This window comes from Cynocephalus volans, chromosome 10, assembly GCF_027409185.1.
Source record: "Cynocephalus volans isolate mCynVol1 chromosome 10, mCynVol1.pri, whole genome shotgun sequence".
Lineage (NCBI taxonomy): Eukaryota > Metazoa > Chordata > Mammalia > Dermoptera > Cynocephalidae > Cynocephalus > Cynocephalus volans.
The window spans coordinates 94,317,251-94,576,176 of NC_084469.1; the positions used below are offsets into that span (position 1 = coordinate 94,317,251).

A 258,926-nucleotide genomic window follows, 5' to 3' on the forward strand; every position below is an offset into this window, starting at 1 on the left:
ATTTCAAAGTGTACAGTTCAGTGATGGTTAATACATTCACAAAGTTATGCAAACATCACCACTACCAATTTCCAGAACACTCTCGTCACCCCAAAAGGAAAACCCCTCCCCCAGCCCCCAGCAATGACAAATCCACGTTCTGTCCCTGTGGATTTGCCTGTTCTGGTACATTCCATATCTGCACATTTCTTTTAGTTATTTCTGGTGGTTAAATATGAGCGAGCTATTTTTCCATGATGTCTTTTTTTCCATTACGTTTGTTAAATGAATAAATCTGGTATATATTGGTTATCTCTCAGTTTTCTAATTGATTTAGAAACTGGCTTCTTTTCTGAATTTGAAGCTGATTTGCCTGCATTTTCTAGGCAGAGATTCACATTTGCAGATGACAATAATTAAATATATTAATCTTTTTTTTTTTTTTTTTTTTGCAGCTGGCTGGTATGGGGATCCAAACCCTTGACGTTGGTGTTTTAATACTTATTCATCTTTTATGGCCAGAATCAGTAGATACTTCTTCATAAATGATGATATTAGGCAAGATTTAGTTCAATATGTTTTAAAAAAAAAACATAGTTAACTACTAGTGAAATGTAAAACACTACATGTACACCTTCAGATTAACCAGAGGAGACAAAAGACAAGAAAAAGGTCATGTATAAAAACAAAAGATTAAAATAAATAAATGAAAACAAAAGATAGTAAATAAAAGAAATGCACCAAGGACAGATAATTTTAAAGCAGAAAATGAGAACAGTGCAAGTGAAACCCAATGGATCACTTGTAGATCCAGGGTTAGCTAAATCCAGCACACCACTTGTTAGTGTAAATAAAGTTTTATGGGCACACAGCCATGTCCATTCATTCATGCATCCTTCGCAGCTGCAGAATTGAGCGGTTGCAACAGAGACCAACTGCCCTACAGCTGAAAATATTGACTCTCTGGCCTTTTACATTGAAAATTTACCAACTTGGGGCTGGCCGGTGAGCTCAGTTGGGAGAGCGTGTGCTGATAACACGAAGGTCAAAGGTTCAGATCCCCATACCAGCCAGCCACCAAAAAAAATGAAATAAAGAAAATAAAGATACAAAGGTTGATTCTCCTGTTAAAATATGAGGAAGCCCTCACACTAGATTAAAATAAAAATCCTAACATTTTCTTTTCAAGTGCCAAAGGTCACGCAACTCTGAGCATATTCTAAACACCCCTGAACTTTAAATGGGAGAATTTTATGACATGTGAATTATGTCTCAATATAACTGCTATAAAAAATGAACAAATGGTAGAAGGATGAGATTAGGCAAAGTTATATCAAATAAAGCAAGCCACGAGAAAGCGGCAATCCCAATATTAATGTCCAAGGTGATGTCAGTGCACATGGGACCAAAGGTGAAATCTCCAGGGAAGATATATTAGTCAGAAAACTTCATGTGCCAAAATACCTTGAGTAAAATAGAAATTCAAGTAAAAAATCATGGTAAAAGAATTTAATAAACATTTTAAATCACTGACCTTTTTATTTATATGTTTTTAGGTATAGTTTATTTTGTTTATGTTAAATTTAATTTTCTAGATATTTTTCAAATTTCTTACACAACAACTAGAGAGTCCTCTTTTTGCCAAAATACCAGAAAAGCATTTGTGAAAGTTGATTTTATTTATTTATTTATTTTGGCGCTGGACAGTGATTTTATTTTTTAATTGATTATATATTAGATTATATGAGACTCTATGAAAAATGTGAAATTCAAAAAAAAAAAAGGAAAAGAAAAACAAAATTTGTACAGGCCATTGTCTCTAATCAAAATGTAATAAAACTAGACATTAATAACCAAAGGGTTTTTTTAAAATTTTTTTTAAAGATGACCAGTAAGGGGATCTTAACCCTTGACTTGGTGTTGTCAGCACCACGCTCAGCCAGTGAGCCAACCGGACATCCCTGTATAGGGATCAGAACCCGTGGCCTTGGTGTTGTCAGCACCACACTCTTCCACGTGAGCCACAGGCCGGCCCTAACCAAAGGTTAAATAACCCTCAGCCACTAGAAAATTAGAAAGCCTTCTCCTAAATACGTCTGGAAAGAGAGAATAGCCCAGAGTTTAAGGGAAGAATCTTGGCTTTAGAGTCAGACGAACATAACAAGAAATTTAAACTCAGTAAAACATCAGCTTCCCACCTGTAAAATGGAGAGAGATCACATGTACATATCATTAAGTGAAGCTGTGGTAGTTATTGGTCAGTTATTAATAATTAACCAGCTGTATCAGTCAGCTATTGCTGCATAAGGAATTACTACAAATGTAGCCATTTAAGACAACAGACGTCTATTGTCATGCAGTTTCTGCAGGTCAGGAGTCTGAGCATGGTGTGGCTCAGGCTGCACAGGTGTTAGCCAGGGCTGAGGTCTCATCTGGAGGCTCAACTGGGGAAGGGGCCACTCTCAGCTCCTCCCCTGTGGCCACTGCATCAAAGCCAGCAAGAGGGAGAGTTGGCAAGACAGTGTCACAGTCCGAAGTGGCCTAATCCCATACACATAATCATGAATATTTCATTGTCACCACCCATTTATGGGTCAGAAGTAGCCTCAGGCCCCACCCATGCTCAAGGGGAAGGGACCACACCAGGGCATGGCCACTAGGAGCCGGGTCTCATTGGCCACCTCAGTGTCTGTCCCTGCACGGACTGTCCAGCCTCTTCTCACTGAGTGGAAGTGACACTCCCGAATCTGGATAACCCAGGATGACCTCCCATCTCAAGGCTCTTAACTCCACCCCAGCTTCAGAATCCCTTCTGCCATGGAGGTGACATATCCACAGGACCTGGGGACTGGGACAGGGCTGTCTTTGGGGAGCATTACCTGAGGATGTTCAAGGGGAGGGTGGACACCGAGCTCCTGTCCCCGGCGTCCTCTGTCTGTACCTTTGTAGGCCCGACCCTGCTGCTGTCCCCCTGCATGGCTGACCACACCTGCTTCTGTCTCCCCCAAGCACCAGCTCCACATGTTCCCTGCTGCCTTCCTCTCTCAGTCCCTCCCTCCTGAGGCCCAAGCCCTTGCTTTCTAGAAGTGCAGGCCACACTCAGCCCATGCACGTGCAGCATGGGCCACATGCCCCACTGGGCAGCAGGGATGCAGCATGCTCTTGCCCACAGCTTCACCCTGGAGAACGTCGGTGTCCCATCCACTGTGAGATGGTTCCCAGGGCAGGGCAGGGCAGTGGTGCTCATGAGAAGGGTGTTGGAATCACACTGGGGCCCTGCCGGCCTCATGAACCACGGACTTGGGACGTCTGTATCAGTCAGCGATGGCTGCGTAACACATCCCCATAAAGTTAGTGCCTTGAAGCAGTGTCTATCTGTCATCACAGTTTCTGTAGGTCAGGAGCCTGGGCATGGCTGAGCTGACACTTCCCGAGGCACAGGCCAGGGCTGTGGTCTCATCGGGAGGCTCGACCAGGGAAGGAGCCACTTCCATGCTCCCTCAGGTCCCCTCCCCGCTGTCAGCTGCAGATCACTCTCAGCTCCTTGGCACGTGGCCCCCCTCCACAGGTTCTCCCAACGTGATGGATGACTTCTTCAAAGCCAGCATGGGGGTCCCTCTCCCTGAAGGGAGGGCCCAGTCCTTTTTGAGTGTCACCTGATTAGGTCAGACCCACCCAGCTTATCCTCCCATTGGATGAAGTCAAAGTCAACTGATTAGGGACTGTCAGTGCATGTGGAAAATCCCCCCCTCCACTGATGCCATACACAGAACCCGATGGGAGGGAAATTCCGTGATGTCCATGGTTCTGTCCTCACTCACATGGGCAGGATTCTACTGGGCTTGTGCACCAGGGAAGGCTCTTGGGCTCTGTCTTGGAATCGCACTTGCCGTAAGAGGCCTCAAGTCAGAGCCCTTATACGGCCGACAAGGTCCAACATGATGGGCGCCCATCAACAGCTCTCTGAGGCCCTCATGTCCCGTCTGCTTCCTGTAGACATTCTGTCTGCTCCAGTGGATCCTCCACGAGCTCTGCCGTCCATACCCAGCCTCCAGCTTCGTGGATCTGCGAGCTCAGGACTCTCCCCATACACCCATCCCTTCCCGGCTCTATTTTAAATTCTTAGCAACAGGCTGGCTGGTTAAGTTGGGGGAATAGCTTTGTAGGAAAGGGGTTCTGGGAAGATAAGGCTTCTGCTGAGACCTGGTGGATGCGGGGAAGCCAGAGTCAGGGGCTGGGGGAGGGCGTCCAATTCCCAGCACCAACCGGTAGGCCTTTCTGGGATGATGGGTGATCTCCACACCTGCAGTGTCCACTACGGGAGACACCAGCCCCAAGTGGCCACTGAGCATTTGGAACGTGACCAGTACGGCAGAGAAACTGAGTTTTTAATTTTATGTCATTTTAATTCATTTAAATCTATGTCTAGGGCCGGCCCGTGGCTCACTCGGGAGAGCGTGGTGCTGACAACACCAAGTCAAGGGTTAAGATCCCCTTACCGGTCATCTTTTAAAAAAATAAAATAAAATAAAATAAAATAAAATAAGAAAAAAAAAGAAAGTTTAGCAAGGAAGGGCTGGCAGTGAGCTCAGTGAGAGCCTGGTGCTGACAACACCCAGGTCCAGGGCTCCATCCATGTGCCAGCCGCCAGAAACTACCCACGAAAAATAAAAATTCGTACTGTCCATCACCACCCAGCAAACGTCATGTTGTAGTTACTCACACCGTCCGCATCAGGCCACAAGCTGCGCAGAGGCAGCACTTAGCAGTGTCGCCTGCTGCCAGACACCGGGGCCACACACACGATAAATGCTCAGTAACGTGCTGGATGAATTCGGTTGAATGTGTGAACGTTCGAGATAGTGGTGCTGTCAGGTTGTCGATGCTGCGGATACCTTCCCACGAGCTCGTTCTTGGCTTTGATTTAAGGACTTTTGCTGTAGAGATGGTCCCTCGGTATCCTGGGGGTTGAAAATTCCAGAATCCACAAAAGCTCCAGTCCCTGATATAACCCCTCACGGTGTCTGCATGTAACCCGCACGTCCTCCTGTACATTTGAAGTCACCTCTAGATGACTTGTCCTACCTAATACAATGTAAATGCTATCTAGATAGTGCTGTGCTGCATTGTTAAAAGAATAACGTTTAAGGAAATAATTGTTTAAGGGAAAAAAGTCTGTACCCGTACAGTACGGATGCAATTTTTATTTCCTGAGTATTTTCGATGTTCAGGTGGTTGAACCCACAGATACAGAGGGCCTGCTGTATTTTATTCTCACGGTGACAAATATTGCCAGTTGTTTCTTCCCTGGTCTTGCTTTTCTTACGTGGTTTAAGATGCTCCTTTCCCCAGAGTCTCAAGGATCTCCTCCTGCGTTTCCTTCTAATTGTTCTAGAATCTCACTTGTTTTCCATCTGCAGGCCCGGGCTGCCCTAGTGGGACTCCCTGCAGAGTGAATGACCCCTCCTGGGGGTCCCCACATGCCCACCGCTCCCAGTGAGTCCATCCCTGCCGCACCCCAGGCCCTGCCGGCTGAGAAGCATGGCAGCCCCAGGCCCGGCCCTCTGCACTCATGGCCGCAGAACCAGAGCACTCCTGTAGGGCTACCACGGTCCCTGACCTCCAGTGGCCTCAGAGCCCTTCCTTGGGTGGCCAAGTGCACGTTCCTCCCCCTCAGGCCAGCACACAGGAAGCAAGAGACAGAGGGACTCAAGCCAGGGCAGGGAGTCCCCGCCAAGCCACGCTGGGGCCTGCCTGGGTGGGCGGCAGGGTGGGGACCCCGAGCCCCGGCAGGACACTGCCCCCCACTCCGATCCCCCTGTCTCCTCCCCACTGAGTTCCTGTCCTCGCCTCTTTCCCCTTTTCTTTTTTCCTGCTGGCCAGTCCCGGGATCAAACCCCGCTCTTGGTGCCGTTGCACCGCGCTCCAGCCACCGCGCTCACCGCAGCCTTTCTTTCTCCTGCCTTAACCTGTACTGTTTTATCCCAGTTTCGACGCGTTACACACTCATTGCAAAAGTTGGAAGTGACTCAGAAATTTCTCACGTGGGCTGTGGAAGTCCCTGAAACCCCAAAGAGAACTGCCAGGGAGATTTCGGTGTACAGTGTCCAGTGCTTTTCTTCTGTGTGAGCGTTACATAGGGTTTTAGGAATGTTATTCACATGATACAAACAAAAATAGGTAACACCTATGCAAACATGTAAGATATATGTAAATATGAAACAGTAAAATTAACCCTTGTGGTTCCACATTCGATTTTTAAAGTACAATATTGGCAATACTTAAGTACCCTCCAGAGGTACTTAATATAGAGCACTCAGTACTTAATACAGAGTTTCTCCATATGTACTCAATACAGAACTGAGCACGATACAGAGTCCCTCCAAAGGTGCTTAATGCACAGCACTTAGTACTTAACACAGAGTAGTACTTCCAGAGGGTACTCAGCATTTAAGTACAAATTTATTGCTTTGTGTTTTCATCTGAACTGAGATGTGATGAAACTGTAATACACACCCCAGATTTCAAAGACTTGGCTCAGAAAAAAGAATGTAAACTATCTCACGGATCATTTTTATGTTGATCACATATGGAAATGATAATATTTTGGCTTCAATGGGTTAGATTAACCGTATCACTAACATTAATCTCTTCTGTTTCTTTGCCTTTTTTGTTGTTGTTGTTGTTTTAAAGATGACCGGTAAGGGGATCTTAACCCTTGGCTTGGTGTTGTCAGCACCACGCTCACCCGGTGAGCCAACCGGCCATCCCTATATGGGATCCGAACCCGTGGCCTTGGTGTTGTCAGCACCACACTCTCCCGAGTGAGCCACGGGCGGCTCCTCTTTTTCCTTTTTCAAGATGAGGTTCCTGAACATTCACACATGCGGCTGGTCTGCGCCCACAGGGCAGAGGCCCAAGTCCTTGAGCCATGAGGAGAATGCAAACCAGACCCCAGTGAGACGCCACTTCACACCCCCAGGGTGGCCTTAAGCAGAAGACAGACAGTCACAGGGGATGGCGGGACGTGGACAAAGTGCAGCCCTAACTCTCCGCTGGCGGGAATGTAAACGGTGCCGTCGCTATGGAAAACGGTCCGACAGCTCTTCAAAAAATTAAACACAGAATCACCACGCACTCCAGCACGTCCACTGCTAGGTATATGCTCAGGAGACGTGACGGGAGCAACTCAGCGATGTGTGCACGCACATGTGCACAGCAGCGTCACCTCTGACAGCCGAGAGCTGGAAGCAGCCAGGGTCCACCCACAGCCTGGCCCCGTGGCACCCTGGAGTGTCACCACTCAGCCATGGCCCCCTCTGGGGAGGCAACGAGGGTAGGAAACAGGCACTACATAATGAACATAACTTCCCTTTTTAAAAATTTTAAATGCTGGTAAAATACACATAACATAAAATTTACTATTTTAATCATTTTTAAATGTGCAGGGCTGGCTGGTTGGCTCAGTTGGTTACAGCGCAATCTTATAACTCCAAGGTCAAGGGTTCGGGTCCCCTACCAGTCAGCCACACAAACACAGTTCCACGGCATTAACTACGTCCACGTGGCTGTGCAGCCGTCACCACCGTCGTCTCCAGGACTTTCTCATCTTCCCAGAGTGAAGCTCTGTCCCCATAGGCATCACTCCCACCCCTTCTCCCAGTCCCAGGCAGCCACGAATCCACTTCCTGTCTCTGTGGACCGGCCCGTTCTGGACATTTCATGTAAATGGAGTCACACGCTGTGGGGCCTTTTGTGTCTGGCGTCTGTCACTGAGTGTGACGTGTTCAAGGCCCACCCACATGGCAGCGTGTGTCAGAGCCTGGTTCCCGTTCACGGCTGAGTGACGTTCCGGTGTGTGGACGGGCCACGCGGTGTTACCCATTCATCCGTGGATGGACACTTGGGCTGTTTCCACCTTTTGGTTGTTGTGAATCGTGCTGCCATGAACATGGGTGCGGCCTTCCCACTTTTTTAAATAGAAAAGGCAAGGAAGGAAGCAAGAAAGAAAAAAAAGAAAATTCATTCTAGCTCGTGTGAAAACAGGCAAGGGAAAGGCAGGGAGCGAGGCAGAAAGACCCGCAGCCCTCGCACGTGCAGTGGGTGGAAGTGGAGCCGGTGGACGGTTTTCGGGCTGTTCAGGTGGTGGAGAAGGGCGGGGCAGGTACCGGCATCGCCCAGGAGTGACACCTGTCACAGGTTCCTAGGAGAGGCGGGATCCATCAGCCCAGCCACCAAAACACACTGAGCAGCCAGGATAGCAATTTGTCATCGCAGCCACAGAAAACCAGTACATCACCTTCATCCACTTTAGCGGGTGAGGTTGTCTTGGTTTCCCACGGTGGCTGCACCACTGGGACAGGTGCGCTGGAGACCCACCTTCCAGGAGGTGGGTAGATTTGCCAGCCGGATGGGCCGGCCTGGCGCTGAAGCTCAAGTCTTGTGTGTGTGTGTGTGTGTGTGTGTGTGTGTGTGTGTGTGTGTGTGTGTGTGTGTCCGCTGCGCTCTAACCAGCCTGGCGCTGAAGCTCAAGTCTTGTGTGTGTGTGTGTGTGTGTGTGTGTGTGTGTGTGTGTGTGTGTGTGTGTGTGTGTGTGTGTGTGTGTGTGTGTGTGTGTGTGTGTCCGCTGCGCTCTAACCAGCTCAGAAACCTGAAATCTTCCCCTTGCAGGGAGCAGTTCCTGTTACGGCCAGTGCTGGGCACCTTGAGTTTGGGTTTGGGGGAGGAGGTGACTGGCAGCGTTTGCAGAAGCACATCCTAAAACTAACTGCTCAGGTGTCATCCAAGACACAGGTGACCTCAGACAGAGCACCAGGTTTCTTGCATTTCTCAAAAGGGAGTATAGGTCTATAAACTCAGAGAAATGCTGGCTTCTTCTCGAGGAACAAGGAAGGAGTGTCTGAACCAGCCACGGAGGGATCAGGATTTAAGAGACAAGAGGAGGTAGCAGCGTAGGTGGGGGCTCGGGGTTGTGGCCCCACCGAGAGTCTTTCAACAGGAAGCGCTGCACAAAATACACCCGACGGAGGTCCCCTTGGTGGGGGTCCATGTGAAGTGGGCACAGGGGTGCAGACGCTTCCTCCAGAAACGGGTCTGGCCCAGGGAAGGAGCCAGGGCCACGAAGGGGGTTTCTGACCAGAACAAGGCTGCTGGGGAGGAAGCCAGGTCTGTGCCCGAGGCAGGACATTGGTGGACCCCCAGGGGTACCAGGGAAGGAAGGATAAAACACGCAGGGCGTGGTGTGGCAGGAAAGCAAGGGGTCCCCCTTGCTGGAAGGGGCTCCTATGGTTTCTCCAGCAGCTCCGGCAGCCCCCGAGGCACAGGGGACAGCCCAGTGGGTGCAGGTAGGGCGTCCTTAATGATGTCATTTAAGGGGGACTGGCCGCATGGTCTGGGCTGCAGGAGAAGAAGAGGACAGAGGAGAGAGTGCTGGCAGGAGGCTCGGATTTGGGGTTCCCAGGAAGGCCGGAGGACAATTCAGACACTCGCAGGGTCTTGTGTATTTCTGTAAGGATAAAAATGATCAGAATTGGGGAGACGTTTGTCAAAGGACACAAGATTTCATTTAGATGGGGAGCCTGCCTTTAAGAGCTGTATTGTACATTATGACTGCAGTTAATAATAGTATATTTTATCCTCGAAAACTGAGAGTAGATCTGAAGTGTTCTCAACACCAAAAAATGGTAAGTATGTAGCGCGTGTTAAACAGCGTTTTTAGCCATCACAGCATATGCAGGCAGCGAGACATCACGTCGCATACCGCAGATGCACCGTAAATACATACCATGTTGACTTGTCCCTTAAAAAATAAATTAGATTTTTAAAAAATGAACAGATAAAAATCAAACTCAAGGAGAAATGAAGACCTTTAAAAAATCTCTCTTGAGGGATGTCAGAGACTCTGGCGGGACGTAGGAGAGAGAAAGTCGTGTGGTCTTGGGTGGGCTAGAGACAGGGCACCCCAGGTCCCAGTGGGAGGGAGGGACGTAGTGAAGTTGGGGTTCAGGATCTTGGGAAAAGCTTTAGAGACCCTGGGCTTGGAAGGATAACAGCTCCCAAAGATGTCCCCATCGTGGTCCCAAGGATCTGTGGATATGTCACCTCCCGTGGCAAAGGGACTCACTCTGCAGATGGGATGGATTTAAGGACCTTGAGGTGGGAGGTCATCCTGGGTTACCCGGGGCCCAGTGTCTTCACAGGGTCCTCACAAGAGGGGGCAGGAGGGTCAGAGGCAGAGACTGGAAGATGCTGCGATGCTGGCTTTGCAGACAGAGGAGGAGACCACGTGCCAAGGGTTGTGGGTGCCTCCAGAAGCTGGGAAAGGAGGACACGGGTCCTGCCCTAGAGCCTCCAGGAGGGACCAGCCCTGCCCACAGCTTGACTTTGGACTTTGGCCCTGCAGAACTACAAATAGTAAATGTGTGTTGTTTTAAGCTGGTAAGTTTGTGGTGCTTTGGCACAGCAGCCACAGGAGACTCACACACCCCATCCAGACTGCTCCAGCCCATAGCTGAGGGCATGGAATGACAATTTCCTGCCCACTGTGACCATCCCAGGAGCAGCTACAGAAAAAGAGGTGGCTTTCCCTGGGACCTGTCTCCCTGACCCCCAGGAGACAGATGGCCTGTCCCAGCGACACCTCTGTAAACCCCGCAGAATCCTAGACATGTAGGCAAGCTTCCCGCGGGCCTGAGGCCCAGGGATGTGTGGAGACCAGGGAACCTGCCCCATGTAATCGCCCCCCATGTCCCCAAACCTCGGGCTTCTCCATGGATGGACCATGCACCCTTCAGATGCCACCCCCATTCTTCAGGGCCAGCCTTGGCAGGGGCTGGCCCTCCAACATATCCCCTCCCCAAGGGTCACCCTTGGGGGCACTCTGGGGTTGGGCCCGGGGGCTGCCAGGTGAGGGTCACTGCCAACGCCATGGGTCAGCCAATGTCCTTTTTGCCCCTCATTTGTGATTCCCCGACCAGGGCCCACTGAGAGTGGAGCAGAGGGCCCGCCTGAGGTGGGGGGACATTGTGGTTGTGGCTGCTGCCCCCCAGAGTCCACTGGGGGGTCAGATCTTCGCCACCTCCCTTCCCTACCCTTTCTGGTGGCAGTAGTGGTCTAGCATTGAATACTGAGACCTGGGGGCCCAACCCTCCCGGCCCCCTCCAGCAGGAGCAGGGATCCCTGGCCACATGTGCTGGCGCAGGTCCCCAGGCCTGGGGTCTCCTCCCGGCTCCCCCGACCCGCCCGTTGCTACGGCTGGGCCGGCCTCCCTTCTGGGGCGCCGCGCTCCCTTGCGCCCCGCAGAGGGGCCAGCTGCTGCCTAGGGTCCAGGTGCACACCATGGGCGCCGCATAAGAGCAGGGGCGCCTGTCGTGGAAGCAGCGGGCTCTGGATGCCAGTGTACATGCCTGGGGAAACTGAGGCTCGGGAGACCGCAGCCTGGCACGGAGGCACACAGCTGGGCAAAGGAGGAGGTGGGGCTTAGCCCGGCCCACTGCCCTGACCCCCCCAACCAGGGATGCAGCCTCCGCTCAGGACCCGTGAAGCACGGTCCCTTTAAGAAGGTCACGGCTCTGCTCGCACGGCCCCAGCAACAACCATCCCATTGGCTGGAGCGCGGGCCCTGGCCCCGCCCCACATGCTTAGTACTTAGACCTCCCGGGCCCCGCCTTCCACGCGCTAGGAGCCCGGGGGCCTAGACAGGATCGATGACGCAACTCGTTGCCCCGGCAACCGCTCCGCCCCACCCCCCTCACCCCCCAGGGCAGAAGGGCTGCGAGCTCGAGACAGTGCGCAGGCGCGCGGCCGCTGCCGTGGGCACCCGGAGGCGGCGCCGCGGGGACCTCAGTCCAGGTGGGGGTCCCGGCGTGGGGACAGGGCGGGAGGCCGGCCAGAGGTTCCACCGATTTCAGAGGCGCCGGATCGCACTCCGAGCAGCCAGTCAGCTGGAGGATTTGGCGACACAGCAGGTCCACCCCGGTCCTGCCCCGGCCCCGTCCGCAGGAGAAACCTGCAGCCCGGGAGCCCGGGATGCTAGGCCACCCCCGCCCCCTGGACACATCTCCCTGTCCTCAGCCTGTGGCATTCCGGAGTCCTGGCCAGGACGCCCAGGTCAGCCTCCTGCCAGCCTGGCTGGACGTGCCTCACTTTCCCCATCTGCAAAATGGGAACTTCAGGATGCCACGGGTGTTAGGGCCTGTCCGCGTCTCCTGTGGCTGCTGTGATTCCCTCACACTCTGGAGGTCACTAGTCCACACGGTTCTCACTGGGCTAAAGTCAAGGTGTGGGCAGGGCTGGTCCCTCCTGGAGGCTCCAGGGCAGGACCCGTGTCCTTTCCCAGCTTCTGGAGGTGCCGGCAGCCCTTGACCCGTGGTCCCTTCCTCTGTCTGCAAAGCCAGCAGCGCAGCGTCTTCCAGTCTCGGCCTCTGACCCTCCTGCCCCCTCTTATGAGGACCCTGTGAGGACACTGGGCCTCCAGGTAACCCAGGATGACCTCCTACCTCCAGGCCCTTAAATCCATCCCATCTGCAGAGTCCCTTCTGCTATGGAAGGTACCATGGCCGGGCCCCTCCCCAGATCTGCACATGGACCCTGAAACTCCCCCTCCAAACTAGGGCCCTTTTACATAATATCCCATGTCCCCGCCGAGGAGCAGGTCAGCTGGGACTGTGAGACCAGTCTCCCCCAATGTCCCCGAGAGCCACCTGGGTGTCCACTGGGCCCCAAGGGAGAGTACTAACTCCTTCTGAGGAAGTGGAATGACCAGCCAAGTGCCTTGTCTGTGGTCACTGGGGCAGGGTGGTGGCCTACCACCATCTGGACCAGCCCTGCCCAACCATCTGGCCCTGCCCCCACACCTCCCTTGGGGACTGTTTAGTGACTGACCCTCAGGGAGGAGCGACGTGTACAGCACTAACCCCAGCCACAGCAGGGCAGGCCAGGCAGCCCCAAGCTCCTGGCCACACCCACTCCTGCCCCCAGCAGACAGCGGGCCCTGGCTCCGTCCCCGGGACTGCTGAGCCTCTGGAATGGAGCGAGCCATGAGTCAGCCAGCAGGAAGGGCCACTTACAGCCACTTGCATCAGATGTTCCTGTCGTGTGGCCTCACAGCCACAGGCCCCAGTCCAACAGGGGGCCCAAGATGACCCTGTCCCATGCCCCTCACTTATCTGGCAACCCTCCTAGGGCTGTGGTTCTTGTTCCTGGAGGGTCGGACAGGTTGGAAACACGGGGTGAGGGTGGGGGCCGGGCCCTGGATTCTGACTGCACCTGCCCCCAAACCCACAGCCACCCCAGTCCAAGTGCTGACCCTGAGCCTTGGGGTGCTGGGATCCGGACTTCTCCCATACCAGCTCAGTGTGTGAGGGCCAGCCCCGAGCCCCCTCTGAGCCTTGGGTGCCTGGCTCTGAGCAGATCAGGAGGGAACCCCGATGTCCCCTGAAAGGCACAGGCTTATGAGGATACTGCAGAGGTCCCAGCACCAGCCCCACAGTGCCCAGTCCCCATTACATGCACGCGTGCACACACAGGCAGGTGTGTGCACAGACCTCATGCCCACACATGCACACGGTTTGCCCTACTGTGACCCAGGTTTGGTGCCTCTCTAAGTGTGCGTGCCTGCCTTCACGGGCACACATATTCACACCCCAATCTGCTCACACACACACCCCACAAACTTTTTTCTATTGGGAGAAGGTCTTTACCATCACCCCCAGTAAGGTTGCCACCTAAAATATAGGATGCCCAGCTAACTTTGAATTTCAGATATGCAATGAATAATTGCTTATGCCTAGGAAATACTGAAGCATAGGGTTTATTTATGCTTAGGCATTCACTGAAAAGTTATTTATGTGAAATACAAATTTAATTGGGCCTCTTGTATTTTTATTTGCTAAATCTGGTAGCCCTATCTGCTCTGTTGTGGAGGCCCTGAGCTGCCCTGCAGTTCCCTAGACACTGCCCAAAGACTGACCTCTGGGTTACAGGACCCCATGGCTCCAGCCACCTGGCCAAGCCCAAAGAGGGGTGGTCAGAGTGGCCATAACCCAGCCCGCCCACCTCCCCCTGGCTCAAGGGAGGCGGCAGAAGCAGAGGCCCAGGGCTGCCTCATCAGGACCTGCCTGGGCGCCTCCACTGAGGGTTGGGGGAGACCCTATGTAGTGGATTGAATTATGTCCCCCAAATCTCGCTGAAGCTTGAATTGTGTCCCCCAAGTTTTAAAGGAGAGAGAGGAGAATCTGTCTCTCTTTCTGCTCCACCGTCTTGCAATGTGAGACCCCTGGGTCCCTGTCGCCACCACCAAATGGACTTTGGACTTCCCAGCCTCAGAAACCGTAAAGCAATAAATTTCATTTTCTTTATAAATCACCCATTTCAGTGTACTTTGTTATAAGCAACAAAAACGGACTAATACACCCTCCATATGACATAGGCTGAAAAATCACCCTGCAGAGACAAGGGGCTTCTCAGGGGCTACAAGAGTGGAGACTGCACAGAGGCTTGGAGCCCCCGGAGTCTACCCTGCAAGAACGAGCTCATCCTTGAGCATTCTGAGCACCCCAGGCCACTCTGCCAGGGCTCTGGGCTGCACCTGCTCGGAGGTCCCCCAATGGGAAGAGGGGCACAGTGTCGGGCACCGTCCAGATGACCAGCTGAGATCTCTGGTGTGAAGACAGGCTGGAAGAACAGTGGATACACGTGGGGGCAATGGGGACGGCAAGCAGGGGACAGAGGCAGAGACATTGGTAGAGACACCTCAGCCAGAACGTGAGCTGCGGGGCTTGGAGGACCCCGGAGCCCACCCACCTGCCCACCTGCCCTGAAGGTCACCCTCCCCGAGCGTGATCTGCTACCAGTGCACCCCAAAACGACCTCATGGGGGTCAAGGCCCTGCTAGGATCAACTCTCACCTGTCCCCAGGTAATGACCCCTGCTGGTGCCCAGGTGGGGAGACGGCAGGGGGGCACCCAGGGGAGAAGCCAGGAGGTCGAGTCTGGATGTGGAGGACACGCTGGCCTCAAGGGCCAGGTCCCAGCCCTGCCTTAAAGGAGCCTCAGCCCCTCCGGCAGTCACCCCAGCCCTTCACAGCCTTAGTCAGGTGCACCTGGGCCTGAGGAGCTTGGCTTGGCCCTGTTGAGACACCCCAGGACAAGAAGCCATGACAGAGCCCAGACTCAGGCCTGGGAGGGCTCCTCAGGCTAGCGAGGGAGGCCGGGCAGGGTGAGGAGAGAGAAAGAAGCCACAGGCCACTGCTACCATCCCCCACCCCTGGCTAGGCCCCGGGTGACCTGGGAACAGTTAGTTCCAAGCCAGGCCAGCTCTAGGCAGCTGGGGGAACAGGGGCATCTGGGGACCCTCTGAGTGTGTGGGGCACGTCAGAGCGGGGAAGGCTTGGGGGCACTTTCAGGTGGGGCTTTGTTAGTGGTGAAGCTGGTGCTGGAGCGGGGCTGGGGCTGAGCTGCAGGGGGAATGGGAGATGAGAGCCTGGGAGCCGGGGAATGGCTCTGACCCATGCCGGGTGCTGACACCCCCTCCTTTCCTGTTTGTTCTCCTTTGGGGGGCCAGTGCCTCCCAGAACCTACTCCCTGCTCTGGTGGCTTCAGGCTGGTCCCCAGCCCCCCAGGGCAATCCTAGGCCCCCCAGGATCCTTTGGGGGGAATCCTCGCCCTGTGCCCTACCCATCCAGCTCACTGGCTCTGTGTCCTCCCGTCCTTCGCCCTGGCTGGCCCAACCCAGGCCACACTGCGTGAGATCAGAGGAAACAGGCCAGGGCTCAGGCAGGTGGACTCTCCTGACAGGCAGCTGAGGCCTCCCTCCCAGAGGCGAAGGGAGAAGTGGGAAGGGGGTGCCAGGCCAGGCTTCTGTGCTTCCCCAGCCCACTGCCCCTCTGCTGGAGAGGCCCCTGGGTGCCCCACGCCTCTGAGAGCTTGACCTGCAAACAGGAGCTCTGTGAGGAAGGATGGGTGTCTGGCTGGCGGCTGGCCCACAGCAGGCCAGGGCAGGGCTGAGAACTGGCAGCACACAGGCCTGGGCACAGTGCGGGCACCAGTGGCTGCCCCCACCCCAGCGCAGGCCAAGTGCTCATCCAGGGTGATCTCCAACCCATCCTGTTCCACGGGACGAGCACTGACCGCATGATCCTATCTGTACATTCCAGGAGACCTGCGTGTCCACGCACCCGTGGACAGACACACACGTGCATGCATGTGTGCCTCAGGATGTGCGCAGAAATCCACACGTGTGTGCCCCGGTCCCGCCGTAGCACCCACACAAGTGTGCTCCACTCACAGCCCCACCTCCTCACACTCGAGGCATGTTGTAGGACTTGGCTGGCCTGGTGGGTGGAAGCAGAGGAATCTCGTCTAGGTGACCCTGCCCCCCCAAGGGACACTGGGCAATGTCTGGGGACACTGTGGCTGTCATGACTGGGGTGCGCTCCTGACATGGAGTGGGTTAGGGCCAGGGACGCTGCTCAGCACCTGCAGTGCCCAGGATGGCCCCACCACAGAGGATGACCCAGCCCCAAATGTCCACAGTGCTGAGGGGGAGAGACCCTGAGTGGAAAGATACCAGAGCCAGGAGCTGTCTTCCTATCTCTGATCTTCCTCAGTTTCCCCACCTGCAGCATAAGGCTCCTGAAGGGACCCACCTGTAGCCCATGTGAAGGGGTGGCAGTCCTGTGAGCAGCGTCCAGCACAGGCCCCAGCTCCAGCTTTGGGAACAGATCTGCCCCAGCCGGCCAGGCTACCACACCGGGTTTTACTGCCCAGTACCCATGCTTGGCTGGACCTACAGCCAAGGCTTCCTACTGGAGTAGGGTGGCCCTAACGCAATGACTAGTGCCCTTGTAAGAAGAGGAGACACCGAAATACAGGGAGGACAACAGTGTGCAGCCATAGGCAGGGACCGGAGGGACATGGCCATGAGCCAAGAGACGCCTGGAGCCCCAGGAGCTGGAAGAGGCGGGAAGGACCCTCCCCTGGAGCCTCCAGAGGGAGCGCAGCCCTGCCACACCTGGATCTCAGCCTTCTGGCCTCCAGGACTGTGAAAGCGTACATTTCTGTTGTTTCAAGCTGTCCCTTTTGTGGTCCTTTGTTACAGCAGCCCCGGCAAGCTCGTACAGTTACACAACCCCTGCAGGCACGTGCACGCACACACGCACAGAGGCACGCTCCAACACGTCTTTCTTTCAAACAATATTGAAAGATATCGTTCTGGGCTCTGGACACGCGGTGGACGGGTGTGAGCTCTCATAGAGCTGACATTCTGGGGAGGTGCAGTGGCCCATACAGAAGCCCATATGTGGTTCAGCGAAGCCTGACCCTTGCACGGGACACCTACTGGTGACCACAAACACACAGAGAAGCCAGGGTGGGAGGGGACGGCCAGGTGAGGAGAGTGTGGGGAGGACAAGGAGGGACTTGAGGCCTCTCCTGGACGGGCAGGTCTAGCAGCCCCACCCCAGGCACCTGGAGCCAACGTGTGTGTCTATACTCACATACGCGTGCGCACACACAGGGCAGGGGGTGTTGGGGCTTGTGGATGTCTGTCCCCCTACAACTTAGGGCTACACAAGGGCTGGGAAGCTCCCTGTAGGCTCCTCCAAATGCCCTGGGATTAGCTGAAGCCAGGCCTCCTTGCCCCTGTGCCCTGAGCAGTGGACAAGAGTCTGCCCAGCGGGGAAGGGGACCATCCAGCCCAGGTCAGGGGGCTCCAGCCTCTCGGAGCTCAGGGCCCAGTTGGGGGACAGCAGGGATAAGCTGTGGGAAGCTTCTGGAAGGACAAGCTGGGGCCTAGAGAAGAGGAACGGCCCACCCGCGTGGTGACACCCGTGTGTGCCCAAGGCGCGGGGCCTGGTGAGGATTCGGAACCGGGTGCTGCAGGGTTAGGGAGCAGGACCAGCTCAGACAGGGCTCATTGTGCTTCAGCTCCTGTTCTGGGCACCCCCACCCCTTGGGCTCTTTCCCGGTCAGTCTGGGGTCCGAGTTCCTCCTGAAGCTCTCTTCCAGGACTGAGGAAGGGTCCTTCACAGCTCTCAGTCCCCACTCCTCCTCTGGTCCCTGCCAGCAACGGGGCAAACGCTTGGGGATCTCCCTGGGAGAGGTGGCTGCTGCCTGGGCAGGGGTGGGCCAGCTAGGGCAGGAAGCAGATGGCGGTGGCCGGTCCCCCAGCACTAGGCGGGAGCGGCTGGGCCCCGAAGCGTGTTGGGGTTCGTGAGGGAAACAGCTGGGGCCAGCATCGGGGGAGGTGCAAGAGGGAGTCATGGCAGGTTCTAGAGCAGGGACATCGCCCAAAGGAGTCAGTGTAGCCCAGGCCCTGGCCGGCAGGCCGGGGGAGTTTCCTTGCGTAAAGCCAGATGACAGGACCCGGTTCGGTGCCAGGGTCCCCGAGCCTCGCACATCCCAGAGGAGGACAACGTCTCGTGCCCTCCGGCCGGCATGCGCCCTGGGGTCCATCTCCAGAGGTCCCGCGCGCCACACTGCGCAGGCGCGCGCGAGCCGGCGCAGACACGCCCCCTGTCTGGACCGCGCAGCCGCACTGGGCTTCCCAGGCTCTTCCACGCTCCGCCCCCGCCGCGCACGGAGGGCGTGTCCTGCGTCGGGGGCGGGGCCTGGCCGCTCTAGGCCTATAAAATTGGCGGCGGCTGCGGCGCTCCTGGCTCCTCTCGGCGGCGGCGGAGGCGGAGGTGGCTGTGGCCCAGGCGGCCCAGGCGGAGGAGTCCGCGGTGGCGGCGGCGGCGCTGTTCCCCGCGTGGTCCGCGGAGCGGGGTCCGGGCTGCGAGACGTCGGGTGGCGGCGGTACTGCGGCCCCGGCCCGAGCCCGACCCCGGTGAGTGCGGCCCGCTGGCCCGGGGCGGCTCCGGGTACCCCGAACCGGGCGCTGGGATCGGGGCCCGCGGAGCCCTCGCCGCCCCCGGCAGGCCGATTGCCGCCGCTCACCGCCCTCTCTTTGTCTGCTCCCGGCCGCAGGGTCCGCTCCCCGGCCGCCCCCCACCCCCGGGCCGCCCCCCGGGCCCTCCGTCCCCTCCCCCGCTGGCGGGGCCCGGACAGAAGATGGTGCAGAAGAAGACCGCCGAACTTCAGGGCTTCCACCGTTCGTTCAAGGTGAGGGCCGGGGTCGGTTTGGGGGGAGGGGGCGCTCCGGGCTGGACCACCGGACTGGGCGGTGAGAGGGGGGCGCGGAGCCCGTCCCCAGGATCAGTACCGGGAGCTCGTGCAGGGCGACTCAGCCGTGTGTGTGCTGATGGGGGGGGGTCTGCAGGCTGCAGCCCTGTCCCTCCGCTGTGGCCCGTGGGTTCTTTCCGCCAGGGACCCCAGGCGGGGCTGGGAACCCCGTTCGTTGGGATCCCTGGCTGTGTGTCCCTTGCAATCCCCTATCGGGTGTGTGCGGGTAGGGGCTATCAGCAGGCCACAGCCTTGTCCTCTGCTGTGCCTCTTGGGGTCTTTCCCCCAGGAACCTCAGGCAGGGCCAGGAACCCGCTGCCTGTTGGAGTCCCTGTCTGTGTGTCCCTTGCAAGCCCCTACCAGATGTGTGCGGGGAGGGGGGGGCAGTCAGTAGGCTGTAGTCCTGTCCCCACCTCTGTATGGCCTGTGGGATCCTTCCTCTGGGAGTCCCAGACAGGGCTTCATGTTCCCTGCAAGCCCCAGCTGGTTGTGCATTGTGGGGAGGGGTCAGCTGGGCACAGTCTCCTCCCCACCTCTGTGTGGCCTGTGAGGACCTTCCTCCAGGAACCCAGGCTGGTCCGGTGTTCCTTGCACCCAGCCCCCGCAGGTGGCCTGTGAAATGGGGCAGTGGATTGAATGCCCCCCAGCCCTACTTCTTCCAGACACCCCAGGCCCAAGTGCCATTTCCTGTCGGAGCGGGAAGTTTCTGCAGCGGCCAGGCGGTGGCGGCTGCTGAGTCTTGGTCTCAGATGAGCGCATCTGGGGGTGGGGGGTGGGGAGGGCAGGTGCTGGGCAGGGGCCCCAGGGGGCCTGGCCCAGGGGACGCTGTGATGTCAGCGCCTGCCCGCCCCACCCCGCGGGCTGCGTTATGTAATGGCTTCCCTGGGCTTCCTTGGGCAGGGACCTGTTGCCCAGTAGAGAAGGCAGGACTTGAGTGTGCATGTGTGTGTGTGTACACGCGCGCACACCAGGGCGGGAGGAACAGGCGGAGGCTGTTTGGGGAAGCATTCCCAGGCCTGTCCAGCCAGTGTCCCGTGCTGGCCGCCGCACCCCTGCCCCACACGGCGGTCAGCTTCCTTTCCCCCAGGGTAGTGGCGGCCTTGGCTGCTCAGTGTGTCCTGGTCTGGGCGGGAGAGGGGTGGACCTGAGACATCACCCACAGTGGTCTTTCCCCTCCTGGGGCTGTATCAGTGCTCGGGGCCAAAGAGGCAGCCAAAGCAGACTCGAACTTTCTGGATGGTTCCAGCCACCTCCTGCCAAGCCTGCTGACTGACTGGAGGCCAGCAGCCAGACCCAGGGCGGGCTGGGCTGGAGCCGCCCACACTGCCCGGGACTGCAGGCTGGCCTCTGCAAGGCAGCCGGACAGCCCTGCCCAGAGTGGGACGGTGGAATTCCCTGAGAGAGGAGGGAGGGCACTGGGTGGGGAGTCTCTATGATGAGGTGACCCTCCAGGTAACCAGGGACCGGCCACTCCAGAGATCTCCTCCACCACCCCTGCTGCACCCTGCCGTACCCTTGAGTTGGGGCTGTCTGTCCCGAAATACCGTCCGCACCCCCCAGTCTGGCAGCAACACAGCAGGGAGATGTATCCTCCGGCAGGTCTGGGCTCATTTTCCCCATTTAAAGATGAGAAAGTGAAGCTTCCGAGACAGGTGGCATGTGCTCAGGGTCCCCCTGCCCATAGGTGATGAGGACACAGACACTGCCTGTGCCTAGCACCCTGGCACCGGCAAATCTGTACCTTTATCGCACCGCCCCGTCTGTGCCAGGGCCCTGAGAGGCATGTGGAGAGAGTGACCAGGTAAGGCCAGGGGCTCTAACTGGCCCCAGCAACCCCCTTGGGTCTTTTTACCCTTTTGAGGTTCCAAAAGTTGGGGGCAGCCGCCTTCTGTCTCACTGATGACAGTCTGACCCGAGGTGAGATAGCATGTGAGTGCCATCACTGGCCTTTGACCCTGAGCCTCACATCCACCCCTGGTCCTAATCACCCCCCTTGTGTGGTGGCTGCCCTGGGGCCCAGGCGTGTCTGGATGGGGAACCTTATCAGTGCTGAGAGCTGACTGCAGTGCCCCCCAGGCCTGCGGCCTCCTAGCAACTATCTGCCAGAGCAAGTGGGCGGGAAGGCCAGGAGGGCGCTGCTCCAGCGCTGCCCCAGCCCCTCCCGGCCTTCCCGCTCTCTGACCTCCGCCTTCATGTGCCTCTGTCTGGGCCACCCGTTTCCTGGCCTGCGATCTGCAGGCATCTGGCCGGCCCCTTCTGCCGTTGGGCCCTTCAGGGCCTCCCTAGGGCTCTCCTGGAGTCACTTCTCGGCAGGGTTACCCTCCTGTTAGATCCCGGTCCCAGTTGTCTGGAGGACCGGAGAGGGCAGTGACTTGGCCTAGGTCACTCAGTACCTGCGCTGGGACCAGGCCCCCCACGCCTGCTCAGCATGGGGTAGCTAAGTTAGAAGTCATTTATCTCCCATCCAAGTACTAACCAGGCCCGACTCTGCTTAGCTTCCGAGATCAGACGAGATCTGGCACGTTCAGGGTGGTATGGCCGTAGACTAGAGCTTATTCATAAAGGAACCTGGCTGGACCTCAGTTTCCCAGCTTTAAGGGCCCACCTCCTCATGCAAGGGGCCATCAGTCCCTGGAGCACATCATTCTGCAGAAATGTATTTATTCCAACCATCTTATATGCGGGGCCTAGGTAAGGTTTCCTCTGACCTCAAGCTTCCTTCCTCCCGGGTCAGGGTCTCTGGATTGCTTTGTCTCTCCCCCAAGCTGCAGGCCACAGAGCTCAACAGGCCCAAATTGGAATCCTGGCCACCATGGGCCCCTTCCCAAGAGGGGTGGGCTTCTTATTCTTAGCTGGAAACCAGGGCTTGCGAGGGGCTCCCCCCCTTGCGGGGGTCTCTGGAACTGAGACAGGGCAGGGCAGGCTGTGGTCTGGGCAGAGCCTGGCGTGCGTGTGCCTGTGGGGGCCTCTCCCATGAGCCCAGCACGGTGTGGGGAGTGACCCAGCTGGCCACTGGCCACTAGCAGGTGCAGGGCCATATTTGTGAAATTGATAATCACAAGGGGAGGGGATAAAAGCAGATGAACATGGGGCTGGGTGGGGTCTCTGGTCCTCAAAAGATAAGGAGGGTTTGGGTGCACAGAGCAGGGGGTGGGGGACTTCCAGAGTTGTGGAAGTAGGCTGAGCTTGAGCAGGGGCAGGGGCCGCGGAGAGGGGGTCTCTCCCACAGCACTGGGCACTGAACTCACCAGGCAAGGTGGGAAGGGAGAGAGGGAGCTCGAGGCAGGGAGAGGTGGTGGTGGCCCATTTCACAAAGGGGAGCTGACGCCCAGAAAGGCCAAGGGCTGTGCCCAGGGTCACCCAGGCAGGGCCGAGCTGCCCTTTGATGGCCCAGGAGGCCGTGGGAAAGCAGGCACAGCTGCCCGGCCCAGAGCCCCGCCTGGTGACTCACCACCTTCCCACTTCCCTGCTGCCTTTGAGGTCCCGGCCCACCCCGGAGGTCAGCCAGCTGTGAGGCTGTCCCCATCCTGCGGAGGAGCAAACTGAGACACCAGACACAGATTGGGCCCCACTGTGACTCAGCCTGGCATTGGAGACAGGGCCCAGGCAGCCATCTGCCTGTGCCTGGCCTTCCCCAAGGGCCCTGGGCTGGGGTAGCGGTCAGGTTCTTCATGGTCAGGCAGAGACAAGGTCTCCCCCTGTGGAAACTGAGGCTGGATCGATCACTCTCTGTGGCAGGGCCGTCCGGGGCACTGCAGGTCCTGAGCATTGTCCCTGGCCTCCACCCACACTCCATGCCAGGAGCACCCCCTAGTCGTGACAACCACAAATGTCCCCATACATCACCCAGTGTCCCTGGGGGGCCAGAATCACCCAAAGTGAGACCCCCTGGGTTAGGGAATTCCATGGACCCCCAAGAGACTCTGAATCCCATAGTCATCAGCCCTACTGAGATCCTAGGAGGCTGCGCACATTTAAACCACACACTGAGTGGGGTGGGACAGAGGAGGTGAGTCCCAGAAGCTGGGGTCGCCCTGGTTTATACCGTCTGCCCTGTCGGGGGTTTATTTGGTGTCTGCTGTGAGCAGGAGTGAACCCAATTTGTTGCCCCTCCGCCTGGCACTGTGGACATATGGGTGGATCGCTCTCTGTCGGGGGCCTTCTGGCAGGGGCGGGCCTCAGTGTCCTCTCCTCTCGTCTGCAGGGGCAGAACCCTTTCGAGCTGGCCTTCTCCCTAGACCAGGCACACCACGGGAACCCCGACTTCAGCTCGCAGTGCACGGCCCGCCCTGGTGAGGGCCCTGGGAGGGGCGATGTGGGCACCTCAGTCACCCCCACTGCAGTGGGTGAGGGTTGGGCAGGCAGCCCCTGCGGGGAGGTGGGGCCGGCCCGGCAGTGCCGCTGCTGAGCTGGGCGACCTCCCTCCTGGCGCAGACATGCCCGCCAGCCAGCCCATTGACATCCCCGACGCCAAGAAGCGGGGCAAGAAGAAGAAGCGGGGCCGCGCCACCGACAGCTTCTCAGGCAGGTTCGAAGGTGAGCAGGGGCCGCGGCGTGGGTGGCAGGGGCAGGGTGACAGCCGGGGTGCTGCTCACCCCCCACCCCCGCTGCTCCCCAGATGTCTACCAGCTGCAGGAGGACGTGCTCGGGGAAGGCGCCCACGCCCGTGTGCAGACCTGCATCAACCTCATCACCAACCAGGAATATGCCGTCAAGGTGAGGCCTGCCCCAGCTGCCCCTGAGGTCTGCCACCAGACGGTGGGGGTGGCGACAGCCTGGGAAACCCAGTGTCTAAAAATGGCCCTGGGGCCTCATGACTCAGGCCACCCCTGGGAATCCAGGTCAGTCCTGGTTTGAGCCCCTGAGTCCAGACGGGAGGGGACAATGAGGGGTGGCCCTTTGCCCATCCTAAGTCCAGGTGGCCAGGGACCTGGTGGCTGCCAAGAGCTGGGGGCAGAGGTGATGCTCGCCTGTGGGTCCTTCGTGCCAGTCCTCTGCCTTTGAGCTGTATCAGGATCAAAAGGCAGCGTGGTACCCGGGGCCCAGAGGGGGCTCCGCATTTGGGGAAACCCAGTGCAGACCCCCGTAAGAGCCATGTGTCTACCCCTTCCTCCCAGTGCTACATGTGATCGAGTGCTCTGAGGGCAGGGGCCCTGTCAAGACCCTGTCCATGGCCTCGTGACCTTGCAGGGCCAGGCATTTTGATCCTGTGATCCAAGAGACCTTCCAGGATCCCAGGCTGGGTGGGGTCACGGGAGGGCTGGCTGCCCAGGAGCAAGGGCCAGGTGCTCCTAGGAGCGGGGCTGGCGGGAAGCCTGTAGGCCTCGCAGGTGGCTGCTGCTGGCTCCTCCCCTGAAAACCTTCGTCTCAGGTTGTCCGGAGGAGGAGGAGGAGGAGAGGTGATCACCCGATTGATTTCATCGGGCGGTGTGAGGCTCATCTTTCAGGAGTGAAGGGAGGCTGGTGGCCAGCTGCTGGGGCCACAGTAGTGGCAGGTGGTGACAAAGGCCACTGTGGTCCCTGCCCCTGGGCAATGGGGTGGGAGAAATGGACACTGCACAACATAAATCCTTCTGTGTCCTTTTCTACTAATAGCCTTGCTTCCTGTCGTGGCTTGACAGAGAAACTGAGGTTCAGACAGGGCTCGTGCACGTGGGTTTGAGGGAGGTTGTCTTATCCTGTGGATACAGCAACTTGGGGCCTCTGCCCTCAGGTGGTTTGAGTGCCTGTGGCTGGAGAGACCGCTTTGGGGTTGCCTGGCTGGGTGAAGACCTCCAGCACAGACCTCAGAGAAGGCCAGTCCACTGCCAGGAGGAACTGTCCGCTCCTTGGGAGATGCAGGCCCTAGCTGTCTTCCCAAGGGACAGGATGGGGTTTGGATTAATCCAGAACTGTTTAGAGTGCCCACTGGAGCTCTGCTTTTAGCTGTGGCTTGGGTGGGTGGTGGTGATGGTTCAAGAGACCCCAGAATCTGATCGTTCTCCCACCCCTTACTGGGAGAGGTGTCTTTGTCACAGGACATGTGGGACAGTGCATAGGTGGCAACCAGGGTCTCAAGGGTGGGACATACCATGCCCCCCACCGCCACCACCAGGCAGCTGTGTTGGGCACAACCCTGGGCATGGGTGGTCACCCAGGCCACCCGGCCATCCACCTGCCCAGTGGGAAAGGGACCAGAGTGTCCAACCTGGGAATAGGATCCCAGCAGCGTCTGGAGAGAGCTGGCAGGCACCCTGCGACCCCATTTGTCTGCAAGTGAAGGCTGGGGGGCAACTGGAAGGGGTGGAACCCTCTGATCCTTAGAGCTGTCAGGGGCAGAGGTGCAGGCTGGTTTCCTGGGGCTCTGAGACACTGGGCCCATTGGTGGTCAGGTGGACAATCAGGGCTGACCAGAAACAGACCCAGGCTCAGGGTGCCAAGGAGGCATCTCCCCAGGCCGGCATGGAGCCAGGGAGGCAGGGCTGGTAGCCAGGTGCCCTAAGGCCTCCCTAGCTCTGCAGGTCATGTGGCAGCTGGTCCTATAGGAACAAAGAATGTGGCTGGCCTGTCTCCTGGTCAGGGAGGGATGGCCACTCGGTCTGAGGGACCCTGTAGGAGTATTTCGCAGAAGCCCCAGATGTGCCCCTGAGGGGTCAGAGGTGGGAGCTAACCTGCCGGCTTTTTTTCTGTCTGCCTTTCCCATCCCATGTCACCCTTCCCCTGCTGCTGTTTGCTGGGGGAACGTGTTGCCCCCGCCTGTGCTGACTCCACAGTTCTGACTTCCAGCAAACTCCGGGGCCCCATAGGAGAGCTCTGCTTTCTAGAGCTTAAAGGTCTAAGCTCTAATGCTGGACTTGCAGGCCTGGTGCAGGGGAAGTTTCTGGCGGGGGCTCGCCTGCCCCTCTCTGGCTACGGAGGATCCGGCTGACCCGGGTGCTGTTGTCCCTCCCGCCCGTTTCAGATCATTGAGAAGCAGCCAGGCCACATTCGGAGCAGGGTTTTCCGGGAGGTGGAGATGCTGTATCAGTGCCAGGGACACAGGTGAGGTGATTTGCCCTCACCACAGCACTGGGCCCCGAGCCATCTTCAGTGGATGAATGGGCCTGAGTGCCCCATCACTCCATCAAGCAGTTACTGAGCACCCACTGTTTACCAGGCCCTGTTCTCGGCACTGTGGGTGGGCCCAGGAGGGAAGGGGAAGCAGGCCTGGGCCCCAGTCCCAGCCTCACTTGGGCAGAGCGAGGGCAGGCCTCTCCTAGGCTGGGCAGTGGGCGCACAGGGGCCTCAGGAAGCCTCAGCTCCTTTCCTGTCCCCCATCCCGACCCCAGGAACGTTCTAGAGTTGATTGAGTTCTTCGAAGAGGAGGACCGCTTCTACCTGGTGTTTGAGAAGATGCGTGGTGGTATGTTGGGGCTCCTGGTTTAGGGGAGGGAGGGAGCTGGGAGACATTTCCAGCTAGGTCCTTAAGGGATGGTGGCTCAGGAAGGATCTTTCAGAGGGGCCTAGGCATGGGCAGGGGCTTTTGGGGTCCCAGCTTCCTGCCCATTTGGTGCTTCAGGCTGAGGACTTTGGGCCCAGGAAGACAGAGTGGAGGTGGGCCCTGGACGTTGGCCCGGGGACCCCGGAGGTGACCCCATGTGTTCTCTCTCTCCGCCATGGCCTCACCCCAGGCTCCATCCTGAGCCACATACACAGGCGGCGGCACTTTAACGAGCTGGAGGCCAGCGTGGTGGTGCAGGACGTGGCCAGCGCCCTGGACTTCCTGCACAACAAAGGTGGGCGGTGGGGCCGGCCGCTTGCCGACCAGCCCGCAGGGTCCTGGGGTTCGGGGTTCCGGGAGGACGTCCCCCACCCCTAACCCCGTTCGTGGTTCTGCTGGCTTCTCCCCCAGGTATTGCGCACAGGGACCTCAAGCCGGAAAACATCCTGTGTGAGCACCCCAACCAGGTGAGGAGGACCCCACCCAGTGCCGCCCCTATGGGCGGGCGCGCGGGCAGGGCCGGGACCCCCAGGGCTCACAGCCCCTCCAACCCCTCCAGATCTCCCCCGTGAAAATCTGCGACTTCGACCTGGGCAGCGGCATCAAACTCAACGGGGACTGCTCCCCTATCTCCACCCCGGAGCTGCTCACGCCGGTGAGGCCTGCGGCTCCGGGGCGCCCGGAGGCCGGGGGCTGCGGCTCCGCTCAAGTAACGTCGCGGTGCCGGGGCCGCAGAGCTCGAGCTTCCGCTTAGCAACAGCCTCTGGTTGGCGGGGCGGGGCCGCAGTTACACAGGGCGGGCTCCGGCTCTTGTCGCTGATTGGCCGGATGGAGCAGGGGGCGGGAAGCTTGGGGGGCTTCCAGCACCTGCTGATTGGGCGGGGTGGGCTGCCTCTGATTGGCTGAGCAGGGCGGGCAGGGGCGGGGTCGCGGTCAGGGGCGACAGGGGCGGGGCGGGTTTGGGCGCCCACGTGACGAGGCGGCCCCGCCCCCTCCCGCAGTGCGGCTCGGCCGAGTACATGGCTCCTGAGGTGGTGGAGGCGTTCAGCGAGGAGGCCAGCATCTACGACAAGCGCTGCGACCTGTGGAGCCTGGGCGTCATTCTCTACATCCTGCTCAGCGGCTACCCGCCCTTCGTGGGCCACTGCGGCAGCGACTGCGGCTGGGACCGCGGCGAGGCCTGCCCCGCCTGCCAGGTGCGAGGGGCCGGCTGCGCACCCCTCCCCTCCCGGGCCGGCCATGCCCCCCCCTCCCCTCCCCTCCCGGGCCGGCCCTGCGCGCCCCCTCCCCTCCCGGGCCTGGCCCTGCGCACCCCATTTTCTCTTGGGGCCGGCCCTGTGCACCCTGGGAACCTGAACCCTGACTGCCAGTCATCGATGGCAACTACAGGGCAGTGCTGGCCCATCCGTCTGTGGTTCCTAAAAGCTCTTGGGGTTTCTCGGTCCAAGGAAGAAAGCAGACAGGGTCAGGGAGCTGAGAGGCTGGGCGACGTCTGTATTTTGGGGTGATCGAGCTTTGGTCTTGAGCCTGTGATTCAGAGTTCAGCATTTGCGACTCGGTTCCCTGGAGTCAGATCCCCCCATACCCAGGCCTCTTTGTAAATTAAACCCAAGCCCCCCCAGAGTCAGCTCTACCGGTCTGGCGTCCCAGCCACCTCCAGACTCTTGTCCCTCTCACCTTTCCCCCCAGCCTCCGGCCCTGTCAGCTGCTCTCAGGACCTTGGGTCCTCCCCTCCAGACCTCTTTCCATCCCAATGGGCTGTCCAGCATCCTTGGACGTTGGTGGGTCTGGGGTCCCTAGTGGAGCTGCAAGTCAGGTCCTTGGGCACGTCAAGGCCCCCTCCATGTGGCCCAGCTTTGCCCACCCAGGTAACAGAGGACTGGGCCCTGGCCCTGCCTGCTGCAGCTGACCCCTGTGTGTCCTCCCCCCAGAACATGCTGTTTGAGAGCATCCAGGAGGGTAAGTACGAGTTCCCCGACAAGGACTGGGCCCACATCTCCTGTGCCGCCAAAGACCTCATCTCCAAGCTACTTGTCCGCGACGCCAAGCAGAGGCTGAGTGCTGCCCAAGTCCTGCAGCACCCCTGGGTGCAGGGGGTGAGCGTGGGCCCCAGGGAGGGCGGGGAGAGGACCACCCACCTCTCCTGAGCTCTAGCTTTCTCCAGTGGGTGGGTGCAGTTCACAGCAAGAATATGAGAACCCAGAAGGATCCAGCATGGAGTCCCCAAGATGTATTAGGGTCTGAGGGTCAGTCACCAGTTTCCACTGGGGTTTCCTGTGTCAAGGCACATGCCCAAGTGGAGGGGTGCAGCTGAGATCCCCCTGCCTACTGCCAGCATGTGTTGGCCAGGCAGGGGTCTGGCAGGAGCAGTTGCTCAGGGAATCTGCCTGGTGTGGCAAGCCCAGCCAGGGTAGATCCTGGCAACCTGCTCTAAGTCCAGGGTCCTGTCTCCACCCCTGCCCTGCCCCATGCTTGGCCTTGGATCCGGGATGAGTGGGGCATTTCTCCTGGCCAGGGGTCATCTGAGCTGAGCTACCACCCCGGGGGATGGGACTACTACTAGCAGAGCAGTGGGCTTTACTGAAAATGGAAGGTGGAGTCCCTTGGAGTTCCACAGGCAGGAGGACTCCAGACCCCTTCTCAGAGCATCGGAGACCTGTGCGTTGAGAAGAGAGAGGAGCTGGGGGGTGGACTCAGGGATTTCAGAGGCCAGGCACCCTGTTAAACCTTGGTGATACCAGAGCGTGTAGGGGCCCCTCAGGGTGGGTGACAGTCTGCCCTCCAGCTCTGGCCTCTTCTGTCTCTCTGCAGTGTGCCCCAGAGAACATCCTGCCCACGCCCATGGTCCTGCAGAGGTGAGGCCTGTGCAGGGGGGTTAAGTATCGAGGTGTTTTAATGAGACCAGAGCTGGCCACTTAGCTCAGTTGGTTAGAGCACAGTGTTATAACACCAGAGTCAGGCATTCGGATCCCCTCACCGGCCAGCCACCAATAAGTAAATAAATAAAATAATACCCAAAGAACCTTGTTTAGTGGGGAAAAGCCATTCGTATACTTGGATGTCCTTGTACTAGCGACCTGATAGAGCTCCCAGCTGGGGTCCTGGTGCCCTGGGAGGCCCCAAGGGTAGGGTTGGGGAGGGGGCCTGCAGCCCCTCCAACCAGGGCAGACCCCAGGGGTCCCCCGAGGCAAGCAGGGAGGGGTGCAGCCCCAGTGACCGTCCCCCACCCCATCCCCAGGAACAGCTGTGCCAAAGACCTCACATCCTTTGCGGCCGAGGCCATCGCCATGAACCGGCAGTTGGCCCAGCGCGAGGAGGACGCGGCCGAGGAGGCGGCCGCAGGGCAGGGCCCACCCGTGGTCATCCGAGCTACCTCACGCTGCCTGCAGCTGTCCCCGCCCTCCGAGTCCAAGCTGGCCCAGCGGCGGCAGAGAGCCAGCCTGTCGGCGGCCCCCGTGGTCCTCGTGGGAGACCACGCGTGACCCGCCCTTCCTCCCGCCCTCTCTCTGTACATAAGTTGCCCCTTCCCCCATCAAATCTAAAAGTTTTCTTAAGCTATTACCAGCCGTGGCCAGCGGGCTGCGCTCCCCTCTGGCTGGATTCCCAGGCGTTAAGCTCGGCTGGGGGTGGTTTTTTTTAATAGGTTTTTGCTGTTGGGTTTTTTTTCCCTATTTCTCTCCCCACCCCTATTTTTGAGGGTTTTTTTTTTTTCTCCTCCCTCTACTTTTTTCCTTTTAATGGTGTTAAAAGCAAAACAAGCTCCTGGGGAGGAAAGTGGGGGGGCGCGCCTGGCTGGGTTGGCTGCCCCCCCGTGCCGCGCCCACCCCCCATGCTGGCCTGCACTGTGAAGGTCTCGCGTGTCCCCCCACCCCCCAGGTCACCTGCCTGCCGCCTCCTCCCCCTGGATCGCTTGCACTCGTGACTCAGGAGAGTTGGCTTCCAGCCAGTTTGCTGTCTTCCAGAGCTGGAGGGAGCACAGGACCCCCGCCCCCTGTCCCCCTTCCCCAGCCCGCAGCATTTTCAGGGACAGGCTCTCTGCCTCTCCTCCCGTCGATGGAACAGTGGCTTCTTTGACCCTCACCCCGAGAGCGCCTCTGATGGCTTGGTCGGGGCCGGGGGCTCCCTGTCTCCGGAGGGAAGTGCGGACCGGCAGGGTGGACGGCGGCCCACCCACCAGTTACCCCTACCCACATCCATTCTCCACCCACACCTGTCCGCTATGTCCCCGTGAGAGTTGACAATCGGGGCTTCCTCTGAGGCCTGTCTGTCCAGACCCCTGATGGCCAGACTGGGTCTCTGGCCTTGACCTTAAACTGCAGCTGGCATGGGGACACACCCACTACCCCCTCCGCACCCCACCGGGGACTGAGGCAGGAGCCGGGTGTTTGCCACCTGGCCCTGCGCACAGCTGTTTCCACCAAGGTGCGTGGGAGGGGCTGGACAGGCGCCCGTCAGCCAATATGGGGGGTCCCGAAGACACCCCCCAGGGCACTCGAGTGCCCCTTCTCAGGGCTCAGTCTGACCATGGCCACGTCCTGCCCCACGTCACCCCTCGGGTCTGGCATGGAAGCTGTCAGTCTCCTTCCCATTCCCAGGGCTGGGGCCAGACCCAGGGGGTCCCATGGCATACTCCGTGCCCCCAAGGGCAGTGTTTTTGGCCTCCCCATCTTAAGGAAAACGGCCACAGCTGCCAGGCCTTGGCCTCCCTGTGGGCTCCCAGGAATGGCCAGGGAGGCCCCTTCCCTGTGCTCCGACCCAGTGCCCGAGTCAACCTGCCCGCTAGGGGTTGGGAGAGGCTGGGGCTCCCTCGGGGTGAAATACTATGCAATACACGTGGCTGTGCTGGTCGGGGCGGCCACTGGGGTGTTGTCTTCCACCCCTTCTGGCCAAGTCCCCTGCACACAGGCCGGGATGGCCCAGTCCCAGGGTCTGCTCAGGTGTCTCCCATGACTGGGCTGGGGCAGCCCCGGGCCTCGAAATCTATGGTCAGGATTGCTTGTCGTGTTTAGTTTCTTTTAAAAAAACATCAGTTGACTTCCCCGATTTTGAAGAATACTTGAATGTGGGCGGGGCCTCGTGAGTGGGGGGCTCAGACACCGTCGGCCTAGCTCCCTTCCCCCACCCCGTCTCATCTGATTGTCACGATCTCTGGTGGCCGGTGGGAGTGACGCGCCCTCCCCCTTCCGCCCACCTGCATCTGTGGACTGGCCTTTCCAAAGACCCCCCATCATTTCTCACCCATCAGTGATTCTCCATTTTGCAACTGGGGATTTTTTGCCTTTTTTGTATGAAAGAACGAACAAATGGACCTTTGCCCGCTGCAAGAGCCAATGGCCCTTTTATCTGGAAAGCTGAGCAGCTTTGTTTTTTTCCTTTCTTGAAGGTGGGACAGTCCCTCCCTCTCCTCCCCCTCGCCCCATGGCGTCACCGCTGGGACCTGGAGCCTGGTCAGAACCATTACTGTGAAGCGTGCGCCACCCTGGGGCGGCCGGGCCCCGGGCCAGCTCCCGGCGCTGGCGGGGACGGCTGTGCACCCGCGAGAGGATTGTTTTTTTTAAAAAAAAATTTTTTTAACGTGGGGGTAAAACAGCCAAGCACTTTAACTCCGTTAACCCAGGTGAACTGGTAGAGCTCAAGAGTTTCCTTTACACCAACCGTCAAAGCCGGAATTTTGTATTGTTTTGTAAGGATTTAATAAAAGTCATAAAAACCCGCCATGTGTGCCCACATCCTGGTTTCCTGGCGCGTGAAATGACGGTGTCATTCCCTGTGATGCTGCGGGTCAATAGTTGGGGAGGGGTGCGATGGGGTCATTCTGTGTCCCCTCCAGGACCCTCAGCTGGGAAGGCAGAAGGCAGGGGACTCCTCGGTCAGGGCCAGAGCGGCTCTGCACAGCAAGCAACCGTGGGACCAAATTGGGAGCGACTGGATTCACCTGCCTCAGGCGGTGCCACCTCCGCCACATCCTGTGACCCCGCGTGAGGCCTGCTCGGCTCAATGGCAGGGGAAGGGGCACCACCTCCTTGTGGAAGAGGGTGGGGGACGTTGCAGCCACCTATCGACCATGTGACCTCACAAGCCCCACTGATCCAAATCTTTTCCCCAGGGCCAGCCCTGCCTTCTCTGGGGTCCACCCTCCCGGCCATAATGAAGTTCTCGCTGGGTACAAGCCTGTGTGCTGGGGCTGGGGACAGACAAGAGGAGCTGGATGGCCAAGGGCTGACTTCAGACCCTGGGGTTGGGAACAGATCACGGAGGGCTTCCTGGAGGCAGGAGCTGAAGGAGGTTCAGGAGACCCAGTGTCTCAGGACGTCAGCCTGGGCTGGGATCGCATCTCCATGTGAGCGCCTTGTGCCTACGTTCCCGGCTCCAGCCAGCGGGGTCTGAGAGCAGCCAGGTGAGGTTACAAGCAGGTAGCGAGGAGCAGGACCAGGCCACGAGGTGAAGAAACCGATGGTGTTGCCAACGCGGGGCCTGGAGGGAGCAAGAGGCCAGAGAGCAGCCCTCGGGCTGAGAGACCCAGGGTCAGGCCCCAGGAGCCTGGGGGGCTGTGGGCAGGAGCGCTGAGCACGAGCCCGGTGTGGGGTAGACGCCCAGCCACCTTGGGGGGACTGAGCCCCAAAGGCAAACGGGGAGCCCATGCGGCTTCTCACTTTTTTAGATGACAGCTTTATTCATGTGCCATTTACCGCACCCGCGTAAAGGCTACAACTCAGTGGCTTTTAGTACATTCACAGAGTCGTGCAGCCATCACCTCTGTGTAATTCTACAACATTCCATCACCCCAAAAGGAAACCCGTCCCCATCAGCTGTCACTCTCCACCCCCTCCCCCAGCCCCGGCAACCACGAACCCACTTTCTGTCTCTGTGGATGGGCCTGTTCTGGACATTTCATATAAATGGAGTCACACACTGTGTGGCCTTTTGTGTCTGGCGTCTGTCACTATACATGACGTGTTCAAGGTCCTTCCACGTGGTAGCGTGTGTCAGAGCCTCGCTCCTTTCCCAGACTGAGTGACATTCCAGTGTGCGGACAGGCCACGCTGTTTGTCATTCATCAATGAGTGGACACTTGGGTCTTACGCAGTTTTTGGCCATTGTATTAGCCCATTTCTGTTGCTTGTAACAAAATACTTGAAACTGGGTGATTTATAAAGAAAACAAAATTTATTGCTTATAGTGTCTGAGACCAGGAAGTCCAAAGTCTAGGGAACACACCTGGTGAGGGTCTCAGTGGTGGCAACAATGACCCAGGGGTCTCACGTGACAGAAATGGCAGAGGAGCAGAGAGCGAGACCAACCTCCTCGGCCTCTGTGAACTGTGCTGCTGTGAACCTTCCTGTTCGTGTTTTGTGTGCACCAGCTCAAGTTCAGGGGCAGATGGATCTTGAGCTCAGTTTGGGCTACGCTGAGTTGGACGCACCTGTGTTGAAGGGGACGCCCACGTTCAGGGTGATGGTAAATTCTGGGGAGACGCCAAGAGGCCGCCCATGTTGGAGGGCAGAGGTCGAGATGGGAGGGAGGAAGGTGACCGGGAGTGCCCTCTGTGTGAAGTGGACATCACTGGTCACCTGGAAGGGGGATGGGTACTTCCACAGATGGCTCTGGAAAACAGAGAGCATCTGATGACCCAGTGGACAGATGGAACCGGGCCACCTCTGTCCCCTGCCCTGGACAGTACAGCTCCAGACAGGCCCTCCTGGCAAAGCATAGGCACTAGACCCCCCTGGGGCAGATTTTCCTGCGCCCTGGACTAGGTGAGGTGCACTTGTGGTGCTAGAGGCCCAGACCAGCCTCAGTTTCCTCATCTGTAAAATGGGTGTGTGGGCATAATAGTACCCGCCACATAGAGATGTTGATATGCCTCAAGGGGGCACATTCCAGACTGTTCTGCACCTGTGGCCTGGGCGGTGGGCTCCAGCCCCCAGCGGTGTGGAGGAGGAAGGCAGTCAGAGAGACTCAGGCAGGGCCGGCCCGTGGCTCACTCGGTAGAGTGCGGTGCTGATAACACCAAGGCCCCGGGTTCGGATCCCATATAGGGATGGCTGGTTAGCTCACTGGCTGAGCGTGGTGCTGACAACACCAAGCCAAGGGTTGAGATCCCCTTACCGGTCATCTTTTAAAAAAAAAAAAAAAAAAAGAGAGAGAGAGAGACCCAGGCAGAGTAAAGATCCCGGCCATGCCCTAGGAGCGGCCCCGAGCACTGGAGGGCCGACCTGCCGGGGGGAGGTGGAGAACTGTCCAGGCATCAGGCCAGGGGGTCTATCACCCCCTGGAGAGTGTCTCGTGGCCACTTCACAGTCTGAACTGGCCTCAAGATCAATGTGCTGTGGGGAGAGTCGAGGGGAAGGGATTCCAGGACCCTCAGCCAGCATATCCTGCACCCCAAAGCACAATCTGGAAATCGAGACCAGGGGCATGTAGTCACCAGTCCCTCTGGAGGAGTCACGGGGCCAGCAGGGCGAAGCCTGGCCATGCCCAGCCTCAGTTTCCCTATCTGGAGAACCAAGGGCTGGACCAGATGGCCTCAGGGCTGGGCCAGGCACCTGCCCTGGACAGCAGAGATCTGCAGAATCCCTCCCAGAGGTCACACCTCCTTTGCCTCCCCCAGGCTCTTTGGTGCCCCTGGATGGCTCCGCACCCTTGCCCCGTCCCTCGCCCCAACCTGGAAGCCTCTCTCCTCTCCCCAGCTGTGGTCTCCTCTGTCGTCTCCTTTTCTATCGCCCTCATACCCTCCCGACTTGCCCTCCCAAGTCTCCCTCTCAAAATCAGCCTCCTCTCTCTGTCCCCACCACCACCGCGACCCCAGGGTAGGGCCACCAGACTCCATTCCTCCCTTCTCCTAATGACTTAAAACCAACCATGTCCCTCTCCTGCTCTAACACCTCCCATGGCTGCCCACTGCACACAGACACAAGACAAGACGCCCCCACTGGGCTTACAGGCTCCTGCGCTCTGGCGAGTGCCCAGGGCTCAAGCCCACCCCGCAAACTCCACTGTCCTGTCAATTCCTGAGGCCAGAGATCTTTCCAGACGCCTGCCTGGCCTTTGTTGTTGCCTCCACCCAGACCTCGCCCTCCCCACCTGCCCTGCACCTGCTCTCTCCTCCTCATCCTTCAGCGCTTAGTTCAGGGATGACACTCTCAGGTCTCCCTAGGGGCTCGGGCCTCTGTTCCAGCCCACGTGGCCGTCTGGGACTATCCCTCGCTCTCCGGTTACTCATCTACCAAACCCTGAGGCAGAGGGCACGTGGCCGACTGAGCTCAACGCTCTATTTCTTTGGCCTAGCACGTGACCTCACACGTAGGATTCACTCAACAGAGACCGAATGAATGATTGAATGAATGAATGAATGAATGAACACTCCGGAAAGAGCAGCTCGGCTCTGCCCAGCTCCCATTCTCCTGGCCATCAGGGCTCCCTGGCCTGCGTCCCTTGCCCAGCATGGCATGTGTGTAGGGGTGTGTGGAGTGCCACATGCCAAGTCACTGCGTCCCAGGTGGCACCAAGCCCCGCCTGGCCCTGCCAGGCCATGCCGCTGACCGCTCCCTGCCCCCAGCCGCCTGCCAGGAACAGATTGTCCCCGGGAGCTGCTGCTCTAGATTTTATTTTTGTGGTTTCCTCCCAGCAGATCCCGCCCTCTTCCGCGTCTCTGTTCTGCTCGAGTGGCAGGAAAGTCCTGGAGCTAGAGGGGCGGGAAGGCTTTCCCAGGCCGTGTGGCCGCGGCCACTCCCAGCTTCCCGGATCCAGTCTCCAGCTCTGGGGTGCAGCCACTCACTCGCGCGCGGTGTCCGGGGCCGCCTACGTGTCCCAGATGGGTAAGGGGCGTGTGCACATCAGATCCTGCCCCCTTGAAATCACATCTTCACTTCTCTGTCATGTAGGGAGTCCTTTGGAAAGACGGCAGGACGTGCTAATGCACCACGCTAATAATAGGGAAACTGGGGGCGAGGTGCATGGACACTCTGTGTGTGATCTTCACAATTTTTCTGTAACCCTAAAACTGTTTTTAAATAAAATACATTTTATTTTAAAAAGAAAGCGAAGAGGCTGGCTGATTAGCTCAGTTAGAGCGTGGTGCTAATACCACCAAGGTCCAGGGTTCAATTCCTGTATGGGTCGGCCGCCAAAAATAAATAGATAAATAAATAAAAATAAAAGACAGACACCAGACACAAAAGACCACACAGTGTGTGATTTCATTTACATGAAATGTCCAGAACAGGCCAATCCACAGAGACGGGAAGTGGATTTGTGGTTGCCAGGGCTGGGGGACGGGATGGGAGTGACAGCTGATGGGGACAAGGCTGCCTATTGGGCTGATGAGAATGTCCTAGAACTAGTAGAGGTGATAGTGACACAGTATTGTGAATGTGCTAAATGCCACTGTATTGTTCATTGGGCCCCTGTGCCAGGCCAGCTGCCAAGAGAAACAAAGACAGGGCCGGCCGGTTAGCTCAGCTGGTTAGAGCACAGCCTTGTCCCGCCAAGGTCACGGGTTCAGATCCCTGTGCAGGCCAGACGCTCGGAAAACACGCGCGTGCACACACGCACAGACACGCACACGCGCACGCACAGACACACGTGCACACGCGCGCGCACGCGCACGCACACGCACACACATGGTGAATGATGTTATGTGAATTTCACCTCAGTAAAAATTAAAGGGGCCACAGGGCCAAGTCCATGCAGGGTCTCGTACACAGTCAGCGCTCAATAAATGCATGAGGAATGCACTATCACCCGAGGGGTGGGAGGAGCCAGCACCGTGTCTTCCGTGCAAGTTTTCTTCCCGTCAGTGTCACTATCACGCTAAGCCCTTGCTATGGGTCATCCCATGTTTTCCTTTAATTGTCCCGTCTCCAAAGGAAGCCCCGTGGCCCGTCCTGAAGTAGGAGAAACGGGTTTCGTGGGGACACTGAGGGAATCACAGCAGACGCGAGGAACGACCTGCCTCGGTGGTCAAAGCCAGGATGGGGTGAGCCTGGGTGACCGCTAGAGGGGCCCGATGCACTGGCCAGGGGTGCCGGATGGGGCTGGGGGTGCGCTCGACCCACCTTGCCCACAGCTCGGATTTGGATGAGCAGGGGAGCTGGTGCCCTGGGTTCGAGTCTGCTCTGCCCTGTGGGGTGGCCCGGCCCCAGCTATTCTGCCCCGGGCTACCTCTGTTCCTGCCATCAAGTAGCCAATTCCCTCCTCGCCACGTAGGGCTTGGGGTTTGTGGGCAGCCTGGGGAAGATGCTGTGGGGTTGCTGTTACATCCATTTCCGGCCCTCCCCCACCAAGACTCAGTTTCCCCATGTGGAATGTGAGAGCCACAGCTCTCTCTGCTTCCTCCGTTTCCCTCTCGTGAGCACCTTTTGTGAGATGGCAGAAGGCTTGGACACCAATAGAGTGAGGAAGGGGACCTGCCTACATCCCCACTCTTGGCTCAGGGTCTCAGGATGCGCATTCCGAAGACCCTTGAGGACAGCATCCCATATGGGCTTAGTGGGTCCCTGGAACAGTCAGATTCCCAAACAGGCAAACGAGGCCGTGTTGTGTTGTCAGTGTTTTAGCTGCACGTTAAAAGTGTCCCCCCCACCCTGCAGGTGCTGGAGGCCGCATAAAGGTTATGGGTTCCAGCCCTGGTCCCTCCTGACCTGGGATGATCGGTCAAGTTGACTCATCCCTGCCGAGGCCCTGGTCCATGACTTCAGCCCTTCACTGGGGGCTGGCACCTGGCAAAATTTAAGGTGGGGAGGGGACACCAAAACCCTCATTTATCAATACAATGGTATTTTGTCATTGCTGTGGCAATTGTAGACACATGCAGTTGTGAGAAATAACACTTTGCCTCATTTCCCTGAATGGTAACATTTTGCAAGACTTTGCTACAATGTCATTACCACAATGTCACATTGATGCAATCTGCCCTTCGCCTTCAGATCAGACGCTGGTCTATAAGCAAACCAGTGCACGTTGTAATTTCAGGAGACTCCATGTGCCCTATTCTCCCTCAGGAATAAAGGAGCCTCACACTGAACTTTCCAACCCAGAGAGGCAGAGCCAGCGGGGGGGCGCTGGCGCCACCCGGACCTCACTGTGCCCCTCCACAACATGGGCTGGGGGTCCTTACACCAGGAGAGTGGGCTCTTCCTGTCTTCTGCACCTTCACATGGTGCCATTCTGTGGGGCTTCATGTCCTGCGACGACCACATGGGGTAATCCAATCTCAGCAGCGGGTGGCATCTGCCTACAAAGGAATTCTCCCAGCGTCTACGGAGAAGTGGCTTTTCCCCACCACCCCGGGTGTGTCAGGTTATGGAACCCGAGGGCTCACCTTGCTTTGCTTGGTCTGGTCTTGTTTTGTTTTGCCTTCTTGTCTGGGCAGGTCCTGGCACTTGGTGCTTCCCTTCGCTTAGCCAGGGTGGGGATAGGAGTTGGGGAGGGCTGGATTTCTCTGCAGGAACTGCAAGAAGAGTTTGGGAAACCAGAACCTTCTGGAAGAGAGGAAGGAGGCAGGGTAATGACGGAGGGTGGCAGAGCTCAGAGGGGACCTCCACTCTGCCCCCAAATTGCCACAAAGGACCAAATCGATGGTGTAAGATTTCTCATGAGAAGGGGTTGCGCTCTGCACTTTGGGTCTGTCCGAGTGTGAGCTAACAGTGTAGCGTCCACCAAACAGAGAAGGTATCCTGAGGCCAAAGAACAAGGCAGGCAGCTCCACGTGGTTTACAAGTTTATTAGCAGCAGTATTATTAATGGGTGAGTTACCTACAAGGATTGGGTGGAGTATCAATCTGAGCACTGCACAGCTCCTTTCTCTGCAACCACTGCAGGGGTGTAGGGGGAGAGACGGTGAAGCTTATAAGGGACTTAGAGACAAAAGTGGAGCTATGCCAGAGACAGAAAGGCCATGGAAGTGGGAAATTCCCAGGCGTCTCTGTCTCCCGTTGCTTATCCGCAGTTGGCTGGCATCTCTCCCCTTATCTTACACAACCACAGCATTCTGTTCCTTTCCCTTCCTCAGTTGCTAAGCAACCTGCACAGGGGAAAGATTGTAACCACTGAGGCCAGAGCTAGGAATGAGGGTGGAGTGGGTTCTGACCAGCGTTCCTACAGGGTCCTTGTCATGGGGGAACAGAGACCAGATTCAGTACTCAAGGTGGTGGGTCAAAGGATGGGATGACGTTTTCCCCCCACCCCCACCCCCACCCCACTGCAGGGAGCCATGGCTAAGCCAAGAACCTAGCAAGGAATTGGGGGACGGCTGTGTTCCAGTTGTCTATGGCTATGTAACAGACAATCCCAAAACTTAGAGGTTTGACATTTTGTGGGTCAGGAATTTGGGAAGGGCTCAGTCTTGGACCCACACCGTGTCAGCTAAGGGGGCACAAAGGAGGGCCCACTTCCAAGATGGCTTCTTCACACACGGGCCCAGTCCCCTGCTCACTGGCCTCTCTCTGTCTCGGCGGTGTCCCATCCTCCAGGGCTTTCCTCGCACAGCGGGGTGGCCACACTGCTCACATGGCACCTGGCTTCCCTAAGCATGAGCAAGCGTAGAGACAGGAGGCCAAGACTGCAAGGCCTGGGACTGGCCCCCACTCACGTCCACCACCTTCTCTTGGTCATAGCCAGCCCAGATTCAAGGGGTGGAAAGACAGCGTCCACCTCCCAGTGGGAGGGAAGGAATCAAGGGCTGCCATCTTGGAAACAGGCCACCACCAGGCCACCAGGGAGCATGGGAGCAGTGTCTTTCAGACCTCAAAGAGGAGACGCCCACCCAGGGTCTGGTTTACCTGCTTATACCCCTCCCTCCCAGGGCCTGGTACACAGTAAGAACTCAATAAATGTTTGTGCAGGAAGGAAGGAAGCACAGAGTGGTCAGTGCACTGGTGTGTCTCTGTGTGTGTGTGTGTGGCCCTCTACTCTGTGTCCGTCAGGATGAGCTGGGTTACGCTGCAGTAAAGAACAGTTCCAGCACCTCAGCAGCTCAGAACCACAGAGGTTTTGTCCATGCACAAAAATCATACACAAATGCTTACAGCAGTGTTACTTAGAAGCCAAAGAACGGGGACAGCCCAAATGTCCATTGACAGGTGAACGGACAAACAGACAGTGGTCCATCCACACACTGGAATATTACTCGGTCATGAAAAGGAACAAGACTCTGACACATGCTACCATGTGGATGGACCTCGAACATGTCACACATCACACTCAGTGACAGACACCAGACACAAAAGGCCACATAATGTGTGACTCCATTTATATGAAATGTCCAGAACAGGCAAATCCACAGAGACAGAAAATAGAAAGTGGGGTGCCAGGGGCTAGGGAGTGAGTTTCATGGGGACAGAATGTAAGTTTGGGAAGATGAGAAAGTTCTGGAGATGATGGTGCTGATGGCTGCACTGTAGAGCATGCATAAAGCAAACGTACTTCACAGGGCCTGGCTTTCCAAAGCCTTGTAGTTTCAAGTATTGACCTTTAAAAACCAGGAAATTTCCCCCAGCTATATAATCTCTGTTGTAAGATAAAGAATTGTAACACAGCAAGGTTGCTGGTTCAAAGACAGACAAGTTACTGATTGATATGTAAAGTTACTGGGAAGCTGCTGGAGGGGGAAAGAATGTTTGAAGATCAGGCTTTTGTTGGTGGACCACTTAATTGCCTTATAGAATGTCATCTGGCTTGTTTCACTGAGAGTTACCAGCCTATATTGTTAAACTGTCACCCCACTTATGTCTCTTCCTGTAACTTCCTGGCCTGGAGAATAAATGAGGGAAGAGAACCCCAATTCGTGGTTAATTTCCCAAATGGAAGGAATGCCTCTCTCTTGAGGGTTCTGGGAGATTAACCCCTTTCTGGGGCTTCTCACTGCCCAGAAGAGATGGGCTTTGAGTAATCTGTGGTGGCTCCATCACCCAGGGGGAAAGGGGTGACAAACCCGTGGGAGACAAAGCAACATGCACAACAGTGTGAATGTGCTTAATGCCACTGAGCTGTGCCCTTAAGCACGGTTAAAATGGCAAATTTTATGTCACATATATTTTATCACAACTTTTTTGGGGGGGTGGCTGAGTGGTTCGAGGATCCAAATCTGTGACCCTGGTGTTATGAGACTGCAGTCTCACCAACTCAGCTAACCGGCCAGCCCTATTACAATTTTTAAAAATGACAATAACAAAAGAAAGTGATATCCATAAAAAAGAAATTAAAAAGCAAACAAACAAATAAAAACAAGTGACAGGCTATAGTTTGCAGATTCCAGCCTTAGAATAAACTCTGGGATGGAGTGCTGGGTCTATAGGCTGCTCTGGTAAATTTGATGTTACATATATTTTAGCACAATAAAAAAAGTAAAGAAAAAACCTCACATGGGTTTATTTCTGGTTCCCTGGCTGGGTGGCTGGGGCTCTGCCCACGTCTCTCACACGGGGCTCACAGTCACTGTCACTGATGGGGCACAGGGACAGCTCTCTGAATGGTCTCCCCCCGGCCCAGAAGGGTCACACCCCTTCCATTCGTAACTCATTGGTCAGAGCCACTCACACGACCTGCCTGACTATAAAGAATCACGCCTGCAGCCCTGCAGTACTGGTGAAAGGGCCCGGGAGGGACAGAGAACAGCGTTACCAGCTGCCCCACCTGGGGCGGGGCCAGTGACCAGGACACGGCCATCCCGGGGTGATGCTTTTGCAGAGCGGAGCCCCAGCTCTGCATGTGCCTTTGGTCTCCTGCTACTTCCTGGGAACATCCCGTCAACCCCAGGGCATGGGAATTCTGACTTAAAACCCTTGTGCAACCTCTGTTAAATGGTGGGGAAAAAAGGAAAGGCTCAGTGCTAAGTCTCTCCAAGAAGAAAGAATGTTTTCATGCCGCAGACTTTGCATTTTCCAGATGCTGGTTAGTCAGCCCGCCCTGGTGAGACAGGAGAGAGGGGGCGGCGGGTGGAGGGACGCAGAGGCGACTCTGCTCTCTTTGGTTCAAGGGCCATCACTTGTTTTACTGAGAAATGTCCTCAGCATTGCACAGGCGTTCATGAGCAGCGCTTCCAGAATATTCCAACTTGTTCAATGCGAATTCCTGGTCAGCAGTCTGGGAGCATCACAGTCAAGCACGGAGCTGAGAGAGCGCTGGATGGCCCAGTGCACGTCTAGAGCACGTCTGATGCAGGGAGAAGGATTTGCTTACTTGACCTGGAAAAATAACTAACGCGCTCATCAGCCCCGTCGCTCCACGAGGCTCGCAGGCTCTTCTGCGCGTCGGGACCGCCCCGGACCTCCCCAATTCCGGTTTCTCTTCTTACTGTTTCTTTCGGGCCGGGTTTCCCAGAAGCAAATCCTGAGACAAGGATTCCCGGGAAGGGGACGTGTTAGGATAGCCCGGGAAAATCCGGTAGGGCAGTGACACTCAGCTAGGGGTTGGGTGAGGGTTAAGGGACACAGTCCTGGGGACATTTGTGGCTGTCATAACTGGGGTGGGGGGAGCTCCTGGCACGGAGTGGGTGGAGGCTGGGGACGCTGCTCAGCTGCTGCAGTGCCCAGGACGCCCCACCACGGAGAAGGGCCCGGCCCCAGCCTGGACAGTACGGAGAGGGGACCCTGTCACAGGGGAGTTGGGAAGAAGATGGGAAGGACGCTGAGTCAGGGGAGGAAATCGACCCAAGTCCCCTGGAGGGTGATTCTGCCTCCGTCCCTCAGAGGAGATCTGGAAAGGATGGAGTCGCACCTCAGTGTTCCCAACTGGGGCAAGGGAGGGGACTCAAGTGTTCCCAACTGTACCCCTACATCTCTCCATCCTCAGTTAAGGGCCACCGCCACGGGCACACAGCTCCCAGGTGCTCCCAGCGTTACCGAGTTCCTGACGGTCACATGGGGTCACGGGGGTGGAACTGTCGATCTGGGTTTCCCGCCACAGGTGCAGGACCCTGTGAGTTCATTCCATCTGCTCTCGGTGGTCACCAGCCCTCCACGTGGAAGATGACCCTGCACGACCTGCTTTCCCCATCTCCCACAGTGAATGCGGCCGGGCTGGGTCACCAAGGGGATGCTGGGGAAGGGATGGCGTGACACTTCCAAAGTCAGATCCCAAAAGACACAGTGGCTTCTAATTCCTCTCTCTGAGCCACTCGCCCTGGGGGAAGCCAGCCTGTTGTGCGGATGTTCAGGCAGCCCCGAGGAGACGTCCTCGTGTTGGGGCACTGAGGCTTCCAGCTGGGGTCAATTTACCCTTGACCCATGACCTGACCTCCTGCAGAAACCAAGACACTTGTCCCGCTGAACGACCACCTTCTGGCAGGTCCCACTTGTCCCACAGAATGATCACCTTCTGGCAGGTCCAGTGTCTTCCACGTGGGATCATTTAGCTCATTTCTCCACCCCCTGGATTTCTTATAAGTGGGAAATTGGATTCGAAGACTTGATGGAGTCAAGTTAACATTTTTGGCTCAAATACTTTGTAGGTGGTGCTGGGTACTTCATCAGCTCTGGAGATGTCTGGTGGTCCCACATTTAGAGGGGCCATGGTTCACCCGTGGACTAGAGCGATGGGAGCCACGTGGATATGACAAGCCAGTATCATCTGCGATGAGAGCCCAGCAGACACGCTGACCTGGTTCCCCTCTGACAACTCACTCTTTTAAGCTCAGTGCCTGGGGGCTGTGAATTAAATGGATGAAAGACGGATGAATAGGAGAAAAAACATACAAATGTGTGTTTAATTTTCTGTGCACGAGGGCATCCCAGAAAGAGGTGAATACCCAAAGGAACTTTGAGATTTGAGAACTGATATACCTTATTAGCAGGGGAAAGGGAGGGGAGAAAGGCCACTTAAGGGACAGCCAGTAAACGTTAGGAAAGATGAGCAGGCCCTTAGGAGAAGAGATGGGAGATGGGATAGATGCACGACGACGTTTGAGTGTAGCTGGCCTCTCGTCTCAGACAAGAAGAGAGGAAATTCGCTGCTGCCAGGGATGGGATTTATGATTCCTGAGGTCTTTTGCGAGGCTGTTTTCAGAACTCAGATGCCTTCAGCTCAAAATAATTCTTCTGTCCAAGGGGCCTATTTTTGGCGTGGCAGCTCCTGTGACCTGCAGTAGCTCCCCCTAAATTTTGTGCTGATTCTCCAATTTTTTTCTTCCATGTCAGGCATTTTTGGTGTGAATGGTATTCCTGTGTGATGGCCCCAGTGTCCCCAGTTGGAGGCGTGGAGCAGAAGGAGGGGGAAAGAGGGAAGAAAATGACATCCCACCCTGCTGGCCAAGGCTGGTTTCAGGTGACTTGCAGAATCTCCAGAAATAATCAATTAAAATTCCAGGGATCAGCTTTGTAAAGAGAGACCTCTAGAGGCCGCCTAGACAGAGACCGGTCAGCTGAAGAAACCCAGTGAGAAACTCAAAAAACACTGACAAAGTTGTGGCAATGGATTCAGGGCAGATGTTTGGCCAGCAAACTGCAAAAAATACTGGGGGGCGGCCAAAAAAAAGGCGTGGCGAGCTCTCCTCGTGACACCTGGACTGGGTGGCCTTAACTTTCTGCCTTCACAGATAGTCTCTGTGTTTTCAGAGATGCCAGGGCCTGAAGCTAAAAATTAGTCCTTTTTTCTTTTGGGGGGTGCTGGCCAGTATGGGGATCTGAACCCTTGACCTTGGGGTTACAACACTGTGCTCTAACCACCTGGGCTAACTGGCCAGCCCGTATTTATTTTGTAAATGTAATATTTTTATGCCAACTGAACATAATTGAGGCATAGTTTGCTGACAGTGTTTGCACAGATGAAGTGTAGTTTGATGAGTTTTGGCAAATGCACCCACCTCTATCACCCACACTTCTATCCAAATCTGGAATATTCCAGCATCCCAAAAAGTTTCCTCCAACCATTTCCCTGATTTCGATCACCATCGTTACTTACACCTGTTCTGGAACTTTGTCCAGAAGGGGCCACAAAAGTCCTCTTTAGGTCTAGCTCAAGACCCTGACTTTGCAAATGTATGACATGAGAGGTCAGAAAGTTACCATTCAGAGAAAATTAAAAAATTTTTTTACTTGAAACATGAACACCTTTACTGATAGATGCATTGGTCTTCTGCCATGGAAGTGTGAAATGGTTTTTTAAAAAAAAGATCCATCTATATCAAGCCCAACAACCACCGAGCCATCACTGGAAGTCCCCTGGTCTCCCCTGCTGGAATGAGGGGGGTGCCAGGGCTTTCACCACGTCCCTTCCCCTCCCCCTGTCTCCCTGTCCCGCAACTGCTCTGCAACAACGTCTTAGATTGTAAAAAAAAATAAAATTAATAAATACAGAAATTAAAAAGAAAAAAACAACAAACGAACAAGTTTTCAAAAAAGATCCTCCAGTTGGTTAGAGCGCAGCCCTGTAACACCAAGTTCAAGGGTGCAGACCCCCATACAGTCCAGCCACCAAAAATAAAAATAAATAAATAAAAATATAAAAAAGATCTTATAAATTATACCACAGAAGGATTGTAAGGACCTTGACCCCCTGTGGATCCTGAATACAGTGAGTTGATGCAGTACCATCGCCGATTCACCAGCGTCGTGTCTGTCCTGCTTTTGTTTAGAGAGGACGATCCTGCTCGTGGGGTAAAGAGTAGAGGAGAAAACGTTCTCCGATCAAAATCCTCAGTTAAACCTTTTCCAGGATGTGTAAAATACAGTGTAAATATGTCATCGTAGCTGAGATATATGATAATTTAACTGACTGATGTCTTTTAAAACATCATTTAGGCCTGGCCAGTTAGCTCAGTTGGTTAGAGCATGACCCTGATAACACCAGGGTCTGGGTTCGATCCCTGTAGCCAGCCACTTAAAAAAAACAAAAACAGACAAAAAACATCATTTGTAAAAATCCTTTTATTGTGAAATGTAATGCATTTTCAGAAAAGTGCATGTGATGTAAACAGATAATTTAACAAGTTATTGTGAGACCAACACATGACCATTGCCAAGACCCTGGAAGCTTGCCCCATCATACCCTGCCTCTGGCAACCCCTGGACTCATTTGAAACCCAGCCTTCCTTTTTCCCAGTGTAACCACTACCTTGAATTTTATGATTATTACTTTCTTGCTTTGTTTATAGTCTGGCCAAATGAGTATGCAGCCTAAATATGTTTAGTTTTGCCTCTTTTTAAAAAGTGGAATAAAACCAGTTAGCTCAGTTGGTTAGAGAGCAGTGTTAGAACACACCAAGGCCGAAGGTTTGGCTCCCCATGCCAGCCGGCTGCTAAGAAATAAAATTAAAAAGTGGAATTATACTGCATGCACTTTGTTGTATCTGATTTTTTTCCATTAATATTCAGCCAGGTTATTCCAAGTAGCTGAGTGTGTTTAATTTCATGACTGCATACATTCCATTGCATGAATATACTACCAAGTTATTTATCCATCTGGCTTAAGTTGTTTTCAGTTTGGGGATATTACCAAAAAAAAAAAGAAAAAAGAAAAAAAAAAATTTCTGAGGCCAGCCCGTGGCTCACTCGGGAGAGTGTGGTGCTGATAACACCAAGGCCACAAGGGTTGAGATCCCCTTACCGGTCATCTTTAAAAATAATAATAAATAAATAAAATAAAAGTATTGTCCTACACCATCTTTTAAAATGTTATTGTTTTATTTTACATGCTTAGATCTACCATCCTCCCACACTGTCTTTGTGTATGGTGTGAAGTAGGGATCATGTTTTGTGTTTTTTCTTTTTTCTCTTTTTTTTTTTTTTTAAAGATGACTGGTAAGGGGATCTTAACCCTTGACTTGGTGTGGTCAGCACCACGCTCTCCTGAGTGAGCCATGAGCCGACCCCCATGTTTTGTGTTTTTCCATAGTGATATGCAATTGTCCCAGCACCATTTATTGGCGAGATTGTCTTTTCTGTGCTATTCTGCACTGCCACCTCTATCATAAATCAACCCTCCAGATGTGTGTATGGTTTGCCGTAGGGCCCCTAATCTACCCATCTGTCCATCCTTAAATGAGTGTCTCGATGACTGCAGCTGTATGAGATGTCCTGACTGCAATACTGGACGGTATTGTGTGTGACATAAGTCCGGCACATATGAAGCTCCAATTCTCCACGAAGCTCCGACAATGCACCTAAGGGTCTCAACACCACCAACCTTTGCCTGAGTCAATAATTTCATGAAGAGTTGCAAACTTTTGGGGCTACCCTCTGCTTCACTGGCCATCAATCCTGGCAAGGCTGGAAGCCCTCCAACATCGGAGTCTGATTCCATCAGGTGGGGCCTGAGCAGGCTGTGTGGATTTGAATCTTAGCTTATCACCATGTAAAGATCCTGTTGCAGAGTCTCTTCGTGAAGGCTTCAGACCTTAATCAAGTGGCTTATGTTGTTTTTCCTCTGTCTCGTAGAGTGAACTGCTTAGAGCTGACCTCTCTGGCCCTCCAGGAGCTGGATGCCATTATCAGGTAAGAATTGATGAATTAAAGCTACCAAGAAAGAAGTGTCAGCAGTCAGAACATAAACTCTTTCTAACTGAACATGAACGTAAACAACTGGACTGAAGTCCTTGGGTGTGGAGTATGCATAAAGCAAATGTACTTCACAGGGCCTGGTTTTCCAAAGCCTTGCAGTTTCAGATATTGACCTTGCAAAGGACAGGAAAATTTCCCCAGGCTATAGTCTCTGTTGTAAGATAAAGATTTGTGGCACAGCAAGGTTGCTGGCTCAAGGACAGGTAGGTTACTGATTGATATGTAAAGATACTGGGAAATTGCTGTAAGAAGAGAATATTTGCTAAAATTAAGCTTTTGTTGCAAATTGCATTATAGAAGGTCACCTTGCTTGTCTTACTGAATGTTATCAGCTCCTATTGTTAGACTTGTTAAACTATACTTAGTAAAAACCCCACCTATGTTCTCTTCCTGTAACTTCCTGGTCTGGAGAATAAATGTGGGAAGAGAACCGCAATTCATGGTTAATTTCCCAAATGGAAGGAATGCCTCTATCTTGAGGGTTCTGGGAGATTAACCCCTTTTTGGGGCTTCTCACTGCTCAGAAGAGATGGGCTTTGAGTAATCTTTGGCAGCTCCATCACCCGGGGAAAAGGGGTGACAAATCCGTAGGAGGCAAAGCAACACTTGGGGTCAATTGTGCAATGGTGGCAAATCTCTCCTGCCCCAATATGCATGCCCCATGCAATACATCTCTGATGCTTCCCCCATCCACAGGGAGAGACTGTTTCTCCACCCCTCTGAATCTAGGCATAGTCATATGACTTGCTTAGGTGTGGGAATTCGACTGCCATGATGTAAGGAAGCCAGAGGAGCTTCTTGGAGGCTGAGAGGCCCATGAGGCCTCTCAGCCAACAGCCAGCACCAACCTCCCCCTCTGGGAATGAAACTGCCCTGGATCTTCCGACCCAGCCACCCCTAAGGCGTCTGTGGTCTCATGAGGCAGCTCAGGAAACACCAGCAGAGGAGCTGCCCAGCCAACCCACTTAATGGTGAAAAATAAACAAATCTAGTTTTTTTCCCCTCAACATTTTATTATAAAAATGTCCAAACATATAACAAAGTTTAAATAATTTTATGTTCAACACCCATATGCGTAGCACACAAATGCTACCATCATCGTTTTACTAAATCCATCATCTCTCCCCGCACTTGTTCATCCATCTCCCCATCTCATGTTTGGAGGCAGTTCAAAGCTGCAGACAGCAAAAAGAAAAAAAAAAGAAAGAAAGAAAAAGAGAAAAGAAAGGAAAAAAAAAGAAAAGAAGAAAAGAATTTTAAAAAGGAAAAAAAAAACTTCCAAAGTTGCCGATATCAGTCTACTGCCCCTGATAATTTGCATCCATATCATTAGCATATGATTAACAAGCATTCAATATCTGTTTACAGTTTTTTCTTTTGAAGTAAAATTTTCAGACAATGATTTGCATGTCTTAAGTTTACATTTGCTGAATGTCTTAGTCCATTCCTGTTGCTTATAACAAAATACCTTGCAACTGGAGGACATACAAAGAAAAACATTTATTGTGTTACAGTTTCTGAGGCTGGGAAGTACAAAGTCCATCGGGTGGCGGTGACAGTGACCCAGGGGTCTCACATTGCAAGATGGTGGAAGCAGAAAGAGCACAGAGAGAGAAAAATAGACTCTCCTCTCCTATTAAAGACCTCAGAACCACGCCCCTGACTACCATTTTTAATCCATTTGCTACTGCAGGTCCTACAATCCAATCACCTTTTCAAGGCTCCACCTTTCAATGACCATAATAGGATCTCCCACCCTCTTAACAGTCACAGTGGGGGCTAAGTTTCTAATACACAAAATTTGGGAGACAATTCAAGCCTCAGTGAGTTTTGGGGGGACATAATTCAATCCACTACACTGAGTTTTGACAGATGCACACATCTGTGCAACTGAAATCTCTATTAAGATACAGAACATTCCATCCACTCTGGTAGGCAGAATAAAGGCCCCCAAAGATGTCCATATGTAATCCCAGAACCTGTGAATATGTTGCCTTACGTGGCAAAAGAGACTTTGCCGATAAGACTGAGTTAAGAATTTTTTTTTTCTATAAGATGACCGGTAAGGGGATCTCATCCCTTGACTTGGTGTTGTCAGCACCACACTCTCCCGAGTGAGCGAACCGGCCATCCCTATATGGGATCCGAACCCTCGGCCTTGGAGTCGTCAGCACCACGCTCTCCCGAGTGAGCCACGGGCCGGCCCCCGAGTTAAGAATTTTAAGATGGGAGATTATCTTGGATTCTCTGGGTGGGCCCAAAGTCATCACAAGAGTCCTTATAAGAGGGAGTCAGGAGGGTCAGAGCCAGAGAAGGACATGGGATTACAAAAGCAGAGGACAAAGTGATGCAGCCACACACCAAGGAATTCAATGGCCTATAAAAGCTGGAAAAGGCCAGGGAACGGACTCTCTCCTGGAGCCTCCAGAAGGACCCATCCTGCCGACACCTTGATTTTAGGGGACCCATTCCAGATTTCTGACCTCAGAACTGGGAGATAGTGCATCAACGCTGTTTGAAGCCACTGCGTTTGTGACGATGTGTCACAGCAGCCATAGGAGACTAATACGCAGCTCCAGAAGCTTCCATGCTCCTCCCCAGTCAACTCCCGCCCCTCCCGCACCCCGTGAAGCCTCTAAGACTTCCTTCCAGTTGTATGTTACGTGCTAACAGGTGGCAGAAACTACTCGCCAGGCCGTGCGCTACATGAATAACCACACACTGTGAGGGATTACTATAAGGGACTCCGTGTCTGTCATTAGTGCGAGGTGTTCAAAGAGGCCACCAGGGCAGCTGTATCACTTACATGTCTTTGGCCACAAGTAACAGAAAACGGACACAACCCGTTTAACTTAGTAAGGACATATATTGGCTCACAGAACAAAAAGCCTTAGGGCCGGCCTGTGGCTCACTTGGGAGAGTGCGGTGCTGACAACACCAAGGCCACGGGTTCGGATCCTGTATACGGATGGCCGGTTGGCTCACTTGGGAGAGCGTGGTGCTGACAACACCAAGCCAAGGGTTGAGATCCCCTTACCGGTCATCTTTAAAACAAACAAACAAACAAACAAAAAGCCTTGGGTTAGAGTGGCCTGCAGGCATGATTTGATCAAGACAGTTCAGGGATGCCACCTCTGACCCCCATTCCTTGCACTGCTGTGGCCTGATACACTGGGGTTCAGGCCCCCTCCCCTCCTTGTAAAATGTTTACTTTCTTTGAAGTAAAATTTTCAGACAATAGTTTGCATGAATCTTAATTTACACTTGCTGAGTGTATTAGTCCGTTCCTGTTGCTTATAACAAAATACCCCTTCCCCTCCATAGAAATGTTTTCTGGAATTCTCCACCCATGCAGACTTTTCTCATCTCATTGGCCAGGACTGGTCACCTGCTGATCCCTGAACCAATCAGCTGGGGAGTCATTTACACTCACGGTGAGAGCTGCTGTTATCTTAGATCTTTTTTTTTTTTTAAAGATGACCAGTAAGGGGATCCCAACCCTTGACTTGGTGTCAGCACAACGCTCTCCCAAGTGAGCCACAGGCCGGCCCTGTTATCTTAGATCTTAATTTTAACCAGTGGTTATTTTAGAAACTGTTGACATCACTATTATGGTCTGGACTTACATTTATGTTGATAGATAAATAAGAAATCACACAAGTTATAAGCAAGATCTTCAGAAACTTATATGGCTCACCTAACAATAAAAGAAAAGGGTAAAATTATACTTTGGGTGAAGGGCTGAAAATTAAAATAGGCATTTACAGAGCAGAGGCCAGCAAACATTGTTTGTAAAGGGCCAGATAGTAAAATATTTGTGGCCTTACCGGTACTCAACTCTGCTGTTCAAGGGTAAAAGCAGCCATAGACAACATGCAAATGAATGGGTGTAGCTGTGTGCCAGTAAAACTTTATTTACAACAACAAATGGTGGGCTGGATATGGGCCACAGGGAGGCCCTAGTTCCTGAAGACTCCTGTTATGCAGCATTATTAGAGCTAATTTGGAAACAGGAATATGAACTCATGATCTTTAAAATTTTACTTTTCTAACTGATCCCTAAAGTAGCCTTTAGAGCAATTTTCTGTCAAAAATATGTGTGCAGTCATTGGACGCGTCTCTCTAACATCCAAACTGTAGTCACGGATACTTATCTCTTTGGAGAAAAGCCGATTTTAAGTTACGAAAGGTGCTGTATGGGCCCAGCATACCTCATTGCCAGGAAGCAAAGATGTTTCTTAGAATTCTGAGGTTGAAAAGGCACAAGGAGCCCACTTCAATATGTCGATCACGATGATTACAGTTCATTAAAACTAGTTGAGTCTCAGGGCCTACGCGTGGCTCACCAAGTCGAGGGCTAAGATCTCCTTACCGGTTAGCTTTTATTTAAAAACAACAACAACAAAAACCTACTTGAGTCTGAATGTCACAAATCCATAATGATCCTCAAAAGGGAAAAGATCAGGACTTTCGTTCTTTTTATTTTGGCAGCTGGCCAGTCTGGGGATCTGAACCCTTGACCTTGGTGTTATCAGCACTACGGTGTAACTGAATGAGCAATGAGCCAGCCCTTGGATTTTTGTTCTTTGTAAGTAACAAGTCCTATATTCAAGCCTGATTTTCTTCAGATGAACCATTTTTAAGCATCTTCACACCAAGAGACTAATATCCCCTTGTCAAACTGTATATCCGTTCATGGTGAGCCCAACTATGTAAAAAAGATTCTACTCTTTGTATAAAGCAAACAAGAAAAAAAAAAAAAAAAAAAAAAAAAAAAGACCATAGGCCAATACACCCAAGTGTTAACAGTCATTATTGTGGCATAATGAAATGACAGATAATATTCATTTGCTTTTCCTGTACTTTTCTGGCTTTTCCAAGGCTGCTTCTTAATTTTACATATATAGAGAGTGAAAAAATAAAACTATGAAAAAAAATGTTATCCCCAGGTTCCGGATACCTTCGTTGGCTCTGTTTGATGTTTATGGTTGTAAAGTTTTATGGTTTGGCTTTCAGTAAATTTCTTACCCGCAGGAGAAAGGCAGGGTCTGGCAAATGGGATTTTATAAAATCCGACGGCCACAGCTGTTGGGCGCGTCTTCTGGGAGGTGAGGCATTGACCCTAAGGGGGGACGGTTGTCTACAAGGCAAGGGCTTGGGTTCAGTTCAGGGAAAGCCCCCGGAGGACTTTAAGCAGAGGCTCTGGGAGACCTGATTAAAGTTCGGAGGAAAATGGATTCTAAAAAGAAAGAATAAGGAATTAAGAAAGCGTGGATTGGCCCATGCTCACTTGAGAGAGCGTGGGGATGGTAACCCCAAGGTCAAGGGTTCGGATCCCTGGACCGGACCACCAGCCACCAAAATAGAAAGAAAGAAAGAAAGAAATTAAGAAAGAAGACGCAGTCGGGGCTGCAGAATGCTCGAAGAATGGTGAAAAATAGAAATGCAGGGCCCGTTGTTCAATAACTGAGAATTTCCAGATGGTGACAGCAGGGCATTACACCAAGCAGCAGTCCTGAGCAGGGAGCCTTGGGTCACCAAAGGGCTGCACACCTGTGAAGCTAGCCCCGGGGGGGACCCAAGGAAGGGGACCCCAATCAAGGTCTGCCTTGGAGGTAAAGAACTGGGCAGAACTGGACACGCAGGGAGGAATGTCCTGCGGGTGGCTCTACTGGGTGTCATCCGGAGACACCCACAAAAAGAGTCCCTTCTGCATGTGCGTGGGCAGGTCTAATACCCCAGGGCGGTATTAGTCTGCTACCTACTTATTAGATGCTAAATTATCATGGGTATCCACAGGTAAGGAGAGGTGCAGGTGGCCCCACGGCCCCCTGCGGGGATGGGTCTGTGCTCACTGGCCCGTGACCTCTCCCTGGACCCTCTCTTCCCACCGGCCGCCTTCTGGTCACCTTGACGCTGCTCAGGACCTTCGAGGAAGCTCCTCCAGGCTCCTTTATCTTCCCAACTCCTCACTGATCACCTTCCTCCGGGAAGCCCTCTGTCCCCTCCCAGCCAGCCCCAGGGGTGCTCAAGGAACCCCGTTTTATGCTCTCTCTGTGCCTAATCTTCACGGCATCTGGACACTTGGACACTGGATGTGGTGGCCTTTGGGGGATTCCCAGCTTCACCACACTGTCTCCATGAGACCTGCCTGGGGGAGGATCCTTATACCTGTGGAGTCTTGAACGCACAGAGTGGGAAGCTCTTCCCGGGAAGCTACCGTTCCCCCTTTGTCCAATGGAGCCCCCTCCACTGGACAGACGGACCACCCGGGGCTAGGGGCCGGGACCCAGGGGCTGGGATTCAGGTGTAGGGTCTGAGGACTGCAATCTGGAGTCTAGGACATAGGATCTGGGGTCTGCAGTTTGGGTATGTTAGTTGGGGTCAGGGGTCCCGGGTTCGATGTATAGGATCTAGAACCTGGGGTCTGAAGTCTGGGGCTCAGAGTCCAGGCTCTGGGGTCTGGGGCCCAGGGTTCAGGGTCTGGGTCCAGGATCTAGAACTTGGGACGTGGAGTCTGGGGCTCAGAGTCCAGACTTCGGGGTCTGGGGTCTGGGGCCCAGGGTTCAGGGTCTGGGTCTGGGATCTAGAACTTGGGACGTGGAGTCTGGGGCTCAGAGTCCAGACTTCGGGGTCTGGGGTCTGGGGCCCAGGGTTCAGGATCTGGGTCCGGGATCTAGAACTTGGGACGTGGAGTCTGGGGCTCAGAGTCCAGACTTCGGGGTCTGGGGCCCAGGGTTCAGGGTCTGGGTCCGGGATCTAGAACTTGGGACGTGGAGTCTGGGGCTCAGAGTCCAGACTTCGGGGTCTGGGGTCTGGGGCCCAGGGTTCAGGGTCTGGGTCTGGGATCTAGCACTTGGGACTTGGAGTCTGGGGCTCAGAGTCCAGACTTCGGGGTCTGGGGTCTGAGGCCCAGGGTTCAGGGTCTGGGTCCGGGATCTAGAACTTGGGACGTGGAGTCTGGGGCTCAGAGTCCAGACTTCGGGGTCTGGGGTCTGGGGCCCAGGGTTCAGGGTCTGGGTCTGGGATCTAGAACTTGGGACGTGGAGTCTGGGGCTCAGAGTCCAGACTTCGGGGTCTGGGGTCTGGGGCCCAGGGTTCAGGGTCTGGGTCTGGGATCTAGCACTTGGGACTTGGAGTCTGGGGCTCAGAGTCCAGACTTCGGGGTCTGGGGTCTGGGGCCCAGGGTTCAGGATCTGGGTCCGGGATCTAGAACTTGGGACGTGGAGTCTGGGGCTCAGAGTCCAGACTTCGGGGTCTGGGGTCTGGGGCCCAGGGTTCAGGGTCTGGGTCCGGGATCTAGAACTTGGGACGTGGAGTCTGGGGCTCAGAGTCCAGACTTCGGGGTCTGGGGTCTGGGGCCCAGGGTTCAGGGTCTGGGTCTGGGATCTAGAACCTGGGGTCTGGAGTCTGGGATCCGGGCATGGAGTCTGGATCTAGGCTGCGAGGCGCAGATGCAGTGTCTGGGGTGGGATATGGGTGCGGATCCAGACGGCACGGCGGGGTCCTCCGCGGACCCCTCCCCCACCCCTCCCCCCTCCGACCCCTCCCCCTCCCGTCCCCGTCCCTCCCCTCCTCCCTGCGCACCCCTCCCCTCTCCCGTCCCCCTCCCCGCCCCCTCCCCTCCTCCCTGTCCCCCCTCCCCTCTCCTGTCCCCCCCTCCTCCCCTCCAGGGCCCCCCTTGTCCTCTCCCCTCCCCCGGCCCCGCCTCCTCCCCCCTCCCCCTCCCCCGCCCGCGCCGCAGCGACAAGATGGCGGCGGGTGGGAGCGGCGGGCGCGCGTCGTGCCCGCCGGGGGTCGGCCCGGGCGCGGGGGGCGGCCCCGGGCCCAGCGCCAACGCCGCCGCCCCGGCCCCCGGCAACGCGGCCGCCGCCGCCGCCGCCGCCGCCGCCCCCGGCCCCGCCGCTCCCGCCGCGCCGCCCCCGCCGGGCCCCGGGCTGGAGGCGCAGGCCGCGGCGGGCGGGGAGCGGCCCGAGGAGGCGGCGGGCCCGGGCCCGGGGGCGGCGGCGCTGCTGCGCGAGCCCGTGTACAACTGGCAGGCCACCAAGCCCACCGTGCAGGAGCGCTTCGCCTTCCTCTTCAACAACGAGGTGCTGTGCGACGTGCACTTCCTGGTGGGCAAGGGGCTCAGCTCGCAGCGCATCCCGGCGCACAGGTGGGGACCCCGGCCCCGGACACCCCGCCACTCCCGGCCGCCCACCCAGGCCCTGCCTGTCACCTCCGTCCGGGACCCGCACCCCCGGGAGCCCGGGACCCCGCCACCCCCGGGAGCCCGGGACCCCGCCACTCCCGGCCGCCCTCCCCAGGCCCTGCCTGTCACCTCCGTCCGTGACCCGCGCCCCTCGCCCCCCACCCCGCCACCCACCTGCCAGGGGTCCCCGGGTTCTTGGATCTCTATCAGAGACCTTTGCGCACCTCACCCCACGATGATCCCCTGGTCCTGCGACCCAGGTCTGGCACCACAGCCACACCCCATCCCCCCAAGCCGGCGCGCGACCCCCTCCCGCCCAGGACCTCACCGACTCCCCCAAGCCACCCGTGGGCCCTGCCACCTCCCACCTCAGCAACCCCTCCCCCAACCCCACCACCTCCAGACCCCTGATCCTGGACCCTGAATCTACCACCCCTGGGCCCTGGGACCCCCTCCCTCCACCCCCTCCATCCCCGACCCCATGACCCCCAATCCCCCCATCCTTCCTGAGCCACCACCTCCAGACACCCCACCGGAGACTCCAACCTGGCAAACCTCTCCCGCCCTGGGACCACCAGCTCAGGACTCCTTTCTGTTAAGGAGGGGGTGTTGGCCCAGGCCCTTCTGTCTGCCAGGGTCCAGGGTGCAGCCCCCAGATGCCCCCTGCCCACTCCTGGGTCCCCCTGTTCCCCATTGCAGGAGGGGGGCCTTGGTTGAGGGGGGGTTGGGTTTTCTTGCTCCTGGGCCTGGAATGTCCCCCAGTGTGCTGTGAATGGTCCTCTCCTTTCTGGCCTGTGGCTTTTATTTAACCTGCTCAGTGGAGACCCTTCTTCCTGCTGCTTCCTGGGTATCTACGTGCAGAGCTGGGTCACCTCCATCTCGGTTGTCCCCCTTGCAGTATTAGTGGAGGTCCCTGCCTAGGGAGGGTTCCCCAGGTCAGGGTTGAGTCCCCAGGACCTCCGGTGGCTTGGCCCTCCCTGTCGGTGTGGTAGCCTTGGCTGTATCGGGGGCCAGGCCTCTCGCCATTTCCCCCAGCTTGGAGTGTGGAGTTAGTGGGTTTTTGCCTGTCCTTCCCTGCCCCTGGGCTCTGGAATCCTGCTTAGCCTGTCGTCTAGAGAGATGCTCCTGCCACCCGGTGGACCCCCCAGCTCTTTGGGGCGGGGCAGGGTGGGTGCTGCTGGAATCCCAGCCAGTGGTACATGGAGATGGAGAATCTCAGGGCTTCTGTTTGAGGGTGGTGGGGAACCCCTGGGTGCCGGCTGACCTTGGGACCTGTACGTGATTGTGCTTGAGGGTCCGTTGGCTTGTTGGTGAAGTGGGGACAATAAACGTGGGCTGGAAGACCCCTGGAGAGTAGCAGGAGAGGGGTCTGGCCCTGCCAGGGCTGGGAGAGGGGTGGGGTGTGGCGGGAGAGGGGTGGGGTGTGGCGGGAGATGGAGGTTAAGTAGAGGTCAAGTAAGGTAGGCCAGGCATGGTATTTAATTAGTGTTTCTGAGACATGGGGGGTGGTGGTGGAGCTTCCCTGGTCCAAGACAACCCCGAGCATAAGTGGCAAGGAGGGAGAGGAAGTGGCTCTAGGCTCAGGGATGAGGAGGCCCAGAGGCCAGAGGACCTGGGCAGGTGGGAGCCACAGCAAGGCTGGAGCGGGAGAAGCGAGGGGGGCGCTGTGGCCTGGAGTGACTGGATTTGCTTTGAAGTGTGGAGTGAGCCACTGGAGGGGCCCAGGGGTGAGGCTTGGAGACAGCAGGGGCTTGGCGGGGCAGCAGGGTGGGACATAGAGGAGGTGTGTCCCTAGGGCGAGGCAAGGGGTGGCTTGGCAGGTGTACGTGCTCCTTGCTGATTCCCACATCCCTTGCAGGGTGGGCTGGCTTGGGGACTGCTGTCAGGAATAGTGCAGAAAGGGGGAGTAGGAACTTGATCGTGGGAAACCCCAGAGCCCGCCATCATCAGGTGGCCGAGGTCAGCATGACAGGTGATGTCAGCTAGGTACGAGGTGCCCTGATAGGATGTGGTGAGAAGGACATCTCACCCCTGGGGTATCTTCCCTGAAACCTGTAACCCCAGTGGGTTGAAAGGTGCTCCCCAAAATGTCCACATCCTAACCCTCGGAACCTGTGAATGGGACCTGACTTGGTAAAAGGGTCTTTACAGATGTGATTAAGCTAAGGATCTCGAGATGAGATCACTCTGGATTATCCAGGTTGGCCCTAAATTCCCAGAAGAGTCCTCATAAGAGAGAAAAAAAGACATGTACAGAGAAGACAGCCATATAAAGATGGGAGCAAGGACTGGAGGGACAAGGCCACCAGCCAAGCAACACCTGGAGCCCCAGAAGCTGGGAGAGGTGGGAAGGATCCTCCCCTGGAGCCTCCGACGGGAATGTAGCCCTGCCACACCTTGATTTTCAGACCTTTTATTATTTAGGGGAGTTTGGGGGTACAGCTGGCCAGTTTGGGGATCTGAGCCCTTGACCTTGGTGTTATCAACACCGTGCTCTAACCAACTGAGCTCACTGGCCTGCCCCTCACCTTGATATCAGACTCTGGCCCCCAGATTGAGAAACGATGAATTTCTGTTGTTTTAAGCCACCCAGTTTGTGGTCATTTCTTACAGCAGCCACAAGAAACCAATACACCCAGTCTGATCTTGAGAAAAGAGACACACTCAGATCAGGGGATGCCCTCAGGACACCTGGCCAGTCCCCCTCAACACTCTCCGGGTCACAAGAGACAAGGTACCGCAGAGAAACTGTCACAGCCCAGAGGAGCCCAAGGGGACGGGATGACTAAACGCCATGTGGGACCCTGGATGGGGTCCTGGGGTGGAAAGAGGATATTACAGGAAGACTGGTGACATCAGAACAAAGTCTGGAGTTTGCTTTAAAAAGCAGAGTGGGGCAGGGGCCTGTGCTGATTGTGGGGAGCGGGTTTCCAGGTGGTCCGGACCCACCGGCATCTTGGGGCCCAGGCTTGTGGAGTGGCCAGGAACTGTGGGTGCAGGATGAACTGGGACATGGCAGAGAGAAGGCTGGGCTTGGTCCTTGGCAGTGTCCCCTGTTTCTGGGACCACAACACAGAGGCTGGCATTTGTGAAGGGGGAAGAGGCTGAAGATTCCACATAGCTTCTGGGCTGTCCCCCGGTCCCGGATCAGCTCGCGTTGTGTCTTGTCTCTGCAAAGCCTTGGTTGGTGGCCTGGCACACAGCAGGTGCTCAGTAAATAGGTGTCAGACCACCTCCTGGAATTCAGTGTCTATATTCTCTCCCGGGACTCGAAGGAAATAATATCTTCAGGGTAGCACTTTTGTAAATATAAGAGTCCAAATCAACGGTCCCATGAAATTAATGAATATCTTTATTCGTTCTATCATGGAAAATTTAGCAATGCAGAGAAGTCCGGGAAGTGGTACAGTCTGTTTTAGGGTTGCTTCCATTTGATTGATTAGTTTGTGTCTTCTTAGTCCAATAACACATTGTTTGATGACTGCCGATTTAGGGTGTGGTTTTTTAAATTTTTAAAAAATTTATCTATTTAAATAAAAATTTTTGCGGGGTGGCTGGTTGGTATTTGGATCCAAACCTGTGACCTTGGCGTTATAAGGCTGCACTCTAACCATTAGGCTAACTTGCCGGCTGCAACTACTTAATTCTGCTGTGGCGGTAGCGCAAAAGCAGCCATAGATGATGCATAAAGAATGACGTTGACTGTGTTCCAGTAAAACTTTATGTACAAAACAAGAGGTGGGCCAGATTTGCTCCGAGGGCCATAGTTTGCCGTCTTTAGCCTGGTGGTTCGTTATGACCCTGAGAATCAACTTGTCAAGTGCTAAAGGAATTTATTGGGGGGATCAGTATTCCCAAAGATATAAAGTTTGGGAGTTTTCTTCACATTGTTTTTGCACCTTTATTGCTAAGTTTTTTTTGGGGGGGGTGCATGTGGTTCATACAGGGATGAACCCTGGACCTTGGTGTTATCAGCACCACGCTCTGACCACTGAGAAAACTGACCAGCCCTATTGCTAAGTTTTTGCTTAGTTATTTTATAGGATTTTTTTCTCTGTTGTGAATATTATCTTTTTTCCATTGTATTTTACTAGGTGGTTATTTCTGGAAAGCTATAGATTTTTGCAAGTTTACTTTTATCTGCTTTGAACAATTTCTTTCTGAGCTCTTATTAGTTGTAATAATTTTTCAGTTGATTCTGTGGTCTGGCACTGTCCAATAGGATTTTCTTTCTTTTTTTTTTTTCCATAAAGATGACTGGTAATGGGATCTTAACCCTTGACTTGGTGTTGTCAGCACCACGCTCTCCCAAGTGAGCCAACCGGCCATCCCTATATAGAGATCCGAACCCGTGGCCTTGGTGTTATCAACATTGCACTCTCCCGAGTGAGCCACGGGCCGGCCCTCCAATAGGATTTTCTGTGAGGGTGGGAATGTTCTGGATCTGCACTGTCCACTCCTAGACACCAATCACATGTGACCACTCAGGATTTGAAATGTGGCTAGCAGGAGTGAGGAACCGAATTTTTAGTTTAATTGAAATTTAGATTTCAATAGCCACATGTGGCTAGAAGCGACCACATTGAACAGTGTGGTCTCAGACTTTAAAATTAGAGAATCATGTTATGGACAAACAATTTTTCTTCATCTCTTGAGTTTCTACCTCTTATTTTTCCTGTTCTTACTGCATTTTTGACCACCAGGGCGTTGCTACAAGGGTGACAGCCACCAGCCAGGTTTTTATAGTTGAGTGGGAACGTTGATATTGGTTTCTGACAAATGCTCTCAAGGTAAGAAAGTTTCTTTCTACTTGTTCACTAAGAGTTTTTGTGAAGTGTGGGTGTGGAATGTTATCATGTGCTTTTGCTGGATTTCAGTTTGTTGGATCTGGCAATCATCTACTAGAAAATGCATAGAGGGGCTGCGGGTCTGCTCAGTTGGTCGGACTGCAGTGTTATAACACCGAGGTCAAGGGTTCGGATCCCCATCCTGGCCAGCCACGAAAAAATAAGAAATGAAAAAAAAACACGCATACAGTTGTGCAAGAATCACCATAGTCCAGTTTTTTTTAAACACTTCGGCGACCTCAAATGTTTTCTCATGTCCACTTGCAGTCGGTGTCTTTATTTTTACAAATTTTATATAATTAGGATCGTATAATATGTCATCTTTGGTCTGGCTTCTTTCATTTAGTGTCATGTTTTTGAGGTTCGCCCTCATCGTCACGTGTATCAGTTGTCTGTTTCTTTTTATTGCTGAAGTAATTTCTTCTTACTGCTTAAATTCCATCAAATGGATGGGCCACGGCTGCTTTACCCCCTCACGTGGGTATTTGGGTATTTCCAGTTTGGGGCTCTTATGAATCACTCTGCTGTGAACATTCACGTACAGTCTGCATGTGGCTGTCTGTTTCCTTTTGTCCTGGATAAATACCTCAGAGTGGAGTTGTATTGTAGAGTGACTGTTATGTTTAACGTCTTAAGAATCTGCCGAGCCGTTTTCCAGAGGAGCTGCACCAGTGTGTACCCTCCAGCCGCGCGTGAGGATTCCCGGACTTCGTCTGGCTTGGCTGTCTCTGTCATTCTGGCCTCAGAAAATGAATTGGGAAATGTTCTGTCCTCTATTTTCTGAAAGAGTTTGCAAAGGATCGGTGTGATTTCTAATGAAATGTTTGGTAGAAATCTCAGTGAAGCCATCTGGGCCTGGGCTTTTCTTGGTGGGAAGATTTTTAATTGCCAGTTCACTTTCCTTACTTATGTATTTGTTTAGATTTTTCTCTTTATGAGTCAGTTTTAGCAATTTGTGTCTTCCTGGGAAGTAGACCATTTCATCTAAGTTATCTTCATTTGTTGGCTTGAAGTTATTCATAATATTCCTTTAAAGTTCTTATAATTTCTGTAGGGTTGGTCGTGATGTTTCCTCTTTCGTGCTGGGTTTTAGTGATTAGTTTCTTTTTTCTGGCTTCTTGGTCAGTCCAGGTAAAGTTTAAGCAATTGCTGATCTTTTTCAAAGAGCGAGCTTTTGGTTTCATTGATATTTTCCTTTTTTCATTCTCTATTTTATTAATTTCTGCTCTGATCTTTATGTTGTTTCTTGCTTTGGGTTTGTTTTTTTTTTTTTAAAGATGACCGGTAAGGGGATCTTAACCCTTGGCTTGGTGTTGTCAGCACCACGCTCACCCAGTGAGCAAACCGGCCGTCCCTATATAGGATCCGAACCCGTGGCCTTGGTGTTATCAGCACCACACTCTCCCGAGTGAGCCACGGGCCGGCCCCTTGCTTTGGGTTTGATTTGCTTTTCATTTTCTAGATCTAGAGGTAGAAGCTTAACATATTGATTTTAGATCTTTATTGCTTTCTGACATAGGTTTAATAGGTATGCAATGTAATACAACACGAATTGACCTCTCAGTGCTGTTTTAGCTGCAACCCTTAAATGTTTACATGTAGTATTTTTTTCTTCACTCCATTTAAGATATTTTCTGACTTCCCTTGTGTCTCTTTAACACATGGGTTTTTTAGAAGTGTGTAATTTAGCTGCCAAGTATTTGGGTATTTCCCAGATTTCTTTCTGTTGTTCATTTCTAATTGAATTCCTTTGTGTTTGGTGAACATACTTTGACAGGTTTTGGTACTTTTACATTTATCTCTATGGCCGTGCATATAGTGTGCTTAAGAAGAACATGTGCTCTGCTGTGGTGGGATTGGGGGTTCTGCAGACGTCATTTTGGTCAAGTTAGTTGATGGTGCTGTTCTGTTCTCTATCCTTGCCGATTCTCAGTCTGATGGTTCTGTCAGTTACTGAGACTGGGGTATTGAAACCTCCTACTTATACTTGTTGAATTGTCTATTTCTCTCCAGTTCTGTCCATGATACCTCATGGCTTTTGAGCTCTGTTGCTTCGTGGATGTGCTTTTATAATTGTTATAAGTTCCTGATGTATCGAGCCTCTGTTCATATGAGATGTTCCCGTTTTCTAGTAAGATTCCTTGTCTTAACATCTGTTTTTTTCTGATAGTAATGTAATCACTCCACCTCTCTTATGGTTTTTTGCATTTGAAGGAAAAACTGTTTTTACTACTCACAACACTTCTGGCACCAAATGTGTGGATTTCCCATAACAAATAATTTTCCGCTTCCCTGCAGACACCAACTGGGTTTCCTACAATTTAAGTTCTGACACTAACTACCTGGAGTTAGCACAGACAACACAGGTTATGGGGTCAGTCTACAAAGCTGCCCCCAGTAGAGATGCCAGTCATAGTTGGTGGGTCCCCAGGTTATCCACACTTCCCCAGGTGACCAAAATTGGGGGTTCCCATAACTCGCCCTCAGGTTTGATAATTTGCTATCACGGCTCACAGAACTTAGGGAAACACTTAGGTTTACCAGCTTCTTATAAAAGATATAATGAAGGAAACAGATGAATAGCCAGAGAGGTGCATTGGGTGAGAGTGTAAGGAACCCGAGGGCAGGAGCTTCTGTGCCCGTGGAGTCGGGGCACACCAGCTCCCTGGCATTTCACCAGCCTGGAAGCTCTCTACACCCTGTGGTTCAGGAGTTTCCATGGAGGCTCCATTTCATAGGATAAAGTCACTAAATCATTGTTCTTTAGTGTATAGTACAGCTTTCAGTCTTTACCTTTCTTGTTTCCTAAAGCTACTTAGGTGGTTCTTTTCTGCTCTGTCCCTTCAGAGTGGTGTCATTCTTTCTTTTTTTTAAGTTTTGAAATTGTGGTAAAATATGCATAACATAAAATTTGCCATGTCTAACCATGTTAAGTGCACAGCTCAGTTGCTTTAAGCACATTCACATGGCTGTGCAGCCATCACCACCATCATCTCCAGAACTTTCTCATCTTCCCAACTGAAACTCTGTCCCCATGAAACAATAACTTTCCACCCCCTCCCCCAGCCCCCGGCAACCACGAGTCCACTTTCTGTCTCTGTGGACTGGCCTGTCTTGGACATTTCATATAAATGGAATCACACACTGTGTGGCCTTTTTTATCTGGCGTCTGTCACTGAGCATGACGTGTTCGAGGTCCATCCACGTGGCAGCGTGTGTCAGAGCCTTGTTCCTTCTCATGGCTGAGTGATGTTCCCATGTGTGGAGGGACTGTGCTGTGTCTGTCTGTCCATCCACTGACGGACACTTGGGCTGTGTCCACTTTCTTGCACTGAGGATGGTACCACTTATATGATTCATTTTAAATTCCCTTAGGTTCGTTTTGGTCCAGTCCTGGCTTATTTGAGTGATTAAATTTGGGTGTGATTCTGAGTCAGAGCCTTATGAACCTCTCCATAGGGCAACCCACAGCAGGGCAGCTGCAGCAGAGTAAGCTGAGAAGACAGACAGACAGACTGAAACAGACAGAGAGGTGGAGTATGAGTTTGTTCTCTGTTGCTTATAATTGAATACCTGAGACTGAGTAACTTACAAAGAAATGAAGTTTATTTTTTACAGCTTGGAGGCTGGGAAGTCTAAGGTCCAGGGGGTCCATCTGGTGAGGCCCTTCTCCTGGCGTGAGCTCCTTACAGCAATGCAGGGTGTCACACGGCGAGAATTGCTGAGCAGGAGAGAGGTCACCTGCTCACTGGCCCTCCTTATAAAGCCATCAGAGCCACGCCTGTGACTCCATGGAAGGGTCAATCCATTCACGAGGGCACAGTCCTCACAGTCCAGCCACCTCTTAAGGGTCCCACCTTTCAGTGACCGTGCCTGGATTTTCCATCCTCTTGACTGTACAGTGGGGGTCAAGTTTCCGACACCTGAACGTCCAGGACACACATCTGACCCATAGCAAGTGGTGAGAGGGAAGGCACAGACTTTTGTAACCTGACCTCAGGAGTGTCACTCATTCTCTCTGCCGTATTTTATTGGTCAGAAGTGAGTCGATGCCATGTCCACCCTCAAAGGACATGGCCTCCAGGAGGTGGGACCTTTGGGGACCCTCTGAGAAGGCCCCCCGACCATTTTCTTGTCCTTCCTTTGAGGAAGGGCTGGGCGGCCAGGCTGTGTTTTGAGCCGTTGATGTCACCGTGGAGCACTGTGGACACATGAGGAGGCCGGGGACCAAGCAGCACCCATGGCAGCCCCATTCCTTCCTGGGGAGCGGGGGCTGCCTCGGGGGAAGAGCTCACTTTAAGGTTGTTTCCCTCTGTTGCTAAAATGCCAGTGGAAGAAATGTGCGTTACAGCTATGGATGCCTGGAGTGGGTTACGTGGTCCATGGCGGGCAGAGATGGGCACCCGATTGGTGCAGGGCAGCTCTGGGGCAGGTGCCCTCTGCCATGGCAGGTGCAGGCTGACCTCTGTGGGAACAAGGGATGCTGAGGCCCTTCCTGGGGGCTCATGGGGGCTCCTGTGGTGGGGACAAGCGTGGACCCTGTCAAAATGGTCACAGCCACAGTGTGGGGGCGAGTGGCATTGGGGGACATCCTCCACTTGAGGCTCACAAATGCCCCGGACTATGTAGGATGCGTCATCAACCGCACTTTATAAACAGCGGAAACAGGCTCAGCGCTGGGAAGGGGATGGAATCACACATCCGGATTTTCTGTGACCAGGGTGGGCCTGTCGTGGCTGAGGACGAGCTGGGCATGGGGAGCAGGTGGATTTGCGGGAGGAGAGGAAAGTGTGCGGGTCGTTGGCAGGGAGGGGTGAATCGCAGGGAGGGGGCATCCTGGACACGTGGAGGGCAGCGGGTGGGCAGAGAGGGAAGCTCAGTGTGACCCGCCTGCACGAGGACAGCAGGGAAGCTGCTGTGTTGGTGTCAGTGGTGGGATGAGGGCTGGCCTGTGGCTCAGTGGTTAGAGCGTGGTGCCGATGATGCCAGGGTTTGGAGTTCAATCCCTGTACTGGCCAACTGCCAGGAAAATGAAAAACAAGTGGGGCAAGCTGGAGGGAGGGGCAGCTGGCGAGCTAGTCCTGGGGGGTCACGTTCTCATCATTCTCTGGACATCAAGGGCTCTGGGAGGGGCCGGCTGGACACCGGGGACACGGCAGTGGATGGGAAGCACCTTGATTGGGCTCTTTGGAGGGGGCCTGCTATGAGGGCCCTGGTACAGATGGCTCAGGCTTTTACCCAGGACCCCTGAGAGCCAGGTCTCGGCACTGTGGACATCAGGGCTGGATCCTTCTCTGTGGTGGGGCGTCCTAGGCACTGTAGGTGCTGAGCAGCATCCCTGCCTCCACCCACTCTGTGCCAGGAGCACCCCCAGTCATGACAGCCACACATGTCCTCACATGCCCCACAGTCCCTGACACCAGGCAGAGGATGGCCACAGAGGTGGAAGGAGGTGGCATCAGGAGTCAGCGGAGCCCCAGGAGGGCCAGCAGCTGTCCGCACCCGCCGTGGGTGGCAGTGGAGGCGTGGGATGGGGTGGGCAGAGAGGGGGTGCAGGGAGGGCCGTGGGAGAACCTGCTTCTGGGGAATTGGGGTGCAGCCAGAAAGGGCTCTGAGGCATGTATACACTCAGGGTTTTCATTAAATTGACATATAATTTGCATGCCATAATATATACCCAATAATGTGTACAGTTTAGTGGATTTAGTGCTTTCATGGAATTGTGCAAACACCATGTGTACCTAGTCCCAGAACATTCTCATCACCACAATAGAAGACCCCGTCCCCATCAGCAGTCACCCCTCATCTCCCAGCCCCAGGCAACCACGAACCCACTTTCTGTCTCTGTGGATCGGCCTGTTCTGGACATTTCGTGTAAATGGAGTCACACACTGTGTGGCCTTGTGTGTCTGGCATCTGTCACTGAGTGTGACGTGTTCAAGGTCCATCCACATGGCAGCGTGTGTCAGAGCCTCGTTCCTGTTCATGGCCGAGTGACGTTCCTGTGTGTGGAGGGACCGTGCCGCGTCTGTCCGCTCATCTGTGCGTGGGCACGTGGGCTGTGCCCGCCCGTGGCTGTTGGGAGTTGTGCTGCCGTGGTCTCGTGGGCACAAGTTTAGTGTGGAGGTACATTTGCAATTCTTTTGAAGGAGAAGGAAGGAAAGACACAGGGGGAGGCCAGCCAGCAGCGAATGGGGCCCAGGGGGCGGCTGCCACCCGAAGGCTGCACGAGACTGTGTGAAGGGAGGAAGGTGGTGGTGAGGGAGCCCTGGGGATGGCAGAGCCGCCGGGACCTGCCTGGGACATGTCGTGGCATCTGCTGTGGAGGGTTCTCAATGCGCTGGCCCGCGTCCTGTGCCGTCATGTCAGAGAGGCTCTCAGGATACGACCTGGGGGCTGTTTCCACTTTAAGATCATTGTCGCAGGTTTTCCCTGCAGGAGACCAAAATGCTTTGAAGGCACTTTATTTCTGGAATGTCATGTGGAGTGAAGCGCTGGGGCCCAGGGAGCCTGATGCGTGACAGGGTGCGTGGCTGTCACGAAGCCCCACAAACTGGGCTCAAAGCAACCGAGACTGAGGGCTGGCCGGTTCGCCCAGTTGGTTAGAGCTTGGTCTTATATCACCGAAGTCATGCATTTGGGTCCCCATACCAGTCAGCCGCCAAGAGAAAAGCCAGCCGAGATTTGTCCTCCCACAGTCCTGGAGGCAGAAGTCTGCGATCCAGGCGTCGCAGGGCCACGCTCTCTCCAGGGGCTCCAGCAGAGGCATCTTCCTGCCTCTTCCAGCTTCTCACGGTGGCTGGCTGTTTTGGGGGTCCCTTGGCTTGTGACCACCACCCTCCAGTCTCTGCCTCCATCATCACACAGCTGTCTTCCCTGTGTCCCTGTGTCTCTCCTCTTATAAGGTCACCAGTCATTGCATCAGGGCCCACCCTACGCGAGTATGACCTCATCTTAACTAATCATACCTGCAGAGGCTCTATTTCCAAATGAGGTCCCACTCAGCTTCTGGAGGACTCGGACACTGTTTTGGAGGACACTGTTGAACCTACTATGCTTGGTTTCCAACCTGGGCCTCTGATCCGGCCTGGCCCTCAGGGTGCACTGAGGCCCCGGATGAGACTGGACAAGATGAGGGCCTGATGGGGCTGGGGGAAAGCGTCCTCCGGCAGAGGAGAGAGAGACAGAGACAGCGAGAGAAGCTGCTCCCTGAGGGGCTCAGGGGTCTTCCCAGGGCTGGTTCCCTGGGGGCTGTGGGGAGGGCGTCCGGCATAGGGCTGAGGTGGGAGGTGGCCATGCAGGCCGAGGAGCAGCCCTGGCAGGGCCCGCAAGCTCTACCCCACCCAAACATGTGCAGCCCATCTGCTGGCCCTGGGGCTTTGCGCGTGGGGTGGCTGCTCGGCCCAGCATTCATCACGGTGGCAACCCTGGGAGTAGGGGTGGCTGGGGAGGAAGTGACGTAGGGGCCTCACCTTGCGGGGAGACAGGCGCTCTGCAGCAGACAGCCCTGGGGACCATGTGTGGACAGCACAGAGCAGGTGCCAGCCTGAGGCTGGTCACCATAGAGTCCTTCCTAAGCCCCCCACAGGCCAGACAACCAGAGTCTGCAGCTGGCTTTCACAGAGGCTGGGGTGGCACCTGCCAGCTTTCTCACCCACCAATCCTCGAGCCCCTTGTACTACTGAAGATGCTGCTGTGTGGACCTTGATTGGGCACCACGGGCACCAGCACTCCACTCCAGCAGAACCCACGGGCCTCCCTGTGGCCAATGCCTACCAGGGCCTGGCTCTGGCCTGTCCTTCCAGCCCCCTAACGCTCCCCACACACCCCTGCTGTTCCCTGGGCCTCAACGCCCTTCCGCACAAATTCGTCCCGTTACGAGGACCCTGCAGGCATTCCCTGGGCCTCACGCTCCCCACGGCTCTGCGTTCTCTCTCGCACCATGTAGAGCCCTTCCTGCTATCAGTCCTTGTCTGCCTCCCTCCATGAGGGCCTGGGCCTGCCTGCAGCCCACACCCTGGGGAAGTGAGTGAGCAAGCGAGCGAGTGAGTGAGTGAGTGAGTGAGTGTGTGAGCGAGTGTGTGAGCGACTGAGCGAGCGAGTGTGTGAGTGTGTGAACGAGTGAGTGAATGTGAGTAAGCGAGTGAGTGAGTGACTGAGCGAGCGAGCGAGTGACTGAGCGAGCGAGCGAGTGAGTGACTGAGTGAGCAAGTGAGCGAGTGAGTGAGCGAGCGAGTGAGTGAATGTGAGCGAGAGTGAGTGAGTGAGCGAGCGAGCGAGTGAGTGAATGAGCGAGTGAATGAGTGAGCGAGTGAGTGAATGTGTGAGCGAGTGAGTGAGTGAGCAAGTGTGAATGAGTGAGCGAGTGAGTGTGAGAGTGAGTGAATGACTAAGCGAGCGAGTGAATGAGTGAGCGAGTGAGTGAGCGAATGAGTGAGTGAATGTGTGAGTCAGCGAGTGAGTGAGCAAGTGAATGTGAGTGAGTGAATGCGTGAGCGAGTGAGTGAGTGAGCGAGTGAGTGAACGCGTGAGTGAGCGAGAGTGAACGAGTGAGTGAGCGAGGGAGTGAGTGAGTGAATGTGAGTGAATATGAGTGAGTGAATGAACGAGTGAATGTGTGAGTGAGCGAGCGAGTGAGTGAGTGAATGTGTGAGTCAGCGAGTGAGTGAGCAAGTGAATGTGAGTGAGCGAGCGAGTGAGCGAGTGAACGAGTGAGTGAGTGAGCGAGTGAGTGAGTGAGTGAATGTGAGTGAGTGAATGAACGAGTGAATGTGTGAGTGAGCGAGCGAGTGAGTGAACGAGTGAGGAACCGAGTGAGCGAGTGAATGTGAGTGAGTGAATGAACGAGTGAGCAAATGAGTGAGCGAGTGAGTGAGTGAACGAGTGAGTGAGCGAGGGAGTGAGTGAGTGAATGTGAGTGAATATGAGTGAGTGAATGAACGAGTGAATGTGTGAGTGAGCGAGCGAGTGAGTGAGTGAATGTGTGAGTCAGCGAGTGAGTGAGCAAGTGAATGTGAGTGAGCGAGCGAGTGAGCGAGTGAACGAGAGTGAGTGAGCGAGTGAGTGAGTGAGTGAATGTGAGTGAGTGAATGAACGAGTGAATGTGTGAGTGAGCGAGCGAGTGAGTGAACGAGTGAGTAACCGAGTGAGCGAGTGAATGTGAGTGAGTGAATGAACGAGTGAGCAAATGAGTGAGCGAGTGAGTGAACGAGCGAGTGAGTGAATGTGTGTGAGCGAGTGAATGAGTGAGTGAATGAGTAAGCGAGTGAGCGAGCGAGCAAGTGAACGAGTGAGCGAGTGAGTGAATGTGAGTGAGTGAACGAGTGAGTGAGCAAGTGAGTGAATGTGAGTGAGTGAATGTGAGAGTGAATGAACGAGTGAGCGAGTGAGCGAGTGTGCGAGTGTGCGTGTGAGCGAGTGCGTGTGAGCGAGTGTGCGAGTGAGCGAGTGTGTGAGCGAGTGTGCGAGTGTGTGAGCGAGTGTGCGAGTGTGTGAGCGAGTGTGCGAGTGTGCGAGTGAGCGAGCGAGCGCGTGATGGAAGAGCAGTGTCCCCTGGGTCGGGAGGCTGGTGGCCGGCCGGAGCAGGCAGGTGGACCACGGGCGGTGGGATGTCAGGGGCAGTGCCAGCTCTGGCCTGGTGCTGCTGGTCCATCTGCGCCACCGTCTCCCCCGATGCCCCCTTCCAGGAGCAGGAGTGGGTGCTGGGGCCTGGCAGAGGTGACTTTGGCAGGGCGGAGGCCACAGGGAGCCTCGCCTGCCGGGGCGCAGGGTAACGGACTCTCTCCCGCCAGGTTCGTGCTGGCCGTGGGCAGTGCCGTCTTCGACGCCATGTTCAACGGGGGAATGGCCACCACGTCCACCGAGATTGAGCTGCCCGACGTGGAGCCCGCCGCCTTCCTGGCGCTGCTCAAGTAAGGCCCCGCGTCCTTCCTGCCCTGGGATGGGAGCAGGGCCTGGGGGAGAAGCCGCAGGTGGGAAGAGTCAGAAAGTGCAGACGGGGCTCCGGAGGAACACAAAGACCCCTGGTGACCACAGCTCCAGAGCCGACGGCTCGGTGGAGGTTTCCAGAATGTGCCTGCACTGAGGCGGGCTACGAAGGCTTCCTCTTTTTATTATTTCTGTATCTTTTAAATTGAGGTATAATTCTCATACCATACAGTTCACCCGTTAAAAGTGTACAACGTGGGCTGGCCGCTTAGCTCGATGGAAGCGCAGTGTTATACTACTAAGGTCAAGGGTTCAGATCCCCATGCTGTCAGCTGCCAAAAAACCCCCAAAACATGGTATACAATTCTGTGCATTGTAGTGCATTCAATATGTGCAACCACTAACTCTATCTAGTTCCAGAACATTCTCATCGCTGAAAAGAAGCCCCGTCCCCATCAGCAGTCACTCCCCATCCCCTCCCCCAGCCCCGGGCAACCACAAATCCACTTCCCGTCTCTGTGGATTGGCCTGTTCTGGACGTTTCATATAAATGGAGTCACACACTGTGTGGCCTTTTGTGGCTCGTGTCTACCACTGAGCGTGACGTGTTCCAGGTCTGTCCACGTGGCAGCGTGTGTGTGTGAGTTGCCCACTTTCACCCTTTACTATCGAGAGAGTTCATGAAGGAGTAACTTAATGCAAGGATTTTAAGTTCCACGTGCACTTTTTTGTTAATGTTTGACATTTCTGTTTCTCACATACTCGTATACTTGTATCAGTCAGCCTGACCCTGACCTAAAGTAAGTTCCCAGGAGAATCCCTTCCTGGGTTTTGAATTTGCAGTGACAGGAGTGAGCGTCCTGGCATCAGTCTGATGATCGTGTGTGATACTGCAAACAGGACCTACGCTAAAAACAATTTTTAAATGAAAAATAAATATAGCAACTGCTCAGGGTGGGGGTGACAGATCCCAGAATACAGGTACGGGGTGACTTTGACAAGAAGATGGGGAAGGGTGAAGCCTAAAGCACAGGCAGCTAGGACACGAGCTTGCTTTCTTGCTTGGAGACCACGGCCACAGTCGCAGGACGGATGAGGTCCGGAATCCTTTAACACCCACCTCTGTTTAACCCTGAGCATGAGGCTGTGGCCTCTGAGAAATGAGGGTTTCGATTGTCACAGGAAACCCCAAGTTCAAGGGCTCGGATCCCCTTACCAGCCAGCTGCCCCCCCCCCCCCAAATCTTCACGGCGGAGGCTGGCTGGTTAGCTAACTGTAGAGTGCGGTGCTGATAACACCAAGGTTAAGGGTTCAGGTCTCCATCCAGGCTGGCAGCCAAAACAAAACATTTGTTGTAGGTGGTTTTGTGATTATCACCTATAGTTAAAACATCTTTTTAAATGGGGGGTTATTTTTGCCCCTCTGATTATATAAATGGCACAGGCTCACCACAAAAAAAGGAAAAAGACAGAAAATGCCAAGAAGCATAAAGAACAAAGTGGGGACCTCGTGTTGGATCTCGGGCTGGTCCCTACAGGCCGTGTCCTGTGGATGTAGCATGCGCAGGAAGCCCCTTCTGCCCCACGGTTCTTAATCCCTGTTGACCACCCAGTGTCCAGAATTCACAACCGGCTATATTTTGTTCTAGTTGGTTCCACTGTGTGAACACCCCGTAATCTTGACCCCATCTAATATCATTGGATCCTGTAGGTCATTCCCAGGATCTTCCCGATCACCAACAGCTGTTTGTCTAACAGTCTAGTTTGTCTGTCTTCATGTAACTTGTCAGAACAGGGATCGGCAAACCTTGCCTGTATGGGGCCAGGTGGCCTTCCTGGGACACCCAGCTCCGCCCTTGTAGCAAGAAGGCGGTCAGGACCAGGACCACACGTAAACAAATGGACATGGCCGTGTGCCAATAAAACTATTTACAAACACAGGTGACGGAAAACCACTTCACACCAACAAGCACAGCTGTTACCCAAACACCGGAAAATAACACGTGTTGGTGACGATGTGGGAAAACTGGGACTCAGTGCCCTGTTGGTGGGGATGTCAAACGGTGCAGCTGCTGTGGAAAACGGTGTCAGTTCCTCAAGAAAATTAACACAGAATACCACGTGACCCAGCAATTCCACCCAGGTCTATGCCCAGAAGAACTCAAAGCAGGATCTTGAATAGATGTCTGGATGCCCGTGTCCATAGCAGCATATGCACAACAGTGAAAAGGTGGGACCAACCCAAGGACACAGATGAATGGATCAGCACGGCATGGCCCATCCGCACACTGGAATATGACTCAGCCATGAAAAGGAAGGACATCCTGACATGTGCTACCACGTGGATGGACCCTGAGGACATTGTGCTCAGTGAACTAAGCCAGTCACACAGGGACAAACACCGTGTGATTCTAGGGGTCCCTAGAGTTGTGAGAGCCACAGACACAGAAAGCAGAATGGGGGGTGCCAGAGGCTGGGGGGGTGAGTGTTTCATGGGGACAGAGCTTCAGTTTGGGAAGACGAGAAAGTTCTGGAGATGATGGTGGTGACGGCTGCACAGCCACGTGAATGTGCTTAATGCCACTGAGCTGTGCACTAAACGTGGTTAAGATGGTGAATTTTATGTTATGTGTGTTTTATCACAATTTTTAAAAATGAAAAAATAAAAGAAAGTGATATCCATGAAAAAGAAATTTAAATATATTTATCTATATCTGCCACAAGCTGTGGTTGGCAGAATCCAGCCTTAGATTAAACTCTGGGATGCGGTGCTGGGTCAAAGGTGTCCTCTCTCCCTGCCGCAGTCTCTCTCTGTCTCCCTCACTTCCTTGCTCCTCGTTCTCTCTCTCGCAGTTTTGATAAGTGCTCCTGAGCTGCCCTGCTCAGAGTTTCTGCCATTTGATCCTGTCGCCATTTGTGTGCAAGGCTCCGCCAGTGTCTCCTCTGTAGGTACTCTGCACTGTCACAATTACAGCTCTCCCCACCTCAACACTGTGGACATCAGGGCCGGGTCGTCCTCTGTGGGGGGCCGTCCTGGGCACTGCAGGTGCTGAGCAGCGTCCCTGGCCTCCACCCACTCCATGCCAGGAGCACCCCTCAATCATGATAACCCCAAATGTCCCCAGACATCGCCCCGTGTCCCCTGGAGGCTCCAGGCAGGATCACCTTAGGTGAGACCCCTGCTCTGTTATAAACAGAAAACTTGAGGAACACCCAGTAACACAGACAGTGCCCTTCAGACACCCCGTGGAGTGTGCGCCAGGTGAGTCGAGGTTCCACCGGGCAATGAGCCTCTGCTCTGTCTTCAGGTCTGTGACACTCACCTCCTGTCCCAGGTCTCACCGCCTCCCCCAGCTCTCGCTTCTTTTCAGCTCTTTATTTCAAACATCAGATTCACCTTCTGTCCCCACATGGGTCTGGAAGAACTGTTGTCTTCATCTGATCAAAAAAGAAGTTTAGGTGGCAGAAGAAAGTAACGAGCTGCCCTTCGTTGTCAGCTGGGGACAAAGACACGGCCACGCACCCACCTGGCTGCCCACAATCACTCAGCGGCAGAGATGTCAGCACTCGAGGCCTATGAGCCACCTGCCACCAGGTCCTTGGTAAAGGGGAGTGATGCTGCCTGAGAAACTGAGGCCGTCCTGCAACCACCCCGCAGGCCCAGAACAGTTTTTTTCTGGGCTCAATTTATGAAACGGGTGTTGGTGTGTGCCGGACTGGCTGACACGCCCAGACCTGCAGAAAATCCTAGCACAGCTCAGTCTGCAGTTTTGATGGCTACAGGGCTTATTAGGTCAAGATACTCACTTGTAATTATTCCAAAAAAATTGGAGTCTATTTGCTGTTAATTTCTTTGTGGGGGGTAGCTGGAGCCTCTCAGCTCTTTGGTATTTGGAGATACAACCAAGAACTAAAAACAAACATGAACAAATAAAGGGGTTCCCGATCACCTGAACAATCTAGATGTGGACATAACCACTGGGACCTTGTTCATTATTTGATTATTGATGAGATGATGCTGACTGTGCCAGCGTTTGGAAGGTACCAAAAAATCTAACTAACTGGTAGCTAGTGCTTGATTCAACAGAAAAATAAAGCAAACTTTTAATAGTAGCCTCTCTTTACATAGACTTAAGAAGTTTATCTATGGATATTCATAATATTTTTTTCTACCATTTGTCCATAATAAATTATACTTGCTCAAAAAAAAGGTAGTTTAAAAATTCCCATTTAAAATTAATAGCTGTGTAGGGCTGGCTGGTTAGTTCAGTTGGTTAGAGTGTGGTGTTGTAACACCAAGGTCAAGGTCAAGAGTTTGGATCCCTGTACCAGCCAGCTGCCAAATATATATATATAGCTGTGGATGTTTACATTAAAAAACACCTGAAATCAACCTAATTTTTTTTAAAATTTTTATTTTATTTTGTCAATATACAATATGGTTGATTATTGTGGCCCATTACTGAAACCTCCCTCCCAACAACCTCATATCTGTTTGCTTGTCATATCAACTTCGAGGAATTGTAATTGTTATGTCTTCTTCCCTCCCCCAGTTTATTTGTGTATTTATTTATTTATTTATTTTTAGCTCCTACAAATACGTGAGAACATGTGGTATTTCTCTTTCTGTGCCTGACTTGTTTCACTTAATATAATTCTCTCAAGGTCCATCCATGTAGTTGCAAATGGCAGTATTTCATTCGTTTTTATAGCTGAGTAGTATTCCATTGTGTAGATGTACCACATTTTCCGTTTCCACTCATCCAATGATGGACATTTGGGCTGGTTCCAACTCTTGGCTATTGTAAAGAGTGCTGCGATGAACATTGGGGAACGGGTATACCTTCTACTTGATGGTTTCCATTCCTCTGGATATATTCTCAGCAGTGGGATAGCTGGGTCATAGTGTAGATCTATCCGCAATTGTTTGAGGAACCTCCATACCATTTTCCATAGAGGCTGCACCATTTTGCAGTTCCACCAACAATGTATGAGAGTTCCTTTTTCTCCACAACCTCGCCAGCATTTATCATTCACAGTCTTATGGATATTAGCCATCCTAACTGGGGTGAGATGGTATCTCAGTGTGGTTTTGATTTGCATTTCCAGAATGCTGAGTGATATTGAGCATTTTTTCATGTGTCTTTTGGCCATTCATATATCTTCCTTTGAGAAATGCCTATTTAGCTCTCTTGCCTATTTTTTAATTGGGTTCCTTGTTTTTTGTTGTAAAGTTGTTTCAGTTCCTTGTATATTCTGGATATTAGTCCTTTGTCAGATGTATATTTTGCAAATATTTTCTCCCACTCTGTTGGTTGTCTTTTAACTCTGTTGTTTCTTTTGCTGTGCAGAAGCTTTTTAGTTTGATATAATCCCATTTGCTTATTTTTCCTTTGGTTGCCCATGCTTTGGGGGTTGTATTCATGAAGTCTGTGTCCAGTCCTACTTCCTGAAGTGTTTCTCCTATTTTTTCTTTTTTTTTTTAAAAAAGATGACCGGTAAGGGGATCTTAACCCTTGACTTGGTGTTGTCAGCACCATGCTCAGCCAGTGAGCGAACCGGCCATCCATATATGGGATCCGAACCCGGGGCCTTGGTGTTATCAGCACCGCACTCTCCCGAGTGAGCCACAGGCCGGCCCCTCCTATGTTTTCTTTAAGAAGTTTTATTGTTTCAGGGTGTATATTTAATTCTTTAATCCATTTTGAGTTGACTTTAGTATATGGTGAAAGGTATGGGTCTAGTTTCATTCTCCTGCATATGGATATCCAGTTCTCCCAGCACCATTTGCTAAAGAGGCAGTCTCTTCCCCAGTGTATAGGCTTGGTGCCTTTGTCAAAGATCAGATGGCTGTAGGTGTGTGGGTTGATTTCTGGATTCTCTATTCTATTCCATTGATCAGTGTGTCTGTTTTTATGCCAGTACCATGCTGTTTTGGCTATTATAGCTTTGTAGTATAGTTTAAAGTCAGGTAGTGTTATGCCTCCAGCTTTATTTTTTTTTTTTTTGCTCAGAATTGCTTTGGCTGTGCGTGGTCTTTTGTTATTCCTTAGAAATGTCTGGATAGTTCTTTCCATTTCTGAGAAAAATGTCTTTGGAATTTTGATGGGGATTGCATTGAATTTGTATATCACTTTGGGTAGTATGGACATTTTCACTATGTTGATTCTTCCAATCCAAGAGCATGGGATATCTTTCCATCTTCTTGTGTCCTCTTTAATTTCTCTCAACAGTGGTTTGTAGGTCTCATTGTAGAGATTTTTCACATCCTTGGTTAACTCAATTCCTAAGTATTTTATTTTTTTGGTGGCTATTGTAAATGGGCAAGCTTTCTTGATTTCTTTTTCTGTATGTTCACTGTTGGAGAATACAAATGCTACTGATTTTTGTGTGTTGATTTTGTATCCTGCTGCTTTGCTGAAATCATTGAGGCTTTAGGCTGTTCAATATATAGGATCATATTGTTACAGAATGGACTTGACAGAGAAGTGGTCAGCACTCAGAGGGTTGGAGAGTCAGGTATTTTATTATGCCGGTGGGCCCACGTGAGCTAGTGAACATGCAGAAAGAGAAATCAGTGAGAACTACAAACCACTGTTGAGAGAAATCAACCAAACCAGAAATGAAAATGGGGTTCAGATCCCTGTACCTCCCTGCCACCAAAAAACCAAAAAAAAAAAAAAAGAGAGAGAGAAATCAGGGACATTACTATTGATGCTAGAAAAATAAAAAGGATTGTGAGAAAGTAGTATGAATAATATTATACCAATCTCGATGAAATGGGCAAGTTCCTAGAAACACAAAACCTACCCAGCAAGGCTAGATCACAGAGAAAAGAAAATCGGAATAGACCTCTAACTAGTAAGGACATGGAGTCAGTTGTCACAAATCTCCCAATGAAGAAAAGCCCCGGACCTGATGGCTTCATGGGTGAATTCTACCAAACGCTTAAAGAATAATGCCCAACCTCAAAGTTCACCAAAAATTGGAACAGGAGGGAGCACTTCCTGACTCAGTCTATGTGGCCAGCATCACCGTGATACCAAAGCCAGACAGGGACACTATAAGAAAAAATCCACAGAGCAGAGTCCCTGATGAGCATAGATGCAAGAATCCTCCACAACATGCTAGCAAGCTAAATTGAGCAGCTCAGCGAAAGGATCAAACACGTGACCAGCTGCGATTTATTCCTGGGACTCAAGGGCAGTCAGCATAGGAAAATCAGTCAGTATGACTGATACACGGCGGAATGAAGGAAGAAGCAGACATGATCTTCCCAGTTGCTGCAGAAAAAGCATTTGGCAAAATCCAGCTCTCTTGCATGACAAAAACACTCCATGTACTGAGAACAGAGGGAAACTATGTCAAAATAATTAAAGCACTTAGGCAAGAAAGAGAAATAAAAGGTCTAAATTGGAAAGGAAGAAGTAAAATTATCCTTGTACACAGATGGCGTGACCTTATATGTGGAAAACCCTAAAGGTTTCACACGCACACGAAGAATAGTCGGTGCTCATAGATGAATTTGGCAAAGTAGGATATAAAGTCAACACATAAAAATCAGTTGCATTTCTACACACTAATAATGAAACGTCTGAAAAGGAAAAAAAAAAGAATAATAGTTGGGAATTAACTTAACCGATGTTGTGAAAGACTTGTGCAATGGACACTATAAAACGTTACTGAAGGAAATTAAAGATGACACAAGTAACTGGAAACACATCCCGTGTTCATTATTGTTTAAATGTCAGTTCTACCCAAAACAGTCTACAGATTCAACACAATCCCTGTCAGAATGCCAGTGACTTTTGTGGAGTTTTTTTGCAGAAAAAGAAAAACCCATCATGAAATTTATTTGGAATCTCAAGGGGCTCTGAAAGGCCACCATAATCTTGAAAAAGAACAAGGCTGGAGGACTCACACTTCCTGATTTCAAAATGTACTACAAAGCTACAGTAATCAAAACAGTGGGGTACTGGCACAAAGACAGACTTTTTTAAAATTTCTTTTTGGCAGCTGGCTGGTATGGGGATCCGAACCCTTGACCTTGGTGTTTTAACTCTGTGCTTCTGACCACCTGAACAAACTGGCAAGCCCTAAGGCAGGCAGCAGAATAGAATAGAGTAAACCCTTGGCATAGAGATCAAATGACTTTTGGCAAGGGTGCCGAGACCATACCATGGGGAAGGGACAGTCTCTTCCATACATGGTGTTGGACAACTGGGTGTCCACATGCAAGAGAGTGAAGTTGGAGACTTACTTAACACCATCTACAAAAATTAACTCAAAACAGATCAAGATCCTAAAAGTAAGACCTAAAACTGTAAAATGGAGAATAAGCTTCATGACATTGGATTTGGCAGTGATTTCTTGGATATGACACCAAAGACACAGTTGAGGAAAGAAAAAATAGACAAAATGGATTTAATGGAAAAATTTTAAATGTGTGCATCAAAAGACAACATCAATAGAGTAAAAAGGCAACCCAGAGAATAGGAGAAAATACTTGCCAATCGTGTGTCTAATAGGGAGTTAATATCCAGAATATGCAGAAACTCATAAAACACAACAGCAGCAAAAACAACCTGATTCAAAAATGGGCAAAAGACTTGAATAGGGATTTCTCCAAAGAAGAAGCACAGATGGCCAGTGACCCATGAGAGGGTGCTCACTGTCACCCACCGTTAGGGAAATGCAGATCACAACCAGCAGGAGGTGCCACCTCACACCCATGTTCGTGTCCCTCCGAAATTCACAGTGGAACATAAACCCCAAGGCGATGGTCTTAGGAGTCGAGACCTTTGGGGAAGTGAGTAAGTCATGAGGGCTGTGCCCTCGTGGGTGGGATGAGTGCCCTTATGGAAGGGGCTTCCGAGAGCCACCGCCTGCTTTTGTGCTTCTGCCATGTGAGGACACAGTGCTCGTCCCTGGAGGGACCTGGCAATGAGACTCCCTCTTGGGAGCAGAGAACAGCCCTCCCCAGACACCAGCCTGCCAGCGCCTCACTGTCACACTCTCAGCCTCCAGAGCCGTGACAACTGAGTGTCTACTATTTACAAATTACCCAATCTAAGGTATTTTGTCATAGCAGCATGACTGAGGCAGCTGCTGTCAGAGAAAATAGAACATAGTGTTTACGAAGATGTGGAGAAGCCAGAACCTTCCAGCCCTGCTGGTGGGAACGGAACACGGCGCAGCCCCCGTGGAGGACAGCACGTCGGTTCCTCGAATAACGAGACGTACTTGCCCTGTGATCCAGAGATGCCACCCCTGGGCGTACACCCCAGGAACTGAAAGTGGGGTCCCAAAGAGGTGTTTGCACACCCATGTTGACAGCAGCGTGATTGACAACAGTGCAAAGGTGGAAACAGCCCAAGTGTCCACACGGATGAATGGACATATGCAACGTGGTCCACTCACACACTGGAACATTCCTCAGCCGTGAACAGGAACGAGGCTCTGACACGCGCCACCACGTGGATGGACCTTGAACACGTCACGCTCAGTGACAGACACCAGACAATAAAGGCCACATAGTGTGTGACTCCATTCATATGAACTGTCCACAATAGGACGATCCACAGAGACAGAACGTGGGTTTGGGGGTGCTGGGGGCGGGGCGGGGACGGGGACTGAGTGTTTCATGGGGACAGAGTTTCAGTTTGGGAAGATGAGAAAGTTCTGGAGATGATGGTGGTGACGGCTGCACAGCCATGTGCATGTGCTTAATGCCGCTGGGCTGTGCACTAAACAGGTTTAAGATGGTGAATTTTATGTTATGTGTATTTTACCACAATAAAAAATTTGAATTAAGGGGCTGGCCGTGGCTCACTCGGGAGAGCGTGGTGCTGACAACACCAAGCCAAGGGTGAAGATCCCTTTACTGGTCATCTTTAAAGAAGAAAAAAAATATTGAATTAAAAATGTTATGCTAATGAAAAAATTCCCATTTAAGGAATTGCTATTTAAAGAGAGGCAGGAATGTCCCCGAGGCCCCCAGAGCAGGCTTCTCTATCGGAGGGTCCCGGGCCAGCCCCGGGCCTCCCGGACCCGGAGGGGCTCAGCCCACCACTGTTGGGCTGTGACTGCACTGGGACCTCTGGCTTTTCCTTGGGCCCCTGTGGCCCAGGACAAGGGTGGCCCTTTCCGGAACTGGCTCCATTAGGCTGCTGCTGGCTGGGAGGGTGCTCCTGGTTGGGCCTCTTCCATCTGTCCAGGTCCTAACACCATTCATTGGGGGCCTCGCTTTGGGAGCTGTACAGGTGTCCTGCAGCCACTGTGACAAATTACCTCAAACTTGGTGGCTGAAAACAACACGCATGTATCCACTCACAGTTCTGGGGGTCAGATTCCCACATGGGCCTCACATGGCTAAAGTCAAGGCGTGGACAGGGCTGGTCCCTCCTGGAGGCTCCAGGGGAGGACCCGTGTCCTCCTTTCCCTGATTCTAGAGGCGCCCACAGCCCTCGGCACGTGGCCCCTTCCTCCGTCTGCAAAGCCAGCAGCGCAGCGTCTTCCAGTCTCTGCCTCTGACCCTCCTGCCGCCTCTTATGAGGACCCTGTGAGGACACTGGGCCCCAGAAATCCCAGGATGACCTCCCATCTCAAGGTCCTTCACTCCATCCCAGCTGCAGAGGCCTTTGCTGTGGAAGCTACAAATCCACAAGTCCCAGGGGTTGGGATGGGAACGTCTTTGGGGCCATTATTCAGCTACCCCAGCAGTCTTTGTAGTCAGGATTGTGACTAACTTGCAAAATGTCGCTTTGCAAAGAGGGTCTGTGAGTTGGGAAATGATCTGAAGCCCTGTGTGCCGGTTTCCTGGAGGAGCAGATCTCACAGGTGCCAGGGGCACCAGAGGCACAAGGTGGCAGGTGGCACCTTCCTGGATTGTTTCCTGAAAAAATAAGTAAATTCTAGACTTCTCCTAGTCGCACAGTTGTTTAACTTCCCGGAATTTGTGAGGCCAGCAGCAGACAGAGGAGGTCAGATGGCCCTGCCTGGCTGGGCCTGCTGCATGTGGCCAGTGGGCTTTTCAAGCTCTGACTCGGGCCCCATGCACCTCCATCTAGTTCCAGAACATTCCATCAGCCCAATAGGAAGCCCCGTCCCCATCAGCAGTTGCATCCCCTCCCCCAGCCCCTGGCGACCACGAATCCACTTTCTGTGGATTGGCCTGTTCTGTACGTTTTTCATACAAATGGAGTCACACACCGTGTGGCCTTTTGTGTCTGGCATCTGTCACTGAGTGTGATGTGTTCAAGGTCCATCCACGTGGTAGCATGTGTCAGAGCCTCGTTCCTGTTCACGGCTGAGTGATGTTCCCGTGTGTGGATGGGCCGCGCTGTGTGCGTCTGTTTGTCTGTCAGTGAACATCTGGGCCGTTTCCACCCCTTGCTGGTTATTGTGAATCATGCTGCTGGGGACGTGTGTCGCAGTTCTCTTGGGCACACACCTAGGAGTGAGATTGCTGGATCTTTGGTGACTCCGTGTTTGACCTTTTGAGGAGCCGCCCGCTTGTTCGCAGAGTGTGCACCATGTCACACGCCACAGCAACCCCTGAGGGCTCCTGTTTTTCCACATCCTGGCCATTTTTCCCGTGCTCTATAGAAACGTCCACCCCAGCCTCTGATCGTGCCGAGTGCACTGTGGGTCACTCAGTGGCGATGCTAGCAACATCCATGAGTGTGTGTGATTCAGGCTGGCGTTTTGGGTTCCGTGATTCACCCAGAAGTGGTCAAAGTTTGCAGTGGGGCTTGACATCTGGGTCGAGAAGGTGACAGTCCCGGGGGAGCCGCCTGGCACCTGCACCTTCTCCTAAGACGTCCCAGGCACACATGAGATGTGTGAGGACAGAGTTTGCCCACAAGTGGCTTTGGCCTCTTGCTCATTTTCACTGGTGACAGCCTGGCCGGGTTCTGTCCTTAGGTCAGGTGCTGATTCCAGAAGGTTCCTCAGGGAAGCTTCCAGCTAGAGAGGTGGGGTAGTTGGATCCTGCCGGCTTGAGGGTGGGCAACGGGTCTGATAGTCTGAGCGGTCCCGTCGTGTCCTCTGCCCGTCTCACAGCTCCCCACCTCCGGCCTGTGCAGGTTCCTCTACTCAGACGAGGTGCAGATCGGGCCCGAGACAGTCATGACCACACTGTACACCGCCAAGAAGTACGCGGTGCCGGCGCTGGAGGCCCACTGCGTGGAGTTCCTGAAGAAGAACCTGCGGGCGGACAACGCCTTCATGCTGCTCACGCAGGTGCGCAGGCCGGGCTGGGCTGGGCCGGGGCCCCGCTCTTCTGGCACTTTCCCACACGTGTCTCTCCAAAGTCCAGGCCGCATTTCTGTCTCAGGGCTGTGTCTCTCCGAGCACCAGCCATGCTGGGGAAGCGGTGGTTTAGTGGGGAGGTGCCAGGGATCCTGGGGGACTCAGGTCACCAGAGGGTCTCTGGACCTTGAGCCCCCTGCAGGGTCACCTGGCCAGCTGAGGCCCGTGTGGCACCAGCCCCACGCTCAGGAGGGTCAGGGTTATGCGGCTGCCACCTGAAACCCATGGTAAGTTTTGAGCCGGGCCTGGCTGTCAGATCTGTCGTGGGCCCTGTCTGTGGGACTCAGGGCTGACATCTCTCCCCCCATCTCCCGCCAGGCACGACTCTTCGATGAACCGCAGCTGGCCAGCCTGTGCCTGGAGAACATCGATAAAAACACAGCCGATGCCATCACTGCTGAGGGCTTCACCGACATCGACCTGGGTATGGCTGCCTGGACCTTGTGGGAGGAGGCAGTCGGGGCCCAGGGAGCTGTGGGGTGGCCCCTGTCCTCCCTGCGCCCTGACGTGGGAATCCTAGCTGGTCTCAGCTGCAGAGTCCATGGGAAATAGTGGGGGCTTTGGTGCTCAGTGTCCGCCTGAATGAGACTTGCAGGTGAGCCAGGGACTCCCATCTGCAGCAGGTTGGGAGCTCAGTGGAGTCTGGGGGAGGGCTGGGCTGGGGTGTCCGTGAGCCAGGCCCTCCTGTCCTGGGGTCACCACAGTCCCAGCTGGTGGAGACCCTGTCATCCTCTTAGAGCAAGGTCTGTAAACTTTTCTTGCAAAAGGCCCAGTGGTCGGTTTTTTAGGCTTTGCTGGCAAAATGGCTTCTGTGGCAATTGCTCAACTCTACCCTTGTAGCATAAAAGCCATCATAGACGTAGGACAGTGGATGGGCATGGCTTGTGCCAATAAAACTTTATTTACAAACACAGGCAGAGGGCCGGGTTCGGTCTGGGGGCTGGCTACAGTTGGATCCCAGCATAAAGCTGGTCACGTTAGGCCCGCTGTGGCACTAACTCCTGAAGGTGAGCATTGAGGTTCACGCGGCCCCTTCTGCCCGCCCCACAGACACGCTGGTGGCTGTCCTGGAGCGGGACACACTGGGCATCCGGGAGGTGCGGCTGTTCAATGCTGTTGTCCGCTGGTCTGAGGCTGAGTGTCAGCGGCAGCAGCTGCAGGTGACGCCCGAGAACAAGCGGGAGGTTCTGGGCAAGGCCCTGGGCCTCATCCGCTTCCCGCTGATGACCATCGAGGAGTTTGCCGCAGGTAACGGAGCTCGGGGGGGGCCTGGGCCACGGGCCTGGCTTGGGAGGAGAGTGGCTCCCGGTGACCCAGCTGGGAACACAGACGTGCGTCTCGGTGCCAGTGATACCGGCCCCCGTGTGGGCTGTGGAAACTTGCAAGTGCATTCAAGTATAAAGATCAGAATGAAGCTACTCCCTGAACTGAGGGCCCCCAGCTGTGTCTGTCAGCCCCGAGCCGTCTCGTGTCAGCATGCGCCTGGCTGCTGGCTCCTGGCCACTGAGGGGGTGTCTCACTGTGTTTTGACGATGCCAGCTCAGGAGACTAGGGTGTGCCCATCTTGGGCTCTTGTCCCACCGGGTGGCTCAGGTGTCAGTATCCCTGATGGGTGCCCATGAAGGGATCTGATGTGCCCGGGGCCTGTTGTGTGCTGGGGTTCTCTGCTGTGTGCCTGTGGGTGCGCTATGGAGTCCCGTGCTGCAGGGCCTGGGGCTCTGGAGGGACATGGGGGGCAGCCCCGACTGTGTCTCCCGCATTTGTGGACATTCATGTCCTGAGGCCAAGCAGCCCTGGAGTGGCCCTGGCAGGTTCCAGTGGGGCTTGGTGATGCAAGCCTGTGGCCGTGCACACCCGCCCTCCCATCGCTGCCTGGTCCACATGGCCCCTGCTCTGGCCTGACTTAAGGTCGCCAGATATAGCAGCAGAACAACCAGCAATGTTTAGCGTAAGTGTCTCCCACGCACTGTGTGGGACGTTTGTATCCTAAGCATGAGTCCTCCGTGATCTGAAACTCAGGTTTAGCCAGGGGTCTGCAACAGGTCCTGTCACGCAGGTGCCCACCACACACCTGCTGGCCCTGGGGTCCATTCTGGGTTGTGGTCCCTTGTCCTTTGGTCAGTGTGAGTGGCCCTGGGATGTGCAAAACCCATTGAGGCAGTTAGCAGCTGTTGGGGTGGGAACTCCAAGCCCAACCCGTTGGCCCTGAGGGTGTCCTTCATGCTGTCACCCCCACCTGCCCACCCCCCCACATGCTCTTCTTAGTACCAGGCGGTCCCTGCCACACCGCCTGGGGGACCCTCCAGTTCAGATGCCGCTGCTGGACAGGAAAGGGCCTGGGGGGCAGGCTGGCCGTGTCCGTGAAGGCGGTGAAGGGGTCTGTGCTGTCCCCACCTGTAGGTCCTGCTCGCCCCTAGGTCCTCGGTGGGATCCTTCGTTCCCTTCCTTCTGTCCTCTCTCCTGGCCCTCGAGGCTGGGGCCATGTCTCACTCATCTTGGAGTGATAAAGACGCCCCAATCAGGCCCAGAGAGGAGCATGAGGTGCTGCCCCTGGTCCGGGGAAGGAGACGGTTGATCAGGGGAGGTGCAGATGGGGCCATAGGGTGTGGGAGGGGGCAGGACCCCAAGGGACTGGTGCCCGGAGCCTTCTGTGACACCGGCCCCAAGTGCACAGAGGTCAGAAGCTGCAGACTGAGGGGAGGGCCACCCAGGGCTCGCGTTCCTGCCTGGAGACCCCCCATTCGCGCTTGGTGTGGGGATGGTGGTCCAGTGTCAGCCCCCAGTAAGAAGAGGATGGGGGTGGGGCAGTCCCTGTGACTCTGTTCTGTTTGGGTGAAGCCTCAGAGAATGTCACCACATCATGGGGCTCGATCACCCATTGAGTACTTATTGAGTGCTGACTGTGTACCTGGCTCTGGCCTCGCTCGCCCAGGATGTGCTGGTGACCAGCCGCCTGCACGCCCCGTCCTAAGCAGCCACCCGAGCCCCGCCAGGTGGTGTCTGCGTCTCCCCTTCCCACCCCTGCTGGGCCTCTGCAGCCTGGCTCCCCACAGGGCTCCCCGCCAAGCAGGGGCCTCGCGCCCAGAGCACTCTGACTTGCTCCCTGCAGCCTCGACGCTGTCCACCTCTGGGATGCGCCGACCCCGCATGGCCCCCAGGTCCCCTCCCTGTTGCTCTTGCTGTCCTGCTTCCCACCTTCCTCCCTGGGGTCCACCGAGAACTTCTGGAACCTTCTGCACTCTGCTGCGTGGCTTACTTGGAAACCAGAATCCTGATCTTCCCCCAAAAGCACCTCTTTGCCTTCCTGTCCCCAGAAACAGCCCCACTGGTCACCAACCTGCTGAATCAGACACCTGCGAGCCCCCCCACCCTGCAGCAGCTTCCCTGGCCCTCAGAAAGAGCCCGAGCTGCTCCTGCAGCCCAAGGCCCCAGGGGTCCTCTCCACCTGCTCCCCTCCCGACAGGCCCACCCTACTTTCCCCACACGCCTCCACGGATCCTCCTGTCACTCGGGCTCCGGGGGCCTCGCCAGATCTCCATCCACCACCGGCCAAAGTCGGCTCTGCCATGCCGCCTCCCCACCCCCCGCCTTAGTTCTAAAGCCGTGGGCTGCCGTGAGCGCCCATGTTCATTAGTGTGAGCCGGGCCTTGTCCCTGGCCCTGCCCTCTGGTGGGCGACCCTCTGCACTGCTGGGCTCATAGAAGGTGCAGGGTGAGCAGGTTCCCTCGTCTCTCGGTTTGTCCTGGGTCTGGGCAAACCAGGGGCGACAGGGACAGACAGTCCTGGTCACTCCTGTGCTGTGACAGGATTCCCCCTGCTCGCTGGGTCCATGTGGGACACAGGAGAAAGCAGAAAGAAGTGTGGAGAGCCCCTGCAAAGACTCGCCCGCTAAGCGCACACACGTGGCCCACAGCCTGGCGTGTTTCTTTCCACATTTTACGCAGAGATTTTTAAAAATACACTTGTTAACATTCTTTATTTAATCGTTATTATTCACGTGATCCATATAAATCTATTCTTTCGCCCATTATTACAGTCTCTGTTTCAGTGTTGGGCGGCTCTGTAGCTGTGAGCAACTCAGACACGGGCCAAAAGTTGGTAAATGAATGATTCTTGCAAGCCGGGCCTTGTGGCGGTGTCCGGGCTGCGGGAGACGCACTCTCCTGGGTCCTGTGCACTTTGCGGGGGCGGAGGAGGGGCAGGGTGTGTGTGAGGCTCCTGGTCCCCACCACTATGACGCTTCTGGCTGCCCCGGTGGCCTCCGGGCCTGGAGCCCTGCCTGTCCACATCCCCGGTGTGGCCCATCCACCCGTCACCATCACACCTCTCCTTCTGGATTTCATCTTTCCGTGGAGAGTCCATGGCTCCGATTCCCGGGGCCACCTCTACAAGCCTGAGCTGCAGCCCGGGGAGTGTTGGCTTCGAGCGACTCCTTCCCCAGCCTGTGACCTGGGGCGTGGACGGGCAGGACGCGGCCTCCACCCCCTGTAAAGTGAGGGGGGTCCCTGTAGCAGGGCGTGAGACCCGCAGCCACAGACGCCCTGGAATGGGGTCGGACCCTGAGGTTTCGCCCAGCGAGTGGGCAAACGAGTGTCCGCCCCTGGTCTTCATGGGACCCTTCCCCAAAGGCCAGGGCAGAAGGGGCCAGAGGTGGTGGCGGGGTCCCCACGGAGGAGGCTGCCCCGGCTCCGACGACTTGAGAACCCGACGCAGACGCCCGGAGAGGACGGGGCCTGTCCTCGCCCACCGGCCCCCTGTGTCCGCAGGCCCCGCGCAGTCGGGCATCCTGGTGGACCGCGAGGTGGTCAGCCTCTTCCTGCACTTCACGGTCAACCCCAAGCCGCGCGTGGAGTTCATCGACCGGCCGCGCTGCTGCCTGCGCGGGAAGGAGTGCTGCGTCAACCGCTTCCAGCAGGTGGAGAGCCGCTGGGGCTACAGCGGCACGAGCGACCGCATCAGGTGCGGGCCGGGCCGGCCGGGCGCGCGGGCGGGCAGGCGGGGCGCCGCGGGGTCCCGCCGGAGGCTCGCGGCCGACCTGTCATCCTCCGCCGCAGGTTCTCGGTCAACAAGCGCATCTTCGTGGTGGGCTTTGGGCTCTACGGATCCATCCACGGGCCCACCGACTACCAAGTGAACATCCAGGTGCGCCGCCCGGGCCCCCGCACCCGGGACCCGCCCACGCCCCAGGCCCGGCCCCAACCCACCCAGGCCCCGCCCACACCAGGCTCCGCCCCGCCTCTCCCCAGCCCCCGCCCACCTGGGCCCCGCCCACACCAGGCTCCGGCCCGCCTCTCCCAGGCCACGCCCCACCCGGGCCCCGCCCACACCGGGCTCCGGCCCGCCTCTCCCCAGGCCACGCCCCACCCGGGCCCCGCCCCTCCCCGCCCCTCCCAGCGCAGTAGGAGGGATGTGCTGAGGTCTGGGGACCCGGGCCGCCCCCCGGCGCAGGTCCGCTGCCAGGCCCGGGCAGGTGGGTGCAGCCGCCCCGCGCTGAGCAGCCCCGCGCTCCTCCCGCAGATCATCCACACGGACAGCAACACCGTGCTGGGCCAGAACGACACGGGCTTCAGCTGCGACGGCTCGGCCAGCACCTTCCGCGTCATGTTCAAGGAGCCGGTGGAGGTGCTGCCCAACGTCAACTACACGGCCTGCGCCACGCTCAAGGTGCGCCCCCCCCCGGCCCAGCGCCCTGGGGACCCGGCCCGGAGGGTCCGGACCTCACGGCGTCCCCACCCCCACTCCGCAGGGCCCAGACTCCCACTACGGCACCAAAGGCCTGCGCAAGGTGACGCACGAGTCGCCCACGACGGGGGCCAAGACCTGCTTCACCTTCTGCTACGCGGCCGGGAACAACAATGGCACGTCGGTGGAGGACGGCCAGATCCCCGAGGTCATCTTCTACACCTAGGCTGCGCCCGCCACCTCCCCGGGTCCCTGGGGACGGGCACGAGCGTGGAGACAATCCCTCAGGACGCGGGGGCGGCGCTGTCCTGCCCTGCCCCGGCCAGCCCGGGCGAGGGTCCGCCGGGTCCCTGCAACTCAGGGCCCTCTGACCAAGTCGCCTGACCACGAGGTTCGAGGTTCGTGTCGGGTGTCGTCTCGTGTTTCTGTTTAACTGCACGTCGCAATGCATCTGGGATTCCCATCTCTGCGGAAGACGGTGTGCGGGGAGCGCCTAGAAGCCATGGGTTTGGGTCTTGTGTTCCTTCTTGTCCGTTCATCGGGGTCACTGGGGCCCGGTCCGCCCTGCGCCCCCACCTCCGGGACACTGGCCCGAGTCCCGGGAGCAGGATGCAAGGGGCGCCGGAGCCCTTGCGCCGCCCCCCACGCCCTCCCCTGGCCCAGGCGGGAGCGAGGTGCTGCTTGCACCCGCGTCCACCGGTGGGCCCTGCTGAGGCCGTCGCTGTCCAGCCTCTGGGGACAGCCCCCTCATGCCCCGCAGACAGGGCGGGGCCTCAGACCCCGTGTGCCTAGAGGGACAATGCCGTGGGTCCCCAGCTGGCCCGAGGTGGGTTCCAGAGGGCCCCACCTGCCTGTACATACTGCAGTCCTGGCCCTCACCGGCCCGTGTGTTTCTGCCCAGTGACTCCTTCTGGAACCTGTATCCTCCCCAAAGCCATGGAAGGTGTGCCCTCCTCACACCGCATCCCCAAATAGTTTTTTTTTAAATAAAGGAAAGAAATGCATCACCCTGAGCCACCGACTCATTCTTCCCACCGGGCGCTATCTGTCCTCCCGTTGGGGCAGCGAGTGTGCAGCAGGCAGGGCTGGGGCCAGCAGCCCGGGCAGCTTTGGGTCGTGGCCCCGTGCAGGGACAGCTCCTGCCCTCCTCGCAGGGCACTGCTCCCCACTGTAAGAGAGCCACCAACCCCACCCCTTAGGGATCTGCCCTCACTCCAGAGGCCACGCGAGGCAATCTGGGACCCAGCGTCCATCCTCCCAAGCACCCACAGCCCAGGCAGTGCTTAGGGTGAGCTGGGGACCCCTACCCCACCATCGTCACAGTCCTATATCTTGCTCCTGCCTCCTTGCTGTGCAGTGTAGGGACAACTGGGGAGAGCGGGCAGTGTGCCCACTGCAAGGACCGTGAGCAGGTCCTGGCTGCCTTCGGTGGGGCCCCTGTGGATCCTTCCAGCACCTTCCAGTGTCAGCTGCCTGGTTGTTTCCAGAGACCTGCTGAACTTATGGGATTAAGGATGTTGAGACAGGAGGTCATCTTGGGTTATGAGGGGCCCAGTGTCCTCACAGGGTCCTCATAAGGGAGGCAAAGAGGGTCAGTCAGAGAGACTGGAAGATGCTGCGCTGCTGGCTTTGCAGACACACCAAGGGCTGCGGGTGCCTCTGGACGCTGGGAAAGGACACGGATCCTCCCTGGAGTCTCCAGGAAGGACCAGCCCTGCCCACGCCTTTTTTTATTTTTATTTTTTTCTGGCAACTGGCTGGTACGGGGATCTGAACCCTTGAGCTTACTGTTATAACACCGCGCTCTAACCAACTGAGCTAACCAGTGAGCCCACATGCCTTGACTTTTGCCCAGTGAAGCCTGTGTCAGACTCTGACCTCCAGAACGTCAAAAGGTTGAGCGTTTTGCTTTAGCCATCAAGCATGGGGTCCCTTGTTGTGGCCGTGAAAGGAGCCTCAGAGAACATCGTTCCTTTCTTGGAGGCACCAGAGACGGGCATTGCAGGCAGAGCCGAGAAGAAAGTCCACTGTGTGAGGCGGCTTTTTTCCCGAGGGCATTTTCCCAAAGTTAGCACCAGGGAAGGGAGCCAAGTAGAAACTGGAGCTCTACTGGTTGAGGAGACAGGGCCCAGGGTTTGTGTGTGTGTGTGGGGGGAATACAAGGACAAAATCCTGGGGAAAAGGAAACTGAGAGGAGGAAGCCCTGAGAATCTGCACGGCTGCTCTCGATGCTGGGGTGACTCCTCAAGCACATGTGTACAGGGCGAGACTTCAAGAAACCCAGCAGGAGGCAGCTGCCAGGGCCAAAGGACTGAACAGATCCAGAGCTGTGGGGTGCGGGGAACAGGCACTAGAGGTGCGGCCCTGCCGAGGTAGAGGCCTCACAGAACACCCTGGGCTCCTGGTAGCACACCAGGGGGGCCCTGCACCAGGAGGAAGGGCAACACCCTAGAGGAGACACAAGCACAAAGCCTCAACAGCATCCCAGGGAGCTGCCGTGACCTAGCTCTCTGACAAAAGTGACACGTAACCTTCTGGAGAAAGACAACAGCAGCACAAGCCTCCATGCTTCGTCATTCACAATGTTCAGCACCCGTCCAAAAATCACAAAGCATGCTAAAAAGATAGGACGACAAAGGAAGAAAAAAGAACATGGGAACAGACCCATTAGTATTTCAGAAATGGGAGTTTTCAGAAAATGTATATATTCAAGACAGTAGAAGAAATGATGGACAAAATAAATGAAGAATTTCAAGAGTGGGAATATACACGTATCTACATCTGCCATTCCAGAATGGAAAAATTAAGAACTCACTGAACAAGACTAACTGTAGACTGCACACAGCAGAAGACAGCATTAGTGAACCAGAAAACAGTAAAGAGTGGAAAAACAGAACAGAGCATGAGACATCAAACAGTCTAACATATGTGTGAGTGAAATTCCAGGAGAGGAGAAAGAGAATGGGGCACAAGCTAGAGCTGAAGAGATGATAGCTATGAATTTTCCAAAATGAATGAAAAACACCACCCCACATATTTAAAAAAAAAAAAAAAAGCAAACCTCTGTGACCCAAAGTGGGATTGAAAAAACAAAACAAAAAACAAAAACACACAGAAGTCACGTACAGTCAAACTCCTGAAAACTCAAGAAAAAAATCTTGAAAGCAACCAGAAATGCTTGGCTGGTGTGGCTGGGAGCAGAGGTAAAAGTGAAAAGGCAGAGTAAATTCTCCTGCAGTCTTTTGACACTGAGAATCAGAGTGAACTGAAGCCAATGAGTGGTATCCCAGCCTAGTCAGGCAACTCTACTACCAGTTAAGAAGAGATCAGCCCCTTATACACAATGCCTGATAAACAGTGTGCCCTTTCTGGGGGAAGTAACATCTACTTAAGTTTCCTTCACACACAATGTTTGTTACTTCACATACAACAAAAATTATGTTACATGTCTAGAAGATAAATGTAATGCATAACCAAGAGGAGGGAAACAAACAAAAACCCAGCCAGATGTTGAAATTAGATGTCAAGGATTTTTAAATCACTATTATGAGTATGTTAGAAAATACAGAGGAAAATGGGGTAGAAGAGTGAAAGATGGAGAAATAGAAACTCTAAAGAGAAATGGAGATACATAGATATATACATACACACACACACACCCAGAGAGAGAGAGATGGAAATTCTAGAATGAAAACATATCTGAAAAGAATTTATTGGATGATTTAAGGGCAGCCAAAACAACAGAAGAGAGGATTAGTATACCCAAAGACAGATAAAAAATAAAGTTATCCAAACTGAAGCACACAGAGAGGAAAATACATAGGAAAAGAAACAGTACCAGAGATCTATGGGATAACATAAAATGGTCCTACATGTAGATAACGAGTCCTGGGGAAAAGAGAGAGAAAATGGGGCAGAAGAAATGTTTGAAGAGATAATAGCTGGAAATTTCCCACTGATGAAAGACATCAATCTGCAGATCCAACAAGCTCAGCAAACACCAAGCAGGTTAAATACAAAGAAAGCCACACTTCACAGTCAAGTAACTTAAGATGAAGAGATTAAAAAAGAAAATCTTAAAAGCAGTCAGGCAAAAAAGGTGCATTATTTTGAAGGAAACGACAACTGACTTCTCAACAAAAACAAGGAAATATCATTTCAAATGCTGAAATGCAAAAAAAAAAAACCCAAATACCTGTCAACCTAGAATTGCATTCCTAGCAAAAACATCCCTCATTAATGAAGGTGAAACAATTTTTCAGGCAACTAAAATCTGACAGAACTTGTTGCCAACAAGCTGTTGCCTGGCAAACCACCAGCAGGCTCATCCTAGTGTCGCCTTCTTACGTCACTTTTACAGTTGCACTATTTCTACTGTTACAATGGGTAACAATGGTGCATTGGTCTTCTCCCCTCGTCCTGGTTTTTTGGTCTTAGATACCCACTTTCTTTCTTTTTCCCTGTGAGCTGTCAGGGAAAGCTCCTCCTGGCAGATTCTGGGAAGAACCAGTGGCTCCACCATTCCTCAGTTCCTGGAAGTGGCACACTGATTTCCTGCAGCCTTGTCCTGTGAGGCACAGCCTGACTGGAGATAGGACCCTCAGTTGATGCTTGAGCCACTGACAAGGCTTTGCTCTGTAAGTCTGTTGTGAAGTCTGCGGCCAAATTCTCTAGGCTTTGCAAATTGTATTACCCATCTGCCCTGAAGAGTTATTTTTTTTTGGCAGCTGGCCAATATGGGGTTCTGATCCCTTGACATTGGTGTTACAACGCTGCTGTCAATTGATTCATCTCCCCCAAACTCATCAAAACTTGAATTGTGTCCCCCACATTTTATGTATTAGAAACTTAGACTGTTTAGAGGGTGGGAAATCCTATTATGGCAATTGAAAGGTGGGCCCTTGAAGAGGTGATTAGATTGTAGGACCATGCCCTAGTGAACGGACTAATAACAGTGGTCAGGGGTGTGGTTCTGAGGGCTTTAAAAGGAGAATGCAAGAGGAGCTCGCTCTCTCTGCCATGTGAAACCCTTGGGTCACTGTTGCCACCACCAAGACCCTCACCAGATCTGTCCCCTGGACTTTGGACTTCTCAGCCTCCAAAACTGTAAGCAATAAATTTTATTTTTCTAAAAATAAATCACCCAGTTCCAGGTATTTTGTTATAAGCAACAGAAACAGATTAATACAACTGAGCTCTAACCAAGTAAGCTAAACAGCCAGCCCACCATCACCTTTTGAATCAAACTGATTTTCCAGGCTAGTGCCCATTCAATGTGAAGACTTGTCTTTTTCCTCTATCTGGAAAGTTTCCTTGGACAACAGTTTTATTTACTTATTTATATACTTATTGGCAGCTGCCCAGCACCAAATCCGTGACCGTGGTGTTGAAAGGCTGCACTCCAACCGAGCCACTGGCCAGCCCTCCTTGGAGAACAGTTTTAAACACTCATCCTGCTTGACCTCCTCAAAGAATCTAAGCAGCCCCCTCTAGGCCCATCTTCCCTGTCCCCCACTGTTCTGGCTGATAGTGTTTGCTTTGGCGTCCCCTCTCTTCTTCCTCTTGGTTGTTTTTCTGCCTCTGATGCCCTTTCTCAAATTTTCACGGGAGTCTTGGATACCTTGCGATTTCTTTGTTTCTAAAACCATTTTCCCCCCGTACATTTCCTTCCTGAATTCAAGCAGCTGTTTTTGGTTCTCTCTGGTTTTTGTCCATTTCTGTCCTCACTTTTTGAGTTTCTGATTCAACATGGTTGTCCTACCTTCAAACGCTTATTGGAGTAAATCCTGGTATTTTCTTCTGCTCCATGTCAACACAGGGTGCATTTTCCTTGGTGGCTGGGGTGCAGTCCCCCACTTTCTGTCAGCTCCTGCCCTCTCCTGCCTCCACTTCCCATAGACCTTGCAGATGTCCAGGTGGCCGGAAGGCTAGGGTCCCATGAAGCAGTTGGAGGCCATTCCCGCCCTCTGTTCCTCTGGAGCGTGGGTGTGAGTTCTGTTCAGGACCTACAGCGGACATCCATCTCTCTCTGCTCTGTTAACCGTGATGGGGGCAGCCATGGCAAGCTGCCCGAGACGGGTGACCTCACACATTGTACAGAGCTGGCTTGCACGCGTGTGACCTCTCCTTTCTCAGCTCTGTGCACTCAGCGGTTGTGCTCAGCTTCTTCCAAACACAACGCCACCTGCTTCACAATGTGCACACGGGTCTCCCGCAACCACGGCTGTCTCTGCCTCATCACCCCCTCCAACTCTTCCTTGACAAGAAGAATGTGGCTGTCTCAGCAGCTGACCGTCTTTGGGCCAAGCCCCTTAGAATGACCAGACACCACACTTGGGGTTGGCTTCATTTTTTATTTTTTTAAAAAAGCCCCTAAATTCTATGGCTTCAAGGAAGCATCAGAGAAACGTAAATGCCATTTCTGTACACTTTGTAAAGCAAGGACTAGACTCACATGACCACTGCCCCAGGAAGGCCACAGCTGCATCTGCTCCACCTGGCAGCCTCCCGGGGACCCCACCAGGGATACCCCCACCATGGCCCATGGCTGCCCCCATGCCCCCCGCTCACAAACCTGTGGGGCTGGGCTGGGGGCTTTAAGGCGTTTTGTCTCCTGCTGCTTTGCCAGGTGGCAGAGCAGAGACCAGAAACCACATGCCACACGCCTGAGGCAGCAGGGCCCAGGTGGCCCGAGCATGGCTGGGCAGGGGTGACGACAGCCGGCCACCCCTTGCAGGTTCTGGGCACAGTCTCCAGGAGCAGGTGCGTCAAGCACCACCCATCCAGTGGAGGCTGCGCTAGGAAGAGGCTGTGGTGGCTATGCCTGCTGGCGCCCGAGCTTTGGTGCAGCATTTTGGTTGGGGGGCTGGCTCCAGCCATGGCCGTGGCCCCACCCCCACCTTCCCCTTTGGTTTGGGGGAGGCCCAGGGCACGGCCTCACCCCTGGCAGCAAGGCCTGTGCCCCTCCTGGTTGGGTCCAAGAAAGATGGCCCTGCAACGCCCCCTCCCAGGCCGGGTCTACCCCCCGCCTCGAGAAAATGGCCTTTGGATTGAGGGAGACAAGCTGGACTTTATGAGGCTAACGGGGGCGGGCCAGCCACAGCCTGGCGGGCCTCCAGGACGACACTACTCACTTCAGCAGAGACGGGCGGGAGGGGCAGGGGCAGGACAGGCCTCTGTTTTTTTCCTTTTTTTTTCTTGTTTTAAATAGTTAATGCTCTTGGAGGGGAGAACTAGACACAAGTGTAAAAATTTCGGCCAAAGTCTTACGTGAATGAAGTGACCCCACATCCCGGGGGTGGGGGTGCCAGTGGGCTGACTGAGGCCCCGCAGCCCCTGCAGTCTGCATCCTGGCTTCGGTCAGAGTCCGGCCCTGGGCCGCAGTGGGTGGGCCCCAAGGGCCTCGTGGACAAGGTCGTGCCCCCAGGGACCGCACCGGAGAAGGCTCACAGCGCTGCATGTGCCAGGGCTCACTTGTGCCGCTGCAAAGATTTTCTCTTTCTCCTCTTGAAGAAGCAGCAGCACCTGAGGGGAGGGGGCAGGGGGTGGAAGCAGCCCAGGCCAACGATGGAGGTCCAGAGTCCCCCACCTCCCCAGAGCCCCCATCCAGACCCTTACTTGGTGTCATCGGCCACCTCCACCTCTGCAGGGGCCGTGATAGGGGCGTTGGAGTGACCAGCCGTGGGGTCATCTGCATTCAGCTCCCCGTTGGTGGAGTTCAGCGCCTGGGGAAACAGGGGCAGTCACACCAGCCACCCACGCATCCCGGGCGCCAAGGTCCCCGGCCCGGCTCTCACCTGGTTTTTGCTGTGTAGCAGGGCTTTGTCCCGAAGCTGCGGCTGGGAGGGCAGGTCTGAGTGGACGGTGCCGATGGGTGTTGGCTGCCGGGCAATGGGGCGTCAGGGCGGGCCGCAGAGGCCCGGGCGGCCCAGATCCCCCGCCCCCAACACAGGGTCCCCCCACCTACCAAGGGCTTCCCGGCCCAGTCGTACTCATAGTCGAACACGAAGCCGCTGCGATCGAAGAGGTCAGTGAAAAGCTTCCGCAGGTAATCGTAGTCGGGCTTCTCGAAAAAGTCCAGGCGCCGCACGTAGCGCAGGTACGTGGCCATCTCCTCTGCAGAGACAGCGCCAGCGGGCCTCGGCGGGGGGACGTGGGATGGGGTGGGAATGGGGGGGGTCTCGGCGGAGGAACGTGGGACGGGGCGGGGATGGGGGGGTCTCGGCGGGGAAACGTGGGACGGGGCGGGGATGGGGGGCCTCGGCGGGGGGACGCGGGATGGAGATGGGGGGCCTCGGCGGGGGGGACGCGGGACGGAGATGGGGGGCCTGGGCAGGAACATGGGACGGGGGTGGGGGCGGGACGCAGGGCCCCCTCACCTGGGAAGTTCTCGCAGAGCACCTCGACGGGCGTGGCCCGCTTGGTGTCCCCGATCTTCTGATAACGCTCCTTGAGCGTGTCGGCCTTGAGCCCCTGCCAGGGCAGGCTGCCGCGCAGGAAGTACATGAACATGTGGCCCAGGGCCTCCAGGTCGTCGCGGCGGCTCTGCTCTGCGGGGGGACAGCAGCCTCAGCGGGGCCCGCGCGCCCGCCCCCCGCCGCGCGCGCGCGCAGCTCACCCTTGCCCAGGTGCGTGTTGATGCTCATGTAGCGCGCCGTGCCCGTCAGGCTCTTGTGCTCGCGGTAGGGGATGTGCTTCTTGGTCTCGGGGTCGATGTACTCCTTGGCCAGGCCGAAGTCGATGATGTGGATGGCGTGCTGCCGCTTGCTGCCCGGCCGCCCCACCAGGAAGTTCTCGGGCTTCACGTCGCGGTAGATGAGGCTCTTGGTGTGCACGTACTCCATCCGCGTGATCTGCGGCAGGGACGGGGGGGGGGGGGGGGGGGGGGGGGAATCAGCGCCCCGCCCCTACTCCTCCCCGGCCCCGCCCCGCCTCAATGGCCCCACCCTGCCCTCCCCCCTCCCCTGACCCCGCCCCGCTCCGCCCCGCCCTCCTTCCCCCAGCCCTGCCCCTTGCCGCCCCCTCCCCGGCCCGCCCCTACTCCCCGGCCCCGCCCCGCCTCAGTGGCCCCACCCCCTGCCCTCCTCCCCTTCCCCGGCCCCGCCCCTTACCGCCCCTCCCGGCCCCCGCCCCGCCTCAATGGCCCCACCCCTGCCCTCCCCTGACCCCGCCCATTGTCCTCCTCCCCGGCCCCGCCCCCTCCCTCGTCCTCCTCCCCTGGCCGGCCCCAGCCCCGCCTCCGGCCCGCACCAGCTGGATGGCGATCATGAGCACCGTCTTGAGCGTGAAGGTCCGGTCGCACAGGTCGAACAGGTCCTCCAGGCTGGGCCCCAGCAGCTCCAGCACCATGGCGTTGTACTTCCCGCAGGGGCCGAAGTAGTAGACCTGAGGGACGCCCTCTGTGGGCGGAACACACACGTGGCCGTACTGCTGCGGGGACGACTCTGGTGCTGGCCCCCTGCACGTCCCGCTGCTGGGGCTGGCTCCCCGCCCTCCCGCCCTCTCCACCTCCCCGACCACGGCGGCCGGCCATACCTGCGGCGCTGAGCTGCTTGTAGAACCGGTACTCCAGGTGCAGCTGCGGGGCCCGAGACTTGATTGGCTCCTGTGTGGACAGCGGACGTTACCCAGCCCGAGGGCCCCTTTTGCCTGCCCTGAGACCTAGCCCAGGGTGAGGGAAGGGGGACTCACCAATTTGATAGCCACGTATTCGTTTGTATAGAGATTCTTTCCTGTGGGGGCAAAGAGGCACATCAGCACAGCAGGGCCTACCAGGGCCCACCCTACCCAGCCTGAGCAGGCAGGAGGAAGAATTGAGACCCCACCCTACAGGACCCACTCCTCTAGAGGGCCTCCTCCTGCTACCAAGGATCAAGGGCTAGGGTCCAGTCCTCCTGGGTGCTGGGAGTGAAAAGGCTGGGGGTGGCTTAGATAGCCCTCCCCCTGCCTCCCATCCTTTCCCCACAGCTAAGGACCACAGGCCAGAAGTCACCTTGGGGAAGTTTTTCATGGCCTGCACAAGCGCGTCCCAGACCCTCTACATGCCCTCTCTCCTTCCTCAAAGATCACCAGCAGGGCATGGCATTGCCCTTGTGCACAAGACCCGTGCCCCCAGCCTGCAGCCCCCAGGCAAGGCCCCCACCCATCTTGCCCAGCACAGCCAGGCAGGGACCCTGCATCCCATATGGGTTAGGACAGAGCCCAGGCAGGTCCTCCCAGCCCCCACCCACACCTGAGTACTTCCCATGAACTGCAAAAACCACATGCTCCACACCCTGACAAAGTGTGGTTCTTTCTGCGAGACTGACTGACAGGAAGAAGGTGGCCAGTCCCTGATGCTGCCGGAACCCTGGAGAGACAAATTCCTGGAAGACAGCCTGGTGAAGTTGGAGGGACCTCACCACAGTGGCTCAGAGCCCGCATGGGGTCAGCCTAGCTCCGGATGGGGCCCTGCCCCCTTTGGCCAGACTCGACCCACCAGGCCCAGGCGAGGCTCCACATCTGTGTGTCCAGCACCCACTTGCCTTGGGGTCCAGGTTGGAGTTGGGGCAAGGTCACGGTCTGCAGGGTGACCTGCCCCATGATGTAGGGGCCTAGCTCAGCCCCATAAGCCTGGCCCCCATGTGCACATCTTTACACGGCACACCTGGGCCTTTAACACAGAAGGCCATCTCTGGTTCCAATGCCCCACCCCCCAACAATATCCCTGTCCTCACGGTGTCCCCAGCCACGTTCCCCTGGCTTGATCGGGCACCGTCCTGCACTCATCCTGAGCAGTGCCTGCCACAGGAAAAGGCTTCAGCTCCTCTCTGCCAGCTGCAGCTGGACAGCCTGGGGGGCCATGAAGACAGCGGCCTTGGAAACTCAGCGAAGGGGGGCTCCAAGCCCCAGAACCTGGTGCTGAGACTGCACACTGTCACGCCCCTTCTGGGTGGTCCCAGCTAGGGAGTCCCCTACGGGCCCCTCAGCCGTTCCTCCTTCACTGCTGTCCTGGGTGTGCCACAGCCCGTGAACCACGGCTCCCTCTGGCTTCCCTGTGTCCTTGACGCCACCCTGGTTTGCGAGGGCCCTCCTGTTTCTAGTCGTGGTTTATGGTCAGTTTGTCAGCTTCCCCAGGAGCTTCCCTGAGTCTGCAGAGGATTCAGAGGCGAAATCTCGACAACACGGGCTCGTATGCTCTACGGACGAGGCAAGTCCCCCCACTGGCTGAGCAGCGCCCTTGGAGGGCTGGCGCCTGAGTTTCGATAGCAAATGGTTTCACCTCTTTTCCCCCCCTTTTATTTTGAGAGTTTCAAACACACAGAAACACGGCAAGGGCCACCCAGGCCGCACAAAGACCTGCCCAATGGACCTGCTGCACGTGCACAGGCATCAGGGCACGGCCGAGTGCCTCCGCCTGCAGACCAAGCTCCCGGTGCACTTACAGGCAGGATCTCCACGTGGAACGCCCGTGTTACCAGTGTGCCATCTGGGGAGCGTGGGCAGACGCACACCCCTACAGGACTCCACCTCCACTGAGACAGGAAGCTCCCACCACGCCCCTTCCGGTCCGTCCCCACCCTCACCTCCCAAGGTACCCCTGAGATGGACTGGTCCCGCAGCACCTCCCCGCACTATGTGGCATGACTGACAGGGGCTGGTCCAGGTCGCTGCTTATCCGTGGTTCTTCCCTGCTTCCGCTGACTGGCATCCCATCTCGGGACATGATTCTGTTACCCGTTCACCAGTGGGGACGCCTGGTTGTTCCTGGTTGTTTTTGTTGGGGGTTTTTTTGTGGCTGGCCGGATCCCCCACCATGACTTTGGTGTTATAAGGCTGAGCTCTAACCAACTGAGCTAACTAGCCAGCCGCCTGGTTGGTTTTCACACAAACACTCTGGACGGTTTCTGCTCTTGTGAGCAGGGCTGCCGGTGGCTGGTCCGTGTCTCCAGCATGGCTGCTGGCAGCTGCTGCAGTGGGCGGAACTGCCTTCCTGGGTGAGGTGCCTTCAAATCTTTTGACCATTTCTAATTGGACTGTTTTGTCTTTTTATTTTTTGGTGTGGTTCTTCTCTCTCTCTTTTTTTTTTTTTCTTTCTTAAGATGACCAGTAAGGGGATCTTAACCCTTGATTTGGTGTTGTCAGCACCATACCTTCCGGAGTGAGCCATAGGCCGGCCCCTGGGTTGTGGTTCTCTTATGTACCCTGGATCCCAGGTCTTTGTCAGACACTCAGCAAATATTTTCTTTCAGTCTGCGGCTTGCCTGTTTGGGCTCTTAACGATATCTCCTGATGAGCAGATATTTTAAACTTTGATGATGTCTAATGGATCAGTTTTCTCTTTTATGGCAACTTTGGTGCTTTGTTGAAGAAACCCTCCACTGACCCCATGCCTTGTGTGTGGACTGCATGCTTGAATCAGGGGGAGCCATGGTCCTTGGAGTTGACCCTGCTTGGAGGTGAGAGTGACAGAAGGCGTCTGAGTTTTGATTTACAGACTCCCAAAGGAGCTCCGGTGCTCTGTGGTCCCAGAGCCTCCTGAAGGCCCACTTCAACAGTTCCAGCTGTGCGTGCAAAAGGCAGGGGTCTGCAAGGCTTGACAGAGAACAACCCCCAGGGGGCTGGGAGCCAAAGGAAGATTCCAGGGCCACACAGGCTGGCAGGCACTGAAGCCCCAACCATCTGGAGTGTGGAGGCCTCCCGGAACTCCCAGGCATTCCACTGGGTCCTCAGGAAGTCCACACCTTGGGAAAAGGGCTCCCCTTACCCTGGAGCAAGGCTTCCTTCATGCCTCCCCCACAAAACTAAAAGCTGCCCCGTGGCAGAATCAAGGGGAACCTCCAGAACAACACACAACACTCCAGTATGGAAGACAACACAATCCACACTTTTAACACATAGTACCCACAATGTCCAATACACAAAAAAACCTCCCTAGACATACAAGGACGGAAATATGACCCATAATAAGGGAAAAAGTCAAAGGCATCACAGGCATTGACATTTAAAACTGGGCTATGGCTTGAATGTGTCTCCCAAAGTTCATGTGTTGGAAACTTAAGCCCCCATTTGGCAGTGTTAGAAACTGGGACGTAGTGGCAGGGGTCTGGGTCATGGGGGCTCTGCCCTCATGAATGGATTAATGCTGTTATCATGGGAATGGGTTCCTTATAAAAGGATGAGTTTGGCCCTCTCCTGCTCTCTCCTGACCTCCCGCCTTCCACCACAGGATGACACAGTGAGAAGGCCCTCGCCAGATGCTGGCCCCCAACCTTGGACTTCCCAGCCTCCAGAATCGTGAGCAATTACCTAGTCTGTGGTATTCTGCTACAGCAGAACAAAGCCGACTAAGACAAACAAATACACTCAAGGATTTACAGGAAAAGATAGCCAAAATGGATGAGCAAATGGGAACTCTCCACAGAGAAATGGGAAGTCGAATGGAACTGAAAAATGTCATCTATGAAATGAGAAACTCACGGGATGGGCCTAACAGATTAGACACTGCAGAAAAAAAGGTGACCTTACAATGGTCAACTGAAACTATCCAGACTGAAGCAGAGAGAAAAGGCTGAAAGAAAATGCAGAGAGCCTAAGGGACCTGTGGGACACTGTCAAACACTCCTGACGTGCGCGTAAGTGGAGTCCAAGAATGAAAGTAGGATGAGGCAGGAAAAACATGAAGAAATAATGGCTCAAATTTTTCCAAATTTAATGAAAAAAATTTACAGATAATTTACAGACTCGAGAAGCTCAGGCAAGATAAACACAAAGAAAACCCACGTAAACATAGCACTATCAGATTCTGAAACCAAAGATAAAACCTTAAAAACAGAGAAAAGAAGACACATTATAGACAAAGCCACAGCACTCAACATGAGTCATCACGGAAATGCAAATAAAAAACACAATGAGATACCACCAAACACCCACCGCCAAGCTCAGAATTTACAGACACACAACGCCAGACGCTGGCGAGGCTGTGGGATGCCTGAAACTCTCACGCCTACCGGCAGGAGTGTCCAACAGAAAGCGGACTCGCCGTTCCTCATGCACACACCTGCTCCACCATCCAGCACTTTAATAATAGCAACTGAACACAGAGCCTCCTAGAGGCGGCTCAGGGCAATTCTAGTCACAGTAGCCCAGATCTGACACCCACGTGCCCTAGCAGGGGAACCGGTAAACAGTGTGTGTGTGTTCTAGAGGACCCCCACAACAGCACCAGATGAGTGACCACTGATGCGCCCAACCACCTGCTGCCCTCAGAAACACGTGGAGCCAAAGCAGCCAGACAAAAGGGAACACACACCCCCATTTAAAAGTTTTAAAAATAAAACCTGATACCATTCACGGCCCTCTTTGCAGACTCCCTCATCCATCTCTGGGGACCTGTGCTATTTAGGCTGCCACTCCTACCACCCAAGGACAGGCCCCGTGAGGCCATCTGGGTCCCCAAAGCCATACAAGGCCACCTGCAGGCTGCAGGTCAGAGGACAGGACTGGGCATGTGTGTATGTGTAGCTGCGTGTGCAGGCGTTTGTGTATGCATCTGTGTATGTCTACACATGCATTTGTGTGTGCATCTGTGTGTGTGCGTTTGTGTGTGCTTCTGTGTGCATGTCTGTGTGCAATGCATTTGTGTGTGCATCTGTGTACATGTGTCTGCGGGCAGGCATTTGTGTCTGTGGGCAGGCATTTGTGTCTGTGCGCATCTGTGTATGTGTGCATCTGTGTCTGTGTGCGCATGCATTTGTGTGTGCATCTGTGTACATGTGTCTGTGGGCAGGCATTTGTGTCTGTGCGCATCTGTGTATGTGTGCATCTGTGTCTGTGTGCGCATGCATTTGTGTGCGCATCTGTGTACATGTGTCTGTGGGCAGGCATTTGTGTCTGTGCGCATCTGTGTATGTATGCATCTGTGTCTGTGTGCGCATGCATTTGTGTGTGCATCTGTCTGTGTGCGCATGAATTTGTGTGTGCTTCTGTGTGTATGCATTTGCATGTGCACCTGTGTACGTTGTGTCTGTGCATACACTTGTGTGTGTGTGCATTTCTGCATGTTTCTGTGTGTGCGTGCATTTGTGTGCACCTGTGTACAAGTCTCTGAATGAGGCACATGCATTTGTATGTGCTTCTGTGTGCATGTCTGTGTGTATGCATCTGTGTGTGCATCTGTGTATGAGAGTGCGCATGTGCATCTGTGGGTTCATCTGTGTGCACGTGCATGCATCTGGGTGTGCATCTTTGTGTGCATTTGTGTGCATATCTGTGTGTGCAAGCTTTGTGTGCATCTGTGTGCATGTCCAGGTTTAGGTGCCTGTGTGTGCATCTGTGTGTGTGCATGCATTTGTGTGTTCATCTATGTGCGTCTGTGTGCACACAAATTTGTATGTGCATCTATATGCATGTGTGTATACGTTTGTATGCATCTGTGTGTGCACACATTTGTGTGTGTGTGTGTATGTACATGTGGCTGCGCATACATTTTTGTGTGCATCTGTATGCATCTGCATGTGCATCTGTGTACACATACATTTGTGTATATGTCTATATGCATGTGTATACATGCGTATGCATTGTGTCTGCATGTCTGCACGTGTCTGGGTGTCTGGGTGTGTGTGCGCACATATATCCTGGGGGGGACAAAAGGGTTGGGACAAGGTGGACTCCCTCAAGGGAAGTTCGGTCATCAGCTGAGAAACGGGGAGCTGGGGCCTCCCGAGGCCGCAGGTAGACAGGCAATGAGGCCCTGCAGCCCAAGCCCAGAGTGGGACCCAATGCACAGAGAAGGGACTCCAGCTGCCTCTGCAAAGGGCTGGTGGACTCTGGTCCAGGATGGGCATAACATGGCTGCAACACCTGCCCACCTTGGTAGAGGAGGGCTGCTGGAAGCATACAGAACACACTTCTTCAGCACTGACCACCACCACACTGCCACATTGACTACCGCCCTGGATCCCCTCGTCCACCGCATGAGATGAGCGCTGTAACCCTCCCCAGGTAGCAAGTGAGGAAGCTGAGGCCTCAAAGCACACAGCTTCAGCACGTGCTGTGGACTGGACGCCCCAGCCTCACTGAGGCTTCACCCCAGTGCGACTGCTGAGGGTGGGAGATGCGCTGCAGACTGGACGCCCCAGCCTCACTGAGGCTTCACCCCAGTGCGACTGCTGAGGGTGGGAAGTCCTATTACGGTAATGAAAGGCGGGGCCTTGAAGAGGTCATTAGATTACAGGACCTGCAGTAGTGAACGGATTAATAATGGTGGTCAGGGGCATGGTTCTGAGGACTTTAAAAGGAGAGTGAACAAGGAAGATAGTCTCTCTCTGCTCCGCCATTTATCTGCCATGTGAGACCCCTGGGTCACTGTCGCCACCACCAAGACCCTCACCAGGTGTGTTCCCTGAACTTTGGACTTCCCAGCCTCCAAAGCTGTAAGCAATAAATTTCATTTTCTTACAGTTACTAGTTCCATGTACTTTGTTATAAACAACAGAAAAGGACTAATACGGCATCTCTCCTCCACAGCAAGCACTGTGGCCCGCCTGCTCCATGTGCGCCCTCAACAACCCAGCCCCACCCCCGACACAGCCATGCCTCTGGGTGACGGGTGACAGTGTGGCCGTAGCACCCTCATACCCCTCCTGTCCACCGCCATGCGCGAGGCTCACCTAGGCGAAGCTCCCCAAAGTTGCCGCAGCCAATCTTCTTGCCAACGCGGAAGTTGGGGCCCACCATCAGGACCCCTGAGCTGGTCCCCGAGCTCCTGACGCCATGGCTGCTGCGGCCCCCGCCGGCCTTGGACATTCTCCGGCCCTCCTCCGACTCCCCTTTCCCTCCTTTCTTGTCAAAATCCATAAGTTTGTGATACCCTGGCCTCTCCACGGTGACTCTGCTGCCGTGCAAATCCCGAGACTGCGAAAGCTGAGGTCCCGGCTCCTCGCGGCTAGTGCGCCATGGCACCTGGTGTGGGCAGGTGGCAGCCCGCGGCTCCGCCTACTGAGATGATGGCATGGGCCCGGCTGCAACGCTCACCTCGGTGGCCTCAGGGTCGCTCTCGGGGGAAGGAGACATTGTGCTCACAGGCCCACTGCCTTAAATTTTGTGGCTCCCAGCTGTGGAGAAAGAGATACAGGTCAGAAGGCCGTGAGGCTACCACAAGGGTCAGAGTAGGGGTAGGGAGGACAGGGCAAGCAGGGTTGAAGGAGGACAACACCAGGAGGCTCGCGGGGTAGCAGGTGTTCTGGAAAGACTTCTGGAGGCCTGAGCACCACAGGCAACATCCCTGCCCAGGACCCCTTCTGAGGCACACGTGCCACCTGCAGACACCAGCTGATGACAACAGAGTTCAGAGGTCACATTGGGAGAGTGGTTGCCAATGAGGTGGCCAAGGTCCCAGGGAACGCTGAGGCCAGGAGGGGTCCAAGCCTAGAAGCAGAGAGCCGACCCACTAGTGCCTGCCCCTGTGCCCAGGTGCTGTTATGAGACAAAGAAAGGTGGCAGGTGACAGAGCCGTGGGACCAAGATAGGCAGACAGGGCCTCCGAGCTCCCAATCCACCCTGTGATGGCAGGTGGATGCCGAAGCCCTGGGCCCAGTTTCAAGAGCCTGGGACTGTGGCCAGTTGGGTGACGATGGGTGCAGGAGAGCAGCCTGGTAGGGGGTCCTTGGCTGGCCTGTGCTGCTGACCCAGGAGCCCCCGCCTGGGGCCCTGATACAGGTGTGGGCTTCCTTCTCAGTGGCACCATGGAGCCGAATGAGCTGGCCGTGCATGGGACTGTCACCAACACCAGGGGTGGGTCTGGCCTGGCCCCACCTCCTGTGCAAAGGTCTGACTAGGGAAGAAAAGGAGGGGCCCCAAAGGGACAAAAATGAGGGACAGCCACCCGAGCGGGGCCAGGCACCAGGCGGGCAGTGAACTCGTTGCCCTAGGGGAGGCGACAGAGACCTCTGGCTCTAAGAATCAGCTCACAGTCCACCCTCCCTGACCACCCTTGCTCCCCACAGACCCACCTGTGGCCACCCTGTTTTAAGGCACACAGAAACTGGCCTAGCCCAGCCCCAAGGCTCAACAGGCTGCATGCACCAGCCTCCACGGGCCACCCCTAACCTGCCCCGTGACCCCTGCTGCTCAGTAGGAACCAGGCACCATCCCCTCCCCACTACTGTCCTTCAGAGTCCAACTGCAGCAGCCCCGCTCCCGTCCCTCCAGCCCCGCTGCCATGAGCTCTTGTGAGCAACTAGAATGGGACCCTGGGGGGGTGGAGGGTGAAACCAAAGGATAAAATGTGGGTGCCCGCGAGGTTCATGGTGGATGAGGTGACGAAATGGCGGCTGTGACCACACACTGACACCAGGTGGCAGACCCGATTGACCCCCAGGCCCCGGGGGCAGAGACAGCCCCAGGACAGCAGCAGCACCAGGACAGGGGCAGGTTGCCGCCCCCCGCCCCTCCTCAGGATGCCCCAGGTGGGCTGCAGCAGGGCCAGGCAGGGGGGTGGACATGGTGCCACCCGGGGGTGCCGGGGCTGCCTTCACAGATGCTGGCACTGCCCACCCCACCAAAGGCCTCGCCTGATGCACAGACCGAAGGGCCAGTGGCCACCCCAATGTCACCCATGGGAACAGAGTGGCAATGTGGTAATACGGAAGAACTAGTGACGGCACCATTGTGCCCTGCTGTCTCCTCTCTTCCCCCAGGGAACCGGCCGCTCCCTGTCCTGGGAAAGCTGGCCAGAGGACAGGCAGGAGCCCCCTTCACAGTGTCAGGGAAGCCGCAGTCAGACACTGTCCACAGCAACAAGCGGGAGCAGCTGGCCGGGGAGAACTGTTAAACTGCAGGAATTTGGGAAGCCAACTGGGCATAGCCACTACTGAAAATTAAAGTAACTTATACAAACGTACAACTAAATAAGTTATATCAAAAACAGAGGTAACTGGTACTCTAAACATTGCTTTCCTGCATTTTACTTTTTTGTGCTCCTGGGGTTGTTTATGTCTGCCATGTCTGTGCGGAGAAACAGCATATGACAACGCAGCATCGTTTCCCAGCTCTATGTCCAGGGACATCCCTGAGATTCAGCCATGCTGGAGAATTCACACCTTGAAATTGGCCAACACGACACTCAGAGCCCTACCTATTGCCTCACTGGACCCAACATGACCTGGAACCTGTTAATAATGGAGATTAAATGTAAACGTGGTCATGGCTGGTGCCGTTACATGTGAAAACTACTTACTCCACCTCAGGTCCCATGCAAAGTAAAATCACGCTCACCAGGGTGCATGTGGAGCCACACCCTCACAGGGTGGCCAATGACACAAAAATCTGACAAAAGCACTTCTTGAGAATCAACAGGCTACGTGGAACTTAAAACAAAGTACCATACATTTCACTATTATTTGTAAATTGTGTGATACGAAATTTTTAATGAACCACCATTCCACTTTCTGTCTTTGTGGATTGGCCTGTTCTGGACATTTCATGTAAATGGAGTTGCACACTATGTGGCCTTTTGTGTCTGGCATCTGTCACCAGGTGTGATGTGTTAAAGGTCCATCCACATGGTAGCATGTCAGAGCCTCACTCCTTTTCACAGCTGAGTGGTGTTCCAGTGTGTGCAGGGACCACGCTGTGTGTGTCCATTCATCTGTCAATGGACACTTGGGCTGTGTCCACCTTTAGGCTGCTGTGAATTGTGCTGCTGTGGACGTGTGTGTACAAGTTTCTGTGCTGTGTGGACTGCATTTTCATTTCTCTTGTACATGTACCTGGCAGTAGAATTGCTGGGTCTTATGGAAACTATTTCAATCTGGGAGGAACTGCCAGCCTCTTTTCCATAGTGACTGCACCATTTTGTTTCATGTTCCTGCCAGCCGTGCACACGGGCTCCGATTTCCCCACCTCCTTGCTCGCACTCTCTGTGGTCTGTCTTTTGGTCACAGCCATCCTGGCGGGGAAATGAACTGCACTGTGGTCTGACTTCCATCTCCTGGCTGTTCCAGTTTACGTTAGACACGTTTTCTCCACTGGATCAGGCGGGTGCCCAGTCCCTGCGATGCTGCTGGACATGGAGGTGGCTGAATAAAAGGTCGTGATAAGGCACCTTCTTGTCCCCGGTTAGTGGCCACTAGTTTTCTAGAAACACTTCTCCTCCTTACTGCTAAAGCACCAGAAAAAACCTACCTGCTGTTAATCTAGTTTCTACAAGCCAACGCGCTGTTCAGGGCATTTTGGAGGCAGCATCTCTTCATTTGAAAAACAGTGTACTCTAGTGGGGGATCCGTGGGAAGCAAATCTCTCTCCCCCCACTCTCTGTAGCTATATTTATTCCGGCACGGGACTTGGGGCCATGGGGTTGGGCTGGAATACCCCACATTCAGGCAGCTCCTCCACACATCACTGGCCAATGCTGGGCATCTCGTGGACACAGCTGAGCTGGGATCTAGGGGGCCCCCACACGCCCAGCTCCTGAGACCACCAGCAGGGCCTTTGTGAGGGACGGGACGGCACAGCCATGCACAGCGGTCTGCTCACCGCACAGCTGCTTCCTTCCCGCGGGGACAGAGTGAGTGCGTCTGCCACGCCGTCCCCACTGCCCTCCGCTCCCTCTCACCACCCCTCTGCACCTCTGATTGTGCTGCTGGAGTGTCTGCCAACAGCCTGGGCCAAAGTCATGGCTGGGCGTGCTCTGGCTCACAAGCAATCTGCTTGCCCACTGCAGGCGCTTTGCAGACAATGGTGTGGGAGCTCAGGCGAAGATGACCAGGTGACAACCAGCAGGCTGGTGACTGTGACAAGCCCCTGGGCCTCGAGGGTCTCATGGGGCAACGGAGGAGCCGGGGCGGGGGGATGGGGGAGGGACATGGGCAGCCACCCGGAGCCACACACCTCAGGGCCAGGGGAGGAGGGAACAGGCAGAGGCTGCACCTGAGCTGGGAAACCAGACACCCCCGAGACAGGACACGGCCAACACAGTGCAGGGACTTCTGTAGAGATGTCTGTTCTTGGTGAAGCACCTTCAGGGTGGAAAACTGGGGCCAGCCCCTCCTCCACCCCCACGGCAGCCACCCTGCCCACCTGGCACACCCAGACACACCCAGACGGTCTATAGGCACAGGAATAGCTTCCTCCTTTTGGAAAACCCACTCAGGATTCCACAGGAGAGGGTTATCGAATTTACGCACCTGCTCCTCCAATCACGGACACTTGAAAGTTGTTTACTGTTGGGTTTTCTTTCTCATCAGAGAATGACAAACCTGCCCACATGCACACACACGCACACACACAAAGCAAGCATGGAGCACACAGCACATCGCAGTCGGATGTAAAATCTCCATGAACTTCAGAGACCCCAACGAGACATGTGGCCAGCCCACACTTCACGATCCCCACTCTCCTGACCAGGGGACCAAGAATGCCCAGGAGGTGACGTCCCCAATGCAGACCGTCACCTGGGATGAGCGTTCAAGGAAGGGGGCGGTCCAAGGGCCTGCCCTGAGGCACCAGATGGAAGAGGGCACACCCCTGGACCGGGAGGACACTGCTGTGTGTGATGAACACGTGTTTGCTCTTCATCCTGGCTCCTGCACAGGGCTCCTGAAACCCTTGGAATTTCCCAAGTGACAGGAGTCTTTCTTTCATAATGAGCCCCCAACCACATCTAAGCTTATGCCAACAGGGCAACGCAGGTGTGGTGAGCAAGGAAGCCCTCAATGGCTTGTTTGGCTGTTCCTGGGTTGTATCCTTTACAATAAACAGGTAAACTTCTAGCAAACTGTTGAACCTCAGGAGGGGGTCCCGGGTACCCCCAATGTATTGGACAGAAGGGCGGCAGCCCAGGGGCTGGGACCAGAAAAGGGCTGGTGTGGATGAGCCGCTGCCACTCGGTGTCAGGAAAAACACTTGGCGCCCACCCACCAGAGAGCCGCACCCAGAGCTCAGGCCCACAGACGGGAGGGAAGAGGACACACAGGCCGCAGGGGGCACGGGAGGGAAAAGGAGACCACCTGACCCCCCAGGCAAAAGCAAACCAGGCCTGTCAGGTCGCAGACTTAAAAATTAAATTCCAGAAATTTCCAGTTGAAAACAAAACCACCCCTTTCTTTTCTGCAGTGATGAAATGTTCCGGCATCAGACGGTTCTGGGGGACCCATGACCTCGTGAAGACACCACCACCACCGAGCCATGCATTTTGAAAGGGAGAGCTGTACGGTACATGAACAATGTATAAGAAACCAATGCAAACGGTGTGAGCAAACAGGAGGTGTGAACAGCAAAGGCCACCGGGTGAGGGACAATCAGAACCACCCAGAGCTGCCAGTATGCGTCCACCAGGGCCCAAGTGGCTGGCAGGGAAGAGCCACCAGGAGGACCTGGGATGCCACCAGATGGCTTCTGTGTAAAAATCCATTCTGAGATTTTCTCTAAAAACAACTTTGGACAAAAAAGCAAACTGAACCCTAGGGAAGAGATTGGAGCCAAGGAGGTAAAACAGACCCTGCAAAGGGGGCAACGGGGTCATGGGTCACCATGGCAGGCCCAGCAGGACAAACGCTGGACACTCACCAGCCAGGCGGGGGTGATCCCCACCCCACCCCCACGCACAGTCTCCCTGAGGTCAGGACATTAACAAACCATTGGGGGAAAGCAAAGAACCCCTTCTGGTGGGCACCAGTTCTTTAGTTCAGGATGAAACAGAACCTGGTCATAAAGGACAAGGATGTGTCTGAAGAGACTCCTGGCAAAGGTTGTGGGGGTCCTGGATGGGGCTGACAACAACGCACCAACCCCACTCGGCAGCAGAGATGCACGCACTTCCTGCTCAGTGTTTCTGGACATCTAAACCTGCTCTAAAAGATAAAGTCCATCAATCAAAAACAAAAGAAAGAGAAATCCGCAGTGTGCCCACTCAGTGGGACTCAGACGTGCGAGGCCCCACATGCCAGGCAGCTGCTGTCCACCTGCCCTCCAGGAACCCCTGCCCTGCAGCCCCACATCCCAAGCCACCTGCCCATTCAGAGACCACCAGGTTGCAGGTCTGAAGTGACCAAGAGCAAAGCTGCCCACAGAAGCCAGCACCAGTGTTTGCCCAGGAGGAACCAAGACACTCGCTGCACAGAAACCCACGTACACGTTCGTGGCTGACCTCAAGAGCTCCCGAATCTGCAGATAACCGAAACGCCCATCAGCATGGGAGGGATGAACACACGGTGCCCGCCCTTGACACAGAGAACATGCACTTGGATGGGTGCAGTGCAGCCAGGCCTGGATGCCACAGGCTCTGTGTCCTCCGTGAGGCACAACCACAGGGACAGAGCCCCTGCGGGCGCTGGCAGGGACCACATGAGGACACTTCCAGGTGACAGGGTTCCATGACTGCATGGAGAGGTGAATTTTATTTGTGGCTGGGGCTTTAGAGGCTTTGGCTGGGCTCCACCTTCCCAGGGCTCTTCTCTCATGTCTGTGAGGAGTTGGCTGTAAGTCCCAGGCCCAGTTAGGGGTCCCCCAAATCTCACACCCTCATCCACCAAGAGCGCGGGTACAGGACTGCAGACTTTATAGGATAAGGCCCCTCTCGCCAGAGAGGAGCAGGCCCCGTGGCCTCAGTGCCTCACTTCCTGTCCTCAGGGCACCAACCACTCCCTGTATCCCCTCCACGTGCCATGTCCTCTACGGCAGCAGGCACCCTGCCAGGCCTCTTGGCCTCCCCTACTTGGTGTTCAGAAAGGGACTGGGTGAGGAGCAGGCAGACCCTCCAGGCTGTGGGCCCAGGGGCACTGATGCTGGCAGGGAAGTGGGAGCCCAAAGTCCCACCACTCAAGTGAAGGCAGGGAGGGCAGACCCTCGGTCCTGAGGACCCCGACCCCTGTGCAAGCCATGCACTGGGCCCTGCTTCTTCCAGACTCACACTGGGTGCCTACCACCTCCATGAGGAAATCGGCACAATCACTATCAGTGGAGCCATCCTGAAACCCTCCTCCTGAATGAGGGGAGCAGGTGTGCTTCCGCTGGTACATCTCGGGAGACCACCCCGGATGCCTGGGTCACACAGTGAGCAGTAGCTGTGCCTGCACCACATCTGCTGCCGGCACCTGCTGGAGCGAGTCTCAGCTGCGTCTCTGGAGAAGGAAACACTGGTCCCCGCGGGTGGCCGTGCCTCGTCAGGAGCAAGCGCGGGTCCTGCCTGCCCTCCCAGTTTCCTTCTGTTCCACAAACCACAAAACTGATCCAGCGTGTGTAGTAGGCACCCTGGGTGGGGAGGGGTGGCCATGCACGGGACATGAGGTACAAAGGCGTCTGCAGTCAACGTGGTGAGCAGGGGTGGCGGCCAACCCTGATGACGTCTGTTCTTTTTTTTTAAAAAAGATGACCGGTAAGGGGATCTCAACCCTTGGCTTGGTGTTGTTAGCACCACGCTCTCCCAAGTGAGCCACGGGCCGGCCCCTGTTCTTCTGGAAGCAACCATGGCAGCAGTGGTCTCAGCAGTCTTGGCCCCACGTCCTCTGGGGCCTCACAACCCAGGTGCAAACTGCAGAGCCACCTTTGGGGGCCAAAAAGTTGCTGAGACTCACACACCCGCAGGCTACTTTGGAGGGTCCCCATGACAAAGCCCCCATGGTGAAGCCTAGGGCTGGACAGCATCCTCCTCTGCAGATCCATCCTGATGGATGATGGCGGAGGCAGCATCTGGTGTTTATCAAGCTCTTTCTACGTGCTCAGAGCTGGCCTACCAACAATCCACATGCCCATACAATGGTCTTGTGAAAAAGATTCCACATCCCAAGTTCACAGAAGGGAAACGGAGGCCCAGAGCAGCCAAGCACCCATAGTCATGTGATAGCAGTAAGCCAGCCCAGCCCAGGGCACTCTCACCTCTGCAGCAGGCAACACACGCGTCCCCCAGTATACGCCCTGAGACACACACACACACACACAAACACACACACGCACGCACGCACACGCGCGCACGCACACACGGCTACAGGCTGAGAACCAGCCAGGACACCTCCATAAACATGGCTTCAGGTGGGGCGGGGGGGGCTGGGCTTGGGAGGGGCAGGGAGGGTCTGAGGAGGCCCCTCTGCTGAGGGTCACAGGGAGGGACCTGCCGCACACCTGAGACACACGTGGAAGAGGAGCCGGTCACCCTAAGCCAGGCGGCTCACCTTGCTGTCCTGCTCCTCATGCCAGGCCCTTGCCTGGGCCTCTAGCCCGGGTGAAGTGGACAGCCAGGTGCAAAATTGGAGAGAGGCTAGTGACCCTGCTGCCCCTGTCATGATCCCCTCCACCCACACATCCCTGCCCATATGCCCCAGCCATGGCTGCCGGGGTGGCACTTGGCTGGGAGGACAGCAGATGGGCTGGTCTGGGCTGCCCCGCAGCCTCTTATGGCAGGTAGGTATGCAGTCAGAAGGAAAGCCCCCGCACTCCCAGACCTCTGTCTGGACCCCTGCACCACCCCCCACCCACGAACAGTAGCTGCCACCCCAAGATGCAGAGGCTTCTGAGGGTGGCAGACCCTGGCACAGCCAGCTCCCTGGAGGGACAGTCAGTCACACAGAGTCTGTCGCCAAACACCCACCACCGATGCAAGGGCACAGCCAGGCCTCTCCTGTGACACTCTGTCCCAGTGGAGCTGCCCAAGGGAAGCCACACCAGACCTGGGAAGGTGAGGACAACAGGAGGAGAGTCACAGGAGACTGGAGCCATGGTCTCCACCCTGGCCACACCTGAGTTGAGGGAGGGGACCCTGGGACCCAGGGGAGTGGAAACGCCCACGTCAGTCCTGGCCCAGGCCAAGGCACTGCCAGAGCTAAAAATAATGATCCTGGGCAAGGAGGAGGGAAGCCAATCCCATACCGGCCCTAAAATTAACCCAGTTTCAGCCTGACCCACCCATGGGTCCACAACTCCGTCCCAGGGGTTCTTGGGGCTCTGGCCTTCCTGACCTCCTGATCGCTGTGACCCTGTGCACAGCAAGGGGCATGCCTCAGGCTCAGGGGACATGTGGAGTCTTCCCACTGCCCGGGGCCATCATCTGTGCCTGGCTGCAAAGGCCAACTGTGACCCTGGGCCTCACTGCGCTCCATGGACAAGGGGACTTCTCCTTGCAGTGACTGAGAAGTTGCCCCTGTGGCCATCCGTAGGCCTTGGAAGGGTGGGCAGAGGACGGGCCCACAGCCAGCCCAGCCCCCACGCTGCACTGGCCTCACAGGCCCTGGGATCGTGGCCACACTCGTCCTCCACAGGAGTTCCCCTCTGGTGAGTTACCTGCCCTGTTCTTTTTGGGGTCCTCCATCCTGTCAGAGCCCCCAGCCAGCTCCCCTGTGGAGGCCCCAGGAACCCCCTTCTCTGGCTATCTCCACTCCGTGATGTCACAGTTCCTGGGATGACATCACCGGCATGGCCCCTGGCCCAGGGCCGGGCAAGCACAGACCACCTGCTGCACAGACTCGATGCTCATCCCGGAAGCGCCTGGACACAGGTGTGGCCCCTTGAGGCAGCTCTGGACATGTCAGTCCCCACCCAGACACCCGTCTGCACCAGGGGCTGAACAACCCTGTGTAGGCAGGGCCAGCACACCGTGGGCTCAGCAGCCTCCGCGACTCACACACGCCCCATGGAGACAGGATAGGCAGCGCACCCTCCCGCTGAGGATCCAGTCTGAGGCACAGCCAGTCGGGGCCAGCCTGGGACTAGGACGACATCAGAGAACTAAGCCAGTGATGGACTTTAATACGTTGACTTGAGAACAAAAAAATCCAACACCCAATAAACAGGGGACAGAAGAGAAAACACACACCTGCGTCATGAGGTGAGGACAGTCCCCAGGGGCGTGGAGGACCCTGGCCCAAGGAGGATGCAGTTTAAAGGAGGTGGAAGCGAAGACCAGGGGCAGCATGGTGACCCTGTCACACACGAGGCAGCCTCACTCCGGGGACAGCAGCACACGCACAGCGGAAGGGTCATGAGCCCACATTTACTCTAACAGAAGCCAATGCAGACCGGGCAGCATGACTGAGGCAGAGGTCACAGGGCGCCCAGCGGGGCTCAGGGGCGCTCTGAGGCTTCCCTCGCAAGAGCCGGCGCAGGAGCAATTGTTTCACATGCAGGAGGCCCTGGAAGGAGTGTGAGCAGGCTAGAGCCGCCGGAGCCTCGGGCTACGCCAGCCAAGCCGGCCAGACAAGCCCACCGTAGGGTCATATCACCGAGGAGTATCGCGCCCCTGCTAAAAGCAGCCCCTTCAGAGGAGCCTCCTACAGCACTTCTGGAGCCTGCTTTAAAACACCATGTAAAGAAGTGGGGTGGTTCACCCGGACGACACCAAGCCTAGGGTTATTATCCCCTTACCGGTCACACACACAAAAAAAGAACTGAGGTGGGAAAAGGGGGCTCAGTAGGCAAAGTGCAGGCAGCTGCTGGATCTGGCTCAGGGGTCACGGGAGCTCACCGTGCTATTCCAAGTTTGGGTGCGTTTGAAGATGTCGTTAATAAAAATCTAAAAAGAAAGTAAGGCGGCAGAGCCTGGGTGGAGAAGGGGCCACGGAACGATGGTGACGGGAGGAGGCTGGTACCAGGGACAGGAAAAAATCAAGTCCAATTCCTGCTCACAGCAGATGCCAGAATAAACCCTGATGGGGCAGAGGGTACAAACCAGGTAACCCCAGCTTCTGGGCCTCACCTCCTCTCTCCCTCCCCACTCAGTGTGTGGATTTAAACGTGTGCAGCCTCCTGGGACCTCAGTCGGGGATATGATTATGGGATGCAGAGTCTTTAGGGGGGTCTGTGGAATCCCCTAATCCAGGGGATCTCACCGGGGGGCAATTCTGCCCCTCAGGGGACACTAGGCTATGTCTGGGGACATGTATGGTGGTCACAACTAGGGGTGCTCCTGACATGGAGTGGGTGGATGCCAGGGACACTGCTCGGCACCTGCAGTGCCCAGGATGGCCCACCACATAGAAGGATCCAGCCCCGGTGTGGAGACCCTGGTCTAAGGAGACATAGTCACAAACTCAAGCAAGTAGCTCCCGACATCCTGCTGATCTACACAAAGACACATTATATACAGAAACACACGCAAATGTAGGTAACGAAGAGTCTGTAAATAAGTATACCAAAATGTTGAATGTTATGCATGGATGGGGTGGTTTGCATTTCCTTCTTTGTGCTTTTCTGTATTTTCCACAACACACACAAAGAACACGAGCTACTTTCACAGCACAGAACAATCTGCGCAGCACGGGCTGCTGGGAAGGCCGTGCACAGCAGCTTCTGCAGCCAATGCTGGTGGTTGGGAAACACCCCCCTGGGTCACCTCTACAGCTGGCCTCAGGTGGCCCACAGGGAAAGGGGCAGTAAAGTCAGGGGACGAGGGTCTCTTCCCGGCCCAACTCAAGACAGGAGCTGCTCCACCCACTTTCCCAGGATGAGCCAAGCCCCGGAATTCCAGAAATGATGGCCAGCTCTACAGAGGGGACCCTTACTAGAGGGACCCCACCAAGGGCCCCCAAGATCTGCAGCCCCACCCCACCCCTTGGCAGTTTCCACTCTGGTTTCCTGCAGGGGCAGACATTAGGGGGAAACTGAGGAAACCTGAGTAAGGTGTGACAGCGGGGACACCAGGTGTGAGTATGTGGGAACCCTCTACTCAACTCTTCACAATAATTCTGCACATGAACAACTGTTCTAACCAAGTCTGTTAAGACAGAAGCACCAACCCCCTCATCTGGTGGCCTCCCTGCTCTGCTACCAGACCGGCCCTGCCCCGGCCTCTGGCTTCACCCCTGCCCCTCTCCTCTGCTACACACACTGGCCCCCTAGGGGCTCCCAGAACACACCAGAACACACCAGGTGTGTTCCTGCCCCAGGATCTTTGCACCAGCTCTTCCTGCTGCCAGGATGGACCTCCCTTGGTCACCTGTACATGCAGCTCACTCAACACCAGCTTGGGGTCCCCACTCAAATGTCACCAGTGAGGCTGTCCCTGCCCGTCCTACATGCTGCAGCCACTGTCCCAGCCCTCGCCCTCCGCCTCTCACCTCACTGCTGTCCGGCGCGTGCAGTTTCCTGTGTGCCTCCTGTTAACAGGAGCTCCGTGAGCACACACACTTCCTTTTGTGCTGGGCACCAAGCAGGAACTCAATAATAGTTGTTGAACGAATGACATACAAAGTCTTCCTCCAGATCAATAAGAAACAGACCCACAGATCAAACAGAAAAATGGACAAAAGCCACAAAGGAAACACGGTGGCCACACAGATGGACATCACTCCACCTCTCTAACAAAGACATGCAAATTAAAATAACAGAGACTGTCCTGACTTCTCAGATTGTCTGAGCTGAAAAAACTCAGGTTCAGTACTGGCGAGAGCACGGGAAGCAGCGACTTTAACTACTATGGGTAGGAACAGAAACGCCTTTGGAGGACATTCTGGCAATCTCCATCTTTCAAGTATACAGGGTACTTAATGAAGTTTGTCTATAAAAACCTGCATGGAGCTGTGCCAAGCAGGGGACTGATTATCACCCACAGGTGCGGCCAGGTAACAAACTCTTCACAACGGTAAGATAAAGTGCACGGGGCAGAGGGCCTTGTGCTCCTGAGATGGGAGCAAAGAGATGCAGACTGGGATGAAGCTGCGCAGAGCTGTGGACAGGTCCCCTGGGACTGGGCCATTGCAGAGGCCGAGAAGAAACATACTGATTCACAATAGCCAACAGTGCAAACAGTCCAGGTGTCCACCGAGGATGAATGGACACACACAGCGTGGTCCACCCACACAATGGAACATCACTCAGCCATGAAAAGAAATGAGGCTCTGACACATGCTACCATGTGGATGAACCTTGAACGCATCACACTCAGTGACAGACGCCAGACACAAAAGGCCACACAGTGTGCGATTCCATTTACATGAAATGTCCAGAACAGGCCAGTCCACAGAGACAGAAAATGGATTTTTGGTTGCCAGGGGGCTGGGGGAGGGATGGGAGTGACTGCTGATGGGGACAGGGTTTCTTTGGGGGTGATGGAATGTTCTGGAACTAGATAGAGATGGTGGTTGCACAACTTTGAGAATGTAGTAAAAAACACTTAGGCGTACACTTCAGTGAATTCTATGGTATGTGAATTATATCTCAACTAAAAAACCTGAAACGTGTGATATAAGGACTATATCTAAATACAGCTGTTTACAAGGGAGAGTGACCAGGGCTCCGGCCAGTGCCTGTGGATGAGAACCGGCCAGGTGGCCACCGACAACATGGCCCATTCCCCTGCAGGACCAAAGTCCAGGCCAAGGCCACACCTCCTGCTCAGTGGGACCAGTGTGTAGCTGGCTTGTTCGAGAGAGACCACCTATAAATCTTTCAGAGGAATCCAGGGGTATGTGCCCACAGGAAGTAAAGGACGCAGACACAGGAGAGACCATGAGGAGCCAAAGAAGGGCTGATTCACCACTGCTGCGTGAGGACTCAGGTGGAACCCACCCACGAGCCTCAGCGCTGTCCCGGCCACCCAGGCCCCCAGGCACCGACCAAGGGCGGCGCTAAGCCTCACACAGCACGTGCCTGGGCAGTCTATACACCTGATCTGCAGGACACAGTGCGGATGCTCACGCACACCTGAGCACAGACATGTGATAAATGCTCTTAGAGGCAACCATCCTGCCAGCACATGAGGACCCCTCAGGGCCCAAGGCCATTGCTAAAAGCACTGGGGAAGGGTGCCCCTTGCTGTGTCTGCTCCCAGGAGCCCCCCACCATGAATAATTCTGGAACTTCTTGGCCAAGGCTTCCTAACCCCCGGGGTAACTTGCAAAAACTAAACAAAACATCAAGATGCCTATGGCACCCCTGCAGGGAAAGCTCTAGGGGCTCTTGCCATGTCCCTGACAGTCACCTAAGACCCTTGCAGCCACAGGTGTCCCTTGCCCTGCAGTCACCTGTAGCACCCGCCATCGGCACAGGAACTCAAAACTCACCTCAGCATAACAAACGCAGGTGCAGCCCAGTCAGGGGCATCCCCAGAACCTGGGGTGGCATGTGGCCCACCACACACCTACACCGTGCTCACGTCATGCCGAAGTCCCCCCAGCAGACACTGGTTATCTGTGTGAACTGGCCATGCCCTGCATCCCCAGATGGGAAAGGACAGAGGTCACTGCAGGTTGCACAAGTGTCCTGGGGTCACCTCAGTCCTGAGGAAGACAGGCCCTACGGGGACGCTGCCTCCAGCACCATGTCCAAAGAGGGAGATGTCAGAGATGGCCTTCCAGGGACCCAGACCAGGCCGCAGGGTCGCCTTACTCTGGAGAGTGGGACTCCCAGTCACCGAGGGTCGTCTTTAAGCACAATTTTTTTAAGACTTCAAGGTGAGTTAAGCATCAATGTAAAATTCCGGGCCACATGAAGTAATCCACTGCATCTATTTCTGCCTTTAGACAGTCATCCATCGACAGCCCCAGGGCTGCTGCTGATCCCCAGTAACCCAGGTAGCCCAGGACCACCGTGGGGGCCATCGGGCCCTGTCCCCAGGTTCCCCAGCCCGCCCTCCTCCTGCGGGCTGGGCCGTGGCCACTCTTCTGGTCCTTGGTTCTGGAGGTGGAAGCAGCCAGCTCTGGATGAGAGCACTGGGTGGTGACTGACGCTGCGCCCCGGGGGTCAGGCCAGCCAGACTGGCATCCACTGGCGGAGGCCCCGAGGCCACCCACCCAGCCCTATCCCGTCCTGCTGCAGCCAATCCTCTGCCCCTGTGCCGTGCCCTGGGGGCCTTGCTTTTCTCCTCCAACACACTTTTGGAATTTAAGTAGAGAAACTTTAAGAGGAGACTTAGCATCCCAGGTCTGGCGTGCTGGCCAACTGGAACCTAAAACCATCTCAGCTTGCGGGGAGGTTACTGAACCTTCCCAAGGAGCGCAGGCCCAAATGGGCGGGAGGGGGCTTCGAGGAGCGGCCCTGGGCTGCCCTCTGAGGGTCAGCAGGGGATGCACCAGGGGAGGCAACCCAAGCAGGGGGCTGCCTTGTCAGGGCCCAGAGCACAGCTTTTTCCCGAGCACAGGGAGCCACTCGGGACTTCTGAGCAAGGAGATGTGCCACTGTTTACACCTTCTCTGAGGGCACCTCAGAAGCCCTGAGAGGGACCCCACGCCAGATACCCAACCACCCCAGGGGCTTTGCTTGAGCAGAAAGCTGAAGCTCCACACTGCCCTGGCGCCCACTAATGCAGCTCAGACTGGCGGCCCTGCCCTCGGCTGGTCCCACCTGCAACAGGGTCCCAGCTCCTCAGGGACAAGCACAGGTACATGCAAGACCTCTGAGAAGAGGTAGTGGTGAGGGGGCACTGGACAAGAGGAGAAGGCGCCAGGTTGAGCCTGAGACACTTAGAATCCAGGGCAGTCTGCCAAAGACAGGCCACTGGGGGCAGCACGGGAAGATCCTACCTTGTGGCTCTCAGGCAGGGCTCTCTTACTCCACCCCAGAAGCCATGCCTGCGACATCCGTGCCCTTGCTCTGTCCAGGATGGCGTCTCCCAGCTGGTGACAAAGTGCAGTGGGTGGGGGCAGACGCAGAAGCGGAGAAGGAGCAGGTGGGTGCCCCTTTATAGGAGGGTCAGGGCAGGAGGAGAGACAGGTGGGAGCCACCCTGGGGCCCTGCTCAGGGTCCCGCCCCCACCTGAGTGTCAGGCCCCAGAGAGGATTTTGTCAGATGACAGGGCCAGGCAAACCAATGTCAGCTGGCAGCCTCTGCTCACAGAAGCGGGTCTGAGGAAGTCACTGAAACGCTCCAGGTACGCTTCTCTGCATTTCAGGAGCCAGTGGAGACCTACTAACACCTCACCTTGAGGTCCAGCCCAGCCTCAGGCCTAACATGTGTCTGAGCCCCAGCCAGGGCAGAGAGTAGGATCCACTTTCTAGACAAGTCCACCTATGCAGACAGCTGCACCTGAACGTGGATAAGGTGGCACAGGCATGGGCCCCTGGACCAGGAGCACAGGAGCTGAGGCAGATGCGTCCTCGCAGCAGGGCAGGTCCAGTTGGCCACAGCTGGGCTTCCCACGTCACTGCCCCTCCTGGCTGGCTCTGTGGGTCATGAAGTGCACAGCATGGGGCTCGCCCTCCATCAACCCAGTTCCTCCTCTCCTCAAGCAGGTCACTTAGGCCTCGACTTCCTCATCTGTAAAGTGGGGCTACTCCACTCACTTCACCGGAGGTCACCCAGCAGAGGTCCCAAAGAAGCTCTGGAATGAGGAAGGAATCAGACACTGAGCTACCCAATTTAGGGGGGACCTCCCAGAACAGCCGGGCCTCTGCTCAGACGCCTCTGTTCAGGCAAGCATGGTGACTCCGTCTGTTCGGTTCACTGCTGGGTGCCTCATGCCTAGATGTGTGCCAGCACCAGCAGATACTTAACAAATGTCGGTAGTAAGAACACACACAGACCAGCTGGACAGGCCTCTTCACCCTGATGCCCAGCTCAGGATGACGAGACCTCGATCCAGCGTGAGCACAGCCACCGAGCCCTAGTGGGACATCAAACACAAGGCTGATGGGTGGACAAAGCCCCTGCAACTGCCCCACCGCCACCACCACAACACTGATCAGTATTCCACAGACCAGGCCTCCTCCAGTGGGGCCCACCTGTCCCCCACTGATACTAACGTGCCAACGCTGCCCAAAGGACTGGAGGCCACAGCCCCTGCCTGTGCCGTGCTGGTGCTCAGTTCCAGCAGCACCCCCAGCCCTACCTCTCCTGCCTCCTCCTTGCCACCCACCCCATCCTCTGCCCAGCCTTGGTCTAGGCCTCGATGGACCACAAGCCCCTTGTGGAGGCAGGGGCTGCTCAAGTGGTGGCCTGGGGCAGCTCTGTGGGGACCCAGAGGGGACGGCAAAGGTATAACAGGACAGTCCTCTACAGAAGCCCCTAGGGCCTGCCTCCCAGGTGTGCACCGACCCACCCACAAGTTCCCACAGACACAAGTAACTCCATGTCGGTCTGGCATGCCACACGATTCCCAAATTAATTGCTGGCTTCCCAGGATGAGCAGGTAGGAAGACTTCCAATTAGAAACCCTCACCTACTTGCTGTGCAACCCAGAGGTAATCACCGCCTAATTAAAAAGGAGGAAAAGAAAAAAAGTAAAAAGAAACCCAAATCAGTAACTCAAAGAAACCTGCCTGCACTAAGTTCTGGTGGACAGCGCCACGGCCGGGCTGGCCTCCCGGACACGCCCAGAGCCCATGGCATCCCTTCGTCCCTCACTCTCTTCAGAGGAAGCACAGGAGATGGAAATCAGACAGGAAGCCTGGCACGGTAAGACCAGGCCTGTGGCTCAAAGACCACCACAGACCACCAGGGGGAGGGGGCAGAGGCAGCTCCTCCCAGACTTCACCCCTGTCTGCCCACTGCCCAGTCCTGCTGCAGACACAGCTGGCCTCTTTAGCCCCAGGTCTAGCCCTCCCCATCGGGACCCCCAGCTCGCCCCCACGCAGCCGTCCTGCTCCTCCCCTGGGGGGCTGACCAAGGCATCCGAGGGCCTGGAGACTGCAGGCAGGCGTGTGCGTGCCTGCACGAGCTGCTGGGAAACCGTCAGCCAGCACCGCCCAGCACGCAGACACGGGAACACAAAAACGAACTGCCGCGGACTACCGCCAACTTCCCCCTTGCAAACCTGCGGCGGCGCTCACTCTGTTCCCTTCCCTGAGGCCCCCGGGTCAGGCAGGGAGCCCTGGCACCTCCAGCTGCCACCCCCACAGCCCCTTCCCTGTGGCTTCCCCCAGAATGCAGCCTTTGTACCGCCCCAGTCATCTCTCACACCCACGAGCCACCAGGGCCTCTGGGGGCCGGGAGACACCACAGGAGGCTCCTGCGTGTGCCGGGGCTGGGTTTGGACGACCATCCCAACGTGCAGTCGCTGGCCCAGGCCTGGGCTCCCCTGTGGAGGGGATGGGGAGAAAACGGAGGACTCCACCTCCACACACAACCCTCCAGGGCTGTTTTCCTGCAAACAATGCCATCCGGAGGCCATGGGAATCGAGAACCAGCTGCCCCCAAGGCCGGCCTGGCCCAGAACGCAACAATCCCGGAACATCCTCTCGCTCCCACCCCTCAACGGGAGAGCCTTCCCCCAAGAAAGTTGGGGGAGAGGGCCAGGGCGGGATCAGTGTGGGCGCCGCGGGCCCGCTCAGACATCTCACCCTCCCTCCCTGATCCGTGTGTTTCCGGAAAACAAAGCCGGGGGCCCGAGCGGAAGGGGGAGGGCTGAGCCGGCAGTTCCCAAGCAGCACCGCAACAAGTCCCACCAGATGAGACCCCCTGCCTCGACCCAAGTCCCCTGATCTCCCCTCAAGAACTTCAGGACCACAAAGTGGGGAGGGGGACATGGCAGCGTGGGGAGAGGCTGGGGGCCAGGCAAAGACAAGAGAGACTATGGGACAAGATGCGCGTGGGGCCTCAGGACAGAGAGTGGGGGTGGGGGGTGCACAGGTGAGTGGGCGGTGAGTGGCCTTGAACACTGGGGAGGCAGCAGAGAGGGCAGGTTGGGTGAGGACTAAAGGGTCGGGGGAGGGCAGCGGGGTCGGGGTGTGGGGGTCACTGGGGAACGCCAGGATCTGCAGCCCGGGCTCAGTGGGTCCAGGGACTGGAGTGTGGGGGCCACTGGGGCAGTGGGGGCCTCAGTGTGGGGGTCAGCGGGATGTAGGAAGGCGCCGGGGTCTGAAGTGTGGGGGTCACCAGGGACTGCCGGGATCAGGGGGGCAGGGTCTTGTGTAGGGGTCACTGGGACTGTAGGGACCCGAGTGTGGGGGGCGCTGGGGTCCGGAGTGCGGGGTCAGCGGGGACAGGATTTGGAGTGTGGGGCTCACTGGAGTGGTGGGGACCTGAGCGTGGGAGTCGGCGGGGTGCAGGGCCGGAGTCGGCGTCCGGAACTTGGGGTCGTAGTCCAGGGAGCTGGGTCCGGGTCGGGGCCCGGGACGGAGTCGGGGGACGCCGGTTCCGGGACGTCGGGCTAGGGTCTGGGGCAAGGGGCGGGGCCGGCGGGGCGCAGGGTCTGGGTCGGGGTCCGGGCGCGCGCGTCGTTACCTGGGCTCCGCCGTGGCCGGGCCCGCGGGCGGCGCCGGGCGTCGGGCCGGCCTCAGCAGCGCGGCTCGGCCCCCCGCTCCGGGCCCCGCGGCCTCTCGTGCTCGGGCTCCGGCGTCTGCTCGGGCCCCCGCTCCGGCTCCCGCGCCGCCGGGGCCGGCCTCCGCATGGTGGGGCTCCGCCGCGCCCGCTCCGGGCCGCGCGCCTCACGCCGCCAGCGTCGGCCAGCGGGGGGCGGCGGCTGCGCGCGCCACTGCGCAGGCGCGCACGTCACAGCGCGGGGTGGGGCGGGCCCGGGCCGGCCGCTCGCGCGCCGCTTTGCGACAGCGGGCGGCGCCGTGCGACGGCCTCCACGCTTTGCGGCCGCTTTGTGGCCCGCTGCGCCGCTGCCCTCGGGGACCCCAGAGGCGCGTGGCCGCGGGGACGCGAGCGAGTGGGGAAGGGGTCCGGTGGCTTCCACACCCCCGGGGGGCGGGGCTTCCGCGACCCTATCGTCCCCGCCCTGCCGTCTCCATGGCGACGCGTGGCCGGTCGCCCCGGCGCCACCCTACCGCCGCGGCTGTGGCGTCACGGTCTCGCCATCTGACGTCACGGGCGGCGGCACCGCGGGCGGGGTCGGCGCGGGGCGGGCGGCCGGCTCGGAGGGAGCTGGTCTGGGCGCACGGGGTTCGCGCCCGGGTTCCCGGGGCACCGGGAAGCAACTCCAGGACGACTACCGGCGCCTGGTGGGCGGGGTCGGGGGGATCGTGACGTAAAAGGAGCGGAGGAGAGGGTCTCGGCGCAGGAAGTGAGCCGGACTCCGGGGCCCCCACGTCTGCAGCCGGTAATCCGGGACAACCGGTTAAGTGTACTGCTGGGCCTCCCATGCCAACCATGGGCCCTGCACGCACTTGGCGCTCGGTACGTGCAGCTTTCAAAGTGCGCGCTCGGGCATTGTCTGTCCGCCCCCCAGACGGAGGAGGACACCTGGGGACCGGGTGGCGTGCCCAGATATTGCACAGTGAGGCCAATTTACCCAGCATAGGCAAAGTCAAGGTACAGAAACGGTGGCCTCTCCACCTGCCCCACTGTACTCCCCAGGCAGGGGACGCTTCCAGAGTTGCAGGAGACACATGGCTACATGTGTAATAAGTGCCTGCGGTGGCTCGGAGAACAGGACGGTGAGCGGGACTCTAGGCGGCGGCTCCCGGGGAGTCCTCCGTCCGGGAAGGGGAGAAAGGCATGGCAGAGTGCCCGAGTGGAGGACGCCTTCGTTGGCTGGACGGTCAGGAAAGGCCGAACCCTAAAGGCAAAAAGCAAGATGCAGTAAGACTGGGAGGTTCTATGAGCTCCTGCTACAGTCCTGCCAACTGCAAACAGAGAGGGCTGCAAAGAAAAAACAGGGGAGAAGAATTCAGCCGGAGTGGCAAGGCTGAATGGCAGCGTTGCAGGGGCCAGCACCAGCCCGCTGAGACGGAGGTTGCCATGTGTTGTTCTGCAGCAGTCTGGCCTGGATCCTTGTCCTCCTCCTGTCCTTTGTGAAATGCCACTTCTTGAGGAAGCCCAAGCCCCGACCCTGTGATCCCGGCTCACTACATCACGATCCTGTCCTTCTGCAACAAAATGGAGTGTGTTTAACATCAGTCTCCTCCAACTGTGCCAGCACGAGGCCTGGCATACAGTAGGTGCTCAATCTGCCTGTGGTAGCCAAATGTGGTGAATGAGTGAATGAATAATCCCCACAGCCTTCGCAGAATTTGGGGGACTCGGGGTTTTGTTTCCTCAGACTTCCCGTTCTCTCCTGTTCTCTCCCACTCTTGATGTTGAGGAAAACCTGCTTTAAGGTACTTAACCCCTGGTGCAGGGGACACTGTGTACTCCCCTCCAAAGGTATTTGTCCCTTAAACCTGATTTACAGCCTTGACTCTACAAAAGGGTGGCTTGTGCAGCTAAAAGAATGCAGACAGTGAAGCCAAGGCTGGAGCTATGCCATCCAAATGCTGTGTGACTGTAGGTAGGTCACGCATCCTCTCTGGTCATCTGCATCATCCTCTGTAAGTTGGGGTTAACAATAGTCCCGTGGGTATATTGTGGGAACCCATGAACTAATAAATGAAAAACTGCCAAGCATAGGACCTTCAGCCTCAAACTCGTATTTCTCCCTAATCACTCTGGATCTTTGAAAATGCACATGGCCTTTCATGCATTCTCAGGTTTAACCCACTTCAAATGTTGTCCACATGTTCCTGATTCCTTTCAGCTTTAATCATGGGGATTAAGTCACTGGAAAAGCTGGGGGTGGGAAACAGCCCCTTTGGGGACCTTAATGTCCCAGCCTCCCAATCAACTCCAAACAGCTGTGAGTTTGGGGGAGGAGACAGGCGGCAGGAAGCCCCTTCATTTCTGTTCGTACACTGATAAGAGAGGCATGTCCAACTGTTGCCCCCTCCTTGAGGAGAGACCCCTAGGTCAGGGCTCGGGGCTGTGTCCTAGCGTCCAGTGCAGGCCCAGGCACAAGCAGGTGCCCTGGTTCCAATTTATCAAATTGTTTTTGTTTTTGTTTTTTTGTTTTCTTTTGGCAACTGGCTGGTACTGGAAACTGAACACTTGACCTTGGTGTTACAAGGCTGTACTCTAACCAACTGAGCTAACTGGCCACCCCCACCCCCAATTTATCAAATTGAATTGACTTAGCGCTTCCTGCAGCCAGGCCTCTCTCCCCACAAGGTAGGGATTCTAACTTGCCCATTCCCATTTTCCAGATATAGAAACTGAGGCTTAGAGACATAAAGTGAATTACCCACCATCTCCTGGATTAGAACCTCCAATACTGCTGCCTTTAACCATCAGGTAGCACTGCCTCCTGGTGTCATGCGTGATGGGGCCCAGCACCCTGCCCCACCCCAGTCCTAGTGGCTGTAGCAGAGGAGGGTGCTTGACCCAAGTCAGGGTGGGCACCATCTGCGCGTGACTGGTTGGGACAAGTCAGAGTTCTCTCTCTCTGGAAGTTGTGAGCTCCAGAGGGGAAACTGAGGCCAGAAGACACATGAGAGAGGCTGTAAGGGTCAGGGGTGGCAGCAGCCATGGAGAGATTGAGGCCTTGAGGGTGCAGCAGTGCCAGGGGGGAACCATCCGTCTCACAGGTCTCCCAACCCCTGAGAACAGCCCATAGCACCAAGATTAGGTCCCCAGCAACCAGGTCTGTACATGTGACCACCTGGACATCTCTGATTGGCCCAGGGTGAGCCAATCAGACCCTCCCCTGGGAACGTTGAGCACAGAGGAGACTGGTACATGTTTTATGTTGAATGCAAAGCAGGGGGCTGGCCGGTCAGCTAAGTGGTTGGATCACAGTCTTAACACCAAGGTCAGGGGTTCAGATATCCATATTGGCCTGCTGCCCACAAAAAAGAAAAACGTGAAGCAGATACAGTCCTCCACCATTGTTGGCCTCTGGGGCATCTGCCCTCCTATTTAGATATAGCACAGGGTGACCAACCATCCCAGTTTGCCCAGGTTTCCTGGGTGGGCTGTTGGAACTCCAGTGCTGAAATTGGGAAAGTCCTGGAAAACCAGGGTGACTTACTCATTCTGAATGTCGAGCATGTAATGTCCTGACAGGGAGCCTTTTTTTAAAAAAAACTTTTTGGGGGGGCTGACCGATGTCTCACTTGGGAGAGTGTGGTGTTGGTAACACCAAGGCCACGGGTTCGGATCCCTATGTAGGGATGGCCGGTTAGCTCACTTGGGAGAGCGTGGTGCTGACAACACCAAGTCAAGGGTTAAGATCCCCTTACCGGTCATCTTTTTAAAAAAATAGTAAAATAAAATAATAAATAAACTTTTGTGGGGGCAGCTGGCCAGTACAGGGATTCAAACCCTTGACCTTGGTGTTACCAGCACCATGCTTTCCCAAGTGAGCTGACTGGCCAGCCCCCGGAGTTCCTTTTATTTTTATTTATTTATTTTTTTAAAGATGACTGGTAAGGGGATCTTCACCCTTGACTTGGTGTGGTCAGCACCACACTCTCCTGAGTGAGCCACAGGCCGGCCCCCCAGAGCTCCCTTTACACCCACTCCCTGGGGCCAAGGCCTGGGCACAGTAGAGGTCTTAGAATGTGACTTTATTTGGAAACAGGGTTGCTGCAGATGTAATGTCTTAAATTAAGATGAGGTCATACTGAGGACTGGCCAGTTGGTTAAAGTACAGTGTTAATAACATAAAGGTCAATGGTTCAGATCCCCATAATGGCTACCCACAAAAAACATAAGATAAAGATGAGGTCACACTGGGTTGGAGTAGGCCTTAAATCCAGTGACTGCGTTCTTATTAGAAGAAGAGTTAGTATATACAAAGACAAAGAAGGAAAGCCATGTGAAGACAGAGACCGAGACTGAACGGACGTGACCACAAGCCAAGGGATGCTGGAAGCCCCAGAAGCTGGAAGGGGCAGGAAGGACCTCCCCTGGAGGCTTCAGTGGGAGTGTGGCCCTGATGACATTTTGCTCGTGGACTGTTATCCTCCAGAACTGTGACAGAAAAATATCTCTGTTGTTTTAAGCCACCCTGTTTGTGGTACTTTGTTACACCAGCCCCAGAAGATTGATACAGCCATGCAACAGTCCCATTTGGGATTCTGAATCAGGGTGTGTGATGCAGCTATTTCCAGCGTGGCTGTGGTCCTGCCTTCCTGCATCGTAGCGTCCCCTGCAAGGTGCCACTCAGTGGTCCTCCTGGCAACCTCTGCACTCGGTTGTAGTCCAACTCACAGTCTCCATCTAATACTGGGGGGCTCTCGGCTCCCGGCTGAGGCTCCCCAAAATCTGTCACCGAGTCCAAGTCCGGCTGCTTGCCCCCAGTGAAAGCAAATGACCCAAAAGTCAAATGTTAGTAAAAATGGAACCAGGTGTTATTCAGGAATCCTGGCGACCTGAGGAGAGGTGTTGGGCTAACCCATCTCCGCGGTAACCCTGAAGCAGTGGCCACACTAAAGCCGTCTTGAAGACGCAGGTCTACTGAGGGGTTTTTTTTTTTTTAAAAAGATGACCGGTAAGGGGATCTTAACCCTTGACTTGGTGTTGTCAGCACCACACTCAGCCAGTGAGCGAACCGGCCATCCGTATATGGGATCCGAACCCAGGGCCTTGGTGTTATCAGCACCGCACTCTACCGAGTGAGCCACGGGCCAGCCCTCTCAATCAGACTTTTAAGAAAACTACATCAATTTTTCCAATTCAGTTGCCGCTCTTGATTTCTGTCAATAATAATTTTGTTAAATTTTGCAGCTAAGACAGTGGTTCTCCACCAGGGTCCACGGTTCAACCCCTGTACTAGCCATCCTTCAAAAAAAAGAAAGGAATTTTAAAAACAGGGGTTCTCAATGGGGGTTGATGCTGCCCCCAGGGGACACTGGGCAATGTCTGGGGACATTTGTGGTTGTCACGACTGGGGGTGCTGCTGGCATGGAGTGGGTGGAGGCCAGGGATGCTGTTCAGCACCTGCAGTGCCCAGGACGCCCCGCCACTGAGAGTGATCTGGCCTCCTGATGTCAACAGTGCTCAGGGAGAGAGATCCTGAGCTAAAGGAGTCTGGCAAGAAGCAAGCAGGACCACCCTCCTGCCCTGTGGCCATCCTGTCACCATTGGTGATCTGTCTCTGCTCCTGACCATGATCAGGGCCTCTACTCCTGGAGCCCTCTTGCAGGAATAGCTACAGCAGTTTCCTCTCCCTTCTGGATCATTCCATCAGCAACAGAGCTGTTGTCACTTTCTCACTGAAGCATCCTTGCTCAGCCCACCCCTCCCTCCAGTGATAGCTCACACCTCCCCCTTACAGGAAACCTGTCCAAATCCTCTCCAAGCCCCTCAGCCACCGTCCCCACCCTGCCAGGCCCCTGGTCCAGCCTCAGCAGGGCCCGGCCAGCGACTGCTCCCTCCAGGCATCCCTGATTTTCCTCCTACTCCACAGCTGGCTGCTCCTCCCACCCCTTGGTGGCTCTCCCATAGTGAGCTGAGTGGTGGCCCTCCAAAAAGGTACATCCTGGAACCTGGGACCTTATTCAGAACAAGGGTCTTCACAGATATAATTAAGGATTTTCTAATGAAATCATCCTGGATCATCTGGTGAGCCCCAAATCCAATGATTAGTGTCCTTATGAGAAGAAAAAAGAGCATCCTTGTGGGATGTCTGTGTCTTTGTCACCGACAGACCCCCACCCTCCTGCCCCTGTGCCCCTCCCACCAGGCTTTCTGTTGTAAGATCCCCTTTTTATTTGAGCTTCTTTGATGGTTACTTTTTCTTCATGGCCAATGACGTTGGTTTTACACTTTTCTGCAAATTTCCTTTTCAAATAAAAAACACTGAGCATGAAGGAAACTGCACCGTGGTGGCGTGTGTGTGACGTGACATGAAGAGCGAGGCTAGCCCGGGGGTGGGAGGTCCCTGCCCCGAACTCCCTCCCCGTGCACAGGGAGGGCTGGGCCCCCACTGTCGACAGGATCCATGCAGGGCGCCAGGGAGATGTTGGGCAGAGGGGGCACAGGGCAGGGCCACCTCGTGGCCGGATGCAGCCCAGGTGCACAGGCTCACCTGGCTTTAACCCGACAGAAGCCACGTGCTGGGGGATCCCTCGCTAGGCAGTCAGCCAGGGAGAAACACACACGCAGCACGCAGCGCCCTCGCTCGGTCTGATGCAGAAAGAGAATTTACTTCCAGAATATTTTCACATAACAAAAACCAGCACAATGCCATGAGGGTGCACAACACGGCGGGGCGGGGTGGGGGCTGCTGGCGAACCCAGACGCTCTTCCCGCACCCAGCTCATTGCCTCAACCTTGCTCTGTGTGGGGGCAGGAGGTGGGCTGGAGCGTAGCTGAGGACCCGGGGGTCCCCAGGCTTGGATCTGCAGCCCCGCGGGTTCTCCACCTGGGCTGCCTGCCAGTTGGGAAGACATCCCTGTGTGGTCGGTCGGTGCTGGGGAGGGGGTACCTGTCCTCCAGGAGGGGCAGCTACCGGGGTGCCCACAAGGGCGTGGCCAGCGGGTGGGGAACGGCTGCTGAGGGAGCGTTTGTTTCTGGCCCAACCATTATCAAAGGGGCTGCGGGAATCCCCGCGGAATGTGTTCCAGCTCTTCCGACAAAGACAAGACCGCCTCAGTGGCAGTGACAGGATGGGAGGGGAGAAGAGAGGGGCCATTTGCTGAAGTTCCTCGATAAGGCACAGAGATGCGTCACGTCTTGTTTCTTCGTAAAAGGTCATTCTTGGAGGGCTCCTGCCTCCTGGGAAACTGTCTCTGCTTCCTGCAGACTGAGAAGGATCCCATCGCCCAGGCAGAAGCGTCCAGTCCCCGGTGTCACTGTCCAGTGCTGGTGTACACGTGGCCTGCGGACGCTCTGCATCTTCCTCTACGTTTGCTTGGTCTGGGGGGGGGGCCATGTTCCCCGCCTGGCCCCTCTCTCCTCCAGCAAAGGAACCGGGTCTTGGATCTCGGGGAGCAGAGGTTGTGCCCAAGGTCCCTGGTTCGAGGAGGGGACCATCTCTGGTAACCACACCAGCTGATGGAGTTCCTGAATCTCTCGGTTATGGGGGAAGAGAGGTGGGGAGGAAGGCTGGGGGCCGGGGAGACACACAGATCATGGTCGACCTGCCTGCGTGCCCCGTGGGCTGCTCTGTGGAGTCATTAGCTGTGGAAGGGGACTTTGGAGGATAACAAAGCATGGGACTGGGCTGTACAATGTGCCCCTCGGCCGCCTGCGGGGACTGCGAGCTGGTGCTGTAAGGCCTCTTCCTGCTTCAGGTCCAGGGAGTCTGCCCTGGTGACGGGTGGGTGGTGGGCAGAGACGGAGCCCAGTGCCAGGAGGGCTCCCGCTTCAGCCGCTGGCTGCTCTGGAAGGACGGGAGGGCGGTCAGCCTGCTGCCACCTCCCCCGGGGGGTGCGGCTGGTCAGCCCCATGCAACCTGGGGAGAAAAGGCTGTGCCTGCTGCGTCATAGACATCATGGCGACCGCACGCTTTCAGGAGCAAGAGGGTATCCTTTTGCAGGTGACAGGGTCAGCCAGCAGCCAGGCAGTGCTTGCAAGGAGCTCTGCTCTCTGCCCTGGCTGAGGAAGCCCCTGGTTAGGCCCACCTGGGAGGGTGTGGGGACAGACACTCTAGGCCTCACCGGACTGAGGGCGGTGGTGGGAATGGAGGGGCAGGGGATGGCAGGCAGGCCGCAGGGCTGGCCAGCTTCCTCTAAGGCCACTGGCTGCCACTGGCTGGGTAGTTGGGCACAGTGGGGTACTCGGGCAGGCTGTTCCCGGAGAAGTTGTTGTACTGGGCCTCCCGCGACGGAGGGTTCCGCCAAGCACCCGTGCTCCACTCTGTCTGCGCCTTCTGGAAGCTTCCGCCGCCCCCTCGGTAGATCCTGTGCACCTGCAGGTACACAGGACGGGGAGGTGGAGAACAGAAGATCAGTGCATCCATGGATGAGAGAGACCTGCTCTTGGTTAGAGTGAGGCTTCCTTCTCTTCTTGAGTGTCCATAAATAACACCCCTGTTCTTTAACTATAAATAGTCTTTGTAAGGCTAGCCCATGGCTCACTTGGTAGGGTGCGGTGCTGATAACACCAAGGCCAGGGGTTCAGATCCTATATAGGGATGGCCGGTTTGCTCACTGGCTGAGCGTGGTGCTGACAACACAAAGCCAGGGGTTGAGATCCCCTTACCGGTCATCTTTTTAAAAAAATAAAATTAAATAAATAAATAAATAAATAAATAGTCTTTGTAGAAACTTTAGAAAATGCAAGGGGAGGGCCGGCCTGTGGCTCACTTGGGAGAGTGTAGTGCTGATAACACCAAGCCAAGGGTTGAGATCCCCTTACTGGTCATCTTTAAAAAAAAAAAAAAGAAAATGCAGGGGAGCCAAAACTGTGGACTCAGAAGCCCCTGCCATGAGCTCTGGCCCCGGGTCACTTCTGTGTTGATAAAGTCCATGGCCAAGCTAGCATTTCTTTCGTGGAAAGGGCTCATCTGTGGGCAGGTCTGGGGGCTTATCTTTCCCTGTGGAGCACAGTCTCCACCACTTCTCCTGTGGCACTGCCAGTCATCGCCATGTGGCATGGCCAGGCCTCAGCCATTGGGTAGTGACCACACAACCAGGCCCTGGAGGCTGACAGCCTGTTGCATGTCCCTGGCCTGACACTTGAGCCATCAGTGAGTTTGAACATGCAAAGCCGCTTGGGCAGAGCTGGCACAGGAAAACACACAATAAACTCGTTATAATCATTAGTTGTCAATCCCAGGCCGTGGGATCCACTCTTCTTTAGGCATGTCTGTGACAGTTTCCCGGCAGAGACTCCTAGTGATGGACTGCAGACATGCCACCACTCAGAAAGACTGTGCCTGCCTGCCCCAGCCACACCTCTGACAACACTAGCTGTCCTATTTCTAGAAACCGTAGTCATTTCAGTAAGCAAAAAATGAGGGCTGGCCAGTAGGTCACTTGGTAGAGCAGGGTACTGATAACACCAAGGTCAAGCGTTCGGATCCCGTACTGGCCAACCACCAACAAAAAAGCAAAAAATGGCATTTTGTTTTCACTTGATGTCCTTGACTGTGAGCCCAGTGAGCCCAGTTGAACACCTTTGTTATCTCCCAATGGAATTCGTCCCTTGCTGTGCAACTGTCTGTCTACCTGCATTAAATATTGATTTCTTCAGCGGGGGCGGGGGGTGGGGATACAGAACAGAGGTGGCCCAGGGCTGTGTCCTCAGAACGCCAGGCAGCTGTGAGGCCCCCCACTGGGGTCAGGAACCTGGGCTTGGGGGGGGGGGCACCCTCACTGGCCGGAGGGGCTCAAGCACGCCTTCCTTCTGGAGTCTGGAATCTCACGCCTGCCAGGCAGAGGGGGCTACGTGAACCACCCCCCATAAGACCCATGGGCTCTAGGTCTCTGTGCACTTGCCTGGGATGACACATCACATATGTCACAATGGCCCATTGCTGGGGATGGAGCACGTCCTGCGCAACTCCCCCGGGGGAGGATTCTGGAAGCCATGTCTGGGCTCCCCCAAGGTCACAAACCTAGGATGGTCAGATGAGCATGGGAACTGGGGGAGAGCTGGACTCACCTTCATGATCACAATGGCCATCATGGCAGCCGACAGGGAGAACATGATGGCCGGCAGCAGCATGACCACGGCAGCCCCAATGCTGTTCTGGAAGAAACTGATTGCTGCCAGCCAACCACTGCAGGGGCAAAAGAAAGTGTGGGCTCCAGCATGCCCCAGACAGGGTACACTGTCCTTCCTATGTAAAGAGCTCTGACAAATCAACAAGAAAAAGATAAACAACTCTTGGAGAAATGGACAATCCATACGGACAACTATGTTGTCCTATGTAGGAAATGATGCCCAAGCCCACCATGAAGACATGCAAGTGAGAACAACCTGTCACTTTTCTGCCATCACACCAGCAAGCTTCATGTGTGTGCAGGAATGGAGAAATGAGCACTACCCTGTTAGTGACTCTTTGAGGAAGGCAAGTGGACATTGGCTATGAAAAGACTTAAATGCTTATTTATTTTACCCCTTGTAGTCCACTTCTAAGAATTTATCCCATGCAACTGTTTGTAATAACGAAACTGAGAATAACCTAAATGTGCACTGTCTGAGAGCAACGCAAACGTAAACTGTGCAACTCCCACACAGCGGAGTATTAAGGAGACATTCAGAAAACAAGAAGGGAGGGCCAGCCCCATGGTTCACTCGGGAGAGTGTGGCGCTGGTAGCACCGAGGCCGCGGGTTCGGATCCTATATAGGGATGGCCAGTGCGCTCACTGGCTGAGCGTGGTGCAGACCACACCGTGCCGAGGGTTGCGATCCCCTTACTGGTCAGGGGAAAAAAAAAAAAAAAAGTCTGTGTATGGAAGAACATTCAACATTCATCAGGTGTCCATTCGCCTGGTAGCGGGCAGGAACTATGGTATCTTTGTGCTATTTTCTAAACAGGTAATAAAACCACAAGTTTAAAATTCAGGAAACTTAAGAGAATAGACAACTAATAGCGTCCGTCTTGCAGACTCCCCTCCCCAGCCTGCAGGCAACCAGCATAACCATCTACTGTGGGTCCTAGAAAGTGTGCAAAGATGTGTGCACACGTGTGCAGGTGGGCGTACGATGCACGCACCCCTGCCTGCGAAACGGCAGCACCTGTGCACGTGGGCCGCTCACCAGCTCTCCATGCGGTGGTTTTGCTCAGAGCTTCCCGTAGCAGTACGTGAAAGGCCTTCATGTTCTCTTTGCCATTTAAAAATTTTTCTTCTTTCTATTTTTAAAATAAACTTCCATTCTGGAATAACTTTAGGTTTACAGAAAGTGGCCAGACGCTGCAGAGAGCTCCCACATGCCATGGTGGCCATCAATGTGTGTGGCATGCCTAAGGTGCAGATGCACTGCTCAGATGCCAGGGCCACCTGCAAAAGCCAGGGCCCGGCAGCCCTATGCTGCCTGGGTGGGGCCACCTCACGTTGACTCAGCCAGGCCCTGCTAAGGGTTAGCTGTGCAGGTTGTTTCCAGCCCTCAGCGACCACAAATAATGCTGTGGCTCATAATCTGGAGCTGTCACCCACAGCGAAAGATGGGGCACTGGTAGAGCCACTCAGGGCATGGCGGGTTGTCACGATTTGCCCCACCGGTAGCACACCAATTGTGGGACCTCTATTAGGCAGTGTGGACAGGGAGCTGCCCTGGCACTGGGCCGTCCTCTATACACCCAAGGCTGGGTGGCCTCGTCTTCTCTAAAGGCCACCTGCATTTCCTTGTCTGAGACTGTTCACTTTAGCCATCTTGGGCTTTGGCACATGCTAGGGTTTCTCATACTGATCTTTAGGAAACAACACAATGTTTCAAGAAAAGGAGAGCTAGGTCACTGCCGTCCAGTGTGCGTGAGGAGGGAGAGGCCAGAGGAGCCTCTGCAAGTCCCGCAATGGGCTGGCTCCATGCTGGGTGACAGTGACCTGCAGAAGCCTGTGCACCAGCCTGTATTCCGATTTGACACACAGCTAAGGAGAAATGTACCAAACGCAACTCAGTACCCTGAACAGAAGAAGGGCATCGATGGAAAAGCTGGACAGACCTGAAGCAGCCCGCAGCTTCATGAGTGGCACGGCCCCCATGCAAAGCTCTTGGATGTGCCGAAGAGGAGATGCTAGCGGGGCAGCCGGGCAGGGGGACAGGGCACTCTGTCCGATCTCTACAAAGTTCTACAAATTCCAAGTCACTCCAAAGTTCCCAGTGTATCTGAGAACCCAGCAGTAAGTGCAGGACACGTGGGGCAGGGTAAGCACTTCTGTGCGTCTGACGTCAGGGCATTGCTGTTAGCTTCTTAGGGTGATGACTGTATTGGGGCTGCACACACATTTTACTTATTTTTAAAGTCTTTCCCTATCAGAGATCCACATGGAAATATCCCACGGGCTAGGCTGCCAGTTTTCTCCCAGATCCCAGGAGGGGGGAGACTCCAGGTGGGGGGGATCCTCAGGAGGGGGAACAGACCCCAGGAGGGGGCAGACCACAACGTACTACCTCCTCTGCCCTCCAGACTCAGATCGGGACCCAGACCCACGAGTACACCAGCGAAAGGCAAAGGCCATACTGATGTCTGTGCAGGGCTCCTCCACGCGAGGGAGAGAACGAACCTCACTTTGCAGGGAAGGGAATGATGCTTAAAAGACAGGTGACACATGTCCTAGAAATGACCTGTAGTGGACTGAATTATGTCTCCCCAAAACTCACTGAAGTTTAATTGTATCCCCCAAGCTTTATGTATTAGTAACTTAGCCCCCACTGGGACTGTTAAGAGGGTGGGAGATCCTATGATGGTAATTGAAAGGTGGAGCCTTGAAGAGGTGATTAGATTGTAGGACCTGCAGTAGTGAATGGATTAAAAATGGTGGTCAGCGGCGTGGTTCTGAGGGCTTTAAAAGAAGAGCACATGAGAGTCTGTCTCTCTCTGCTATCTCTGCTTCCACCATCTTGCAATATGAGACCCCTGGGTCACTGCTGCCACCACCAGGTGGACTTTGGACTTCCTAGCCTTGGAATCTGTAAGCAATAAATTTGATTTTCTTTATAAATCACCCAGTTCCGTGTACTTTGGTATAAGCAACAAAAATGGACTAATATAGACCGTAAGTGAGAAGTGGACGATTTCAACTCTGCACAGGAGCAGAGCACAGGAGCAGATGGACAGAAGGAAGGAAGCCACATGATCGAGGCTTAAATCCATGCGGGAGGCCTCAGATCACAAAGAAAGTGACCAGCTCAGCATGCGGAGGACAGGCTGGCAGTGCACCCCAGACAGAGAAAAACCCTGAAGTGGAACACAAGGGCAACGGATGCCCCATGCGGAGCGGCAGAAGAAACAGAACAAGCAGAACAAGAGACCTTGAGGATGTGGTCCAGGAGACCAGCCTGGCCACGCAGACTCGGAAAGCTCCTGCCGGTCCGAGAAAACGTAACAGAGACCCACGTCGGGACACACCGGGGCAGCACACAAGAGCTGAGAGGGTAAAATAAACAGCTCTGCCGGCACCAAGAAAACAAGAGAACAAAAGAAAGGCTGAGCTCGGTATCTCATGCCATGCTAAATGCCACAAGCTGTGACCAGCTGAGTAACAGTCGCCCCAAGGATGTCCCCATCTTGACCCCTGGGACCTGTGGATATGTCACCTCCTGTGGCAGAAGAGACTCTGCAGATGGGATGAAGTTAAAGACCTTGAGATGGGAAATCATCCTGGGTTACCTGGGGGCCCAGTGTCCTCACAGGGTCCTCATAAGAGGGGGCAGGAGGGTCAGAGTCGGAGAGAGGCTGGAGGATGCGCTGCTGGCTTTGCAGATGGAGGAAGGGGCCACGCACGAGGGCTGTGGGTGCCTCTAGAAGGTGGGAAAGGAGGACATGGGTCCTCCCCTGGAGCCTCCAGGAGGGACCAGCCCTGCCCACAGCTTGCCTTTAGTCTTCTGACCTCCAGAACTATTAGAGGATAAACGTTTCATTTTAAGTCACTAAGTTTGAGGTCATTTGTTACAGAAGCCACAGAAGCCTCACAAAACATGCTAAAAGCAAACAAACATAAGACAGGGAGAAGACGCCAGCATTTCAAGAGTGTCTCTCTAGATGATGAGGTTTCAGGTGGGGCCACTAGTTGTCCTTCTCCAGGGGCACAGTGCTGGGCCGTGCTGCCCCATCTCCCCAGCAGCCAGGTGTGGCTGGGTAACAGTGTTATGGCTGATAGGATGTGGGCGTGCCTCCCGCGGAGCAGACGCCCCCACCCCTGCACACCACCTCCTTGGACTGCTCGCCACAGCAGGGAGCAGACGTCTGTCCCCAGGCACTTCGTGCTTCAGGTCTGTGCGACCCAGCCCGCAGCCTGCGCTGGCCGACGTGCACACGGTATCCACGCGTGCCACCTGCAACACTTAGGGAGGAAAGCTCACCATGCACCCCATCCTGAGAAGCCGATCGCCTGGATGACAGTCAGGACAAACTGGGCTCCAAAGATGAAGAAAAACGCCATGAAGTTAAAGGAGCTGTCGGCTCTGCAGAGAGACAGGAAACACAGCTGTTAGTCACCTCGGCCCAGCCGTCCCAGATGCACACCCACAAGGAGGTGGCTGGCAGGAAGGGCAGTCCCGGGGCCCTCTCATCTGTTTAGATATTGACACATGCACTATCATGCACTCTCATGCACTATCACATGTGTGCTCACACTGGGCTCTGACCACAAAGGGTCATAGCACGGCTCCTTAGCAAGATGCCATAACCCCCTCGTCTAAGCTGGTTAGAACTTAAGAGGTTCTAACGCTTTCTGAAGATGTTACCATGCCCAGCATGGCAGGCTGTGGAGGAGACTGCAGGGAAGGGTGGGGAGAGGCAGAGAAGCTTCTGGAAGCTCAGGACTGCTTCCTGGCTCTTCCTGAAGCCCAGCTGTGCTCTGGCTTGCGGCTGCCCCAAGCCAGCCCCTGACATTCAGCCCCTTTGTGCTTCAGCAAACATGAGTGGGCATCTGTTTCCTGTCTTCAAGGAGAGCCTTCCTGACTCACACTAAGTGGCTGAGATCAGGGGCCATCTGGGGTGAAAACGAGACAGGGCTGAGTGCGTGGGGGGGGGGTGGGCTGGGGGCACATGCTCACAGCAGATGATGCTTGATAACCACCACAGGGTGCACACAGCCTATTGTCCACCAACAGATGAACAGACACACACAGAGCGGCCCATCCACACTCTGGAACATCATTCAGCCATGAAAAGGAACGAGACTCTGACACACGCTAGCACGTGGATGGACCTCGAACATATCACACTCAGTGACAGATGACAGACACAAAAGGCCACATAGTGTGTGATTCCATTTACATGAAATGTCCCGAACAGGCCAATCCACAGAGACAGAAAGTGGACTCCTGGTTGCTGGGGGCTGGGCAAGGGGCTGGGAGTGACGCTGACAGGGACAGGACTTCCTTTTGGGATGATGAGAAACTTATGGAATTAGGGGTGCTGGCTGCATGTAAGAAAATAATCAAGTGATTCATTTTCAGAAATGACTTATCTGAGGGTGTTTTAACTGATTCAGGCCCAGCCCGAAAGTTGTCTAACTGGTCCAGCCCATTCCTGGAGAGCTGCAGGTAGAGCTCTCCTTGACATGGTAATTAGTTACTAGCCACCATTGTTTTTTTCATTTCCTGGTGTTTCACCCTTCACAGGGCTTAAGCGGGCCTTTTTCATGGGCTTGTCCCGAGCCCCTAGACAAAGGAATTCCTTGCAAGGGGATAATAAATCTTAGGCGTCATTCAGGAAGATTACGCACCTGTAGTACTCAGCCAATGAGGAAGTGGGGGGAGGGATTTGTGTACTAAGGAATAAATTGCTATAGCCTTTTTCCGTCTGCCTGTCCCATTCACAGACACCCGAACCTTGCAAGGCTGTAATTAAAGTCTCACTTCGCTGTATGTCATGTCTCTGTGTCCATCCTCTGGCATTTAGATGGGTGAGGGCATCTCTCACACTGCACAACTCTGTGAAAGTACTAAATTCCACTGCGTTGTACACTTTAAGTATGTGGTATGTGAAGCGTATCTTTTTTTTTTTTTTTTTTTGACCGGTAAGAGGATTGCAACCCTCAGCTCGGTGTGGTCCGCACCACGCTCAGCCAGTGAGCGCACCGGCCATCCTTATATAGGATCCGAACCCGCGGCCTCGGCGCTACAGCGCCGCACTCTCCCGAGTGAGCCACGGGTCCGGCCCTGTGAAGCGTATCTTAATGGAGTTTTTATCAGCAGGCAGCAGGGGGATTTGGCCTATGGCTGGAGCTTGCCAACTCCTGATAGAAACTCTCACTCTGACCAGACAAGAGAAAGGGGCAGTTACTAACAGCAGGGCCAGGGCCCCATGTGTAGACCAGGACTGTCCTGCGCAAGCCAGGGCCAGGTTCCCTCTGTGTGAGAAACAGTGGCAGAAACAGAATACACGTGGGAAGGTGTCTTGGTCACTAGCAATTCTGAGCAGACTATTTGTGCCGGATGCTTCCCGAGACCCCCCGAGAGTGCAGTGCAGGCACAGGCTGGCCTTGTGCCCTGGCGGCTCCCACTCACCGGAAGGCCTTGTAGACGGGTCGGAACCAGCACACGTAGCCACAGGGGCTGAACAGCAGCAGCCAGACCAAGGCCAGGCCAAAGTTGGCTCCCGAGCCACCACCGATCCACCAGGCCAGGCAGGCAATGAGGTTGACCCCGAGGGTAGCACAGTAAACTGAGGGAAAAAGGTGAACAGGAGGCTGAGCTGAGACACCTGCCGGGCCATAGGGACATTTGTGGGGCCCTGGGGACACCTGCTGGACATTGAGGACACCTGTTTTGCCACAGGGTTGCCTGCTGGGCACTGGGGACTCACATCTGCCCATCCCCTCCAAGCCTCACTCCCCCACATGACAGCTGAGCTGGGTGAGCTGGGGCAGCGCAGCCAGGCCCAGGATGCCAGCCTTGCTCACCACAGGGACCACGGGGCCCAGAGATGGGCTCAGGTGGACAGAGAGTTCCTGCCCGGGCTGCTGTGTCCACCCAATGATGCCACCTCAAGACAGAGTTTTATTACAGAGACAGGACATAGCCCAGGCTTCACAGCCCGAAGACAGGCAGCTTCATCACCTGTAGTCTCAGGGTTCATCCGGGTGCCCCTTGCCCTTGGCACCTGTGCTGGAACCAGCCCTGCCTCCCACTCGCCCCATGCTGCCCAGCCTGCCCATGGCTCACACATCCACAGCTGGTAGATCCTCTTCACCAGCACCTGGTGCTCGATGGGGATCTCATCGGAGAAGTTCTGGTAGAAGCAGGGCTTCAGGGGGATGAACCCAGGCAGGGGCGGGAAGTTGTTCTCCTTTTCTGCAGGAGAGAGAACCCCACGGACAAAACCAGGCTGTGGGAGGCCCAAAGATGGCCCCCAAAGACAGCCCTGTCCTGATCCCCGGAGCCTGTGGATACGTCACCTCCCATGGCAAAGGGACTCCACAGATGGGATGGAGCTAAGTACCTTAAGATGGAACATCATCCTGGGTTACCCGGGGCCCAGTGTCCTCAAAGGGTCCTCATAAGAGGGGGCAGGAGGGTCAGAGGCAGAGAGACTGGAAGACGCTGCACTGCTGGCTTTGCAGATGGAAGAAAGGGCCATGCACCGAGGGCTGCAGGAGCCTCTAGAAGCTGGGAAAGGAGGACACGGGTCCTGCCCTGGAGCCTCCAGGAGGGACCAGCCCTGCCCACGCCTTGACTTTAGCCCAGTGAGGCCTTTGTCCGACTCTGACCTCCAGAACTGCCCACTATCAAATTTCACTGTTTTAAGTCACTATGATTGTGATAGTTTCTTACAACAGCCACAGGAGATAATATACAGACTCAGTAGGCAGAGTCCAAATGCTGTGGACATCTGTGAATGCAGGGAAGGTGCTGGCAAGTAGAGTACAGCAGTTTCCTGGGGCTTCCATAACAAAGCACTACAGTCTGGGGGTTAAAACAACAGTGATTTATGCTCTCCCAGTTCTGGAGAACAGAAGTCTAAAATCCAGGTGAGGCAAGGCTGCGTCCCTCTGAAGGCTCTGGGTGGAGGCTCCCTCCTGCCTCTTCCAGCTTCTGGGGCTTCAGGTGTCCCTTGGCTTGTGGCTGTGTCCCTCCAGTCTCTGCCTCTGCCTTCACACTGTCTGCTCTGCGTCTGTGTCCAAATTTCCCTCTTCTTTTTTTTTTTTTAAAGATGACTGGTAAGGGGATCTTAACCCTTGACTTGATGTTGTCAGCACCACGCTCACCCAGTGAGCCACGGGCCATCCTTACACAGGGATCCAAACCCGTGGCCTTGGAGTTGTCAGCACCACACTCTCCCAAGTGAGCCACAGGCCAGCCCAAATTTCCCTCTTCTTATAGGGACACGAGTCACTGGATAAAGGCCCAGTCAACTTAATCTTAACTTGATTGTATCCATAAAGACTCCATTTCTAAGTAAGGTCCCATTCACAGGTTCCAGGGGTCAGAACGTGGACACATCTTTATGGGGGACACAATTCACCCTCAGCAGGGAGTCACATCACGGGCACCCGCAGGCAGACAATGAACAAGACAGATGGGGACTCCATCCTTCAGGGGCTCCCACGCCAGGGGAGGAGGCCTGGGAAGGAGGTGACCCTGCTAGTCCCGATGCAGCAGCTTTGTAGGTGTGAATACAGTTGTGCCAAGCCATGGTGCCCAAGGTGCCCAAAGGCAGGAAGCTTGGTGGGGCAGGGTCAGGGACGGCAGGCCTGGGATGCCACAGTATGACAATGGGCCAGGGCCCAGGGCTCATGAGGCTGCTATTGTCCTCCTCTGCCCAGGGATCCTTCCCTGGAAGCACGGAGATGCCGCCTCCCAGGGTGACTCACCTGGCATTTCTGCTGCAGCCGACCTGGCGCGGGGCTGAAGCCTGTGCCACCTGCAGGGAAGACAGGACAGTTAGGGCTCCCTCAGCCAACGGGGGACCTAGGGCCACTCTGGGTAGGGTGCTCTCTGCCAGGCTGCCTGCTGAAACGCCCCTGGAAGGGCTGGCCCCATGGCTCACACGGGAGAGTACAGTGCCGATAGCGCCGAGGCCACAGGTTCGGACCCTATATAGGGATGGCCAGTGCACTCACTGGTTGAGCGTGGTGCGGATGACACCAAGCCAAGGGTTAAGATCCCCTTACCGGTCAAAACCTGCCCCCCCGAAAGTGCCTGGTATCAGGGCTCTGGCCAGAAAGGCTATGGGCTTGGCTGGCACCACAGGCCCAGACATGGAAGTGACAGGCACCCCCTCCCCTCAGAACCCAGTGGCACCATCATGCTACAGCTCCTCCCCCACACAGCCCTGGAACCAGGATGTGCCTGAGCTCCCGGCCCCCACCCCGACTCCTGCCTTGAGCCCATGGTAGACCTGAGCATCTCCTGCCTGCTGTAAGGCCTGACTTCCCAGTGAACCACCAAGAACTGGGTTCAAGCTCACTGCTGTGTGACCTTGGGCAAGGCACACCACCTCTCTGGGCCACAGTTTTTGCCCCTGTATGCCTCGCAGGGCCAAGGACCCACCACAGCCCAAGTAGCACCTGTGGCCCTTCTGCGACAGAACCCCATGAGCTTGGGTCGTGGAGCGGCCCCACCCCAGGCTGCCCCTACTCACGCAATGAGCAGCATTTGGCCTGGGCTATGGGGCCAGCGGACAGACCTGCTGTCCTCAGGTAGTGGGCCAGGTCAATGTGGCCATGCACAGAGCTCGTCTAGTCATCACGGCCCAGTGGGGTCTGAACTGCCCCCAGCTTCTATTTTTTTTTTTTTTTTTTAAAGATGACCGGTAAGGGGATCTTAACCCTTGACTTGGTGTTGTCAGCTCCACGCTCAGCCAGTGAGCCAACCGGCCATCCCTATATGGGATCCGAACCTGTGGCCTCAGTGTTATCAGCACCACACTCTCCCGAGTGAGCCATGGGCCGGCCCCTGCCCCCAGCTTCTAGACTGGGAATGGGTGTGAGGAGGTGGACTCCGTGTGTGAGCTGGGGACCTGCTTCTCACCCGCCACTAGGGGAAAAGGTTCCAGTGACACCAGTGCCCCAGGTCCAACCCCTGCTAGATGTGGTGCCACCAGCCAGGTAGGCTTCCCTTCGAGTGTCTGGATGGGACACCCTACTGCCCTGCCCTGTCCCTCAGCCACTCCCTCCTCTCATGTGGAAGATGTGTTAGAAGCAGTGGTGGGTCTGCTGCCCCCCACTGCAATGACCGAGCATGCCTGTGGCTCCTCCTGCCCCCTGCCACCTCTGCTCCAGCCAGCCCTGGCCCCGGGGTCCTGTCTGCTGCATGGGCTCGCTAGGCAGCACCCCTGTCCTGTCCTGAGAGGCTGGGACGTCCCCCTAGCAATGAGGGTCCTCAGGGCAAGCAGGTCCTGGGACCCCAGCAGCACCTGTGGGGGCTGGATAGACATTTGCTGGATGGACCAATGGGCCCTGCTCCGAGTCCCACATAAACAGATGGTTGCAGGCCTAACTGTCCCATGACAGACTCATGCTGTCCTCTTTGGGTAAACAGGCAGCAGAAGGAGCCTTCAGTCCAGCTGCCCAAGGCTGGTGGCTGTGCCCGGGTCTACACTCCAGAGCAGGCAGGGAGGGATCACCTGGGTGCCCTCCTCTGCCACAGAAACAAACCTGAGCCTCTGACCACACCTGCATCAGCAGGTCCCCTCCCCTTTACAAGCCATCCAGACCCCACCACGCAGACCGCCTGCCCCCGTGCAGGCCCCAGGGACCCCCGACACCCTGCACCTCTGTCAACAGACACCAACTTGGCTTTGGGCTGTTTATTTTCATACATCAGAGCTGCTCCCTGACACCCGAAACAAAGGGGACACAATCACAGAGAACCGCGAGACCACAGCTTGGGGGCTGGACCCCCACTGAGGTCAAGTCCAGGGAACAGCTCGCTCCAAGTGGAAATGAGCCCAGGCGCTCCTCACTTCCTGGTGGACTGGGCTGGAGGGCACCAGCACACACAGGCAGGTAGTGAGTGTCCTTACAACTGAGGCAGGGTCACGCCCCGGGAAGACGTGGAAGCAGAGAAAGTTCCAGAGTAGGAGGGGCTAGCCTACGTGTCAGGGTCCAGCCAACGGCACTGGTCTTCGAGGATGCCTCGGAATACCTGGAAGCGGTGGTTGAGGTCGGGCCGGGCGTGGAGGCGGAAGCGGGTACCCAGGGCACCATCAGGAGAGGGCGCCCCATAGAAGACGCGCTGGATGCGGGAATGCACCAGGGCCATGGCACACATGGCACAGGGCTCGCGAGTGACGTAGAGGTCGTAGCCAGTGCACACGTAGGGGAGGCCATCCTCATCCTCGTCCAGCTTGCGCACAGTGCCCGCCCAGATGGCCTGGGGGGCCACGGCAAAGGAGCAGGTGGGGTGGGGCCTGAGGTCATGGGCACCCCGGCCCTGGCCCTGGGCCACAAGGTCCACACACACCATGACAGCATGCAGCAGGGGGCTGGCTGCACCGCGGCAGTCGTGGCCCGTGGCCAGCACATGGCCTGAGGCCGGCTCCACCACCACGGCTCCCACAGCCCGCAGGCCCCGAGCTGCTGCCCGCTGCGCCGCCTGCACGGCTTGTTCCATGTGGCTCTGCATCACGGCCCGCTCCTGTGCTGAGAAAAGCCGCCCGGCCAGGGCACTGGTCACCTGCTTGTCCTCATGGAAGGATGTGGGCCAATGGGCCCGAGCCTCCTCAAACTGGCCCCTGGTCAGGGGCGGCCGGGCGGGCACGAGCACCAGGAAGGGTTGACCCAGGCCACGGGGATCCACAGCCGGCCGCGGGAGGAGCTCAGCCAATGAGCGCGTGCCCGCAGCCGGCCCCGCCAGGCATAGCAGCATCTCCAGCGCACGCGGGCTGCTGGTGTCACAGCGGGGCCGCACCCGCTTGAGGTGTGGCTGGGCGGGCAGTGGGTGGACGGCTGACACCTCCCTGAGCAGGCGCGAGGTCTGGCGCGCGTCGAGCACCGGCGCAGCATAGGCCGGCACCAGCTCCACGGCCCCGGACTGCTGCTCAGACAGGACTGGGAGGGCTTGCCATGGCGCTGGCGCTCGCTGCGGGCTCCTGGCCTCCTCAGGCCCTCGCTGCTCCGTGGTGGGTTCCATCCTCGCGAGGCTCTGACTGTGGGAGACAGATTGGAGCACAGCATCATCGGTCAGCCGCAGAGGCCTGGGTGAGCCGGGGAGTCCACGAAGCGTGTGCTGCACGAGCCTGAACCAGCCGAATCTGCAGGCTTATCCAGGAGATCCAGCCCAGTGACCTGCATCCCTGGTCATGCTGACTCACGTCCTACTGACTCCTGGTTTGCACAGTTTAAAGTGCCACTGGTTTTGTAAAATTGACATATAACTCATATACCATAATATACATCATCTTACAGGGTACAATTAATTCTCTGGCTTTTAGTATGTTTGGAGCTGCGCGACCATCACTGCTATCAAGCTCCAGAACGTTCTCATCATGCCCCTCCCTCACCCCACACACACATCAACCCCCAGCAACATCTCCAGAAGTCAGAGATTGGCAGCACAAGCATCTGACATGCCGTGACTGGTTTCAAGATGGAGGTGCCACATGGCCAGGAACTAGAGCAACCGCCTGCTGATGGCCAGCAAGGCTTCAGGTCAAGGAACTGACTCTGCCAACAGCCTGCATGTGTTGGGAACCAGTCTCTCCCAAGTCGAGCCTCCAGGTGGGAATGCAGCCCCGGCTGACACCTGGATCCAGCCTGGTGAGGCTCTGAACAGAGGACCAGCCATGCTATTTCCAGGCACCCAACCTACAGGACTGAGAGCTGACAGGTAGATGTCACTTTAGTAGTTTGCTGCACAGTGACAGGAAATGGACACGCCAGGCTTGGGGGCCATAGGACCACCTCCCATAACAACACAGCCCAGCACTAATACAGAGCGGCCACCTCCAGGTAGTTTCTGCAGAAGTCTCACCAGCCTGGCCTGCAGAAGGCTGAACAGAAAGAAGACCGTGTGGGCTGGCTGGTTAGCTCAGTTGGTTAGAGAGCGGTGTCAATAACACCAAGGTCAAGGGTTCAGATCCCTATACTGGCCAGCTGCCAAATAAAGCAAAAATAAAATAAAGTAAAATAAATTAGGCAGACCACAGAACGAAAGTCCTGGAGCACAGCCCTTGCCGATGGGCCAGCTTCCTGTCCGATGGACAAGGTCTCTGCAGCCCTAGTGGACTCTGGCTGTCTAGTGGGGCCTGAGCCCAAGCCTCCCCCACCTCCTCCAAGGGAAACGGGGCTGCGTGAGGGGGCCCAGGCCTGAGCACACCTCTGTGGGCTGGCCTGGGAACCAGCATCACCCCATCTGGGCCTCCTGCTAACGCCTCCTGCCTGCAGGGTGCTATACCAAGTGCTCTCCCCTGAAACCTCACAGACTGACGTGCCAGCCCCGTGATCATCGCCACCGTACCGGCGAGGAAAGTACGGCTGCGGGAGTCCTTCCACTGGAGAGGAGCAGGGCTGGCCAGGGCCCCCTGGCTCTTGGCCCTCAGAACAAACCCCTGACACCTCCCCCACCAAGAGCAAGAGGAGAGCCCACCCTTAGGGGGCACAGACAGCAAGTGAGGGGAGGTGGGCACCCGCTGGGGACAGTGAGTCTGTGGAGGAACAGGCAACCCCACAGTGTGGGAGGAGGGATTTCATGCACAGGGATACGGTGCTCCCCGCCACCTACCCAGCCCAAGTCTGCCCCAGCCACCTTGCCCACCACATCCCCTGTGAAGGCCATGCCAGCACTAAGTCCAGCCCAGCCTGGCATCTGAGGCTCACCCATAACACACACCAGCATCTCAGCCTGACCCCAATTAGGCGGAACCTGAGGAAGAGATGGCTGCAGTGCTGGGGACAGCTGCACAGCCACCCAGCCACCGCCACACCATGCAGAACAGAGCTTGCACCACAGGCTCTGTTTCTGCAAATGATGGACATCCTCCCAGCAAATGACTGAGCCTGGAGGGGGTCTTGGGACCCCCAATACACACACTGTCCACATGACATGAAGATATTGCCCCCATTCACACAGGAGCTGGTGTGGCACAGGGAGACTGAGACAGGCAGTCACCGCTGGGCCTGGGTCCAGAACAGTGCTCAGGCAAAGACCCTCCAGACAGACAGAGACACGGACTGAGCACCGCCAGGGCCCAGGGAGAAGCTTTCCCCAGCGGGCTCAAAGCCAACTTACAAAGGAAACATCCTTAGGGCCACCACTCTCAGGGGTTTCTTAAGCTGAAAGAGACCAGCCCAGTGACACCAGCAGTGAGGAAAGGCAAGAGATGAGAGAGGGGGATAAAGGAACCAGCATGGAAACACAACAGACCGAGGTGGCCCCACATGAGCCCAAGCCCATGCTCCTCTGTGTCCTTACTGCCCTGTTCGTCCAGAAGTGGGAACAAGAAATGATGCAATCTAGACAGAGTACGCCAGACACGGCAGTGGGACACTTCCCACAGTGACGGACACCAGAGCCTCAGCCAGGGGAAGAAACTCCCACTGACTGAGGCCCACAAGCTGACCCTCGGCTGGAAACCCCATCACCTCCACAGCACAAACCAGGGGCTGGCAAACTGCAGCCAGAGAGTGGGCCTCCTGCAGCCAGTTCCTTTATGACTCAGTCAGCGTTTCCTGGGGGTCTCCGTGGGCCGGGTGAGGACTCGGTGACAGGAGTTGGTGGAAGAGAGATGGACACTAAGCACACAGAACACTCAAGGGAATAACTCCAAGTGCAGAGTGTCGGTGCTGCTATAGACTGAAAGCCTGCGTCCCCCCAAATTCATGCTGAACTCCTAACTCCCAAGGTGACAGTCCTAGGATGGGGAGCCTTTGGGAGATGAGGTAATGGGGTGGAGCCTTCCTGAATGGGATCAGTGGATTTATGAAAGAGACCCCAGAGAGCCGCCTCACCCCTTCCAGCACGTGAGGACACAGTGAGAAGGCGCCGTCTATGAACCCGGAAGCCCTCACCAGACACAGACTCTGCCATGCCTTGATCTTGGACTTCCAGTCTCCAGAACTGTGACAAATAAATGTCTCCTGCTTCTAAGCCACCCAGCCTATGGTATTTTGTTACAGCAGCCTGAATGGACTAAGACGCGGGTATCCAAGGAGACTCTCCCCTAGGAAGATTCACACTCATTGCTCTTACACGTAAATCGTATTTTTTCTTTTCATCACACAACTGATGATAGGGACAATTTAGGAAAAAACAGAAAAACTGCACATTATGTGAAAGTAAGGGGATGAACTGTTCTGCTCTGTTCAGTTCGGCAGCCACCGCCCAGGGCGGCTACCGACAGCTGAGCTGTGGCTGCTCTGACCCGAGCGGTGCCGTGAGCCTCAATCTACCCTGGATTCTGGAGACTTCACATGAAAGGAAGAACATCAACCATCTCATTGGTGTTTCTTTGCATTGATCACAGGGCTGGCTGGTGAGCTCAGTTGGTTAGGGCGTGGTGCTGATAACACCGAGGCCCAGGGTTCAAGCCCTGTACTGGCCAGCCGCCAAAACAAAAACAACCAAACAGAAAGATTAATTCCAACCTGTCTCTTAGTACTTTTTAAAAAGGTGGCTCTTGGGCCGAGCCTGTGGCGCACTCGGGACAGTGCGGCGCTGGGAGCGCAGCGATGCTCCCGCCGCGGGTTCGGATCCTATATAGGAATGGCCAGTGCACTCACTGGCTGAGTACCAGTCATGAAAAAGACAAAAAAAAAAAAAATAAATAAAATAAAAATAAATAAATAAATAAAAATAAAAAGGTGGCTCTTAAGCAGCTTATTACCTGTGCAGCTCATATTATATTTCTACCAGACAGTGCTGCCCTAGATGACATTAGAGATAAACTACTGATAATCTTAAAATGATTTCAGATGATGTGAAACTCCACTGCCCACCCAGATCATCCCATCCCTGCAGGCGTCTTGGTGTAGATGACCCTTGCCCCCCAGCCCCTCCCCATGGACAGGACGTGTTTAAACCATTTCACAACTGTGGGCTTTACTCTTTGTCACACGCAGCCAGGGGTGCCCCATAGGATGGGTAATCAAAGCTCCGCTGTTTATTCATTGACCAGGCTCCTCAGATGGCAAACTAGGGGACCCTGACTGGGATGATGCGTCCTAAGCTTAAAACACGAGTCTGGCAAAGGTACAGAGCTAAAGGTGCCGGTGGGAGCGCTAAGAGTGAAAATGTGCAGGTGACACCTAGTGTCCCTCAAGCACCTGGTGCCACCACAGTTGCTGCTGCTTCAGGCTCCGTGACAGGCAGGGACTACGGTGGCCAACTTGCTGGATCCTCCCGCCGTGCACAACACATCCAGGACCCCATGGCCCACATGGCCCGTCTGGGCCACAAAAGCTCCACTGTCCCTGGACAAAAGACAAACACAGCCCCCTTTGTCCCTCCAAGAGTACAACCTCTGTCTGATGAAAAACAAAATGAGTGACACAAAAAGGAGGCTGCCATCGGGACACCACAGCCTGGGCCCGCCAACCCCTAGGGAACACGGTTAAAACATCATGGGATGTTTGCAAGGACAGGACAGATTGGCCATTTACGTTCATTCTGGTACTGCCCATGGTGGTCACTGCTCACTGTCCAGGGGAGGGCCAGCTCAACCTTGAGAGCAGCTCCTCCCCCACCCGCTGCAGCCAGTGGAGACAGTGGCTGGACCAGGGAGATGGGACCGACAGCAATTCCCCCCAGCAGCTTAGGACCACCTGCCCCTTTCTATGGGGGGCTTCTGCCACTCCCTTCACAGCACCCGTCCAGAAAACAGGCAAGTACTGGAACTCCTCAGGCCACTGGAGAGCCACATCCACCCCAGATGGGCTGTGGAACTGGGGTCCTTGCAGGAGCGGACACACATGGCCCTGGCCCTGCCCTAGAGGCTGTTAAAGCAGATTGGACACTTCCTGGCTGAGACCTCAGGCACCAGTCCTAACTCCTCCCTGCTGCAGCTTCCACCCCTGTGAAATGGGAAATCAAGCAGGGTTATCAGGAGCAGGAAGTGAGAAAACGCAAGAGGAGCCCTGTACTGTCTTAGGAAGCAGCAACACTCCACAAATGAGCCCACACCGCCTCCAAAAACAAAGTGGCATGACTCGTGCGTTTTGCGCTGGGGACAGTGGAGCTTTTGTGGCCCAGACAGGCCACGTGGGCCATGTGGTCTTGGGCGTGTTGTGCACGGCCAAAGGATCCAGCAATCTGGTGCTAGCAGAGTCCAGGAGGGCTCCTCGGAGGCAGTTACCCACAGCCAGGCCTGGAACGCGGGTGACATGGGAAGGAATCCCGACCAGAAGGAACAGCCAACACCGAGTCTCATCTCAGCACGGGCCCAGAGTCTGGGTGGGCGCTTGGTTCTCATGGGGTTTCCAGGACTGGGCCTCGCTGAACGGAGAGGGGGCCCGGAATCTGCATTTGTAACGAGCTCCCCAAAGAGGAGAGTCACCAGATGAAATGCAGACCAGGAAAAAACACAGGCCAATCGGTTGAATGTGAATTTCAAGTACGCTAATAACCTTTTCAGCATAAGTAAATCCGACGCACCTTGTGGGATACACTTATACTAGAAAAAGAAGAAAGAAGGCATTGCTTCAACATTATTCGAATTTTTTTTTTAATTTATTTTTTATTTTTTTAAAAGATGACCGGTAAGGGGATCTTAACCCTTGACTTGGTGTTGTCAGCACCACGCTCACCCAGTGAGCAAACCGGCCATCCCTATATGGGATCCGAACCCGTGGCCTTGGTGTTATCAGCACCACACTCTCCCGAGTGAGCCACGGGCCGGCCCAACATTATTCGAATTTAACGGGGATTTTATTTGCTGAGCCTGGCTACCCTCCAAGGGGGCCGTCTCTGCACGAAAGCTGGAGAACCTCGGGCCGTGGCGGGGGTGGGGTGTGGGAGAGAACCGGGGTCCAGCTTATAAAAAGGCCTTTAAAACCCAGCCTTCCAATAACTCCTAGGAATGGTGGTCAACTTCTAGCTGGATGGAAAGACTGGGGACCTTCACCTAAAGGCAAACACGGGGTGTGGAGGAGGACGCCAGCGGGGATGCAGACCGGAGGCAGGGGACTGGCTACGATGACCCGCGGCTGGGCTCACCGGAAGCAGCTGCGGCGCACGGGGTCGCCGGCCCGGGCCGCAGGGGCGCGCGCAAGCGCAGGAAGGCGACGGGCCGGCGAGCGGGGTCCGAGGCCCGGTCGGGCCCGCGCGCACGCGCACTCGCGCGGCCTCCAGGTGCCCCCCGCATACGCCTGCTTAAGGTGCGCGCGAGCCTGGCCCGGGACCCCCTTCCTGGCCCCCGCGCGGCCGGCACCTCCCCCACCGCCAAGACCCCCAGTCGCTGCCCCAGCGCCCCCTCCGCGGGAGCCCGGGAGACCCCGAGACGCGTGGCCGCGCGCCTACCTGAAGGAGACGGGCACGAGCGCCGCGCTTCGCCAAGTCTTAGCAACCGCCCCGCCCCGCCTGCGCCGCGGGGTACGACGGGAGCGTAGTTCCAGGGGCGGGGCCGGCGCGCTGCCAAGGCGGAGCCTGGACTACAATCCCCACAAGGCCACGCGCGCGGCCGCCTGGCTTCGCTCCTCTCCGGAATTACGCGCACGTGACCCATTGGAGGGCGGGGGCCCTGAGCGAGCTCAGGGTTGACGATTTGAGACCCGTCAGGTGGCCGAAGAAAATTAGGACCCTGAAGGACCTTTGGGAAATCAGCAAAGGCGGGTGACTGAGGAGGCAGAGGGGGGACCTGACACCCGTCTGCACCTGCTCCGTGACCTCGGTCCCCAGAGACCGAGCTGAGACCAGGTTCCAGTTCTGCCCTGAGGTGATTACGGTCTGCATGCCTCAGTTTTCCCATCTGTACAGTAGGCGAAGGGGACCTCTTGCAAAACACGCAAATTTTGTGAGCAATTCCAGCTGAGCAGTTTTAACCCAGTGGTTCTCAGCTAGGGGTGATTCTGCCCCCACTCCCCACCCCCCACCCCAGACACTGGGCGATGTCTGGAGACATTTGTGTTTGTCACGACTGGGGGATGGTTGCTCCTGGGATGGAGCGGGTGGAGGCCAGGGACGCCGCTCAGCACCTGCAGTGCCCAGGACAGCTCCAAATGCTGACAGCGCAGAGGTTTGGAATCCTAGGTTTAAACCCATTGCTCAAGTAAAGAGATAATTCAGGTCTAGAAAGGGCCCTAAGGGAAAAACACAATTGTGATTTTTCCATGTTCTCCCTGTGACCTTGGGTAAATCACTGCTTCCCTCCCGCAAAAACCAAGGAATTGCCTGCCAAAATTTGTAGATACTCCTCCCTGGGAAGGAGTGGCTGCAGGGAGGCCCCCCTCTTCCTGCAGTCTCCATCCACCCAGCTCTTCATCCCTGCAGAACCTGGAGAGTGGGGTCCCCATGTGCTTTTCTTCTTAGTTTGCAAAGCATTGCCTGGTCTCCTCATCTGTTTCCTGGGTAAAATAACATTCCAGGAAACTATTTTGCTTTCAGCTAGTTGCTTATTTTTTCTTTTCTAACTAAAAACTCAGACTAATGGGAGCTTTACTTTTCCTGTGTTTAGCTTACAGATCTCTCCATCCCTGGATTTCTCATTCAAGCTAGAGCCCCTCTTTGCAGATTGTTTAAAAAACAAGGAAAAAAAGAGGGCCTTTAATCGGCAAGTCGTTAAAAGCAAAGCCTAGATTTTTTGCACCTCAGAAAGTAAACCTCTTCAATGTCTTTTTGTGCATATTTTTAATTTCCCAAAATCCAAAAAGGACACGCAGGTTGAATGTAAAATGGTACAGCTGCTGTGGAAAACAGGTTGGTGGGTCCTCGAAAAGTTAAACACAGGATTATCCTATGACCCAGCACTTCCACACGTAGGTACATGCCCCAAAGAATTAAAGGCAGGGACTTAAACATATACTTGTTCACACATGTTCATAGCAGCTTATTCACAATAGCCAGAGGGTAGAAACAACCCAAGTGTCCATGGACAGAAAAAAGGATAAACACAGTGTGGTCCTCCATACAATGGAGTAGTATTCACCCCTAGTCCTGGATCAGGGGATCAGTAAGAGGTGGTGTTGCTTTGCCCCCAATGGATTTGTCACCCCATTTCCCCTGGGTGACAGAGCTGTAAAGGATTACTCAAAACCCATCTCTTCTGAGCAGTGAGAAGCCCCGAAGTGGTTAACCTTCCTGGGACCCTCCAGCGAGAGGCAACCCTTCCTTGGGAAATTAACCCCAAATTGGGGTTCTCTTCCTTCATCTATTTTCCAGACCAGGAAGTTACAGGAAGAGAACATAGGTGGGGTTATAGTTTAACAATATAGGCTGGTAACTTTCAGTGAAACAAGCCAGATGACTTTCCAGTAAACAATTAAGTGGTCCTATCAACACAAGCTTGATCTTAGCAAACATTCCTTCTCCCTCCAGCAATTTTCCAGTATCTACACATCTCAGTCAGTAACTAGTCTGTCCTTGAGCCAGCAACCCTGCTGTGCCACAAATCTTTATCTTACACCAGAGACTTTATAGCCTGAGGAAAATTTCCAGTCCTCTGCAAGGTCAATATTTGAAACTGCAAGGCTTTGGAAAACCAGGCCCTGTGAGGTACATTTGCTTTATGAATATTCCACAAGGTGGGGGAACCAGAATCTGACTGGGACAGGAAGCCCTACTCTAGGCCTGGACGCTGTAGCTGCATCTGCATTATGTCCACTCAGTGCCCAGCTCCCCCAATTTTTTGTGGGAGACTGTCCGTCCCATATGATGTCACTGCCAATTCAGACCTAGCAATCAGAGCATTTCCCTCCCCCCAGCCACAGTGATTGGTTCAGGAATGAACATGTGAATTAAGTGGGACCAATGAGAGCCAGCCCTGAGACTTTGAAATATTAGCAGAGTGGCTCTCTTTATGCCACAGGGTATAAGTCCAGAGCTGGCTGCCAGCAGTCGTTTCTGCTACCCAACAGTTGAGCTTGTCTGAGAATGAAGCCAAAACAGAAGAGAGCAGAACCCAGAGAGGAAGAGAAGTGCTTTAATGACATTGTTTAAGCGCCTGAATCCAGCCATGCCTGAATCAGTACATCCTTGGGCTTTCCTACGTAGGTGAGAAAAATGCTTCCTTCTTCCCTCTAAGGTCTTCGGCTGGTCTATGAATTAAAACGACATAAGGCAGATTAACAGGGGAAAATAACTTTAATTATATATGTGTGCATGAAAGTCTGTCGAAAGTATGAGACTCAGGCCAGCCCGTGGCTCACTCGGTAGAGTGCGGTGCTGATAACACCAAGGCCACGGGTTCGGATCCTATATAGGGATGGCTGGTTAGCTCACTGGCTGAGCATGGTGCTGACAACACCAAGCCAAGGGCTGAGATCCCCTTACTGGTCATCTTTAAAAAAAAAAAAAAGAAAAGAAAGTATGAGACTCAAGGAAATAGCCCGTTGATGGAGACATGTATCACCCTGAGCTACAGAAAGAAATAGGGGTTTGAGGCTGGTGGGACGTGATGGGGACAAATTATGGAAAGGGAAGGAGAGAAAATGTGTGATGCAGAAAGGTTGCCTTGCTATGCAGATAAAAGGTCTCTCAGGTGATAAAAGTTCTCTCTGATTAGCTGTCTTCCTGCTGCAGATACCTTTACTGATGAAAATTCCCTTTATAAATGTAAATTTCCTTTATGACATGAGAAATTTATAGTTTCTTTAAAGCAGTTGAGGGGGCGGTAAAGAGCTTTTTCTCCATTGGCTGGTTCTCCATTTCTTTTAGCTCAAAATAATCAATATGCCAAGGTGGCATATTCTGGAGTGACATGTTCTGAATCCTTTCACCTTTTTTTGTTTTGTTTCTTTGGGGTCTTTTGTTTTGCTTTGTTTGGGGGCTTAAGCTAGTTTAAGTCATGATTTCAGTTCTTTGTAAACAAAGAGCCTCTATTGGTGAAGTCTCTTTTTCGTTGACATTGTTTATTATCCCGTATCTTTCAAAAGTAAGATGAACCTCAAGACTCAAAGCAGGGGCTGACTGGTCAGCTCAGTTGGTTAGAGCCCAGTATTATAAGACCAAGGTCAAGGGTTCGAATCCGGATACCGACCAGCATCTACAAACAAAAACAAAAACAAAAACCAGACTCATAGCAACAGGCAAGTGTCCAGTTCCAAATGACTGCAAAATCATGAAATTGGTTCCCTAATTGTCAGCCTAGGGGTAGCAGAGAACACCTTGGAGTCAGTCTGAAGCCTGGGTCAACCGCTGCTGAGTTGTGTCGATACAAACTCTTCTGCCTCCAACAGCAGCCAAGAATTGAGTCCAGGGGAGGCGGTGGCTTCACCCCAAGGACCTCTCCCTGTCTCCATGGAGCCGGGGCAGAAATCAACTCTCCTGGTGCCAAGTTATGTGGCTTTTGTCTGTTGGTTCATTATCCCTTGACTTTTTGAGGTTGCTCCGGACAGATTTATGGGTCCTGGTGTTTCCCACTTCTGTGTCAATCCTCAGACAAGGGTATTCCCAGAAACAGGATAGGGGAACTTCCTACAAGTGCCCAGGGAAGGCAGATTAAAGTCCAAGTAGAGCTTGACAAAAAGGGGAAAGTTGCCATCTCCTTTGTTCCAGAGGATATAGGACACTTTGCTGCCCCTAGCAGGTCTGTCAATAAATGAATCCCTGGCTACCTCCCCAGACTGAGGGCTCCATAATCACAACCCAACCCCACCCTCACCCCCTCTGCCCCGCCCCAGTCACCAACCATCTGTCAGTCTCCCCAGAGGGAAAACGTTTATTTCTGAAAAGCAAACTTAAGCCTCCCAAACCTCTAAAACTCCACCTCTTGCCCACAGCCCTTTAACTCTTAGTTTGGCACACAATCATAACCCACATGGTTATCTCTGTGCCCAGGTCACAGAACGCTGAGACTAATGACAGTAATGAAAAATGGTTAATATCTGAGTGCCTGTTTGGAACCCGGCATTGTTCTAAACCTTTCGTCTTATCTCCCTTGATCTTGACAACTGTACGGTAGTGCTGATAACCCCATTTTAAAGAGGAGGAAACAGACATACAGTCTCCTGACCACCCACTCTCTCTATCCCCTGCCCTTTTGATTACGTTACATTTACACTTAGGTTTATGTTTCTGCCTCCTGCACTAGGTCACAAACACTCCAGGGTAGAATTTGGGTCTGTGCATGTCTCTACTGTGCCCTACTCTAGCTCAGGCAAAAACAGGGTCTTGCCCAGTGAGGGCGGACCATAAATATTTGTCCCTGAGTGCTGCAGCCTTGGAATGACAGCTTCACCTGCCACAGGGCTGGAAATGCACCCCACCAGCCAGTCCCAAGGGATTCTCTCCCAAACCCTGGCCAGGTGGGACTGGGGTATCGGAGAGAGCCCAGTCAAAAGTAGTTTCTATTGTCTCCTGGCCCACCCCTTTTTTTAATTGTCATGGAGGGGCGTCTTATTTATCTAGAATGTCTGCTCCAGCTGGGGTGGATGTTCTGTTTGCCGCAGCATCCCCACTGGCATGCCCAGAAGGGGAGCTCTGTGCATGTGCAAAGAGGTGTTTCAACTCACACCTCCCCTGGGGAGCCCTGCAGCAGCCTCCTCGACCCTCCAAGGATCAAGTGGGCGTTGTCGCCACCTGCCGACCAAAGGCAGCCTCGCCCGAGTCCTGGGGCTTCAGGAGGGACAGTGGAAGCAGCTGCGGTTATTCAGGCACCTCCCAGACATTTGCACCCGCCACTGCCTGGCTCCTCACACAGACCCTGCCACAGAGAACGACCCCACCCCAAGTGTCAGCAATGCCGAAGTTAAAAAGCCCTGGACTAATTATTTGAGCGACAAAGATTGAACTAGGCCTCTGCTCTCAGCAGACACCAGAATAAACTCCTGATGGGGCAGAAAGTATAAACCAGGGCGACCCCAGCTTCTGGGCCTCACCTCCTCTCTCTGTCCCCACTCACTGTGTGGATTTAAATGCGTGCAGCCTCCTGGGACCTCAGTAGGGCAGGGGATTATGGGATGCAGAGTCTCTCAAGGGTCCGTGGAATCCCCTAGCTCAGGGAATCTCATTGGGGGAAACACTGGGTGATGTCTGGGGACGTGTGGTTACCACAACTGGGGGGTGCTCCTGGCATGGAGTAGGTGGAGGCTGGGGGCGCTGCTCAGCACCTGCAGTGCCCAAGAGGTCCCATCACAGAGAATGACCCAGCCCCAGTGTCCACAGTGCTGAGGGGGAGAGACCAGAAATAATTGACTTCATCCAGACAACACTTTGATTGATTTAAAAAATAATCATCGACTTTGATCCCTGCTCACACTTCTTGGTCACATCTGTCCCAGGTGGGAAGAGGTGTCGCGCTGTGGTTTTGATCTGCATTTCCCTGATGGCTGAAAGTGTGCAGAAGATCGTTATCAGGTGCCGGCCGTGTGCCAGGCCCCTTCCCGGGCCCTGGGCATGGAGCTCTTGACAACAGACTTGGTCCCTGGTCCAGGAGAGTTCATGACCAGAGGTAGGAGACAGATAAAAACCAAGTGAGAAAAACATACAGATGAGATTGCTTCAGATGGAGGGAGTGCTCTCCAGAGAGTTGAAAGTGGGTGGACATCACCATAGAGACCAAGTGGCTACGTCACAGAGGGTGGTCAGGAAGCCGTCTCTGGAGAGCTGACATTTGCCCCAGCCCTGCATGATGAGCAGTGTTTGTGGGAAGAGCATCCCAGGCACATGAAACAGCAGATGCAAAGACCCTGAGGCTGGACCGGCCCAGCAAGTTCAAAGTCAGGAGGATTCCAAGGGTTGAAGTTCGCTGGACAAAGGGAATTGTGCAGGAGGTGGGGCCTGAGAGCTGGGCTGCGCCCAGACCCCAAGGGCTCTGTGGACCTCGGGGAAACGTGGGGTTTATATTAAGTGTCTTGAGAAGTCACTGGAGGTGCAAAGTGGGAGGGCGTGTGTGTAACATAACCCAATTTCCGTTTTTTAAGAAAGGCAAATATTTCTGTTTTCTTTTTTTTATTCAAAAATTTAAGACCAAAAAAACCCAACTAACCATATTGTACCCAAAAGAATTGAAAGCAGGGACTCAGATAGATACTTATGGACATGTGTGTTGACAGCAGCATTATTTTTGTTTTGTTTTGGTTTTTGGCAGCTGGCCAGTACAGGGATCAAACCATGGACCTTGGTGTTATAAGCCCCAAGCTCTAACCAACGGAGCAAACCAGCCAGCCCCACAGCAGCAATATCTACAACAGCCAAAAGGTGGAACCAGCCCAAGTGGCCACTGACCCGTGAGTGGATAAACGTACCTGTCCACTGTGTGGCCCATCCACATGGTGGAGTAACACCTGGCCATGAACAGGAAAGAAGCTCTGACACACGCTACCACGTGGATGGACCTTGAACACATCACGCTTAGGTGACAGACGCCAGACACGAAAGACCACTAGTATGTGATTCCATTTATATGAGATGTCCAGAACAGGCCAATCCATAGAGACAGAAAGTGGATTCTGGTTGCTGGGAGCTGGTAGGAGAATTAGAGACATTATTTAATGGTTACAGAGTTTCTGTTTGAGATGATGAAATAATTCTGGAAAAAATGGTTGTTTGCAAAGCACTGCGAATGTACTTAATGCCACTAAATTGTACACTCAAGAGGGGTTAAATGGTGACTTTTATGTAACACATGTTTTACCAAAATTTTAAGATTGATATATTCAATTTCATCAAAATTCATTCTCCTGTTCCATGAACAGACAGTATGAAGAGAGTTAAAGGGATCTGGCTGGTTAGCTCAGTTGGTTAGAGCATGGGGCTGATAACACCAGTACCTGGGGATTGATCCCTGCACCAGCCAACAACAATAACAACAACAACAACAACAACAAAAGAGAAAGCTAAAGAGAAGCCAGGGACTGGGAGAAGATATTCACAATACATATATTTGACAAAGGACTCATATTCCAGAACACAGAAAGAACTAAATATCAATAAGAAAATGGTGAATGATCAGGGGCCGGCCCGTGGCTCACTTGGGAGAGCGTGGTGCTGACAACACCAAGTCAAGGGTTAAGATCCCCTTACCAGTCGTCTTTAAAAAAAAAAAGGAGAAAATGATGAATGACCTAGTTTCAAAATGGGCAAAAATGTTGAATAGACTCTTCACAACAGAAGATTTCAAATGGCCAAGAAGTGTGGTTAAAGACGCTCAGCACCGCCAGTCAACCGAGAAACGCAAGCTAACACCACTGCCTGCCGAGGGCAAGGGCGAACAGTAAAAAGGCTGGCGGTACCGAGGGCTCCCACGGGTATGGCCAACGGGAACCATCGCATGTGGCTGGCGGGAATGCGAAATGGTACAGCCACTTTGGAAAACCACTCAGCAGTTTCAACACGTGTTTGGGACTGAATTGTGTTTCCACCCTGGCAAAATTTATACGTTGAAGCCCTAACCCCCAGGACCTCAGAATATGACTGTATTTGGAGACAGGGTTTTTAAGGAGGTGATTAAATTAAAATGAAGTCATTAGGGTGGGCCTTGATGCAAACTGACTGCTGTCTTTATAAGAAGAGGAGATTGGAGGGCAGGCCGGTTGCTCACTGGCTGAGCGTGGTGCTGACAACACCAAGTCAAGGGTTAAGATCCCCTAACCAGTCATCTTAAAAAAAAAAAAGATTGGGACACAGGGGGAAACAGCAGGAGCGTGGCCAGAGGAAAGATCACCTGCTGACACAGCGCGAAGACGGCTGTCTGCAAGCCAGGGAGAGAGGCCTCAGAAGGAACCAGGCTGCCCAGACCTTGACCTTAAACTTTCAGCCTCTAGAACTGTGAGAGAATAACTTCCTGTTATTTAAGCCGCCCAGCCTGTGGTATTTTGTTATGGCAGCTTTAGCAGATTAAGACCGCGCCCAATGAAATGAGTGCTTAAGTGCAGTAAAAGACTTGTAGGAGTGTTTATAGCAGCTCTATTCATAATAGTAGCAAACAGGAAACAGCCCACATACCCACCTGCAAGAGAATAGATCAAGAAAATGTGTTTTTCTACAATAGAATACTACACAGCAGTGAAAAGGCGTACGTCACCGCCACACACGACAGCATGAATGAGTGTAATGTCACAGGCGTATGTGCGTGTGTGCATGCACGCACAATTTAATTGAGGTGCATGATTGAGATTTGTGCATGTTCCTGTAAGTTATACCTTCCATTTTATTGTTTTTTTTCAAATTTATTTGAGTTTGTTTTTGGCGGCTGGCCACAGCAACATGTTCTAACTGAGTGAACTAATCAGCAAGCCCTATACCTGCAGTTTTGTTTTGTTTTGTTTTTTCAAAAGATGACTGGTAACAGGATCTTAACCCTTGACTTGGTGTTGTCAGCACCACGCTCACCCAGTGAGCTAACCGGCCATCCCTATGTGGGATCCGAACCCGTGGCCTTGGTGTCATCAGCACCGCACTTTCCCAAGTGAGCCACGGGCCGGCCCTTCTGCAGTTTTTAAATATTACTTCTGGGTGTGTCTGTGAGGGTGTTTCCAGAAGAGACCAGCATTTGAATGGGTGGATTCAGCAAAGCACATGACCCTCCCCACTGAGCGTGGGCCTCGTCCAATCTGTTGAGGGCCCAAACAGCCTCCTGTGCTTCCTGCCTGGCTGCTGGAGCTGGGACGTCTCATTTCCTCTTATCCTGCCCTGTGACTGTGGTTTACACCATCTGCAACCCTGGTTCTCAGGACTTCAGACCTGGACTGAATGACACACCAGCTGTCCTGCATCTCCAGGCTATAGATGGCAGATCTTAGGACTTGCCAGTCGCCATAATCACGTGAGCCAATTCCTCATCACAGATCTGCTGATATCTGGATCGCCTGTTCCTCTGCCTGATGAGAGCGCCCAGGGTGGTCCGCCCACCATCCCATTCTTCGCCTCTGAACCTAGTTCCTGGGGGTGGGGCGGGTGGGGGCAGTGGGAGCTGGGGGGAGGGGCTTGGTTCCCGGGAGGCGGGTCCTTAGGAAAGTCCTCAGTCCCCCCAGACCTATCACCGAGCACCCCCCCTCAGTCCCATCACACTGCCCCCTCCTCACCCCCCCTTCTGATCGGCTGGGCAGGTGGTGCTATTTTAAGATGCCCCCCTCCCACTTCCTTCCTTGTCATCAGGAACCCACTTCCTGGCTTGGTCTCACTCTGTCCCCTCTGGGAGTGGTGGCCCTCCACCAATGCCCAGGATCCCAGACCCCCAGCTTAGGCCTCCCTGTCTTTTCCCCAGAGCAGGACTGGCCACATAATTTGCAGGGCACAGTTCAAAGTGAAAATACAGGGTGCCCTGTTCAAACATTATTAGGCATTTCAAGACCACAGAGCATTAGACCATGCTGGGGCCCATCTGAGAGTGGGCCTTAGGTGACCGCTCAGGTCTTGGCCCATGAACCTGGCGCTGCCTCAAGCCTTCCCCCCACCTTGGTGGTTTTGTAAACATTTGTTTATTGCGGTGAAATACACATAATATCATTTACCGTCTTAGCCATGCTCGAGTGCACAGCTCAGAGGCATTGAGCACATTCACGTGGCTGTGCAGCCGTCACCACCGTCATCTCCAGAACCTTCTCATCTTCCCAAACTGAAACTCTGTCCCCATGGAATACTCACTCCCCATCCCCCTCCCCAGCCCCTGGCACCCCCCGTTCTACTTTCTGTCTCTGTGGATCTGATGACTCGAGGGACCTCCTATGGGGGAATCACACAATATCTGTACTTGTGTGACTGGCTTATGTCACTGAGCACAATGTCCTCAAGGTCCATCCACATTGTAGCACGTGTAGAGTTTCCTTCCTTTTTAAGGCTGAGTCATATTCCAGTGTGCGGATGGGCCACATTGTGTTTATTTTGTCCATTCTTTTTTTTTTTTTTTTTTTTTGGCGGCTGCCTGGTACAGGGATCCGAACCCTTGACCTCAGTGTTATAACACTGCCGGCCTTCCATTCATTTGTCTATGGACACTCAGGTCATTTGCACTTTGCAGCTGTGGGGAATAACACTGCTACGAACGTGGATGCACAAGCACCTGAGTCCCTGATTTTCATTCTTTGAGGTATATGCTGAGAATCACAAAGACGAACTTTTATTAACACATCTTGCTTTGGTAATCTGGTTGTATTTTAGCTTCTGGCTGATCGTGATCATGAAACACATCCTTTGCAAAGAAAACCAAAACAAACTCAGAAACCGCATCAAAGCACGAAGAAGAGAAAACATCACCTATCACCTCGTCCGCCCGCAGCCCGTACCCTGATCCCCGGGTGGTGAGTTTTTCTTGGAGGGGAGATGGCGATTGTGTCCCGACCTTCTTGTTTGTCCCTCGTCTTCCAGGAATCTCCCTCCCATGTACATGGCCCAGGGGTGGAAACATTTTAAGAGTGTTGGTTCCTGTGGCCAAGTTATCTTCCAGACAGACTGAGTGTCTTGAATCAGGACAGAAGGGAAAACGCCCTACGCAGATGGCCTGAGATCTCTAGGGCACCACGGGACCGCAAATCTCACGGACCCTTCCTCTGTCCCCACAAAAAAACCGTCCTGTGGGTTGGAGAATTATCCTCATCCCATGTGTTAATCCATCCATCGATTCATCAAAAAGTATGGGGATAACTGGGAACACTGTGATGACGGTGCCTCGGTCCCTGGCCTGGGAGCTCATAGTCTAAAGACAAGGAGAAACAGACAATAACTAGGAAACAACTCCACAAAGTGATTAGAGAGGACTGGCCGGTTAGCTGACTTGTTTAGAGCGTGGTGCTATGCTGAGAACACCAAGGTCAAGGGTTCAGATCCCCGTACCAGCCAGCCGCCAAAACAAAACAAAATTAATAAATTAATCAAGAAAACATAAGAAGATTAGAGAGTGGAAAGTACTATGAAGGAAATAAACAGGGTGACAGATGGGGATGGGACGTGTGTGCTGTAGGGACTGTAGCTGGGAGTGGTTGGGGCTGGGGGCTGCCTGAGGAAGTGACATTTGAGCGGAGCCCTGGGGATGTGGAGGAGCCAGCCATGGGGCTGTCTGGTGGAAGGCAGTCCTGGCAGGAGGCACAGCACCTGCAAAGGCCGTGAGGTGGGAGCCAACCTGGCAAGGTCATGGTGGCTGGGGCAGGAGACTCAAGGGGGAAAAAGTGGGCCAGTGGCTGGACCATGAAGGGTCATCTGGGAGTAGAAAGGGGTGGCTGTCCTTCTGAGACATTTGCCTTTACCTTTTACAAAGTGCCCTCAGGTTGGTGGGGGGATGGGGGTGGGCCATGGTTGGGTGGGGAATGGGGCCTCATTGCCACCTCCTGGGGCCATTCCCCACCCGCTTTATGATGCCTCCCTGTGTCCCTGATGGGGCGCTTTGTTACAGGGGAGCTGGGTTTTCTGGTACAACTCCAGCCCCAGCTCCTCCCAGCTCAGAGCAGGAGGGGGTTGGGGGGAAGATAGGGCTGGAGGAAGGAGGCTGGGGACAGGCCTCTTCCTGCCCTGGAAGTCACAAGGAAATAGGAAGGAGCCTGGACTTGTTTTGACCTGTGGACCTCAGGATAATCTCAGCTGGGGCTAAGGGCCTCGAGGGGGCAGCAGAGCAGGGGGGCTATGGGTAGCTCTCGATAGCCCCAGGAAGGTGGCAGTGAAGTCCCCGTGCAGAGGAGCCAGAGCTGGGGGCCAGGGAGCTCCAACAACTTGGGAAACTGGAAAATGGCTGAAAACCAACCTTGGGCAGTCTCCAATCCAGAGCCTGAATTCTCCTGGTAGCTCCGTCCTGACTTCAAGAAATGGGGACCTGGGAGTTGTAGTATCCTGAGAGCCCAGATGAGAGCCCTTGGGGAAGAGAGGGGGCTGGCTGCTGCTGCCTGCAGGGGTGGTGGAAGATTTTGAGTTGCAGGCAGTCATGCTGGGCTGGGGTGGGGGGAGAGGCACCTGCTAGGGGGTCAGGTCTGGAAGGGCTTGGCTCTCCAACTCATTCATACCCCTGCCTCCAGGCTGTGCCCTACTGGTCTCTGCATTCCTTCCTGCCTCTGTCCTGTCTCCCGCTCAGAGAGAGTGACCTAGCCACCCTCTCAAAAGGGTCCCCTGGCAGTCTTCACTTCCTTATAGGATCTCCTCTCCTTCCCTACCTTGTGAGCTAAGCCTGCAGGAATGGGGGTTATCTAGGGTGAGGAGAGCTAGTCACTAGCTTATGTATAAAGTTTAAGGTACGACTAGAATCTTAGCCACTGAGATTAATATTTTATTTTATTTTTAAAATTTTGGCCCTGATTTGCATTTCCTGAATGCTGATTGACGTTGAGCATTTTTTTATGTGTTTGTTGGCCACTCGTATGTCTTCCTTTGAGAAATGCCTATTTAGCTCTTTTGCCCATTTTTTAATTGGGTTACTTGTTTTTTTGTTGTAAACTTGTTTCAGTTCCTTGTATATTCTGGATATTAGTCCTTTGTCAGATGTATATTTTGCAAGTATTTTCTCCCACTCTGTTGGTTGTCTTTTAACTCTGTTAATTGTTTCTTTTGCTGTGCAGAAGCTTTTTAGTTTGATATAATCCCATTTGCTTATTTTTCCTTTGGTTGCTTGTGCTTTTGGGATTGTATTCATGAAGTCTGTGTCCAGTCCTACTTCCTGAAGTGTTTCTCCTATGTTTTCTTTAAGAAGTTTTATTGTTTCAGGGTGTATATTTAATTCTTTAATCCATTTTGAGTTGATTTTAGTATATGGTGAGAGGTATGGGTCTAGTTTCATTCTCCTGCATATGGTTATCCAGTTATCCCAGCACCATTTGCTGAAGAGGCAGTCTCTTCCCCAGTGTATGGGCTTGGTGCCTTTGTCAAAGATCAGATGGCTGTAGGTGTGTGGGTTGATTTCTGGATTCTCTATTCTATTCCATTGATCAGTCTGTCTGTTTTTATGCCAGTACCATGCTGTTTTGGTTATTATAGCTTTGTAGTATAGTTTAAAGTCAGGTAGTGTTATGCCTCCAGCTTTACTTTTTTTGTTCAGAATTGCTTTGGCTATGCATGGTCTTTTGTTATTCCATATAAATGTCTGGATAGTTTTTTCCATTTCTGAGTAAAATGCCATTGGAATTTTGATGGGGATTGCATTGAATTTGTATATCACTTTGGGTAGTGTGGACATTTTCACAATGTTGATTCTTCCAATCCAAGAGCATGGGATATCTTTCCATCTTCTTGTATCCTCTCTAATTTCTCTCAGCAGTGGTTTGTAGTTCTCATTATAGAGATTTTTCACATCCTTGGTTAACTCAATTCCTAAGTATTTTATTTTTTTGGTGGCTAGTGTAAATAGGCAAGCTTTCTTGATTTCTCTTTCTGCATGTTCAGAGATACCCCAGTTAGGATGACTAATATACAAAAAACTGTGATTGATAAATGCTGGTGAGGTTGTGGGGAAAAAGGAACTCTCATACATTGTTGGTGGGACTGCAAAATGGTGCAGCCTCTATGGAAAATGGTATGGAGGTTCCTCAAACAATTGTAGATAGATCTACCATATGATCCAGCTATCCCCCTGCTGGGAATATACCCAGAGGAATGGAAACCATCAAGATGAAGGTATACCTGTTCTCCAATGTTCATCGCAGCACTCTTTACAATAGTTAACAGTTGGAACCAGCCCAAATGTCCATCATCAGATGAGTGGATATGGAAAATGTGATATATCTACACAATGGAATACTACTCTGCTATAAAAAAGAATGAAATACTGCCGTTTGCAACAACATGGATGGACCGATAGAGAATTATATTAAGTGAAACAAGTCAGGCACAGAAAGAGAAATATTACATGTTCTCACTTATTTGTGGGAGCTAAAAATAAATAAATAAATACACAAACATGGGGAAGGGAAGAAGACACAACAATTACAATTCCTTGAAGTTCATACGGCAAGCAAACAGAAAGGAGATTGTTGGGAGGGAGGGGGAGAGGGAGGAGGAAGGGAGGTTTCGGTAATGGGCCGCAATAATCAACCACATTGTATATTGACAAAAAAAGAAAAGAAAAGAAAAAAAATTTTTTGGCCCTGATTCAATAAAAATTTTTTAAAAATTGGCAGATGGTTAGTACCAGGAAGGATTAATGCAATATTATTTTAACTTTTTTTTTTTAAAGATGACCAGTAAGGGGATCTTAACCCTTGACTTGGTGTTGTCAGCACCAGGCTCTCCCAAGTGAGCCGGCCCTTAATGCAATATTATTTTGGAAAAAAAGAATGCAAAAGAATCCACGATGAACAATATCAAGATTTCAACCAAAGGCAGGATCTGACCCTGCATTTACACGATCTTGCCCCTTTGCCTCACCCTACCCAGGCTTCTGGTTCCAATAAAGCTTCATTTACAAAAGCAGGCTACCAGCTCGCGGGCCCTACTTGGCCAATTAGAAAATAATACATTAAACTATTTTTTATCTTGATGACTTAGTTTTTAGGCGCCCCTGTAAATTTTGCTTCCGAGGCGAGCACCTCACTCGCCTCAACCGCGTGCAGGTACTGGAATGAGTAAAGGAAGGAATGAAGGAATGAACTGAGAGCTCGGGCCCCGCCCACCATAGGCCACGCCCTAGAACGACAGCCCCGCCCCCAGCCGCGCGGTGCACCGCTCACGTCACTTCCGGGGCGGTGGCGGGAGCGAGGCTCACTTCCGCCTGCGGGGGAGCGGTGGTGGCGGCAGCGCAGGAGGGACCGACGGACGCACGGGCGGGCGGGAGCCATGGAGCGCGGCCCCGGGGCCGGGGGGCGCGGGCCGGGGAGGTGAGTGCTGGGCAGGGGCGGGCGCGGCGGCGCTGGGCGGCCTCGGTGCCGTCCGCGGCCTTTTGGGAGCCGGGCCGGGCCGCGAGGCCTGGGCAGCCCGGCCGGACCCCCCGGAGACCCCCGCACTCCCCCGGCGGCCGCGGGTCCTGCCTGAGGACCCTGGACCAGGGGCGGGCGCGGCGGGCCTGCGTCTCGGAGTCCGGCAAAGCCCCGTCCCCAAGCCATTCTGCCCTCCGGCGTGGGGTGAGCGCCCACCGTTCTGGGGTCGCGTCCCCCGGTCCTGCCCCGAACCTGCCCGCAGCCTGACACCGGGCTCCACCCCCGGCTCTTCACATCCAGCCGGCGGCCGAGTCCTGCTTCCCGAACAGCCCCCAGAGGCAGCCAGCGATCCCTAATCTGTGGTGTCCACCCCCGGCTCAGGGCTCTTCTGTGGCTCCCCGTTTCCCCCAGGATGAAGTCCGAACTCCACAGCCGGGCTCACGGGGCGTGGCCTGACCAGCCCCACCCTGCTTCCTCTGGGACCCCTCCGATCACCCGTTCCTGCCAGGTCCTGCTCTAGCCGGGAGCTGCGGTGCAGGGAACGCTCTGTCTCCCCTGGGGCTTTGCCGGTGCTCTTCCCTCTGTCCCATCCCCTGTCACTCGGCCACTTCCTCTGCGCCTGTCTCCAGGCAGCGGTCCCACCCTGGCCGGCTGGGAAAGGTGCCATCACAGTCCACCCTATGTAGGTGGATTTATAGTAGTGCAGTTGCCTGGTTGCTTGTTGGCCCTCATGACACCACCGGTCCACACTGGACCTGGAAGTCGGACGCCCAGTTATGTGCTTGTAGGTGGAATTGCTTGAGGTTCAGGGTGCCAAGGGTGTATGCCCAGTGAGTGAGGCATCCAGGCGTGTACTGCTCTGTCCAGCGCCCATAAGTGACACAAGGGAGGTCCCAGGTGCCTGCGGCTTGAGAGGAGACTGTCAGAGCTGGCAGACCCTGGAGGTTCTTTTCCTCCTGTGGCTTCCGCCTTTCCTCTTGGACACTTACCGTTTGCCCATTCGATCAGCAAATGGTTATTGAACAAAAGCAGATTTCATTGCTGCCCTTACTACCTTTCTAGTTTGTGTGTGTGTTTGTGTGATGGGTGGAGATCAGGTTAAGTGTGTAAATACAAACCGTAGTTTGTCCTGTGGAGACAAACCTGGAACCACGAGAGTGTGTGAGGGGTCCTGACCCGGTCTAGAGGACTCTGAGAGCGTTTGGAGCGAGACCCAAAGGCGGATGGGATGGGCAGGGATGCCGGCAAGGTTAGGGAAGGGGGTCCCCAGCAGGGGAACTGTGGCTGGAGGGAGCATAGTGCAGGGGGAGCAGGCACCGGAGGAGTGAGACTGGAGAGGTTGGCCCGGTGGGCTGTGGCAAGGGCTGTGAGAACAGTGGGAGGCCACTGGGACACTCGAAGAGGGAGGTGGTGTGATGACTGGATTTGTGAAAAGATCTCTGGGCTGCTGGGGGGAGAATGGCCTGGAGCAGGGTGATACTGGCCAAGGGGAGACCAGCGAGGAAGGAGGGTGTGGCAGAAGTCCAGGTGAAAGGTGACAGGCAGAGACAGGTGGTTTGTGACGGATGACAGGTGGAGCCAGCAAGCCCTGGTGAGGGTTTGGGTCTGGGAGTGGAGGGAGGCGTCAAGGATGACCCTGAGTTTCTGGCTTGGTCAGAGGTTCCTTGTTCATCTGGATGTGTCCATTCATTCTCTGAGGTTGTCATGGGCCTCCTACCTGCCCACTGGACTCAAACCGACCTTCACTGTCCCACCTAAACTCCACACCCTTCCCAGCCACCCAGCACCAGTGGGGCATCACCTGTTGCGGGTCTGGACCTGTTTGAGAATATGTTGAAGTTGACTTTTTTCTTTTTTTTTTTTTTTGTCTTTTTCGTGACCGGCACTCAGCCAGTGAGTGCACCGGCCAGTCCTATATAGGATCCGAACCCGCGGCGGGAGCGTCGCCGCGCTGCCAGCGCAGCACTCTACCAAGTGCGCCACGGGCTCGGCCCGAAGTTGACTTTTTTCAACCTTGACACTTGACAATGGAGCTGGATCGCTCTGTGGTGGGGCCGTTGTGGGCACTGCAGGTGGTGAGCAGTATCCCTGGCTTCCACCTACTCCATGCCAGGACCACCTCTGAGTTGTGACAACCACAAATGCCCCCAAACATTGACGAGTGTCCCTGGAGGTGCAGAATCACCTCCATTTGGGAACCAGTGTCATACACCCTGCCTTCTGAAAAGTACTCACCTGTGAGATTTGCATCCCGCCTGGGAGTTGGGGGCCTCCTTGATGCTGTCCTTGTCCCCACTCTGGCTTTCACAGCTCTCTCCTGTCTCCCTGTGCCCCTGAATCTGGGTGGCCAGGAGGTCCCACATCTCGGGTTGAGAGGGAGCAGGTATGTTTCTGGGCCTGAGACAGCTCTGTGGGCCTGCAGCTGCAGGTACACTGTGAGTTGTCCGGGGCTGCCTCTGAATCACGGCTCCCTGGCCCAGTGGTTTTCAAACGCTGTGATCCCAAAGCCAAATGGGCCAAGGTGTCCTGCTGCTGAAATTGAGTTGTGAGTGTGTCTCCCTCCAGTTGTTCCATACGTTCCTGTAAGGAAAAACGTAGTCAGTGGATACAGTGGATAGATTTTTCTCAGTCTTTGTGTTTTCTCCATGGCGTCTGTTGGCAGCTCTGTACACAGTTGTGAGAGCAGCTTAGCTGTTGTCAATTTACTTATTTATTAATTTATTTATTTGGTGGCTGGCCAGTACGGGGATCAAACCCTGGACCTTGGTGTTATCAGAACCGTGCTCTAACCACCTGAGCAACCGGCCAGCCCCTGTTGTCAATTTAATACACTTTCCAGTGTTCTGCAAATGTTTGAGTTTCTGCTCTGAGCCAGGCCCTGTCCCCTCTTAACTCTTGTCTGCTCATTTACTCCCCCATGAGGTTAAGTGGTGTCTGCATCTGCGGATGAGGAAACTGAGGCCCAGGGAGGTTAAGTGGCTTGCCCAAGGCCATGGAACCCCTAAGCTGGCAGCCCCAGGCTCCCCAGACCCCACTCGGCCTCGCCTCCCCTTCCTCGCAGCAGGCCCATCCCCCGGCCTGGCCCCAAGCACAGGGAAAAGCCAGTGACCAAGCTCAGTGGCGCCTTCCGTGCAGAGCTGTATCCTGCCTTTGTTTCCAGAACCTTTGTTTGTTGTTTCCTCCGCCGGGGCTCCTCTGTCTCCAGACATCGCAGCCCTGCGAGGCCTAGGTTCCTGAGCATGTCTGGGTGCCAGCTGCTCTGGAGGAGCCTGTCCAGCTCTCTTCTGGGTCCTTTCAGTCTGAGATCAGTCCTTGCCCCGCTGCCTCTGTCACCTCGGAGTGGCAGATGAATCCTTGAAGGATGGCACAGAGATGGGCCAGGGAAGAGTCTGGGCCACACTGTGAACAGAGGGTGGGGTGACGGGGTTTCCCTGGGCCCGGAGCAGGGGGTGTATGTGAGCACGGCTGGGGGTGGGAGGGGTCTAGGGTCTGACTGCCCAGCACGCCTTGCAGGCCCGGCTGGGCTGAGATGGCATGAGTTGGTGATTGTGAGCTGAGGAAGGGTGGTGGTGTGGGGTGCTCTTGCACTCCTGTGGGGGGTGGGCTGGGAGGCTCAAGGCAGAGGGTATAGCAGTCTGGGCAGGAGTGGATGAGAGGATGGGGACAGACAAGATTTGGACTGATGACTCCCCACCTGGTACAGGGTGGGTACCCCGGCCTCCTGGGGTGCCTGGCCTGGACCACGGCCTGGAAGGAACCCCACATCTCATTGTTCCCCTGCAGGGCTTCCCACTGCACGGCATGGAGACCTGTGGCTGCGAGGCTCCCAGGGGCTCAGCTCGGACCACGATGGAGCTGGGCTGCGGCCTCCTAACGGGGCTCTCGTCTGGGGCGGTGGCCGGGGGGACGCCCTCCCTCCTGCCCGTGTCTCAGAGCATACCTGCACCTCCCCTGCCGAGTGAGGCCGGGCCCCGGAGGAGGCCCGCCCCGGGGCCCGGCGGCCGCCATGAACGGCCTGTCGGTGAGCGAACTCTGCTGCCTCTTCTGCTGCCCACCCTGCCCCGGCCGCATCGCTGCCAAGCTCGCCTTCCTGCCGCCAGAGTCCACCTACTCGCTGGTGGCTGAACCAGAGCTGGGGGCCGGGGCCGCCCCCTCAGGGACGCTGCGGGCCTCGGCAGGCACCCCCGGGCGCTGGAAGCTCCACCTAACAGAGCGCGCTGACTTCCAGTACAGCCAGCGCGAGCTCGACACCATCGAGGTCTTCCAGACCAAAAGCGCCCGTGGCAACCGCATCTCCTGCATGTACGTGCGTTGCGCGCCTGGCGCCAGGTGAGGAGCCCCGGGACCAGCAGGCGCCCCGATGCACCATGCTAGGGGCTCTCTTTCCATCCAGGCGCTTGGTGTGCTTGGTGGTTGCCCCCCGGAGGGCCAGGGCCAGTGGTTAAAAGCCCACCTAGGCGGCGTGGGGACCCACCTGCCAGCCTGTCCTTGTCCCTCTTGTGATTTTTCTTGCCAAAGAGGTGGGTGCCTGCCCCAATCTGGACAGAAGCAGGCCTCCTTCCACCTGGACTGCTGCTGAACTACCTGGGCTCTTAATGCACACGCCCCCCCCTTCCCCATGCTATCTGGGGAACCCCCTCAGCACCCTGTCTCTTGAGGAAGCTGAGACACAGGGAAGTGATGCCTCGGATCACTTGGGATGGGCAGGCAGCTGACTTCAATGGCCAGTTCCTTGGCTGCTTCGCCACTCCTCAGCAAGGCTTATTCCTCCTGGGCATAAGCCAGAGGGGTGGTGCAGGGGCGGGGCCGCTGTGGCCTTCCAGCTGCTTCTGCCTTCATACAGGTGGGTTCTGAGTCCAGATCTGAGTCCAAAAGGCTAGCTTTTACCTTCCGGCTGGGCTGGGCCTGGTGGTGCTGGAGGAGGCAGCCCATGGGTCAGGTTCAGGCTGGTCACCTGTTCTTGCTGTGACCTGGGGTGGCTGCCGTTCCTGCTGGCAGTTCTTCCAAGACAGCCACAGGATCCTGTAAGAATGGCTGTGAGCACCGGGGCCATTTTCTGTAGGTGTACAAAGACCGTCATGACTGTGAACAAGGGACTGGTTTTGTTTGCTTGTTGGGGATAGGGGTGCGGTCCAGCTGGCGAGCAGAGGGATTGTTTCTTGAGAGGGGCAGAGCTCCTCTGGGAAGGTGCTGAGCAGTGGGCATGCCATCCTTGGGGCCATCAAGGCCACTCCAAAAGGAAAGATTCTGGAGCAGAGGTGGCTGCTAGGGCTTGCCGAGCTCACACTGTGGGTCTGCCCTGATTAGAGAACAGGACCAGTGGTCCCAGTGCGCCCCTTCACAGGTGGGAGGTCTGAGGCTCCTTGGGCTGGCCCACACAGGTGGGAGGGGCTGGGCCCCTTGTCAGCACTCCTGTTCTCTCCCTGTGGGGAACCTCAGGAGTGGAGCTGGGCTGTCCCAGTCTCACCTCCCACCTGTTGTGAGGGGAGTGAAGGGGGCCATGAGTGTTGGCTGGCCACCAGGATGGACTGTCTGTCATGAGTCCTGCCCTGGGTGCTGGGATGTTGGGGGTGGGCAGAGTCTCCCAACAGACCGGGCCTGTCCCTTCCTTCCCCTGGGCCCAGGAGGCCCACCCCAGGCCCTTTCCTCTGACTCGTGCCCCGCCCCGCCCAGGTACACGGTTCTCTTCTCGCACGGCAACGCGGTGGACCTGGGCCAGATGAGCAGCTTCTACGTTGGCCTGGGCTCCCGCATCAGCTGCAACGTCTTCTCCTATGACTACTCCGGCTACGGCGTTAGCTCCGGCAAGCCCTCCGAGAAGAACCTCTACGCCGACATCGACGCCGCCTGGCAGGCCCTGCGCACCAGGTGAGGGTGGCCTCAAGCGGGGCCCTCCTGGAGTGTCCCCTCAGAGAGCTCATCAGACCGGGTGACTTGGGCTGGCTTCTCGGGGGAGGGGGCCGCAGTGGCCTCACTGGGCCAGGGGGTGGTGACAGGGCATATTTAGAGTGTGTAGATGCTCAGCGGCCACTTGGCTGAGCTGGGGGCCAGGCAGTCCTCATGCCTCCCCAGGTACAGCCCTTCCCCCCCATCCTTGGAGCCCCTGGTGTGGGAGCGGGGAGGGGCAGACACTAGGCAGGGCTGGGGTTGTCCACAGGGGAGGGGAGGCTCTGCCTGTCAGGAGGGGGTGGGCAGAAGGTGCAGGCCCAGGAGGTGGTGTTTGAGAGCTGTGTGAAAAGACAGCTGGGAGCCCCCCAGGTGAGGTGGCTCTTGGGGCTCAGGTGGGGCCAGGATGAGTGTGGTTGTGGAAGTCAGCCTCATTCTGGGGCAGTGGGTGGGGGTGAGGTTTGTGGCGGTGTGTGGAGAGTTCTCTTGGGCAGCTTGGTGCCCAGCACAGCCCTGGTGGCAGGTGGGAGATCAGCTAGTGAGAGTCCTGCTCCTCCCCAGGTCTGGGTCCCCTCCCCACCACACATACCCTAGGTCCAGACCCTAGTCACAAGGCCTGGACAGCCGCTCCCCAACCCATTAACATGCTGGTCCCCTCACCAGTGTTTGCAGAGTGTTGCCCTGCGCCCAGCTCTGCTCCAGAGTGACCCAACCCCAGCCCTCCCGGGGGCCGTGCCCTGCCCCCTGCCCGCTTGCTGTTCCCGCTTACTCCGGGCTGCCCTGTCTCTGCCCTGCCCAACCAACTGGTCAGACTTGGTGCAGCAGGCACCAGGTGCAGCGCCGGGAAGTCAGGGCCCTCGGGAGGTGGAGGCTCTGGTTGCCATGGTGATGTGCCAGGCAGTCCCTGCTGCGGGCCTGGGAGTGGGGTCCCCTGGCACCACCTTGGCGTTGGGGACCACGCCCTGGGCTTCCTGATGGCGTGAGACACCTAGCACCAAGCACTGCCTCCTGCAAGGCAGGTTCACACCTTTGTTCTGTCCCCAATGCCCTGGGGCAGTGGCAGAATAACATCCCACTGTGGGGTGCAGCCTCTGAGCTCTCTGTCCATCTATCCTGTTGACAGTGTTGTCTTCCAGAGCCCTGTTCCCTCAGCCTAGCAGCTGTGACAGTCAGCTGGAGATGGGGCAGCACCACTGGGGACCTATGAGTTTGCCCAGGTGGAGCTGTGTAGGTGGCAGTCGGGGGCCCCTGCCTGGAGCTGGGTGGTAGGGCTGAGCTGGCACTCAGTGCAGTGGTGGCCAAGGAGGCCGAAGCTGTGCTGCGAGGCAGTAGGCACCACGCCAGGTGGCATCCTGAGTTCTTGGGGATGAGAGGGGGCAGGTGGTCAACTGTGGAGTACTGCCAGGAAGTCCGGGGTCCAGGCCAGGGGAGAGAGACAGATATGGCCCCTGGTTGGGTAAGAACGTGGACTGCCCAGGTGAGATGCAGACCTGCTCTGGCCCCTGTCCACCAGGAGGGCATCTGCCTAGGATCAGTGTCAGGAGCTCGTGGGAAGAGAGCTGTGGAATCCTCCTGCATGGACAGGGTGGCGAGTAGGTCTCTCGGGCCAGGGGAGGCATGCGTTGCACATGTCCTGGCGGTGGGAGCAGGGGTGGGGACCCGGAGGTGGGAGCTGGTGGTGCGGAGGAAACCCAGGACTTGTCCACTAGGTAGTAAAAGGGCACCCACCTCCTGCTGCTGCTACCGCTTGCCTTTGTTGTGCTGAGCACCTCATTGAGCACGGGGGACTCCCAGGAGCCCCAAACTGGGCTGAGACAGTGGGGACACAGTTACCTCAGTTCCCTGCGGCGGAGGGTTAGGGTGGGGGAGGGGCGTAGGGAGGAAGACAGCACCGCTTCCCTCGTCAAATGCACCAAGAGGGGCTTTCTGAACAGCAGGGACCAGAAGACCTGAAACAGAATCAGGATGTGGAGAGGCCCGCAGTTACTAGGCGCCCCTCCTTGTGACCCAAGTAGATATTGTCCAAGAAGCGGGGCAGTGCAAGCAGGGCTGCGGCCAGACCAGCCCTGGGGCCCCGGCCTCGGTGTTGGAGGCAGGGGAGGGCCTTGGGGCGCGTGTGGAGCCTGGGCCCGACCCTGTGGACTGGAGGCCGTGCCGGGAGGATGGGGGACCGCACCGGGGCTGCGCCTGACCCTGCCCCTGCTCCTGCCGCGGCCGCCGCTAGGTACGGCATCAGCCCGGACAGCATCATCCTGTACGGGCAGAGCATCGGCACGGTGCCCACCGTGGACCTGGCCTCGCGCTACGAGTGCGCCGCGGTGGTGCTGCACTCGCCGCTCACCTCGGGCATGCGCGTCGCCTTCCCCGACACCAAGAAGACCTACTGCTTCGACGCGTTCCCCAAGTGAGCGCGGGGGGCGGGCCTCAGCGGGGCGGGGAGCCCGGGGTGGGTGGGCCTCTGCGGAGCTGAGGCTGAAGCCTGACCCGCCCCCTCCACCCCCACCCCGCAGCATCGAGAAGGTGTCCAAGATCACGTCGCCCGTGCTCATTATCCACGGCACCGAGGACGAGGTGATCGACTTCTCGCACGGCCTGGCGCTCTACGAGCGCTGCCCCAAGGCCGTGGAGCCGCTGTGGGTGGAGGGCGCCGGGCACAACGACATCGAGCTCTACAGCCAGTACCTGGAGCGTCTGCGCCGCTTCATCTCCCAGGAGCTGCCTAGCCAGCGCGCCTAGCGGCGGCCGGTGCACCCACACCACGCCGGACCTCAGCAATAAGGCGGCTGCCCGGCGGGCAGGCGCAGCCGTCAGACCTCACCCCACCCCAGCCCCGGGGGCTGCATGTGGACCCAGGGCTGTCCAGGCCTCCCAAGGCGGCGGGCAGGCGGGCCAGGACCCGCCCCGGCCCAGGGACCGTGGACTATGTACAGGTGACCGAGCTATGCTCTCCTTTTCTTTTGGAAGCAAAAAGAAGAAAAAACGTGAAAACAGAAATTAAAGATTTAAAATTTCAGGGTTCTTCTCCCTTTCATGGCTCCTGCACGCTCTGCAGGAGCTCAAAGAGAGGGGGCTGGGATTCCTCAGGCTTAGACCCCAGGTTGCCAGGAAGGGTCGGCACTCACCCAACTGTGGGTCTGTCTCACAAATGCAGATTCCAAGTCACTTCAGAAGAGGAGGGTGGGGTCTGGGTCTGGTCCGCAAGGCCCCTTGGGGGCTGGTTGTTTGGGTGGTGGTTGGTGGGGAGCAGCATTCGAACCCAAGAATCCTACTTTGAATCCAAGGCAAGCTGGGGGGGTGGGTAGTCGCATTGTGTCTGGCTCAAACTACGTGGGCCTATCAAGGCGCCCTGCGGCTCCTGTGTGACAGATGAAGACCCTGCTGCCCTTCCCAGTTCCCCACCCCTTCCCTCTTTTGGGTCTCCACTGCACGGAGGGCTAAAGAGAACACCCTGGGACCTGAGGGCCAGGCCGCTTCCCTTGCAAGTGGGGAAGCTGAGGTCCAGCAGGAGGCAGTGGCAAGTCCGTGGGTCCCATGGGGATCTCTCCTCCCCAAGGAAAAGGAGCCGAGCACGGGGCTGGGCTCACGGGTAACGCTCCCGCAATACGCCAGAGCCTTCCCCTGCTCCGCCTGTCTGAGCTGTGTCCTCTGTCCGGGATGCCCTTGAAGAGAGCAGGTCGGGTCGGGTCTCATCGCAGGGGACCCCAGTCCCCCGAGTGCTCTCTGCGACCTCTAGGGTAGGAGCCCTAGAGCGGAGGAGATGTCGGGGACCGGTGGGCTGTCATCCTGTGTCCGACCGCTGGGGTCGGACAGCCCCTCATCATCGCGCGGTGGCGAGGCCAGGCCCCGGTGCGGCCTCCGCCTCGCCCTGGTCCGCGGTTCCTTTAAGAGAGGGCGGTGCTTTAGCCTGGGGGCGGGGAGGACGCCGAAAGGGGCGAGCCTCTGCTGTCTCGTATCACGTGCGAGAACACGCCCGGGCGGAAGCGGAAGTAGCGTCCGCGCGCACGGAAGTGGTGGTGGCGGTGGCGGCCTCTGCAGTCAGTGGCTGTGGCTGGGCCCGCTGGGCCGGCCTCTGCTTCCTCCTGGCCACTCCCCACGGCTCCCGCGCCGTCCCCTCGGGCCGCGGCTTCCTGGTTTGCAGCCTGGGGCTGCCATGGGGGCTCGGGCCGGGCCCACCCGACTCCGCTGCAGGAAAGCGTCCTGGGCCCAGTGCTGCTGCTGCCCTGGTCGTCTCGGGTCCCGCGGCCACCCGTGCTGGGATCTAAGACTGCTTTTGGAGCTGCAGGACGCCTGGAGGGAATGCTCTCTGCTCCCTGGCACCACAGGGCCTTTGCACAGGCCGGTGTTTGCGACCGAGGTGCCCTCGCTCGGTCCTGGTCTTGACACGTGCCTGGCAGTTCTTGGCACGTCTGATTCTCAGTCGCTTGTTACGCTATTACTCTCCCGAAGACCCCCTCCTCCTGTCGCCCTTCTCGGTGCTCCTGCTGGCCCTTGGGCGCTGCATTTGTCACCGAGCATGTCGTTTTCTGACAGCGTCACCGTCTAAGCTCCTTGAGAGCTGGGGCTCTGCTGTGTCCTCAGTGCAGCACGTTCAGAGCACCTGCTCAGAGTGGAACAAAATTGTGTTCAGGTACACAGAGTGAAAATTCAAGGAGCTCAACAGTATATTTGGTGAAAACGAAGTGTCCTTTCCTCCCCTGACCTCCAAGGCTCAGTTCTCCCTCGGGACGGAGATAAACCAGTATGTGCCAACCAGGAAAGTCTATGCGTGTACATCTACATGTGTTTCCACAGAAGGTGGATCACTTTGTGGGCCTCTTTTATTTCCTTACTTTAATAGCGTAGAGATGGTTTCTATACATACGGACATATAGATTGAACGCATTCATTTTAATAACTGCAAAGTATTTTAATAGTACTATATTTATTCCAGTTCCTATCAATAGCAATTTAGGTTCTTTGCGGTCTTTCATAACAACAATAATGGTGGGTTGACCATTCCTGTACAAAAGTCTTTGTACCAAGCAGGAATATTTCTGTAGGCTAGATTCCTTAGTACAGGAGTGCTAGGCCAGAGAGCTTCCAGTAGGTCTCTAAATGGGTCAGTTACCTATAAATGGGTTGTACCAAGTTGACCCCCATTAAAAGTCATTTGTATTTCGTATTCTTTGTCCATTTTTCTATTGGGTTGTTGGTATTATTATTTTCTAGGAGCACTTTATATATTAACGGAATTAGCCCTTTGTTAAAGCTTTTTTTTTTTTTTTTTTTTAATTTGTCTTTGAATTTGTGGGGTTTTCTGGGCTTTTTTTGTTTTTTGGTCCAGGTATTGAAAATTGTTTTTAGTCATTATTAGCTTTTTCACTTATGGCATCTGCGTTTTGTGTCATGCTCAGGAATATCTTCTCCACTCTAAGATTATAAAACATTTGATATTTTCTTCCAGAAATGTAATGGTTTCTTTCTTTTATATACACTGTATTTACATTTTTTTGTCTAACTCTAGAAAGTACTTCTGGTAAGGAGTGAGGTAGGAAGCAATACTTTTTTCCCCAAGATTATTTGCCCCAACTTCATTTCCCAAAAAAACCATTCTTTCCCCCACTATAGTGCCGTCTTTATGGCTTGCCAGATTTGGGTCTGTTTCTAGACTCTGTTATCCCACTTTGCCAGAACTCCATAGTCTTAATTACTCAATGTCTGGAGATCCGATTTCCCCTCATTTTTTTTGGCAGCTTCCAGTACAGAGATCCGAACCCTTGACCTTGGTGTTATAACACCACACTCTAACCAACTGAGCTAACCAGCCAGGCTTGTTTCTTTTTTCTCAGGATCAGGGAAGTTTATCTAGTTCAATGCCCCCATCTTTTTTGAAAAAGTTGGGATTGCTTAGGTTGATAAATTAAGTTGAAATAAAATTGTCATCTTAAAATAAACAGTTGATGAATGTATTCCATGTAATAGTAGTTGCAGAAGACACTCTGTGAGAAAAAAGATTCTGAAAACCTGGTATTCAGGACCTGACCTCCCTCCCCATGGGCTGTGGGTACTGTCAGCACAAGGTGCTGACCTTGGTTTGAGGCAGTGGCGTTTCTCCCGCTGGTAGGAACTCAGGGCTGTTTATTTAGTCATGCTCACGGACACCTGCAGCACACCTGTCAGTCATGTAACCGCATGACCTTGTTTTCTCCCTGTGCCAGCCCATTTCACATAAGGGATAAACTAAGGCAGGGCCTTGTGGACTGCAGGTTTCTTGGGCCCTGCCTGTCTGCAGGAACTCACCTCTTTCCATCCAAGGTGCCCCAGCCTCTTCTGCCACCCACTGCTGTGGGGACCGGGAGAACCACAAAGTGGCAGTGATGGGGGGAGTCAGTGGTCTGTTCCAGGACACTCCCCCACTTCCACGTGGCATGGCCCGTGGCCAGGCAGTCCATCCCATGGCTGAATCTTCAGCTGTTCTCATGTCACCTGCACCTGGTACACCTCGGACACGAGGTCCTTGGGTCACAGAAGCAGATACCAGGAGCTCTATGTTCTGTGTCCCACCAGCCATGTGACCCTGTGGCATAGGCACACTCTAGTAACTAGAGATTCAAGGGGACAGGACCTGCCTGACACCTGCCTGCCTCAGTCCGAGGCACGGCCTCCCAGTGGGGTAGGTCGGGCTGAGCCCAGTTCTCACCTGGGGACCAGATTGCCCGGTGGCCCAGGTTGATTGCCTCCTCCTGTTGGCCTCTGTCCTCCACCCAGCCACCTCTGTCCATCTCTGTGGAACCGCAGGGCTCTCCCAAGGTTCCAGAAGAGAATGGGAAGGATGGCCATTCTGTGGTGATTTTGTCCCCTCCTTGCCCGTGGTAGCTGTCGCTGTGATCTGGGAAGGGACCTCTGGGGACAGGTGCCACCTCTTTCCCTGCCCAGGCCACCCCTCAGAGCACCACACACCCCAATTTAAGGTGCGTATGCTTCCTTCTGTTCACCTCTGAGTCCCGGTGCCAGGGTTGCGGTCGGGGTGCAGGACCAACTTTTTAACTGTGCAACTCAATCAAACGGGTGCCCGCCCAGCAGCGGAGCTACCTGAGCACCTCACGAGTCTCTAGTCCCACGTCCTTCCCTTTTCGGAGCTCCCCCCATGTGCCACATCGACCTTCACAACGTTGGGCTGCTGGGGTCACCGTCCCCACTGCCTCCAAGAGAAGAAGCTCCTGAGACCCCAGTGGGCTCATGCCTGGGCTCCAGCAGTGCTCAGCATCTCCCTGCCGTGGCAGCTCAGGTGGCTCAGAAGTAAAATAGTCTCGGGACACAGGTCTGCTAGCTGGCATGCTCTGTACCGCTGGATCCCCAGAACCCAGCTCAGCATGGCGCAAGCTGGGAGCTATGTGCAACCAGGCAAAGAGCAAAATGAGATTCAGAGGCAGATGGCCCTGCCCGGGGTCAGTGGGCGGGGCGGGGGGGTGAAGCCCACTGCTCTTAGCGGAGCGCCCTTGAGAACCTCACCACCCACCCCGTTAGAGGAGGAGAGGTCCTGAAAAGGGTATTTCATTTCCTTCAAGAGACCGGGGAAGGGGCCAGCCTGTGGCTCACTTGGGAGTGTGGTGCTGATAACACCAAGGCCATGGGCTCGGATCCCTCTAACGGGATGGCCGGTTGGCTCACTTGGGAGAGCGTGGTGCTGACAACACCAAGTCAAGGGTTAAGATCCCCTTACTGGTCATATATATATATATATATATTTTTTTTTTAAAAAAGAGAGACCAGGGGAAGATCCAAGAAACCAGGGGCCTGCAGGAGGTGGTCCAGGGGGCAGGCCCTCAGTGTCCCCTCCCAGCCCTGCAGATAAAATCCCCTTGGCTAGTGGTCAAATGGTGCCTCTGTGAGCTCCTCCTTTCCAGGGGTACCAGACCCAGAGGCAGTGTGAGGAGGAGCTCTGGGGTGGGGTGAGATAGCAGATGCAAGAAAGTACTGGTGGGGTGGGACGCTTGGTAGGGAGAGATCCTGCCCCCGCCCACCCCCTGGACAAGTGGGGAGGAGGCCTTGGTCTTTCCCCAGCAGCCCCTAGCATTGAGGGTGTGATCCCTCGAGGTGCTCTCTGCAGGACCTCCAGAACGGTGCCTCCCGTGCAGCCTGCCAGCAGCAAGACCCCACTCTGTCCCCTGGGTTGGATGCCCAGGCTCCGTGACAAGGACAGCCCTTGCCAACCTTCCCCCTCATCCTGGCTGAGCTCTCAGCCACTCAGTGTCCTGTGGACGACAGTGAGTAATTTAACACGTGTTCATGTAGAAATAAACACAGATAGGTTATAGGGATGGGTTATGGTTATGTAATGCAAAATGTGCATTAATTTAAATAAATGCTTCATCACCAAAGCATAACATCCCTCTGGAAGCTCAGCTCCACAGGGGGCGGGGACTTTACAGAGCCTTAGTCTCACGTCCTTATGAATATTTTCTGGGTCACTTTCTAGGAGTGGAATTGCCGGGCTCAAGAGTACAGCATATTAAACATTCCAATAAGGGCCAGCCAGTTAGCTCAGTTGGTTAGAGTGCAGTGTTCTAACAACGAAGTCCAGAGTTCAGATCCCCGTACTGGGCAGCTGCCAAAAACATTAAGTTAAAACATTCCAATAAACTAAGTTCAAAGCAACGAGAATGTCTGCAAAGCTCCACGCAGTGCCGCAAATGTGAGCTGCTAATACTGTCATATGGTTGTTGTTATTAAGCGACCCCCACACTCAACTTTTCATGTTCTTTTAAAAATTTTTAGCTTTGGAATAATTTGAGGTTTATAGAAAAGTTGTGAAGGTAGTACAGAGAGTCTGCTTCCCCTCGTGGTAACCTCTCAAAGCCGGGAAATAAACACGGGTACGTCTCTAGTAACTAAACCCCAGACTCTATTCCAGTTTCATCACTTTTTCACCTAACACCTTTAAAGCCCCAGGACACCATCCAGAATCCCACTTGGGATTTAGTTGTCACATCCCCTTAGTGTCTTAAAATCTATGACGGTGCTTGTTTTTCACAACCTTGACAGTTGAGGACAGGTCAGGTGTCTTGTAAAATATCCCCCACCCAATCTGGGTTTGTCTGTTTTCTCATGGTCAGACTGAGGTCGGGGGTTTGGGGAAGATACCCCAGAGGTGAGGTGCCCTTACCATTCCATCCTGTCAAGGGCATCTGAGACCCACTGTGACACTGACCTTGACACCTGGTGAAGGTGGGGTCGCCAGGTTTCCCCGTGGTCAATTACTAAATTACTATCTTCCCCTTTTCCCACTCTGTTCTTTGGAATCGAGTCACTTAAGTCCTACCCGTACTCGGAGGACGGTGGGAGGGAGGTTTTATTAAAAAAATAATTTCCCCTACAGAAAAGTACAAACATGGAATGATAAATGGCCCACAATCGCACTGCTTAGATACCTATTCACATTTTATAAAAAGTAGTAAATATATGTGGGTAAAAACATAAGTTGAGGATCTGGATGGTTAGTTCAGCTGGTTAGATCCCAGTGCTTGATAACACCAAGGTCACTGGTTCAGATCCCTGTACCTTCTAGCTGCCAAAAAAACCCAAAACAAAAACCTAGTGAAATAGTACAGAAAGTACTACAAATATTAAAACTATTAAAAAGTAAAGGCTCGACAGTAAAAAAAGAAGTCATGGCTACTGCAGCACACGTACACACACACACACCTACATATGCGTGTCCTGTTGTACTGGACGCTTGCTTTTGTCTCTGTGTTGGGCATCGCCCTGCTGGCACATGGGCCTCAGGGTGTCCAAGCTGTGGGTGCATCCCCGTTCATGTGACCTCTGCCCTCAGCCGTACCCTGGAAGATTGTGTGTGCCCTCTCCCCCTCTCAGGCAGAGTCATGGTGGCACCTCTCAAGAGTCCCCTCCTGTTGGGTTTTTCCTGTCCTGTGACATCTGGCTGCCGTCTGTTCCCTGCCCAGCTCTACTCCGTGGGCCCTCACCCCTGAACCCATCAGGTGCTGTCAGGGAAGGTTGGAGGTGACCTGCCATGTACAGGTGAGGAACCGAGGTCTGAAGAAAGGGGCTGAACGCCTGCTAGGTGCCCAGCCCGGATGTAAGCTCCAGCTGCCTGTTTTCTTCCCCAAACGCTCAGCTGTGGGCATGGGCAAGCCGCTTCTCAGTTCTCCCCCAGCCTTGATTCCTTCACCTGTAAAATGGGCATGACAACCCCTGAAGAGTCCTAGTGAGGACAAAGTAATGAGACACAAGGCAGAGCCCAGCACCTAGGTGGCGTGGTCAGGGGTCTTCACTGTGTTAACATCAGGCTCCGTGGGTTACATATATGCGGGCTGCTGGGGTGCTCTGGGGTTTGGGGTGTGAACAGAAACCTCATGGGTGGAGTGGGGGCTCCTGCCTGTGCAGCAGTGGGCATGGCCCACAGATGAAGGTCACAGGCTTGAAACCCTGAGTATCACTGGAAGTGGATGGACGCCTGAGGCTCAGAGAGGGCCACCCAGCCCCCTGCCTGCCATGGCTCACCCCCTCCTGCCCCCAGACATCCCCCAATTCCCTCTGGCCACCTCTGTCCTCTGCCACGCTGGCCTGAAGTTTCCCTACACTTCAACAGCACCTCCCTAGGAATCCTCCAGGCCTCAGGTTGCTGCTCCCTGCCCCGAGACGTACCTGCCCGGCCTCAGATGATCTGCCTGCCAGCTGCCGAGGGCAAAGCCGGAGGGGGGGTGTCTCCTCTGGGCCCAGTAAACACCAGTGGACAGAATGAAGGGTCCTGTGGCTTCTTCATGGTCCTGTCCCCCATGCCTGAGATGGTGGGGACTAGGGGCCTGCCCAGGTGGTCCACCTTCCTGAACTTCAAAGACATGAGGCCCAGCAGGAATGCTGACTGCTAACGCCCACCCAGTCCCCACGTGGACAGTGGGCAACCACGATGGGCTTCGCAGTAGGTTCTGGAGGGAGACAAGTGTCTCCGCGAGAGCCTGTAATCTTACGCTTGTGGCTGGACTTCGCCTCTCTCCCCTCCTCTGTCCAACCACGTGTACTGGGCATCGCTGGAGGCCTCCTGAGGAAGACATGCTGGCACCACCAAGTACTCCTGACCTAGGGGATAGGGGATCCTGGGGACAGTGGCCAGTCCCAGCGCAGAGGAGACGAACCGGGCCAGACAGTTCCCTGGGGTGGCAGATGGGGTTAGAGACCTAGGCCGGGGTCACGACCGCTGTGCACACCCTGCCCAGGGCAGCGACTGTGGAACCGGCGCAGGGAGGCCGAAGCAGCCCCGCCCCCTGCACGCCTCCGCCGCCCGGCGGGAGCTAGGAAGGGGCGGGAACGTGGTGGCTACGGAGGAAGCCCGCCCCACTTCCGCAAGCCCGCAGGCCTGCTGGGTTCGGGGACCCTGGCCATCCGTGTCCCCTGCGCCCTAGCCGCTATTTAACAACTTAGCCTGAATGTCCTTCGAGAGGCCCCATTAGCTGGCCTCAGTTTCCCCATCTGAACCGCTGCCTGGGGCTGGGAAGTGACGCCCGGGAACCCGGTGGGTGGGGATCCTCTGCCTCGCCGAGGTGTTCCGAGCCGGCCCTTCCTTCGCGGCCCCTGCCCGCTCCTCTCTTGACCCTACCTCGACCCTCCTCGGGTCGCCCCCGGCTCCTGCCGCCCCCAGTGAGGCGCTCACGAGTAAGTCCGGCACCAGGAGCAAAAAGAGGAACGACCACGCAGGGCGCCCCAGCCTCCCGGGCCCCCGCGGCAGGACACCCGGTGCCCAGGCCGGGAAGGCCCTGCGGGGCTCGGAGCAGGAAGAGCGAACCCCAGAGGAAGGGGAGAGGGGACGCCAGGACGCGCGGCCAAAGCGGAGACCTGGGGAAGGGTCGCGCACGTGGCTCGGAGGCGGGGCCGGCCGCCTCCGCACCCCCACCCCACCCCAGCCACGTGGGGCTCGGAGCCCTCCCCCCATCCCGGACGGGGGCGCGCCTGGGGCCAGGGTGGAAGCGCCCAGGGAGAGCGCGGGCTCCCGCAGTCCGCGCGCCCCGGCGTGGGGTGGGCGCGCCTGCGGGGAGGCGTGGCGCGTCCCGGGAAGGGGCGGAGCACACCGGGGGTGGGGGGAGAGGGGCGGGGCTTCTCGGCCTCGCGCGCGGCATGGGGAGGGGAGCCCCGGAAAGGGAACGGGGGCGCGCCGGGCGGGGCGGGGCTCACCCGGACTCAGGACCCGGCGTGGGGAGGGCGCGCTCGGGGCCAGGGACCGACCGGAGTGGGCGCGCCGGGGGGCGGGCTGCTCCGAGCCGGGCCCCGCCCCCGGCGGCCGCGCGCCACTCCGAGGGTGGTGGAGGGCGCGCCGGGCGGGGGGCGTGGCCGCGGTGCCCCGAGGGGGCGTCCTCCGGGCGGGGCGGGCCGCGGCCGCCCCCGCGGGCTCCGGTGCGTCAGGGCGCGTCAGGCGGGGCGGGGCGGGACGAGCGCGGGCGGCGGCGGCGGCGCGCGCCGGGCCTCCTCCTCTTCTGTCTCCCGCACTTGAGCAGCCGCCGCCGGCCGGACGGGCGCCGCTCCCGCCGCCTCCGCTCCGCCGCTCCGCCCGCGCCGCGCGCCCCTGCCCGGCATGTCGGCGGCCGTGGCGTGCGTGGATTACTTCGCCGCCGACGTGCTCATGGCCATCTCCTCGGGCGCCGTGGTGCACCGCGGGCGGCCCGGCCCCGAGGGCGCGGGCCCCGCAGCCGGCCTGGATGTGCGTGCGGCGCGCCGCGAGGCCGCCCCGCCCGGGACCCCGGCGCCGCTGCCTCCCGCCGCCGCCGCCGTCCCCGGCCCGGGCGGCGCCCACCTGCTGGCCGCCAGCATCCTGGCCGACCTGCGCGGCGGGCCCGGAGCCGTCCCGGGGGCTGCCTCGCCAGCCTCCTCCTCGTCGGCCGCGTCGTCCCCGTCCTCGGGCCGTGTCCCCGGCACCGCTCCCGCCGCCGCCGCCGCCAAGACCCACCGCTGTCCCTTCCCGGGCTGCGCCAAAGCCTACTACAAGTCCTCGCACCTAAAGTCGCACCTGCGGACGCACACGGGTGAGCCTGGCCGCGGACGCGGACCGTGCGGGGGCGGCCTCGGAGCCCCCTCCCCCCGCCCGGACCCCGAAATTGCGTGGCGCGTGGGGGGCGGGGAGGGGGGCGCGCCCGGGCCGCCGCCGCGCCGCCGGGAGGGCGGGGCCTCGGTGGGTGGGGCGCGCGCGGGGGGCGTGGCGGCCACGCGGTCGGGGTGGCGAGCGGATGGCGCCTCTTGGGCCGAGTGGGGCGCGCGGTGCGGCGGGGTCCGCGGGCACGGTCGCGGCTCCCGGTTGGACCGCCTTTCCCCGGCCGCCCCTGGGTTTCTTCCTTTCTGTCTTGGCCTGGGTGGCGGGCACCGTGGTTGGCTCTGGGGTCCTTTTCGGTCCTCCCCCAGCCTCAGTTTCCTTATCTGTGGAGAGGGTGGAGGAACCTCGTCGCCGCCTCCCTGGTGGCCGCGCAGATTCTCCCGAAGGGCGGCGAAGCGCCTGGCGCGGGGCCAGAGTGGGGGTGCCCGGCACGTTTCCTTTTGGTTCTTAATGTGTTTTAACGAGGGGGAGGGCGGGCCTGAGTCCGGGCAGTAGGGGGAATGGAGAGGGGGCCTCTCACCACGTTTTCCCGGTGTGCTTGTGGCCAGCACCTGGCAAGGGATCGGGAAGGTACGCAAGGTGGGAGCGATCCAGCGCCACCAACTCCAGTCACAGCGGGGGTGGGGGTGGGCCAAGGGGAACCGGGAGTCAGTGGGCCCTGGTCATCTTTTCGCTGTCACTCACTCTCCCTGTCTGCACCGTGGATCCCTCCCTCCTGGCTGGGAGCTTGAACCGGGAGAGAGGGGAAGGTGGGCCGTGGCGCCGGTCTGGATTTGGGCATTGGAGGTGTTCAACCCTTCCTGCGGGGGCGAGTGAGCAGGGCGGGGATCTGGGGGCAGGCTGCGGGGCTGCTCCTGGCTTTGGTGTCTAGGCCCTGCTACCTTCTAGCAGATGACCTACCTGCCTGCGTCGTGTTTCCGGGTCCTCATCTCTGTAAAGCATGAAAGGATACCTCCCTCTTACGGTCGGAGTGGGGGTCACGTTGGGCAACCCGGCAGTCGGCAAGGGCATGGTCTACGGCCCCCCCATTGCGGGAACACACGGAAACACTTGGCTGGAGTGGTGTGGCTGCGATGGAATGGGCAGCCCCAGGCCAATGGTCCTTGGGTGTGGGAAGCCACACCTGGATGCCTAGGTCTGAGCAGCAGGGAGGGGTGGGGGCGCTGGGTTGCAGGGTACAGGCAGCCCTCTCCCTGTTCTCCACTCTTCCCCAGGGGCCTGGAGGCTCTGCCCACCTTCAGCACAGACTGAGACTGATGGAACTTGGAAGGACAGAACTTGGGATGGGGTCTATATTTTGTGCCAGGACCTACCATCCTCTGCTGGCAGTTGGGTCCATATATTTTGTGAGAGGGACGTTTGTGGGTCCATGAAGATGGTGAGGCAGCTTTTGGGGGGACACAGGGTGGTGCCTCTCGGGGCAGTGGGCTGGGGTGCAGGAGTGCCCTGGCTTGTTGGGGACGGGCTTGCCGGTCTGAACAGAGGGGGGGTTGAGGTGGGCGGCTGTTTAGAGAGGGACCCCGATTTCCCATTCACTGGGGCACCCTTCGGTGTCTGGTCGCAGTATCTGTTGGCTGAATGGCCTGGTCCCTAGAGCTTTTCCAGTTACCATCGTACTGCTGTGGTTGGATTTTTTCCAGACCCCATCCAACTTCTCAGGTTGGGTAAGGGGGCTGGAGGTGGGGAGGCCACCTCCCACCTTGGTGCCCAACGGACACTTCTATAGGCCCTCAGGTAATGGTAGCAGCAGCCCCCAAGCCAGTGCGGAAGGGAGGACCCTTTACCTGCCCCTGGGAGGTCAGTACCAGCCCCATGTGGTATTGAGGAACTGAGGCTGGGGAGGCAAGTCTGGGTGCCCCAGGAGTGGGTGCACGTATTCCAGCGCTGTGCCATGTCTGCCCTGCGTGGTGGAAGAGGGCAGGTGCCATCTGGGGGTGGATCCTGGGCCCCTCCCATGGAAGGCTGTGGATGTCCTATTCCAAAGCTCCCTCTTTGTATAGTAATGATTTCAAGCCTGGGAGGGCAGGCTTGGACCTAGGCATCTTTAATTCCATTTCCGGGGGATTTTGGACAGCTATGAGTTGAGTGATTTGTTTTTTTGGTCGCCCTAGGACCACCAAGGGGTCTGTGGAAGGCCACTTTTAGTGTACAAAGGTGTTTGGTATTTCTTGCCCCAGGGGAGTCAATGGCTGCGGTGTGGGGGTCTTGGGGACTGGGAAGGGCATGTTTGTTCTGGGGGTCCAAATGCCAGCAGGGTGGTGGCCCACTGCAGGGTTGGCCCTGCGTGTGGGCCTACTGCCAGATCTGGGGAGGAGCCATAATTAGTCACCAGCTGTATGCAGGCCTGAGGGCCATTGGGAGAGAGTCCTGCCCTCACCTGCCCTTGCCTGGGGATCTTTGTCGTCCTCTGTGTAAAGAGACTATCCGCCCTGGCCTGGTTCCATTTTACAGATGAGCAAACTGAGGCACAGGGCAGGAGTTTGGCCGTTGTAAAGCTTGCTGCCCGCATTATAACTGCTCCATTTGTCCCTGGGGGCGAGGAGACTGGGAGGGGCCATGGGATTTTTTTTTCACAGGGCCCCTGGCTGCAGGGGGCAAGGGACGGGGCTGCACCTCATGTCCCCTGTGTCTGGCCTGCAGCCCCTAGCCCGTCGTGGCTCTCCTGCGTGGGGCGGGGAAGGACTTTGGAAGCTGTGGGAGATGTTGACGCCGTTGCCGTGGATACGAGAGTGCTGGAGCCAGCGAGATGGGGCGGGGGCGGAGGAGAGGCTGGCTGTGACTCCTTGCTTTTGTAAGCTCCTTCATCTCCAGAGGCTCCCCCCGCTCCTCCATGTCCAGCACACAGTCAGCGGGTGCCTTCTGGGGGGTCTCTAACCCCCTCCCCCGCAGAAAGAGCTCAGACCTGGAAGGTGTCTTACTCCCGGGCTCCTCTTTGGCACTACTGAGATATTTGGGGTTGGATCCTTCTCTGTGGCGGGGCCGTCCTGGGCACTTCAGGGGATGAGCAGTGTCCCTGGCTTCCACCTGCTCCATGCCAGGAGCACCCCCAGTTGTGACCGCCACAAATGTCCCCAGAGTTTGCCCACGTCCCCAGGGGGCTGCAGGATCACTTCCAGTTGAAACCCAGTGTCCTCTAAAGTCCTGTTTACCTAAGTCCAAAACGTGAGCGAACACCTTCTGTGTGCCAGGGCTGGGTAGGGCCGTGTGGGGACAGACCCAGCTCCTGTCCCCTGGTACTCATGGAACTGGGGGAGGGCGGGTGAGGCGTTGCTTGTGATGGAGGAAGAGGCCTCTCAGCCAGACCTGAGGCGGACCGGGTTGGGCGGGCCAGGGAACGGTGTATCCCAGGAGAGGGAACAGCATGCTGGTCCCGGAGCATGGATTTGGAGGCGGGGAGTGGGGAGCCGAGCAGGCCAGGTGAAGGGCTGTACTTAATCCCAAGGGCAGGCTGGGCTTTGCAGAGAGAAATCCGTTTATGGAGAAGGGATTAGGATCTGAGGAGGTTGGGGCACTGGCAGGGAGGAAGGTGGGCCAGTCTACACGTGGATGGGAGAGAGAGGCCTTGGAGCACGGGATACAGGAGAAAGCTAGGGTGACTGCTGGTTTTCTGATGGGCAGCCCAAGGCGGGGGCGGGTGATGGTGGTCCTGACACTGTTTGCAGAAGGTGGCTCTGGGAGGAGAGGCAGACATGTAAACTGAGGCGTGGAGGGTGAAGGAGCCATTCCTGTCTCCTGGGCAGCTGACTCCATCCCAGGCAGAGCTGTGAGCTCCCTCAGGGTCAGGACAGCAAAGCTGGGGGGGGGGGGGGGGGCGAAGACTTGATTCTGGCAGCCTTTGTCGGGGGTGGGGGGACAGGCTGAGGCAGTGCCAGGCCCAAGGGCGGCGGGGAGCCACGGACTGCCTCCTCCCACCCAGCCCTGTTCTCCAGCCGGCAGGGTGCAGTGCTGCTGCCTTGGCTGGTAGGATGGGAGCGGGCTCCCCCAACGTTGCTGGGGGGTGATAAGCACCCCCACCCTGGCTCCCTGATAAAGGTGGCCCAGATGGGCCAGGAGTTGGCAAATGATACCAGCCAGGGGAGCTGGCCTCCCGGGGAGGGCGGGCTGGGTGGGCTGCCCTGGCCAGGTGCTGTTGTCCCAGGGGTCCTGTGACCTGCTGGGTGGAGAAGTGGGCCAGGGCAGCCTTGGGTCCTTCAGGAGGGATGAGGGACGCTGGACTTTGGGTGGGCTTTGCTGCTCCTCTTTTAAGTCAATAGGGGTAGTGATAGTTCCTACATGGGGGATGGGGGAGAGCGTGTGGAGATGGTGACAAAATGTTAGCTGCTGCTGTCCTTGTTGGAAGCCCGAGCTTGAGTCTCTAGGCCTGTAGACTCTCTTTCCACAGACATGCATTAAGCACTTACTGCAAGAACAGAGCACCTGCCCTCAGCTCCCTGTTGGGTCCGAGGGGTCAGATATCATGCCCACAAGATGTAGGTGTGTTGGTAGCTGGGCCCAAGAATAGAAAAGCTGATAAAGGACTGGGAGCCACCAGTGGAGTACGGATGGCTCAGAAGCCCAAGGAAAGACTTGAGCTTTGACCCTGGGCCGGGGCTGAGCTCTGAGAAGCAGAGCTCACTGTGGGCCACCCGGGTTGGAGCTGCTGGACCACTGCATTAGTCCAGACAAAGGCTGGGGCGGACAGAGCTGGCAGGAGCCAGGATGGGGTCTGGACATATTCTGAATGTATTGATGCAATTTGCTATCAGGAGGCCGAGGTGAGAGATTGAGAAGACCAGGGGTTCTGCTGCCCAAGTTTTTGGCAGGAACAGCAGAGTGGTTGAAAATGGGAAGCCTGCAGGAGAAGTGGGGACCGGGAGGGTGGGAAGCTTTGGGTTTGGGAAGTCATGGGGGGAGGTGGGTGGAATGGGGGTGGGGGTGGCCAGGGCCCAGATGGTATTCAAGACCAGGGAACAAAGGACGCCCACTTCCCCACCCAGCCCCAAGAGGCTGGCCTTTGTAAAGTTGCCACCAATTTTTTGTCCTTTTTGCCGCGACTTCGACTTTCTCCTTTGCATCCTGTGGAACCCGCTCAGGGGCCGCCTCCTTCAGGAAGCCCCCTGCCCCCCACCTCCACCTGCCACAGCTCCAGCCTCCTCCTTACCCGCGCCCCTCCCCCATGGAGTCCACCCCACCTGGCAGGTAGACCTTTGTGCAAGCGCCGGCGGCAGACAACCTCAGAGGAAACGCTTCCCTGTCAGACCCAGGGGTCTTTAACCTCTGACCTGCCCTGCACCCTAGTCCAGAGAGCAGGATGAGGCTTGACCTGGCGCGGTATCACCTCCAGGCCCCCCTCTGCCGGTTCAGAGGCTGGGCCAGGTTTCCAGAACTTCTCGGACTCCATTTTTTCTGCATGGGACCCTGCATGGGACCGAGGCCGCCCTGGCTGTCGTCCCCAGCTCACCCTGGCCCAGCCTGAGTCACAAGGTCAAGTCCACTGTGGTCCCACCCACAGTGCCTTTCCGCCGTCGTCACCACCCGCCGCATGGTCCTGAGCCACGTTCCAGCCAGGTAGCCTGGGGCAGCCCAGTGGCTGCACCTGGGGGCCGGCCAGCCGGCTCTGAGCATCCCCCTCTGTGCCCCATATGTTAACCCCACCCCCTCCCTGTGAGTGAGTGCATTTTGAGAGAGGGTGGCAGGGCCTGGCATTTTGTAGGCATTCGCCCAACGTTGCGGGGGCGAGAAGCCTGCACACCCCGGTACCACCGCCCACGTGCGCACGTGCGCGCCCCAGCCACCCAGCGTGGGGCGGGGCCGGCAGGCGACCCTGGCCCCGGCGGGAGCGGGACCACGTGAGCGGGGTCGGCTGGGGCTGCGGATGTCCCCGCCGCCGCCGAGCTACGTGTGGCAGCTGTGTTCCCAGCGGCAGCGTGCGTCCTGGCCCGGCGGGCCCTGGCACCGCTCGCCTCTCCTGCAACCTGCTCGTTGCAAAGTGGAACTGCAGGGGGGCGGGGAGGGGCGAGGCCGGGACCGGCCCTCGCTGCCCTAAAAGGGAAGTGAGTCAACTGCTGGGCAACCCCCCCGCGTCTCCACCCTGCCTGCGCCCTGCAAGATGGCGACAGGGTTGCATGCCCCCTCGGAGGGCCGTCGGTCCCCCCCTCCTGGGGTCTGTTCCAAAGCCAGCAGCCCCGCCCCCATAACCTGACTCTCGCCCCCAAAACTGAGGCCTTTGGGAGCTGTCAGATTAAAGTGGCCCGGGAGAGGGTGGAGGTCTCTTCTGGGGTTGTTTGGAGCCTCTTGGTTCTGTTGAGGACGCTCCATGCTGGGACCCCTCCCCAGCTACTGTGGAGCCTGCCTTCCGGATTGTTTAGGGGAGACACGGGTGTGCAGGGGACAGTCCCAGGGACAGTTGCTGCCCCCAGCCCCAGCTACCTGAGTTCACAGCCTCGTGCGTGGCCCACAGGTGCCCCACGAGAAGCCCCCTGGGGGTGCTGCTGGGCTCCTACCGACATCTTCTGTCCTACTGGGGGTTTCAGGGTGCGGCAGGGAGGAAAGATGGGATGTGGGGAGGGGAGGTTTTCTTCCAGCTTTTTCCTGGTGCCACTGGTGATGGCAGGTGTCCCCAGTGGGTCCTGACCCCTCCCTCTTCCCCTACCCCTTCTCACTCCTCCTTATGGCGGGCCTTAGGCTTCTCAGAACAGAGATGTCAACGGGTCACCTGAGCTTGGCTGTGGGCCTGATCCATGGTCTCTCCTGCTGGCTTTTGGTCACCTCTGTGCTCCCCCACCATGGGTCCTGCTTGGGACCTCTCCCTGGCCCCTGGCTGAGGGACCCTCTGCTGTCTGTAGTTCTTCATCTGAATCCCTGGGTCATCCTGGGTCACTGCAGCCCCCAGTGCCAGGCTTGGGCCCCCCACACTGTGTAACCCATGAGGTGGCCACCCTGACTCCTCTGTGGCTTGGCCTTGGGGCCACCTGGGGGACCTGGTCCTGCCAGCTCCTTTCTTCCTAATGGGGCTCCATCCTGTGCCAAAAGGGGCATCTTGCGGTGCCTGGGTGCCCTGGCCCGCGTCTCCACACTCTATCCAGACATCCCACCTTTCAAAACCTCTGGGTACGGGCACAACAACACTGGGGAATTTAGGGTTCCAGGTACCCTGTGCATGGTTCCAAAGGGTGCACGCTTCGAGTGCGCACGACCACTTGGCTGCAGGCCTGGATGGGAGTTGGGGGAGGCCAGAGCACGGGGGTTCTGGGTGAACTGACCTGCCCCTCCCCAGTCCTTGGAAGCCCCTGTCTGCTGGCGAGACCCTGACAACGTGGTTGTCACACATTGCAGCCTGTTAAGTGGAGAGTCTAGCTGCGTGGTTCCTAGAGCAAAGACTCCAGATGAGGTGGGGGGGACGGGCTGGCGGGGATGGTGATGGGGCAGGATGGGGAGGCTCGGCCTGGGCAGTGGGGGGGGCCTGCGGAGTAAATTGCTGTGGTGGCCCACCCCTGCCGCCGGGCCTCCCCCCGCCAGCCCCGTAGGCCACCACATTCTTACCCGCGCGTCCCTGCACTTTCCCCACTCTCGGGAGTGCCAGGACTTGGCCCTGGGCTGTGGTCATGCGGGGCACGAAAAGCTGTGCCTGATTCTTCAAGGCTGCAGGTGGCCTGGTGGGGGTGGGGGTGTGTGGCTCATCACATGTCCCTCTGCCCATAGAGAGGCCATGAGGGTCAGTGGAAGGGTTGGGCATGGGAAGCTGCGAAGATTATGACCCCCTTCTTTGTACCTTGGGTGGTCACTTGGAAAAGGGAAGGGGGGTGCTTGGGACCGTGAACACCTGGGAGGCTCTTGAATGTCCTACAGGGGGGGAGGGTAGAAGGGGGGTCGGGGTGGGGACAGCATGACATGTCTGCATAAGAAGTGGCCGCTCCAAAATCCCAGCCCTGTTCTGAGAGCACACCTGTGTGAACCATAAACTGAGAGACCCGTCCTAGTCCCCGCCCGTCCTAGTCCCCGCCGGGGTCCGGCTCTGGGGAAGGACAGGCCTGCCCGGGGGTGTCTGTAGGTTTTACGTACAAGCAACAGAAGCCAGCTTGCAGCAGCGTCATTTCTAAAAGTTGGTAGAAAATAAAGCGAGAGCGGCTCACCAGGGGTCGGCCAAACATTTACGCATTTCACGTTCACACCCAGAGTTCAGCATCTCAAGTGAGAGATGACACGTGACCTGGACCGTTAGGGACCATCCCCACTGACCGCGCTGTGTCCTCTGCCCTCTGTCCAGGTGAACGCCCTTTTGCCTGCGACTGGCCGGGCTGTGACAAGAAGTTCGCGCGCTCCGACGAGCTGGCCCGCCACCACCGGACGCACACGGGCGAGAAGCGTTTCCCCTGCCCGCTGTGCTCCAAGCGCTTCACCCGCAGCGACCACCTGACCAAGCACGCCCGCCGCCACCCCGGCTTCCGCCCGGACCTGCTCCGGCGCCCGGGCACCCGCAGCGCCTCACCCAGCGACTCCCTGCCCGGTAGCCTGGCCGGCAGCCCTGCGCCCAGCCCTGCGCCCAGCCCCGCACCCGCCGGCCTGTAGGGCCCGCGCCCGGCCCACCCTGAGCCTGGCCCTCCGCATGGACCACCAGCAACACGAGGACACGCCTGCCGTCCAGGGCCGATGGCGGACACTGTCGGGGATCCCCGGCCCTTTCCAGCCATCCGCAGACCCTGAGAAGCCCCTGCCCGCTTCCAGAAAGCAAGGAGCGGGCCTGAGACTGGACTTGACGCCTGGCCTCGGAGGTGGCCCTCGGGACGGGTGGCTGGGGCCGTGTCTGTAAATAGCCATGATTGTTAACTTTCTTCCCATCTGTACCACGGTCCCCCCCTTCCCCCTCCGGCACCTCCTTGCCTTTCCTCCGGGGTGGTGCTTGGGAGGGGTGCAGCGGGCCCAGGAAGGGTGTCCCTGCCCATGCGTGGACTTGGCCCCCAGGCCCGCTCCCTCCAGATTGGGAAGAAGTGTTCAAAGAGCCATAGATGAGCGGGGGGCTACTGCAGGCTCCTGCCTCGCCCCAACCCCCGCCCCACCGAAAGCCATTGGAGATGTTCAGGGAAATGGGGGTGCAGCCCGGCCGCCCCCACTCGGGTACTCAATCTCAGGTGTCCACAGGTCCTGCCCATGGGAGGGGCTGCCCAGCACCCCAGACCTCGGGGGCAGGGCCGGGAGGGGGGAGGTGTTGGGGGTTCCAGAGAGACAGGGTTTCAGGGGGAGGACTGGGGTTCTTCCAAAGAGCATTTCAACTCCCGTGGGGGCAGGTGTGGGAGGCGGATGTGGGGGTCAGGAGCCAATGCCGGCTTATTTATTTTCCTTTCTGTCTGCTGGCGTGGGGGCCCTGCTCCCCCTCTCTGTGTGTGTGTGTGACTGCAGGGAGGTTTCTCTGCTGCCCCGGGGTAGGGTGCCCGACTTTGGCCTTCGTGGCATCCGTGACAATCAGTCTCTTGGTTCAGGACCCTGCAGCCATTGGGTGACACACCTTCCCCTCACCACCCTGCAGGTGGGGCCGGGGTCTCCTGGTTCTGGGCTCTTCCCCCCTATATCCCCCTTTACTCCTGGGTGCCTGGAAGGGGTGGCCCCCGAGCTGGTGGTCGAGGGCCTGCCGTGGGGACTGGAAGCGGGAGGACTAGCCACGCAGCCTCCTGCGGTAGCTCGTTTTTTGGACCGGGTAGAATATTTTTTCAGGCGCCAATCCCTTTCCTGTTGTGGGCCCCACTGGGTGGTCCATCATCCTCAGGGGCTGTGAGTATGGGGGAGGGTCTCTGATCTGAACTTGAGGGTGGGGTGGGGAGTTGTCTCCTGGGGGTAACATTGCTGTGTCCTCTCCTGCTGTGTCCCCGCTGTGGCTTGGGTTGGGTTTCCTTTTGGACAGAGGAATCAAGAAACCCCACTCTGGGGTTGGAAGGGACCCAGGCCCCCCACCCAAGACCCAGAAGGGGCCTATTCCCCCACTTTTGGGTGCAGGAGGTGGTGGAACCCAATCCCTTTTGTTCCAGAACTTTCTTGTCTCCCAATTGGGGACTGCTGGGTTTGGATGGCACCAGCCTGGCAGGACCTAGGAATGGGTGCCTGGGGTCCTGGCAGAGGGAGGCAGGGGACACCCTTCTGGAGCTGGGCTCGGAGGGTCTGCCCTGTCCAGCCTCCTCCACCTGTGCACGCAAACCTCCTCTGTCTGGCAGTGTTAGTGAGATGCCTTAGTCCGTGGGGTGGGGGGGGCTGGGGCCCTGGTTTCCTGTGTGTCTTTGTCTGGGTGTCTCTCAGTTGGTCCCAGCCCTGGCTGGTGCCTGTCTGAAGGGGGGTAGGGCTGTAGAATTTCTCTACCCCCCTGGGGGGGAGACACCTGCACCCACTCCTCCCCCCATGAGCTGGTGGTCGTTGGGACCTGGTTCCAGCCATCTGGCTGTGGCCTCTGAAGGGCAGGCAGGGGAGGAGGCCCCCAGGGACTCATGCTTTCCTCGGTGGCACCCCCTCCCCCGCCCTGCCTGGCCTCATCCTTGTATTTAATGAAGCCCTTTTTTAAACGCTATTCCAGTGTCTGTGTGGTTCTTCCCACCGCAGGTCCCCGGCCTGTGGGCTCTGTGAGCGCCTCTGACCCACCTACCCCTGTGGCCCCAAGGTCATCAGCCTCATCCTGGGGAAACTGAGGCAGCGGGCTAGTGAGTCCAGGGGTCTGGTGGCTTCTGGCTGGGACACAAAGTACCGACCCTCCCCCCAGCGCTAAGGCCCAGGGAGGGGGCTGCCTGCAGCCCTGCGTGGCGCCCAGTGTCACCCAGGCTTTGCGCAGCTGCGCCCCCAGCCCGGCTAACCGCTCTGTTACCCGGCAACCGAGGCGCGGTGACACCGCACCCGGGGGCGTCCGCAGCCCGCCCCCTTCCGGCGCCCGCGGGGGGCTGGGGGGACCGTCCCTGGAGCCGCTCGAGGGCGCCACAGGCTCCTCCCCGGGGGGGGGGTGTGTCCCCCGGCCACCCCAACCCACCCCGCCATCCCTGCCCCGCTGGGGTCCAGTGCCCAGTCGTCCGACCTCTCATGCATTGAGTGCCTACTGTATGCGCTGTCCCCATTGAGAAGGGGGTTGGTGCTGGATGGGGAGGGAACTCAATGCTCCCGGGAGCATTGAGAAGCTGGGGATAGCTTTAGACTCCTCCGTAGGAAAAAGGCACTCCAGATCCCACCATCCGCAGAGCCCCGAAGCCTGGAGGCTGGGGTGGGGGCAGGACAGACCCTCCCCCAGGCATCTGCCCTCCCTGGGGTTTCAACTCAGTCCCGGCCCCGAAGAAAGCGGTGGCCGCCACCTGATGGCCGCCGCTGGTATTGCGCAGCCGGTGCAGCCAGCGTCCGCCCCAGGACCAGTGTGACCGCCGCCTCCCTGGTCTCCGGGTGACCCTCGCCCCATGTCTGTCTTCTCCGCAGCAGCCAGAGGGCGCCACTGAGCACCTGATCGGTCCCGTCCCTCCTCTGCCCACAGCCCTCCATGGCTCCCACTTCCCTCGGGGTAAAAGCCCAAGTCCTCCCTGCAGCCCTCTAGGCCCTGCACGACCTGCCCCGTCCCCTCCCTCTCTTCCCCTCGATCACTCTGCTCCAGCATGCCAGGCACAGTCCTGCCTTAGGGACATTGCACCTGCTGTATCCTCTGCCTAAATGCCCTTTCCCCAAACGACTACTTGGCTCCCTTTTTACCTTCTTCAAAACTGCTCAAATCCCATCTCCCCAGGACTACCCAGGTCAGCCCTTTCCGCAGCCCCTACGCTGCTTTACTTTTTTCTTCCCCATAGTGCTTTCCATTGGTATCACTATCTCACTGCTTTATGTCCTATATTCGTAGTCTCCCTTGTCTACAGTGCCACCTCCAGCAGGGTGGGGCTCTTTGCTTTGCTCATGGATGTTTCTAGCATCATCTGGCACTTAGTAGGTGCTCACTAAATATTTGCAGAATGAAAAACTGAGACCAGCTAGCGTTGGCAGAGCACTTGCTGAGTGCAAACTTCGAAATGATATTTCATTTCACAAGTACCCTTAGGAGCCAGGCTGAGGCATCCACCCTTCTTCTGCCAGTGAGGGAAAGGCTTTGAGAGACACACCTGAGTGAGGGGTCTCAACCCCAAATGCACAGTGGCCAGGTAGCCCCGGCGACCTGGGAGTGGACTGGGAGAGACAGTAGACAAATGGCACAGTCCTCCTTCCTGCACTCACAGGGGCTCCTTAGCAACTGCCAGCTGGTGGACCTGGTGTGACCGGCTGTTCATAGAGAAGCTGGAAGTCGAAATTATTATGTGCTATCTCCCCCCCAGCCTTTTTTTTTTTTTTTTTTTTTTTGGTGGCTGTCTGGTATTAGGATCTGAACCCTTGACCTTGGTGTTATGACACCATGCTCTAACTAACTGAGCTAACCAGCCAGCCTCCCCAATTTTAAAACATGGGCAACAAACAAATTTATATCATTTAAAAAACTGGTATGCAAACAAAACCGGTGCCCAAACAAACACATGTGCACAATATGTTCATAGCAGCATGATTCATGATGGCCAAAAGGTGGAAACAACCCAAATGCCTATTAATGAATGAATGGACAAACACAACAAAACACAACATAATCCATCCACACACTGGAACATTACTCAGCCATGAAAAGAAACGAGGCTGCCACACGCTACCACATGAATGGACCTTGAACACATCATGCTCAGCTGACAGATGGCAAACACAAAAGGCCACATAGTGTGTGTGTGATTCCATTTATATGAAATGTCCAGAACAGGCCAATCCAGAGACAGAAAGTGGATTCGTGGTTGCTGGGGGCTGGGGGAGGGGGTGAGGAGTGACTGCTGATGGGGATGGGGTTTCTTTTGGGGTACTGAGAATGTTCTGGAATTGGAATTAGTGGTGATAGTGGCACAATACTGTGTTTATATCAAATGCCACTGAATTGTTCACTTTAAAGTTGTGAATTTCATGTTATGTGAATTTCACCTCAATAAAAACAAAAACCACTGAACGAATGGAACACAGGATGGATTTGTCCAGAAGGTTTGTCCCGTTCACTACACTCCCCACCCCACAAAGCCTCTGCTTGTGTGTCTTGTTTCCAATCATTCATGTCTGACCCCAGTTATTAGACATTTATTGTTGAGTTTTGTCTACCCATAGAGTTAGACACATTAGAATTGAGGGTTCATTCAGTCCACACTCATTGATTCACCAAACAGGTCTGTGTTGTGAGTTCTGGGTCCGGCTGGGACCTGGGGTCCACAGGATCGTGACCCAAGGCCCCCCCCAGTCTGGTGGGGGATGGGTGGAGATGGACGTTCATAAATAACTACACTATCAGGCAATGAGAAGGCCATGAGGGCACGGTGATGGGAAATCCCCAGGGCAGAGAGTAGCTTTCTCCATTTGACAGACGTTAGCCATGGGACAGGCTTTGGACAAACACTTAGATCAGCTCTGCAGAGTCATCCCTGACCCATCCCAGCCCATCTGCCCCGTGTCCCTTATATATTTATAATTGTTGTAAAAACATACACAACATAACATTTACCATCTTAATTATTTTTAAGTGCACGGTTCCATGGCATTAAGCACATTCACATGGCCAGCCATTACCACCATCATCTCCAGAACGTTCTCCTCTTCCCAAACTTACACTCTGTCCCAATCAAACACTCAGTCCCCATCCCCTCCCCAGCCCCTGGCACCCCCCATTCTACTTTCTGTCTCTGTGGCTCTGACGGCTCTAGGACCTCCTGTGAGTGGATCACACAGTGTTTGTCCTTGTGTGTCTGGCTTATGTCACTGAGCACAGTGTCCTCGAGGTTCATCCACGTTGCAGCACGTGCCAGGATTTCCTTCCTTTTAAAGGCTGTGTAATATTGCTTTGTAGGAATGGACCCATTCATCCGTTGACAGACACTCGGGTTTCCACCTTTTGGCTGTTGTGAACAGCGCTGCTATGCACATGGGTGTACAAACATCTCTGCGCGACCCTGCTTTCCATTCTGTAGGGTATATACCCAGCAGTGGAGTTGCTGGGTCAAGTGGTAACTCTATGCCGCCGAACTTCCTGAGAAATACTCAGGCTGTTTTTCATAGCGATTGTCCATTTTACATTCCCACCACAACGTGCCAGGGTGTTCTTCCACCTTCCCATTGAGACGTGGGCCTGCCACACCAGACAGGGAGCCTCTCGTCCTGCCTTGTTTGCCATTCCTCTGTTTCAGTGTACCATCTAGGGAAGGACCTGGTATACAGCAGGCGTTTAATATTTTGTGAACAAATGTGTCAATGTGAACGTGGGGATTAGATTTCTGAAAAGAGTCCAGGCGGGAGAGATCAAGGCATTCATGAAGAGCCAACTATATACCAGGGCGAGGTGAGTTTCACGGTGTAAACACGGTAACGCACCTGTGGATTTCCCCGGTACAGGTTAAGACCCGCCCGCAGAACTCACCTCGTCCAGCAGACGGCGCTTTAAGGTGCTATGCTAACGACACGCAAATGAGATGCAAATGAGCCACAGCCCGGCCCAGAGGGGCTTTTTCAGGCGCGCCGTGGACATCCCAGGCGCCTTAGGGGCCCGGGCTTCAAGATGGCGCCGCCGCCGCCGCGGAGAGCCGAGCGGAGGCGCCGGCGAGGCTCCCAGACACCGCAGGCAGGGCAGCCCGCGCCCTCCATACCTCTTCCCGCGGCCGCCTGTCCCATCCCAAGGGCCCGCCCCCGCTTTCGGTCCCGGGGGAGTAGGTGTTTCTGAGCAGGCGCGCGGCGGGCAGCCCCTCCCGAGGTCCCTTGCGGCGGCGTCCCGGGGGCCTCCGGGGGCCTCGGAACAAGATGGCGGCGGCGGTGGCGGGGTCCGTGAGGCGCGGGCGGCGGCGACCGCGGCCCCAGTGACGGGCCCGGGGGCCCGGGCTGCTCCGGGCCGGGGCCCCGCCGCGGGACGGACCATGCTACGCTCCACTGGCTTCTTTCGGGCCATCGACTGCCCCTATTGGGCTGGGGCGCCCGGGGGCCCCTGCCGGCGGCCGTACTGCCACTTCCGGCATCGCGGGGCCCGGGTCCCCGACGCCCCTGGCGGCGGCGGCGGAGCGGCGCCCCCCGCAGCAGGTAATGCCCGCCCGCACCGGGCTCGTCTGCCCGGTCCGGGTCTGTATTCCACTGCCGAGACCCTTTCCATTCTCGGCCGGGCTCCCTCCCCACCAGCTCGCGGGCGACGGTACTTGCCGAGCTGGAACCGGGATCACCCGTCCCGGGACCCGGTGCGACTCGCTGGACCTCTCTGAGCCTCCATTTCCACGAGCGTGAAGTGTAAACAAGGACAGGACATGCCGTCCGCGGGCGCAGACCGAGCGCCGAGGAGGGGGCTCGGGCTCCCCGGGAGGGAACCGTGCCCGCCGCCACCCAAGCCCGTGTGCTTGTGGCAGCCCTTGTTTATCTCGGCGACACCTCCCCCGGCTGCGTCTCTGTAGCGGCCACCACTGTCTCCAGTAGTTGAGTCAAGAGGGTCTTAGCACCTGCTGTGAGTCGAGCCACGTGTCAGACACGACCGGACGGGGAGTGAGTCAAAACCTACCTGATGGGACAGGGCTAGGCTTCCGAGGGGTGCCCTTCTTTGGCGGGGCAGAGAACGTGAATGGACTGCACATCACATCGTCATGGTGATTGTCAGTGTCATGGCAGCGTCTGGCGAGAGCTGCCAGCAGTCAGGCAGGGTGTCCTGTAGGAGGTGTGAGGTGTGAGCTGAGACGTTAAGGACGGAGAGGATTTGCATTGGAGAAAAAGGGGGACAGCACGAGGAAAGGTCCAGAAGATGATGATTAAGCGTAGTGTCATTCAGACCCCCTCGTTGACCTCTGTCCCTCAGGAGTGGCTTTCCCTTTCTATCAGGCCCTGGTTTTTATATCCCCGATTTCCTCATTTGGCATCAATTTCAAACATTCCGTCTTACTTTCTCTATAAAACAGTGATTTATAGCTCATAATATTTTCTTACTCCAAAAGAGGAAAACCCTTGCTGGGATTAAATAATAAGCCAGTTTTACCATTTGGCCAGGAAGAAAAGGCAGAATTTTCTTAAATTTCCCCGATAAATTTGCTTAGAACATCCAGCATCTTCGCTATGCCAGACATGGGGAACGCAGAGCTAGCTGCCTGAGCTGGGGTCTTGCTGTGAGGAACCTGCCGATGAGGAGCAAAGACCGACGTGCCCACAGCTGCTGTAGCAGAGGTGCAGATGCCCTGCGAACCCACGGCCCGCTCAGCCCGGGGCTGGGAGTTGGAGGAGAGGGGAGTGGGCATGGGAGGCTTCCTGAGGCGGCGACACCTGACTCATGTAGGTCACTTTTACTCTGTTAAAGTGCAGTTTCATGACTTCATTTATTTACTTATTGGCATGGTATGTGATGTTCTGCAAAGAGCTACCTGGCTTCCAGGTGCGCCAGCACTCAGACTGAGGACAGGACAATCCCCTCAGCCACTGACATCCTGACTCTTCTGAGTCCGTGTCTGGCTGTCCAGCTTTCTGAACTGAGGAGCATTGACTTCTCTCCTTACGATGTTCCTCCCAAGCAGCGTCACTCTTGATATCTTTCTACGTCACAAATGGCCAGTTAGTTTTCCAAAAGATCATTTTTGGGGGTGCGTTTGATGATGTAGACCTGTCTGCCCTTTTTTCTGTGGGAAAAATGCATCTGCCTACCCCTTCCCCCAGAATGTCTGCATTTCCCTGTTGCTGGTGAGAATAAACAGCCCTTTTCCCATCTCTGGTGGGGTGGTAGGGCCTCTCCTAGCTTCTGGTGGAAGGCTGCCTCCCCCTGTGAGACAGGATCAAATTCCCGCTCAACCTTTCACGCTGTCGGGCCTCTTTACCGCTTTCTTCTCTGTGACGCGCTCAACTGGCTGCCTTCTGAGGAGGAGGCCAGGGCCTCCCCCAGCTCCAGATTTTGACAAGCCTGTTGGGTTTGAGGAGGCTGAAATTTTATCCAGCAGGCGTCAATTCATTCTGATCTGTTTTGGTTTCTGAGTCCCCACTCTGCGAGGCTTCTGTTTGACCTCCTTTGTGCCTGCAGTCAACAGTGACGAGGAAACCAATGATTAGTAAGTGAAGTGTCATTCAGATTCCCCCTGGTGACCTCTGTCCTCAGTGGCCTCTAGAGAGGAGACAGGATACTTCCTGTGTCCAAGGAGCTACTCACCACCTGCCTTCAGCCCTTATCAAATGCTTTCTCCTTTCCCAGGAAGGGTTCCCACTAGGTAGTGTTGTAGGCAAGTGACCTTCCTCACTAAGCCTCAGGTTTCTGAGTGGCAGCGGTGGCTGGAAGTACAGTTTCCTGAATGAGTGAATCAGTAATGATGGGGCCAGACTGTCCCACTCCAGTCTGCAGGGCCACCCCAAGGGAGCCTCCAGTGGGAAAGTTCCAGGCTTGGGAAGTTGCTTTCCTATCCAGCACAAGTCTGGCAGTGGGTGACAGACATAAGATGCACACCATTTCTTCATCTGGGGACCCCACGGTCTGGGTCAGGATCTCACAGCCACCGCAAGAAATGTGGGGTGGGGCTGGTGAAGGCATCTGAGCTGGGACTCTAGGAGCAGTGTCAAGGGCTGGAGATTCTTAAGGTGGAAGTTGGGGTCAAGTGTGGTGGAATTTTCTAGAATTCTGTGCTTCCTAGAAGGAATAGGATTTGGGTTAGCCAAGAAAGGATGAAAGGGTGTTCCCAGGTTAGGAAATGGGGTGTGTAAAGGGAGGTGACCAGGTACAGGGTGTTGTGGCAAGGGTAGGCCAGGCTAGGTTTGCTTTGGATTGGTTTGAAGCAGCTGGCAGGGGTCTAAGGTTTGGGTGGGTGCTGCCTGAAAGTGGTCCTTGGGCAGATGGTCTCCTGAACCTTCCAGCAGAGTCCAAGGCCCCGGCAGCAGCAGGGAAGGGGTCCTGTTCCTTCTGGCTCTTCAGGTGCGACCAGTGTGGGCTCCAGGATCCCTGCCTTGGAACTCAGCCATGGTAGTGCCGAGCTAGCACATGCTTGGGAGGCTGGCTGTGACTCTCAAACAGTGGCAGGAGTGACCATCTCCATTTTACAGATGAGGAAACCGAGGCCCAGAGAGGGGAAGCCACTCCCCTGTGTACACACAGTGGGTAAGTGGGGGAGGTGGGATGGATGCAGGTGGCCAGGCCCCAGGCCCTGGCCATGCCTGGTGCCTCCTGCTCACCTCCATGGGTGCTACAAACCTCTGGGCACCCAGTATATGTCAGGCTCAGCACTCAGCACTGGGGCTGCTGTGTTCACAATGAGACTGGGAGAGACGTGGAGTTATGGGGTTGAGTGCCAAAACCTTACAAAGTCGGGTGGGAAGGAAGGCCTGGCTCTCTGCAGAAGGTAGGAGTGGCCCCAGCAGCTGCCCCGGGCAGCCCGTCCCCAAGCTGGGCCTCGGGTGACGTCCAGGCTGCCTGTTTTAGTCGGGAATCCTGAGAGCAGACCATGTGTCTACTGGGAAGCTCTGAGTCCAGAGAGTCAGGTCAGGGAGAGGGAGGCCGGTGAGACCAGCGCTGCCTTGCACAGAGTGGGTTTGGTTTTGTTTCCTCTGAGCTGACTGAGACAGGGAGGGGTGGCTGCAGGGACAGGCTGCCCCCGCCTGCTATGCTTGCTAATGGTCAATGTGGCTTTTGAGGGGCCAGAAGGGCCTCCTGTTTTGTCTGGGGCGGGAGCTATGAAGCTTGCTGGAGGAATAGTCAGTGCTGTGGTCACTGGGGCCAGGTCACGCTCTGTGGTGGGGCCGTCCTGGGCACTGCTGGTGTGGAGCAGCATCCCTGCCGTCTCCCTGCTCAGTGATGGTGGCACCCTGCTGTGGATTGAATGTCCCCCCAGAACTCATTGCAGCTTGACCCTTATTTTAACAGTGTTAAGAGGGTGGGAGGGATATCAGACTGTGGCAGTGTTGAAAGGTGGTGCCTTTAAGAGGTGATTGGATCATGAGGACTGTGCCCTCGTGAATTGATTGATTCATTCATGGAATAATGGTTAATGGTCTGGTGGGTTGTCATAGGAGTGGCTTCATAAGGAAAGCAAGTGAGCATGTTGGAGAGCTCTTGCCATTCTCACCATGTGGTACCCTGCATCACCACGGGATTCTGTAGGGAGTCCCCACCAAGAACAAGGTTCTCACCAGCTGTGCCCCCTGGAGTGTGGACTTCCCAGCCACGACAGCTGTAAGAAGTAAACCTTTTCTCTTTATAAACTATCCAGTTTCAGGTATTCTGTTATAAGCAACAGAAAACGGACTAGTATACCCCACACCCCACCCCTAGTCGTGACAGCCACAAATGTCTCCAGACACTGCCCAGTGTCCCTGAATCGCCACTGGGGAGAACACCTGGTCACAGGCAGCTTCTTGCTGAGGCCACTTTATTTTCTTTTTAAGCCTCTTCCAGGAAACTCCCGAGTCCAGGGGTGGCCCCTGAGCAGGGAACTGAAGCTTTGTCCTCCCTCAGCGAAGGAGCCTCCAGACCAAGGGGCAGGTGGCTCTGTTCTATTGTTCTTGATTTCTCATAAAGACAGAGTTAGAGGAGGGCTGCTGTGGATTTCCAGAGCATTTAACAGGTGTCGTCAGGACTTTTCTATTTGAGGTTTAACCTCACACAGGCTCAGCCCTGTTGCCGCTTCTCTGAGGGCAGCAGCTGGTGGACGGAAGCTGGCACATGTAGCCTCAGTTCACCTGGTGCTTCCTTTTTTGAAGCACTTTTTTTCTGAGCTGGGAGTAATGTTCATTTTAGAAACATTGAAAAACATAGAAGAGTTGAAAGAAAAATTACCCCACGTTCCACATCTGCCAGCTTGCAGCATTCCTCCCGGTCGCGGAAGGCAAAAGGTCCTGAGTTTGGTGTCTTTTTACAGTGGTTTGTGATCATGCTGTACAGATTAAATTGGATTGTGTTGTTTACTGAGGCTTTTATCCCCTCCCCAGGTTCTGCAGCTCCCTCACCTGGAGCCCCTTGCAGAGGGCCTGGGGAGCTTTTAAAACCTGATTTCTTTCTCTCTCTCTCTCTGTCTCTCTTTTTTTTTTTTTTTTGGGTGGTCAGTACAGTGATCAAATAAAACCTGGTTTCTTGGCCCTGATGCTGACCTGGAGTCCGAACCTTCAGGCTAGGGCCATTTCAGTAGAGATACAAAGGAAGCCTTTGTATATAAAGCTCTTTTTGGTATTTTAGAATTCTGTGCTTAGTGTCGATCAGTTGAGCTGTGATCTCAACCTGGTGGTTCTGCCTCCCTGAGGAACAGTAGGGAACATCTGGAGACATTATGGTTATAAATTCAGGGGATGCTCCTGGCATGGAGTGGGTGGAGGCCAGGGACGCTGCTCAGCACCTGCAGCGCCCAGGACGCCCCACCATGGAGAAGGATCCAGCCCCAATGGCCAGTGGTGCTGAGGGGGAAGAGACCCAGTCCAGCATCCCAACACCTGGCCTGGTTTTGTATGATGGAATGGGATGAAGGGACAGAAACCCTGAAAGGCACCGTCCTCCTCCCAGGGCCTAAGAGGTCTCGGCGAGCCAGCTGGGAGGAATGAGGAGCCACTGGGGGTTCCATGCCAGGTGCCTGAGCCCCTCCCCCCGAGCTCTCCGCAGCTTGCTGCCTCCTCTAGGGACTCCAGCCTAGAGGCGCAGGTGCGCTGGCCTGGCCTAGGCCCCCCACAGACAGAGAGGAGTCCCAGGTGAGGGCACCTTGACTTCACTTTCTGTTGCACAGAGCCCAGCATGGGTGGGAGGCAGCCTGGCCTCCATCTGCTCAGAGCTGCCCCCTGGGCCTGTTGCTGCCTCGCCCTTGGCCTCAGTGTGTCCTGCCCAGCTGTGTCGTAACGTCCCAGCGCTGCACTGGCTCAGAGCAGGGCTCACCGTCGCCTGGCAGAACAGTTTTCCTCCTTCCTCTCCTCTCCCTGCTCAGAATCCCGTGAGTGAGGGACGCCCGGGGATTCAGGTTCTTGTTTAAGCTGTCCTTGTACAGTAGGTGTGACCTGCTTCACAACAGAAAGTAAAACACTGAAAAAGAAATAGGTACAGAAGGAGATGCAGACTCCTGGGAGGGCCTGGAGCTTCATGAGGATTCTCTGGCTGCCTTTCCTCGGCCTTCGTTAGTGGCTGAGTCCTCGCGAGCTCTCGTGGAGGTCCACGTTTGCTGTTTGAGGAAGCCCGTAGGTGCTGGGAGTTCTCCAGAATGGGCTGCCAGGGTGGAGCTCCTCCTGCCCCGAGACAGCCGCATGGGTAGAAGACCGGGAGTCCTCGGGGATCTCTCTGGCTTGCTGCCTCAGTTTGCTGGAGGAGAATGGGAGGGGGGACTGATGGTGGGCCCCAGAACCTGCGTGCTCTGGGGGTGGGTCTTGGAGTTGCAAGGGAGTCAGGCAAGTGTCCCCAAGCTGGGTTTTGGAGGATGAATAGGAGTTTGCCTGATAGCCGGAAGTGGGGTGGGTGCTGGCAGTCCAGGATTCTGGGTAGGGAGAGAGCCCACTGACAGGTCTGGAATGTTCTCACATTCTGTGGGCACCTTGGGGGTGGGGGGAAGGCAGAACTGCCCCAGTGTCTGCTGCAGGGGTCCCCTGGATGTGCCAGCTTGTCCTCTGGCCTTCCCTAGCACAGGCCCAGGAGTGCCACTGGGGTCTGCCCAGTCACCACAGAGGCCCATGTCTGTGAGCGCCGATAGGCTCAAGGCACCGAGGGGCACAAACCATGGCAGACAGTTGAGCTGGGCCAGCTGGGTCATGGCTTGGGTGCGGGGAAGAGGCTGGCAGGGCCCTGCCCCGGTGGGGGGCAGGGGCAGGTGTATTTGGGGGCACCCAGTCCGTGGTTCACCCCAGGCACATCTCAGCAGTGTGCTCGTCAGCTTGCCCCAGTTAACGGTCATAAAGAGAGACCTCTGCCCCCCAACCCCTCCACAGTGACTCAAGGGTCCTCAGAGCAAGAGGGAGGGAATCCTGCTTTAGGAGCAGCTGTAGGGAGATAGGACCTGGAAGCCGTGGACACAGGCTCTGCCTGCCACCTTGTGTGCCCTGGTAGAGGAGGCCCTGTTAGGGGAGGGTCTCCAGTGAGCTTCTCCCACCTCCTGTGTCCCAGGCACTGTTCTGGGCATCACTAGTTCCACAAGAAGGATCTTGGGGGCTGCCTGGAGGAAGTGGACTTTAGAAGAGCTGATGAGACAGGGAGGGAGGGCACAAGCCATGTCTCCTGCCTGCCACCCGCCCTCTGTCGTTATGGACAGTAAGAACCATTTGCTGGAGGAGTGAGCGGTGGGGACGGCTGGTCCACCTTGAAGGTGGGCCCTCTGACACCCTCACCCCCAGCACCTGCATTCATTGTCACATGTGACCCTGGTGCGCAGGCTCTTTGTTAGGGGATGCAATGGCCAGTCCTGGGAGGAGCCTGTGAAACACTAGCAGGGCATGGCCCCAGGGTGGGGATAGAGAGAGCCCAGTGCAGGCACCCTATGCCCGGTTTCCCTTTGAATACCTGGAAGGTGCTGCCTGGAGCTCCTGGTGGTGACAGATGACCCAGAGACAACCCCTGGAAAACGTGCTTGGGGACTTGAAATGCATCACGGTTAGAATGTGCTCGGGCTGGCTAGTCAGCACAGCTGGTATCAGCTCAGCTGGTCACAGCGCCAAGGCCATGGTTCCATCCCTTTTCCGGCCATCCACCAGAAAAGAGAGTGTGAATGTCTTTATGTGGACCCTGGAAGTAACTCGCCTCACGGCTGTTTGGGGAGAAAGGAGAAACGCAAAGGAGAAAGAGAAGCCGCCTCTGCCCACCCTGCAGGCACCTCAGCTGCCTCTTTGCCAGCTCCGCTCCTCTGCCATATGCCCTTCGGTGTATTTCTACCTATTTTTGAAAGGTAGTGAACTCCTGCTCATGCTGTGAGTGTTGGACAGCACTCTTCTGGCTCCAGTGATGGGTGCTCAGAGAGCTGAGGTCACTGGTGGTCCCTGGTGTGGCCGGCGACCTTTTTCTTTTTCTTTCTTTTTTCTCCTGGATCCGGCTGTGTTGCTCCACCTGCCGTGAAGCCCTGGCATTGCACCGTCAGGGGGCTGGTGGGGTGTTCCTTGGAGCTGAGGGGAGGGCTGGAGAACCGGGGGGAACACCAGGCCCTGCTCCTCTAGACAGCCTTAGCAGAGGACTGTGAGCCTTGGGTGTGGGGACACCTCCGGTTTCAGGGGAGGCTGAGGGACACTGCTTAGGTGACACTGAATGGTGGTGGTCAGCCCCCCATTACTGGTGGGCCCCCCATGTGCACCTCTGAACACCCTTGCCACCCTCTCTAGGTGACCCTGTCCCCTGTGGTCCAGGTGGTATGGTGTTTCCCAGGTGTCTGGCAGCCGCGGGGCTCTCTTCTCTGGGTTCCTTTCCCTCTGAGCTTCTGGTTCTTGTCTGTCCAGTGGGGCTGTGCGTCGACGGCTGGGTGTCCAGGAGTGGGGCTTGAGGACATCCTGCCATGTGGGCAGGAGGGAAGGCCCCTAGCAGCAGAGACCCAGGCCTGGAAGGAAGGAGTGGACGGACGGCCCCTCCATGGGGATCTCAGGGTTACCCTGCCATCCATTGGGGGTGGCCTTTGGGGGGCACTGTCTGCCCCATTCCACTTCCCAAAAAAAGCTCAGAGTAGGGTGGGCGTTGGACCTCATGAGCCACAGCTGGCCCCTCCCTCATGCTGTCTCGGGCCAGCCCAGTGTATCCTCTCCCACTGTGGCCTTTTTAGGAACGTCCTCCTGTCTCTGCCTTCAAGGCCACCCGGGCAACTTCCCTGGGGGCCAGTCTAGTTGCCCTCCACCCTTGGGACTGGCCCATGTCCCAGCTCATCCCTTCTGCGGGGCTGACCTCTAGTTGGGCAGGGACTGTCTGTCCCCTCCTGGTGTCCCTCGCAGGGTCAGCGTGCTGTGAATGCCAGGTGGGCTGGAGGACTTGTCCCCACTGATGCTTTATCAGTGCTCAAAGCTGGCTCTTGGCATCTGTCTTGGGACCTCGGGCAAAGACTAGGAAAAGAAGAAGGTGGTGGGGTGAAGACAGGGCCTTGAGGTCGGGCAGACCCCTCCCCAGCAGTGTGGGGCTTAGGGAGCTGCTAGCCCTTGCTGACACTCAGTTTCCACATCTGTGAAGTGGGCTGACCTGGTTGCAAGGATTGAATTAGGAAAGGCAGAGAGCTTGGAGTGCCTCCTTGACTTGGTCAGGGGGAATCTCACAATAGAGAAAGTTCTGGAAGTTCAGGATAGGGTCTTAATGCCTGATCGAGGGGCATTCATGCAGTTAGAGCTCATGCTGAGCTGGGGACACCAGGGCCCAGTCCTGTGGAGGGAGGGTGACTGAGCAAATGGACTGAGCGGGGTGGGAGGGTGCAGGGGGAGCAGGGCAGTGGAGGCACTGGGTAAGGGCATTTCCGGGCCGAGGGAAGGTTTGGAGGGATGGGAGGTGGCAGGTCCCAGACCCAGAACTCTGGGAAGAAAAGTAACCCCGTCTTGTTTGTCCAGCCCATCCTGGGGCTCTGTAGCCATCACCCCTGCAAGGAGCTGGCCATGACTGACCCCTAGCCTCCCTCTCTGATGCTAGCATGTTGCCTTCTCTGGGGACACCCCTGAAGTCACTGCTAGGCAGGTGCTGTGGCCTCATGGTGGCTGCAGCTGGGTGGCATGGCACCCCACCCCTTGTCCTGGGGACGGAGGGTGACTCCTGAAGCCTGGGGGCTTTTCCAGTCACCGTAACTTGCTCTCTTTTCTGAAAAACAGCCAATTAATCTGGTTTGCCAAACACACTCTTAGCTGGCCCAAACCTCTAAATAAGCTTCCCTCTGCTTCCATCCAAATTAATTCTCAGGCAGCTGGAAGCCTCCTCTGAGTCCTCTCGACGTGCCCCCGAAGTGGGCAGGCAGGCAGGCTCCTGGGGGCCCCAAGTGGCATGTACAACACTTTGCTGGGAGCCTCTCCAGCTCTACCAGGTCCCCCAAAAGACCCAGCCCTCTGAGGCGGGTGGGGACAGAGGGCTGGATATGGGGCTGCCAGGGAGGCAATGGCGTGGACCAGCACCTTTAAGCCTCACGTAGCTTTTGTGGGGGCTTGGGGACCCCGGGGGCCTAGTTCTGAGCTGCAGACAGCCATGGCTGTGCCCCTGACAGCGGTGAGCTTGAAGCTTCTAGACCTGTGTGGACATGCTTAGGTTCAGATGCTACCTTGGGTACCAGTGGGGAAACTGAGGCCGCAGAGTAGGGTGGTGAGTCCCAGTAATGGGGGGGAGGTGGGCGTGGCCTGGATGGGGAGCTTGACCTTGACCTTCTCAGGCCCACCTGGGGTGGTCTCTTACCCTTGAAGCAGTCTTTTTTGAGTGAAAATGCTCTTGTGGCAGTGGGCTTCTCGGGTGTGGGTGGGGGCTGGGGCTGAACCTTGCCAGGAGTCACACTCATCTTCAGTCTTAGTAGCTGGGACCCCCACGTGCCCCCGCCCTTCCCACTGGACTAGGCTGGCCTCTGGCTGCGATGTCCACTGACTGGAGGCAGGAGCAGTTTTCATGGCCCTTAAAAAACAAGCGCTAACCCAGGCTCCCGGTTACAAAACAAGCCCACCTCCCCAGACCAGGTCCCTTGTCCACCCTCCTCCTATCTCTCTGCCCCAGTGGCCTCAGGGCCTCTATGGGGCCTGGCTCTTCCCCTGGGAGGTGGGCATTGGTCCTTCCAGAACTTTCTGAAAGCATTTTCCTGCCCTGACCCTGGGTAGTGAGTGGTGTCTGTCAAGATCCAGAATGTTTGGAGGTCTGAGCTCAGTTTGTCTGAGAAGGGCTGCGGGTGGCTCCTGGCTGACTTGCATATTTGCGTATTGCCTGTGAGCTGGGACCAGTCTTGCAGGCTGCCTCATGGAGCCCTGTTGAGGGGTCTGGCAAGGCAAGGTGGAAGCCACAGCCTGTGGGAGTGGACCCTTCTCCATTCATCCCTCAGATACCTTGGCACCCTGTCCCATCTCTCCTGGGGGAGGAGAGTGGGCCTTTCTCTCATCTCCCCGGTCCTTGCTGGACATGCCCAGTAAGTGCCCCTGCACCAGTCACCTTGGCCTGGCCCCCTCTGCTCCACTGGGCGTCTGGGGCTTCCAGGGGCTGGGGGAGGGCGGGCACTGGCTGCTCTGCTTGCCTGGGGGTGTGGCCGGGTACAGGTAGTTGGGGGAATCTGCCATTGGTGCCTCCAGACTTGTGGTGGGTCAGGGAAGGGCTGAAGCTCCCCAGCGGGGTGGGCTAGGGGGGAGCCTTTGGCCCCGCGGCCGGCCTCCTCTCTAGCCTTGTGTCTAGGTGGGGCTGACACCAGGTCCCCGCTGGCTCTTGCCCTGCCTGCAGTGCCCTCCTGACCTGGGGGCTGTCCCTTCCCACTTCCGCCTGGGTACCCCTCTAGGCAGAGTGGCCAGGGTGGCCATGCTCCTGACCCTGTCACTCCACCCCAGCCCTCGCTGCGTCCTCAGCTGTGAGATGGGGATGGGGCAGACCCACCTCAGGGGCTTGCTGGGGACATGAAATGACTGTTCTCTGGAAATGCCTTGGGCACTGGCCTGGCACTGTGCAAACTCCCCACAAAGAGAGCCCCTGCTGCTGGCACCCGTCCTGCTGTGGCTTGTGTTTGTCACCTCCCCATCTACTCCACATAGCCCTGTGCACAGCCATCGCATTCTCAGTGTTTGGAAGCATAGATATCTGCTTCCTTTCTAAACATAATTTTCAGGGCTGGCCTGTTGGCTCAGCTGGTTAGAGCACAGCCTTATAACATCAAGGTCATGGGTTTAGATCCCCTTCCCGGCCAGCTGAGGAAAAAACAAAAAACAAATGTAACTTTCAATGGGCTCAACCCTCTCATGGGTCCAAGGTGAAAGCAAGACAACCTGCCTGTGATGAGCTGCCCCTCCTCCTCCCTGCAGGTGGCCTGGGCCCTGCCACTGTCCCTGCAGAGTCCTCTTCTGCTCATGCCAGGAGTTTGAGCATCCCTCCCGCCTTCTAACGGAAAGGCAGCAAGCTGTGCTGTTTTGCACGGTACTTTTCTCACTGGGTGAGGTTGCATGAGTTTCCTGTGGCTGCTGTGGCAAATCTCCACAAATTCAGTGGCTTAAAACACCATGATTTATTCTCTTACAGTTCTAGAACTCAGGAGTCCAAGATGGACCTCACTGGGCTAAAGTTGAGGCGTGGGCAAGGCTGCTTCCTCTGGAGGCTCCAGGGCAGGACCCATGTCCTCCTTTTTCAGCTTCTAGAAGTGCCCGCAGCCCTTGGTGCGTGGACCCTTCCTCCGTCTGCAAAGCCAGCAGTGCAGCATCTTCCAGTCTCTGCCTCTGAACCTCCTGCCCCCTCTTATGAGGACCCTGTGAGGACAATGGGCCCCTGGATAAACCAGGATGATCTCCCATCTCAAGGTCCTCAACTCCACCCCATCTGTAGACTCCCTTCTGCCACAGGAGGTGACATATCCACATGTTCTGGGGTCAGGACAGGGACTTGTTTGGGACTGTTAATCTGCGGCACAGATACGTCTTGGAGGAGCAGCATGGGAAAACTGTGGGCTCTTTCTGCAGCTGCCCGGGTCCTAGGAGTGGACCTAGAGGAAGAATTGGTTCTGTTGCTGTTCTCACCAACGCCGGAGTGAAAAGCCTCACAAGTAGCTCTTTTGGCCTTGAATTTAATCATTTCTTTGTACAGATGTCTCAACACCCTGTGGGAGTGCATCTGTAGGTCCCAGACATAGAATTGCCAGTGGGCCAAAGGGCATGTAGGTTTTGCAAATAGGAGAAGGAAATACCTGAAGATAATTACATGGACACTGTGCACATTCAAGGGCAAAATTAGGTCGGGACCGTGCGGCGCCCGCGCGCAACACCAGGGCGGCAGCGGACCTATCTGCCTCTTGCTACATGGTTTCACGTCTTGCTCCTGCTTTATCAGCTGGCTGTGGACTGTCTTCGTCAGCATTTCGAATCCTTTTTGGCAGTAGTGGTCGTGTACAATAGAAATTGACACAACTGTAGTCGCTGTCCAAAGGGACCCGCGGCTTGGTCGGATGTGGACCCTGCCAGGTCTTTACTCCAGTCACTGGTGTCATCGTGTTGGTGGAAGCGCTTGTAAAAGATGGGGAGATGCCATACTTACTTTGGTTTTACCCTCTCCTGCTGCCCTTTACCGTTTTTCACGTGGCGGCATAACTCAGAGATCCCTGTAGGTTACACTTACCCTCTTTAACCCCAGTTGACTTGCACTTAATGTTTTCAGGGCATTTCCTTTATTATTACGTTTGCAAGTGATGCTGCAGCAGGTGCATTGTGCCTCTTGTGACACTGTTCTCCGTGGAAGCCCGTCCTGTGGCTAGCGAGGCTGCGGCGGAGCCTGGCACCCTGCTTGGGTTTACAGTCACCGCTCAGAAAAGCTCACACAATCATCCTTTAGTCATACATTTACTTGGTGGCTTCATGGCCATTGATGTCTCTTCCCCAGTAGCCCGTTCACTTCCCGTCCCTTTTCTGTTGCCCTTTGTCTTTTTCTTATCAACAGGTGGGAGTTCTCTGTGTAGTAAGAACACAAGGATTTTTCTTTTGTTTATTTTTCTTTTGGTTCGGGAATCCGAACCTTGACCTTGGTGTTATGACACTGTGTTCTAACCAGTGAGGATTTTTCGTCATGTGAGTTGTAGATACCGTGTTTTCTCCTGTTTGTGTCTTGACTTTATGGTAAACTTTTCCTTATAAAAGTTTACATTTTTAGGGTGCATATTAGTTTCCTAGGGCTGATGTAACAAATTATCACAAAGTTGGTGGCTTAAAACAACATAGATTGATTCTCTGTGGAGGTCAGAAGTCCTAAAGTCAAGGTGTGGGTAGGGCTGGTCCCTCCTGGAGGCTCCAGGGCAGGACTCGTGTCCTCCTTTCCCAGCTTCTAGAGGTGCCTGCAGCACTTGATGCGTGGCCCCTTCCTCTGTCTGCAAAGCCAGCAGCGCAGCATCTTCCAGTCTCTGCCTCTGACCCTCCTGCCTCCCCCTGATGAGGAGCCTGTGAGGACATTGGGCCCTTGGGTAATGCAGGATGACCTCCCATCTCAAGGTCTTTAACATAATCCTAGCTGCAGAGTCCCTTCTGCCATGGGAAGTGACATATCCACAGGTTCCAGGACATCTTTGGGGGCCATTTTTGAGCCTACCACAGGGCATCAACTCTGTTGACTCTCTCTTAGAGATAGTACAGACTTCAGTTCAATAGAATTTCTAGTGGTGAATTGTCTTTAAATTTCTGGGGTAAAATATTTGAACATGGAAGGTGTAACATTGAATATTTCCTGGGACTATATATTTGCTCATATTTTATCTAGAATTTCCACAGCGCTGTTCACAGGTGAGTCTCCCTTGACTCTGCAGCTCATGCCGGCGTTGCTGCTAGTCTGGTAGATGGTGCCCTAGAGCTGTGTAGATAATGTACAAGTTGACTGTGCAGGTTGATATAATACTGGGCTGGCTGGTTGGCTCAGTTGGTTAGAGCAAGGTATCATAAGACCAGAATTGAGGGTTCGGATCCCTGTACTTGCCAGCCACGAAAAAAAAAAAAAAGGTCATGCTGATTGAGTGATGCTAAAGGTATGCCTTGCCCTCCCCCACCGTCCACCCTAGTTCATGGTGTTTTATAAATATTGTACATTCTTTGAACATACAATATTTTTTCTTTTTTACATCAATAGGATCACACTGTAGATATTTTTCCTTTAAAAAGTGTGTGGATTTCCTGGGATAGTCCATGGAACAGGCGTGTCCTTTGTCCACCAGGCCCTACTTAGCAGTGGACACTTCAGTGGCCTCCGTTTTCTCCCTGATGCAGACACAGCCTGGTGGACGTCTCTGTAGGCAGACAAGCCTGGGGGCAGAGCCCTGAACTCATGATTTCTGGCATAGCAGTGCCCGCAGCAGAGTGCTGGGTGGGCAACACCATCAGGCCCTGGTGACCAGCCCAGCCCAGAGCTCCACACCCCCTGCCCCAGCCAGCTCCCATCTGCGGTGTCTACACCCTGGCACGGTCCTTGTGCCAGTTCCACGAACTGTGCTAGGAAGTTCCTGGGACCCACATAGCTGTCACTGTCCCCGAGACCCTGGTTGTGCCCACAGTGTGGGGAGGTGTCAGTCCTCTGGGGGCGTCTGCTGGGGGCCAAGGCAAGCTGGGTGCATGGTAAGTTCTGGAAGGCTGATTCTCTGTTCATCCCCACAGAGGCCGAGGTGGCGGCAGTTCCTCACAGGTGTGGGCTCACCTCCAGCAGGCCTGTTCATTGGTGGTTTTCTCTCCCCTCGCAGGGCTGGGTTACGACCCCTACAACCCTGAGCTGCCCAAGCCCGCCACGCAGAGGGAGAATGGCGCCCTGGGTCGGGGGGACGAGCCCCGCTCAGACATCCTGGAGCTGGAGCTGGTCAACCAGGCCATCGAGGCTGTGCGCACCGAGGTGGAGCTGGAGCAGCGGCGCTACCAGGAGCTGCTGGAGACGGCCCGCGAGTACAGCTCGGGTGAGGCCTCCGCCCTGGCACCCCATGACCCTGCCACCAGCCCCACCGCAGGCCTGGACGAGGACAGCTTCCCGCTGGCCTTTGACTATAACCTCGGCAGCCACAGCCTGTTGACCTCTGACACTGGCTACCAGCCTACCCCACTGGCTGCCCCTGCCGAGCTGGGCAGCAAGTACTTGCTGGCATCTTTGGAGAGGGGTCCCGGCAGAGGTGGAGGGTGTGGTGGCGCCTTGGAGTATGTCCCCAAGGCTGTGAGCCAGCCCCGGCGATATGGCCGCCCTGTCGCCAGTGGCAAGTATGTGGTGGACAACTCCAAGCCATCCACGGACCTGGAGTATGACCCACTGTCCAACTACTCTGCGCGGCACCTCAGCAGGGCCAGCTTCAGGGATGAGAGGGCCACCAAAAGGCCCCGTGGTTCTCGCGGCAGTGAGCCCTACACGCCCGCACTCAAGAAGCCCTGTGATCCCTTTGGCGGCTGTGATGCCCGGTTCTCTGACTCGGAAGATGATGCTGCCACAGCCCCAGATGATGGGCCTGCCTCGGCCAGCCCCCCAAAAGCTGGGGCCAGCCCTGAGAGCAAGGCCCCCAGGAAGCCTTCGCCTAAGGAGGGCACAGAGCCCGAGGAGGGCAGCCTGCGTGAGACCAAGGAAATGGCTGTGCAGTACGATGTGGGCGACCTCGGGCAACCTCCCAGGGACCCGGGTGGGGAGTCCCTGGCCAAACCCAGCTCCCTAGCCAGAGCCTCACAGGATGAGGGCAGCCCCAAGCAGGGAAAACCCAAGAAGAAGAAGCAGGCGACACCACCAGCCCTCAGCCACAAGGACAGTGCCCGGAAGAAAGACAAGACCAAGGACAAAGATCGAGGGAGGCCCGTGGAGAAGTCCCGTGTGGATAGGAAGAGCCCGCTGACTGGCAGTCCCAGGCACAAGGCCGAGGGCCCAGAAGGGACCAAGAAAAAGCCATCTTCGGCCAACCCAGTGGCCAGCTCAGGGAAAGAGAGGCCTGACCAGCCTGGGAGGCGGCCAGGCCCCACAAGTGGGGGTCCCTGGCCCCAGGACTCGCAGCTACCGGCAGCCAGCAGAGGCCCCCCCGGCCCCCACCAGCTGCCGGACAGGAAGGGCGGCGGAAAGGCCCTGTCAGGGAAGCCGGTGGAGCGGAAGGCCCGCTCGCTGGATGGGGGCGCCTCCCAGGCTGCCCCCAAGCTGAAGCAGCGGGCCCTGAGCCACGCGGACCTCTTCGGGGACGAGAGTGAGGACGAGGACACAGGGGCGCCACTGGTCTGGCCCCCCACGCTCCCCAGCCTCAGTTCAGACTCAGAGTCAGACTCAGACTCCAGCCTGGGCTTCCCCGAGACACAGGGGCCGCCCAAGCGGCTCAAGGCCTCGCAGCCCCCGCCCCCTTCCCCCGCCCCCTCCTCCTCCTCCTCGGGGGCTGGGGCTTGTGCGGAGGAGGATGTTGACTACTCAGCCCTGGAGAAGGAGGTTGACTTTGACTCAGACCCCATGGAGGAGTGCCTGCGGATTTTCAACGAGTCCACCAGCGTCAAGACGGAGGACAAGGGCCGGCTGGCCCGGCAGGTGAGGGCGCCGCGCAGCCCAGCTGGGCCCCGGGTCAGGCCGGCCGCAGCGAGGGCACCTTCCATCCTGGAGCTGTTCCTGGTGACTCGGAGTCTCCGCGATGACGGGTGGAAACCATTCCTTCAGTGTGGCCTCTTAACGCACTTAAAATTCAGGAACCTTGGTGGTCACCTGCTGCCCCGCACCCCGTGCAGAAAGAGCATGTTGGCTCATGGCCCCCCAGGCCGGGTTCCTGCAGCAGCGTGCGGACTGACCATATGGACTGAACAGCAAAGGGGTATTGGGGTCTCCCCTTCAGCCCCTCCCCCCTGCCCCAGTCCCCCTCCTCTCTTCCAGCCCGCCTCCCCCCTTCTCTTCCAGCCCCTTCCCCCAGCCCCTCTCCCCCTCCCCCAGCCCCTCTACTCCTTCTCTTCCAACCCCTTCCCCCTCCCCCAACCCCTTTCCCCCTTCTCCCAGCCCCACCTTCCCTCTCTCTGCTCCGTCCCTTTCCTCCAAGTGTTGGGGAGCTCTTGCTCTCCTTGGCCAGCCCTGGTCTTGGTCTCCTGTGTCCCCACATTGGCCACCAGAGGGAGCTCGCCTTAAACAAACAAAGCCAGACCTGGCCAGGTCTCTCCCAGTTCCCATAGCTCAGGTGGGAGACTCTCAGCCCCTCCGTCCCTCAGCTCCGCGTGCATGGTCCTTTTAGGTGCCTTCCCTCATTCACGTGTCTCTGAGCCTCAGTCTTGTGCCAGGCAGGGCAGGAGCTGGATGAGTGGTCTTAGGCATGTTTGCAGAATCCACCCTTGGTGAGGCCCGGGAGGTAGCACAGGACTTGGGGCTGGTGCTGGGGTCTTCCAGGTGCTGAGAAACAAGACAGGGCCAGAGTGCTCCCTGCCTCGGATGTGTGAGCGCCTTCTGCCTCAGCCCCCATGGCATAAAGTTTTAGGGTCTGGAAAGTTCCATTCTCCACTTGCCAGAAGGCAGTTTGAAGCCAGGGTGGGGAAGAGAAGTGTGTGCGTTCGTGTGTGGGGTTAGTGAGGCCTGGGGCAGAGACACACGTTGAGGAAGGGACATGTGTTTCAGCCCCCCAAGGGAGAGAAGAGCGAGGAGAAGGGGCATTCAGGTCTGACCACTCTGTTCCCGGGGCAGAAGAGGAGGATCTCTCATCTGTCCAAGCAAGGCAAGGAGGTAAGGGGCCGGAATTTGGTCCTGGGTAGAGACTGGCAGAGAGAAGTGGCCCAGGGAGGGGCCCAGGCCCCCAGATTGCAGAAACAAGGTCCCTGTATCTGTTTGCTCATGGATTTGTTTGGCAAACTTGTATCCAACACTGCCCAGATCCTGCCCACTTCCCAGCCTCAGATTGTTCCCAGAGCAGGGATGATGGAGACGGGAGGCAGCCCCAGGGTAGCAGAGCCCTGCAGCACACAGCAGCCTGCTGGGCCCAAACCCTGGCTCCCGGTGCGCTCTGTGATCCTGGGCCAGTTGTCCAACCTCTCTGAGCCTCGGTTTTTTCCTCTGTAGCTGAGAGACCGAGTGATTGTTGGGTCTCTGTGGGGGGACTGTGAGTTAGCACAGGAAAAGCTCAGGTCAGAGAATCCTGCTGCAAGGTTAGCAACCAGGAGTTCCAGTTGATCCCATCACCAGACCCATCCCTGAGGAGGGGCCCAGGGATTCTGGAAGGTGGAGTTCAGAGGAAGATTAGGTTAAGTGAGATTGGGTTGAAGTGCCAACCCAATCGGGCCCAGGGATTCCCGCCCTGCCCTGTGTCTATATCAGGGCTGTGGGCATGACCTGGGCACCCAGAGTGGCCGCGACAGCAGGACAGAAGGCAGCATGAGCCTGAGGGCCACAGCATCATGCTGGTTCCCGCCAGGGTACCTGAAAGCTCAGGTGGTGGCGATGGAGGCTGTGTTGCCTCACCAGGGTCCTGCCTGGGCCTGCCCGCTCTGGGTGCATCAGAGGTACAGTCAGACGCCAGCATTTGTCGTCACCCAGGCGGAGCCCCCAAGGAGAGGCCCGGCTGTGCTCCCAGCTCGGCCCCCCACAGCCCAGGAGGTGTGCTACCTGCGGGCCCAGCAGGCGCAGAGGGAATCCGCCAGCTGGCTGCAGGCCGCCCCACGGCAGTTGGAGAAGCCCTCCTCCATCCACATCTCAGCCCCTGGTGAGAAGAGGAGGATCGCCCACGTCCCTAACCCCCGCCTGGCCTCAGGTAAGTCCCGGTCTTACCCTCGGCCTGCACTGGAGGGGGGAAAGGGGAGTCTTGAGGCAGAAGGAGAGGCAGTGTCCCAAGGTCAGCCCGGCAGGCCTGCCCACCCACTTAGTGCTGGAGACGTGACCTGAGCACCCTCTGGTGCCTTCAGTTTGCCTGTCTATAAAGTGGGGGTAAGAGTCTCCCTGGACCATTAGTGGGAGGCCAAGGCTTTCCTCAGCTTCCTGCCCAACCCAGGCTTCTTGAGTACTGGAGGGCCAGCAGTTTGCTAGGGACTGGGCTGGGTGTGGGAACCTGGCCTGAGCCAGTGGTGCTGGGGAACAGAGAGGATGTCGGGATGTCCAGCCCCGGGGGTGGCCTTGATGGGATCAAGCCAGCTGATCGAGGCATGGGTGGTGCTGTTTTTCTTCTCACTCTGAGGGGCACTTTCTCCCCTGCTTGACCTTGTCTAAACATCAGGCCACACCTCAGTGGTCAGGACGGCAGTGCAAGTCCAGGGCATGTCACTGGAGGCAGGTGGAGACTCAGATTCTGCTTCAGGGGTGCTGTGGGGGGCCCACATGTCTGAGCACTCCCCAAGGAGGACCTTGCTATTGATTCAAAGACCATCCTGGAGTAGCCCTGAGGTTTGAGGTCCCCTCACTTCCCTGGTATTAGGTCAAAGGGGCCCCAGCTGTGGGGATCATCCTGCAAATGTAGGTATACCTGCAACCCTCCTGTCACATTCCTGCAGCCGAGGACCTTCTTTAGATTAGAAGAGCTGGTCCTGACTGCTCCCTCCCTACCTTGCTTCCCCAGAGCTTCTGAGTGGTAACTTGACAGTGAGAGATGTTTTTGGGGTTTAGCAGAGGGGGAAGGGAGGTAACTGAAGGGTGTCCATCCCAAGAAACCTACACCCTTCCAAAGTCTGCATTTACTGCACTTGGGAGCGTCTGATTAGTAATCAGTGGCATGGGACAGTCCCTGACAGCCAGGTGGCGGAGTCGTCACAGCATAAGGACCTGAAAGAAACTGCTGGGCTGGTCGTCTGCAGCCATACGGGCAGACTCACCTGATCTCGGAGGAATCCCGTCCATTGGATGCTTCGGGCTACTCCTTGTCACACACACGCCTGCAGCACGCGTCTCAGTGATCCTGAGCAGTTTCCATCCCACGGCCAGAGGCGTGGGTCGCCTACCTGCTTCCTTCCTGGGTGGCCTGGGGGGCTCCCTGCCCCTGGCAGGTGGGGGCCTTGTGTGTCCAGACCCCACTCCCAAGGGTAGTACGGGCAGGAACCAGCTTGCAGATGCCATAGTCACTGCCCCGACTACCCTCCTCAGGGCCAGGCAGGGTTCCAGGCAGAGCCACCCTGATCTAGGGCCTGGGCCCTGAGACCACAGACAGATGTGTCTGGCTCACCTGCTCACCTGCTTTGTCAGTGCAGAGCCCCAGGCACAGAGCTGGTCAGAAGTCTCCACCCCATACCCAGACACACACCCCAGGGTGCAGCTGCCCTGCCTGGCCAGCCCTTGGAAACAACCCCCCCCTCCAGCCTGCCCTCCCTACCAAGGGCGGGACTCCGGTTTGTGACCTCATCAAAGGGAGACGAAGAACATGGGGCAGGCTGGCTGGTCACAATGAGCAGATTGGGGGGCGTCCCATACCCTCTGGTCCTCTGCCTAGGAGCCAGGGCTTTTCCCCTGTCAGACGTCAATGTCTTGGAGTCAGGGGCCGGAACATGTGGCAGAGGCCCACCACTCTCATTGCCACTCGCTGGACCACACCAGTGGTGACGTTGCCTGAGCTGGCCTCCGAAGCCTGATTTTTGTTTACCCCCCATCTCGATGGACTTGCCAGAAAGCAGATAGAGTCTAATGTCATTCCACAGCGCAAGCTCTGCAGCCCGTCCTCTCCCACTGTGCTCGGAGATGCACGTGCTGCTTATGCTCAGCGACCGCAGCTACCTGGTGCTCCGCAGCTCGGTGATGGGCCTTCTCTCTTCCTGTGCTCATGTCCGCTGTACCCCACCAGCCCCCACAGGTGCCAAGAGGACCCTCGCGGCCAGCAGCAGCCAGCCAGCCAATGGCCTCGAGCCCGGCAGCCAGCCGCTGAAGACACGCACGTTGTCAGGGATGGCGTCCAAGACCACCACCACCATCACCCCCAAGAGAATTGCTCACAGTCCATCTTTACAGGTAATCAGGCCTGGGGTGGGCTGCCCCCCCCATACCCCCAGGCAAGGTTCTGGACGCCAAGGCCACCTCATCAGCTGGTTGTCCCCTGCAGGTGGCCCACAGATACGCTCATGGGCACAACCTGTTTTTTCCTTCCCTTCTGGTTCTCTCTGATAGTTTTATTTTATTTTGTTCGGTGAATTGACTTATTTTATTTAGAGTAGTCCTAGGTTCATAAAAAAATGGAGCAGAAAGTGCAGTGACTGGGGCCGGCCCGTGGCTCACTCGGGAGAGTGCGGTGCTGATAACACCAAGGCCCCGGGTTCGGATCCCATATACGGATGGCCGGTTCGCTCACTGGCTGAGCGTGGTGCTGACAACACCAAGTCAAGGGTTAAGATCCCCTTACCGGTCATCTTTTAAAAAAAAAAAAAAAAAAAAGAAAGTGCAGTGACTTCCACGTGCCCGTCCCCTCACTCAGTGTCCCTCGTAATGAATGTCACACACACATGCAGTGCATCTGTTCCCAGCCGGAGCACCGGTCTTGATTCGCCCTTCCACACCATGCTGTTAACGAGAGTCCAGGGCCTACCCTGCGTGTTGCAGGCCTGTGGGTCTGGAGAGACAGTCAGGACGTGTGTCATCCCTGTTGGTTTTGTGTTCCCTCCAGAGTTTAAAGAAACCCATTATCCCGAAAGAGTTCGGGGGCAAAGTCCCCACTGTCATCCGCCAACGCTATCTCAACCTGTTTATCGAGGAATGCCTCAAGTCCTGCTCTTCCAACCAGGAGGCTATAGAGAAGGTGGGGCCCGGGACTGCGCGACCCATCGGCTGGGTGGGGTCAGGGGCTGAGACTGTCACCACACTCTTCCTTGGCCTCAGCTAGTGTCTCACCTCCGGGGCTGCCCATGAGAGACGCAGGTTCCTGAGCCCCTCACTCTCCTATGCAGACCCAACTGGCCCTGGCCACCCTTTGGTCCCCTCACGACCCCACTGCTGGGCCCCGGGGCTGAGCACGCGTGTCCTCCTCAGGCACTGAACGAGGAGAAGGTGGCCTATGACCGCAGCCCCAGCAAGAACATCTACCTGAACGTCGCCGTGAACACCCTCAAGAAGCTGAGGGGCCTGGTCCCCAGTGCTGTGCCAGGTCTCAACAGTAAGTCCTGGGGTGGCCAGGGAGGGTTGGGGGGGGCTGCATGTGGGTGGAAGGAAGACGCGGGAGCGGGAATGCTCATGGGGCCTCCCACAGCCTTGACCCCAGGGGGACTGAGACAAAGGCTGCACAAAGCCCAGGGGCCCTGCTGGGGTCTGGCCAGGCTCCGCAGGCTGCAGGTTTCCCTGTGGGCTGGGCTTGCCTCTTCTCGCTATTAGCCAAGTTGGGCCTGGCGAGCTGAGGCTGCCGCTAACGCCGTCGCTCGCAGCCTCTTCAAAGCTGAGGCTGGCGGCCCCGTGCATTAAGCTCGGGGAGGAAGGGAGCGTGGGCTTAAGATGCCGCTTCGCCGCCCTCAAGAGGCTGCATTAAGCCATCTGCTGCCCTGCCACGCTGCCCCCATTAGCTTCTTGCTGCCGTCTGTGGGGGCCCGGGGCGGGCTTCACAGGCCAGGCAGCTGGTGGTGGCACAAAGCCCTCGAAAGCCATTAGGTTCCTTGCTTGCTTCCTCCCGGCCATTGCCCCTTCGCCTTCTGAGGTGTGGGAACTTCGCCCGTGTGGGGGCACGGGGCTTCCGGGCAGCACAAGGGCCTACTGGCCCTGACACAAGGCAGGGTAGGGACAGGGCTGCTCCACAGCAGGGGTGACCGCCCCATGGACCCCTGGCCCGACACAGCCTGTGAAGTGGTGCCTGTCCTGGATCGGGTGGGACATGACTCTGTGGGCAGTGGGAGCCACCCGAAAGAGGAGCTGAACCGTGTAATTTACCCTTCCCTTTCCTCCCCTCTCCTCCTCTCCCCTCTGCTCCTTCCAGAAACCAGTGGCCGGAGGGTTGTGTCACACGAGGTGGTGCTGGGGGGCAAGTTGGCCGCCAAGACCAGCTTCTCACTCAGCCGCCCGAGCAGCCCTCGGGTGGAAGACCTGAAAGGTGAGCCTCGCTCCCCGGTCTAGCCCGGCCCACTCTTGCTGGTGCCATTAGAGAAAGACACACTGCCCTCCCGGCCTCAGCCTGCACCCCTCCACAGGGGCAGTCCATTGAGCTCCTTCCCCGCCAGGCCAGGCTGGGGGCAGAGGCCGTGGGGTGTGTCCCGGGCAGTGGGTGACCGCTGCTCATGGCTCTCTGCAGGGGCCACCCTATACAGCCGCCTCAAAGAGTACCTGCTCACCGAGGACCAGCTCAAGGAGAACGGCTACCCCTTCCCGCATGCTGAGCGGCCGGGAGGTGCTGTCATCTTCACGGCCGAGGAGAGGAAGCCCAAGGATGGTGTGTGTCTTCCCTGTGTGCCTGCTCCTGGGCTGGGCACCCAGGACCAGGGCTGGGTGCATGTGCAGGGAAGGGCGTCAGGTCGAGGGAGCAGCCTGGGCTGCAGAGGCAGGGAGAGAGGTGGGGCTGGGTGCGGGCTGTGGGTGCGGCCGGCAGCTCATCCACCTGTCTGTTTCCACCCACAGCCTCCTGCAGAACCTGTTGCCGCTGTGGCACCGAGTACCTCGTGTCCTCCTCAGGGCGCTGCGTCCGCGACGAGGAGTGTTACTACCACTGGGGGCGGCTTCGCCGGAACCGAGGTAAGGCCTGAGAGCCCCCACCCACCCGGAAGACCTCGAGCCAGCCCGGGGTCCCTGCTCCCGGGTCCGTCCAGCAGAGGGCAAGGTCTCCCCAGTCCGCTCACTCCGACCCTTTCTGCTTGTTCTTTTTTTTATTACAAAAGTAATACAAAGACCTTGTAACAATGTCCAAATGCTGATATTTGGAGGTCCCGACACCCCCTCCCCCCAGCTGCCCTCTCCACGTCCTCTGTGTGAAGTAGAAACGTGGGGGCTGTTGGTGGCAGCGGCACAAAGGGCCTGCCCGGTCCCGTGTTTGCTGTGCCATGTGATCTCCCAGGCGCCACATTCCCACTCGCAGGAGCCCACTGCCGGCCTGATGCTGCTGGCGGCTGCCCTCACGGGGCACTGCAGCTGGGCACGTGCAGGGTCTCCCGGCATCCATGCCTAGGCCTATCCTGACCGCCAGCTGCTGGGGAAGGGCCTGGCCTGCTTCCAGCTTGGCCCCTTGGCTGAGGAGCCCTGCCCCCATCCTTGCCCCCTGAAAGGGCCTGGCCCCCACTCCAGGGACGGGGGCTGGGTCCCCCAACCTCACAGGGGCCACCCCCTGGACTAGGGCTGGGATCCCCTCTGCTGGGAAGCCACTGTCCACTCCCGGCAAGTCAGGAACCCCCTTCGGGTGGTGCCAGAGCAGGCGTGGTAGGGCCCCATGACGATGTCTCTCTTTCAGTGGCTGGCGGCTGGGAGACCCAGTACATGTGCTGCTCAGCAGCCATCGGCTCTGTCGGCTGCCAAGTTGCCAAGGTGAGTCCTGGGGCTCCAGCGCCGCTCTCTGCCTTGTTCTCAACACAATTCTGACTCCTCTTCACTGGTCAGGGGTCTTGGGTCACTAGGATCCTAGGCTCAGGGGTGCCGTCATGTGGCCCTGGCCAGCCCTTCCCTTTGTTTTTTTGGGGGCGGCGCTGCTGGCAGGTACGGGGATCTGAACTCTTGACCTTGGCGTTACAAGGCCATGCTCTAACCAGGCAGCCTTTCCCAGGTCATCCATGGAGCACACTAGCTCACAGGCGTTGGGGCCCTGCTTGTCGGGCCACATTCCCATCGTGCAACAAACTCCTATACCCCCTCCTGGCCCAAGCTGAGGTTTGCTGCCAGCATGGTGGTCAGTGGTGCTGTCCAGCTGTGGGGCTGGTGCCAGATCCCTGACCCTTCTGAGCCACTCTTTTCTCCTCTGTGAATGGGCTTGAGTAATGACCAGGACAATCCACCCAAACCCTGTGCACAGGCCCAGCCTGCTGGCTTTTTTCCTGAGGTATCCCTACCCCCCCCGGGTCCTCCTGGCACCCCCCTCACCTTCTTCTCCCCACGCCCGCAGCAACATGTGCAGGATGGCCGGAAGGAAAGCCTCGAAGGGTTTGTGAAGACCTTCGAGAAGGAACTTGCGGAAGATGCTCACCCAGGAATCTACGCCCTCGACTGTGAGATGGTTAGTCTGCCTCTTCCCGCCAGCTCCCGGGGTTGCCCCGGCAGCAACAGTGGGCACTTGTGAAGGCTTGTGGCCCTGGGGACTGAAGAGACCTTGCTGCTCTGTGGGGCCATCACAGCTCCAATGCACAAAGATTTGAGCCAGTGCAGGTTTAGGACCCAGCGGTTGGACAGCCAGGGTTGTGGCTGTTGTCCGCAGAGGCAGGTGTCAGATTCGCCAGATCTGCCCCAGCAGAGGGGCCTCAGGCTCCAGCCCTGGGCAAACGTCACGCATGCTTTTCCACACAGCTGAGTGTACTCAGGCATTGATTGGGTCCCTCTGCACTGGGTGGGGAGAGCTGAGTGCACACCCTGCTCCCCTATATCTGCATGTGGGGCTGCTGCTGCCTCTGAAGTGCTGTGAGCACCTCACTCAGGCCGTCAGGGCCTGTGGTGCTGGGCAGGGAGGTGGTATGGGCGTGCCCGAGTCCCACCCCTCTGGCCTCCACCCTGTAGTCCTACACCACATACGGCCTGGAGCTGACCCGCGTCACGGTGGTGGACACAGAGATGCAGGTGGTGTACGACACCTTCGTCAAGCCCGACAATGAGATTGTCGACTACAACACCAGGTGCGCCCCCCACCTTCTGGGGTCCACCCCTTGGCCACCCGTGCTCCCCGCTGAGCCTGACCCCCATTTCTCGCCCCAGGTTTTCTGGGGTGACCGAGGCCGACCTTGCAGACACAAGCATCACTCTGCGGGACGTCCAGGCCGTCCTGCTGAGCATGTTCAGCGCCGACACCATCCTCATTGGACATAGCTTGGAGAGCGACCTGCTGGCCTTAAAGGTAGCCTGGGCAGGTGCTTGGTGGCTTCACTGTGGCCCGTGGGATGGGGGACCCTGCTGCACCCTGACTCCCCTGTCCCCCGCAGGTCATCCACAGCACCGTGGTGGACACGTCCGTGCTCTTCCCCCATCGCCTGGGCCTCCCCTACAAGCGCTCCCTGCGGAATCTCATGGCCGACTACCTCAGACAGATCATCCAGGACAATGGTGAGTAGCCAGTCTGCCCATGGGGCGCTTGTCCCTGGGGTAGGGGGACAGGTTGGTGACCGTGTCTGCCCTGCAGTGGACGGGCACAGCTCCAGCGAGGACGCCAGCGCCTGCATGCACCTGATGATCTGGAAGATCCGAGAAGACGCTAAGACCAAGCGATGACTCCCGCCCGCTGCCCTCCCGCCTCTCCTGCAGCCCCAGCCCATCCTTAGCCCCAGGCCTCTTCCAAAAACAGTGCAATAAATCTTGAGAGCTAACCATGTCCACCTTGCAAGACACGGAAAACCAAGAGAGACGGGATGAGCCGGTGGCACCAGAGAACAAAAAGCCAAGACCAACCCCGGAGCCCGACCCCACCCCTGCCGCCCCTACACCTTGTCCTGTCCTGAGTCTGCTGCCGACTCAGCCGGCACCAGCCTGTACCCACCATCCTGGCTCCTCCAAGCCAGGTCCGCAGCCTGCGTGCACCGGAGGAACACGACCTGCCTCTGCTGCCCTCCAGTGATGCGGAGTGGAGGCTGGACAGGCGGGGCAGGTGGGTTGTGGGTTTGTTTGAGACGGGTTATCCTTTTTTATTTTGTATTATTATTTTTATTATTTTTAATTTAAACTTGATGACTTGCACAGTTACCTTCCCCCACCTAGAGGAGGAAGGCCCTGGTGCTGCCTCTGCTCCTGGGGGACGGGGGTTGGGGCACCATCCAGACCCAGCCCAGGGGCCCCAGGAGCCACACGCAGACAGAACCCAAGATTCTGGCCCAGTGTGGGCTGGTACTCCACTGTTGGATCTCCGGAGGGCTGGGGCTGCCATGTGGGTGGGAGGCGTGGCTTCCAGAACTCTCCTCCCCAGCCCATCTGGACTTCCATGACCTGTGAGAACCAAGCCAGCCCCTGGGCCTTGCCTTCCAGATGCCCCCAGGGCCCAGCAGCCCTGGACACTGTCTTCCCGCCACAGCCTCACCCTCCTCTCCATGGGGGCTGTCTGTACCCCCTACTCCCCCCACCCCTGGGCAGAGACAGAATAAATGTTTGTATGGATTTTAGACTTCATGGTTTCTGGTGAAGTTCTTCATGCCAGGTAAGACCTCTGCACGCACCCCAGGAAGGCCATGTCCATGTGGCCAGGCCCAACTGTTCCCTTCCAGTTCGGGGAAACAGAAATGGAAACTTGTGTGCCTTCACAAAACCTGGCCCCAGCACCCAGGGCCTGGGCCACCAGCACCCAGGGCCTGGACCACCCCTGCTCTGGGGACTTGGTGTTCCAGCTCCCTCTCTGCAGGGCGGGGGGATGGTGCCTCCAGCCCTGGGTGTGACAGTGGAGCCAGGGCTGAGTCCTGTGAAGGGAGTCGAGTCGTGGCTTCCCTTGCTTCTTTGCCCATCACAGGCTGGCTGGGGGGCTGTGCAGAAAAGGCCCAAGGGGGTCAAGCAGGTGAAGAGAGCGCCTGTGCATTGCTTGTCTGAGGGGAGGGCTGGGTCCAGCAGCCCCACGAGCTGCCAGTGAGCTGCCCTGCTGGGAGGTCCTGTAAACTTTCCAGTGCACACACAGCTCCAAGCAGCCTTGCCAAGCTGTACCCTGTTGGTGAATCGTTCTGGCTTGGGGTGGGAGGCCCAGGGGTGTTTAGGCTTCTGTTTTCTATTTATATTAGTTCATGTCTGTTGCTTATAACAAAATACCCAGAACTGGGTAATTTGTAATTAAATGAAATTTACTGCTTCCAGTTTCTGAGGCTGGGAAGTCCAAAGTCCAGGGAACACAGCTGGTGAAGTTCTTGGTGGTGGCAGCGGTGATGGCAGGGTATCACATTGTGAAAATGGCAGAGCAGAGAAAGCAAGAGAGAGAGAGACTCTCATGTGCTCTTCTTTTAAGGCCCTCAGAACCACACTCCTGAGCACCATTTTTAATCCATTCACTGTGACATGGTCCCACAATCTAATCACCTCTTCAAGGCCCCACTTTTCAATTACCATAATAGGACCTCCCACCCTCTTAACAGTCACAGTGGGGGCTGTTTCTAATACATAAAACTTCGGGGACATAGTTCAAGCTTCAGTGAGTTTTGGGGGGACATAATTCAATTCAGTACGCTAAAGTAAAAAAGCTAAGCTGAAGAGCCTCATTGGAACAGGAGATGGCTGAGGGACCCTCAGCTCCAGGATGGCTGAGGGACCGAGCCCTGGGGGGTGCGGGGCCCAGGTTCTGATGCTTCAGTACAAACATGCTGGAAGGAAGACTGTCTACAGGAGGCTCCCTGTTACCCTGGTCACTCAGGCTTCTACTGAAGGCCAAGAGAGCAGGGTCCAGGGCTGAGGACATGGCGGCCCCTCCTCCAGAGGCTTCCTGTCTCAAAGCTGCGGAGGAGGAATGGCTTTCCTTTCCCAGCCACGGGGTTTGGAATCTCTCCAGGGCCCTCTCCACCCTTGGGCTCTTGGTTGTCAGGCCCTTCCACCTTCAGGGGCTGTTGTGACTAGCGGACTGTCTCTAAGTGGTACAGGTATATTCACGAGAAGCCCTGTTTCTGTGGGTTTCTGTGTGGTGTCTGCCTCTCCCCTTCCCAGAGGTTGTAGGCATTTGGGGAGCTCGGGAAGAATGCTACAAGCCAGGCTGGTAGCCTGGGGCCCCAAGGCTGGCCAGCCTCTCCAGCCTCAAGGGACTTCTTTCAGCTCGTGGAACCGGTCTGCAGGCCCTGGAGGCCTTGGGGCCTTTGCACACCCTGTTTTCTGCTTGAGAAGCTCCTGTCTCCACTGTTATTACCCCTACAGAGGACAAGGAAGGGGAATGTGGTCATAGCCCTACCCAATAAGGTCTCTTCTAGAGGATTTTAGAACAGCTTGTTCAAACAACCCCCCACCCCGGGTCTTTCTCATAACCACCAGTAGGCGCTGGATTAATGTTTGTTGAATGAATGAATGGAAGGAGGAGAGGTTCTCCTGGCACCTACCAGGGGTCAAGCAGGCTTGAAGTAGGGGCTTCCAGAGAAAAGTGCGTGGGTTTGTGATCACCAAGAGCCTGCAGGAGGTTGCTGCTCTGATGGGAGAGGTTGGGGCCTGTGTGCTTTCCTCACCACCACCCTCATTCATTCACTCATTCATTCATTCATTCATTCATTCACCTAGCATCTGCTGATGGATGATGCTCGTGCCCCAGAGAGGCTCCAGCCCCGGGCAAGGAAGAGAATGGGGAACAGAGGTGGACACACGTACCCCTGTCTGCTGGGTCAGGGCCAGGCCAGAGACAGGGACCCCAGGGCTGGGGCGTGGGAGCCAGTGATGGTGAGGGTGGGGAAAGAGTCCACTACCTTCCTAATTTCATGCTTCAGAGGGTTCCTAACAGTGAAAATATTCAAAATGGAGCCTAGTCATCTCCCTTGGGTCCCCAAGGCTGTCCCTCCCCTGGGAACCTCCACCTCAGGGAGCCCCACTCTCAGGGGGATCCTATCTTCAGCAGCCCCTCCCCACACACCCTGCCTCAAGCCCCCCATCTCGGGCCTGGACGTTGACCCTGGTGGCCACCTCCCTCAGGAAGGCCCCCCTGAGCCCCCGCCACCCCCCCAGTGTGGGTGCACACGGACAAAACCTCGCGGGCGTCCTTCGGGCCTTAGGATGTGGCTATCACCGCCGCCCCGGCCTGGCGTCCAACACTGCACCTGCGCGTAGGAGGTGCTCGGCTAATGTGTACGGGATGAATGAGTGACCGAACCCTGGTACACGGATCAGACACGTGCCCTCGTACCTGAGCTGACCTGCGCGCCCTGCCTCCCTCTCCGAGACCCACACGGGCCCCTCCCAATCTCAGCCCGGTCCAATCCGCAAGGCCCGTCCTGGCCTGACCAGACCCCACCCAGGCCCAGCTCAACCCCTCGGCCCAATCCCACCCGGAGATGCAAGCCCAGCCCACTGGCCCACCCCATCCGCAGCCCTGCATCCCCGTCCCCCTGCAGGGCCCCCCGCTAGATCTTGGTCCCGCCCCTACGTTGGCACCATCAATACCCTCCCAGCCCCGCCTTCTACCTGGCCCCGCCCCAAAGTCCGGCCCCGCCCTGGCCCTGGCCCCGCCCCCACCCCGGCGCTGGGCCCCGCCTTCTCCCCTGGCCCCGCCCCCGCGCCGCCCGTTCCCGGCCGGTTGGCGCGCGGGTAACAGCCCCACCGCCTCCGCAGCCCCGGACGCCGGCGGCCCGCCCCAGGCAGCCCGGCCCCGCCCGCCTCGGCCCGCGCAGGTGAGCGGCGGACGCTCCCAGGGCCGTGCGTCCTCTATGGAGACGGCCGGGCTGAGGGCAGGGCGGTTTCCGGCTAACGGGGCCTTCCGGCTAGCTGTGCACGTGTGTTTCTGCCCCCCGGATAAACCTGGGATCGATTCCGGCCACCTGGGCATCCCCCGCATCCCCGGTCGGCTCCCCTAACCCCACCGGGGTCTCCTTCGCCCCTCCTCTGCCCCGCTGCCTCAGCCTCACTTTACCTCATCTGCTGAATGGGCACTGGCTCCCAGGAGCACCTGAGCTGGCCCTGAGCCAGGCCCTGCCCCCCCAGGCCCTGGGGACACTGATGATTCAGACGCCAGCGGGCCCTGCCCTGGGAGTTTCGGGGTTCAGCAGGCGACCAAGACAGGGAAAGTAGAGGAGAGAAGGTGGTCAGAGCTGGGATGGGGGACACTGAAGGTGGAGAGGAAGCCCCGAGGAGGCGTGACACCCAGCCTGGACGGGCTGGGCTGTACGAACTGAGGCCAGAACGGTGAGGAGGCGCTGAGCAGGCGTGGGGGACGGTGCTCCTGGTGGAGGGAACAGCCTGGGCAGGGCCTTGGCCAGGAGGCAGCCACTAGAGTGCTGGTGGGGTGGGGTCATTTGGGGAGCTGCTGAGGGCTGCTGCTTGGGGGTGGTTGCACAGCCTCATAGGGCTGGACTAGGGCCCCCTGGTGCAGAACCAGACTGACATTCCTGAACCTGTTAGTGGGGAAGGTTCCAGGCTCTTCGGAAGGCTTTGTGTCTGCCTCTCTCTCTCCCATCACGGTTCACGGCCCCTCCAGAGGTGGCTGTGCCTGGCTGGATCCTGTCCCGATCTGCCCTGGTCCTCTCTCAGACCTCGCAGCAGCTTGACCCTCATCTACCGCTGCTTTGACATTTCACATGTAACTCTGGGGCCCCAGTTAGTCAGTCAACAAACGCAGGTTGAGCACCTAACAGGAGGGGCAGCAGGGAAACCAGGTGCAGGTGGGGGTGGTCACCCCAGTGACCGGGGTCGGCCGTGGGTGTGAGGAGCAGAGGCCGGAGGTTGGCGTGTCAGGTGGTAGAATCCTTCCTCCTGGGTGACTGGCTGCAGTGTGGGGAGGTCAGGCAACCGCAGGTCACCAGTTGGGGAGGCTGGTGGATGTGGGCTGTTGCAGGTTTGGGGATCAGTTTGGGATCCCCTGGGTCTGGAGGGTGTCTGGGGAAAGACCCACAGCCAGTGGCTGGACCTTCAGATCCCAGGGAGGAGGCTGCAGCTGGATGTGGGAGGTGACATTTGAGAGGGTCGACCCCTAGGTCATGAGTTCCTTGAGGGCAGAGTAATGGACCACATCTGGCAAGCTTTGGGGCCACTGGTTTGACCTTGGGACTCTCTCCCCCAACAGCTCTACTCCCATGGGCAGTGTTACCTATGGAGAAGGTCTTGAAGATGACAGGAACTCAGGTAGATGTCTTGGGGCTGAGGAAGGGTGCAGTTGGGAGGGAGAAGCCGGCATTACGGAGTGTAGGGACATGGCTGAAGTGGGGGAGTGGGGAGACCACCCCTCCAAACCTGTAGGACAGACTGCATGGGGTTCTCGTCTGGTTACAAGCAGCCCCAAACCCCATGACTAAATGGTAGACTCAGGATTTGGGGGTGCAAGCCCAGGCTGGGTGTGTGGCCTCAGACGCCTGGGAGCCTAGTACAGAGCCTCAGTTTACCCCTTGTGTAAAATGAATGAATGTTAATGGTTCTCCCAGGGCCTGTTTTCTGAGCGTAGGGATTTGTCTTGGCTTGGGGCTGGGAGAGCTGCTCTTCAGATCTGCTTGCATGAGCGGGCGCCTACTGTATGCAGGGACCAGGTCAGCCCTCCCACTTGTTTATGGGCTCCGACATCTCTGGGCACGAACTGGGTGTCCCCAGCGCCTGGGTCCCACAGGGCCCATTGGCTCTCCCCTGGGGTGTCGTTAGGTGTGTTTGTGCTTACACCCGGCTCTCGTTCCAGCGCTCACCTGGGAGGTAAGGGCCAACAACCGGGCCTACCACGCGCAGGTGGAGAAGGTGTTTCTGTGCTGGCGGAGGAGGAAGTACAAGGTGGGAAGCCCCTGCCTGTGCCCCACAGCCGCCCCCGAGCCCCCTTCCTCCTCTGCAGAATGGGGGTCCCCTCCCCACCCCCCAGCCACCAGGGTTAACCTTCACAAGTGTATTTTTTTATACTATCGGGGTTCCACCTGTACTTGTATTTGCTTGATATTTTTATTTTGATTGCCCCTGATTTGGTTGTAGCACCCCTTCTAACCAAATCACGGGTTTGGTGCATGCGTTATGTGCGTCTCCTCTGCCCCGTTCCAGTGCCCGTTAGGGTAAGTTACTACACAGCCCTGAAAGTGCAGTGTGTCCATCAGGGCCCTCCCTAAAATCATCATGGGTGTCTCACTTTGGGAAATCCTGGGGTCACCACTTGATGAATCTTTGCACTCAGCAGAGGCTCAATTAATGCTGGCTCAAAGCCTTGCATTCAGCAGGTGCTCAGTAAATGCTGGCCTGAGGCCTTGCATTTATTAGATAGTTAATGCTGGCTCAAAGCCTTGCATTCAGCAGGCGCTCAGTAAGCACTGGCCCAGTAGATGCTTAATTAATGCTGGCCACGGCCTCTCGCACCCGCAGCCCCAGAGGATGCAGGGTGAGGCTGGGGAGGGCAGGGCTGGCAGCGGGGGCCCTCAGCTGGGCAGCACCCCACGCAGGCGGCGCTCCTTGCAGACCAACGTCATCCACACGGCCAAGTACAACGTCTTCTCCTTCCTGCCACTGAACCTGTACGAGCAGTTCCATCGCGTGTCCAACCTGTACTTCCTCCTCGTCATCATCCTGCAGGTGGGACATGGTCCACGTGGGGGCCTGCTCCTCCCCTGGCCAAGTCCTGGTCCTGGAGGTTGCAGCAGAAGTGTCACCTTCTGTGGGAAGCCCTCCCTGACCGCCCTGGTGACATAGCTCCGTCCACCCAGGGCAGCTTTATATATTTGTCTGTGTGACAAGTGGGTGAATTTCCTGCTCCCCACACTGGGAGGGCCCTGGGGACCTTCATTGCTGGGTCTGCACTGCCCAGCCCAGGGCCTGGCACACAGGAGGTGCTCAATATATATGGAACGATGAAAGTGGATGAGTGGACCCTCCAGGTCCAAGGAGGGCACCTCACCCTACTCTTCTGGCACCTGCTGACGGGGCGGGGGTTCAGAAAGACGCAGCCCCTCCCAGGCTGATGGCCTCAGCCACGCGACTCCTGTGGCCCCTGCCTGCCGAGCTGACCTCCAAGGGCAAGGAGGAAGGAGGGGTCCAGAGTGGGTTCTCGGGTCCTGCCCGGCCACGTTCTGGTGCCTGGGCCGGTGTCCAACGGGGGCATGTGGTTCTCAGCAGTGGGCACTGTTTCCAGGGCACCCGGCCCCACCCAGCCTTTCATTCTGTCCCGGGCGAAGTGAGACCTGTTTCTACTCCTCCAGTCACTAAACACCAGTGAGGTGCCTACTGTGTGCCAGCCCTAGGCTGGGCACTGGGCACCTGGGGCCACCTGGAGTAGGTGACTATAGTGCTCAGACCTGAAGGAGACCAGGAGGAACAGAGTCACAGGTGGGAGGGGACAGTGAGGGCCAAAGCCCTGAGGAGGGACAAGCTTGGGGCCGGGGAGGGCTCCCTGGAGGAGGTGACATGGGTGCTGGCACAGAACAGAAAGGAGTTGTCTGAGGAGACGAGACCTGGACAGAAGTTCCAGGCAGGTGGAAGGATTAGAGGGGCGTTGTCCCAAGGTGTGGGGTGTGGGGAAATGGCTGGACCTGGGGTGGTCAGTGGGGGGGTCACAGGAGGCCAGGCTGAGGGTGGAGTTTGCCCAGGGGGAGGCCCGGGAAGGACACGGAGGGTGGCCCCGCTGTCTGGCTGGCCTGACTCCCCATCCGTGTCAGAGCATCCCTGAGGTCTCCACGCTGCCCTGGGTCACGCTGTTCGCCCCACTGCTCTGCCTCGTCCTCATCCGTGCCACCCGTGACCTGGTGGATGACATTGTAAGTGGGGTCAGGTGGGGTGGCCGGGGGACGGGAGGTCAGGGCAAGGTCCGCAGAGCCCTGGGCTGGTGTGGGCAGGAGGGCTGGGCTTCACGGAGCTTCAGGTGGCTGAGGGCCTGAGAACGTCACTTTTAGTGACTTGTAGGTGGGAGTTGTCCTCCTGGTTTTCCTGCAGCTGTGCTGAGCAGGTGTCTGTGGGCTCAGGGATCACATCATGTCGGTGTTTTGTGACTTGGTGTCTGTGCTGGGCAGGTGTCTGTGGGTTCTGTGGTCACATTGTTGTGGCTGTCTTGTGATTTGGTGGCTGTGCTGGGCAGGTGTCCGTGGGCTCTGTGGTCACATTGTGGTGGCTGTCTTGTGCTTTGGTGGCCGTGCTGGGTGCATGGTCTGACAGCCACTCTAGACGGCAGGCAGAATCTCTCTTTTTTCTTCTGCCGACTACAATTTACCTGCAGCCCCCACCCCAGGGCTCCCAGGACAGACACAGTGTGGTGTGGTGCGGGGTGTGCCAGTGAGACTTCTGCTGGGCAGTCACCATAGTGGGGCAGGGACAGGGTGTGGCCGTCCGAGGGAGGCAGGGCCATCTCCCTGATCCACTGTCTGTTGGCCCAGGGGCGACACAGGAGCGACAAAGCCATCAACAACAGACCCTGCCAGGTCCTGATGGGGAAGAGGTGAGGCCAGTGGCTGTAACCTTGTCCACCTGGGGGCAAGGATGCTCTAGCACAGGCAGGGGTCAGCCAGGGCAGTGCGGGGTGCCCAGCAGAGTGTCCATCACCTTCCGTGCTCCTGGACCTCCAGGACGGGGCCTGCATTTATCAGGCGCCTGGACTGTGTTGCTAACACGCAGAGCTTAGAGTTCAACCAAAGGGGAGGGCAGGAAAGTGTGAAAAGGACTTGGATATGGGACCCTGGAGGTCACTGGACAGGGGTGTGGGCCCCTGAGGAGGGGGGTGGGAGGCCAGGGAAGGCTTCCTGGGGGAGGCAGCTGCTGAGCTGGGCTTTGCAGGCTGCAGAGGGAGAGACAGGTGGGAGGAAAGGCCTGGAGGTGGGAACTCTCAGAGGTAGAGCACCCCCCAGGACCCAGCTATGGTCCCGTGGGGACCCCGACCTTCCGCTCTTCCAGCTGGGGGTTGGGCCCAGTAGGAGGTGGTGCAGCGGGTCCCCCTCACCCCTTGCCTCCTGCAGCTTCACGCAGAAAAAGTGGAAGAATCTGCACGTGGGAGACGTGGTCCGCCTCAGGAGGGACAGCATTGTCCCGGTGAGCTGGTGGTGGCCCGGCCCAGAGCTCCCCTCCCCGTGAGCGCTGCCCGGGGTCTCCCATCCCCTGTTGCAATGCGGTCTCCTGCCCCCACCGCAGGCTGACCTGCTGCTGCTAGCCAGCACGGAGCCCAGCAGCTTGTGCTATGTGGAGACGGCTGACATCGATGGGTGAGGAGCCACGTGTCACCAGGGGGCTGGGGGGCTTGGGCGTGAGGCCCAGAGGAGCTCCTCTTTCCCAGTGCCACAGGCCTGGCCCAACAAGCCAAGCCCATGCAGATATTTTGGTCATTTGTCCCGTGAGCATTTATGGGAAGGCGGGGAGGCCAGCAGGGGTAACGAGAATAAGCCGCGGGCAGGCACAGAGGGAGCCTTTGTGAGCCAGCGTTCCGCAGGCCCTACTGTGCGCCCAAGGGCAAGGGGGGCCAGGTTCTACCCGCTGCCCTTTGGCGAACGCGCTGTGTGGCCTCGGGCAAGGCTCTCTCCCTCTCTGGGCCTCAGCCTTCTGATGGGCAGGCAGCTAACGCACAGTAGGTGCTCAGTGAACATGCTTGAGGGGCTGGAAGGGGGCTGGCAGCCGTCATCCCAGGGTGTCATCATCACCTCCTTCCCCTTCTCATCACCAGGGAGACCAACTTGAAGTTCAGACAGGCCCTGATGGTCACCCACCACCAACTGACCAGCGCCCGGAGGATGGCGTCCTTCCAAGGTGAGAGGCGTTGGGGGGCAGCAGTCCACGCACCCCACCCGGGGGGCGTCCCTGTTTTGTGGCCCCTAAATCTGTAAAAGTTGAGGTAAAATTCTTGCTGCTGTTATCATTGTTGCAAAATGTGCCCAGCATTTTATTTGGTGTTTAAATTTCATTTTTAAAACACGACGGTGATAACACGAACATTTTTGATTGGTTCATCCAAAGGGCAGCCTGTGTGCATGGACTGCATATGATCCGCGTGGTGGGAAAGACTCACAGGGTCAGTGGTCCCCCCTGTTTGACCCTGTGGGGAGACAGGCTCAGAGAGAGGCAGTGAGTGCAAACCCAGCACTTCTCACTAGATCTCAAAGACCCCCGGATGCTTGGCAGGGAGGAGTCTCTGGATGGTGGCTGGTCCAGCCACCCCAGCATTCCCATGGCGCATGGCCCCATTTTTCAGAGGATGAGACTGAAGTTCAGAGACGTGGTGAGGGGCCTGGGCTCTCTCCTTACTTCTTCTGCCCCCGACACCCCCGGACATCTCCAGTTCCTACTTTCAGGACTGAGTCTCCCAGGCCCTAAGGCAGAATGTGGCTGGCAGGCCAGGACCAGTCAGGAAACCTGTCGACCCTCTCCCTTCTGGGGTCTCAGCCCACACCCCATTGTAATTTCGGCCCTCACTGAATACTGCCCTGAGCCAGACTTTGCACCCTAAGCCCATGTTCTCAAACAGAAGTGAGGCCAACGCCGTTCTGCTTCAGGGTAACAGGAAGGGGGTAATGGAGGACGGGCCCCAGTGCCCAGCAGGAACAGGATGCTGGGTGAGCCTCCCCCGAGGAGGCGCCCCTTCTCTCCTTTTCTCCTCCCACACTGATCGAGCACCTCCTGTATGCCAGGTGCTGGATTGTGCTCGCAGAGCTCACAGACACCAGTGATACCAGGCCATGAATCTGTCTAGCCACGTCCCAGAATCAGAACCATGAGGGATGGGGCTGGGTGGCTGGAGGGCCAGAGAGGTGTGAGCTGGGGCAAGGTGCACAAAGACCCTGAGGCCAGGAGGGGTCACTTTGGAGCATCCCAGAAGAGGCTGTGTGGTGGAAGTGGGGAGCTGGAGGGTGACAGGGATGTTCCCCCAGCACTGATTGGAGAGGGGTGGCTGGGATCCCAGGGAAGAGAGCCTGAGCTCAGCCACGTCGTTGGCTACTGACTGCCTGGTCACCCGCAGGCACAGTGCTGTGTGAGAAGCCCAACAGCCGGATGCACCACTTTGTGGGGTGCCTGGAATGGAATCATGAGAAATACCCTCTGGACATTGGCAACCTCCTCCTCCGTGGCTGCAAGATCCGCAACACGGACACCTGCTACGGACTGGTCATCTATGCTGGTACGGCTGCTTCCAGGTTCCTGGAGCATGTGCCATCCAGGCCAGGGTCGGGGTAGGTGAGAAGCTGCAAGGCCAGGCCTGGCTGCCACGGATCTGCTGAGTGACTGGTCCTGGCTCAGGCTCCTCTGGGTCCTGGGTACTGAAATTGTTAAGAATGGACCTGTTGAGCCAGCACTCTTGTTCTGGCTGGAAAACATGGGATTGTTTGCATGTAGATGGAAAGGTGGGCACATGGGTGAGTGGGTAAATGGATGGATGGATGGGTGGATGGATGGGTGGATGGATGGGTGGGTGGATGGATGGGTGGATGGATGGGTGGGTGGGTGGATGGATGGATGGATGGATGGATGGATGGGTGGATGGATGGGTGGATGGATGGGTGGGTGGGTGGATGGATGGATGGATGGGTGGATGGGTGGATGGGTGGATGGATGGATGGATGGATGGGTGGATGGGTGGATGGATGGGTGGGTGGATGGGTGGGTGGATGGATGGGTGGATGGATGGATGGATGGATGGGTGGGTGGGTGGATGGATGGGTGGGTGGATGGATGGGTGGGTGGATGGGTGGGTGGATGGGTGGATGGATGGGTGGATGGGTGGATGGGTGGATGGGTGGGTGGGTGGATGGGTGGGTGGGTGGATGGGTGGGTGGATGGGTGGATGGATGGGTGGATGGGTGGATGGGTGGGTGGGTGGATGGGTGGGTGGGTGGATGGGTGGGTGGGCGGATGGGTGGGTGGATGGATGGATGGCTGGGTGGATGGGTGGATGGGTGGGTGGGTGGGTGGATGGGTGGGTGAGTGGATGGGTAGGTGGATGGATGGGTGGATGGATGGATGGATGGATGGGTGGGTGAGTGGATGGATGGATGGGTGGGTGAGTGGATGGGTGGGTGGGTGGATGGGTGGGTGGGTGGATGGGTGGATGGATGGGTGGATGGATGGGTGGATGGATGGATGGATGGATGGGTGGGTGAGTGGATGGATGGGTGGGTGGATGGATGGGTGGGTGGGTGGATGGGTGGGTGGATGGATGGATGGGTGGGTGAGTGGATGGGTGGGTGGGTGAGAGGATGGGTGGGTGGGTGAGAGGATGGGTGGGTGGGTGAACAGATGGATGGATGGATGGGTGCAAACCCTGCAGGTTTTGACACAAAGATCATGAAGAACTGTGGGAAGATCCATCAGAAGAGAACCAAGATGGACCTTCTGATGAACAGGCTGGTGATCCTGGTGAGCTGCTGACAAGAGCTCCTGCCCTGGGGGGCATGGAGGTGGGACGGGGGAAGAGCCCTACCCTGTAGACAGAAGCCCCATTATCATTTTGGGGGCCTCAGTTTCCCTTCTCTGCAAAATGGGCAGCCTGATCCTATGAACAGGTCTTTGGGATAGAGAATCTTTTGTTAAAACAACTTTAGGTGGCAGTTGGCTCTGCTGGTCAGAGCACAGCCTTGTAACACCAGGGTCAAGGGTTCAGATCCCCGTACCGGCCAGCCGCAACAAACAAAGAATCAAACAGTTTTTAGAGATGTTCTATAAAAAATTTTGATCCTGACATTTTCCAGACTGGCAGGAAATAATAACACTCTCATCTCTCCTCTGAAATTTAGCAATTCTTAATTTTTTGCCCAATCAACTTTATCTTTTTAAAAGTTACTGCAATAAAAGATCAACCACTTAAGCCTGGCAAAATCCCTGGAATTTTCCAGGGATTTTGGAAATTCCCTTCCCCCTTGCACCCCCCGGCCCGTCCCCTCTCCCTGCACCTGGAGGGGTGGGAGGGCTTCCGTCTCCGTGTCTGTCCTTTTACACGAGATGTCCACATGGGTGAGTCGCTGGGGTATCTCGGGGCCCCCAGGTTCTCCCACACTGTCCACTGCCCTCCCATCCACCATACAGATGTTCCTGTCCCTGGTGATCATCTCCTTGGCATTGACCTTGGGCTTCAGTTTCAAGGTCAGGGAATTCAGAGAGAAGCATTACTACATCCCGGCCCAGCATGGGCGCGACGTGGCCGTGGAATCCTTCCTCGTCTTCTGCAGCTTTGTCCTCCTGCTCAGCGTGATGCTCCCCATCGCCATGTTCATCATGTGAGCACGCCCATTGCTCAGATGGGGGAAAGCGAGGCCCGCGGTGGGGCGCCGGCGGCATGACCCCCAGTGCACGTGTGCGTTCCCAGAGCCGAGTTCATCCACCTGGGGAACAGCGTCTTCATCAACTGGGACCTGCGGATGTACCACGAGCCACAGGACGTGCCCGCCGAGGCCCGCAGCACCAGCCTCAGCGACCAGCTGGGCCGGGTGGAGTATGTCTTCTCTGACAAGACGGGCACGCTCACCCAGAACGTCCTGCGCTTCAGGAAGTGCTGCATCAATGGCAGAGTCTACGGTGGGCCCGCGCCCCGCCGCCCGCCAGGCTCCCCTGCCCCACCGGGGCCTCCCGGGGGGTCTGCCCACGCCCTGAGCCCCGAGTGGGGGGGCTGGTACCACTCTCTCCAAGGCAGAGCCTGGTTGGTGCCTGATGGCCAGGGCCACCGTTGTCCCCACACCCAGCATTCCCACCCCAAATCTGAACCATAGAAAGTAGCCACATTGCACGGTCTCGTCTGGGGGCTGGCAGAGGTTTCCCGTCAAGGGCTAGGGGGTCACTATTTTCAGCTGCTCGGGCCACACGATCTGTCGCGACTCAGCTCGGCCGTAGTCCGGTGGAGACAGCTACAGACCATACAACCACGAACGGGCATCCCAAGTAGCCTTTCTTTGTCGTCGGATGCTAAAATGTGAAGCTCAGAGAGTTTTCGCATGTCACGAAATGGTGTTCTTTTGACTGTCACAAACCATTACTTGTGGAAGCTGAAATTTGAATTTTGTAGCATTTTCTTTTTGCGGGGGATTTTTTCCCCCAGTTTATTTATTGATAGTACTATTTGGGGTGGGGGGGAGGGTAAAGGGGAAGGAAATAGGGTGGGAGCAGGAGGAAGGAGGGGGTGGGGCTGAGGCTGGTGGTCCCCCCATTCCTGCAGGGGAGACCAGGGGCTTCCAGCGGGGGCTTGGTCATTGCTGGGCTGGGCACAGATGTCAGAGGGGAGCAGCTGAAGCCGTCGTCACCCCCCCAGCTTGGGAGCCCGGGACGCTTCCGGTGGTGGCTCAGTGGTTGTCACGGGGCTGGTTGCAGATGTCGGGGGGACATGGCTGAGGTCCCCGGCCCCCGCCCCCCTTGCTCGGGTGCTTGTAGCATTTTTATGGGTCACAAAATAGTATTCCTCTTGCGGCTTTCCCCAACCATTTAAAAACATAAAAACAATTCTCAGCTCATGGGCCATATAAAAATTGGAGGGGGACAGGGTGTGGTTTGCCAGCCCCTGCTCTAACTCACAACTAGGGTATGTGGTTTAGACCAGGATCTCAGGGGACCTAACTGGGTAATTATTATTATTTTGTTTTTCAAAAGATGACCAGTAAGGGGATCTTGGCTTGGTGTTGTCAGCACCACGCTCAGCCAGTGAGCTAACCGGGCATCCCTATATGGGATCCGAACCCACGGCCTTGGTGTTATCAGCACCGCACTCTCCCGAGTGAGCCACGGGCCGGCCCTAACTGGGTAATTATTTAGTGTAGTGAGCAGTCCCTGTTATGAGAAACGGTAAATGTTCAGCCATAAAAAATGGGCCTGTGCCCCCTAATACATGCCACCTTGTCTTCAGCCAGAGTCTGGGGGTTACAGGGACCAGGGGTCTGTGGCTAGCAGGAGATGGTGTGCTCAGGTCAAAGGAGGTGGCCACCACTCGGCATCAACCCTGAGCCAGGCCCTCTGATGGCAGTTTCCGGAAGCGGTATGGACCAGGTGTTTACATGAAATCACTTGACTTTTCAAAGCTGGCCACCAAGTCCCAGTTTTAAAAAGATACCATGAGAGGATCACAGAAGGTGTTCCATGGGGCCGACTCCTGCTCCTGCCCTTTTGGGACCCTGGGGAAACATGGCTGTGTCTTTTCTTCGTTTGTGCAGAAAGAGAACCTGAGGTCCAGAGTCCTTGGTTGCTTGGGGTGTTGGGTCCAGAGCTGCAGGCCTGGCTTGGCTGGCTGCATCTGGTGACCCCCTAGAAGGCTGAGATTGGGGGGCAGGGGCTGTGGGACCCGAGTTGGTCCCATCCAAGGAGCTGAAGCCTGAAGCCAGGTCTCTCCGCAGGTCCGGAGGACAGGGACAGGATTCAACCTCAGGTGAGCCCCACTCACTCTGCTGCCCCAGGTGGTGGTGGGGGGATTTCCAGGGACCCACCTGGAGCCGGCCTGTCCCCCACCACCCCCAGGAGAACCCCTACCTTTGGAACAAACTCGCCGATGGCAAGTTGCGCTTCCACAACGAGGACCTCCTGCATGTGGTGCGGCACAACAGGGACAGGGTCGTGCGCGAGTTCTGGCGCCTGCTGGCCATCTGCCATACGGTGATGGCGCATGAAGAGAAAGGTAGCAAGCGCCGTGGGGCCGGTCCCCCTCCCGCTCCTCCTCCTCTCCATCTCAGACGTCGCTCCGGGGCTCCTGAGATGGTCTCCCGGCCTTGGGGCTTATGTAGCCCAGCCTCTGGGGCTCCTCTCACTGGGCTTAGCGGTTGTACAGGCCCAAGAAACCATTGTCCCATGTGAGTCCCCACGGTGGAGATGGAGACAGGACCCCCAAAGGGCCCGCATGTGGCAAGCTCTTGGTGAATGCGCGTTCCCCCCTCCTGCCCTCCTGCCCTCTCCCCCCACCACCCCCGTCGGCCCCCTCCCCCACCAGCCCAGCTCTTATATCAGGCGGCTTCCCCGGATGAGGAGGCACTGGTCACAGCGGCCCGGAACTTTGGCTACGTGTTCCTGTCACGCACCCAGGACACCATCACACTGATGGAGCTGGGGGTGGAGCGGGTCTACCAGGTCCTGGCCATGATGGACTTCAACAGCGTGCGCAAGCGGATGTCAGTGCTGGGTGAGTGCCTGTGGCCTGTGCCCTGGACCCCGGGGGTGGGTGGGTGGGGGTGGGCGGAAGGGGAGTGTGTGTGGGCAGCTGAGCCTCTCCTCCCATAGTCCGAAACCCGGAGGGCTTCGTCTGCCTCTACACCAAGGGTGCCGACACAGTCATCTTGGAACGTTTGCACAAGAAATATGGAGTGGAGGTTACCACGGAGGAGGCCTTGGCAGTAAGTCTCTGCAGGAGGGAAGGCACGTGCGCGTGTGTGCATGCGTGCCTGCATGCGTGCCTGCGTGCATGTGTGTGTGTGTACACGGAGGGGGAAGGACAGTGTGCAAAGAAATGGCTGCAAGCACCTGGAGCAGCCATGTACAGTTGGGCAGGTTGTGCACTGCACAAAGCAACCCGCCCCCCCCCCACCCCCCGCCGGCCTCCTCCTTTGCTCACACACACACGGGCTGGGATTAGGCTGAACTCCAAAGTGTACCTGTCCAGAAGAGGTGTCTTTTTCTAATTTCACACAAGGACATCCTGTGGTTGGGCTTTGGCCCTGGACACTGCCCTGCTCTCCCAGCCAGGCCTGGGTTCCAGAACACACTCAATCCTCCCTGTTCCAAATCTTTCCTCTCTGTGGGCGAAGCCCAAACTCCTCAGCTCAGCATCTGGGGCTGTCAGTTTTTCTCTCCTGCTGGCCTCTCTAGCTGGGTCTCTCCTTGTCCCCCACCCCAAGGGCTCCCCAAGACCCCGGTTTCTGACTTGCAGTTTCCCCCGTGCTCAGGTGATATGCGGGACCTTTGCACAGCCTATTCCCTCTGCTTGGAATGCCTTCCCCATGCCTTTGTCATTCAGAATCTTTTGGTCCCCAAGGCTCAGCCACAGGGTCCCCACCTTCAGAGGACCTTTCATTCCCCTTCCCCCTAGCATGGAGCCATCACCACCATCAGGATCTCTTGCTCTGGCCCAGCCCTGACCCTACAGGGCTAGTGGTGTCTGTGTCCAGCCTGGAGGCTCCCCAGAGGTTTTGCTAAGGCTCCAGTGACACCTAGCACAAGGGCCAGCAGGGGGTGCATATGGGAAGAATGTCCTGTGTCCCTCCCTTTGGGGGCCCCCCCAGAGTGCCCTGCTCTGCCAGGGTATGGGGGGCCAGGCATCTGGTGTCTGACCCAGAACCAGGTAAGCACCATAAGAATAGTGATCTGTAGCCCAGGAGCTCAGCGGGATGGAACTGATGGATAAACTGTGGCCCAAGTAAGAGCAAGGCCTGTCTGATGCTCCGGGTGCCCATGAAGACCCTCTCTGATGTCCAAGCCCAACCTCTTGGGCCCGCCCCTTGTCAACCTAAAGTGAGACCTGGGGCAGGGTGGTCGGGGGAGCCATGGGCACCTTCCCTGGAGAACACCTGGCTCCTGGGCCACCCTTAGGGTGAGTGTGCTCTGGGCCTGCCCGAGGCACCTGAGACAGAGCCTGGAAGGATCGTTTCTGTTCCCTCCCATTCCCAAAGGCCTCAGCCCCGGGCCCAGCCCTTGAATAATGAGGCAGAGAGAGAGGAACAGAGATTCCCAAGCCAAGGGGCCAGAGGGAGGGGACCGGGGCTGGGGAAGCCAAGTGGGGAGGGTCTGGTGAGTGAGCTGCACGGAGGGTCTTGAGGAATAGTTAGAATTTGCCATGCAAAGCTTAGGGAGGGTGTTTCTGGTGGGGGGTGGGGAACAGCCCATGCAAAGGTCTGGAAACAAAACAGAGGTGGGCATGTCTGGGGAAACTGAGGCAGAGCAGGTACAGAACAAGGGCAGCCCACCATCCCACCTCGGTTTTCCAAGCCCCCTCTGGCTGCTGTGGGGTCAGGGGAAAGCATCAGTGGGGGAGGCGGGGTGGTGACAGCCCCTGCCCGCGCGGCCCCCAGGCCTTTGCACAGGAGACGCTGCGGACGCTGTGCCTGGCCTACAAGGAGGTGGACGAGGACGTGTACCAGGAGTGGCGCCAGCGGCACCAGGAGGCTTCCATCCTGCTGCAGAATCGGGCACAGGCCCTGCACCAGGTGTACAACGAGATGGAGCAGAACCTTAAGGTGGGCAGACACAGGGGGCCGGAGGGTGGGCTCCAGTTTCCAACTGCCCCCTGCCAGGGAGCTGGGTCCCGGCTCAGTCTCTTCCCTGTCCTCCTTCCCTGCCCATCTGCCACCAGCTGCTGGGAGTCACAGCCATCGAGGACAGACTCCAGGACGGGGTCCCCGACACCATCAAGTGTCTCAAGAAGGGGAATATCAAAGTGTGGGTGCTCACGGGGGACAAGCAGGGTAGGTCCCAGGGCGGCTCTGGGCTTGTATAACTTGCCTGAAGTCCCACCGTCGCCTGTCCCGTTTGTCTGGGTTAAGCATTGCCCTCCTGGTTGTCCACGGGAAAGGGAGAAACAGAGTGGTTAAAAGTGCCACGAGGCTCAGGGCACCTCCCGTGGGCTAGGAGCTGTGCTGAGAGCTCGGTGGGAGTTTCGTCCTCGCAGTGGCTCTACGAGGTGGGGCCGTCATTACTCCTGTGTGACTGATGGGCGCAGCGGGGCTCAGAGAGCTTGGGGCACCTGCTGGAGGTTGTCCAGCCATTTAAGGGCAAAGCTGGACTTGGAACCTCAGCTTCTGTGACCCTGGAGTCCTAACTCTGCTCCACCACGGAGCACAGCCCTGTGTGTGGATTCTCTGGGACCCCGCCAGGCATAAAATGACAATTTACAGACTATATGAAAACAAATATACAGGCTGAATCATATTCACTTTTTTTCCCATTCTGATTTAAAAAGAGATTAAGACATTTTTGTGGGTTTCTAGAAGTATCGTGGGCCCTATGCATGACATGTCTAGCGATCCTGGGCTCAAACTCACATCCCTCCTGCAAGACCAGCTCCAGCCAGCCAAGGGGAAGCTTTTTTGTTCAGAACTGCAACCAAAGTCTCAGGGCTGGCTCTCATTGGCTGGCTTGGGTTACATGCCCTTCTCTGGACCAATCGCCATGGGTAGGGGGTGGGGCATGCTGCTGTGATTGGTTGGGTCTGGGTCTGGGTCTGTGTGGCAGGGTGGGCTTGGCCCCCAGGCAGGTCGTGCCCACCTGGCGGGCTGCAGAGGCGCTGAGCCCGGCTGTTTGCAGAGACGGCGGTGAACATCGGCTTTGCCTGCGAGCTGCTGTCGGAGAACATGCTCATTCTGGAGGAGAAGGAGATAGTGTAAGACGTGGGCACGGGGATGTGGTGGTGGGCGAGGACGCGGGGTGCCTGGCTGACCCCCGCCGGGTGCCTGCAGCCGGATCCTGGAGGCCTACTGGGAGGGCAAGAACGACCTGCTGACCAGAAAGGGCTGCCTGAAGTTCATGCCGCACACCAAGTTGGCCATGGTCATTAACGGGGACTTCCTGGTCAGTGCCAGCTCAGGGTGAATGGCAGGGCCCCTGGTACAGAGGAGGGTCCTGGGAGGAGCGGTGGGCTGGAGCTGGGGCTGGAGGGCCTCCAGGGGGGAGGGAGGCTGTTGGGAAAGCCGAGGCTGGAGGGCCTCGAATGAAAACCCCAAGAGATGAGACTCAGGGGGGACCGAGCAAGGGAGAGACACGGTCAAGGCTGGCCTGGGGGTGAGACAGGAGGCCGGCTGGGGGGCGCAGATGGAGGGGACAGGCAGAGTGACAGAGCCCACCTCCCTGCCGGCCAGGACCAGCTGCTGCTGACCTTGCGCAACGAGCCGCGGGCCCTGGTCCACAACGTGAACGTGGAGGAGTCCCGACAGGAGCCCGGTCACAGCAGGAGGGACTTCCTTCAGGCCAGACGCATTTCCCTGATGTGGAGGAACTTCGGGGCCCAGTTGGGCCCGACGCAGCCCAAGACCTCCAAGACCCACGAGAGCCCTGAGGTGCGGCGGGAGCGGGCCTTTGTAGACCTGGCCTCCAGGTGCCAGGCTGTCATCTGCTGCCGGGTGACACCCAAGCAGAAGGCCTTGGTTGTGGCGCTGGTCAGGAAATACCAGCAAGTGGTGACCCTAGCCGTCGGGGACGGTGCCAACGACGTCAACATGATCAAGAGTGGGTGGCAGGCAGCGGGCTGGGGGAGGCCTGGGGCGGTGGGCGGCAGGCGGCTGGGGACCGGCCAACCGGCTGTGTGTGTCCTACAGCTGCAGACATCGGCGTGGGGCTGACGGGGCAGGAGGGCACGCAGGCAGCGCAGAACAGCGACTACACGCTGGCACAGTTCTGCTTCCTGCAGCGGCTGCTGCTGGTGCACGGCCGCTGGTCCTACATGCGGGTCTGCAAGTTCCTGCGCTACTTCATCTACAAGACGCTGGCCAGCATGCTGGCCCAGATCTGGTTTGCTTTCTACAGTGGTTTCAGTGCCCAGGTACGCCAGCCCACCCGCGGCTGCCCCGCTGCAGGGAGCATGGTGTGGGGGTGGGGTGCCGTGTCCCTCCCATGGCTGTCGGGCGCAGCAGTCGGCAGACTCGCAGCTCTGGGGTCCTCCCTGGGCAGGGCTCGCCCGAGGTCGCTGCGTTGGCAGATCAGAGCTTTGAAGCACAGACAGGTGCTGCAACTGTACCTCCTCTGGGGGACCGTTGGAGGGAACGAGAGCTTGAACCCCAGAGAAGATCAGATTGTGGGGGCTGGGTCCTGACTTCAAGACTCCCAGTGGTACCATGACTAAGACTAGACGTGCATAGAGCAGTGATTTTTCCTGCGTGTGGGGAAATTGTCTGGAAATAGATGCCTTTGAGAGGGAGTGAGGCCCCTGCTACCAACACCCAGGCATTCGAGAGGGAGCTGTACAGAAGCACCTTTAGTAAGTGCATATCGCTTGTTTGTTTTACTTATTCCTAGGTATTTTATTCTTTTAGATGGTGTCTGGCCAGTACCAGGAAGTGAACCCTTCAGCTGGGTGTTTACAGGCTGTGCTCTGCCCAGCTCAGCTAAGTGGCCGGCCCTGGAACGGTTTTCTTAATTCCCCTTTTGGGTGGTTTATTGCGGATGTGCAGAAACACAGCTGATTTTTTGCGTGTTGATCTTGTACCTCGCAGCTTTTCTGAATTTGTTTGTTGTCTGTAGGAGCTTTCCTGTGGACCCTTTGGGATTTTCTGCACACAGGGTCACGTCATCTGCAAATAGAGATGGTTTTGCTTCTTCCTTTCCAATATGGGCGCCTCTTATTTCTTTTTCTTGCCTAATTGCTCCAGCGAGGACTTTCAGTACAGTGTTGAAGAGCAAGTGGTGAAAGGGGACATCTTCATCTTGTTCCCGAATTGGGGGCAGGGGGAGGGAAGCTTTTAGTCTTTATACATTTATTAATTGGAATGCTTCTGCAGGAAGAACGTTTTCTTCTCCCCCACCTATTTATTCCATTATTTATTTACAGCAGTACAAGCTCATGGATCTTTTTTTCTTTTTAGCAGAGGAATGGCTGGTCTGGGGATCCAAACCCTTGACCTTGGTGTTGTCAGCACCATGTTCTCCCCAGCGAGCCACCAGCCAGCCCCAAGCTCACGGATATTTATTTTGTTCTATATTTCTGTTGTTCCAGTGGTCCTAGATTTGTCCTTGTGGCATGTGCCAGCTGTTCTCTGGGCACATCCTTGCTTTCTGGCACCCACAGGAGGTTCCGGTTAGGCCCGAGAGCTCGTGTGCTCAGTGCTACTGGGACACACCTTTTCAGTAGACAGGGCTCGACACACGTTCGCCCACGTGTGGACGCGCATCTGTTTGCACCGATCTGCCGCGTACCTGCCTACCTGTCACCTGTCTCTATAGCTGTCCCTCCATGTCCTGTGTCTAATCTGTCTTTGCCATTTGTCGTCTGTCTGTACATGTATCATCTATGTCCACCTCTCTATCCATCTTTATGTCTGTCCAAATCTCTGTATCTACCCGTCTATATTTGTATCTCTATGTCTGCCTATCTGTGTATTAAAAACCGTGAGTTCACACTGACGCCTGAGTCTAGCTCCACAGTACCAGGCTCCGCTCAGCTTTTCCTGTTTACTCACCTGTAACTCCTTCCTCCGAGAGTGAGAGCTTGATTCTTGTTAGCTCTGCACCATCTTTACTTAGTTGCTCAATCCTAGAATTCACATAAAGCGCTTATGGAATTGAGATGCATATATTTTTGTTTTATTTTATTTTATTTATTTATTTTTTAAAAAGATGACCGGTAAGGGGATCTCAACCCGTGGCCTTGGTGTTGTCAGCACCACGCTCTCCCGAGTGAGCAAACCGGCCATCCCTATATGGGATCCGAACCCTTGACTTGGTGTTGTCAGCACCAGCTCTCCCGAGTGAGCCACGGGCCGGCCCGAGATGCATCTATTTTTAGCTGGACTGGATTTGTGCCTTGGGAGGGGGAGTTGGGCTAGTTGTCGACGGGTCTCTCCCTGCGGTGCAACCACTGGTGATACCCGATATCTAAAACGATCTAAATCTAGAATGAGCTAGAAACACATCCTCTCTAGCATTCGATTCAAACAAAAACTCAGAGGTGCTGTTTTCAAAGAATCATACCCTGTTTTTTGCTGTTTGCCTTTTATCTCTGGCCTTTCTAAAGCTTCGCTTAACCCAGCCCTGGTCTTAGCCCAGCCTTGATTATAACGTGACTTGCCAGCTCACCTGGAATCCTTTCCCGCCGGCCAGCTTGGCTCGTTGGCTGAAGGGTGTCGCTGGCCACCGGGCACCTGACTCGGTCCCCCTTCCTCTCTCTTGCCCCGCCGGGCCCTGGCCTGATGCAGCCCCTGTACGAAGGCTGGTTCCTGGCGCTCTTCAACCTGCTGTACTCCACCCTCCCGGTTCTCTACATCGGGCTCTTCGAGCAGGTGGGCAGCGGGGCCTGGTGCCTGCTCCCCAGTTGACCCTCCTGTCTCTGCTCACCCTCTCCACCCTGGGGGCCCGGGGCAGGCGGAGCTGGGAGACAATTAGGCCCCGGGGTGGGGTTCGGGGGGTTACGGTTCAGCACCTCTCACCCCACCCACGACCCTTTAACTGCTCCCACCAGAGCTCGATCTGATCCTGGGGTCAGTAGCAGGAGTCCCATTACCCAGCTCGTCCCCTCTGCGGGAGTCCCCCATACCCCCTGTCCTGGCTTCTCTGTCTGCTCATCTGTGCAATGAGAACAGACCAGGAGAGATGATTCTGCTGTGTTTGTCTTACTCCCAGGCCTGAGGGGCCCTGGCTAAGTGATCCAAAGCAGCGGTGTCCCGTAGAACATTCCAGATGATGGAAATGTCCCATACCTATGTTGTCCAGTAGAGAAGCCACCAGCCACATGTGGCCAAGGATGGGCACTTGGAGTGTGGCTGGTGTGACTGAGGAACCAGGTTTTACATTTCATTTCATGTTTAAAAAAAAATTTGGATCCCTGGACTGGCCAGCCACACAAAAATTTTCTTTTTAATTGTGGCAACACACAAGTAACATAAAATTCACCATCTCAACCATTCTCAAGCACACAGATTAGTAGTGCCAAGTGCATTTGTAACATCCAGCAACCAATCTCCAGAACTCTTGTTTTTGTGTGTGTGTGTGTGGCTGGCCAGCATGGGGATCCGAACCCCTGACCTTGGTGTTATAAAGCTGTGCTCTAACAAACTGAGCTTAAAAGCCAGCCCCCCAGAACTCTCTTTATTCCCTTTTATTTTAATTCACTTAAACTCAGATGGCCACACGCAGCAAGTGGGCATCGCGTGCACCATGTGCACCGTCCCCACGGGTCCAGGGCCCTGCTGGGGTCCCCGCCCCCCCATGCCAAAAGCCTGCCGTTCCCTGTCCTCAGGACGTGAGCGCCACACAGAGTCTGGAGATGCCAGAGCTGTACATGGCTGGGCAGAAAGACGAGCTCTTCAACTACTGGGTCTTCCTCCAAGCCATTGCCCACGGCACGGTCACCTCCTTGGTCAACTTCTTCGTGCCACTGTGGGTCAGCTACGACACGGCGGGGCCTTCCACCTTCAGCGACTACCAGTCCTTTGCGGTGGTCGTGGGCCTGTCGGGGCTGCTGTCCGTCACCATGGAGGTAGGCAGGGCCTTCTGCCCAGTCCCCAACCCCAAGGTGCCTTGGAGGCGGGCCATCCAGGTGGCCTTCCTGGACCCCGGAGGGCTCAGCGTCCTGGCCCGGCCTCCTCCTGACTGCTGGCCCCTCCCTCTCTGTCCAGGTCATCCTGGTCATCAAGTACTGGACTGTCCTGTGTGGGGTGACCATCCTCTTCAGTTGCTGTGCCTATTTCGTCATGAGTTTTGCCTCCCAGAGTTACTTGTTCTACAAAATCTCCCCCCAGAACTTCCCGTTTCTGTGTGAGCCCCCAAGCGGGCAGGCCCTGGGGACAGGGGTCATGCTGTGGGTCCCCCTGGTGTGGCCCTGAGGGCTGCTGTGTGGGTGTCAGGCCAATCAGAACAGTCATCCAACACAGCGTCCTGAGGAAGGGGCTCTTCTTTGGAATTGGCACAGAGATACCGCACAGTCTGGGGATGTCCTCGGGGGGGCGGAGAGGGCACCAGGAAGGTTCTGCCGTGACCCTCACCCTGTCCCCAGATGCTGACCGCAACGTACTGTCCCACCCCTCCATCCTGCTGGTGGTCCTGTTGAACGTGTCTCTGAACACCTTGCCCACGCTGGCCGTCCGCATCGTCCACCGGGCCCTCAAGAAGCCACGCCCCAAGGTGAGGCAGGGCTGGGACAGGGGTTCCCCCCAAACATTCCCGGGACCCCATCAGCCGGAGCATGTGCTGGGAGCAGGGACTCGGTGTCTTGGCCCCTCTCCGCTCTGTGGGACACTGGGCCAGGGAAGAGGGTGGGTGTGCCGACCCAGGCACATGCCCAGGGTGCCCCATGGAGGCCTATTCCCCAAGGGGGACCCACACTTCCTGGGACAGAGCAGCAGCACCCGGGGTTCAAATGCTGACACCGTCAGATTTCCACCACAAATTAACTAGGGCTCGGGGTTGCGGTGATGGAAACAACCTTGAAACGGCTTAGGCGAAAGGGGGAACTTAGAAACACCCCAAATGTGCACCCACGGACGGACGGGTCAGCACGCCGTGGTCCGTCCACACTGGAACGTGACTCAGCCACGAAAAGGAAGGACATCCTGACACTCGCTACACTGTGGATGGACCTCGAGGACACTGTGCTCAGTGACATAAGCCAGTCACACAGGGACAAACACTGTGTGATCCACTCACAGGGGGTCCCTAGAGTCGTCAGATCCACAGAGACAGAAAGTAGAATGGGGGGTGCCAGGGGCTGGGGAGGGGATGGGGGGTGAGTGTTTCATGGGGACAGAGTTTCAGTTTGGGAAGGTGAGAAAGTTCTGGAGATGATGGTGGTGACGGCTGCACAGCCACGTGAATGTGCTTAATGCCACCGAGCTGTGCACTAAACATGGTTCATATGGTGAATTCTATGTTAAGGATATTTTACCAAAATAAAAAAGGCGGCTTCCTAGCTCACATAACCAGAACATGGAAGGACGGTTGCAGCTGGGGTGGGCCCCAGAATTGGCTGGAAGGGTGGACCAGGACATGACCACGGACCTACCACCTTCCACCACACAGGCTGGACACATGACGTGCAGGCTCACCTCTCCTGGCTTCGCCACCAGGAGGAGGTGCCCAAGGCACCCACTGGCTGGTCCAGAGTTAGGTCCCAGGGAAGGACTCTGATTGGCTGGTCCCAGAGAGAGTTCCAGAGAGGACACTAGTTGGCTCAACTTGGGTAGGAAAGCGCCTGGCCCATCAGTGGGGGCCAAGAGCTCTGGGTGACCCCCGCAGAGGGGCAGGCGGCCCGAGACCCGTGAGCGTGTGGGAGCCTGGTGACTGCTCTCTCCCTTTGCAACACAGGAGGAAGAGGAGGCCCCGGGTGAGGAAATGGCGGCGGAGCCTGTGCCTCACTTCCACCGGGAGTCACGCCGCCGGCGCTCCAGCTACGCCTTCTCCCACCACGAGGGCTACGCGCACCTCATCACTCAGGGCACCATCCTGCGAAAGTCCCCAGAGACCAATGATGACGATGCGGTGTCTGATGCCCCAGTCCCATCTGACGGAGAGCTCCCCTCCAGCCGGAAGGCCTCACTCTGGCTCCCCAGGAGCCTGTCGTTGGGGGGGAAGAAGAGGCGCCAGCACCGGGCCAAGGGGTCCTCTGAGGAGGCGCAGCCCCCCGCCACGGGGGCCTCCGTCATGTCTGTGTGCGGGCCATCCACTCCTTATTTAGGAAACCAAACCGCGGTCACCAATAAGTTGCCCACCAGCTTGAGTAGTCTATATGAGTCTTTCCAGGAGGAGTCACCCGTGACACTGGAGAGGCCACCCTCGTCTGAACAGAGGCCACCTTCTCCTGAGAGGCTGCTGTCCACCAAGGAGAGGTCCCCTTCTCTCCAGGAGATTCCACCATCGTCCACAGAAAGCCAAGCATCGTCTTCCGAGAGCCATCCATAACTCTTGGGAACCGGCCCTGGTCTTCTGAGCAGCCGCAGTCCTCGGAGGAAAAGCTGTCATGCTGGAGGGCCTCGGCACTGTTCTGGAAGAGCTGGCCATACACCTGGGAGAAGCAGCCCCACCCCTCCAAGGAGGGGACCGTACCACTTCCCAGCAAGCCTCACACGTCCCTGGTGGAGACCGTGCTGCCACGTACAGCAGACCCATCCCTGAACCAGCAGCCCGTGGAGGTGGAGCCCTGGCCTGCAGAGAGGCAGCCGTTGCCCGGGAAGTGGCTGCCAGCACCTGTCCAGGACCAATCGTTACCTTCCTCCAAAGACCAGAGCTCCACATCCTTTCCTTTTCCTAATAAACCAGGGTCCGTCTGACCCCAGGGCTTCTCTACACTTGCTCTTCTCTTGCACGTCTTTTTGCAACGCCACACAGAGCATTCCTTCCTGGTTTTCAGAGTCAAAACGCTGCCCTCTCATGACCTGGTGCGAGATTTGCAGGAAAAGCTTGCTTGCATCTCACCTTCACCCTGGGGTGCACAGTGTGGGTGAAGCTTCAGTGCTCTCAAAAGGGAGAAGGGTATGAGCAGACTCTGCATCACAGCCTGGGCCCCCTGTCCCGCCGCCTGCCTGCTGGCCCCTCCCAGGGAAGGTTCCAGGCTCCAACTCCGGCACCACCTAGTCTCTCCCTCCACCAGGCTGCCTGGGTTTCTTCCCCTCCAGTAAACAAACCTCCTTTCAATTTAGACTCCAGGAAGCTACGGGCAGTGATGTCTCAGAAGCAGGTCCCAACAAGGTCTGCACCTTGGGTCTTGGTTGACTCAAAGATGCCAAGCTTTTCTCTCTTTCTTAACTATTTTCTGTGAAAGTGGAACGGTGTGGGGCCAGGAGCTCAGAGAGTGCCGGGGGCCAGAGAAGAGGGCAGCTTCACAGCAGAAAGGTTCAAGCTGCAGGGTGAGCTGGAGGACAGAGTCCCTCTTCCCTCCAACCTCTTCCTCCCTTCCCATCTTTGTGGTGGGTGAGCCCCTTTCCTCCCCCTCCTGCACCCGTCCCCAGTTGGCCAACACACACGCCCAGGTGAGTGACTAGAAAATAATTTATTGAAGAAAAACAAAACAACAAACCCAGCACAGCAATGATTAACAATGATGATGATTTTTTTTTTTTTCTTTTAAGCCTGTCACCTGAGGGTAAGGGCAGAGAGGACTTCTGTTCCCTCCATCACTGGGGGAGACAGGGCTTCAGATGGTCCAAACAGCGTCTCCCCAGAAAGCAGCCCTAGTTTCCAGTCTTCATTAAAAATGCTCAGGGCCACACGGCTCCCCGGCCCTCCTGCAACCCCTGGCTGAGATAATCCCCCCAAAACCAGCCCTTGGGGTGTCTGATAGGGCCACAGGGAGGAGCCCCAGAAGTCTGATGGCCTGGTTTTAATTAAACCGCTTTGGGCAGAGAATGACAAATGGCCCAAGTTCCAGTTGGGGCAGGAGCAGGGTGGGCGGGTCCTGGAGCATCCCCCACCACTGCCATCATTTCTGGTTGGTTAGTCCCTCGGCCCCAGGCCCAGCCCCCCTCCTCCGGGCCTGTCCTGGAACATGGGCTGTCCCTGCTCTCCTCTGCAGTCCTGTTTCTGCATCCTTCGGGCTTCCCAGGATGGAAGCACAGGGAACCCCAAGCCAGCCTGTCTGCCTCTCTTTCCACCTCCAGGGGCTGTTGGGGGTGGCTCAGAGACCTGGCCTCATGGCCAAAGTGGAGTCACAGGTGCAGAGACATTGTCCCAGAGCTCCCTTTCCTGATTTTGGGGGGCCCCCTCTGTTCTCTAGGGTCCCAAAGTGGGCCAGGAGGGAGGGCTCTCTACAGGGGAGCAATCCCCCACGCCAGGCCAGACAGAAAGGTGGACTCATGTCCAGCCCAGGGCTAAGGAGGCTGAGGGTGTCTGGGTGGAGGGTGTGTGTGCTGGTGCCCACTAGGGGGGTCTTGGGAAGGCCCTTGGGATCTTGGGAGTTGGGGCACACCCCCAGCCCCCCACCACCCCAGGCAACAAGACTTGAATTGGCTGATTGTCTGTCTCCTCTCAACAAGACACTTGGGAATTCGTGCTAAAGTGAAACCAACTGGATTGGTGTGGGGTGGGACTGGGGGTGGGTGGCCCAAGATGGTGATGACACCCATGTCACCCAAGAACCAGGAAGGGGGGGCCCGGTGGCCCCTGCCCGGCTGGGGCAGGCAGGTGGCCTCTGGGTGCCAGGAAGTGAAGGAGACCCCAAGGCCCTGCTTGCAGTGGGCTCCCCACTTCCCCAGGGTCTCATCCACCTGCCGCCCACTGGACACAGTCCCTTAGAGAGGGGGAAAGAAACAGCAGCGAAAGAACCACCA

General features: G+C 56.4%; 10 protein-coding genes and 1 pseudogene across 12 annotated transcripts; 7 read left to right on the plus strand and 4 right to left on the minus strand.

Annotated features, from left to right (window-relative positions):
- Window positions 1–18,647: 18,647 nt before the first annotated feature.
- MKNK2 (MAPK interacting serine/threonine kinase 2) lies at window positions 18,648–32,313 on the plus strand. Of its 2 annotated transcripts, none has more exons than XM_063109319.1 (14): window positions 18,648–18,804; window positions 18,945–19,079; window positions 23,344–23,431; window positions 23,574–23,675; window positions 23,758–23,855; window positions 26,080–26,159; window positions 26,447–26,520; window positions 26,789–26,893; window positions 27,010–27,065; window positions 27,158–27,307; window positions 27,600–27,794; window positions 28,530–28,694; window positions 29,410–29,453; window positions 29,837–32,313. In XM_063109319.1, exons 2-14 carry the CDS (start codon window positions 19,029–19,031, stop codon window positions 30,078–30,080), a joined length of 1,452 nt encoding a protein of 483 aa, XP_062965389.1. In that variant the 5' UTR covers window positions 18,648–18,804; window positions 18,945–19,028; the 3' UTR covers window positions 30,081–32,313. The 2 variants fall into 2 exon arrangements, with proteins under 2 accessions (XP_062965389.1, XP_062965390.1); XM_063109320.1 differs by having other exon boundaries at window positions 27,158–27,253.
- Window positions 32,314–54,796: 22,483 nt separating this feature from the next.
- On the minus strand, window positions 54,797–55,517 carry LOC134387500 (uncharacterized). Its single transcript, XM_063109956.1, has 2 exons — window positions 55,489–55,517; window positions 54,797–55,391 (listed from the first exon to the last, which is right to left on the minus strand). The coding sequence occupies exons 1-2, from the start codon at window positions 55,515–55,517 to the stop codon at window positions 54,797–54,799; spliced, it is 624 nt and encodes a 207-aa protein (XP_062966026.1).
- A 326-nt stretch (window positions 55,518–55,843) lies between these two features.
- On the plus strand, window positions 55,844–90,054 carry BTBD2 (BTB domain containing 2). The gene is made up of 9 exons (XM_063109957.1): window positions 55,844–56,247; window positions 70,922–71,041; window positions 83,143–83,299; window positions 83,687–83,792; window positions 84,419–84,616; window positions 88,135–88,327; window positions 88,423–88,510; window positions 88,886–89,032; window positions 89,115–90,054. Exons 1-9 carry the CDS (start codon window positions 55,844–55,846, stop codon window positions 89,274–89,276), a joined length of 1,575 nt encoding a protein of 524 aa, XP_062966027.1. The 3' UTR covers window positions 89,277–90,054.
- On the plus strand, window positions 71,791–71,959 carry LOC134389845 (small Cajal body-specific RNA 16; annotated as a pseudogene).
- Window positions 90,055–95,389: 5,335 nt separating the features above from the next.
- On the minus strand, window positions 95,390–125,325 carry CSNK1G2 (casein kinase 1 gamma 2). Its single transcript, XM_063109521.1, has 11 exons — window positions 125,111–125,325; window positions 105,700–106,143; window positions 98,741–98,781; window positions 98,585–98,654; window positions 98,300–98,448; window positions 97,668–97,902; window positions 97,429–97,599; window positions 97,017–97,165; window positions 96,847–96,930; window positions 96,668–96,774; window positions 95,390–96,574 (listed from the first exon to the last, which is right to left on the minus strand). Exons 2-11 carry the CDS (start codon window positions 105,884–105,886, stop codon window positions 96,520–96,522), a joined length of 1,248 nt encoding a protein of 415 aa, XP_062965591.1. The 5' UTR covers window positions 105,887–106,143; window positions 125,111–125,325; the 3' UTR covers window positions 95,390–96,519.
- Window positions 125,326–133,312: 7,987 nt separating this feature from the next.
- On the minus strand, window positions 133,313–153,660 carry SCAMP4 (secretory carrier membrane protein 4). Its single transcript, XM_063111069.1, has 7 exons — window positions 153,606–153,660; window positions 144,023–144,072; window positions 142,374–142,502; window positions 141,717–141,873; window positions 139,563–139,664; window positions 135,197–135,314; window positions 133,313–133,499 (listed from the first exon to the last, which is right to left on the minus strand). Exons 2-7 carry the CDS (start codon window positions 144,027–144,029, stop codon window positions 133,320–133,322), a joined length of 693 nt encoding a protein of 230 aa, XP_062967139.1. The 5' UTR covers window positions 144,030–144,072; window positions 153,606–153,660; the 3' UTR covers window positions 133,313–133,319.
- ADAT3 (adenosine deaminase tRNA specific 3) lies at window positions 146,243–153,652 on the minus strand. The gene is made up of 2 exons (XM_063111067.1): window positions 153,606–153,652; window positions 146,243–147,300 (listed from the first exon to the last, which is right to left on the minus strand). The coding sequence occupies exon 2, from the start codon at window positions 147,282–147,284 to the stop codon at window positions 146,244–146,246; it is 1,041 nt and encodes a 346-aa protein (XP_062967137.1). The 5' UTR covers window positions 147,285–147,300; window positions 153,606–153,652; the 3' UTR covers window position 146,243.
- Window positions 153,661–168,871: 15,211 nt separating the features above from the next.
- ABHD17A (abhydrolase domain containing 17A, depalmitoylase) lies at window positions 168,872–177,905 on the plus strand. 2 transcript variants are annotated; one of them, XM_063111065.1, is made up of 5 exons: window positions 168,872–168,967; window positions 172,790–173,335; window positions 174,680–174,874; window positions 177,117–177,296; window positions 177,403–177,905. In XM_063111065.1, the coding sequence occupies exons 2-5, from the start codon at window positions 173,013–173,015 to the stop codon at window positions 177,626–177,628; spliced, it is 924 nt and encodes a 307-aa protein (XP_062967135.1). In that variant the 5' UTR covers window positions 168,872–168,967; window positions 172,790–173,012; the 3' UTR covers window positions 177,629–177,905. The 2 variants fall into 2 exon arrangements, with proteins under 2 accessions (XP_062967135.1, XP_062967136.1); XM_063111066.1 differs by having other exon boundaries at window positions 172,790–173,308.
- Window positions 177,906–187,401: 9,496 nt separating this feature from the next.
- KLF16 (KLF transcription factor 16) lies at window positions 187,402–197,118 on the plus strand. The gene is made up of 2 exons (XM_063112572.1): window positions 187,402–187,905; window positions 196,216–197,118. The coding sequence occupies exons 1-2, from the start codon at window positions 187,458–187,460 to the stop codon at window positions 196,515–196,517; spliced, it is 750 nt and encodes a 249-aa protein (XP_062968642.1). The 5' UTR covers window positions 187,402–187,457; the 3' UTR covers window positions 196,518–197,118.
- Window positions 197,119–202,812: 5,694 nt separating this feature from the next.
- REXO1 (RNA exonuclease 1 homolog) lies at window positions 202,813–230,648 on the plus strand. Its single transcript, XM_063112555.1, has 16 exons — window positions 202,813–203,066; window positions 218,264–220,050; window positions 221,113–221,217; window positions 222,025–222,238; window positions 224,249–224,412; window positions 225,062–225,193; window positions 225,424–225,547; window positions 226,355–226,468; window positions 226,667–226,804; window positions 226,990–227,103; window positions 227,813–227,886; window positions 228,458–228,568; window positions 229,063–229,178; window positions 229,258–229,396; window positions 229,482–229,602; window positions 229,679–230,648. The coding sequence occupies exons 1-16, from the start codon at window positions 202,907–202,909 to the stop codon at window positions 229,765–229,767; spliced, it is 3,702 nt and encodes a 1,233-aa protein (XP_062968625.1). The 5' UTR covers window positions 202,813–202,906; the 3' UTR covers window positions 229,768–230,648.
- On the plus strand, window positions 229,905–256,563 carry ATP8B3 (ATPase phospholipid transporting 8B3). The gene is given in 33 exon segments (XM_063109958.1): window positions 229,905–229,912; window positions 230,012–230,140; window positions 233,125–233,255; window positions 233,437–233,992; window positions 234,089–234,168; window positions 234,204–234,330; window positions 235,208–235,266; window positions 235,808–235,896; window positions 236,563–236,676; window positions 237,756–237,854; window positions 238,467–238,528; window positions 239,043–239,115; window positions 239,215–239,285; window positions 239,741–239,823; window positions 241,031–241,189; window positions 242,336–242,424; window positions 243,091–243,281; window positions 243,371–243,579; window positions 245,213–245,219; window positions 245,475–245,668; window positions 245,966–246,154; window positions 246,253–246,365; window positions 248,037–248,171; window positions 248,318–248,429; window positions 249,268–249,343; window positions 249,420–249,531; window positions 249,819–250,185; window positions 250,275–250,498; window positions 252,867–252,950; window positions 253,907–254,146; window positions 254,286–254,424; window positions 254,663–254,790; window positions 255,970–256,563. Coding segments are annotated over 33 exon segments (5,043 nt in total).
- Window positions 256,564–258,926: the final 2,363 nt, after the last annotated feature.

Bases quoted from the DNA above. Each gene is read 5' to 3' on its own strand.
- KLF16 (XM_063112572.1), top strand. From the start codon at position 187,458: ATGTCGGCGGCCGTGGCGTGCGTGGATTACTTCGCCGCCGACGTGCTC. The intron at 187,906-196,215 runs GTGAGCCTGGCC...CCCTCTGTCCAG, and splicing joins GCACCTGCGGACGCACACGG to GTGAACGCCCTTTTGCCTGC.
- ABHD17A (XM_063111065.1), top strand. From the start codon at position 173,013: ATGAACGGCCTGTCGGTGAGCGAACTCTGCTGCCTCTTCTGCTGCCCA. The intron at 173,336-174,679 runs GTGAGGAGCCCC...CGCCCCGCCCAG, and splicing joins CGTTGCGCGCCTGGCGCCAG to GTACACGGTTCTCTTCTCGC. The intron at 174,875-177,116 runs GTGAGGGTGGCC...GGCCGCCGCTAG, and splicing joins TGGCAGGCCCTGCGCACCAG to GTACGGCATCAGCCCGGACA.
- ADAT3 (XM_063111067.1), bottom strand. From the start codon at position 147,284: ATGGAACCCACCACGGAGCAGCGAGGGCCTGAGGAGGCCAGGAGCCCG.
- SCAMP4 (XM_063111069.1), bottom strand. The intron at 141,874-142,373 runs GTGAGCCATGGG...TTTTTCCCTCAG, and splicing joins GATCTACCAGCTGTGGATGT to TTTACTGTGCTACCCTCGGG. The intron at 135,315-139,562 runs GTGAGCTTTCCT...TTGCCCCTGCAG, and splicing joins TTCTCAGGATGGGGTGCATG to TGGTTGGCTGGCAGCAATCA.
- LOC134387500 (XM_063109956.1), bottom strand. From the start codon at position 55,517: ATGCCCGGATCCCAGACTCCAGACCCCAG. The intron at 55,392-55,488 runs GTTCTAGATCCC...CCCAAGTTCTAG, and splicing joins TCCCAGACTCCAGACCCCAG to ATCCCGGACCCAGACCCTGA.
- MKNK2 (XM_063109319.1), top strand. From the start codon at position 19,029: ATGGTGCAGAAGAAGACCGCCGAACTTCAGGGCTTCCACCGTTCGTTC. The intron at 19,080-23,343 runs GTGAGGGCCGGG...TCTCGTCTGCAG, and splicing joins GCTTCCACCGTTCGTTCAAG to GGGCAGAACCCTTTCGAGCT. The intron at 23,432-23,573 runs GTGAGGGCCCTG...CTCCTGGCGCAG, and splicing joins GCAGTGCACGGCCCGCCCTG to ACATGCCCGCCAGCCAGCCC.
- BTBD2 (XM_063109957.1), top strand. From the start codon at position 55,844: ATGGCGGCGGGTGGGAGCGGCGGGCGCGCGTCGTGCCCGCCGGGGGTC. The intron at 56,248-70,921 runs GTGGGGACCCCG...CTCTCCCGCCAG, and splicing joins CAGCGCATCCCGGCGCACAG to GTTCGTGCTGGCCGTGGGCA. The intron at 88,328-88,422 runs GTGCGGGCCGGG...CCTCCGCCGCAG, and splicing joins GGCACGAGCGACCGCATCAG to GTTCTCGGTCAACAAGCGCA.
- REXO1 (XM_063112555.1), top strand. From the start codon at position 202,907: ATGCTACGCTCCACTGGCTTCTTTCGGGCCATCGACTGCCCCTATTGG. The intron at 224,413-225,061 runs GTAATCAGGCCT...TGTTCCCTCCAG, and splicing joins CTCACAGTCCATCTTTACAG to AGTTTAAAGAAACCCATTAT. The intron at 228,569-229,062 runs GTTAGTCTGCCT...TCCACCCTGTAG, and splicing joins ACGCCCTCGACTGTGAGATG to TCCTACACCACATACGGCCT.
- CSNK1G2 (XM_063109521.1), bottom strand. From the start codon at position 105,886: ATGGATTTTGACAAGAAAGGAGGGAAAGGGGAGTCGGAGGAGGGCCGG. The intron at 97,903-98,299 runs GTGCGGGCCGGA...TCCCTGCCGCAG, and splicing joins TCATGATCGCCATCCAGCTG to ATCACGCGGATGGAGTACGT. The intron at 96,575-96,667 runs GTAAGGGTCTGG...CCCTCCCCTCAG, and splicing joins GAGGTGGCCGATGACACCAA to GTGCTGCTGCTTCTTCAAGA.